Source organism: Acomys russatus, chromosome 10, assembly GCF_903995435.1.
Source record: "Acomys russatus chromosome 10, mAcoRus1.1, whole genome shotgun sequence".
In the NCBI taxonomy this organism is placed as follows: domain Eukaryota; kingdom Metazoa; phylum Chordata; class Mammalia; order Rodentia; family Muridae; genus Acomys; species Acomys russatus.
Genome location: NC_067146.1, coordinates 7,503,388 through 7,791,745, shown reverse-complemented (window position 1 = coordinate 7,791,745; position 288,358 = coordinate 7,503,388). Strand labels below are relative to the sequence as shown.

At 43.9% G+C, this 288,358-nt stretch overlaps 5 protein-coding genes across 9 annotated transcripts; 3 read left to right on the top strand and 2 right to left on the bottom strand.

The window, feature by feature from the left end:
- The first annotated feature begins 57,589 nt into the window (after positions 1-57,589).
- Cald1 (caldesmon 1) lies at positions 57,590-152,267 on the top strand. Its single transcript, XM_051151754.1, has 13 exons — positions 57,590-57,674; positions 116,312-116,458; positions 119,537-119,933; positions 121,750-121,827; positions 127,076-127,221; positions 132,065-132,329; positions 134,478-134,618; positions 140,190-140,233; positions 140,329-140,407; positions 142,808-142,945; positions 144,016-144,111; positions 149,060-149,140; positions 151,897-152,267. Exons 1-13 carry the CDS (start codon positions 57,604-57,606, stop codon positions 151,903-151,905), a joined length of 1,692 nt encoding a protein of 563 aa, XP_051007711.1. The 5' UTR covers positions 57,590-57,603; the 3' UTR covers positions 151,906-152,267.
- Positions 152,268-159,351: 7,084 nt separating this feature from the next.
- Positions 159,352-220,873, top strand: Agbl3 (AGBL carboxypeptidase 3). Of its 5 annotated transcripts, XM_051151753.1 has the most exons (19): positions 159,475-159,680; positions 160,464-160,694; positions 161,820-161,880; positions 171,963-172,148; positions 176,804-176,911; positions 178,382-178,520; positions 179,331-180,110; positions 183,304-183,469; positions 190,952-191,078; positions 192,419-192,519; positions 192,730-192,842; positions 201,672-201,738; positions 203,381-203,461; positions 206,895-206,952; positions 207,319-207,372; positions 209,807-209,878; positions 212,824-212,869; positions 214,121-214,314; positions 220,536-220,865. In XM_051151753.1, the coding sequence occupies exons 2-19, from the start codon at positions 160,632-160,634 to the stop codon at positions 220,760-220,762; spliced, it is 2,643 nt and encodes an 880-aa protein (XP_051007710.1). In that variant the 5' UTR covers positions 159,475-159,680; positions 160,464-160,631; the 3' UTR covers positions 220,763-220,865. The 5 variants fall into 5 exon arrangements, with proteins under 5 accessions (XP_051007707.1, XP_051007710.1, XP_051007706.1 ...); XM_051151750.1 differs by lacking the exons at positions 159,475-159,680; positions 212,824-212,869; positions 214,121-214,314 and adding an exon at positions 159,352-159,466 and having other exon boundaries at positions 220,536-220,873; XM_051151749.1 differs by lacking the exons at positions 212,824-212,869; positions 214,121-214,314 and having other exon boundaries at positions 220,536-220,873.
- Positions 220,874-234,562: 13,689 nt separating this feature from the next.
- On the top strand, positions 234,563-245,961 carry Tmem140 (transmembrane protein 140). Its single transcript, XM_051151747.1, has 2 exons — positions 234,563-234,859; positions 244,565-245,961. The coding sequence occupies exon 2, from the start codon at positions 244,588-244,590 to the stop codon at positions 245,143-245,145; it is 558 nt and encodes a 185-aa protein (XP_051007704.1). The 5' UTR covers positions 234,563-234,859; positions 244,565-244,587; the 3' UTR covers positions 245,146-245,961.
- A 345-nt stretch (positions 245,962-246,306) lies between these two features.
- Cyren (cell cycle regulator of NHEJ) lies at positions 246,307-248,085 on the bottom strand. The gene is given in 4 exon segments (XM_051151748.1): positions 246,307-246,813; positions 247,055-247,117; positions 247,120-247,202; positions 247,807-248,085. Coding segments are annotated over 4 exon segments (564 nt in total). The 5' UTR covers positions 247,950-248,085; the 3' UTR covers positions 246,307-246,538.
- A 3,779-nt stretch (positions 248,086-251,864) lies between these two features.
- On the bottom strand, positions 251,865-284,636 carry Wdr91 (WD repeat domain 91). Its single transcript, XM_051151745.1, has 15 exons — positions 284,463-284,636; positions 283,147-283,326; positions 282,146-282,353; positions 280,454-280,536; positions 279,283-279,413; positions 278,226-278,391; positions 268,452-268,610; positions 264,777-264,970; positions 263,864-264,014; positions 261,809-261,903; positions 261,523-261,691; positions 257,999-258,107; positions 257,205-257,317; positions 255,270-255,467; positions 251,865-252,339 (listed from the first exon to the last, which is right to left on the bottom strand). The coding sequence occupies exons 1-15, from the start codon at positions 284,583-284,585 to the stop codon at positions 252,175-252,177; spliced, it is 2,244 nt and encodes a 747-aa protein (XP_051007702.1). The 5' UTR covers positions 284,586-284,636; the 3' UTR covers positions 251,865-252,174.
- Positions 284,637-288,358: the final 3,722 nt, after the last annotated feature.

Here is a 288,358-nt window from a genome sequence, read left to right as displayed (position 1 = left end):
GGAAATCTGACCTCCCTTCCTCCCCATCTTCTGCCAGAATTGAGGGCTTGGAGTTTGTTATCTCAGTTACCAGCACACCACTGGAAAGCATCAAGTTTTGGAGCTTCAGGTTTTGGTCTAATAGAATGGAAGAATAAAGTTTCAATTAACCAAACTCAGGAAAATTAGAGAAGGAGAAACAATGGGTGGCTGGTTTATTTTTAAACACTATTTTCATCAATATATGAATGTTACTTGATGCCAAGTGACAAGGTGGGCTGCAAGCAATGGGTGTGATGGATGACTCCCATTTGGGGGTCATCCCTAAGGCCCTCCACATTTAAACATCAGTGTAAAGAATAGAAAGTAGCCAAAGGCACCAAGGATGGCCGCTGTAGGCAGGAAGAGGACCAGGAGAGTGTGGTATGCGAGAAGCCATGTGAAGAAAAAACTACCCAAAGGAGGAAGTGAATTGTATAACAGATTAATAGCTTAGGCAAGACCAAAGATGAGACTTGATCTCTGAGTTTGACCTTGCAGAAACATGGACAATCTCAAGAGAAAAAGCCTGAGCAGCGTGGCATGAAGAGATAGACGATAGGGGGGAGACAGAGGGTAGAGACAATCCTTCCCGAGCTTCTGTTGAAAGGGTAAAAACAGCTGCAAGTCATGTGGCCCTGATGAAGAGCTTCTTCTCTTTTCTTAACACGAAATTGCTTTTGGCCTGGAAATATGATGATGGGTATAATCTAGTAGAGAGAGAAAAATCCACAATATTAAAGGAAGAAGGAGATCGCAAGAGCAATGGCCTTCGGGATGCGGGAGAGGAAGTCCAGAACTTAAGAGGAAGAGGAGAGAGGACAAAGGAGGCCTCAGTTCTGGAAGGGCAAAGCATCTGGGTTCAGTGGAGGGAGACTAAAGAAGGAGGGGGTGACTGTCTCCATTTTCTAGGTGAAAGGGGGAAAGGAATTCATTATCGGGGAAGGAAAGGAGCTGAGTATTTGGGAAGTCTTAAGGGAGCAGAGGAAGTCTGAATTCAGACACCAGAGCAAGTCTGCCAGGTAACCAGCGTCAGTGGTAAAGGAGTTTAAGTAAAAGCAGTTGATGGACCCGGCTGCTGTCTTCCAGGTGAGTTCAGCTGCTTGCCGATTGCTACACAGGGCACGGCATTCATAGCGGTGAATCATGGGGTGTCGGTTGGGAAAGGAGGGTGGGCGGCTGCTGTGTGTTGGAAGATAACGTCATAGAGCTTAAGAAACAAAGAGGCTGGGAGGATCACCCAAAGGAATATTGAATTTTTGAGAATTATGGCAGAAATCATAACTGGAAGAGTCATCACAGAGCGGTAGCTAAGAGCTTATAGAAATGAAAGAAAGTCATTCTGGGATGGGCAAGCGACAGGAGCAAGGAGGGGGAGTGAACAGTCTTGCTAGGGAGAGGTGCGGATGGCATGGAAAGGGTAGCTGGGCAACAAGGAGATGGCTCCTCCCTCTCCAAGCCAGAACTGATGCAAAGACCGTCAGAAGAGCTGCAGAGCGGAAGTATAAGCCTGAAGGGAACAGTAGGCAAGCAAGAGATAGAAATGTAGGTCTTGGCTGATGGCTACTCTCTGGAGCTGCTGGGAAGGGCATGCAGAGCCTCTCAGGAGAGACAGGTGGGGTAAATGGGTATTGTGAAGTGATCTAGCAATCCTTGGAGTCCTGAAGGACCCAGAGTGCCTTGTAGACCAGCATTTCTCCACCTGTGGGTCATGACCTCACTGGGGGTTTTCTAAGACCATCTGCACATCAGAGATTTTATAGATATATATTATATAACAGTAGCAGAATTACTGTTAGGAAGTAGCCATAATAATTTTGTTATTGGGGGATCACCACACTGTGAGGAACTGTATTAAAGGGTTGCAGCATTAGGAAGGCTGAGAACCATTGATGTGGACAGTCCCCATGGCCTGTCCATCATCCAACCGTGGCCGTAAGACTCGCACAGTTGCAGAGAAAGAAATAAGAGCTTTCTTTGCAGAGCACAGCCTACTGCCCGCCTCCCCCTTCTCTGGGGACTGTTTAAGCCTGGGAAGAAGTTGTTTACTGAGAAAGCCCCTCGTTCCTTTGTAACAATCGCTCACTCTTTTCAGACTTGCCTTGTCATTGCTTGTCTGGCAGGCTTCACACAGGCTGAAGTTCACTTTGCTCCAGTCTATGGCTCTTGTCCTGGCCTTCTCTTGGTCTTTGGGACGTGCCAACAGGAATGGGTGGGTCAATTGATCACGATGTAGGTAATTGAAAACTCCCTAAGCATTGGGGGGAAGTGAATGAGGGACACAAGAAACAGCTGCCTTCACTCAGGGCCCTTCTCAGTGGACTTCTCTCTGTTAGATCTCCTCTCTCTCTCTCTCTCTCTTTCTCTCTTTCCTTAAGACAGGGCCTCAAGCATTCCAGGCTGTCCTTGAACTTGCTAGATAGTCAGGGAGACCTTGAATTCCTGATTCTCCTACCTCTACATCCCTTAAAGTAAGATTAGAGGCATAAGTCACTCCACCTGGTCTCTCTGAACTCTTGACTCCTACCTACTGCCTCACCCCAGGCCTTTGTCTTCTATCTTTCTGACTGGCAAGGAGAGCTGAGTGCAGCAGAGTCTAATCCTTCAGAACTTGGCACCCCTCACCGCTCACCCAACCTGGAGACACCAGGGATTGCATGCAAGCTTTGCCTCCCAGCCCTGTGTTTCCACACAAGCTCCAGTGAACTTTTACCCAGGAAGCATATTGGTGGTCAAAAGGACTTCCTCCTTCTTCCCCTTCTCCTCCCCCCCACCCCCAGGCAACAACTGCTTATGACCATTGTTAACCCTTAGGTCCATTTGCTTAGAGATAGTATCTTTTAGGAGAATACTATTCCAATTACCTACAACCTGAGACCTTTTGAAAAAATGACCAAGTTTGGGAATTTGATGTGGCTGACAGCCGAGATTCAGATAAAAGATTTAAGTTTAAGATATTTATTTATTTTCTCCATCAACTTTTTTTTTTAAAATCATATTGAAGTAGCCTAAGACATCATAGAGCAAGGAAAAGCCAGTAACTGAGTATTTGAATCTGAGTTCACAGAATACACGTTCACAGAAAGTGGTAAAAGAAGATATGTCATTAAGTGACAGAAGGTAGACGGTATTAAATGGGAGCTATTGGATTTACTGGAGGTGATGGAGTTCCAGTGAGACCTTGAAAATGAGGTAAACACAGAAGATAAAAAATATTTTGGATGGAGGCATTTATTTTAAATGTCAACAGTGTAAGAGTGTATTATTCAGATGACCCAGGCCACTTCAGAGAGAGATTAATTTTGGAGGATCCAGGGCATGGTGTCTTTATGGCTCAGTTCTGGAAGTGTCCCTCTGTCCCACCCCCAAGGAGAATGGCAGATGGCAAAGGTGGGAATTACTGTTGACCAGGCAGTCATAGCTGATGCTAAGCAGAGGGCACTGGAGTAGATGGCGCATCTAGCTTTCCTTTCAGCCCCGTACCTGAAGTCTTCACCTCTGCCTAGTTCCTCGGTTTGCCCGATGATGGCTTCTAGCCACTACATTTTATCTTCACTTTTGCCTTGGCTTTACTTTTCATTCCTTTTTCCATAGAAAGAAATGCTCATGACTGTGTGGTGAGTATGGGTTAGCTGTGGTACTTGGAGCAGATTGATGCCCATTAGCTGACAATATCCACACACGTGTCTAGGCATATGATGCATAGATCCCTTAGAATCAGATCCCAACACTTAGTTATGGTTGGTATTTACTGTGCATAGTGTGTGTGAAGCAAGTGTCACTGTGCGTCTATATGCATAACACAGAGCAAGCAAGAAAGAATGAGATGGGGTCATATTATATATGTTACCTTTTCAGGCGGTCTTCAAGTAGAATGGCTCTTTTTTCCCCCAGTGCTAATGTCATGCTCAGAGGAGTTTCCTGTTGTTATTTCTAGGCAAGAACCATTCTCATTGGAATTTTAGTATGCGTCATTTTCCCTTATGAATATTTAAGCATAGCTTTGCCTGAATACATACTATGTACATATGTACACACACTGTGATGACACCACTCACCTTTCTGAAGTCTCACTATGGAGCATTTGGTCCTCTATTCAGTTTGTAATCACCAGCAGTATTTCTAGAATGAACTGTTAGGTAATGTCTTTACCGACCTTACGGGGTCAGCAACATTATGCCCTTCTAATTGGTTTGAAGGCATTAGTGTCACAATTTCCAAGGCTTTTGAGGGGTAAAGCAGTGGTTCTCAATCTTCCTAATGCTATGGACCCTTTAATACAGTTCCTCACAGTGTGGTGACCCCTGACTACAAAATTATTTTATTGCTACTTTATAACTATGATTTTGCTACTGTTATGAATCATATTGTAAATATCCATGTATTCTGATGGTCTTAGGTCACCCCATGAAAGGGTCATTTGACCCTCAGTGGGGTCACAACCCATAGGTAGAGAACCACTGGGTTAAAGGACTGTTAGGCTGAGTCTAGTCTGATGTTTCAACCAAATGTATGGGAGACAGTGAAAATACAAGCAGAGCAGGAAAGAACCTAATACCAAATAAAGCATTTCAAATACATATTCTGATAAAAATTTTATTTTACTAAGATTTATTTTTAGTTTATGAGTATGAACGTTTTCCCTGCATGTTGCATATGTGCACCGTGTTTGTGCAGTGCCTTTAGAGCTCAGAAGAGGGCATCAGATCCCCAGGAGAGGAGTTACAGATGGCTGTGCGCCACCTTGTGGGTGCTTAGAACCAAACAGGGTCCTCTGACAGTGTAGCAAATGCTCTTAACCACTGAGCCATTTCTCCAGCCCCCAGCTCTGTCAGTTTTAAAAACTGACATATATTCTTTTCAGAAAATGCTAATTACCAAGAATTTTTCTTTTAACATAGCAGTTGTTTTAGCCAGGGTTATTTGGCTCTGAACTTACAACTCCTTGACCACACCCAGAGCATTAATTTTGTTTGTTACTGTTCTGTTTTCCCTCAGCCTACCCACTAATTTAGTTTAGTTATATAATCTTTTTGTAACAGGAAGCATTCTTCAGCCCTAAATTTCATTGTTCTAGCAAAATAAGTGTGTGTGTGTGTTTGCACATGCACGTGCTGTCACTTAAAACCAAATTATATAGCAAGTTGAACTTAGTGTCTTGTTACACAATGTGGTGTTTCCCATCAACAGATGCGTTTCTGGCAGTGTGACAGGAAAATGGGAAGCAAGGAGTGTTACAGTCTCAACATCTCCTGCTTTGTCAGTTAACAGCCACTTACTGGAAGAAATTTCTAGAACTCTTGGATTTTCCACTTACCTGTTTTCACATGCTAAAGAAGGTGGAAACTTTGACTAATTAGATTTAGTTGACCATTTAAAAACTACCCCATAGCATTTGAAAGCATTAGATCGTGTTAGACCACATGTGCTAAACTCATTCTGGAATAATTCTCTATCCATTCAGTTTTAGTCATCAGTTGATTATTTTATTTAAACAGTATCAATTAACTTGGAAACCTTATGTCTGTGCTGCTAAATGGCCAGGGTGTTGTTGCTTAGTTGTTTTATAGTCTTCCACTCAATGGGTAGGCATTTGGGAAGTTTGGGTACTTAGAACTGAACTGTGCATTCAGTCATGCAATCAAAGCCTTCAGACAGATGCTGAAGATATCCCAATAGTCTCAACACTGTGCACTGACAGTCCTTGGCTTCTGTACGTGAATGGGCTGCTCTGGCAAAAGATCAAATAGTGAACTTCGATCCCCTTGAACTTCTGTGGTGGGAACTGTTTTCTACTTGACTTTACTAATAGATCCATAGATCATATTCCTTAAACAAAGAGGCAACACACACACACACGCACACACACACACGCACACACACACACCTTGTTATTATTTTTTTCTTGCAATGTTCTGACTGCAAAGACAAAATTATTCTTATAAAGGAGATATAATATTTTACTTATTAAGACTTTATTAGCAGTGAGTATAGAGGAATAAGATAACATGGTAAATATGGAAGCATCCTGCTTGCGTTAAAATGGACTCTCATAGTTAATATCTAGAATAAAATTAGGACCAATTGGAAGTTTCAACTAGAGTTCCAACTGACACACTTTGTGCCTTGTAAGTCTCAGTGCTGGCTGACCAAATGGGGAGGGAACTGACCTCTGACAATGAGGTCTTTCAGAAAAATTTTTCCTTAAAGCAAAGATGCATTTTACTGCTGTGCTTCTCTGTTTTTGAAGAGTTTAGTGTTTATTTGGGGGAGGTCCACGTCAGTTATGTAATCAGAAGCAGGTCCCAGACTGCCAGTGATACTCTGGAAGGCACGGGCTACCTTCAAAGGCAGCTCTCCATTTCCTTCCCCAGATGAAGCCAATTTTTCGTAGAGAAGAACAAGGTAATTAGATTTTCTTTTTCAGAAAAAAAAAATTATTTTTAGACTGAATTCAATGGGTCATATTTCTCTGCTCAGTAAAAATCTTGCAATTGTCACTATGCTCTGGGAAATGTAACTCAATGGCCCACCACTGTGCCAGGGCTGTGGGTCACCACAGAAACAGGTCAGGTGGCAGCTGTGTCCAACAGGCAGCTGGACGTGATGTGGACTCAGTGTCTGTGGCACGTTCTCAACATGGAAACCAAGCAGTCAATGGCAGCTGGCATCCACATGCCAGCACTTTTGTTTGTTTATAACAGAAACTTTTAGGAGGAAAGAGCAGGAAACTGGCCTCCAGAGTGTGGTAGAAACTTCAGCCATACTCCGTCACTGTTGGAAAAATCCAAACTGGCCCCCTTGAATATGGGCCTTTCATTGAAAGGAGAATGTATGTACATCAAGGTCCACAATTCTCCTGTACGCTCTTCTGATTTTGCACAAGACAAAAGGCCCCAATGGCAAGGCATCTGCCCTGACCAGAGGGAGGAGAGATGCAAGGCGAAACCAGGGACAGAGAGTAATGTCCTGAGGTGGAGAGCCCACTACATGCCCCCCACCAGTGACACCACAGCAAGTTACAATTTCCCACTCTGTCCTACCAGCTTGCCCTGGTCAACTCCCAAGCACCCTTCCTTCTAGCCGCAGCTTCGACCTACATCCTCAGGAAAGCTAACTGCACTCTTTGACTTAGTGTTCTCTCTCTCCATGTTTTGGTGCAGCCTGATTCCTCTCCAGAGAAAACTACAGGATGACAGCACTATAACTACATTTTATATCTTTACCAGGGGGGGGGGGCGCTGAAGAGGCGTGGGGCCATGTCTGTCCTGTTTCCAGTTTTACCTTTGCTTAGTGTCATGCCATGCCCACAGCAGATGCTTCGTATGTTTGTGTTGCTTTGAGCCAATATCATTGAGCCAAGTGGGTACCTATATCCATAAGGTCTGGGATACCCAGATGACTGGAAAGCGCTTTAAGTACTTTTGCACCCTCAACCTGCTTCAATCCCCTCCACCAAGTTCGTAAGTACGAGCACCAAAGAAGCCTTTAAGAAGGGTCTTGTGGTTGATGGCTACACATAACGCCTCTGGATTAAGACAGCATGAAAATGCACACGAGCCTGTATGTTCCACCCAGCGGGCACAGGTAGAGCTAGTGAAAATCAGAAATGCTTTGAAAGCTTGTCAAGCTTATTTCACCCATCCACTCCCATGCGTCTCACGAAAACTCGGAGGGTAATTTTGAGTTCATGTCTACACAGACGGTGATCAGAAACTTTCAAGGCATATTTGAAAGGCAAGTTTCAATCCATACTGCTGTAGGGATGCACTATGCACCCTGCCGTAAGACTAGTTAGTGTCTGATGTGATAGCCTTGCATATGTAAGGGCCTAGCATCTGCTACCAAATGTATTTGTTTATATGGGGAGCCAGTTCCATCTTGTGTGACCAGATGCTCGAGAGATGACTGCATGGGTAAGAATGTTTGCTGCGCAAGCAGGAAGGCTACAGTAAAAAGTCCAGCATCACTGAGGGTGCCTATAGCCCCAGTGGTACATGTGGAAGACGTAGGTAGATCTTGGTAGCTCACTGGCCAGCCAACCTAGCTAATGTGGAGAGCTTCTGAGTCAGTGAGAGATCCTGTCTTAAAGGAATAAAGTGGAGAGCAGTAAGGAAGATGCCCAAGGCTCTCCTTTGGATTCTGTATGTGTGTATTTCTCCACAAGCAACCACATAGCTATTTGCATACCCCGCACACACACCCATGGGGCAGGGGGACGGGGACTAATGACATCTAGGAGAGATGTGTCCTCCATAAAAGTGAGTAGAACGTATCTAATCTCCCAGACTAGAACAAAAGTGCTCCCAGTCTAAAGATTGCTGGAAGAAATGTGAGCATCTGCACACTGGGGAAACCTACCCAGATGCCATATTTTTTAAAATGTAATAGTTCAGTAGCTCATCTTTCCTGCTTTCTGACCCTGGACCACTATGAAGGTTGAGATGCTCTGAAAGCCTACCTTGTACCTTTAGAGATCTCATTTAAATGAGATCCCTTCATCAACACAAGAAGCCCAGAGCTGCCTAGTTAGAAAAAGGATCTGTATTTGTTTGCACCATCACTCAAAGATGTTTGCCTGGGGTGGGGAACAGGCCGTACCAAGAGATGGAGAAGAGTTTCAGGGAGTGATGAATTCAAAACACACATTCTCAATTTCTCTGTTTTCAAGCATTTAAGAGAAGGCTAATTAATGTAGCCATGGGGACACTAGGCTGCATTCCTCATGGAAATTTTTAAATAGAAAGAGGATTCCCCAATACCGGTGGAAGGGGGAGAGATGAGGTGCAAACTGCTTACTCATTTTTGGGGGGAGGGTGGCTGGAATGTAGTTGTTGTTTTTTAAATTAAATTTAGACTGCTTTTACAACGAATTGATTTAAAAATAAGACTAAGTAGCTGTTGTACTTCTGATTGTAAACATAAATGCTATAGCATTTTCTTTGACAATGTAAAATAATAGTAACATGAAACTTAAACAAGGAAGTCAGGAACAGTAAGAATAATATGTGTACCCACTTCCCTATGTATTATATAAGGAGTTCAGACAAGATCTAAAGACAGTATCTGCAGTTAATACATCAGAAAAATCATTCTCATTTTTTTTCATCTTCATTTAAAGAATTACTTTTGTAAAGAAACATCTGTCTTAATTTTTTTAACTTCTAAGCTCTTTGTTAAATAATTGTAACTAATATTATGCTTATTATACTATTTTGATCTATACACATTCTTCTATATATTCATAATTATATTCACCAGATATTAATAAAAATTATTTCTGAACATGCATATAAGTAATTTTATAAATGGTCTTTATAGTCTTTAGATGTATCCACATATTTTTGTAAAAGAGATGGACATTTATTTTAGTAATTCATTCTTGTAAAAGATGTGAGGAAATTGCAGCATTAAATTCTCCTATTGCTCAAATGGGAATTATAGACTATAACTTACTCCTTGAACAATGCAAACCACGCCCCAGAACTGACTCTGTGGCACTCACTAATTTTTGTTGTGAACATTGCTAGACTTCTATCAACACTTTATTACCGTGAGCATAGTTCCTGCTAGATTAAAGGAAGTCAGAAATGTTTGGTTTTTAGAATTTTCTATTTGGTAAGGTACCAATAGCTCTCTCCTCTTATGCTAATGGCTGAGCCAGATAAGATTTACTTACATGGGAAGTAGACTTCTCCTTGCTTTGTGGTCACAACCATCTTGCTTGGTAAGATGGAGGGGTACTTTCTAGAATTTTTAGAATCATGTTTCTGAACATTAATTAGTCAGTTAACTTGTCAAACCTGCTGCCCGCCAGAGGGTAAGTAGCGCAATTTATGAACTGACCCAAGGTTTATTATGTAGTTGAAAGTCAACAGAGAGTCGTTTTTGGCAAAATGTAAAGTTATGTAAAAATTGCATTTAAAATAATGTGGAAATATTAACTTACCTAGCAGAGTCTCAGAATATTGTCTGCTAGTTCAGTGCTTGTTGTATGTGTGGGTAACACTCACCGTAAATAATTTAAGACGTTGAGACTTCCTTGTAAAAATATTCTGGGTTTCTAAGACATCTCATTTTACCATTTCCTTTTCAAATTTCCCCATTCCCAGTCCCAAAACAATTTGTTCTACTTTGTTTGAAAAGATGTAAGTCAGATTTTGCATTCCCCACACTCTGCTGTCCATGCTGTAAAATAGTTGCCTGCTTGTCTCTGTTCAGGATTAGATGGTATTGATGGTAGAAATTATGAAAATGATATTGCCTTTTACTGAAGGCAAAATTATGCCTCCATTTCCTTTTGTTTGCTGCCTGTCTCTGCAGACTAGGGTACTCTACTCATGGACTCTCTGAAGGCAGTACTTGTGGGACTGCCTTGCAATGAAATTGATGGGTTAGTCTATAGAAAACTTACACCACCCCCATGTTATTCCGCCCACTCCAACTGTCCCCTCATCTACTGTCCTTCAAATGACAGAGTTGCTGACAGCTTGAGGAAATTTTATTTTAGCATTCTCCTCTGATGGATACATAAACATTGTCCCCAGAGGAGGATGCCTATATGACTGAAACCAAGCAAGTAACTGAGTCCTGAAGAACTCAATAGGATCACTAAAATATCTAGTTACTGGCACGCCTTGCTGGTTCATTTTCACCACAGGGCAGCAAATGTGCAGACGCCATCACAAATGCAGCCGTTTGAATGTCTGATTCTGAAGAGCCAAACATTGGGTGCCGTGTCACCCACACGTCTGGCTGATTGGCTGTGAACTTTCCCCCTTTAATTCCAGATGGCTTTAGCAACAGATACAGCATGGAGACTTTCCCACATTTTACATGGTGCTTGGTGCTGTAGAATTCAACTTTTGTGCTGTTCTCTCTCTCCCTCTTGCTATTGCCTGGATCTCATTAGAAACCATTAGTGATGTTATACTAAAACCTATGGAATCTTAAACATGCTTTTAAAAATCCTGCGGAATAAAGATGTCTCCTACCAAACCCCAAATGTAGTGGGAATAGACAAAGTTACGTTTCTTTAAGGAAAAGTGACTCATTTCATAGTTTCCAAACTGTTTCACTGAAGCTTCTCAAAATAAACTTGCTTCAGTAGGCAGCCTTTGATGTCTGACGCTGAAAAGAAAAATCATTTCTCAAAGTTATATTTCAATCCTTTTTGGGTGTTCACGTATTCCTTTTCTGCACATTATTTCAACTAGTGAATGACACGGTATTAAATAGCTATCTGAATAAGAAAGGAAGGTATGTTTGAAGTGGTCTTAACTCCTACATAAACCAAACATAAAGAACATGCTATATATATTTTTTTTAAATTACCACAAAATATAGCATCTTCAAAACCTTGCCAGAAGAGGGATTTGGTCCATTAAAGATAACAAAACCGTTTAAACGGCACCAAAGTGGAAGATTAGAACTACAGTTAACCCTCCTTAGGAGATTTTTGATTCATACGCTATTTCCTACATTAGGCAACATTTTTAATTTTTCACAGTCTCAAACGTTAATCCTGGAAGAGTAATTCAAGTGTGAGAGCTCGCAGACTGCAATTTGTTTGGAGTGGCAATTTGCCACTGACTTGCCTCCGGGCTCTTTTGTATTCTTCCAGCTAGGGGACTGACTTAAAGGTAGCCGTTCATTATTAAGTCCAAGTCTACATAAGACCACTGAAACAAAGGATTCTTCAACCAAATCTTTTTTTAAAAGCATAAACCAGTTTATTTTTAGTTGACAGATTTTTGTAGAAAGACATAAGTTGTTTCTATACAAACAACAATGAATGAAATTACATAACCTAGCAATCTTTTATTTTTTTAAGTAAGAGTTCCCCTTTGCAAGGGGATTAAGACCGAAATTCTAGTGGTAACCCTGAGGTTCATCTGATGTTTACCAAATTTCTTAACTTCCACCAAGTTCAATTTCTTTACCTACAAGTGGAGTAAAAAACCACTCACCCTGTGACTCCTAGAACACCAAGGAAGGGGGGTGCTGTGACTGTAGAACACCAGGGGGGGGTGCTGTGACTGTAGAACACCAGGGGGGGATGCTGTGACTGTAGAACACCAAGGGGGGGGGATGCTGTGACTGTAGAACACCAAGGGGGGGGGGATGCTGTGACTGTAGAACACCAAGGGGGGGGGATGCTGTGACTGTAGAACACCAAGGGGGGGGTGCTGTGACTGTAGAACACCAAGGGGGGGATGCTGTGACTGTAGAACACCAAGGGGGGGTGCTGTGACTGTAGAACACCAGGGGGGGATGCTGTGACTGTAGAACACCAGGGGGGGGGATGCTGTGACTGTAGAACACCAAGGGGGGGATGCTGTGACTGTAGAACACCAGGGGGGATGCTGTGACTGTAGAAACACCAGGGGGGGATGCTGTGACTGTAGAACACCAGGGGGGGATGCTGTGACTGTAGAACACCAGGGGGGGGATGCTGTGACTGTAGAACACCAGGGGGGGATGCTGTGACTGTAGAACACCAGGGGGGGATGCTGTGACTGTAGAACACCAGGGGGGGATGCTGTGACTGTAGAACACCAGGGGGGGGATGCTGTGACTGTAGAACACCAGGGGGGGATGCTGTGACTGTAGAACACCAGGGGGGGATGCTGTGACTGTAGAACACCAGGGGGGGATGCTGTGACTGTAGAACACCAGGGGGGGTGCTGTGACTGTAGAACACCAGGGGGGGGATGCTGTGACTGTAGAACACCAGGGGGGGATGCTGTGACTGTAGAACACCAGGGGGGGGATGCTGTGACTGTAGAACACCAGGGGGGGGTGCTGTGACTGTAGAACACCAGGGGGGGGATGCTGTGACTGTAGAACACCAGGGGGGGGATGCTGTGACTGTAGAACACCAAGGGGGGGGATGCTGTGACTGTAGAACACCAGGGGGGGATGCTGTGACTGTAGAACACCAGGGGGGGGATGCTGTGACTGTAGAACACCAGGGGGAATGCTGTGACTGTAGAACACCAGGGGGGGGATGCTGTGACTGTAGAACACCAGGGGGGGTGCTGTGACTGTAGAACACCAAGGGGGGGATGCTGTGACTGTAGAACACGAGGGGGGGTGCTGTGACTGTAGAACACCAGGGGGGGGGTGCTGTGACTGTAGAACACCAAGGGGGGGTGCTGTGACTGTAGAACACCAAGGGGGGGATGCTGTGACTGTAGAACACCAAGGGGGGGGTGCTGTGACTGTAGAACACCAAGGGGGGGGGATGCTGTGACTGTAGAACACCAAGGGGGGGGATGCTGTGACTGTAGAACACGAGGGGGGGATGCTGTGACTGTAGAACACCAAGGGGGGGGTGCTGTGACTGTAGAACACCAAGGGGGGTGCTGTGACTGTAGAACACCAAGGGGGATGCTGTGACTGTAGAACACCAAGGGGGGGGATGCTGTGACTGTAGAACACGAGGGGGGGGGTGCTGTGACTGTAGAACACCAGGCAGGGGGGGATGCTGTGACTGTAGAACACGAGGGGGGGGGTGCTGTGACTGTAGAACACCAGGGGGGGGGGTGCTGTGACTGTAGAACACCAAGGGGGGGGTGCTTGTGACTGTAGAACACCAAGGGGGGGGATGCTGTGACTGTAGAACACCAAGGGGGGGGATGCTGTGACTGTAGAACACGAGGGGGGGATGCTGTGACTGTAGAACACCAAGGTGGGGGGTGCTGTGACTGTAGAACACCAAGGGGGGATGCTGTGACTGTAGAACACCAAGCGGGGGGATGCTGTGACTGTAGAACACGAGGGGGGGGGTGCTGTGACTGTAGAACACCAGGGGGGGGATGCTGTGACTGTAGAACACCAAGGGGGGGATGCTGTGACTGTAGAACACGAGGGGGCGGTGCTGTGACTGTAGAACACCAGGGGGGGGTGCTGTGACTGTAGAACACCAAGGGGGGGTGCTGTGACTGTAGAACACCAAGGGGGGATGCTGTGACTGTAGAACACCAAGGGGGGGTGCTGTGACTGTAGAACACCAAGGGGGGATGCTGTGACTGTAGAACACCAAGGGGGGGGGGCTGTGACTGTAGAACACCAAGGGGGGGGGATGCTGTGACTGTAGAACACCAAGGGGGGGGATGCTGTGACTGTAGAACACGAGGGGGGATGCTGTGACTGTAGAACACCAAGGGGGGGTGCTGTGACTGTAGAACACCAGTGGGGGGTGCTGTGACTGTAGAACACCAAGGGGGGATGCTGTGACTGTAGAACACCAAGGGGGGGGATGCTGTGACTGTAGAACACGAGGGGGGGGTGCTGTGACTGTAGAACACCAGGGGGGGGATGCTGTGACTGTAGAACACGAGGGGGGGGCTGCTGTGACTGTAGAACACCAAGGGGGGGATGCTGTGACTGTAGAACACGAGGGGGGGGGGTGCTGTGACTGTAGAACACCAGGGGGGGGGTGCTGTGACTGTAGAACATCAAGGGGGGGTGCTGTGACTGTAGAACACGAGGGGGGGATGCTGTGACTGTAAAACACCAAGGGGGGGTGCTGTGACTGTAGAACACCAAGGGGGGGGGGGTGCTGTGACTGTAGAACACCAAGGGGGCTGCTGTGACTGTAGAACACCAAGGGGGGGGATGCTGTGACTGTAGAACACGAGGGGGGGGTGCTGTGACTGTAGAACACCGGGGGGGGTGCTGTGACTGTAGAACACCAAGGGGGGATGCTGTGGACTGTAGAAACACCAAGGGGGGGGTGCTGTGACTGTAGAACACCAAGGGGGGGGTGCTGTGACTGTAGAACACCAAGGGGGGATGCTGTGACTGTAGAACACCAAGGGGGGGGATGCTGTGACTGTAGAACACGAGGGGGGGTGCTGTGACTGTAGAACACCAAGGGGGGATGCTGTGACTGTAGAACACCAAGGGGGGGGATGCTGTGACTGTAGAACACGAGGGGGGGGTGCTGTGACTGTAGAACACCAGGGGGGGGGATGCTGTGACTGTAGAACACGAGGGGGGGGTGCTGTGACTGTAGAACACCAAGGGGGGGGGCTGTGACTGTAGAACACCAAGGGGGGATGCTGTGACTGTAGAACACCAAGGGGGGGGTGCTGTGACTGTAGAACACCAAGGGGGGGGTGCTGTGACTGTAGAACACCAAGGGGGGGTGCTGTGACTGTAGAACACCAAGGGGGGGTGCTGTGACTGTAGAACACCAAGGGGGGGGTGCTGTGACTGTAGAACACCAAGGGGGGGGATGCTGTGACTGTAGAACACCAAGGGGGGTGCTGTGACTGTAGAAACACCAAGGGGGGGGGTGCTGTGACTGTAGAACACCAACGGGGGTGCTGTGACTGTAGAACACCAAGGGGGGGGTGCTGTGACTGTAGAACACCAAGGGGGGATGCTGTGACTGTAGAACACCAAGGGGGGTGCTGTGACTGTAGAACACCAAGGGGGGGTGCTGTGACTGTAGAACACCAAGGGGGGGGTCTGTGACTGTAGAACACCAAGGGGGGGGATGCTGTGACTGTAAGAACACCAAGGGGGGTGCTGTGACTGTAGAACACCAAGGGGGGGGTGCTTGTGACTGTAGAACACCAAGGGGGGTGCTGTGACTGTAGAAACACCAAGGGGGGGGTGCTGTGACTGTAGAACACCAAGGGGGGGGGTGCTGTGACTGTAGAACACGAGGGGGGGTGCTGTGACTGTAGAACACCAAGGGGGGGGGGTGCTGTGACTGTAGAACACCAAGGGGGGGGGCTGTGACTGTAGAACACCAGGGGGGCGATGCTGTGACTGTAGAACACCAAGGGGGGGTGCTGTGACTGTAGTAGAACACCAAGGGGGGGTGCTGTGACTGTAGAACACCAAGGGGGGGGTTGCTGTGACTGTAGAACACCAAGGGGGGGGTGCTGTGACTGTAGAACACCAAGGGGGGGATGCTGTGACTGTAGAACACGAGGGGGGGGTGCTGTGACTGTAGAACACCAAGGGGGGCGGATGCTGTGACTGTAGAAACACCAAGGGGGGGGTGGTGTGACTGTAGAACACCAGGGGGGGTGTGCTGTGACTGTAGAACACCAAGGGGGGGGGTGCTGTGACTGTAGAACACCAGGGGGGTGCTGTGACTGTAGAACACCAAGGGGGGGTGCTGTGACTGTAGAACACCAAGGGGGGGGATGCTGTGACTGTAGAACACCAAGGGGGGGGGATGCTGTGACTGTAGAACACCAAGGGGGGGTGCTGTGACTGTAGAACACCAGGGGGGGGTGCTGTGACTGTAGAACACCAAGGGGGGGGTGCTGTGACTGTAGAACACCAGGGGGGGGTGCTGTGACTGTAGAACACCAAGGGGGGGGGTGCTGTGACTGTAGAACACCAAGGGGGGGGGTGCTGTGACTTTGGCGCATGATAACTATGATTTCTAGTCTCAGCCTTGGTTTCTTTCCCTTTCTACTGCACATGTAACTCCTCGGTGAAAGCACGAGAGAGCACCTGAAAGTCATTCCACAGCCTAAAAGGGGTTTGAACCTGAGCTGGGTTTCCCTGGCTCAGGTCTGCGGTGATGATGAGGAAGAGACCATTGCTGGAATTGGCATTTTCCCCCTGAGACTTTAAAGCTTGGCTTCCTCCTTGAGGGTTTCCTATCACCATCCAGATGATGCCTGTAGATTCTTCCAGAACCTACGTGTGATTTAAGCCTAGTACCAGCATTCAAAGCAACACGTCCCGAGTATTTAATACCCACAATGTGAAACAGGTTCTTCTATCGTTTGGCCTGTGCTCATCACTTCAAAGCATTAAGAGTTAAGGGAAGTGGAGAGGAGTGGGTACCAGGGAGGCAAGTTTAAGGGAGAAGCTGGGTGGACTCAGGCACGTGAGTGAGACCTGGACTAGCTCTAGCTCTCCCATTCTAAAGCTTAGCATTGCTCAAGACCTATTCTGTGCTCATGTTGAAGCAAATCTGCTTTGTTCTGTTTTTAAGTTTGCTGGAAGCTTCAGTTCCAATTCACTCCTTCAGAGTGTTTATTCTTTTTTTTTAATATTGATTTATTATTTATACATATTCTGCTTGCATGTGTGCCTGCCCACCGGAAGAGGGCACCATATCTCATTGTAGATGGTTATGAGCCACTATGTGTTTGCTGGGAATTGAACTCAGGACCTTTTGAAGAACAGACAGTGCTCTTAACCTCTGAGCCATCTCTCCAGCCCCCAGAGTGTTTATTCTAATAAGTGACTGTTGTGATTGGGGTTTTAAAGTGGCTACAGAATATCTTAGAATTAAAGAGGGATATGAAAGTTGATGCTATCCCTCTGTGTAAAAGTATTTTATAATATAACCTTTATATTCACAAGTTGTTAGTTTTTGTAGTATTTTTTTTTCCGGAAAAAAAAATGATTTTCTTTTCATTGAAGTCATTTAGAGCTGACTGTTAGGTTGCACAATTTATAAAACTGTATTTGGTTATGCAATGCATGCACAGGCTATTAACCACACAACCACCCAAGGTCATTTTATACTCAAAATTCCCTTGGCCCTTCCTATAGATTAATCTGTGCAGTGATTTATTGATCATTAATAACTGAGTGCTTAGACACAAGGGTCAGAGTTCAGGGTGCTGCAACCAAGAGGGGAGCCCTCTCCAAAGCAGCGGAGGCGGCTGAGGTATGCCGGGGAGGAACAAATGTACACTTCCGGGTTGCAGGCTACTGCTGCTGCTTCCTCCACAGTTTCATCATTAGCATCCTGGAACTTAACTCGGAGCCTCCGGCTGAGCCTGGGTTCCCTGAACTTTCAATCCCTGTTATCCGCCCCTTGGTGAAGAGTGCAGAAGTGACATCCAAGGATACAGTCAATATCCCTGCTCCTCCTGGCCGGCGCCCTGAGGCTTTTCCTGAATACGACCACCTGAACTTGGCTGTTTTTCTCCTCAGTTGCCTGTGCTCTTCGTGTGTCTGAAACAGCCTCACCCCTCAAATCGACACCCAGATTTCAGCTCTTTAAGCCTCAACCCTCCTTTCAAAGCTTTTCTAAGCACCGTGCTCTCTGCCTACTCAAAAATAACTGAGACTGCCTGATCGGTCCTTCAGCCCTTAACCCTTGAAGAGGCTGAAGCCACCTGAGAGTTTATGCCTTGCCCAAGATCATATGGCTAGTTAGCAGTGTCACCAGGACTTAAAATTGAGTTCTTGTAACCCATATACTTTCCATACATAGCAACTGTTATCTGAACCATCCAGGTAGCAGACGTTTTCTTCTGATAATATTCATAAATATGCAACTTGAGGTGCCGGACTTCTTCCTGGATGGCTCTTTCATTCCAGATGCAAATAAAAATGGCGGCAGGGCCTCTACCTCAGTATTTTTAAGTCCCCAAGAAAAAGTACTGAGATGCCTCAGGTCTTCCTGTCACTTGCTGTTCCAAATGTCTGCCACCTTCCTCACAGTCTCATTTTATCCTAAGCTCAGAAAAGTACTTTTTCCCTCGTTCCTACAAAGCCACTGCTGCTGACAGATCTTGATGAATGGCTTGGAGTGATCAAGGGACCGAGCAACACAGCCCAGACTGGACCACAGCTTAAAGTTAGTTACTTCAGCTCTTTAACTCACTCCTTTCCAAGATGATTTGTGGGGTAGCTGGGGCCATCCATCCTCAGAACCCAGCAGAAGGTCAATGAGTTTACCGGGTGTATTTCATTTTGAAAATTAATACAGCATCACCGTGCAGAATGCCTTGAAGTTGAGCAGAGAGTAGAAACAGAAAATGAGCCTTCGATGACATTGGCTGAGCCATTTCCTGCCAGGCACCACGCTACCCGTCACCTCACTTAATACTCACCACAGCCTTTCCCGGTAGATCTTTTCCACCTTCCTTTGAGCCTCTCAGCTAGCAGGTGACAGGTCCAGGATTCAAACTTAGAACTATGTGACCCTCAAGTCCCCGAAGTGCCTAAGCAAATGGCCATGAGAAGTAGTGTTTGTAGAAGAAAACTCAGGAAGGACAGAGAATGTGGGAGAAGGCACAGCCTCTCACCAATGCAACCCAGATAGCACCCTCCTATTTGGGGGTACTTGCTTGTACCCATGGTGAGAGAGGTGCTATTTCAGAATATGCTGAGGTTTCAGATCCCCAAGAACACAGAAGAGGAACAATCAGGATGTCAAAGAGAGACTCCAACGAGCTAGTGGGAGGTGATGGTTGAGGCCGAAATGGGCCAAGGTACTGAATGGGTGTGTCTTTTCATCTCAACTGCTCAAAGCTATTTGATTTTCACATAAACTCAGAGGACCCTCCCACCTAAGCAAGCTGGGAATCCTCCAGTCACTTGGTTTTTATAACCCAAGAAGGGCAACATGCTCGGTAGGCTCTCCCTGAGAGCATTCTGGAAAGATTTTATTTATCCTTCTTGCCCATGAGTAGGCATTCAGGGGGCGGGGGGTGCAGGTGTCTGGTTTTTGTCACAGGGTCCAAGAGCCATTACGCCTTCTCTCGTGTGAAGGGGGAAGTGCTGTGTGTGAACTCAGATCACGCCACATCTAAACAGAGGACTGTGTGGCACTTTTCTCGCTTAAAAGTTGTTAAGTTTGGCAATCCTTGCTCTGTTCCAGTCAAGCATGTTCTTAGCCATATTAGGTTATATGGACATAAGCCAGCACTGCGGCTGATGCATAAGTAGGGCTTCTGACTTTTTTTTTTAACTGGTTGAAAAGGAATGGAGACAAATGTGGCTCGGAGCAGGTTTTGAAATGTGGCTGGAAATGAAAACTCTCTGACGTATACAGAATCCGATGTAGCAGCCGGGAGCGGTACCTGACTTTTTAAAGATGAGAGGCATGGAGAAACGTGGGTTTATTTGTTTCCTGTGTAAAAGGATGGAGCGGTGAACTAGAATCCCAGCCAAACCTAGTACAGAGAGAAGAGAGGAAATCAGACCAAGATCACGTCCACTGAGCTCAAGAGTGTCTAGACTGACCTCACATCCAGAGTCTGAAAACCGGTCCTGAATCAAGGCTCTCTGAGCAATCCTAGACCCGGCAGCCAATCTCCTCATCTGCCAAAGGGGGATGACACACTTGACACACCATCTCTCTTGTTGGACTCTTCTGAGACTCAAAGGAGATCATGCACGATTTCAACAATTTCCACGAAAGCATGTCAACATGCCTCACATCCCGTCCCATCCAAGCTACAAGTTGTAACAGCAGAGAAAATCGCTTCCAGGTTTCCCCCTAGCTGCCTCTCAGTCTTTCCACACTCCACTGTGACAGCCAATGAATATTCATCCATCTACACCAGATGCTGACTACCTAGCAAGTGCCAGGATCATAAGAAATCTCTTGTATGCAAATAGATGGTCCACCCTGGAAGTCTCCTCATTGTCTTCTTATCAGAAAGTCTTTCAAAATAATTAGATAATGGCTATTCATTCATTCCACATATGAGCATTTGTTGAGTGACTACTGTGAAGGGCAGTGGCAGACACTTACAGAGCACTGAAGACCAATAATAAGTAAACCAGGCACATCCTTAAGAGCTTTCAGTCTCGGGAGGGTGGGGGAGGGGGAAAAAAACAAAAAACAAAAAACAAAACAGGTATTAAAGTCATACATACTGTCATGGTTTGAAATGTACCCTACAGGCTTATATATTTGAATAACTGGAAGGCAGTGGAAGCTTTGGGACAGAAAGCCTAATTAGTAGATATGGACTACTAGGGGCATGGAGGAGTATTAGCCCAGCCGTCATTCTGGTCCTCTTTCTGTTTTCCTGATCTACTCAAGATGTGAGAAGTAACACCACAGGTTTGCCCCTCCCTGCCATGCTGGGATACGTCCTCTCCAACCATGAACCGAAATAACTCCTTCCTCTTTAAGTTCCTTCTGTCCCCGGTCTGTTGGTCACCACAACGAGAAAAGTAACAGCACATGGTACTATCACAGTGGTGTGTGATCGCCATGAAGACAGGCAACAAGAGTCCTCTAAGAGGGAATGGCACAGAGGTTAAACCTTTAGGATCTGCATGCCTGAGGCAACATTATTTAGTTTATTCTGGTAATAAGTATATAAGGTTCTTAAACCCCTATCATTGGTCTTGTGGCAGTGCTTGAACACAAAAACTGGTCTCTTCCGGGGGTTGTGTTTACTATTCGAAGGTTGTTAGTAGGTGTGTGGCCTACAGGTTAAGAATTATACCAATGAAATGCATGCGATTCTTATCAGGTCGTGTTGGGGAGATGGTTTCCATCTTAAAGGACAGCATGCTCCAAGCTGTGCGGCCTGAAAGCGTTGGATTCATGCAAGACATTGAGGTGGCTAATGCACCTAGGTCACACCTGTACAGCACTTGAGGAAGCAGATAGGCAGCCAGAGCTAGGCAACCCCTAAAGTCTGCAGGTACCAGTGAAAGGTCTTAAGCAGGGCAGTTGATGTGACAGGACGAATTTTTTTTTTAATGTAATTGTTTACAGGTGGTCAGAGAATTAGAACAGAGACCTGTTAGGAAGCTCCTGGATTGGCTAAGATGGGATGATGGTGGCTTGGATTAGAGTGGTAGCCATGGTGATGAAGATAAATGGACCATTTCAAGCCAATACCCTAAAAGCAGAATCGTGTGGCTTTAGTAAGTCTCTGTATGAAGCATGGTGGGGAAGGAAGGAGAGGAAGAAGGAAGCATCCTCGTCCACATCTGGAAGAATGTGGATGCCATTTGACGAGTTGAGAAGAATGCAGGGTGGCATTCAGTTGTGTGTTCTACTTGCTAAGAGAAGAGAGGCCAGTGAGGTAGGCTTATGAATTGTAGAGAAGAAACAGGCGTATGCAGTGTGATCTCCTATTAGTTTAAAGGCACTGTTGACCTTTCCTTAGGAAGATGTTCATAGCCCCACAGGCTCTGCTGTGATGCTGTGGACCACTGCACTCCCAAGACCCCCTGGCCTCCCTCCTCTGTGTGCCTGCAAGCAATGTGCTTGGTTTTAGTCACTTACTCTGCTACATTTTAAAGTCATCTCACTTTTAAGAACCGAGTCTTTGTGTTTGGGCTTTCTATAGCACAGGATAATAATTGTTGTCAGCGACAAGCTTGGGTATTTTTCAGAGTAACTAGAGAGAGCAGAAACTCCCAACACATGGAAATGATTGGTGTTTCAGGGGCTGGAAGAGCTTGGTACCTGATTATATAATTATATACTGCGTGTATCAAATTGTTACACTTTGAACCACTGATGTGTATAAATATGATATCTGAATGAAAAAGTACTGACACATAGATCCTGAGAACAAACAAGCCAGTTAACAAGAGAATAAAGAAGTATTTACAGCCAATGAAAGAAAAATTCTGGAAGAAACCTACTAAGTTCAAAAAATGAAGGTTTCTAAAAGTCAAGCCTTTAAAGGCAACTTACCCCCATCCGCAATTATACCCCCTTGAAACTTCCATACTCTTGATAGTGGATGGGTGATTCCAGAAGTCTTTGCCATTGTCTTGCTAATTAGTGCTTTACCTCAATGCCAAAAGTTTGGGTGGCATCACGGTTAGTGTCTCCATCCTCTCCAGTTGGCTATTTGGAAATATGAAGAATTTACAGAAAGAAAACCTGATCAGTTAGAATCTCCCAAGAGCCACTGGTAGAACACACTGCCATGCTTAACCATCCATGGAAGGACAGAGACTTACTAATAAAGCCTTATGTACAGGGAAATTCGTAAAACATCATTCACAGTAGCCTAAGCTTGCACTGTTCCCAGCATCTAGCAGTAAAGGAAAGGTGATATGAGCCATAAGTGTGTGAAACGTGCTAACAGAATGGCATAGGGAGAACATGTATGCTGTCGCTGAAGGGCTCAATATAGGTCGCGTAAATTCTGATTTTAAATAGAATTGTTCCCTATACATATGCCTACATATTGTGAGTTTTCTATGATGGGATGCATATTTATATATTTTCTATAATAGAATACATGTTCTTGTAGTATTCAGAGGTAGATGTGACCATACAGAGCAGATGATTACAACCTTTCTTCAGTAGTGAACTAGAAAGGAAAGAAGTCTTGGAAAAAAGGCATTTATTTATCCTACCAAGAGTTCACTGTTAGGCTGGGCATGCAGTCCAGTTGGCAGAGCACTTATCTATCAGGCGTAAGGACTTCGGATCCCTCTCCAACACTGCACAAGCCTAGGCTGACACTGTGCACCTGTAATCCCAGCACTCGGAAGGGAGGATTGCAGAGCCTTGATTTCCAGGTCATCCTCAGCTACAAAGCTAGTCCAAAAGTCTAAGGCTAGCCTGGGCTATGTGAGACCCTGTCTCAAAAAAAGAATTATTAATTATTGGCCACTCTGTGAGTTGCTAGAGATATAAACCTGCATATGATGTTTAGTTACACATGGAAGCTATAATCAAATTCCTTGCCATCAAGGATTTCACTTCCTTTGGACTACTTTGGTTTTCAGGTCTATATTTCTGCTTGTTAGACATCTTAGGAACATAGAAGTATACAACCAGAAAGAAACACACATGTGCGCTCGCGCACACACACACACACACACACACTTTTAGATTTTATTTATTTATTTTGGTTTCTTCATACAGATTTTTCTCCATGTAGCCTTGGCTGTCCTGGACTTGCTTTGTAGACCAGGTTGGCCTCGACCTTGGGAAGATCCACCTGCCTTTGCCTCCTGAGTGCTGGGATTAAAGGGGTGGACCATCAAGCCCAGTTTAGATTTTATTTTTTTAAAGTATGTGTATATCTACGTGGGTTTGCGCACACAAGTGCAGTGCCCACAGAGGCCAGAAGAGGGCACTGGAGTCCTCAAAGCTGGAATTTTAGGCAGTTGTGAGTAGCCTCATCTGGGTGTTAGAAATGGATCTCGGGTCCTCTGCAAAAGTAGTGCACTGTCTTAACTGCCGAGCCACCTCTCCAGCAACAAATACTAATATAACAATAATAATTTTTAAAAGACCCCTTACTTTTTGTTTGTTTTTGTGTTTTTTGTTTGTTTGGTTTTTGGTTTTTTGTTTGTTTGTTTGTGTTTGTTTGTTTGTTTTTTGAGACAATATTTCTGTCTCTCCCTGGCTGTCCTGGAACTCACTCTGTTGACTAGGCTGGCCTTGAACTCACAGAGATCTTCCACCCTCTGCCTCCCTGAGTGCTGGGTTAAAGGCATGTACCACCATGGCTCAGATGACCCCTTTCACTTAAAGAAACATAGTTACCTGGTTTTTAGATTGGGATTATAAGAGATTAAAGCTTAGATACTGTTCACCATTTTATCAATTAGTTAGCAGAATTGCCAATAAAAAGATTAGCACCGGGCTTCATTAAGAGTTGACTGGACACTTGGGATCACCTTCACTCTCACTGAAGGAAGGACAGTGGATAATGATGTTTGCATCTGCATCTAAAAGTGGACAAGGAGAAACATCTGGAGACTTCATTTGATACATACCAAGCAACTAATAATGTTCTCAGAGTCACTGCCGGCTCTAGGGACACAGGAGTGAATGTGGAATGAGTAGGTTAATGCTTGCTCCCCATGAAAATTAATGTTAGCTTGGTGAGAGCAGAGGGCTCATCTCTCTATGGTCCTCTTGTCCTTAGCTGGGTCCATCCTGTCACTGGCCGTCCTGTCTCATAAGATGGGAATAGTGAAAGACCTGATCTTAAGTTGTTTGTTCCTACACCCCTCTAGAGGATCACACAGAGCCAGACATTTTTCCTCCATGCAGGAAAAATGATACAGTTGAGTGAGTCAAGTCGGTAGGATAACTTTGAATCCTTCCAGTCATTTCTCAGACTGGGTCACGGGAAACCCAGCATTTCTGATGACGTGTGTACAAGTGACTTATGCTGGGGATTTCACATGGAAAATACCTCATTGGAGATCTGTTTGGTGTTCAAGTGCCTTGAGGAGGCTGGGGCCTGTGCACAGAGTACTTACCACTCAGCTCCCTCACTCTTTGTGCAATTACTACAAAGCCGAGGTCAACTGCAGAAACCACAGAGCATTCAATTCTTAAAGGAGCTATTTTGAAAAACATTTGGATAGTGATAGTGGTTAGGAATGAAGAAGTGAGCTGCTCCGGTGTCTGAAAACAGAGGTTGTGATTTGTTTCAAGACATCAGGCAGCCAGCTTTTGCTAAACGAACCTGGTTGACCAGTAGTCAGGCCGAATGACATTTTATGAAAAGAACAGATTAAGGGCCGCAGAGATGGCTCAGTTTGTAAAGTGCTAGCCATATAAGTGTGAGAGAACCTGAGTTTGTGTCCCTGGCATCCGTGCAAAAGAAAAGGAAAAGCAGGGCTAGGGGAACTGACTACACAAATCCCTAGGGTTTGCTGGGTAGTCAGGCTATCCAAACCAACGAGCTCCAAGTCAGGTACTCAAAACAAAACAAGGCCGACTGATGAAAACATCAGTATCAAACTCTGGCCTCTACACATGTACACTGCCACTACCCCCACCCTCCCACCCAGAGAGAGAGAGAGAGAGAGAGACAGAGAGAGAGAGAGAGACAGAGACAGAGACAGAGACAGAGACAGAGACAGAGACAGAGACAGAGATTTAGAAAGCAGCTTTTCCCACTGGCAGCTGAGAAGACCCAGGCAAATCACTTAGTCTCTCTTGACCATCCTAGACCCCATCACAAAATACAATAACATTTGTCTTGCAGACCTCTGAGGTTGCCACTCAAATCACTCAAGAGAGGGTGTGCTGCCTATTTTGATGTCAACGTCACATAAGTTAGAGCCATTCGGGAAGAAGGAACCTCAGCTGAGAAATGACCCCACCAGATTGGCCTATGAAACATTTTCTTTTTCTTTTCTTTTCTTTTCTTTTCTTTTCTTTTTTTTTTTTTTAATCAAGGATAGTGTTTATTTGACAACATAGTATTATTTCCATACTTATTTTTTATTAATTTATTCTTGCTACATCTCAATGGTTATCCCATCCCTTGTATCCTCCCATTCTTCCCTCCCTCCTTCCCATTTTCCCCTTATTCCCCTCCCCTATGACTGTTCCTGAGGGGGATTACCTCCCCCTGTATATGCTCATAGGGTATCAAGTCTCTTCTTGGTAACATGCTGTTCTTCCTCTGAGTGCCACCAGGTCTCCCCGTCCAGCAGACATGGTCAAATGTGAGGCAAAACATTTTCTTGATTGATAACATATATGGGAGGAGGACCGAGCTCACTACAGGCTGTGCCACCCCTGAGCTGGTGGTCCTGGGTGCTATAAGAAAGCAGGCTGAAGAAAGCAAGAGGGGCAAGTCTGTCCGCAGAGTTCCTCCTTGGCCTCTGCATCGGTTCCCTCCTCCATCCTGACTTCCCTGAATGACTGACTACAAGCTGTGTGATGAAATAAACCCTTTCCTCCCCAGCTTTCTTTCGGCCATGGTGTTTTCTCACAGAAACAGAAAACATAACCAAGACACAAGGGACCCAAAGTTCTGTTTATTACTGCGGCTTTTTTTTTTTTTAAATATTCTTAACTCCTTTGCAATACCCCAAGTGTTCCTTGGAAATCAGTCCACAAAGGGTTGCTCTCCTATGTGACAGGAACGTAATTGCCTAGTGACCAGCTGCTTCATCCCCAGAAAGCATTCCAGACATTTCAGAGCAGGAACATGGTCTATGGGAAAAGTCAAAAGGAGACCGGTCAGAGGAATTCCACTGGCTGTTCCCAGGGCCCTGTGCACAAAATGGCCCTTGGTGCCTTGTTATTTTACTGTGGTTGCTGTTGTCTACAGCTCCCTACACAAGAGCAAATGCAGATCTGGATGATGGTTGAACAAGAAGTGACTGTGATAATGACCAGCTTTTCTAGTGCAAAGGTCATGCGTTCCGTCTATGGGAACCTCCTCTGGGTACTTTAAATGCAAACAGCACTGGATTTATGCTTTCAGATGAGTGAAGTGACACAGCAAACCCTCTCAGTGTTGCACGCTGCTAGCTTCACCTAGTGTTATAGGACAGAGCGATACTAGCTTCTGAGCTAAGCCTTGCGTCTCATGGCAGACCAGATTGCTTATGTCTACACGGTGTGCTTAGCGTGGACGTAGCTGGACACCCTAGCACGCAGATCTGTAGGGGATGACAAAGCTGGGAAGCACCTGCTGTCTGGCTGAAGTGGGACAACATTATTCTGCTCTGGGTGTTACTGGGCTTACTTTAAACAACTGGACATAAAAAGAAATCACAATATATAGTTCTGTCTTTAGGTACTGAAACTTTAACCTGTAAGTCAAAACCACCACTAGAAAAAGAGTGAAGGCGTTGTTTTGTGCGCTAGAGAGACGGCTCAGTGGTTAAGAGCATGTGCTGTTCTTGCAATGGACCTGGGTTTGGTTCCCAGCACCTTCATGATGCCTCACAACTATCTGTAACCCCAGTTCCAAGGAATCCAACACCCTCTTCTGTCCTGTGGGCATGGCATGCATGTGGGCTGTGTGTGTGTGTGTGTGTGTGTGTGTGAGTGTGTGTGTAGATGTACCACATATGCACATAAAATTAAAAAGAATAATTTGTTTTGCTCTTTTCTTTGTAATTGTGTGTATATATGTGATTGCGCAGGTACCTAAGCAGGCCAGAAGAGGGCACTGGATGCCCTGGAGCAGGAGTGGCAGGTAGTTGTGAGCCATCCCTTTGGGTGCTGGGAACTCAGGTGCCCTAGAGGATCATTAAGTTTCCTTAACTGCTGAGCCATCCATCTCTGCAGTCCTTTTAATAGACATAAAAAAAACAAGGGCAGGTAATATATGAGACCTGCACAGGTTCAGATCAGACAGAATCCCAGCACGGAGAGGGGCAGTGGACACAAAGTCCCATCTCAACCAAGAAGCCATTTGTAATTGATACCTGGTGGGAAAGAGAAAACCACTTCTCTCCAATGGCGTTTCTCTGGGTATATCAAACTCGCTCCAGTGCAAGGCCCATGTCCAGGACTAGCTGGCCAATACAAAGGGACTCCATGTCCTTTTGTGCGCTTTCTGTTTTGTGCTGGCCTTGTTTGGGGGGAAAGGAGTGTTTGGTTGTGTTTGGCAGTTTTTTGTTATTGTTGTTTTTGGCTTGTTTTTTGTTTGTTCAGTTGGTTATTTTTGGACATAGAGAGAGAAAGATCATGAAATTAAGTGGGTAAGGAGGTTGGGAAGATTTGAAAGGCATTTAGGGAGGGGAAAGAATATAATCTAAATATAGTATATGAAATTTTTAAAATAAAAATCAACTTTAAAAAAAAAACAAAAGATTAAGAGCTGGTGAGATGAAATTCTGACCACCTGAGTTTGAACTCAGGAGCCCATGTAAAAGCTTGGGTAGCATTCATTTTGTACTTGGTGGGTTATAAAAGAAATAAGAAGACATGTAGTTGACAGGGAAACTTGGACGGGTGGAGGGGTGTGGGGAATGAATACAGTCAAAATATATTGGGTACACATATCAAGTTCTTGAAAAAAATAAATAAAGATTTGTTAACGTGAAAGGTGAGAACACATGAAAAAGTTGTCCTCTGACCTCCACACTAGACACACACACACACACAGAGAGAGAGAGAGAGAGAGAGAGAGAGAGAGAGACAAACAAACACACACACACACACACACACACACACACACACACACACACACACATACAATAATACATTTTACAATGGAGCTCATTGGAACCCAAGCAGTTAACATCCCACAGACAACACATGGAGCTGACAATGACTGTGGCCAAGTTGACCAAATCCCCACCAGGGTGTCTCCACAGCCCTTGGGTTTCTCCGTATCCACACTTCATCCCTCAGGATGTTCAGTGGTTATGCTAAATGCCAGCCTCAGGTAAACAGTGACTGAACAGAAGCCAACTTCTGCATCTTGCATCTTTGTATCCACAAGAAACTTATCAAGTCCTGACATCAGCCACTTTCCCATGAGAAATCTAGAAATTTCATCGTTATATAAACGACTCTTTCTTCCCTGTTTGCTTCCAACGAGTAGAGAACTCTTCATACGGCTTTAAAAATAAACATCTGACCTTCATTCACCCTGCTCTGGATGCATTCTCTCTTGCTCCTCCAATCAGAAGTCATCCTTCCTAGAGAACTCTACCCTCATTCTTCTGTTAAAAATGGAAAGAACTTGGCTGAAGCAGGGGCAGCATGAACTACTCCCAGTGGTGGAAAACCAGAGAGGGGTGAGGCGAAGAGCCTTGCTCCCCCTCCCCCCCAAGACATCAAAGCCATTCCTCTGCATTGTTATGTGATCTTATTTTGTTCCAAAAAGAAAAGATCTTCCTTTTTTTCATACCTTACAAAGAGGCTCCCCTGAAAGGCCAGATCTAAGCTATATCTTTTGCCTTCCTTGAACATTTTAAGAACTCTGAAGTTTCCTTAGGTTGTACAGCTTTACTGTGGTCACATGTTCACATAGCAATAGGTGCTGGTGGTGTGTGTGTGTGCATGTGGTGCGTGTGCGTGTGCATACACACACATACATATGCATACACACACACACACACAAGTGGGGAGAAGTACTTTTGCAGTGATATACTCTGATCGTTTCTTCCATTAAGTCATATGAAGGCTGAGGGAGAACACTCTTCAAGGGGGTTGTTCACAACTTTCAGTAATCATTTGATAATTAAGTAACTGATGTGCAAAAAGAACTTTCCTAAAACCGCAACTCTGTTAAATGCAGTTATATGACCCCACAGACTGCATTCTTCCACCATCCAATGATGCTTTACAGGGAAGGACCCATGCCCAACTCAGATGAGCACTTTGAAGCGTTGCCTGCTGCCCAACAAATCCATCTCATGCAAAAGGGCACGAGAGTTCTTATTTTTAATAAATAACTGTTTTTCTTTATGAAAGTAATCTCTACAACTCCCCACTGCATTAACCTGTTTGATAACTAAGTCCCCTATATTATTTTATTAATATACATAAGCCTCTTTTCTACTTGTTTAAATATTCTCATATACACAGTAGCATAATAGCACTAAAAATGTGTTCCGTGAAAAACAAGAGATTCTTATTCAGGCATAAAAGCCTATGCTGAGGAGCTAGAGAGATACCCCAGTGGTTAAGGATCCAAGTTTGGTTCCCAGCACCCATATGGCCCCCACAACCACTTGTCACTCCAGTTCCAGGGGATCCAACACCCTCTTCTAGCCTTCACAGGCTTCTGCATGCAAGTGATGCACAGAGCTCATCCAAACACATTCACACATAAGTTAGACAACTAAAAATAAATCGTAAAATGTGCATAATGAAATACAAGTCTACAACAGATGAACTTTACCCAAAATACATGAGCAAAAGCTAAAAAGGCATGTACAATTTTAAAAGCGAAAGGAATGTCTTGTTTAGGATCTTGACACATGTGTAGGCTGCTGGAGACTGGTTTGGAAAGGTGTTGGTGACTGTGAAGAGGAGACACGGTTGACGATGAGCTCTAGCTGTGGAGCCTGAGAAGTTTCAGAGCATCTTCAGATAAGAAGTAGCCTTTGTGTGTGAATTGTTTTGGTATGGCCCAGCTGCAAGGATATTCAGTATTTCCCTTCTAAGTTATGGCAAACCAAAATACATATATGGAGAGTTCACCAAGTCATTGGTAAATAATCTAGTGTTGACTTTTACTTTAGAAATCACTGACCAAATTGGTCCCAGCCTTCCTTTTGTGGCATATTGATTTATATTGCCTTGAAGTTTCTCTCATTGTTTGTCCTTCATTCTGCTTTGTTATTCTGGTCCTCTCTTTCCACCCGTAGGTCCTGCAGATGAGCTCAGGTTGTCAAGCTTGACAGCAAGTGCCTTTATCTGCTGAGCTGATGTGATATCTTTTTTATTAATTGCTTGAGAAGTTCTTCTATGCATCCAGTGTGTTTTGATCACATCCATCCCCCTTCCCTCTGTTCCATTCCCTCCCTTATAACTACTGTTATTTCCCAGAATCCTGTGGTCTTTCTTTGTTCCCCACTGACTCTGCTCAGTGCTGCCTGTATGTGTGTGGGTTGAGGACAACTACTGGGGCAAGGATACCCGCTAAGGCAGTGCTTCTCAACCTGTGGACCTCCACCCCTGAGGGGGGTGGGTGTCAAATGGCCCTTTTGCAGGAGTGGCCTAAGACCATTGGAAAACACAAATGTTTACATTAAGGTTCATAACGATAGAAAAATCACAGTTATGAAACAGCAATGAAAATCAATTTATGGTTGGGGTCATCACAACATGAGGAACTGTATTAAAGGGTCATGGCATTAGGAAGGTTGAGAACCACCGTTCTAAGAGGATGTGTCCTTGAAGAAAACTCCTGCTCCCAGCAGCCTTCAGTTGCTGATAGTTCCTAGGCTAGGAGTTTGTGACGGCCTTCACTGCTCCATGCTGGGATATTGCCTGACTTGATTGTGTAGGTCTTGTGCATGTGGTCATGACTACTGTTGAGTTTATATATGTAGCTATCCAGGTGTATCCTGACATGCAATTTCCTTATAACCATCCACAGTTCCCAGATCTTACAATCCTCCCACCCTCCTCTTCCACAAAAATCCCCTAGCGGTAGGAGAAGGAGGAGGTTCCAATTAGAGCTGAGCGGTTAGCAGTTTCTCATTCTCTGCCTGAGACCAGTTGTCAGTGTCTGTGTTAATACCATATGCTTCTATAAGCAGCTTCTCTGGTGATGGTTGAGCAATGCACTAATTTATGGGGATAGCAATAAGTCACTAGGAGTTGGCTCAAGTTACACTACAGAGTTATAGTAACAAACAAGCGTGGTATTGGCATTAGAAAAAGACACATTGACCAGTGAAGATAGAATTGAGGGCCCAGTTATAAATGCATATGCCTACATCCACCTGTGTTTTGACCAAGAGTCAAAAAACTCCACATACTGGAGAAAAGACAGTCTCTCCGACAAATGGTGATGGTCTAACTGGAGAGCTACATGTAAGAGAATAAGACTAAATGGACCAAGGACTGGTCCTTGGGCTGATAGCCTGTGTCTGAGAGAAAGGGAGGGGAAAAACACTCTTCAGCTGATAGGCTCAGGAAAGGATGTTCTAAGCAGCACCAGCAGTAGAGACAGTAGTATTCTTATGTCCTATATACAAAACTCTTATGTGGAGGTGTTTTCCACTCTTTCTCACCCACTACCAAAATAACAGTAACTGGTTTCACATTTAGTTCAACAATCAATCTAAAAATATTGGAAGGAGTGTATGGCGATAATTAGAGGCCATGTTTAGTTGTTGTTGCTTTCCAAACAGACATCGGGTTGGGATTGCCTTCATTCCTCTTCCTGTTGCTGGGATAAAATTCCAGGACAAAAGCAATTAAAGGGAGAAGGGGCTTCTTCGCCTCACAACTCGAGGATGCAGCCCACTGTTGCGGGGAAGTCAACGCAGTAGGTAGTGTGGAAGTCAACGCAGTAGGTAGTGTGATCGCATCCTCAAAGGAGAGCAGAGAGCAATACATGAATGCCTGCATAATTATGCTCAACTCACTGTCTCCTTTCCATTCAGTTCAGGGCCCATCCCAAGAGATAGTGTTGACTGAGTTCATCAGGAGTCTTCTAACCTCAGTAGACCCAGCCAAGAGCATCCCTCACAGATAGGCATGAGGATCGGCCAAGTTGGTCCTCACAATCCTCACTGATGCTCCCTTCACAGGTGATTCTTCTTCATGTCTAATCAGCAATCAGGGGGATGGAGAGATGGCTCAGAGGTTAGGAGCACTGACCACTCCTCCAGAGGATCTGGGTTCAGTTCCCAGCACCCACATAGTGGTACCAGACATGCACGTGGTACCCAGATATAAATGCAGACAAAACACCCACACACATAAAATAAGATTACATTTAAAAAGCAAGCAACAAAAATCTACTTTCTTCCCAATATGGATTATTCTTCTCTTCGGCTAGTTCGAGAGAGTTGGGGAAGCTTGCTGCTGTGGAACTGAGTTGAGTGTCAGTCTCCGTGAAGTCCACCCGAGCTAAGTCTTGATTGTAACTCATCATGTCCATGGGCAAGCATTCCAAGGGTCCCAAGAGACATCTTCCTCTTCTTCTTCCTCTCCTTCCTTCTCCTCCTCTCCTCCTCTCCTTCCTCTTCCTTTTTTTTTTTTTTTTTTTTTTTTTTTTTTTTTTTTTTTTTTTTGGTGTGTTTTATTTGCTATGAGATAGGCTCTCACTACATAAGCCAGGCCGACTTTCAGCTTAAAATTGGAGCTCAGGCTGGCCTCAGCTGCCCAGTGCCAGGATTACAGGCATGTACTGTCCTGCCTGTGGGGTTTTCAATCCTCTTGTGCCATCTTGTCTTTAATGTTTTGAGGAGAAACTGCTGGATGGGGCTGACTGCAGCCTTTTTCCTCTCCAGGATGTGAAGATCTTCAGCTTTTAGCCAAGTTTCTCAGTGGTTTCCAATAATAACACTGGACTGGCCCAAGCTAACCTACTCTAGGCAGGTACCCCAGCTGGTCTATCTACCTCCACAAGCTCATTAAAAGCCTGATCCATAACAGTTTTCGTAACCAATCTTAGAAGAGCCTTGGAAACTATGATAACTCTGGTTATCCGGAGAAATCTTTAGAGTAAAACTATTATGTGTTTCACTTCTTCAACTGCGTCATTTATTAACTATGCAACAAGGAGCCTGAATCTGTTTCTTTACTTTAAAGATGGTGAGCTTTAAACAAGATAACACACGCCAAGTTTCTTGTGCATGGCAGGCGCTTGGTAAGCTCTAGACACTATTATGTAATATGTTATTATTTCTCATGGAGATATAAAATATTCTCATCTCTCAGCAATGACGAGGATGGGAGAGGACTGGGTGGTCCTGGAAAGAAAAGCGCATTAGCCTTTCACTCACAACTCAAGCTCTTTCACATGTGTCGAGATACATAGCACATCTTTTTCCCTTAAAAGAGCGCACGATTGATTATATATAAACCACTTGAGATGAAGATCTCTTGAGAATATACTCCAAGTACTTTACGTTGAGCTGAGGAACCGGAAGGCCAGTGGTTAAGTGGTTAAGTGACTAGTTCAAGATTAGTCTGCTCATTAGATGTGCACCCCCTCCATTCTAACAGACTTCTAACGTCCACACTCAATTACAAACAAGAGGCAGAGACATGTATTAATGTTTTATTGCCACCGGCTCATTTTGACTAAACGCTGCAGGTCTATTTTTAAATATCTTATTTTAATACCCATCTCCACAAGGTACTTGACTTCCTGCCAACAGAGGCTGAAATAGCTGCGTCCCATTCCTTTCCCATTTGCAGCATCATGTCCTGTGCCTTCCGCTCTTCCGCGGGTCGTTAAGTAACGCTCGGTCTTATCATCTAGTACAAAGGGCTGAACAGAACACGTGTAAAACCACACAAAACACTCTCCATCTTCCCAAATATGTAGAAGTGCTTCTCAACTTTATCTACAACACGAAGCATTTGGCGTCCTTCTGGGAACACTAGATGGAACCTTCTTTATAGGCAGGACAAAGTCATTAGCCACCTATGCCCTTTTGTTTCCCAGCAAAGATAACACTTCTGGAGACCCCTTCTGGGTGCCCCCCCAAACCCCATGGGATCTGAACTGTGTGGCTGAGTTTCACAGTCACAGGGGTATGAAAGTCCATCTAGAAATTGCTGTTGGAGCATTGCTTCCCTCAGACTTCCCTGCAGGTGACTCCTTCTATGAATTGTGCCTTCAGTCTTACCCTCTTCTCTTCATTAAAGACAATCCTTCCCTACCTGCCTGAGGACATTCTGCTGTGGCAACAGAGTGCTGCAGGGTAGGCAATTGGTAAAGAAAACAAATTGAGCTGGGTGTGGTGGCACAGGCCTTTGATCCCAGCATTGTGGAGTCAGAGGCAGGCAGATCTCTGAGTTTGAGGCCAGGCTGGTCTATACAATGAGTTCCAGGTCAGCCAGGGCTGGGTAGAGAGACCCTATCTCAAAATCTACACGAACACACACACACACACACACACACACACACACATACACACACACTTGATTTCTCACAGTTTCTAGTCAATACCAAGGTGATGGGGTCTGGAGCCATTGTGGTGTATGACACGACGGCGTTCTCATATAGCAAGAGTGAAGGACCTTTCGTGCTCAGGTCTCTCTCTTCTTAGAAAGCCACTAATCCCATCACAATGGCCCTACCAGGGTGACCTCATCTATCCCAAAGTCTCACTCCAAATTCCATCAACATGTGAGTTTGGGGAGTAAGTTTCCAATGCATGGACTTCAGGGAGGACACATGCAGAATACTAGAACACTAACCCTCCTCCATTAGGCTCCATCACTTCCTGTTGTTTTACTAACATAATCAAAAGCGTGTGCTGGCTTTAATTGAACAGAATGTAAGCTCCATGAAAAGACTCCTCGTTGGCCATCACATACTTAGTCAACAAATGAGCAAACCGTGGGCACACCTTTCACATCCCCCTTCAGACTGCGTCACCCTCTGATTTGAGTACTGGCTTCACCACCTATTAACTGAGGTGCGTTTATGTGAATTACTTAAACACAATGAACTTCTGAATCTTTATCCCTACAAGATTATTATGATGGTTAAATGAAATACAGTGTGGGATGTGCCTGGCCAGGGCCTTACATACATATACAATACAAGGCTTAGTAAATAATAGCTATTACTGTTACTTCCATATAGTGAGTACCAAGCATATTGTGAAACAGGTATTTCTTGATAAAAACGATAATGTTGACAGCAAGGGTTCTAATTCAGCTGTGGAGGGTAACACTGAGTTAATTCTTCAATGGTTCTTCATGCGGGCTAAAGCATTGCTCCATTTTTATTTTTATTACGTTGCCCACTTTAACCTTTGAGCCCCTGTTACAGTGAGTCACGATCTGGAACTCTTCCTTGGTATCTATTTGAAAAAATCATAGCTAAGAACATTGTTAGTTAAAAAAAAAAATCCATTTGTGATGGTAGAGACCACATTTCCCCCTCCTCCACCACCAGGCATATGATTTTAACCAGTTTTTACCGAGAAAAATAAAATGCTAGCTGCTGGTTCTCCTGCCCCCAAACAGTTCACTGAGCCATTTCTTAAGGATCCAAGACAATCATCATTCTAAGAGAACTAGAAATCTGACAGGAAGAAGACCATCTCTCCCCTCCTTTCACTACCCCTTGGTTTCCCCTAGTGAAGGCTTTCATGTAAAACCCATTTCTCCTCACGCCTGGGTAGACGGTTCATTCAAAGGAGCAATAAATAGCGCCTGGCTGTTTGCCACCAGCTTGCTAGGGACTGGGAGAGGACTGCAGGCTCGTGCACCATACGTCTAGCTCCCCTCCCTCCCTTCCTTGCTCTTTTCCTGCCTTAACTATGTCTGGTCTAGACTCAGCTTGGCCTGCAGTGAACCTGGCAAGTGCTTCGGAGCAAAGTCAGGCAGAATGTCTGTGCTTGGCCCCTCACGGTCAGCTGTGGCTAGACGTGCTACAAAGAGGGATGGTCGCCCTCGGACAGTGATCACCCTTGAAACACCTTCTATCTGAGCACAGATGGAAAGAGCTCTCTTTTTAGTGCCCTTGATATTTACTTTGTTTCTGTCTCACTCACAGGACAGCTCACACGTAGTAGACCAAACAGGGATTTTTCCACTTACACGTAGCATTTTCTTCCCCTATTTTCCCATTATTAACTCCCTCCTTAAAAAAAAAAAAATAAAAATACTGAAGGCATTAGGAGCAGAGAAAGAGAATCTGGGTGGATAAACATTGGTCCTGTCAGAGCATGTGCATATCTCTACATCCTTCTCTGCCTCACTATTTAGGATAATTCTGGGGTTGCTTCTGTAATTCTTATGTTTATTTTCTTTAAAATAAAAATATACGGTAACGCCCACCCACCCTATTCCTCATGTCTGTGTATGTGTGCACTTGCGGAAGTCAGTGAACAATCTTCCTGTCAGTTCTCACTTTCCCACTGTCTTTGGCCAGGGTTTCTTCATCAGGCAAGTTGGACAGACAGCTTCTGACGATTCTCCTGTCTTCAGTCCGCTCCCTCCACCCCCACCCCCCACCCCGGGAGCAGGGCAGATTACAGACCTTAGAGTACTGTTTCTATGTTTACTTGGTTTCTAGGGAGCTGAGCTCAGGTGGTTAGGACTGAAGAACATCTGCCAAGCCATCTCCCCAGTCACAGTAACTCTTTCTATCTCAGGCCCGTGTTCTCCCTTCAGTGCCCAATTTACAATGGTACCTGAGAGAGAACTGATATTTTAAATAGGTACACTCTAGAGCTGGTGAGATGGCTCGGTGCGTGAAATCAGTCCCCAGAACCTACACAGTGGAAAGAGGGGACCAGCTCCCAAGTTGTCCTCTGACCTCCACTCTGCACTGTGGCACACGTGCAAGCACAGACTCACAAAATTAATAAGTAATAAATAAATGTACAAGAATAGATGTAAGCTCTACACTAACTGTAGGCTAGTCTATTTAATTACCTGTCAATCTTCCTCTGTATTCCAGATAACCAGTCACAGGTTGCAAGATCATCCAGCCCAACACACAGCGCTTGGTGTTTAAAGACTCGAAGGAGACGTGGGACTGCTTCCCCGTGAGTAGAGCTTGTGTTTCTTTAGGCTCTGCTTACAGTAATTATACAACTTCTCCACCTGATTGGCTAAATTTTTGCATTTAAAGGTACAACATGAGAAACCAGTCTGCCTGCCATACTCTGTGAATCCGGTGGCTTTTACTAAGGTTTTTGTTTTGTTTTGTTTGTTTTTTGAGACTGGGTTTCTCTGTGTAGCCTTGGCTGTCCTGGACTCACTTTGTAGACCAGGCTGGCCTCAAACTCACAGCAATCCACCTGCCTCTGCCTCCCAAGTGTGGGGGTTAAGGACATGCACTACCTCGCCCAGCTCTTTACCAAGGTTTTGAGGAATGTCTTTCTGTTTTGTAATCTGACTTTCTGTTATTTCTCTTCTTTACATGTGTAATTTCTTTTTTGTTTGCTTCTGAGACAAGGTCTCTCTGTATAATAGCCCTGGCTGTCCTGGACCTCTCTTTGTACACCAAGATGGCCTTGGCCTCACAGCGATCCACCTGCCTCCACCTCCTAAGTGCTGGGGCTAAAAGTGTGTGCCATCAGCCCAGCTTATATGTAATTTCTTAAGACAGACCTAGTCAGTAATGAAGTCTTCACTTCTTGTGAGTAATACTGTCATCTTGAGGGAATAAAGAGGATGACTCCCCCACACAGGGCCCCTAGGCTCACCTTTGGGAAAAGGCCAGTGATTTCAGGAGCAATACACCACCTGCCTTTTCAACAAGTGTGTCAGTCACTTTTCTGTAGCTATGATCAACCATGATTAAAAAGCAACTTGTAAATAAAAGTGTTTATTCGGTTCATTGTTGCTGGGGCAGGTAAGAGTCCATCCTGACAGGAAGCACGGCAGCAACGGGCAGAGCAGGAAACTGAGCCATGGCATTTCAGGGGTGAACAGGAAATATAGAGGTGAACCGGAAGTCGGGTTATGATGACACTCCCCTTCTCGTGGTGTTCTCCAGGCAGGCCCCTCATACGGCACCACCAACCAGGGACCAGATGCACCCTGGTCCTGTCAGAGCAAGTGTAGAGCCCTGCAGGTGCCTCTGAGGGGTGATCCCTATTTAAACCACAAGTCTACCAGCAGAGGCACCAAAGGAGCACAAAGGGGCTTTTCTAAGATAGAATAGAGAAAACAAAGGCAACGGAGGGAGGGGGACCTTAATTGAAAGAAGGTTTGGGGCTTTTGTTTTGTTTTGTTTTGCTTTGTGTTTTCAGGAATTTAGCACCGTTCTCTGGCAAGTATTGTTTCTGGATTCTATCAATTGTCCTCATTCTTCCCGATTCCTTCCTTCTTCCTCACATCCTTGGTTCTCCTTTAGCAGATGCTCTCTCAAGGTGTGTGTGTGTGTGTGTGTGTGTGTGTGTGTGTGTGTGTGTGTGTGTGTGTGTGTGTGTTTGCACTTGTGTGTGTGTGTGCACGTGTGCGTGTGTGTGTGCGCTCACACTTGTGTGTGTGTGTGTGTCTGTCTGTCTGTCTGTCTGTCTGCCTGCCTTTGTGTATTTGGACTATGCGCCTATTTGCAGCAAAGGCTGTCAGAGATCTGCAAACTCCTTCTCTGTGCACCCCCACCTTTTGCAGTGCTAGCTTTCTTCCAGTGCCGCACTCCCACGCTTCTCTCCTTATGGTCCTAAAGTAGGCAGGAAAGAGGTGCTGATCGTTGTGGAAATGCCCCCAAAATGCCACTGACACTTGATTCTGGAACTTTACACAAATTTCTATTTCTATAAAATAAGAAATTTGGGGGGGAAAGAACTGTGCTGGGACATCCCGGGGAACGATGGCCAGTGGCCAGCATAAGTGCCTCCCAACTGTGTTTCATTAAGTTCAGTCACCTAACTGAAAAATAAAAATAAAAAATAAAAAGGACCATTCTCATGTGAGCATGTGAAAGACACGCTTTGAGTTGTAAGCACCCAGAAGCCTTTGCTCTTGTTTCAGAACAGCATGAATGGCAGACTTCATAGCCACTGTGGGCCAATATGTTAAGAAACAGTTGAGCCTCCAGATGGGAAGAGAAGTTGAGGCATTTATTTTCTTCCATTTTCCTTGGGTTTTACAGAATGAGTTTCCCTGGGCACCCTTAACAATGTGTCCTGTCTCTTACTTAGCTCAAATTTGCTCCAGTGTTTTATATACAGTAGGACTTAAAATGTGATGTTTCCCTGCACATTTCTGGGAGTGGCTGTAGAATGAAGCTTGTGGAGAAAGACCTGGAACCCGTTTCTACACAGGAGTCTCCCCTAAAAGAGGCTCCTCCTAGGTCTTTGTCCTGAGACACAAGGCAAGTCCATAGTGAGCCTAGGTGTGGCCATATTTGGCTAGGGATTGGGGAAACACAGGGACACCAGTTCGCACGGTCTTCTCAGCTTCTGGTTGGCTAGGAGAGGAAGAAGACATTCTAGCCCATGTGTGGAGACTCGGAAGCTTGACTAAGCAATGGGGTTTCCCTGGCTAAGACTTGGCCTTCAGAGGAACCTCCATGAGAGCGCACACTCCTGCCCAGCCCAGCTTCTAATGGAAGAGAAGGCCAGGGTTGATGGATAGAGTGTGTGGCACAGCCTGCAGGAAGGAGGGCAGGTGGTGGTGCCAGGAACTCTGTCTATCATTCCCATATGCACGGTGAATGTTCAGAAAAATGAAAGGAATCGTTGAGCTGTTTATCTGAAGCAAAGCTAGCTATTGCGAGTCTCACCTGGAGCTCCAACATGGTATGATCGGACTCCAAGGTCTACTAGAGTCTCCTCACCTCTCCCCTGACTCAGGGCCACAGCCCTCTAGTAAAATTTAAATAGAACAAATATTCCCCTTGGATGGAGGGCAGTCGGTTGAGACAGTTCCCTTCCTACTGTTCTCTCTAGCCCAAGTCCAACAATGCCAAATTAAATCTAGATTCTTTTACAATCAGGTTTTTCTGAGAGGAAAGGGCAGAGTTGCACACTCCCTGGAACGGATATTTTAGGCTAAAGTTATTACTGAAAGCGGAGGGTGGACTCCCCCGCCTTTTCTTAATTCTAAACAAAATGTCCATCACTCATTCTAACACCAGCCTCTAAGAGCTGGAGACAAATGGAGTCTGAATATTCACGCCAGTGTGGTACAAATGAGCTGTGAACTCAGGATGTTGGCTGCTCTGCTGACAGGGAGAAAAGAGTGGTTTAATATCTTTGGCTTTCAGTCTTTTAAAGGATGGAGAAGGCCAACATTAATATCAAGTTCTGTTATTTAATAACTAAGAATGATATATTGTGGACGGGGGCATGCGAAGACTGGAGGAAAGTGTTTTTCCTCAAATCCAGAGAATGCAAAATGGAGTGAGTGTTAAACACTGGCTTTTAAGGAAGCAACCATTCTAGAAGCATTTTCTTTAAGATATTCAAAGACTTCCAACCATAAGTATTTATAACCATGATTTTTAATTTGATTTCTTCACAGATTTTCAAAATTTATAAAGGTAGGTGGTCCCTTGACATACAATGGGTGCATTTAGGGTTTCTTGACTTTCCAATGGTGTAAAAAATCATGTGCATTTATTAGAAGCTGTGTTTCAAGTTTTGTGTTTGGATCAGGTGCCAAGCTAGCCATGCACAGCGTGTAATACTCTAGCAGTGCTGGGTACCACGGCTCCAGTCCGACTTGCCCATCATGAGATCAAACCTGAAGCAATGATGCTTGCTAGGCCAGGTGCTGGTCAGACACTTTCGATTTACAACTGCTTTATCCGGGTAATGGAAGCCAGGAAGAATTTCCCTAAAGACATATGTCACAAGGCGAGATTCTGGGGACCCCTTGCAACTGCCTCTCCCAGATAAAAGGCCAGTAGTTTAAAATTAAAGATCTAATTATAAGTTGAGGGTGGAGAGAAAGGCTGCGGTTACCATTGGCTGCAATTCCTCAAACATTCCTCTTGCTTGCTGAGTCACTCACCCTACAGACACCCACTGAGTAGGACCACCCTCATCTCAAGGGCACTATCAAGTCTGGGCTAGCAGGTCTAGTACTCTTTCCTCTGAAATGAGCCCCTTTAAGTGCAACAGAGAACTTGATGAACCCAATAATGTACTCACTGACATAAATTGTGGTGTCCCGTACTCTTTATGTAGTTTTTATTAATCTCATCTTGGCAAAGGGTCACAGTATTTTAAATTTCTCCACCCTCGCCCCCACCCACCTGTAACACTTCGTCACGTGGTTACAGGTAAAGCACTGCGATATACCATCTGTGTTTGTCATTCTTCTTCCAAAATCATTTTTTGAAAGTGACATCTAATTCCTACAGTGTGTGTTTCCCTAATTCTGGGTTTTGTAGGGCATTTAGAGGAGAAAAGAGGAACATAAAAATATTTAAAAAAAAAAAAAAAACTGAAGCAAAAAGCAGAGTAAGGCTGTTGTGGCATTTGCATTGACTGTTCATAAAAATCAGAGGTGAGAGACCGGAAGTCGACTCTTGTGAAGACAGCAGGGCTAAAGCCAAACCTAGGGCACAGCGTCTATTGGGATCGGGCCCTGCCACAGCTCCAGGCCTAATTCCTTCCATTTAATCATATCCTGCTTCTTAAATGAGGTCTCCAGAATAACCCATAAACCCCACGTCTCCCCAGAAGCGGACACAGATGAACACCCATGATTTAGAAACATGTCACAAGCCAATTCAGCGAGCAAAGTGAAGGCACAGCTGAAGTGTGAAGTGTGCTGCTTTATTTTTGTAAGATTTTTAGGATGAATTCAGCTTATTTTCTCAAGCGTCCCCCACTTAGGTGAAATAATAAATCAGTTTGCCAAAGCACAAATGAACACAAACAAGAGGTTCATTTTTACTTCATTAATAAACATTAAGTATGAAGTTACCCTAACAACAAATGAGCCAAACCCTCTGACAGGAAACAGCTCCCGGTGGTAAGACTGTAGGCGCATATAAACCCTTCCAGACTGTCACATGCCCGGTTCATCACTGAGGGCCTGTCTCCTTTGTCACATCCACTCATAGATCTTGTGTGGGTTACCTGGTTATTAATCGCCAGTGTACTAGTCACCAGCTCTGTGACTTCCTCAGAGTTTTGATACTTCTGTGTAAGAAGTGAGAACAGTGAAGATTGTTACAAGGACTTAAGGCCGGTGTTTTCAAATTTTATCTATTGGCTAAGTCAGTATTTTGGTCTACATTAGGCTTGTATGGGATCGTATTGAGTTCCTATGAACTCATCATTAGTTGGGTCACCCTTATAGCTTCTCACTGAGATGGGGCTGGTCCATGGTCAGTCATTAGTGAAACAGTGCATACGGAAGGATCACAAAGCAGCAGCTAGAAGTCCATGGTGCCCTGAAAATATGCTTCCTTGCACAGTACACTTTTGGTGTTTTGTTTGTTTGTTTGTTGTTAATTTTGAAGTGGAATGTTCTCGGAGGTGCATGTGTTTTCTATTTCTCCAAAAGCTACCACTTCCAAAATATCTGCTTCTTTAAAAGCATTCGGTTTGCTGTGCGTGGCATAAATGAGTGATCGTATGACATGTACATGCTCCTAGGGTGAGTAGCAGGTTTCTGCCTCATGAGAGTTAGGAGATGAGCAGTGAACTATGAGGTGCGTTCTTTGGTGCTCTAACTGCGGCCTCCTGGTAAGCCCGTCTGCCCCTATTTCTATCCAAGAGGCTACAGGAGGCAAGCGGGAACTAGGTAAGTGGAGTGAGTACTTGCTTGGAAACAAAGAAGTGCATTATTTAATGCTTTTCAATAAATTTGATTCACCAAATATTTCCTTCCCTGCATCTATATAATCACGTAGAAACTACTCAAGACTGAAAGGGGATATCAAAGCCCTAACATTGAACAGCTTAAGACACGGTCAAGGCTAAGAGAAATGAGGAAATACTTGACTAGCCAAGCTTTGTAGTGTTGAATAATAAGAGCAGCCTTGGCCAATGTGGTATAGATGTTGAGTGGGCGGGTTGGGTATGGGGAATGGTGCCTCTGGTACTAGCACTTTGGGAGGCAGATGCAGAAATATTGCTACAAGATCCAGGCCAAGCCTGGTCTACACAGTGAGTTCCATGCCAGAAGGGCTGTATAGTAAGGAGAGGGGGAGGGGTCTTCTGTACTAGTGACAAGAGTTGAGCCAGATTCTAGGTGTGAAAAAAAAAAAAAAAGCAGTGGGCCCTTCAGGGTACAAGAAAGCAAAAGCAGGACCCAGAGATTGAAATGAAAATAAATCATTCCAAGACTCATGAGTTTGACCTGACTGAGAGCTGTATTTGTCTGTGAGGGCGGAATGTAAGGAGCAGGTATTTGAAGGCTGTTGTCTACAGAGGATGGTGGCCCATGGGAGGGAGGTTATCTCTTTTCAGCAGCCCCTGGGGCACCCATACCTCCGAGTCAGAGTCACTAGCCCTCTCTGGGTGATGTGCGCTCTGCAAACCGTGAGTGATTCTTAGGTGCCCAGCAGCTCCCCAGACCTACAAGGCATCCCTGGATGGAGACATGGAGACATAGTGATCCTCACAATGCCTGCCCCCTGTTTCCAGTTTTAAGACATGTTTTGATCACTCTTCCTGCTACTAAAGAAGAGCCAAGTTGAATTGAGACAGCCTCTCCTTGCTAGGGCCAGTTCAACCTTCCTTTTCTGCTATATAACATCTGTTTTTGAAATTTGACTGAGACCCTGACTTAAATCCGTCTAACTTAAAAAAAAAAAAAAAAAAAGCGGCAAGAAAACATCTTGTTTTCATGAATGTCCAAGCCCTGTGTGTCAACAAACAAAAAGTTGGTTTGTAGTATTCAAAGTGGAAAGGCTGCTTGTGAGATATTGTGCCACAGGGGTAAATTTATTCCAAGCTGTTCTTTTGTTGGAACTGGGAAGCAAGGTTTGAAAGCACAGTGGACTAGCTTCGTATAAATCAGCAAATTTCTCCTTGCTGGCAGGGGGAGAAACACGCTTTTAACTGTCAGAAGATCATTGAGTTGGATAGAGCCGAGAGATGGCCTCTCTTTCCTGCCTCTCAGCCTAGCTGGTATCTTAAATGGATTTCCCGTGTCTGCATAAATTCTAGCAGACCCCGTGGGTCACTATTTTTGTATCCCTTAGGACATGAAGTGGGTGGGAAAGAGGATGAAAACAGATCACTGTCCCTCACAGTTGACTCCCCCATGCCCCCGTCCTTAGAAGAGAGAAACAGAAAGAACTGTGTTTATCTGCTCTTAGAGGGCTGTGTCTGGCATGCAGCAGGTGCCAATCTGTATTTAATAAATGAATATAAATGCTAATGTTTACACTCCCTGTATGAGTGCTTTCCTGAGTATGGATGGACATTACCCATGTTTGAAAACACTTAGCATTCGCACAGCTCACCCTCCTAGTAGCTTTTGTTTCACTTAACTCAGTTTTAATTTTGATTCTTGCTGTGATGAAACATCAGGGCAGAAAGCAGATTGGGAAGAAAGGATGTATTTGGCTTGCACATCCCAGGCCATAGTCCATCACTAAGGGAAGTCTGGGCGGAAACTCAAGACAGGATGCTGGAGGCAGGAAGTAAAGCAGAGACTATTGAGAAATGTACACTAGTTTGCTCTCTGGTTCGCTTTCAGCTACCCCCGAGGACCACGTACCCGAGGCTGGCACTGTCCACAGCAGGCTGTGCCCTTTCTCATCAACAGTCAGTTGAGACAATGCCCCAAAGACTTGCCTGAGGATAATCCTACAGAGGCATTTTCTAAACTGAGGTCACCTCTTCCCAGATGGCCTTAGCTTGTGTCAAATTGACAAAAACAAAACAAAAACAAAACAAAACAAAACAAAACAAAAAACAAACAAAAAAAACCTAACCAGCACTCCAAAGTGTCTGATATATGGATGGCACTTTATAAATATTTATTGACTGGTTTTTGTTTATTTGTTTTTTTGTTTTGAGGATTTTTTCTCTAGCATTTTCTCTGGAATGACAGTTTTAGACCCTCAACCACTCTTGATTATAACTTTGTTCAAACACATTAAGGAAGACAGTAGAACTTATAACTCAACTGAACGTATAGGGACTTTTTTGTATGGTGACATATTCATTTAACGATACATCGTAAAGGATGACTACTGAAAATCCTGGAGGATGGGTTAGTCAACCCCTCCTCTGTTTTCTCAACATAAGCTTGTCAGGTTGTGTCTGCCGCCGTACAGACTAGAATTAATGTTATAACACAGCAGTAGTTTCAGACTGCTTTAAAAACATCATTTATTAAATTTGTGAGTATTTCATCTGAATGCATGTATGTGTACGTGTCTATGTCTGTGTCTATGTATGGGCACCACGTGTGTGCCTGATGCCTGAGGAAGTCAGAAGATGTCACTAAAGCCCAAGAAGCTACTGCCACAAGCTGTTGTTAGCCACCATGTGGGCTATGGCACCAAACAAGGGTCCTCTGAAAGAGCAGCCAACTCTCTTAACTGCTGAGTCGTTTCTCTTCAGCTCCAGTTTCAGATGCCTTTTTAAAAAAAATCTCTCAAACAATTAACTCATCTGAGTAGGATTGGATCTATGAAATTTCATCTTTATTATCAAGAAATCCTGGCTTACCAGCCTACCTTGTAAAGGCGGTCAGTAAGCTTTTCTGGCACCTGATGGGCACAGGGCTTACTGTCCACATCTACTTGTTCAGTGGTCACACTTCACCTTGAGTGGCAACATGGTGGGTTCACTCCTCCATTTCATCTCTGCTGCTCCTGTAGACAGGATTGACCTTGGGATGATTTGTGAATTCTGACAGTCCCCAAGAGAAATGCTGGTTTGTTTACAAGAGGTAAAATTCCACAATAGTTTTATTATTGTTGTTATTTGTATATTTGAAAACATTCCCAAAGAAACAAATGTGGATTCAGGGAAAATATTGGGGGAAGAAAAGAAAAATAATACTTCGAATTCTGACCAGTTCTATTTTAATAGGTCGAGCTGACTGCCAGCTGGCCACAGGGTTGACTACTTGTAATCTATACTTTTAGTAGGCCACATGTAGTTCTTGGAACTGTTTATATTAAGCTGCTGAAATTTAATTATTCTAAAATTGGCAGGACTCTCTTTGATTACTTAATACAAAATTGCTTAGTCATCTTTCTGTATAGTGTGGACAGGTTCTGTTTAAATGAGAGTGATTGAAAAATGCAAATGGAATCCCCAAAAGGCATTAGGTCAGGTAGAAAAATAAGAAATGTTCTGTTTAAAAACCTTTCTTCAAGATCCTTAGCAAGTGGTGGCCACATGTTTTAATTTGACAAAAAGGTACCTGTCAAATCTTACAAGTCCTTTGTCCTCTTTTCTTTGTGGATTTCGTCAGAAGTCAAACCTGCTGCCCTTGGCTTCCTGGGTGATGTTCTGAGTCTACATTTTGCAGACCATGGGCTTTCTAGCAAGAGAAGAATAAAAGCCTAGAACAAATCATGAGCAAAGCTTTCTTGTTCTCAGAAGCAAACCGTTATTACAGGGACCAGGTTTTGGGTTGAATGTGGGTGGATCCTACCATCCTGGAAACTACTTACCTTTCAAATACAGAGCCGCTTTACAGCCTACAAGAAAGAGGGCAGATTCGATGACATTCTACGCGCCCCCTTCCACCTTCTAGGTTGCACCCAAGGCCTCCACTTTCTTCCTGGTTATGTCTATGTTAATCTCACACTCTTCCAATAACCTAGGCTGGGGCTTCTAAGGAAGATGGCAAGAAAAGATTAAAAACTCGGTGGCCACTGGCTTAGCTCTGTGGTTGTTGGCTAGTGAAGCCTGGCCCTGGGAGGGAAGGCTCCTAGGAAAACATTCTGAGCCATGCCTTCTGTTTCTAATTACTGAGCATGGTTAAAGAGCGAAATCAGGCCACACTTTTCTTTTTCAGCATTTAAATGAGCTCTCAGTGTCAGTCACTCCTCCAGGTATCATGGAAGAATGGCATCTCCAAAGGAACTTTTCAGCTTAAGCCTGACTCTCTCATCTTTCCTTGTGGATGTCTTTGTCTTCTCTGTATCCCCCTCCTTCTGATATTGATGTCTGTCTACACCCTCCCTTCCCAAACTAGAGTGCTTTCTAACTAACACAAGGTCATTCCTCTATGGAGGAAAAACACACAACTGCAATCCAAGGATAAAACAGAGCTCCGTACAACTACTACCGCCAACCACACAGTCACCAAGAGTTACATGGGAGAAGTGGCCTTCAGCTAAAGCTTTCCCTAAGTTTGTCTGTGTACCAGTTACCCCCAATGAATAAGCAATGCCCTGCAATACACTGCAGTCTAACAAGCATGAGATGAATGCTGAGCAGAAGAAAAATAATCGGAAAAGAACTTTGAAGGGTAACAAAAGTTATCACCTGAAGGAAGCCACCATCTTTCAGAGAAGACAGACATGTACCCAATATGTCACTTGTAAGCTATACACAAAGTGCATGATATGAATCTGTCACTGTGGGAATTCTGCAATTAAGTCAGTGAATATGTTGGTCATGAGCAAGGCCCCATTATAAACCACTTCCTTCATAAAGAAAAGTGTAGCTGTTCCATACTAACAAAGTAGTTGGCTCCACTGTCCACAGGGCTCATACGAAAAGAAGAAACCACTTTCCAATTCATTTCATCTGTCAATTTGTAAGCTTGGCTTAGGGGACTATTGTGTCCAAAAAAAAAAAATCATAATGGGTAGTGTCTGCTGGTCTGATTTCAGAGTTTTTCACTGTAGATTATACATTTCTAGAAGACAGTTTCTAACTGGGTTAGTAATTGCAGAGATGCATTTGATCATCATAATTGAATGAAAAAATAAAGAAATAAAAAAGGAAGGGAAGGACTGCTCCTGGGTGTGATGGAGGAGAAAGTTTATTATAGGTAAAAAGAGCATAGCCAGAGTCAGAGACATCTGAGAGAGCCCTGTGGGGAGGGGGATTGGGGAGGACCAGGTGCAGCAGTAAAGAGGTCAAAGGTACAAAAGGGTCAGTAACCAAAATGTCTGGATCTTGTTGGGAAGAGCCTCTGGGGGTAGGGCAGCCCAGCCTCTGGGCTACAGAGTTCCAGGTAGAGGGCTGGGGTACGCCAGCCATACCTTGTGACCAGAGGGGACTGAGAGATGCTGGCAGAACCTGGAGGCCAGGTCCCCTTGGAGGCCAGGTCAGCTTTGATATGTTAAATAGCAAGGCTCCGCCCCCTAATGGTTCCTCAGCTTTCCAAAGCAACCCTACCCACCGAGAGAAGTGTTCAGATGCGTGAGCCTAGAGAGGACCTTGCACATTCAAATCACAGCCCAAGTCTCCCTGGCTCTTTCCAGGGACGGGTGTTCACCTCTCAGTAGCATCTCTTTCTCTCTGTTACAAGTACTAATCTCTGAGAATCCTTGGATAATTCTATCAGAGCAAGCTCTCGCTTGAATTATGTCCCATAATTATTTGTGTGTTTGTGTTATTGACATATACATTTATTTAGAGAATACACTCAAGACTTTTCCTAGTTTTTAGCGAATCTGTATGTTAATTTAAATCACATGGATATAGTTAGTAGAGAACCTCTAGTTTTGCCTTAGGGCTCATTTCTATTTGTTTGGTTTATTTTAGATTTATTTATTGTGTAAGCAGTGGTCTGTCTGCATGTACACCTGCATACCAGAAGAGGGTAACAGATCACATCATAGATGGTTGCGAGCCACCATGTGGTTGGTGGGAACTGAACTCAGGACCCCTGGATGAGCAGTCAGTGCTGTTAGCCTCTGAGCCATCTCTCCAGCCTCTAGGGCTTACTTCTGACATTGATTTTTTTCTGGGGTTCAAGAAAATATCAGAATCCACGTGCTGAGTCTTACTTGGTATTACCCAAATCTGATTTCCCTTGAAGCCAATAAGGAAAAGTAACTGAGCTTTTACACTGGGGCAGAGGCATGGTTCTCTGTATTCCCCTTTGTATTGCTAGGCAGCTTTCAGCTTGGTCCAGGGATTGGTCCAACATCTTTCCTGGTTTCCTACTTATGTGGTTCAGAAGCCAATGCCGAAGGTACCCACTTCTCAGTCTCGTTTCTTGAGATGGCGATGAGTTTCCTCTTTGTACTTGGGCAGATCAAATAATGGTAACCTCAGAGTTTTGAGAAGCAGAAAACATCTAAGGGAACGTGTTCTTATTCATGGGGACACTTCAAGATGCCCACTCACAGTCATTAAGCATGTTGTCTTCCCAAGTGTTCCCTTCCAAGGTGAGACGATGATGCAGGTGGCATCATTTCTCAAGCCCACGCTGGCCAGCTTCCTGAAGGTGGAGGAGAGCTCTCAGAGGCATTGCCTTGAGCAGTGTGATGGCTGACGGGGTCTGCCGCTTCACAGATGGAGAAGTGCAAACAAAAAAAAAGGTGCTTTTAATAGACTGAACAGAGAGAGACAGGAAGAGCCAGGCCACGGCCTGCTAACCTTCTCTTAGTGGATTTTGTGCATTGAAGCCCAATAGATCAAAAGAAGAAACAACTGAGACAGTAAGCTTCCTCGGGCTGATCGTTTCAGTTCTTACTGCCATGTCTGGAGACCTGTGCTCCGACGGCTGCTTGTGTTTTTAAGAAGCACAGATTTTTTTTTTTTTTTTTTTTTTTTTTTGAGCAAGGTGGGGAAGGCTGAGCTAAAGTCAGGTCAAAACTGTTCAACACAACCCATTTGTTTATTTGGTTTTTAAGTCCCAAAAGAACTATTTGGTTTGGTAAAGAGCAAAGCAAGTTGATAAATTGATTTTTTTTTTCTTTTTAAGAACAACCGTTCATTTTCTATCATTATAAAGAAAACGCTGTCAGACTTCCTGTGGAACTACTGTAAATATGCATTCACATAACTTCTGAGATTCGTATATAATGAAGTACCAAGGTCTTTGATTCACTTTGTAAACATGGCAGCTAATAAAGGGCAGAGAGAGATGAATTGAGTATAGAAATATACTTCCTAAACTGAGAATGATAAAATATAGTATAAAAAATTCATTGACTCAAGCAAGGTACAAGCCCTGAGTGCCTGCCATGGTCCAGTCATGAAAGGTTTGCTTTATGTGACTATATCTATTCTTAAGTGGCCTCAGGGATGAAAACACTTAGGAAGTAAAATATCAGTAAAGTTCTAAATGCTATATAAAGAAAAATGACTGATGAACTATGGGAATGATTAAAATTATTAATTGTCGAGATGCGTTACAGAAGTCCTCATTCATGCATCATGAAGGAGATGAAATCTCAGTCAGGAGTTAATGACTGGATGGAATCTGGATAGTAAAGAGAGAAAAGGAATTTGTTCCAGGTAGATGGGACAGAATAAGGAAAATCATAATATGAGAAAATTGTAAAACACATTTGAAAGCTAATCAGATATACATTTTTAAAAAAATCTCAGGTGCCATAGCACTATCAGCTTGAAAGGAAAATTAGAGATTTCTAAATCATAAGATTTTTTAAAAAGAACCCACTTTGTGTTTAAATTCTTTATATTAAAAGAGAAGATATAGGTTTGCATGCTCAGCATTTCATCCTTACTACACAGGAGACTAGAAATAAAGCCATAGCCCTCTATGGGGTAGGACGAGTCTGGAATGTTTCCGGTCCAACTGTCTCACAGAGAAGAAAAACTCAGAGTTGTGTGTTTGTTTTTGTCTTGTTCTGTTCTGTTTTCCACCTCTGACATTTGAGGCACTGCTTGGCAGAGGCTTATAAAGGGAACAATTAAAGAACTAAGTAAAGACGCTCTCAAGCGCAAGGCTGTTGAATCTACTGGGATGTATTATACCCAGAAATCAGCAAGGAGGTCTGAGGAAGAGAAGCACTGCTGAGTTGCAGCAATGGCCCAGCTGACATCAAAACACATCCTTGGAATAGACAAAATATGCCCCCGATTTTCTCCCATGAAGCCCTGAAGTCCACGAACAAAATACGGAAAGTCAGTGAAAGGCATGACCCAAGGTTGAAGTGCATAGGAGAGCTGCCTGTATATTAGTTTATTTTTCTCTGCTGCAACAAAATGCCTGGGGCTAAATGCTTATGAAGAAGGAATTGACTTCTGCTCTGTTATTCTTGTGACGATGTCATGGTGAATGGCACCACCATAGCTAGAGTACCTGCAGGTAGAGATCTTCCCATTGTAAGGCAGGAAACCAGCGACCAGGAAGGGACCAACCATAGTCCTTTATAGCAGTCCAAGTAATGTCACCATATCAGGGACCAAAATTCTATACAAACTGTAGCAGGGAGCAGCTTGACAAAATATGAGCCTGAGAGAAATATAAAGAAATACAGCTTCCAGAAGGGCAAACAGCTCTTCAGGTTACGGTTGGGTCCAGTGCTTCAGTCCTGATGACACACTAATGGCATGTAATTTGCTTATTGAGTAATGTTTCTATAAATACTTTTGTGGGGCTTCGTTGGATGTAAAACTAGTTGAGGAATTAGGATAGATAAGCAGCTAAGGATGCTTGCTGCTCTTGTAGAGGACCCAGGTTTGGTTCCCAGCACTCACACCGGAGGTTTGCAACTGCCTAACTCTAGCTCCAGGAGATCCAATGGCCTCTTATAGCCTTTCCCAGTACCTGTGCTCAACTACACAAACCCACACAGAGACAAAAACTCCTACACACAACAAAAAATAAAATAAGGCTTGAAAAAGAAAACTAGCTTACAAAGAGCTTATGTAACGACAGCCGTAAGTGTTGGAAGACCAGAATTCCTTGTAATGGTAGAGAGATGAGGATGAAAGCATAGCAAATTAGAGAGAGAAGATACATGGTAAAGAAAGTGTGATGGGGTGAGGGTTCAGGGGGAGGAAAAAGGGATGGAGAGAAGAAGAAACTTAAGATATCAAAGATAGGAAACCTTAAGTTATACCACTGTGGTGTCAGATATCTTACTATCCCATTACAACCCATACAAAACACTAATGGCTGATTAACTCTCTGACTTGAATGGGCCTACGACTGAAGGTTAACGTGCTTTTAAAGGGTGACCACATCTAAGCTCTCACAGTCCAAGATTTATATTGGAGGACACCGCCAGCCACCCTCTCAGAATCCGTTCAGAGGCACTTTTAGGTCTCTGCAATGAGAAACAATTATTAGGGTAGCCCAAGAACAGTGTAATGAGTGAATGCGTAGTTTGAAGCTCTGCATAACGGGTAGGAGGGTGTGACAGCTACCTCGTAAGTTGCCTTTTTAAACCTTGCAGACCTATGCAGTTAAGGGAGGAGCTGAGCAGAGTGGTGCATGCCTGAAGGGTCAAGGCAGAAAGACCAGTTCAAGCCAGCTTGCACTACACAGGAAGGAGACTGTGTTTCAGAAAAATAACAGGACGTGGAGGAAATAGATATTTGTATTGTTAGTGAAAGAGCCAGTCTGAAGAGGCCATCCATGCAGTGAGTGGTTCTGGGAATATGGCTTTCTGGAAAAGCCAACAATACAGAGGCGTGAAAAGATCACAGATGAGGGTTGGGTGTGAGGAATGAGAGAGAAATAGATGAAACACACCCGGGGCTGGGGTCATGGCAGGGAAGCTATTCTGTATGGTGCTGTGAGGCTGAGCACATGACAGTGCGAGCAACACGCAGTCAGAGACTTTCTTTATGGGCTTGAGTGCATATTAGCCTCAGGCTGTTAACTAGAACACATGTCCTGGTAGTCCTGCAAGATGGTCGAAGACCTCAGCTAAGTGGTAGGCAATGCCACATTCTCTCTGAAGACCTTAAGGAAGGATTTGTGTCGTCCCTGAGTCTGCACCTTCTCATGGCTTTCTCTCTGTGTCTTCAAATTATCTTTCTTGATGTGTGTCTCCCTTTGTAGCAAAATGCTTTTCTTTTCTTTCTTTCTTTCTTTCTTTCTTTGTTTTAATTAAGGACATCCTTGTATTGGAATAGGGTCAGTCTTACTCACCTTTAACTGCACCTGCAAAGACACTGTTTCAAATGAGGGCACATTATGAGGTTGGAGACTAAGTTTCAGCGTTCTGTCTCTCTGTCTGTGTCTGTCTGTCTGTCTGTGTCTGTCTCTCTGTCTGTGTCTGTCTGTCTGTCTGTGTCTGTCTCTCTGTCTGTGTCTGTCTGTCTGTGACTCTCTGTTTCTCTCTCCCTCCCCCTTCCCCCCCTCTCTCACTTTCTCATTCTCTCTCTCTCTCTCCAGGGCCACAACCCAACCTAGGCACAGGAGAACATGTAAGCAGGCAGAGAGGGGAGAGAGTGGGAAGAAACTGTTCTTTTTCTCTATTTGTTCTATGCTCTGAGAAACAAAATTTATTGATCAAAAGTTTAAAAAGCTAAAAATAAAAAACAAATTTAAAAAAGGCCCACTCTATCTAGGAAGTGCTCTTTGGGGGAGACTGTCCTCAGTGCCTCCAATACCCTTGAAACAACAGGACTTATCAATTGAGGCAATGCCTCCCTCATCCTGAGGACTTCCCCTATTCCTGTCTATTCATTATTTGGCTTCAGATGTTTTGGAATTGATAGGGCATAATTCTCTACAAAGGCTTCATCCCCTAATAATGAGTGCTGGGTTGGAACTCCTACTCACGAGCTTTTCCTTCTTTAACATACGTACGCAAGTGTGCAAGCACATATGTGTGAACACACACATCTAAGATGGCCTGTGCTTGCTCCATATCCTGAGCCATGCAAAAGAAAAGTCAGATTCATTCTTTTTTTTTTTTAAATTCAGGAAATATCTAAGTAAGGCCATATGCCCATAGAAGAAATAACAACAGTCTTACAAATCTAAAACAAAGTGTCAAATTTCTTGAGGTCATGGAGCTGTTCAGTTGATAAAAACATTTAGTGTGCAAGTGTGAGGACCCGAGTTCAAATCCCCAGCACCTGATCAAGATGCTGGCAAAGGGGACTGTTTGTGTAAACCCATCACAGGGTGGGAGCGAGGCAATAGGATCCCTTGGGCTTGCATACCAGTTAGTCTTGCTGAGCTGGTGAGCTTCAAGTTCAATGTGAGACCCTGTCTCAAAAAATGTGTAGAAAGTGAGAGCAGACACTATTTATGAAGCACAACAAGAGTCCCACGGAATGCAGTTCTTCCTAAATACTACTAAACTTAACGGATTTTATTCTTTGGGGATTTTTTTGTAGGGGTTCGTTTTTTGAGCCTGGGCATTTCTATGTGTCTCTGGCTGACCTGCAACTCATAAAGATCTTCCTGCCTCTGTCTCTCAAGTGCTAGAACTAAAGGCATGTGCCACCACACCTTGCATGTGTACTTTTATTCTTTAGATATGAATTTTAGCTTTGAAATGATAGGGTATGGAGATTGTTAGATTTTAAAAAAAAAAAACATAATTATGAAAATTGGAAATAACAATTGATAGCCCCTAAATCTCAGGGAGTAGTATGGCAGGAGTCTGAAAACACTGAGAAACATGCTTGTTTGTTTTGCTGTGACGTGATTCTAAAATATATCATTTTTAATGAACAAATGACTTTTGCTTTTTTTTAATTAAAGACAAACATCAGTATCTAGCCTGCCTACACACACACACACACACACACACACACACACACACACACACACACACACTAAACAATTTCTTGGTTAAAAGATACTAATCTGAAATTAAGCTCAAGTTTTTTGATATGCTTTCATTCCCAATCTAGAAAGGGAGATGCCTCAGGCAGAGGCAGGAAGATCTCTGTGAATTTTTTAGGCCAGCTATGGTGAGAGGGAGGGGAAGGAGGAGGAGGAACAGGAAGAATACACAAAAAATACTTTTCCCTCACACTGTTTAGAACAGAAGGAGGAAAGAGTCGCTCAGGAGACACTGAGGTGTTGGGAAGGTGAGGAAGAGAGGACTCAGGTCCCATCCTACCTCTCCCTCTGGACCATGAACTTTGTAGAATTTTATTTTTTTTTTTGAAACAGGGTTTCTCTGTGTAGCCTTGGCTATTCTGGACTTGCTTTGCAGACCAGGCTGGTGTCGAACTCACAGAGCTCCACCTGCCTCTTCCTCTGCCTCCTAAGTGCAGCACCATGCCCAGCTAACCCTGTAGACTCTTTAGCCAAGGAAAAGGCAATGTGTCCAGTTCCTGAAACCTGCAGCTCCAATTTACTCCTTAATCACGGACCAGGCCAGCTTTTAAGAAAATCGAATGTCAGAAATACTGGAAAGACAAATACAGCCCTGGGTAAGGCTCTATCTGTCTTTGTAAAGGCCATTTAATCATTAACTAAAGGAGTGTACTAGTAATCCTGCCCCGCATATAGATGTCCCTAAAATGTGTCAGGAATCTGTCACTTACATGGACACCTCTCCTAGCTTGCTTTTTCGTCTTGTGCTCTAACTTGTGACGCCCAAGAGCTGCGTGGTTGCTAAACTTCCTCCGCCTGGACCTTTCACCACTCTGCTTGTCAGTGTTTCTTCCTAGCTAGCTTTGCCAGAAAGTCCTCACCACTGGCTGTGGGAACCTCTAAGACAGGCTCCCATTCTTTAGCCCAAGCTGGATTTGAACTCACAATCCTCTTGACTCAGTCTCCCAAGTCCTTTCATTTATATGCACAGTCATTACAAGCCACATCTAGTCTAGTCTGAGAAATATCTTTCTGGTTGGTGAAACGCAAAAAGAAAACCTTGTCTCTTTCATGATTAGAAAGTATTGGGAAAATAAATAAATAAATAAATAAATAAATAAATAAATAAATAAAAATAAAAATAAAAAGAAAGTATTGGGAACCCCTCTTGTCAGAGAGAAACAAAACAAATTGAGGTTAAAAAAAAAAAAAAACTTCCAGTAAAAACCCAAATCCAAGTTTCTAAAGACTCACGAATAGTTTAATACCATAGAGGATGCAGAAAACTCAAAGAATAACATTGTGTGTTTGTTTTTGTTGGCTGAGATTTGATTTTTGTTTTTATGAAAATTATAAAAGTGGTAAGGGCAAAAAAACTTCTTTACCAACTTATTTCAGATTTTTTTTTCTTTCTGAAATTGTTTCCAAGCAAAGATGTCATCCTGGGATGGATCTGGGGTTTCCTCACACCAGTTTTCTTGCTCAGGAAAAATAGCTCAACCTAGCTACATAGAAGGTGCTGGAAAATATTTTTGCGATGTGAGTGCAGCCGAGCGCCTAGGAATCCAGAGGAAGTGGAGGCCTCCCGCTCCACAGAGGAAGCGATCTTCCAGCGGGCCTTAAATGCCAGATTCCAGGCTAGTTTAACCAACCACTGACAGCTCTGTAAACAAAGCGGGGCCAGGAGCCAGCTTCCCCTTTCCGGGGAGTCATTTTGGGTTTGGGGGATGAGGGAGATTCTGGACCACTTGACTGCATGGCACAGAGACCCAAGGGGAGCAGGCTCAGCATCTGAAGAGCTAGCAGTTCTTTCCAGAACCAAAGGCATCTCAGAGGAGGTAGGAAAGGGTAAAATGGTTGGGTTACATCTCGAGAGGACTGCATTTTTTTTGAGCTCTGAAGACAGCTGGATCACAATTTAGCTGCCTTCTAAAAGCGCTGCTTCCTGGAGCTATTTTTTTTCTCTCCCATGCATATTTCAAAACAAACCAAAACACAGTGCTAACTAGCTTTCAGAATATGCAGATGGTGCCTGCCTGCAGCGTTGTTGGATTTCTCTTTTACTTTGTCAACTCCCCACATATTTTTCTTTTCTTGCCAGTTTTCTTTCCCTTCTAATTTCCCCTCCTGCTTTTCTCTCTGTTCGGTTTGTGTTTGTCTGGAGTTCAGCAAGGGACAGAGGACAAGTTCTCTCCAGAGCTCTGAAGTCCTTCATCAACATTTTTTATCTCTTGAGATTCTTTCCTACTTATTAAATATAATCTTGGACTCTTGCTTATCTTTAATAGTTTTAAGGATGAGGGTGAACTTAGATTGAGACAGAAATTAACCCCTGGCTGGCTGCCTTACCAGTATTCTAAGGTATTTGTCTTAAAAGAAAAGATCAAAGGCAGACATGGGAGGGCTGAGACAGGGCTGCTGACACACTGGTGACCCTGACTCCACCTCTTTCCTCACATCCAGGTATCATCTGGGCTCCCTAACCCGAAAACCCCACAATGGATGATTTTGAACGCCGCAGAGAACTCAGGAGGCAAAAGCGGGAGGAGATGCGGCTGGAAGCAGAGAGGTAAGGGTCCAGGCTGGCGGACGCTGGCAGAAGCTGGTGTTCTCAGCCTTGCAGATTGCCCATCACAGTGACTGTACACGCTCTGCAGGGCCAACTGTGACCATAGTGCACATCAAGCTAGTCGTGAAAATAGCCATGGATGCAAAGTATTTTCCTGCTAAAAGGCTAAAGTTTGCATTTTTAAAAAGAATGTAAAGAAATTTCAAGAAAAAGGGAGATTGGAGAAGAGTCAAATAATTGCATTTTTTTTAAACCAAAGTTGTGAACTGTAGAATTTGTCATGGTAAAAGGTAATGCATGAAAGGCTTAAAATCACTAATAATGCAGTTTAGCTAGCCCCACATGAGTCTTATTTCAGATTTTATTCTTAGCAGAAAAGCACCCACGCCTGGCCACCTGCACCAAGAACAGCAGTACTGATGTCGCTGGAGAGGGCCTGGGTGCTGGGTGCTGGGGAGGGACTGGGTGCTGGGTGCTGGGGAGGGCCTGGGTGCTGGGTGCAGCTGGAAGCTGCCACATGTGTGAGGTCTCCGAGGTGCTGAGTTAGAGAGCAGGTTGGAACCATGACGCATTGACCTGTGACACAGAGGGTGGATATGTGTACCTTAACATTCAGGCCTCAGACCAAGGGACAGTGGCATCTAAAGCGCCTTAGAGAAAACTGTTCCGTGGTTTTGCGTGACAGTAATTCCAGTGCACAGATGTAAAGTGTGGCAGGGGGGTGGGGGTGGAGGTGCGGGGTGGGGTGGGGTTAGTGACCCCATCACAGCCTTGCAATACAAAACTAAAAACATAAACTTGTGACAAAAAAGTACCGGGGGCTAATGCTCTACTGTTCTACTCCTGTGTGACTAATGCAAAAGACAGTGGAAAGCCTTGGATGAGCCTGGCCATTGGTGGGAGGTCTACGCGTGTACTCACTGTAACTAAGGATCACACCACAGCTCTGCCACTTAGGAGCCACTTGACTCTGAGTAAATGACCTCTCTCTAAGTCGCAGTTGTCCTATACAAAATCAGCATAACAGCCGCACAGCTTCTGTGGTTGTCACAGAGATTCGTAAGCTTTGTAAGTGGCCTGACCCTGTAGCTGGCACATAGAATGCATAACTAATAGCTATCATCATCATTACTAATGATATTCTTCGCTGTCTACCCTAGTTAAGTAATAAACAACAGCTCTATAGCGGGAACTAAATATCAATGCCAAGAGAAGGAAAGACAGTCATGACCCTGAGGTGAAACCAGTCACAGAAAGGTTTTGCAGAGAGCAGTAAGCCATGGAAGAAGTAAGCTGACTAAAACAGAAGGGATATGATTTAAAAATGGGGGAGGGGACAGTGTTAATGTGTCCAGCACACAAGATGTAGCTATCCAAATTTAAAATAATAGTTAATAAATAAAAGTTCAAAGCACACAAAACTAAGGAAATAGCAAAAGGACCAGTGGTTGCCAGGAGCTGGAGAGGGGGTGAGGTGGGGGAGCACAAAGGTAGAGCATGCATTTTAGGCCAGCGAGAAGCCATCTATGAGAAAGTGTGCTTTAGCTTAGTGCAAATTATGACGCATGGATGTAGCTATGTCTTCCACTGTACCAAGTACAACACTGTGTGTGTGATGCTGACGATGGCAGGAGACAAGAAGAATATGGCAACTCTGTCATTTCCTCTTAACTTTGCTGTGAACCTAAAATTACCATGAGAGATACAGTTTATCAAGAGAAAAAAAGTGGGGTGGGTCAAGGGAGGCCAACCAGATGAGAAAAGGAGACAAGCAAAGCTCAGGGGGAAAGGGTCTGGTGCAGGGAGGCTGTGGAGAGCTTGAGAGAAAGATCTTGAGCACCTTAGGACCTTACAGTAGAGGGGATATGATAAAATAGAGCTGTATGGGATGAGAGGATGAAGGTCAAAGTTGGGTACAGTGGACTGAGAGATAGAGACGCCGCTAGAGTTGGTGCCAAGCACAGGGTCATGAAAGTCTGAATCAGAGCAGTGACCCGGAGGAAAAAGGTCCCAGTGGCAATTAGCAAGCCTGTCAGGGGAGGGTAAGCTAAAAAAAAAAAGTCTGAAGACTTCATGTTCCAGTTTTGAATGACAGTAGAGTAAATTAGCCTGAAATAGAGCTGTTCCAAGGGTCAGAGCTACAGATGCATTCACCCGTTCCCAACACACTTTCTATCAGGCATTGTCAAGAAAAGTCTTTGTCCTGTCCCCAGCGGGGAAAGGTGAGAAGGCTCCATTCTTTGTGGTCATGGGCATGGTGCCGAATTTCAGGTGGAAACCACGTCAACATGGGTTCCCCCCCCCCAGATGTTTGAAGATAGGAAACTTGGATTTTTATTTAGAAAGAAGAGAAAAATCTTAGAAGAAAGGTCCATTGGGTCAAACCCACTGTTGAGGCAATAAAAAGATAGAAGTCATAAGCCCCTCCCACAAAGCCAGTATGAAAGAGTAAGAGGTCATAAAGGCATAATGGAAACTAACACAGAAAGCAAACTAGCAGAGAGAGGGCCGAAGGGGCCCAGGGAAGGACCAGACCTGTCGTCCAGTAGACGACAAGGGCGTGCAGGCACCATCCAGACAGGAGGGGGCGCTCTGCCTAACACAGTGCTACTGGCCTAGGGGTCCCCTGGGCTCCTGGGGCTCTCTCTTTACCCAACTAATGTCTACTAAGAACCATCCAAGTCGCAGTGTGGAGAAAAGGTGCCGATCAACAGGAAGACACTTGTGTCTGTCGAAGGAAAACAAGAGTGTGGAAAACTGACGCGTGGTGGATGAAAGTTGGGGCTAGCAGCACTGGGGACGAAAGAAAGAGCAGAAAGCGAGCATCACGGTGTGGATGGAGCTCTTGAGCTTCTTTGCTCACCGCATGGACGGGCAGTGAAGGAACAGGTGAGAAGAGTGCGAGAGCATCGCACGGTGGTGGACGCCGGAGTGGGCTTCACCGTCTCTTACAGCCAGAGCTCTACCTGCGAACTGACCACGCAGTTGCTTCGGTCAGTCTGTCCAAGGTTGGTGGTGATGTCGTGTGAACAAGGGTTTTATCTTCTGTCCACGCCAGGTGTAGAAAGCCTGGGCACTAAAACCAGTTCCCTTAATAATGTAAAACAAATATAGACAGGTTGATCCAGACACTGTTCGGGCAGCATGTCTGCCCACATTTCTGCTTGTGCTTCACCATGGCTTTTATGTTTTCACTGAATTTACCTCTTCATGTTCCAAGGCGGAGCTGTACAGCTCTGCCCTGCTGGAGTCTGGTCAAGCCTTTCAGCGTGTGGTGGCATCTAATCATCTACAGCGGCCATGAAAGTTCTAGCTTCCATGGGCAAGTGCAGGGTGTGTCCAGGAAACAGATGGCTGAACCAGAAATCCCGGGCTATCTAAAATCTTAGTTCAGATCTGAGGACAAAGGGCAAGTGAGACCCCAGGCTAGCCCCTTCCTCTTCCTTTACGTCCAGTTCTTGACATCCTCTTGTCACAGGAATGGTGTTTTCTCACGGGAATGAGAGGTCATTTCCTCTTGCCTTTCGTATTGTCTGCTTCTGTTTGCAATCGGTGTTGCTTGATTTGAAATCAAATAAGTAATACAGAATCTCACACTTTAAAAAAAAAAAAAGGAATTCTAAGACCCTGCATTATGTACTGAGGGCCAGGCTGGGGACAACGAAACTTCCCACTGGATTTGGAGAACAAAAATTATTCATTCCAGGTTTTGAATGGCAGCAGAGTAAATTACCCTAAAATAGAGTTGTTCCAAAGGTCAGGGATGCATTTATCCGTTCCCAACACATTTTTATCTGGCATCTCTTTTGTTCTAAGCTCTGTTTGGGGCACTGAGGGGAGGATGCACAGCGGAATGCGGACCTAGGAAGAGCGTGGTCGTGCTTTTCAACCTGTGTGAACTCAGCAATAATTCTTATAACCCCAAACACAGAATGTACTCCATATTGATTTGCTCACTGAAAATAGCACATGAACTTTGAATACCTTACCCGCAACTCCTATAGAGAAAGTAACATCACACAACAAAAGAGTCTACTGTTTTTCCTTACCCACTAAGACTTTCCTAATAAAATATCTTGTTTTGGTTAAGTTTTACTGACTTCGGTTAGAAGATATAATTCTGATTTTTAGTGTTCAATAATTAAAAACGTGTATTCTCATCAAATGTCATAACCACAAGTTAAACTGAGCCAGATTCCTAGGCATTTTATTCCTCAGGAAGAGACTTTTAAAATGATCATTTTACAAGCTAGTTGCAAGGCTGCACAGATGGCTAAGCACTCATGGCTTGATCACGAGGACTGGAATTTTGTTCCCAGCACCCATGTCTAGCAGGTTACCAAAGCCCATAGCTCCAGCTCCGAGGGATCTGACGCCCTCTTCTGGCCTCTGTGGTACCCACACGTATATACACATATCCCCACGTGCAGACAGACACACACAGAAGATCTGACGCCCTCTTCTGGCCTCTGTGGTACCCGCACGTATATGTACACATCCCCACATGCAGACATATGCATACTGAAGCACACATGCATAAATAAAATAAAATTTAAGTAAATTAAAAGCTAGCAGTATACTTGGTGCCATGTTGTCTGTCTTTTACATGGATTGGAGTGCCCTCCCTGTGCCATGGTGCCCTGAGACTCTGTCATACACACACCTTTGATATACTCAGATTTTCCTGTAACCTGGAGTCTAAACTGAGTTTATGGGAAACATCCTTCTCTCTGTCTCACCCGTAACTCTGTGGACCATTTTTTTTTTTTTCCTGGTAGCATGGCTCTTGCACTTCATTTGGCTTTCTCACTCTAACTTTTTGTGACGATGCCTTCAGATTTTCTAGAAAGGAGACACATCATTCAGTATATAGGCCCTTAATCCCAAATACCTGGGATGCTGAAGCAGGAACACTGTGAGTTCAAAGCCAGCTTGGGCAACTTAGTCATATCCTGCTTCAAAATAAAAGTAAAAAGAAGAATGGGTATGCTCCTTGAGGGTAGAATACTTGACCAGCATACTCAAGGCTCAAGGTTCAATCCCCAGCACCATAAAAATAGGTATATAGATAGATAGATAGATAGATAGATAGATAGATAGATAGATGATAGATGATAGATATAGATAAACAGATAGATAGTAAGATAAATAGACAGATAGATGATAGATGAAATATTATAATTTAATAACTACATGTATACATATAGAACGAATGTTTATAAAAGGCAAGGCTCCACCCAGAAGTGTAGAGACCAACAGTTGCCTGTAGGGACACTGTGCCAAGAGTCATGAAGCTCGTGTCGTAGGTGAATTAGAGAGATCTTGACAAAAGCAGAAGAAAGGCATTTTGGTTGGCAGAAGGGAATCTGTGTACAACCAAAGAGAATCCTTTTTTAAATTTTTTATTTAAGTAGTTTATTCAGATTACACCTCAATTGTTATCCCCTCACTTGTATCTTCCCATTCCCCCCTCCCTCCTTCCTTCACCCTATTCCCCTCCCCTAGGTCTGTGACAGAAGGGGACCTCTTCCCCCACCGTATGGTCACAGCCTATCAGTCTCACCCTAGTAGTCTGCTTACCCTTCCTCTGGGTGCCACCAGGCCTCCCCACCAAGGGGAAGTGGCAGAGAGAATTCTTAATGCATTGTTTCTAAGCAAAAGACATTTGTATACATTTCAACTTTAATTACTTTTCAGTTAGTGACCTATTTGAACAAAGAAATGAGTAAATAAATAAACATTTGCTTCTGCTGCTTTTATTCTCCACTAGCCCCATGGGAATAGAAAGTTCCCAGATCTATTCTGCTTCTCTGTCTGTCTCAGGGTTTTACTTCACACACACACACACACACACACACACACACACACACACACATACGTGCACATGCTAGAATACACACAAACGCATGTGCACACACACTCCTGCACACACTCGTGCACATACACTCATGCACACACATGCGTGCTAGAATACATGTACACACATGCACATGCACACACATGCACGTGCATGCACACACACACACACACATGCACACACTCATCTGGCAGCTCTGCCTTTCTCAGGGCACATTGCTTCTCATCACAAAACTGGAGCCACCTGCTTCTGTGTCACTTTTTTTTTTTTTTTCATCTTCTTGGATTTTCTATGCTAACTGTGGGTGGACAGGCATTCATATCACGGGGGACTGCATACATCAGGGGAGGGTATATCCATTTTTCAGAGCCAATTTTCCCAGTCTAGTACAGAGAAGCTCTAGGCCTTTAAAATGTAGCCAGCAATACAGAGTAATGATCACACAGCGGTAGACATATCTGAGAGGCAGAGGTAGATATAAACACAGGTGTATAGACAAATGTGTATGTTCTAAATCAGCAGCTTTAGGGGTCAAAAATCCTTTCACAGGGGTCACATATCAGATATCCTGCATAGCAAATATTTACGTTACAATTCATAACAGTAGCAAAATTGCAGTTATGAAGTAACAACGAAATATTTTCATGGCTGGGGGTCACCACAGCACAAGGGGCTGTATTAAAGGGTCACAGTGGTGGGGAGGCTGAGAACCACTGCTCTGTATAAATGAAGGACCACCAAAGAGGCATCGTGATCAAAGATGGTAACCTAAGCAGTTGTGCTCGTGGACTTGGGCGTCAGGACCTGTGGTCTCCATCCTAGGTCTGTCCCTAACCGGCCGCTCACTGTTTAGGTGACCAGTCTGTCAGGTTTTCTGCTTGCCCTCGTGTAAAATGAGGGTTATGAAAGTGTCCACATCATAGCTTTCTATACGATGAGAAGAGGGAATAAATCAATACAGTGCTTACCATTTTATATGACTACTAACTGCTATTAGTTAATTTGAGTCTCTGCAACACACAATAAAAACGTTAAAACTGTGATTTTTTTTTTCAGTTGCTACTTTATTTTGTACATCTCAGAGAATGCAAGCACCTGGAACTAGAAAGCTAGAATTTGCTATTTTGGGAAGCACCATGAGTGGGTGGGTGTGCCGGGCGACGAGGTTCCATCCCACAGGCACAGGAACAGGAGTTGAAATGAGCCGCTCTCTCCCATTGTCAGACAGGATTCTGTGTCTCCCGAAACGCAACCTGCAGTGATGCATTTGTCTGTGAGGAGCTCATCAGTGGCCACGCCTGGTCCATGGCGGGCTTCCTTCCCACCAAGCAGAGAGCAAATGCTCTCACTCTTCAAGTCCTGAGCTCCCCCATGCTCCCCGGCACGCGCTGTCCACACCCTGCAGCAGATCCTCTCCCATGAGAAGAAAGGCCTCTATTGTAGAATCGTTATCAGATTCTGAGGCTCAGACACATAAATAAAGGGAGAGAAAACATGCTAGCTGTTTTCATCATTCATACATTTTTTATGGGCTTCTGAAATACCCCAATGATTAGACATTTGAAAGTAAATATTTTTACTGCTCTGGAAAAACAGGCAAGTTTTAAAAATCCATTTGATCCACAAAAATCCCCTTCTAGAACTGCATCACTGATGTCCCCCCCCCCCATGATGTAACAACAAGGCCAACCGACAGTTAAACTCCAGACAAGGACACGTGAAAACACTTACTCAGAATGCTTACATCATGACCTTGAGTCTCAAGTACAAGTCTTTAAAAATACATTTTAAAATGTCTGAGCAGAACATTAATTTCCATTAGGAGGTTAAATGAAACATTCTTTTGAAACTGTATAAATCATTAACATACTTACATTTGCCCAAAAAGTTCTTTTTAGAAGATTGATTACTCCAGAAAGAAGGAAAAAAGAAAAAAAAGAAAAAAAAAGAAAAAAAAAAAAAAAAGAAAAAAAGAAAAAGAAAAGAAAGAAAGAAAGAAAAGAAAAGGAAGGGGGCCCAGCCTTTGGTATTGAATTTTGTTTCTGTATTTTAAATTAAAGTTCTTTTAATAATTATTTTGGAGGCTATTTAAAAAACACTTCCATGGAGTTTTATGCAAATGTTTTAAGATTTCTTTTTATCTGTGTGGTGTGTCTGCGTGTGTATGGCACATGTGTGTTGAGGGAGGGAGTGCCCTCAGAGGCCAGAAGAGTATGTTGGGTCCCCTAAAGCTGGAGTTACAAAACGTTGTGAGCCACCCAACTAGCTTTCTGGGGAAAAAAAATTTAAGTCCTCCAGGAGAGCCATCTCAACCGTGGAATCCTCTCTCCAGGCCCCTTGTATGCACATTTAAAACTGTTTAGTTTCAGTACAACTGGGTGTAGGGAAATGGACAAAAGTAGATAATTTCCAGTCACTGTGACTTGCGTGTGAACTATCCGCTTCAGGCTCGTGCCTTTGAACTTAGTCGGTGGGTGGAGGAGGGTGGGGGTTGGGATCACTGTTTGGAGGGCGCTGTGGGGCTTTGCTGGCAGAAGCAAGGATGTAGAACAGAGCTTGAGAGTCACTGGCCAGCTCCACGCCTCTCTGCTTCCTGACCCCATGCGATGAGCAGGCAGCCTGACACTCCCAGGCCCACACAGGTAAGATCTGGCTCTGCTCTTGCACCTTTCCTGACGTGAAGGCTTGAGTTCCCTAAACCATGAGCCGAATCCCCTCCCTCCATTCTCCCCTCTCCCTTTTCTAGACTGAAGACAGTATCTTTACCCCCGCCAATTTCTAAGTAAAGTAACCTGTCAGTGAAGAACGCCACTGACTTTCTCAGCCTGTGTCCAGCATCAGAAGAGAGTCTCAGCCACATCGCTCACAAAGGCCTGCACTGACTTGCCGATCATTTGCTATAGGGGAGTGTCACAATTCCATTAGGGACCCAGGGTTACCTGGGGACTCTGACAACTCGCGGGACCCGCGATACTAATACACTAGCCATCACACTGCTCAGAAAGTCATTTTAAAAATTCAGTCAGAACAAATTGCTCTGAAGTGGAAATAGGCATCAGCCAGAAATATCATTTAATTTTGTAAAAGAAGTGGATGGTATTTATAATCACCCATGTATTAGGCTCTGAGTCATGGACTTCAGAGACATTATCTTCACTCATTATCAAAGCAACCCTAGACTCCATGGATCTGAAAATTCAAGCAACATTTCCACTTCATTCGTCAGGGGGTGCAGTTCTACCTGCCCGCCCCAAATTTTAAAACCCTTCTATAACAAACATGGTGGTGGGGGATTCTTCATGTTCTGACTGGTTATCATAGCTAAAGGTCCATTACCTCTCCATCACTGGCAAATGATTTTACAAGACGGGGGAAGTCACTCAAGACACGTAGGTGCTAACAAGCCGAGCAAACTGTTCTTCATGGTCTCTTGGATAAATTGCTTACCTGTATAGATGCAGTTGTTGTCTTTGTTGCCCACTGCCAAAAGCTCTCCAATTTATTACCATTTCACAGAAAATAGAAACAGAGGAGATAAGTTTTCTTCTCTCAAACTAACCAAGGCTCTTGGCTGACTCCAACAAGAACTCCACTGACTCTTTCCTCAGCTTGCCTGAGATCGCCTACAGAACAGACACTTAGCCACATCGCTCACCAAGGCATCAGGCCTGCAGACATGGACTCGCAGGCCATATGTTACAGAGGAGTACTATCATTTCGTGAGGGACCACAGATGACTCAGAGACTGCCAAAGTCTATGGACCTTGCTCCAAAAATAATGTGTCTATGCACCCACAAATCATGGCCGCTTACTTTCCATGGTACTGCAGACTGCTGCCCATAGACCTCTGGTCCCATCAACCAAGGCCAAGAATCTATGATCTAGGGAGTTTTTGTCAACTTCATTTTACACACGAAAAAGCTCAAGTTTAAGGAGACTGAGCCCCTAAAAATCTCACCTCTGTAAGCAGCGGTAGAGCCTGATAGATGATGGCACCCCAACTTTTCAGTCTGTAAAAGGGTGTTGCTCAGGACAATGGAGAGTACTTTGAGAAAGAATTTACATTAATTTATTTCATACCTAACAACAACTTATCGATAACATTTCTAAAATAAAAGATATTAGATCATATCATAATGAGGAAAAATAAATAAAATTAAGGCACTGGATAAAAGGCTCAATGGTTAGGAGTCCTTGGTTCAGTTCCCAGAGTGCACATAACTGGTGGGATCCATAACACCAGTTCCAGAGGGTATGATGCCTTCTTCTGGCCTCCACGGGCATTCATGCGGTGCTCATGGACAAGCATGCACCACACACACACACACACACACACACACACACACACACACACACACGTGCATGCGCACGGATAAAGACAGTAAGAGGACAGGCCAAATGGGAGCAGCAAGCCACTAGAAACTGGATATCAAGAAAAGGTAAAAGAAACAATTTGAGGGTGGAACTCTCTTTTCACCAATTTCAAAGTCTGTTGCTTATATGATCTTTCTTAAACAGACCTTGATTATAGAACTACATTGTCAGAACTCTCCACACTTACCAGTTTCACAGTGACAAGTCAAACACACCAAGGGGCTTGTCTCTCTAAATATGCAAAAGCTAAGCGCTAATCGGATTCCTCACCAATAAATTTATCTTTCGCCTATGTTGTTACTGTCTTTGGAGGAGGAGGGCAGAGCTAGGGTGGGATGGAAACAGATGCCATCCAGAGAGGAGGAATAAAACTACATAGACCCAGGTTCAAATCCCCAGAAGGTTACCAAGTGTAAGTCCACTCAGCCTCCATGGCCCCATGTTATCACCTGGAGAACAGCTTCCTAGAGTAGTTTTCTGCCACGGTGTGATGGAGATAATGATGCCCCTGACATAGAGTTCCTGAAAAATGGTTAGTGCACAGTCAGCATTTACTGTTGTTGCTGTTTTCTCCATACACTAAATTAACATCTTCCAAGGAAGCTCAGCCAATTGTCAGTTACCCTCTGGAGTATTGCTTAGCCAGGCGCTGTCCCTATGCTGTTAGCCTGGTATCTAATTGCTGCTTGTATAGTATGTAGACCATGCTAATAATGAATGTGTGTGTGTGATTTTTATAAAATAAATTTGAACCGCTTAATTCCAAAGAACTATTTTTACCTATTTTAACCATGAAAAGGTAGGCATACACAAAGTAATACAATATACTACAGCTAGAAGGGCTCTAACCCATTGTACTGCACACCCCTCCAAACTCATACTCTCTCCTTAGAGTTAGCATATTCGCAATGCTACTGAGTCTCCTGAATGGATTCTTCAGGACCCTGCCTTCCTTTGGCTGCTTCGCTCAGGTAGGTAATCAGAGTCCTGAATAACCCATTAAGTTAAAGCAACATTCTGAATGAGGTCACTTGACTTAAGTTATGGCATTGAGAGAGATTGCCTCTAGATGAGCGGTTCTCAACCTATGTGGGACATAACCCCTTTGGGGGCCAAATGACCCATTCACAGGGGCCCTCTAAGACCATTGGAAAACACAAATATTTACATTATGATTCATAACAGTAGCAGAATTACGATTATGAAGCAGCAATGAAAAATATTGTGGCTGGGAGCCACAACAACACGGGGAACTGTATTAAAAGGTTGCAGCATCAGGAAGGTTGAGAACTGCTGGTCCAGACTCTCAGGTGAAGATGTTAGTGACTGCCCACTTGCTTGAGAGGGCTCTGAGATTTCTAAATGCACAGGATCAAGGGATTTATATGTGGTTTCCTGCTAGGAACATGAGTGAAATATTCAGTCTTATGAACAAAGAATTTTCATCTAAAGGGAGAGAAAAATGTAATGAAAACCATCAAGTTCTTAGATCAAGTCTATCTCTTTGAATTTTATCACCGACCAGTAGATCTGAGAGATCTACATTTGTGACTGTCGTTTGGCCAGCCGGAAATAGCAGGAAGGAATGAGTGTAGAATATTCCAGAATGTTCATCAAGGGAACTCTCCCTCAGTAGCTTGGGAGTGTTCTAGGGAGGTTCTTCACCTTATCATCTCGGTGGAGGTCCAGAACAGCGCTGCAAGACAATACCCTGAGGCTCGAAACCCTGGTGAGCTGGAAGGGCGCAGCTGTGGGAGTGGATCCCAGTCATCTGGGAAGAAGGTGAAGGAGCCATGAGGATGCTTTGTGCGTTAACAGCAGATCCTGGCTCCTGCTTGCTGTGCTCTTTGGCAGCCTTGGGGACACGTTTTAGCTTGTCATAACTCTGCACTAATTCAGACACTTCTGGTTTCAAATCCTGAATTATTTGTGGCAGGGCTGTAGAAAAGCATAGCTTGGAACTATATACAAGCAAAGGATTTGATGAACATGTGAAATGCGTAAGCTATGTTCCAAGGCTTCGTTTTTAAACGTTGGAGAGCACAACCTTGTAAATGTTTTTTTTAATGACTTTAGAAAAATTCACTTGTATCAGAAAGCTATCTTTCTGATCAGAAGTCATTTTTCCTTTGCTTGTTTCTTCCAATGCTTCTGTGAAGTCTGCTGAGAGTCACCAGGTATGCTCGCATATCTTTCAAGTATGCAAACATATTTCAAGTATTTCCGTTAAAATGTCTTGTCATTTATAGTGGCTTCCTTCTTCCAGTTAGTCTAGATTACTGAGATCTCTGCTACTACATTTAAGGTTAGTATTGAATGACTAAGTTTAAAATATGAGAGTCTGTTTTCCATGTCCACACCTCCCTACCCTACATAGAGTTCCTTTCTTGGAATAGACATCACTGTAAAGTACACACCAGCCACTATAAATAGCACTGCAAGCCTGTGTATTCAGGAGAGTCTCCAGAGAGGATATTTTAAACCCACACTGTTTAGAATAGGAAAAATTTCTGGTGTTCATATTTTCCGTTATGGGTGACAGGGATTGTCCAATGTCACACATCTTCCCTGGCTCCTGTCTTCCTGTGCCACTTAGAAATCTAACTAGAGGGTTCTAGAAATTTGCTCAATATGTACTTCTGGTTTTGCTATGGGTGCCCTGGGAATTCTGCACACATGTTGTGGCTCTCCAGATGAGACCTCTGAGAACTCCCAGGGTCAGCATCCGCAACTAGGTAACCAAAGAGACCTTTCTTTCTAGAGATGGAAGCTCTCCTGTGGCTGCTTAGAAGAACATGGTCAACCCCATTTTTGATTCCCACAGAAAACTTTGTGCTGTTGGCAAGATTTTCTGGGGGAACACAAGAGACTGATATGGAAAATAACTGAGCAGGACGTGAGTGAGCAACATGAGATGACGGATACCATGCTGGTTCCAAGGCCAGGGGCATCATCAGGGCTAATTACACCGTACCTTTCCCAAGGCGCTATTGGCAACTCCAGTATATGGGAACCTCTGCCCACTCCTTCCTTGAACGGTTCCTCTGTTTCTCTCATCAAAGCTGTTGTGTAAACTTTTATTATTTTTTTAGTGGGGCCCCACTTGGGGATATGCAATGCTTCCTCCTTATTTCTCTTTCTTTGATGAATAAGAAAAAGACTGCTGTCTCTCTCTCTCTCTGTCTCTCTCTGTCTCTCTCTCTCTTTCTCTCTGTCTCTCTCTGTCTCTCTCTTTCAATGGTGGTATAGAGTTGACATAAGCTTTTCATAGCTTTCAACCCTCTTGTCTTACCATGAAAGCTAACCATTCCAGTTACAAGTATTCTTCTCCGAGCCACTATCTGCTGAGTATATCCTGGTTACTTGGGGACTGTCATCACTACAGCGCTCAGTGGCTCCTGAACTGAACAAAATGGTGATTCTTATAAAATTAAAGACTACAACAGGGTGAAAATTTCCTAATCTTTTCTCTCTTAAGCTCCTCAATCACGGGCACCTTGATAGCAATGGTGTCAGCTGAACTAAGAGAGTATAAGGAGCCTGTTTCCCATAGAACTGTCTCTGGTCTTCCGCTTATCAGGTCAGAAATGAATCAACCTTTGCTTGCAATCTCTAAGAAGGGGCTGGAGGTCCAAATTGTTGGCCTCAGCCTTAGGAGGCAACAAACCGAAGAGCAGCCAGTGGCTGTGTATAGCTCTTAGCTTTAAGCATAGACCTCATGTTCTCCAACTCTTTTTTCCTTTTTTAAAAAAATTTATTTTTTTAATTTATTCTTATTACGTCTCAATGGCTAGCCCATCCCTTGTATCCTCCCATTCCTCCCTCCCTCCCATTTTCCCCTTACTCCCCTCCCCTATGACTATGACTGAGGGGGACTTCCTCTGTTCTCTAACTCTTATAAAGAAAGTAACTTTTAGTTACCATACATAACTCAAGCTCCCAGGGATCTGCTGCCCCCTTCTGGCCTCCGTAAATACCTGCACTCATGTATATGCACATACCCACACACAGACACACATGCACACACATAATTAATATGTGTTTGTTTGTTTGTTTTATAATAAAATGACATTTAGGTCAAGAATGAAAGGAAAGGGGGGGTGGATATAGCTTTAGAAGATCTAAGCAATTCTCATGTACACAGTTAGCATCTTTCTTAGGTGGCTGATAAAATGAGGATGTGAAAAAAATACCATCCAAAGTGTAAATGGTACTATATAACCCAGCTATTTTACCCTGGGCTTATACCCAGAGAATTTTATACCCTCTCATAAACATATTTATACCCATTTATTGGTGCTTTGTTTGCTACAGCAGAGAATTAGAATAATCCTAGTTATCCACCTATAGATGAATGGATAGTAAAACTTATACATACAAAGCTCACACTTGTGATCCCAGCACTCAGGGAGGCAGAGGCAGGTGGTTCTCTGTTAAGTTTGAGGCCAGCCTGGTCTACAAAGCAAGTCCAGGACAGCCAAGGCTACACAGAGAAACAGTGTGTCAAGAAACCACACACACACACACACACACATACATGTATATATATACACATATATGCACACACACACAATACAACACTAGTCAGTTCTAAAGAAAAATGAAATCACAAATCTAGGAAATGAATGGACTTAGACTGTTATTTTATAGAGGTCACACAATCTCAGGAAATAAAAACCCTAGGTTCTTCCTCATATGTGGACTCTAGCCAATAATGTATGTTCAAATATAAACAAGTGCACATATGGGCACACAGTAGTGTGAAGGAAAGAGGACAAGAGAGGCTGAATATTATGGGATGAGAATGGACTGAATGTAGGTCATGAATGTGAGTTATGAAAAATGATATTAGGCTAGTTAGGTTTTTGTTCTCACTAACATAGATTTTTCACTTTCAGTGGTGGATAAGTGCACATAAAATATATATTTGAAGGAGAAGTATGGAATCCAATGTAAAACTCCACAACTTCCTCCCTGGCCACTGTTACTATATAAAACTTCACCAAGTTGTGTAGTTTAGGGATTTGTATAGTTAATTCCAGTGTACCCTGGGTCTTTTTCTTTCTTTCTTTCTTTCTTTTTGAGGCAATTTTTTAATAAGAGGGTCTTTGGGGATTTTGGTGGTTTTTTGTTTTTTGCTTTATGTGTAAAGTGTGATACAGGACAGGCCTGCACTGTGCTGAAGAGCCTTGGTGAATCACGCCCAGCGGATTCCTTTCTGTTTAAGTGTGTGGAGAGCTGCAGATTGCATTCTGGTCACTCACTGGCCTTTAAAGGAGACTCATCCATCTCCAGGGCTTCCTTCAGCGCCTCACTGGCCCTCAGGCATTCCAGGTTGAGCTCAGAGAAAAGGCTATCAAACGTCACTCCCCTCCCCTAGAGCTTGTTGCTTCTCAGAGAGCTTAGGACCCAAACACCATTTAATCCTCTTTGTCCCTGAAGTCTGGAATGGAAGAGCAAATTGAAGAGGCTTGAAGCAGTAAGGGTTATGATGATGATGCTCTGGTTTATTTATCTGGCTTGGCTTCCGAGCGGACAGCACCAGTGAAGAAGGCTCCCATGCCTGTCCACACCACTAGAGCCCTGCCCAGGCCTCTTGTAACCAGCAACTCTCAGCCACCTTGAAGGTCCAGACAAGCACTGAGTGACCGATTCCTCCCCTTGGGTCTCATATAACACTTCCAATGCACGCAAAATTATAACTGACGATTTTGCATCTCTTCTGTCACAAAGAAACCTGGGGCAAATGGCTAACTGAGATGCTTATTAAACATATCAAAGTGGACTCTGGTCCCAGCCTCTCTCAGTCTATACTCACAAGTACCCGTTAGAGAGTCATCCTGGCTGGCATACCCTGCACCCTGCCCTCAGCGCCCCCTGTCCCTGAGCTGCACTCCGCCTCCCCCAGCTTGCCTTCCCTATACAACCCAGCCATTCTCATCCTCTTGGTCTTTTTGGTCCTTGGCTCCTTTCTTGTCCCCACTCTTTTCTCTTCCCCCTTGCTTCTAGCCACCCCCTCCTCTCATGGCCTTGGTCAGTCTGCTGGTGGGGTTCAATCTGGACTCTTCCAGATGCCTCGGCCTGTGTGCTCCCTCAAATAGACAATAAACCTCCTCAACCCATACCCAGGAGGGGTCCTATTTTTTTTTCATTCAGTATTCATGTCAGTCCACATGCCAAATAGAAAACAGACCCTAGATCACAAACAACATCTCCCCCAGGCCTGGCACACAACACTGAATGGGTACAAATACTTCTGTCTGTCTTTGTATCTGTGTGTCCAGGCAGAGCATGGTTAGATTTGCTCAGTTACTTAAGGAGGGGCAGACATGTTAGCAACCTTAGGAGTCTCCTTGGAGGGGTAGCCTTCGGGGTCTCTCCTGACATCCCGTCACTCCCAGGTGAGCCTTCTAGCCACTGGATTTGAATTCTCTCTTTTTTCTCTGGACACGTGATGAAATGCGCAGCATTGATCCCCTGGATTATTACGGGGCTCTTGCATCACGTAATTCTGACCATCTCCACTCACTTAGTTGCCCGGTGGGAGGAGCAAGTGATGAGAATAAGGAAGAATCTATTTCCTTGTTTGGCTCTCAGTGTTATCTGCAGCTGGAATGTGCATTGTAAAGTCAGATAATCATCAAATTGTAGGGTTCAGACCCAAGCCTCAGGGGTCCTACAGTGAGCCAACTGCATAATCAAAGCTTCCTCTAATGAAAGAGCAAGCATGTGGTTGGGAGCCGTAAAGTGCTACAGCTAATCCCAGGAGAATGGAAGGGGCAGACGATGAATAACCTCAAGTGAGTATTTACCAACTCCTTTGGAGCAGACAATGTCTAACATGCAAGGTCTAAGCTCTAAATGGTGCATTGTTTTCTAGTGTTGGGTAGTCACGGTGGACTAAGGAAGCGAAGAGAACAGAAGAAAAAAGCAAGACACTAGAACTATAACTTAAAAAAAACAAGTCGTGCAGATTTTATTTTTAGTAAGGAACATCTTTTTTTCTTGTTTTCATAAATAGTTCTGCTCGAACTAAGGGAGAAGGGTGCGTTTAAATTGAGTTTCTTCGTTACAAGTGCACACCTTGCTTAACTTTTTAAACATAAAATCTGTAATTAAAGTTAAGGAGCTAGAACAGCCAGCATTGTGGGCCTGAGAGCACAATCCGAGGAGCCTCAGAATTATGACTGGTGACTTTTAATTTTTGATTCTTGGGTCTGTTGGGAAAGAGTCAGAAGGAAAGACAATTTGAAGGTGCCTTTAGCAGAGTTCTGGATTCTGCAATGCCCCGAAGAATCTCAGATTATTTCAGACCCCTCTACTTTGATATACTTTAGCAAGTTGTATTCAGATTTCACATTGATGGCTCTCAAATACAAAGTAGGTGCATGCTTTAAAAACAAAACAAATCTGGGTGGTGGTGGCGCACTCCTTTAATCGCAGCACTTGGGAGGCAGAGGCAGGTGGATCACTGTGAGTTCGAGGCCAGCCTGGTCTACAAAGCAAGTCCAGGACAGCCAAGGCTACACAGGGAGACTCTGTCTCAAAGTCTCAAAAAAACAAAAAACAAAAAACAAAAAAACCCAACCAACCAAACAAACAAACCAAACCAAACCAACCAACCAACCAAACAAACAAACAAAAACCCAAAACAAAACAAAAATGCTGTCCACTTTATTTTCTTTAAGTTAAAAAGCCTTCCACATGAGTTCTGGCTTATAAATGAAGAGAAAATGAGTAAGACTTTGTATCGAATGCCCCACTCCTGCTCCCACCCTGGCACTGGTCTGACAAAGCAAAACAGAAAAAGAAAAACAAAACAAAACAAAACAAAAAACCTTCCTGGTTCTAGTTTATAAATGTATGAATAGGTTCTGGAGAGATGTCTCAGCAGCTAAGAGGGCTTACTGCTCTTACGTAGGACCCTAGTTCAGTTCTCGCACCCGCACTGGGTGGCTGGTAACCGCCTATAACTCCAGGTTCAGGGATCTGACGCCCTCTCTTGGCTGCTGCAGGCATCACAGTCACATCTGCACAGCAACCCCCCCCCATACACATATACACATATTCAAATAATTAAAAGTAAAAACACATCTTTAAAAGTAAACAAATACGTGAACAAAGAAAGAACTCATTTGTTTTCCCTGCTTTACAAGAACGAGTTTGGCTTACTGCCGAATAATTCAAAGTAAAATCGCATCCTAACGTTGAAAAAATCTCTCCCTAGTCTATTTTTAATCTCCTGCCATGGGGTACCCCTAGAGAGGCACCTGGAAACTCTATAAAGAAGCATTTCTGATGAATTTAACATAATAGTGTTCAAACTACACTCATAGCCCAGCCTGACGTGAATAGAATCTAGTTGTAACTTCCCAAATCTAAAGAAAGAGGGGCGTGAGAAGGAGCTGCCCAAGCTCAAAGCCGGGGTGGGGTAGGGGGCGGAGCTGGGGCTGGGCATGTCGGACTATGCAAATGAGATGGATTTTAAACCCCAGCATTTGCTCACTCTGATGATGCCAGAAGTCATCACTCACTCTGAGTGTGTACTTGACCACTGGTGCCTCCCTTTGCATAGGGTGAAGTATTCTTCAGGTTCGTGTTTGTCCCAGTTCTGATTCCGTATTGAGGAAAAGGCCTTTCTGCAGCTTCTTGGCATTATGAGTAGGGAAACAGGAGATGTTCTGGCCAGGGTATGAACTCTGCTGGTACTGAAAGGCGAGGCTGCTGCTTCTCCCTTCATCAGTGGACATTCTGCTTCATGTAGCTGTCCCTCGTGTGCCACCAGCCATCCTCCCTGAGGTCTCTGTCCTCGGGAACTCCGAAGATCCAGTTTCTGAAGCAACAGAATTTCTACATTCCATAAAATACGACCTTGATGCAGTGACTCTATTTTATCCCTCTTCAACCCAGGGGACGAGTGTCAAGTACCTAGTGCCTATCTGCTATATGCTTGATACGTTTCTAAGCTGTATCAGGTGCAGAAAACTGTTAGGATATATCTCTGAAAGCAAGGGACTTGTTTGGTAAGAAAAGTATGTAGACCTAGCCGACGAACAGGATATTCTCCACCGTTGAGTGGAGAGTGAGATCTGACTCTCACACGAACTCTGGTGCCCCTTCTTTGACCACGTCCCCTGGATGGGGAGACCTGGCGGCACTCAGAGGAAGGATAGCAATTTACCAAGAAGAGACTCGATATTCTAAGAGCATATATAGGCGGAGGAGGTCTCCCTCAATCACAGACATAGGGGAAGGGAGAAGGGGGGAAGTGGGAGGGAGGGAAGAATGGGAGGAAACAGGGGAAGGGCTAACAATCTAGATGTAATATGAATAAATTAATAAAAAATTTTTTAAAAAGTATATAGAGAAGGTTAATAAATAAACAAGATTGCATATGGATACACGTTTATTTCTAAAGGTGTCACAATCATGTATTGACCATGTGATAATGTTATTGTGGAATAGGACAACACCTAACATGTATAAGAACACATACAGTTACACGAAATATCATTCACATAAGGTGAGTGGTGACTAGGGTGCCCATACTATTCAAAACCACACCGTAGACTATTTCTTTAGAAACAAATAGGCTTTAATCTAGGGCTGATGTCCATAAGAAGAAATCAATATTTTTTGAGACCTTATATAGTGTCAGTGCAAAAAAAAAATCTGGATTTGATTAGAGCTATAAAAGTCATGTGTAAACTTAATATCCAGATGTATAAACTAGCCACCAGAAAAAAAAAACAAAAAAAAAAAAAAAACCAACACTTGTGGCTATGGGAATATCTAGGTACTTTGAATAAAAATGGTCCACACCAGTAAGTCTGTGGCTTCTTTGAAGCTATGACCTTTTCCCTGCGCTATAATATACCTGTAGCATCTCTATGTTCGGCTTTTGACTTCTTTCACAATTTAGTCCCATCTATGTACAATAAATCTATAATCCACACAGTAACACTATGACCTAGAATCAGTTTCCTCTGTATAAAAGTCCTATGCACTCCCTTTCCAGACTCCTACAAAGTAAATAATGATGATAATCGGATGACGAAGTTGATTTATTTTTACTGGGTCCAGAATCAGGGTTTTGTAACACCTGTTCATCCAAGAAACCAGTTTGGGCCCTACAGTTTCCAAGCACTTTTTAAAAGATGTGTTTCAAATTGGGTGATCCTTTTTAAGTGTGTGTGTGTGTGTGTGTGTGTGTGTGCCCTCTAGAGTGAGTGCATGCACATATCATGTGTTAAGGTCAGAGGACAACTTGTGGCAGTTGGTTCTCTCCTTCTATCACGTGGATTCCTGGGACAGACCTCAGGTCATCAGGTGACAGGCACATTTATCCTCTGCGCCATGTGTCCAGACCAGTAGTCCTTTTAAGATAGAAATTTTTCTCTCTAAAGAGGGAAGGAGTGAAAAGGGGGAAGGGAGAGTTGAGGGCGAATTATGCTCAACATGCAATACATAACGATAAGGAAAAATTTAAAGTAAAAAAAATTTTTTAATCAAAAAAAAAAAAAAAAAAAAGAGAATGTAGCTGCTTAAAACATGATTTAAAACAACAAACCAAACTTAGTGAGTAAATGGAAAATAGGAGTCTTGAAGCAAGTTAACTACTTTGTCGTGTAGTATTTCTTAAGTACATGCAAACAGGAGTGGGCCCAAGATTCCAGCTCTCTCCTATTAGTGAGACCAAGTACAAAGCAATAAAGTCTAACCCAGGAAGACTTTGTGGAGGCACGAGCCAGATACTGGTTCTTAAAGAATTTCTAGAACTCAGAGTAGTGGCTGGGGGGCATGCTGTGCTAGAAGGGATGTCTCTGTGACTGTGAAGGTGTGGGCAGGAAGTTAGCCTGTGTTAACCTCTAACACTGCTCTGGTGGAGCTGCTGGTGTCCCTATGGGGTAAGCCAAGAGATAGCTACATGGGAGGAGAAGGAGATTGGCGCTGGAGAAAACCACAGGAAGCAAACAGATCCTGGAGCAGAGCTACCTCCACGTGGGAAGGATGATAGTGTCTGAGAGACTCACAAGAACACCACGTTCTGGAAAGTTCCTGAAACTGCATTACCCATACTGTGCATGCTTGCTATAGTATTTTTAATTCACGTTAGCATGTCTAACTTCAGAGTAAGATGTGAATTAAAAGGGAAAGAGTTCTGCCAGGCATGGTGGCGCACACCTTTAATCCCAGCACTTGGGAGGCAGAGGCAGGCGGATCGCTGTGAGTTCGAGGCCAGCCTGGTCTACAAAGCGAGTCCAGGACAGCCAAGGCTACACAGAGAAACCCTGTCTGGAAAAACCAAACCAAACCAAAACAAAACAAAAAAAAAGGGAAAGAGTTCTTATACCTTTTATTTTTGTCTCCTCAAGAGAGTCTGCCCACAGATGTGAATAGATCCATTTTAAATGACATGACTCTTAGCACCTCTTGCTTATGCAGAACCTCTGTCTTATCTACAATGGGGAAAAAAGTCCCTCTGCTCTCAGGAGTCTGCAGTGGGCTGGTTCACACAAGCTCGTGGATGTAATGCCTTCTATGAATCATCACTGGGGATCGTATTGTTTACTCCCCTCTTCCAGAAGAGTCTCCATTATCACTGGAGCCTCTGGACCAAAAGCTGGGTCTCATGCCCTGTGATATATACAACCTCCGGAGGCACCAAAGACCCCTGAGTAGAGACAAGAGCCATCCAAATAGAGACCGAAGCAGGGATAACAGCTTGGTGTCACCCAGGCATCCAAGCCTGGCCTGCACTCAGACATACCTTGTGGAAATGACTGGCATCCCTCTGCAGCCAGCATTCCTCGGGCACAGACATGCTTCCCTGAGCCTGTGCTAAGGCCAAAGACAGTGGAAAGAAGGCTGGAATTGTAGTTCAATGGTAGAATGCTTTGCGAGGCCCTAGGTTCCATCTGCAATCACGAAATCCAAAGTCTCTTAAAATTCTTATTACTGCCTCTCAACTGGGTAGAGTTCTACACAAGATGAACAGATCTGTGTGTATATGTGTACGTGCTAGGGTGTGCATATGCATGTGTGTGTGTGTGTGTGTGCAACTGGGTTCCTGAGAAGGCACATGTGTGTGTGTGTGTGTGTTATGTGCACTAAGGCAATGGACGTGGCACTCCCACACATCTCTCTTTTCACCAGGGAATTGCTTCAACATAGAAGCCGTTCTTAAACAACCCTTATAGACTAGGAAGTCTGGAATAGATCCTGTAGCCCAGGCTCCTACCTCCATGAAGTAAAGTTATTCTTTAAATCATGTTTTATTAATAAAGGACCACCCTGCGGTGGGAGCTGTTCCTTTCGACCACACTGACCTCCACCAAACCCTCCCAACCCAGAGTCTCTTTGATGAAAACATTACACAATAGAATGTACAAAAACTGAAGACGGCTATGAGCAATCTGAAGATTAGTTTGCTCTGGGTGGGGTCCTGGCGCGTGGACTTACGATTGATGCCTGCTGTCTTACTGAACAGTGACTGGCGGAGTTGGTGGTACAGGTGGACGGCCATCAGGTCAGCTTTCATCCCTACCACTTCTATAGGCTGGGCCCTCTCTGCCAACCACCACAGCACACACGCCCGCACACCACTGTGTGCCCACACTCCCAGCTGATCCCTCAGCTTTGCCCACTCCATCCCCGCTACTGGCTCTTTGATGACTGGACTGAAGGTTTGGAAAGCAATGCCCGCCCAGTCCCTGCTCTGAGCTCCTAGCTGGCTCCCTGTCCCTCTTCCTCCTCTCACTGCCTTTTGTCTGCCCATCATGGGCCTCTGAGTTCTGTTTGTTCCTTGCTGGTGTCTTCTCCTGGGGCAAGGCTCTCTCTTCTCTTCCCTCTTCCCCTTTCTGTGCCTCTCGAGGTAGCATGCTATGACACCAGTGAGGCTCACCCTTGGGTGCTTAAGACAGACAGACGCTCCCTCCACATGTTAAAAGCGGGAAGCCAACTGGAGACTATTCATGTGGTTTTCCCATCTCTACAGCTGCAGGAACGATGGGGTGGAGGTTCTTTCAGCAACTGTTCCGTAGTGCATCTTCAGCACACAGACGTTGGTGCAAGAGCAGAATGGTGATGGCACTCTTGCCCCACCCCACCCCAGTTAATGGTAAGGAGAGCGTGTGTGTGTGTGTGTGTGTGTGTGTGTGTGTGTGTGTGTGTGTAAGAGACAGGGGGAGGAGAGAAAGACAGACAGAGATTGAGACTATTAGCTTGTATGAATCACAATTTTGTATCTCTAGGCTACTGCATTTTATAAGCCTGTTCCAGATGTGTCAAAATTATACTTGCCACTTCCCCCAGAACTAGAGTGTATAGGGATGGGAGGAATCAGGAGGTAAAAAAAATTGTTTATTTTATAAAACCTATAAGACTCATTTAATCTTATAAATGTGCCTTATAATGAGCAAATAGGCTAGTTTTCTGTGTCACCACTGTGACAAATAGCTATAGGTGTTGGCTTTCAACAGACTTGCTAGCCTCGGGCCTATAGACTTGTGACACACAGCTCACTAGGCCATATAATCTGGGTGGTGGCTCGCAGCTTTCTCTCTGGAGGCTGCAGGGAGAATCCATTTCCTGGCCCTTGCACATGCCCAGAGGCAATCACATTCTTGGGCTTTTGCCCTCCTTCCTCCAAAGCCAGCAGCAGCCTGCTTCTCTCTTGCCTTTCTCCTACTGTCAGAGCTGCCCACGAGCTCAGGCAGCAGAAGGCCCCATGTGATTAGACGTCACACACTCTGATATACCACCCTTGAATCACATCTGTAAACTGACTTTGTAAGATGCAAACTCGGAAGACAACACAGTGTCAGGTTCTGGAGAGTAGAGAGAGAGAAGGGTGTGGAATCTTGGGAGAGGGCAACTGTTCTGCCTACAACAGCAACTCCCAAAAGCTCATAAGCAAGAGGCTAGGTGTTCAAAGCTAGGTAGGAAGAAAAGCAGCAGAATGTCTCGTTACACACACCCCAGCTCCGGAGAGAACAATGTGACAAGCCGTGACGCCAGTCACTGACCGTAAAGACAGTCACGTGTCACGGTGCGTGACAGTCACGGGTCACGTGTGCACGAGTGTCTTCTGTCCTTTAGTTAGTATGTCGAGTGATGCTACATACAGTTGGGAGAAGACTTGAGAAGAAGTAACTAACTTTGACGGTGCTGACTGAATCATACTGACCAACTGTGGCCCTGATGACAGCACAGGGTGTAAGCAGGAAAATAGTATCTGGCCACTTGGGGTGAGACTTAGTTGAATTGCCTTAAAACTGCTGGGAGGCGCTTTCATTCACGCATGCACGCATGCACACGTGCGAGGGAAGTGAGGGAGGGAGCTCTGCTCTTCTGCACTGAATGGGTTTTTTTTTTTAAGATTTATTTATTTATTACATATACAGTGTTCTGCCTGCATGCCTGAAGAAGGCATCAGATCTCATTATAGATGGTTGTGAGCCACCATGTGGTTGCTGGGAATTGAACTCAGGACCTCTGGAAGGGCAGTCACTGCTCTTAACCTCTGAGCCATCTCTCCAGCTCCCCCACCCCCCACTGAGTGGGTTTTTTAAAAGCTCTGTTTTGCCAGTGTTCTTATCTGAGTGTGCTGCCCGGCAGAGAGCTCTTTTGTTCTCTGCAAAGCCCCCTCAAGGACAATTGCTTCTGCCCTTTACCCAACGACTAATCAAAGCCTATGGGACAGGGGCCCGAGGTGTTCTGTTTTGAAAGTCAGGCCCTCCAACACCAGGGCCTTCATTGCTATTAGAGATGAGGACGTGTATGCCTAACAAAAGCCGAGATGGGGTGTCACCTCCAGATACAGCCAGCACCACCCCCTCCTGGGGGGGGGGGTGGCTGGAGTTTGGCGCCTTTCCAAGCTGTCAGTGACCAGCCTCCCTTGCCAGGCTTGGTGATGAGATCACCATCAGAGTTGCCACCAAGATGCAGAAGAGCCTGCTGTTCTGGCATGCTCCCGGGCTGACTACTGCCCTCCTCTCTCAGGGGAGTGCAAACACAGGACGTGCTGTTGAGTCCAGCCCATCACTGAGCAAGACCCTGACTCTTCCTCCTTTGTGTGTGGTTTGCATTTTTCTGCCATGCGCGTTTCCTGGATAAAAGGGATGAGGAGATTTGGTTTTTCGGTGGGAACTGTTTGCTTTGGAAGCCACCTACGCCAAGGCTAATTGAGAACAGAGCTCAGGGCGAGGGCCTGAGAAAGGCAGCCTATGAACTTTTCGGTGGGCTGATTTCTGTTCGTCTTGTCAGAACTGGGGAGTCGTAATAGCAGAATCCACTGTTTCCCAAAGGCTGCGCACTGCAGCGGCTTACCTCCCACCCCTATCTTAGACTTGTTACCCTACCGCAAATTAGTTATTGATTTCTCAGAGTTAAGCATATAAAGTCTTCATTATGAAAGTTCCCCAGTCCATCTTGGACCCTACAACCCAGCACTTTAGATTCTGCAACATTCCGAGCACTCTGTACCCTTCGAGTTCAAATTTGATGGGCTTCTATTAGAGAGATTACAGTAAAAAATAACAATCAGCTCTCCGATGATCCCGTGTGGAGGGGAAGGGTGGGGAGGAGTAGATTTGGCGGAGGGCAAGCCCAGACTTTCGTCACAGGGACAGATCCAAGTGTTAACACAAAGGGAAGACAGGAGCATCCTGCACAGCACATTTCAGCCACAGATAATATGGCCTGTGAGCTGGCCCAGCCCATGCTCTGACCTCCAGGCCAGCTCTCCTACCTCAGCCACTCCTGCCTTGACCAGCCGCCACGGACATGCTTAGTGGATCCGGGTCCCAGGGAAGGCGCTGCCTGGCCACACTCTCTCAGTAAGTTGTGCACTTTACCTCTTCGGTTTCTCTTTTCTTTCTTTCTTTTATTTTTGCCTCTCCAACAAAAGAACTTTTTTTTTTTTAATTGTGGGAGTGGGAGAAAGAGAGACTGAGGAGAGAGAGTGCGCGCGTGCGAGAGGAAGGCGGGAGTGGGTAAAAACTCTGTAATTTCCAGTGCCGGATTGATTTAGAGTCACTGGTTTTCTTCTTCATTCCCATTTTCACGGTGCCTTAGCAACGGGTTTTACCTGGGACCTGGGTTTCTCGCTTCCAAATACAGGCCACAGGGGCATTGTGCTGCTGAAGATCTGCTGTTAATTTAGACCTGAGCCCTCAGCCTCTGGAGCCATCCTTTGCTGGGCTCCGAGGTCTCACCAAGCCGGTTGCCCAATCCCTAAAGTAAACAGCCCAGGGCCCTCAGTGTACTGACCAGCTGACTGGGCCTGACCGAGCCCCCACAACATATGCTGTTGATCAGGGGACTGTTCAGATACCAGGGGGCTCTGGGGCTTCGGGATTATGAAATCCTGCAATGCAGAAGCTTGAGAAGGGGCATCTGGGATCCTTTGGGGGTGCTGCTGTCTTTCTACAGACATGGAGCCCAAGGGGGATAACTCAGTTTACCAAAGGGCAGACAACACCGCAGGGGAGCCCTTCCTGGTTCCCCGAGCAGAGGTCTTTTCCACCCTGGTTTCTATGAGGTTTGGAAACCGTACTGGGTCTTGGGGAAAGGCAGTGTGGAAGAGTAAGGGCACCAAATGGCCTTTCGGTGAGTCTCCCCCACTTTGGAGAACTTTTTGGCACCCTTTCAGGATCACAGTCTCTGTTCCAGTTGACCCAGCATTTGTGCAACAGTTGAGCGAATAAACAGAGGAGTTTGGTGGGGGTCTGAAAAATAATAGCACCTCCACACCCACAATATTTGCAGGGTTTTGGGGGGGTTGTTTGTTTTTGTTTTTGTTAACCCATTTTTTTAAAATTTGGTTACTCAAATGGGAGAGCTCAGGGGGAGCTGAGAGGTAGTCTTTACAATTCAGTGCTTGTTAAACTTAAAAAAAAAAAGAGTCTTCCAAAGAGGGTTGTAGCAGGAGCGTTCTGGTGAATTTAACCTAAAGCTCTGGACCCCCATTACACTGTCCCATCACAGCCCGTTGGGCATCTCCACCCCCCACTCTCCTTCCTGCCTCCCACTCAGGTCCCAGCTGTCTCTCCCAAAGCTTCCTTTGGATCCCAGACCTCCACAGAAAGGCTCGGGAACCACTGATCTTTCCTGGTGCCTTTATTTCAGATGACGACACGGACGGAGGCACGAGGAAGTAAAGTCCTCCCTTGTACAGGTCCTACAGGTGGTCAGCTGCAGAGCCAGACTACTGTGCTCTTGGTTTCCCCTCCTCGTCCCTCCCCACCTCTCTCCCTTTCACACCTGGTCCTGACTCTCCAGCATGCCCATGGTTCTAGCAATTCACTTTCTCAACTCTGTCACTTCCTGGCCTTGTGCCTGGACGATGGAGATTTCCTCCCATCTGGTCCCTGGCCTCAGTCTCTGCCCATCTGGTCCCTCTCCCAGCCCATCTTCATCTGTGAGTACAGAGCCCACTTCCCTTGATACAGCAAGTTTTCCTTCCCGTTGGGAGTGCTCCTTCTCCAGCCAAATTAGATTGCCTGATGCCTCCCAGACCAGCATTTACAGGCTGCCCCCATCTCGTCAGCTGCCCCCGTCTCATCATCATGTGTGCCGCCTTCCTGCACAAGCATCCCTGATTCCTCTTCCCCTCTTCCCTAATAGCCTGTGTGCATCCTTTTATTAGTGGCCTGCTATTAAAGGCAGTGGACAGCCTGTCTGTCTTCTGATAGTAATGCATTTAATGGTACTGATACTGGTTTACACGCGTGCACACGCATGCACACACTCTCACACACGTATGTGCACACACACACGATGTGGATTCATAGATAAACATATTAAGCTTTTCACTACTGAAGACACCCAACTCACTTACTATAAATCTCCACTTTTGGTCTCATTCTTTTGAACGTACACAAGGCCTCTGGACATTTTGCTTTGTAGGAATTATTAGACTAAATGCTAAAGCAGGTGTTCAACTGAATGAACTAGAAATTCCTGTACATTTCTATCGGGTAATTTATCTCAGTTTCATCACCTACGGTGCAAGATTAGCACTGGTTTTTTTTTTCCCCTCTCTTTAAGAGGTGCATTAAAATTCCTGCACAGCGAGACCTACGCAAGGGCTGTGGTATTTTCTGGGGCAGGTGTGAATTGCTATCCAGTTCTTGCGACCCTTAGGTGTGTTTATTTACCTTGTTCTAGTGAGCTCAGCGACAGCCTGTCCCTGCTCAGCTTTTCCCGGGCTGGTTCTTATCCTGTTACCAAAGTTCGTGGAGTTTACCTGAGTCAGGAGTTGGGATTTCCTAGAAACAGTTACGTCAGTCCAGTAGGAGTTGCATTTCTCTCTTTTCTTTCTTTCTTTCTCCTTTCTTTCTTTCTTTTTTGAGGCCTGGCCTCACTTTGTAAACAAGGCTGGCCCTGAACTCAAAGCGATCTGCCTGCCTCTGCCTCCCGAGTGCTGGGATTAAAAGCGAGTGCCACCACGCCCGGCAAGGGTTGCATTTCTTATTGACTTTCAGGACACAAGATCAAACCTTGGTTTTCTTTTTTCATTTATTATATTTATATATATATTATATATTATTTTTATATATTTTATTAATTTATTCATATTACATCTAAACTATTATCCCATCCCTTGTATTCTCCCATTCCTCCCTCCCTCCCATTTTCCCCTTTCTCCCATTCCCTATGACTGTGACTAATGGGGACCCAAACCTTGGTTTCTGTGTGACAAATGTGGACACACATACTTAAAGCTATGGATGGGACCAGGCAAATGGGGAAATTGCACAGTCCGTCGTCCTACTGCTGTCTGTGGGGGAACAATGAAAGCGCTGCAGTGAATTGCTGAGTGGTTGGCATAATTTTATAACAAGTGTTTAGACATGGCAGAACAAATATACCCAGGAGTGTCATTGTCAATAGTACTGGAGGGGCAGGGGCGGGGCTGGAGAGATGGCTCAGTGGTCTGGCTGCTCCTCCAGAGGACCCAGGTTTGATTCCCAGCACCCACATGACAGCTCACAAAGGTCTGCAGCTCCAGTTCTCAGAAGTCCTCCCCTCTCATGGGCACCAGGAACACACATGGTGCACAGACCGACTTGTAGGCAAAAAATCTATATGCATTAAAATTTTAAGTAAAAGAACAAAACATTTGAAGCACTGAATGCCTGTTTCATCCAGTGTGCCCTGAGAATGCAACTTTTTGCTTTTCCAATAGGATGGCTTTCTTAGTAATAATAGAAACTATTTCTTTCCCCTCTTATAACCAATATTACTGTACATTTAAAATAACTTCGAATTTCTGGGGGTTATCCTTAGTGTTATTCTTAGACATGTTGAAAAACAGTGACACTCACCCCAAAATGTGCCCACTTCCACTCTGCTTATTGTTGCTACCTTTGTCTTTTCTAGTAGCTGGTAGTTTGCACACTTCTCCTCGCCCACTCTTTTCTCCAGCAGCCCCGGGTACCAGGGAAACCATAGGTCAGAGTGATTTCAGAGTGACAGTTAACAGTCCAGCGACAGCGGCCTTTTCTCTTCCAAAGAAAGGAGCGTGTACATTTTGTGACTATTGATTTGCGTTACAAACAGGATGTGTGATGTGTGTTGTGTGTGTGTGATGTGCGTGTGCATGCATGTGTGATATCTGTGTGTGATGTGTGTGTGATGTGTGTGTGCCTGTGATATGTGTGCGTGTGCGTGCATGTGTGTATTTGTGATGTGTGTGTGCGTGTGATGTGTGTGTGTGCGTGTGTGTCTGTGTGTGTGTGTGTGTGTATGTGTGTGACGTGTGTAAGTACAGCTGCGTGCATGGAGGCCTGAGGGCAAACTTTGCAAGTCAGTTCTGTCTTTCCACCTTGTTGAGCCAGGGCTAGTGGTGCACTTCTGGGTAGCTGGCCTGTGAATTTCCGGCCTATCCTGCCCCCTCCCCCCATCTTGCCATAAAAGCACTAGGCTTACAGATGTGAGTCATTGCATCTACCCTTCTGTGGGCTGCAGGGACCAAACTCAGGTGCTCTGGCTTCCATGACAGACACTTTAGCTGGCTGCACCATCGCTCTAACTCAAAGATAGAATTAAGTGATTGAGTTTTCTAAGCCCCTTCTCTGGTGAGGAGTAAAGGGATGGTATTTATGAAACATAGGAAAGAAACTCATAAATGGATAATTTTACTTTGTAAGTATTGATCACACGGCCAAGGGTGCTGCTGAAGTGGGATTGGAGGGTTCCTGCAAGCCATCTTGGAGGTGTTCTTCATTCTCTTCACTTGTCTTCCCGTGAATGGTCAGTTCACCTTCTGGGTGCCTGGTCACCACAGCAGATGCTATTTGGGTAGCTCTTTCTCTTTTCTTTTCCCAGCCTTGGTTGTGGGATAAGCCCCTACTTTATGCTGCCGATGACAACCCTCTTCACCCATCAAAAGTGGCTCGGGCAGTGGTGCACACCTGTAATCCCAGCACTCGAGGAGGCACAGACAGGCTGATCTCTGTGAGTTCGAGGCCAACCTGGTCTACAAAAAGAGCCCAGGACAGCCAAAACTACACAGAGAAAAAAAGAAAGTGGCCCTGCAGGGGCTGGTCCAAGGAGACAAAGAGGGTACAGGCACAGAGCTCAGCTTCCTGACTTGTCCCTGGCGTCCCTAGCTAGGTGGCGAGCATGCATTTCCCACAGGCACATAGTTGTGTATCTCTGCTCTAAGGTGGCTGTGGACTCTCTGGCCTGAGAGCGCAGCTACCATGTGGAAGTGTGTTTGAAGCTCCAAAACCCAATTTACAAATGAAAGTTTTGGAAAAGTCTTTCTATAAATGTAGCACTGGCTGGATTTATTTCCAAGCCTAATTGAATTTTTAAGAGGAGTCTTTTAAAAATCTGTAAGCCTCTCTCATTTCCATCAGTTCATCCAACAAATATTCACCGAGTTTCCTGTACTAGTTAGTGTGCTTGTATCAGGCACTACAAACATTAAAAAGAACAAAGTACGGGCTCTGTCCCCAAGCGCATGTCGTTCTGTAACTTCTCAAACACTTTATGAGCCTGTTTAGCTGTCCCCCCACATCTACCATCCAAAATGTGCACGCACACTCGAGTGAACACGCACGCACGCAGGCACACATGTGCATGTACACACACACACACACATTTAGGGCTGTGGCATCTGTCAGGGCAGCACAGGTCCACAGTTAGCATTATCTACACCAAGAGTCTCCGTTTTCTTTTCTCCTGACCTCCAGAAAGAAATTCACTTTTTGTTATGTACATATACATCCATATATATGATACGTAAGATAATAATAGACATGTTCTCTCACTATATAATATCTATATGTCAACAGTGTTAACTTTTGCAACGTATACTATCCTTTGGTGGGTTCTATACTCCTCTGTTTCACATTGAAATGTTGGTCCTGACCCACTAGGGAGATTTCGTAAGCTGCAGACAGGTGACACACTGAACCGTGAAGCATAGTGAATGAGCGTGTTTCCTCTGGTCCCTCCACCCAGAGCCACATAGGAGCTGTCGTCCATGCAGGCTGTAGGACCCAGGGGTCAGCCTGAAGATGGCGGGGAAGAGCTTTGGAACGAGAGTCAGAGACCTTAATTCTGGACTGACTACTGTAATAGGCACCATGATCGCCAGAAAGTCACTTCAACCTGCTTGTGACATGGCTAGGCTGCTGTAAAGGAGATGCCAATGCCTGCTGTGCACAAACTCAAAGCTGAACAGAGACACCCACCGTCCATTGCAGTGTACAGGGAAAAGGTTAAGTACAACACTAGTCAAGTTATTGTTAAATAGCCTTGCTCTCCCAGTGAAAACGTAGTGTCAGAGGAACACTTAGGGAGACCCTGTGTTCTCAGCGGAGCTGGGCAGGAGTCCTCAAACCGGCTTCACCATGACACAACTTCATAAGTGAAAATCTCAGCGTGATATTTGCTTGTGATGTTAACTAGCTTCGTAGCTAAGAAACCCAGCTAGGTCATCCTCACTTGCCTGCCCTTAAATACTTTTGCTGGTTGTAAAAATCAAAGAAGCAACTAGGTGGTCAGTAGGTTGTTAAGTTCTGAGCAAATCTGAGAAAGGCACACTTTGCCTGACATTATGTTTCATCCCACAAGGTTGATCAACATTAATTTCCACTGTATTAAAGCCACTTTAAAAAAACAAAACCGTTTGGTATGGGAAGTTTACAACAGTGCGCATGTTGATAAAATGTGATTTTTTTTTTCTCATTGGGCTTTCAGATTTCCTCTATAATCTGTTCTAAACCTCACCTCATACAGATGCTTAGATCTAAGTCATGCTGGACGCTTCCTTCCCCCTCACAAGCTGCGGCCGCTGCCTCCACTTAATTCCCTGTCTTCGTTTTGCCTTCCCATGGCTGCTTGCTGATTGTGTTCTTCTGCCTTTCATGTACTTTGACAAAAATACCTGAGCTGATGAACTTCACGTGTGCAAAGATGTGCTGGGCACATGGATTCAGAAGTGTTAGTCCGTGACCGTGTGGCCACATGAGTTTGGGCCTGCGTGCGGTGTGGTGCATCAGGACACAAGTGCTTGGTAGAAGAGACAGTTTCCAGATTTAGCTGCTGGGAATCAGAAAGACATTGAAAGAGCCGGGGTATAGACGTTCTCCCACTAACTTCTCCCAAGCAGGACCCCCCATTAACAGTACCAGCCCCTCCAAACTATGGTACTACAAGCCTGGGGACCAAGCCTGTAAGGCCTGGCTGTTGAGTGGAATGCCTTCCTCACATTTTCTGGACTTTGATCCTTCACATTGCTCTGTCCTTCACTCTGGAAGTCACAGATGGGAGATAAAAACCAGTAAGAACTGTCTCCCCATCCCTAAGAGAAGCACGTGCACTGGCTGCTTTTGCACTTTAGCAAGTGCAAGGATGTTCATATAGAACAGTGGACTCTACCAAAGGCAGCTTTGTCACCACCCTGTGCGGTTTCCAGGGGGAAGAGAATAAAGTGAACACTGGTAAACAGGGAGTCTGTTATGCTTGGTCCCCAGCTGGTGGCTGCTGTTTGTAGGGACTATAGATACCTGAGGAGGTGGAGCCTAAGAAGGTCGCTGGACAGAGGGTGGGGGGGAGGGGCTCTGGGTGGGGAGGGTGGGTACTTGTCCTGGTAGTTTCCTGTTGCTTTCTGCTTCCTGTCCATCATGAGGCAAGGTGAAGAGCATCTCCCCCCACCCCATACCCGGCTATCTGCTCTCACCACCATGATGTTCTGATGGAGCACACGTAGCCAAGCAACCATGCACAGACACTTTATGTGAGTCAAAAGTCACAATTCTTCCCTGAAGGTCACAGGCATAAGAAAATCAACAGCAGCATATAGGTTGTTAATTTCACTGTGCCCGGCCTTTTCCACCTGTAGAAAGGCTACTGCAAGTTAAAGGAACCAGTCCCCACCCCCAGTGAACCCCAGTGGAAGCTTGAATCAGTATAGCATTACTCCACATAGCACGTCTGCTTTTTCCCTCCGAGCATCCTGTTCCTCAGGGACCCCAGAGTCACTGAGACTGGGGCACACGCAACAGAATTCACTTTGTGTTTAACCTGTATCCTTCATCAATTCTACTTTCCAGAAAGTTAGAGTTCTTTGTCTCTGGTTTTACTTGCTTTGGTTACTTACTACTAAAAAAAAAAAAGGGGGGGGGGAGAATCCACACAAAAATCCTCAGGACAAGTCCAGCCTTCAAGTACATTTGCTAAAAATTGAGGCAAAACCCAAGAGCTCATATTTTTTCTTATTTGTCCTAAGCGGGGTACTCAGGGGAATTGGGGATATGATAAGATGCAGGACTTGTTTGCCAGTGAGCGCCCCCAGGCCCCCAGCACTCTTGATAGCTGAGGACCTAATTCAACATCCTGAAAACCTTGGGTCCCAGTTCCATCTTTCTAGTATTGGTTTGACTAGAGGGAGGTCCTTAATGTCTGTGACTTTCTTACCCTGTTCATGTACAAAACAAGAAGGAGAGATGACTATAGTGAACATCGCTCCTGGCGTCGAGGAGTAAGAGTTCAGAAGGCAGGAGGGCTGGGCGGCTCACAGGGAGAGCCATGTGAGGGAGGTGGCAAGGAGGGACTGCCAGGAAGTCACCAAGGCAAGGCTAACTCTGATGAGGTGAAGTAGCTTCCCAGGACTGCCAGGGCAAAGCAGGGAGGCACACGGGCGGGCAGCTTAGAACAAGAGGAGCTGTTTCTAGGAGACCCGTGGGGGGGAAGGGTCTGTCCTGGCCTCTTCCAGCTTCTGATGGCTCCAGATGCTCTTTGGTTCATGGCCTTGTGGCTCAGAGAGTTTCACATGCCATTCTCCACAGCTCCTGACATAGCCCCCCCCCCCACCCCCGTGCATGTCTGTGTTTGTGTCCAAAGGACACCAGTTGTACTGGGTTGCATGCCGCTCTGATGACCTCATCTCCACTTCATTACATCTGCTTAGACTTCCCATCTAAGCCATGTGAGAGATTTCGGGTTAGGAGATCAACATAGCTCTCTGGGGAATGCCATCCAGCTCATCTGTAAAATGTGCAGATCTCCTTAAATTACATGACACTCAACAGGCCCAGCCATACCTTTAACGTTCGCTAGCGTCTCCACAAAACAGACGGACCTCTTGCATCCTGGAGGGAGCTATTAGATAGCCTCTTGAAAAGTGAGTATTTTCTAACCACAAAAGTTCCCTAAACCTAAGGACAGGAAGAGGCTTTCTCCCAGAATGACGGATACCCAGCAAGCATTTGTTGCTTCTGTTAACTTCAAGGCAAAGAGCTGTGCAGTCACAGATAAAGCTTAGGTCTGCGTATGTCCACACTCCCCCACCTGGCCCTGTGTAAGTCTTATATGTCTGACCTTACTCAAATATGCGCTCTAATCCAGGAAGTCTGAGCAGCCTGCCTCTCCTGGGTCCTAAGATTGGCGAGTCAGGAGGAGACCACGTAGAAGCCCCTATTCAAAAGAGTGGAGTGTCCCTGTTAGCCAACTTCTCCCAGAGGCCTGGAACACTAAGGCTTATGAGCCCCACTCAGAGCCCCCCAATATCCTCAGGTTTGGAAAGACCTCAGGAACACAGCAAAAGTGAAAAAAATGAGCATGTGAAGAGATAAAGTTAGAAGTTAGGAGAAACAGCTGGGCGAAGCGGTGCATGCTTGTGATCCCAACATTCAGGAAGGCAGAGTTCAAGGCCAGCCTGGTCTATAAAACAAGTGCAGAACTGTCAAGGCTATACAGAGAAACCCATCTCAAGAAAACAACAATAACAATAACAAAAAAAAAAAAGGTTGGGAGAGAAAACATTTGAAGAAATCAGCCAGACCAAGCACTAATATGAAATAATTAACCTTTCTGCTAACAATGTTCACTAACAATCCAGAGCTGCTTGGTCCTCAAATTGAGCACTGCCTCAGTTTCCCGGGGCCTCCATTACAAAGCACCACCCACTGAGTGGCTTAAAAAATGATAGGCAAGTGGTCCTTCCCCAGGTGAGTGGCTAAGTGCCCTGCCATGGGTGAGCAAAAAAATACAGACAGACAGAGAAATAATATTCACTACTGAAAAGAAATGGGCTGTTGAGTCATGAAAAAAGAAAACACATTGGAAACTTGAAAGCAGTGCTATGACATGAAAGAAGCGGGTCTGAAAAAGCAACACGGGGTTTCAAGCATACTTCACTCTGTGAACTCAAGGCTAATGGAGGCAGTAAAGAAACTGGTCATTGCCAAAGACTGGAGGGAGAAAGAGGTTTAGGAGGGGTGAGTGAGCACAGCACAGCATGGGAGCATTTGGGCAGGGGCATATGATGGAACTCTGGTGGCGCACTGTTCACGTTCACCAAATGTACAGTACCAAGACCAAAGCCTGACGTGAACCAGGGACTGGACGACCCGCTATGTCATATGTCTGTGCAGGCCCATCACTTGCTTTTGAAGCCAAGTTGGGATTCAATAAGAAACCATTTTAAGACCTATTTAAACCAAAGCATTAGGGCAGAGAGGGATGCTTAGGGGGGGTGGTAAACACCCAAGACCTAGTTGTAGGTTTGCGGGGGGGGGGGGGGGAGGAATGGATCCCATCTGGGTCCATTAATTGTTACAAATGTCCTTCTAGTGAGGGAATGTCTCTGTGGGGGAGGCTTACAGGGACGTCTGAGAAATCTCTGCCTTCTGAGTTTTCCTTGAAACCTAAAACTGCAAAGCTATATCTTTAAAATAAGTCTGTTACAAGGCACAGTTGGCTTCTTTGGAGAGCTGCCTCCCAGCTTCTCCCATTCTGCCAGCAGTTTCCAAAATCCCTTTGCCTTGTAGAAGCCTCACTCTGATGTCGTGCCTTCGGTGGCATTCATGTCACATCTCTTCCCATAGTTTATTCCTGGTCCAGATTCCATACTGGGTTAGAACCCACCATAATGACTTTGTCTTAAAGCCTAATTTCCAAATAAGGTCACATTCCGAAGTACTGGTAGTTAGGGTGTCAACATCAGGTTTTTGGGAGGTCACAACACATGACAAATCCTGGAAGACTGTAAAACTTTAACATGGCATTTTATAGCTTAATTCTTCAGCTATAAGTGGGGTAATTATTGGACCTACTTAAAATACCAACTGGCTGGAGGATGTTGGGGCAGTAGAGATAGTTGGAGCTTTCCCTGGCAAGCCCACTGTCTAAAATCTTTCCGGGGAGAGTTAGGAGCAAGTACCCTGCCTGGAGTTCTGATCCATTGCCCCTCTGTGAGGTCTGTTACTGAGCCAGCCTCAAAGAGGCTCAGAGGAGGGGATTAGCCTCTTCCCTTTTTGGATATGGGAAGACAAAGCTCTCTGATGTTAAATTCCTGTCTACAGGTTAATGAGAAGTGGCATGGATTAAGAAAAGAAGAGATGAAAGGCATTCCGCTTACTAGACTTACACACACACACACACACACACACACAGAGAGAGAGAGAGAGAGAGAGAGAGAGAGAGAGAGAGAGAGAGAGAGAGAGAGAGATTCCTCTATCTTCCCTCCACCCTCTAAAAAGGAACAGGAAGTCATAACAAGGAACTTGAGCACACACCCAGGAAAAAAATGTGTCTCCTTACATTTATTCTATGTTGATGCTGTAGTTTTCCCATTTCTCTGATATTAGCGTTATCATTAAAACGGAGCTTGAGGTCCTTGAGCTGGCAAAAATCCTTCTTGGGGATGATGAGATGGCTCAGTAGGTAAGAGCTTACCGTGCAAACCTGAGGACCCAAGTTCAAATCTCCAAAACCCATATGAAAATCCGGGCATGCCTGCTTGTACCTATTACCCCAGCACTGAAGGAACAAAGATGCAGAGTGACAGAGCAAGATGAGAAGGCACCACACCCTTCTCTGGCCTTTGTGTACACACACACACACACACACACACCTGTACCAATACATACACCTGCACACACATGACACACAAATAAACAAAATAAGAATACGTTTTTTAAAAAATCCTTCCTGGGCACCCCTTCCCTTCTCCTTGACCTGGAAACCCTGTGGCCACAGAGCTCATTTTGACAACAATGATGCAGACGACGATGATGACATAAAAACGGTCAACACTCACATGGTACTCACTATGTGCTACTCACTGTCTGAGGACTTGGAAAGCGAAAGCGTTAGTTTGCTTGATTATTAACACCACTGCATGGTGGGTAAGGCTAGCTTCATTTTACAGCTGAGCAAAGTGGGAGCAGAGAGGCTGTCCTGTGGCCCGTATCTCCCCTGCCTGGGAGTGGGTAAAGCCTGGCTGCTGGTGGCTGCCCTGTGCTCTGCAGCTTTCCCGGGACTGAATACTGTTCCCTGTGTGTTTCCACAGCTCTGGCCTCTGGCCTTTGCATGGTAAATCTGGCAGTAATTGTATCATTACATCAGTTCCTGTCTGATGAGCAAGCTTCTTCTCCAGGAGGGGCAAGGCTGGGGCGGATGGAAGAAAATGGATCCAGGACCTTTGATCTTCCTGGATTCAACCTAAAATTACCAACCCAGGGGACAATGTGCTGCCTTGGGGGTCCTAAAAAGAGATCATAAGTGTACTTCTTTCCCCAAGTGGGAGATCTGGACCCCCACCCTACCTTACTAGCTCCTTTAATTTCTCTGTTAGCCACACCACAAAACTTTAGAATGCCAATTAAAGTTAATTCTTATCTCAGCTTTTAATTGGTCCATTTCTTAACTTCTGAATCCTGTGTCATCAGTGTAAAAGAAGGGGCACATGACTGGTACAAGCAGCCTACACGCTGAGGTCAGCAGGATGCTCGCTAACACACCATATGCATAGCCGTGGTCCTGTGGTTGGCTCCCCTGCGCAGGCCTGTTGTAAGGACCAACTGTGATGTCTCTTCCCAGCCTAGCAGCTCCCACACATGGGAGTTATCTCAGTTCAACGTTTCCCCGGACTTTAAAACCATTTTTTTTTTCTACTCACTCATTAAAAGTTGAGGTTGATAGCTCTTATTCTTTTATTTCTTTGTCTTTTCGTATAGATATTGGTGTTATTTGGGGCTTTTTAGCCTGGGAAATGATAGTTTTTCAACTTGAACAAGGTGTAAAATTTAGCACAACTTATTGCTAATTAGTAGCAGCAACCTCCTGGACGTTAAGATGACTCCTGAAGTTCGTTCTTTCCCAATTAAAACTGGCTCTGGACTATTTTTGTGTGGGTCCCTTGCAGAACTGAGAACTTTGGTTCTCTCTGGTAGGCTTGCAGAATCCTTAGTTGTGCAGAACCCAGGATTTTGACATCTTGGATATAGAACAGAGCCCTGGTCAGCAATGCTGAAAATGGTGCTGAAGCCTAGCTCTCAAGATAAGTCCCTTGGCCCTTCAGAGCCTGTCTTCTCAGTTGTGAAGGAGATGTGGCAACAGCATCCATCTTGCTGGAGTTAGGAAGATTCCTTCCAGCACATGATGAAAAGTGCTTTGTAAAGTAGCTGCACTCTGTGACAGCCTGGCCAGCCCTGACTTCAGGAATTGGCACCAGAAATGGTTTAGCCACCAAACAGGATGGGATTAAGCAGGCATCCAGGCTGACATAGATCTTAACAAGGAGATGTCTTGGTCTGACTCGGAAGCAATTCTCAGTTGTGTTGATACTGTGTAGAAGAAAAGTCTGGCATGAATGGTGGTTCACTGTGAAAGGAGGAAGAGAGTGTGAGCCAAGGCTAGGGCCAAGAGAAGGTCATGCTGTGAGCTGGTGACAAGTGGAAAGAGAGAAGAGAAAGGGCTTGTGTTCTGCTGTGTGTGTGTGTGTGTTGTGTGTGTGTGTGTGTTGTATGTGTGTGTGTTGTGTGTGTGTATGTGAGAGAGAGAGAGAGAGAGAGAGAGAGAGAGAGAGAGAGAGAGAGAGATCTAGGTACCTATGCTATGGCTTAGAACTAAGACAGACCTGTCTGTATGCAGCCCTCCCAAGCCCATCCCATACCGAGAGCAAGGATTGGGTGCTCACAAACATATGCTCAACCCCCTAAAAGCCTTCAGATTACAATTCTCTTGATTGCACTTCTACGTTTCAAAAACACCCTTCCTAAGAATGCATTCTTTATTTAAAAAAAAAAAAAAAAAAAAAAGAATCAGGATTGCGTTTTAATTTTGGTTTGGCCTTTAAGGAAAGTTTTGTTTTGCAAAGCCATAATTGTGGCCTTCTCAAAATGAGTTGTCCTCCATACAGCAACGATTTAATGTTTCCAGCCTCCCTCCCCCTCCTCCGTGCCTATTACTCTGGCTTCACTCTTATGAGCTGTACATCTTGTTGAAGCCTCTCTTGGGCCCTCAGACAGCAGCAGCCCCTGCCCTGTCAGTGTCCTAATAAGGGAATGTACAAGCTCCCGTGGGTGAGGTAAGGAGAGTCACACAGTGGATGGTATTTTTGCTGATCAAGGAGGATGAGGTGTGGTTTGGCAGGTATCTCTGTTGGTCTGGCTGGCTCCTGACTTGGTTTTTTTTCTTTTCTTTTTTTTTTTTTTTTCTTTTGACAGTTCAAATGCTGTAAAACAAACTTTTTAAGACTTGTCCCTTCCACAGCTCTTTGGCTGAGCTTGGAGAATCTCATCCTGACATAGTTCATCTGTGATTTGGGGGAGGGTGGGGCGGAAGATTCGCAGCTATACATTTCCATCATGAAAGAAAGTTGGGGCTATAGGCTAACTCCTCTGTGTCGTCAGAATAGATAATAATGATGGTGAAATTTGCAACAGGGATCTTCTATTTGGTATATTCAGCCCATGTTTTTAGATTTTAAGAATCTTTCTGTGCACTGGTCTCAACACCTACAATTGCCTCTAAATATTGACATGACTCAACTGAAAAGTGCAACGAAGGAAGCAAGAAGCCTGCCGTTAGGCCTATAAAGAAAAATTGATCATCTCTGTGTCCCCTCGGATGGCTTGAGTGACTGCCTGTGCCCCTTCTCAGTTCCATCTTCTGTGTTGCCTTTTGTCGTAGCCGTACCCATTCCAGACCCTTCCAGACCCTTCCTATGGCACTTGTAAGAATCAGTGTTTCTCAACCCGCCTGCAGACTGGAATCCCTTAACCGTTCTCATGCCCTGTCGGTGGCTCTGCTTGAACTGGGCTGGGGCACAACCTATGCAGCAGGGACTTAGAAGAGCTGCCCGGGTAGGTCTATTGTGGTGGCGGAGGGTGATGACCTTGAGATCCAAGTCCCTGAGTGCATCGCCTATTGTTCCATCTGCTTCCCTCAAGGGCCAGACTCTTTCTGACATTTTGAAACCTTTAAAGAAAATAGAGTATATACGTGAAACAAGTTAGACAGGTTTCTTCTTGGGCCAGTAGGTTCAAGTCCAGTTGTTTTAAATTCAACAATAGAGACTTGTAGTCGAAACCCAAATCAGCATCTAGACACATGGGTATTGTTCAAACACTACTTTCCACACACAGAAGGAGCGAAACTTTCTGCCAGACCGTTGAAAACGGAATATTCATTTCAAAGCCGTAAGCGATGAAATGGTGTTATTCAAGTTTTCTCTGCATCCTCTCAGTTCTATGTACCCCTTGAGAGTCACTTTAATTGATAAATGCCTCTTTGATTTCCCTCTAATAGTCAGCCAACTTCACATTGTGAAACTGTAAAACTGCTGTATTATCTACCAAAGATGAGATGATACAACCAAGGGAGTTTTAAAAAGCAAAGACCACTTCTCTCCAAAAATAATAGGCTGTGAGAATGCAATACCTCATGGGGAAGGGTTAAAACTTTGTAAACTTGTGGGTTGACTAGTCTGAAGTAGTCTGAACTAGTTGGAAGTCCACTTTCTGGCTAGATATTCCATTCTCAAGGGAGGCAGGCCATTTGGAAATTCAGCACAGGAGACTAAGCCAGGACTACTGATTAAACAATTATGAGCATTAAGTAGACAAACAGGTTAAAGGCACAGTGACATTAGCCAGGGAAAGTGTGTTGAGCTGGAGGACAGTGGAGGAAGAGACCCATTAAAGGGCACACAGGACATTATACAACAATGGATTGGCAGAGAATGTCACAAAAGTGTTACGGTCTAAATGTGAAGTGAAGTACACCCCACTGTCTCACGGTGTGAACACTTCTTCTCCGACTAATGGTCATGTCCTGGGATGTGGGGCCCAGCTGCAGGAAGTGGGCTGCTGGTGAGGAAGACACTGAGAGTTAGTGCCTGGTCTGTCCTGAGTTCTCTGTCTGCTTAGTTGGTGACTTGTGAAAGGGCCCAGCTGCTCTTCCCTTGCCTTTAACTCTCCCGTGACCTTCCCATCATGGTGAACCAGAACATTTTTCTTCTTCCTCTCTTTTTAGAGAAATAATTATTTTTACAATTAATTTATTATTTTAAACAAATTTTATTCATATGTCTGCTTACTTGTATGTGTACCATGTGGGTGCAATGCCTATGAAGGCCACAAGGGGGCATCAGATGCCCTGGAAATGAAGTTACCGGTGCTGGAAACTGAACCCAAGTTCTCTGCAAAACAAGCGCTCTTAGGCCCTGAGCTGTCCCTTCAGCCGTCATTGTAATTTTTCAAACTGTGAGCTAAAGTAACTCTTCCTTCCCATAGGCTTCCTCTAGGATACTGTGTCACAGCTGTCAGGAAAAAAGTGATACAGAAGATATCATCATGTGAGAGGCACTTAATTGGGCCTTCACTATGCTGATTTTTTAATTAACTGTGTTCACCTTTGCTCCAAAAACATTAAATTTAAAATTCCGGACATAGTTTATACATTTTAAATGATGTTTATTGTATTATATCATTATAGTTGTGTTTTGTTATTGACCGTGGTGCTTTATCTCTTAAAGTGCTTTCTTTCTTTCTTTCTTTCTTTCTTTCTTTCTTTCTTTCTTTCTTCCTTTCTTCCTGAGACAGGGTTTCTCTGTGTAGCCTAGGTTGTCCTGGACTCACTTTGTAGACCAGAATTACAGGTGTGTGCCACTGAGTGCAGCTGTGCTTAATTTATTAACTACATTTCATCATAAGTACATACCTAGAGGGTCTCATGCCATATGTAGCATAAACCATCAGTGGAAGGCCTTGGACCTCATCCCCACAGATAAGAGGGAACAACTGTATGAAGGACAGTTCTATGCAATTTGCTCCAAAGTATGGTTGTAGAGGATACGACCCTTACAGTCTTACTTTGGAATTATAACTACTAATGCCTGGGTTAAAGGGCATCACTTGTAGTTGCTATAGTGTGCTAACACAGTAGCCAATTTGAACTATTCTTTTAATATTTGGATTGACTGGACAAGTAACTAAAATGTCTAGAACTATACAGACTCCCTGGGCCCACAGAGATATACCCCAAAGCAAACCTGCAAAGTAGATTAGACTAAGTTAAAAATCACAGTCCTGAAATTAAGTGTCAAAATTATAAGCTAGCCCATGGTTGAAGGAACTAGCCATCTTTGTTTTTCTTACAGCATCCATCGGATTACAGGGCCAGTTTTGCCCGGGGACCATTAGCTATTTCTAAAGGGCTGGCTAAGTCAAATATGCTGCTCACTCCGAATTATTTTTATTTTCTACAGGCATCACAAAAACCCAAAACCAATGCCAGGCTTGCTAGTGAGAAGAGAGAGAGTTTGTAGAGCAAATAAGAAATTTGCAAGGGAAGATGATACTGAGGGCACTTCCTCGGCCATGGAGAGAAAGGACATGGCCCAAAGCATCGAGAAAATAAAGAACAGCTCAGACAGAGTTCATGAGCCAAGTCATGACCCATCACGTGACAGTGGGAGGGGCAGGCAGGTGGCATGTCCACATTCATGTACAAATACGCAGGAAGATAAAGTCCAAAGTCGGAGTGAAAAACACCGGTGGACTCAGTTTGCCTTAATCTCTAATTATTGACTAGGTTCAAGTCAGATATCTTTCTGTCCACCACCACCTGTTTTTGTTGTTGTTGTTGTTTGTTTGTTTGTTTGTTTTTAACAAGAAAAACATGTTTTCCAGTTCTGAGCTCTGAGGGGATTTGAATAATGGTCTCTGCAGAGACAGGAGCACAGAAATGACAAGCGTGTTTACGATAGATCCCACTCAGAGCATCTGTGCTCCAGACCGGTGCACGAAATGAAATGTACCCACTGCTTCCCCCACGCAAACCCTGGGAAATCTGTGGCCAGTAGTTGCTTTCAACATTTAGAAGGAAGATTTGAAAGAAATGTGATGTGTTGGGGTTCCTATGGTTTTAATTCAGAGGGGAGGGCTTGAGAGAAGTGTGACATGTTAGTGGTCCCGCTTTGTTGCTGATGTCTCTACTGTCATCAAGCCTGGCCTTGAAGCTGCTACTGTCACCATGTTTTGGCTTATAATATGGGTCTGCTCTGTCATCTCATAGTCATGAAATTGAAACCCGAAAGATTATTTCTTCCCTCAGGGAGGTCCCTCGTACTTGGGGACACCTTAGCTGCCTCCCTGAGTGCTGTCATTCGGTGTTTTAGTGCCCTACGTTTTTCTCTGAGGCACTTAGGCGTTCTTAAGGAGCAGATTTAGGATGCAAAAGCACATGGGGGGCGAGACCTACAACAGAACTTCACTCTGGCTTTCAAGAAGCATACATGGCAACGTAGGAGGTGAGGTGCTTGGGCGCAAATAAAGCAATGGGTGGGGCAGATCTGGGACAACCTTGGTGACTTCACAAGAGGCAAAGGCTCCTCAGCTGATTTCCAAGATGAGTGTTGTGTCTGACCCTGAGGAGTGGTGGCTCTGGAGCTGAAAGGGAGGGAAGGCAAGGGAACAAAAAAAAATGGAATTAAGGGGCAGAGAACTAGTGCTTCTCTGGTGTCGTCATCCACTCTGGCCCTGACATCTTGCCTCAATACCTTTTTCTAGCCACATGTGGTCATCACGGAAGAGTATGTGCTCTGTCCCCAGAGGGACGCACAGGGGTTGGTGTGAGCAGCCCACAGTGACACGTGGCCTTTCCCTCTCAATGGGGTCAGAAGCTTTACATGTGGCAGGCCTTATCTGGCTTAGACTAACTCTGTGAAAGAGGCTTGTCTTTGAAACGTTTGTACAGGAGCTACAGGCAGATGCGAATTTGCTCGAAGTACAAGAAAAGATGTACACAGGGAGCTAATGCCCACCCCGTGTTGCGGGAGCGTGGAGGAGCACTTCCTCACCCCTCAGCCACATCTTTCTGCAGGCTGGGTGCTGATCTAAAAGCTTTCCTAAAGTCTGCACTCTTTGCTGAAACCCAATCCTTGCAGCACACAGTTCACTCACGTCAAATGTACAAGCCCATTCTTAGCATGGTCGCCGACCGAACACCCGTCACCGTCGTCACTGCGGAACACTTGCACCTTCAGAAAAAAACTCACATGGTGAAAAATGATGCAAGTGTGATCTACCAGGACAATCGTGCCTTAATGCCTAGACTTGGGCGGGGGGGAACTATCAAAGTATTTGAAATCTCCCAAGTAGCTGTTGAAGCAACTGATTTCAAATAGTAAACACTCTTGCATGGCTTTGAAAGGAGAAATTGACATTCGTCCAGTTACACACGGTACTAGGGGAGATTTAGCATGTTGGCACCGTGCTTCACCATCCCAAGCATTACTTCTCCCACTTCTACACATATATTTCTTACAGGCTTAAGAACAAAACTAAGAAGATGGCTCAATGGCTCAGGCCTGAGGGCAGTTATTCTTGCAGAGGATGTGACTTCAATTCGCAGCGCCCACACGGTGGGTCACAACCATCTATGACTCTAGTCCCAGGGGATCTAGCGCCCTATTCTGACTTCCTCAAGCACCCAAGCGTGCACATGGTGAGGATATATACATTCAAGCAGACACTCACAAAATTGTAAAAGTCAATCAAACAAACAAACAAAAACCTAGCTGGGAGTGATGGTGCATGCCTTTAATCCCAGCACTCAGGAGGCAGAGGCAGGCAGATCTCTGTGGGTTCGGGGTCAGCCTGGTCTACAAAGTGACTGCAGGATAGCCAGGACTATCACACAGAGAAACACTGTCTCAGAAAACCAATTAAAAAAGAAAGAGAGAAAGAGGGAGAGAGACAGACAGACAGACAAAGAGAGAGACAGACATACAGAGAGAGACAGATAGAAAGACAAAGGGAGACACACACACAGAGAGAGAGAGAGAGAGAGAGAACCATAAACTGCCCCTATCATTGAAAATTGAACACCAGAGTAAATTGAACCCCATGCTGGACAGACCTTCAAATAACTGATCACAGTCGTTAAAACAAAGATTTAAAAAGTAATAGAAATTATATGAACATTGATAAATTAGTATTCACCGTAACAGTTTGTTTCAATATTATTTAACATTTCTTTCAACAGTACTGTATGTGCTTAACTTGTAAATAACTGAATATATAAAAATCAGACAGATAATCAGTGGCACTTGGGTTTTTTGTTGCTGTGATTGCTTCTTTTTGAGACAAAGTCTCACTATGTTGGCCTGGCTGGCCTAGAATTTGTTATGTAGACCAGGCTCACAGAGGTCCACCTGCCTCTGCCTCCTGAGCACTGGGAATAAAGATGTAAGCCACCACACCTGGCTCTGTTTAATTTTTGATAGGAATAAATATACTACCAAAAGTTATTTTAAAACCATTGACATAGATTAAGCATTAACCATGCTTAATCAACACAGAACCACATAGTGTTTCCTTTCACGTTTGGTTGCTATGCAGCGTCTGCCCCTTAACTTGCTCTGAATGGACTGTAGACAAGATGAAAATTGTCAGTCCCACCCTCCCACCCCCACCCTAACTCCCCCCCCAAAATGACACAAAAGATATGTGGACTGGATTCGACCTGCCAGGCACAGCTTGTCTGTCCCTGGCTTCAGATTGAAGGCAGAACACCCTGAGAAAGTTTCCCAGGCTAAGAAGACACCCTGGACGGGAACTAAAGACCCCAGGTCAGTGCTAGAGCTGTGGTGACTCAGTGCACCACTCAGATCCCAGGCTGTCATGTACAAAGCGATGCTTAAATTAAAATAATCTCCCCAGTTCCGTCCACTTGTGTCCATCTACACCCCTAAGCTTTTAACCCCTTACCACAGAGGTGGAGGTTCAGTCCAGAGAATGTCAGAGAAGGAATTAAATAAAAGTCTGGTGTGTGGGTCAGTAAGAAGATGGGTACAAGGGGGGGGGGGGGGTGGGGGGAAGGGGGTGGGACAGGGATGATGCAGGGCGGGGGTGGGGTGGGGTGGTGATGCAAGGCGGGGGTGAAAGTGGGGGGTAGGGATGGGGGTTGGGGGTGCGGGAGTGATGCAGGGTGAGGGTAGGTGGGGGGGTGATGCTAGGCTGGGGTGGGTGGTTGAGGGGGGGGGCAGGGGTGATGCAGGGCGGTGGGGCAGGGGGCACAAAGCAATGACAATAAGAACAGCAGTTCCATTCACAAAGTATTGAAGGCCTTACTTATTGCTCTTGAAGAAGCCTGCCACAAACTACTGTTCTGAATGACCCCAGGATTTGCTGAGCTGGAATCTCCTCTTGCTGCGAAGATTTATGGAGCCCTTGATGTTGGGTAGCTGGCCCTATTTCTTTTACTTCCTGGGGAAAGCTGCAGGATGAGTTGAAACACCTGGCGTGGTGACAGAACTAGACATTTTCCCTCCATGTACGCTGCCCTACATTTAGGCCGCATTCCCACAGCCCCAGGCCCCATTCCCGCCCCCCCGCCCCGCCCGCCAGGGCTCTTCTCTCAAAGTCTGCAGGGTGCCTGGTCTGCTCCTCCTCTTATTAGAAGCCATGCGTGGGTTTGTACTACATGTAACCGGAGCTTTGCTAACGCCCTTCTTGCCTCGTGAGCCCTTGCCAGACTGAGTTGTTTGCTTTTCCATGCCCACGTTTTCCCAGTGTTACCACTTTCCATCTGTACTCTTTGAATGAAGAAAGGGCCCTTCCCTCTAGGACCCCCCAATCCTAGATCCAGTGTAAATGCCACTTTCTCCATGAGGCCTTCCATGGTCCCAAGGTTAAAACTGCATTATCCGTCCGCTAAGCTTTCAACCACTGAATACGTCTCCTTTGATATTTACCACATTTGAACTGCCCTTACGTCCTTATACATTTCTTGGCTCCTCTACAGAGTCATAGCTCCATTTCAAGCCATTTGATCCTCTTGGCTCCACCTTCGGTGCCCTGAAGACAGCGACTGCTCCGCCAGTGGCTAAAGGATGCTTTTATTCTAGCTGCCTGGTGTCAGTGCAGGTAGTTCCAGCCAACATCCCACACCGCGGTCCAAAACCCCACCTTGGCATCTGCTCCATCCCCTGCCTCCTCCTCAGACTCTAGATGTCTATGTACTCACCCTGCCCAGGGTTCACTGCTCTGCTCTCTCAACTAACCAGAACTGTCCTCTCTCAGAGCCAGGGTCCAGGTGGTCAGTGGTTTGGCTAGAGAGAGGAATGTACACAAAGTTAGAAACCCATGTGCTGATGCCTCCGTCACAAATGGTCATTTGTAATTAAACTGTGTGATAGTTTAAAAGTCTGTTGTCCCCATTGCTGCAGCAGTGGTTGCTTTCGTGTCTAGTCAGAAAACAATATACGCCTGCCTGGTTAGTCATCTCTTGGAGAACGCATTCACTTGTCCAGGCTTCAAGAGATTTTTAAGCGCCGTACAAGAATATCTCTGCGAGGCCCATGTCACCCTCTCAGAAGCCCAGTGGTTCTCTTTAGCTGTCGACGCTGCTAATTTAATCAGTACACACAACAGCTGGGTGCTTCGTTTTGAATGTTGCCTCATCTGTTAAAATGGAGACACTTTTACCTTTACTTGAGGGGCCTCTTCCAGGATGGAAACAGGTTTCATTGGGTTGGGCTTTTTCACTGAGTCATAGCTGAGTGTCATCTCATCTTCCTCTCTCTTGAGCAGGCTCTATCTTAAGTACTGTCCCCCCTCTCCCCCCCCCCCCCGGTCAGGACCATAACCCACCAAGAGCAGAGAACTAACATCGACTTCCTTTCCCAACGGCAGGGAGGCTGGACCCATAGGTGGCTGCCAAGTCCCCCTGCAAAGCGACATGTCCTTTCCAGTGGGCCAAGTGTCCAGGATGTGGCCCTTCATTTTCCATTTCCTGTCTCCCCTCAAGGTTTACCTTCGCTTGTAAACAAACCTCTGAAATGCTAGCATGTGGAGGGTGGATGCAAGCCAGTGGATTCTGGATGGGTTTGTGTGGTGGCTCTGGAGTCGGCGAGTAGGAATGGCCCCACTACCACGCTTCCTTGTTAGAGTGACAATCATGTCATTCACCAATGATGCTGGAAACAGAGGCCCTGGGTCTCAAGGGCCAGTGTATTAGAATGTTCTGGAGCCGAGGGTCCTGCAGGGAGTTGAGATGGAAGGCTGTGCCCACCAGGATGGGAAGAAGGAAACGAGCAGTAAATCTTTTTCCAATTAAAACTGAGAGTGGAAGCAGACAGAGCTCTGGAGGGCACTTTTCGGGGAGGGAACGATCATAAAAGATCTGTTATGAAAATCCATTATCCATAAATTCCCCCACATTAAGCACCGCCTGTCTGTCTGGGGAGGATGCTGACACGGGGTCTGTAAGGATGCAGCAGCCTCGCCTGCTGTGCACCATTTCCTCCGCATCTGCAGTACCACTTTGCTCTGCCGGGATTCCCTTTAATTACTCACAGGCTTAGAATCTCCATTTAAGGACGTCTTGTCTTCTCCAAACCCAACCCCTCCCCCACCCCCGACCCATTCCTTTGTTTCTTTTGTCAAATGTTTACCCATGCGATGTTGGTGTCACGATTGGGAGCAAACCATATGAAATTATGGGCCTGTGTATTGTGTCACGTGAATCCCTCAACTTTGGGAGAATGACAGGAGTGACTTATAGGTCACTCTGAAACTTGTCTAAGATGATTTCATGTCTTTCACGTGAGAAGGTGGGGAATGTGCATTTGAAAAGAAATTGGCTTTTGATGCACCTGGGGTCAGATGAGGCTGCAACCACATTAGCTCACGGAACTGTGGGGCTCTCCCTGCACCCTTCTTTTAGCAGGTGTTAGTCAGCTGTATATAATGTCTAGACTTTTCTGAAAAAGAGGGGGAGGGGCAAATACATAGGCACCTGGGTTTTAGTTATTTGACTTTAAAAATTGTTGACACTTAGCCGTGTGTGTGTGTGTGTGTGTGTGTGTGTGTGTGTGTGTGTGTGTGTGTGTGTGTTAGTTTGGTTTGGTTTTTTGGTTTTTTGAAACAGGGTTTCTCTGTATAATCCTGGCTGTCCTGGATTCACTTTATAGACCAGGCTGGCCTCGAACTTGCAGAGATCTGCTTGCCTCTGTCTCCCTGAGTGCTGGGATTACAGGTGTGTGCTACTGCACCCAGCTCACACATTAGGGCAGATGTCCTTTGATAGGCGTGGCAGCCAGAGGACACTCCCAGTCTGATTTTAGCCCTCCCCCCAGTTTTTGAGTTTTAAAAGTCAAAGAATATTAAGAGTCAGACTTTCCTATTTCACATACTCAAATTCATGAGATTTGTATTCATTATTCATGACACTCATTAGGGAATCCTAGGTTGGGGCTAGTGCTTAGTTTGAAAAGCACAGGTAGAGATTGGTATGTCTGTAACTACATTCATTTCAGTTTAAGGTTAACATGGAAAGTGGATGGGTTAGGCTAATTTTCTTTTAATTAGCTTCTTATGCACTTAATCACTTCTCTTTCTCCTTGTAATTCATTTCAGCTGAAGTTTAGCTCAGGCACTAACTGAACTGTCTTATATATCTTTTCCAACACCAACTCTCTCTTCCTATACCTACCTTATTTTCCTTTGGATCCCTCTGGTGTTCCAGGGAATCACCTGAAATGCATGCTGGGAAGTGAACTCAAGTCTTCTGCAAGAGCAGTGCATGCTCTTAACCACTGAACCATCCCTCCAGCCCTCATATAATCCTTTGTAAATTCTATTTAAAAAAAAAGAATGCTTGTGTCTGAACAAGCTTCTTGTTTGCATATGGTGGGGTAGATGGGATGGAACAAATTCAATCCTGTCTGTGAGAAAATGAATAGATGGCAGTTTATCTCAGGAAACTGTGATGGAGTGGCCCTCCCAAATCTAAATTTAATGATACCCATTCTTTTCCAAAGAAATGTGAGAAAAATAACAACCCTGTAAGAATATAAATCCAAGTTTTATTCTCCACTGGATACCATAAGCTGTTTGTGGATCTTTTTTTAAAGTAAAGAAAATGGCAGCGGTTGGCTAAGACCATAGTTGCTCATCCCATGCAAAGCTCCAATCTCAAGCGAGGTTTAGAAAGCAGGCTCGGGTCACATTTATCTTTATAAACTACAGGGGTTCCATAAATACTGAGGTACAATGTTGTGTGACAACCACCAATCATGAATTGCGTATGTTATGACTACCCGAAGTTTTTAACAGGAAAAACTTTTAAGACGTATCACCTGGGAATACACATCATGGTGGTGAAATTACAAAACAAAAGCAAGAGGACAATACAAACACTGCAAAAATTCAGGCAGGGATGATTGGGAGATGTCTGAAAGAGATGGGACCGACACTAACAAGTTCACAAGCCCCTAATTAGCTGCTGGAGATGGCTGAGCTGTAGGCATGCATCTAGCAGTTTGCTAGCCTTCCTACTCTTTAACGTGAAGTTACATTACACTCATATCTTAAGGCACAGCACAATTTATGATAAAAGTTTTTAATGTAAGAAACCCAACTTCAATTTCTTAGAATATTTCCTTTTAAATTTTCTTGTGACTATGTGCATTGATTCACAAATGAGCCTTTGGATTTGAGAATCTGCTCTTCCTGGGGTAGGAATATTTTAGAATGTTCTCAGACCCAACCTATTGGTCAGTTCACACAGGATGCTGATGTGGTGATGCTAGGAGCCCGCCTTCTATGGTGCCTGTAGATGTAAGAAGACGGTCTCCCCGCCTCCCCCCTTTCCTACTGTCTGTTGCTCTGTACCCCATTGTCCCCATCATGGTCTATGATCACAGAAATGTGTGTGGCTGTGGGACGCCATCACTGGACAAAGTGGTGACACCTCATGAAGACATGCATTAAAAACACAAGCACGAGAGTTTGCAAATATTGTCGAAACCCAAATATATGGTTGGCATACAAACTTTAGTGACTCAAATATGTTCAAGGGACATAGAGAAGATTGATGAGATGTACTTCTCTTCCTGAGTAATTGTCTTCAAAGTAACCTATCTCCTTGTGTGCCTTGAAGCCAATAAATATGGCTTAATAGTAATATGATAGGTCAGTGAGCCCTGTAATGAATTTCGCATGTTACTTCTCCAGCCAAAAATAATTTCTCTTTCCTTCACTTTCTCCATTGTTAATTGCACACAAACCCGTTGACTTGACCATATTTTGACTGAAAATATTTTTATTTCCTTGGGTTTTTCCCCCTCCATTGTAACTTTGAATTCCCTTCCTCTTAAGGATTCCAAGGGAAAGCTTCAGAATTGGACTTTATGCGCATTCAGTGAAATGATATTTTGCAAACACTGCATGCAAACAAAATGATATTTAAGAGCTTGGAATTTTTCAATAAAGTTCTTTTAACTTCCAAAGGTGCAATAAGTCTACTGAACACATAGGACTCTTATCACTGGCCCTGGGTTTTCCCTCTTGTTCACAGCAGCATGACCGACTGGGAGCAAGTGAGCAATCTACAGTCTGGTGATGCATGCATGGAGAATCTGCTTGCATTTCACATTATTGAAAGAAAATCCATGGGGTTTTGGAACAAAAAATAATACTGAATGTACGTGAATCATATTGCCTCCAAATAGTTGCTGAGCATATTTTTAACCCACAGAAACTTTTAACTCTTTAAGTCAGATCTGGCTGTAAGAACCTCACTAAAACAGTGGCATTGGCAAAAATAATTAATGATAATGATGATGGTGGTGGTGGTGATGATGATGAAGATAGCCCAATGTTGCCCTTCTTGGAGGCTGTGAGGCGCAGGACTCCTTCTAGAAGATGTGGCCTGCATGGGAAGTGTATAGCAGTAGGAAGCTGGGAACAAGGCAGTGGCATCTCAGGGACAAACTTGAAATCTCTTTAAAGCAGCATCACTTTCTCTCAAATGACTCACTTGAAAGTAGAGGTTCAGTGAGATGCAGAAATATCAGAGCTTGTCTTGGGCTCCAACCAACTCTCTACTGTCCTCTCAAGTCAGTATGACTTCACAAATAGTAGATTTCTGTAAGGTCAATTGTTACAAGTGAGGAACTTAGCCTGTTGGCAATTTAGGTGCATTCTTTCTAAGACATGGAAACATGACAGGAACGATTAAGGAAAACAGACTACAAATTTTGATCTGAGTGGAGTACTGTTAGCTGACCTTCTTATAAAGTTGTGAGTCTCTCATTTTCAGAGGCTTTTCTCACTGAAACTGTGGGTTTTAATGACCTTAAACATGTAAGGAAATCAGTTCCCTACCTCCAATAAAAGTAGTTACTATTTTTTATAAGCCTAGCCTGTAATGGCTAAACCATCTCTCTAGCCTTATTTTTTTCTTTTTCTTTTTCATACAATATATTTTTATCATACTCTTTTCCTGCCCTCATCTCCTCCCAGACCTTCCCCACCTCCTTATCCCTACCCACCCAACACCATGCTCGCTCTCCTCCCCCTCTGTCTCTCTGTCTCTGTCTCTCTCTCTCTCTCTCTCTCTCTCTCTCTCTCTCTCTCTCTCTCTCACACACACACACACACACACACACACACACACACACACACACAGGAAAAACAAGAAATGAAAGCCGAATTAAACAAATTAAAAATAACAACACCAATAAGACAAAAAATACATAAAACCCAAACAATAACACCCGAAAAGTCCATTTTGTTTTGGCCAACTACAACAAGGGGCCTGCCCAGGAGTATGGTTGAGGTACCACAGAACACTCCATTGGAGAAAACTGATTTCCCTTTTCCCAACAGATATTAATTACAAATAACTTTTTAGTTAGGAGTGGGACTTGGTGTCCTCTTCCCCTTCCCAGTGTTGGGATTTTGTCTGGTTTGTCTGGTTTGATCCTGTGCAGGTCTTGTACGTGTTGTCAGTCTCCAGGAGAAATTTAAGGTGTATTTTCCTGCTGAAAGATTGGGTGTGGGGGAGGGTGTTTGTTTGTTTAAGAAAAAAATGCTATTGACAGCATTTCATTCAAACTTTAATGAGGCTGTCCTGTAGTCTCACATCAGAAAACTAGCAAAATGGAAAAATCAAAGAGAAGTATGGCTCACATTCTGCGAAACAAAGGGAAAGGGAGTGTTTTTTAAAAGCACACTATGAATACAATTTCTTCATTTTTTCACTTCCTTCCTTCCTCTCTTTCTTCATATTCTTGTTTCCTTGGAGGTAGTGGTGGTGGTACAGGGAGTTAAACCTATACCCTTGCATAGGTTATGTTAAGTACTCTACCACTGAACTACATCCCTAGCGTTTTTTCTTCAGTTTTTTAAAAAGCATCTGAACTAGTTTCCTAGACTAGCCTTGACTGTCTAATCTCACCCCCAACATCCCAGAGACCGGGGAGCACAAGTGTGCACCACTGTACTCAGACTATCCTGTCGACAGTGTGGCCAGAATTTCCTTAGTGTTGTATACAAGTCACGAGCAGCAGTCAGTGGTGGATATGGAAAGAGGGGAACACAGAAGCGAGAAGACAAGAAAGAATATGTGTCTGAGGACACCTCTGTGCTTCCTTCCTGTCATCTGGTGCATACTTCGCACTCGACAGACCAATGTAAAGAAGCTGAATCCTCAGCCATTTCCTTGGTTGTCCGAGTTTGCAATGCTTCTGTTTACTTAAACTTTTCCATCTGAAAGGACCAGACTTTAACGTGGTCACATATAGAGGCAGCAGAGGTCTGGTGTTCCAGACTTAAGCTAGTTTTCTTAGAACAGCCAGGACACTACGAAAGAGTGTTCCAGCATGTGGATCTGAATTTTCTTATCAAGTCACACCAAAGCCTTTAAGCAGTGGTTCTCAAAATGAAGGAAACACCAGCCCTTTACATTTTCCATGTCACGGACATGTCAGACAGCATGTCATTGCTAGGTACTTTGGGGATCAGTGCAAGGATTATATGTGAGTACATGGTAGAGTCCCTGGTTGTCCCAAATATCTGCTGAGTCATTTTGCTCTTGACAACACCGACCTTTCACTGGAAAGGTCAGTCACATCTCCAGGTGTTTGTGACAAGAGAGGAGCAAAGGCTGTTGACAAGAAACAAATCAGAATACTCCATCATAAACCCTTTTACAGCCAGCATGGCCCAGGAGCTCCTAGACCCCCAATTCTTTTATTTAATGATTGTTACTTAATAGACTTTGGGATTACTATTGTTTTTTTAAATCACAATAAAATATATTTGATTAAAACTGTATGAAATGTAGCTGAGTCCTTTTCAGTTAGTTCAGAGGAGCAGGAGTACAGAATCCCACATGGCTCCTGAATGTTCTGGAAGGGGTGGTTGTATGCCTGGCTAATATGGGAATCTGCTGACATTTCCTGGAAGGAAAAATGGCTTGTTGCACATATCTGACCATCTGGTGAGATAGGAATTCTGATAGTAAGCAGCATTTCAAAGAACGTTAAGGCTAGCGTGTGGAAAATCAGAGATGCTAATATTCTGTCTTTAATGTAGACCAGAGCTACTGCTATTGTGGGTATAGTAAGGATCCCGTGACATTGTACGGAGTCTGAGTCCTTGTCTGTCTTTTTGGACAAAATCTGTGTGCTGGTGAAGGGGGCATGCACTGATTATTGTTATTTCTTCAATAAGAAAAATAAAACCCCAGCTGGGTATAGTGGTACACACTTTTAATCCCAGCACTTGGGAGGCAGAGGCAGGTGGATCTCTAAGAGTTTGAGGCCAGCCTGATGTACAGAGTGAGTTCCAGGACAGCCAGGACTACATAGTGAGAACCTGTCTTGAAAAGCAAACATAAAAGAAAAAAAAAAAAAGAAAAAAAAAAAAGAAAAAAGAAATTCCTGGAAGAAGTCCAAAGAATAGACTGCTTTTTAAGAAGCCAGAGATTGCGTGACCCTCTGAGGGCTAGTGTTGGAGACTCACGGTTGAAGAGCTTCTCATCCACACAGTTTTACTTATAAAGTCAACTGATATGTTCTTTTTTGGCTTCATGTGAGTGTAGTGTGTGTGTTTCTGAGTGAGTTCATGTGTGTATGCAGGTACACATGTACAAAAAGACTAACGTTTTCCTATTCAATGTTTTCTTCAATCACTCTCTCCTGGGGAAACTGAGGCAGGATCTCTGGGATGAACTCGGAGCTCACTGATTTAGCTAGCCTAGGTAGCATGCCCTGGCCATTCCCCTGCCTCTGTCTCCTGAGTGCTGGAGTTATAGGCCCAGCACATCCACTCAGCATTCGCATGGTGCTGATACTGGAACAGCAATGCTTATATTTGTGTGACAAATGATCTGCGCCACCTGATAGGCTTGTCATCCGGAGACTGGGACATGAGGATTGAAAACAGCATGAAACCATGGTGGTCCTTTCATTTTTTGTTGTTTTAACCTGGTAAACAACTTTAATTCCTTGTTTCATTAGTAACAGCCAAACATTACTCCCAAGCAGCCTCTAGGAAATGTGTCCTAGGAGAGGGGCTACACGTGTGTTGCCCACAGATTTTGAAGTTACAGGCAGTGGAAAGAATCAGAAGAGATATCCAGGATGGTATGTGCTCAGGTCACCCCTCCAGTGAAGGGTGGCTGTGACCTGGCCATGGCAGCAAAATTAGTCCGTCACCCAGCCAAACGCAGTCAGCATCCGCGAAGGCTGCAGAGCAGGTGGGAGGCGGAGAGCAATGACATCTCAGATACATTGGGAAGCACCGGCTTTAATTCGATTGCTTTATGCTTTTAGCATGGGGGTGCCCCACACGTACCTTTCACACCACCTGCGTGTCTCAGAAGAAGATGGCTCCAAAGCAGATGTGCTTTCTCGCCTGATCTGGAGTATTCCTGTTTGATGAGCCCGAGAAACAGTTCTTAAGGACTTATTTCTCTCCACTCTGGTTAGAGCAGTCTACTGAGAAATAAGCCAAAGAAATATTAGGCCAAGAATCTGGAGATTGAAGCCAAGCCACTGGGAAGGGCTCTCTCCTGCGAATGGCACCATCAGTGAATTAGAAGGGAACATTTTTGTGTGCCATGTTGTCACCTCATACTCTGAACAAGTCTGGGCTCGAACTCGCCTTTCCTTGCAGGGCTGCTCCATAACTTGTCTAACAAGATGATAGGCTGTGTGCTACCATGTTCTAGCCTAACACAGCCAGTATTCCTATTTGATTTCCACGCAGTTAGGGGCAAAGAAACTTATGACATGCTGACAGAAGAGCTAAATAGTCCTGAAAGAGGCTTTCTGAGAATCAAGTTTTCTGACTATTAGTCTACTCATACATTGATTCTACCATGCTACTCTTCCCTCCATATTTGTGGGAAATTACCATTCAGTTTAATAGAATATATCATAGATATACAGACAGAATACACACCCGTACATATAGTGACACTATTTGTGCTGATATTGACACACTAGATTAGTAAGTATAAAGTCAAATTTTCTGAAGTAACAAAAAGCAAGGGAACCAACCTCTAGAATTTGTAATATTCATAGTATTATTGAAGTAAAAAAAGACACAGATGAAAGTACTGAATCTAAGCCTACAAATGCTTGGCTTGTCAATGCAACAGGATCAAACTACCATCAATCACATATGATTCTGATTGCTTATGATTCTGATATTTTTTGTTCTCTTTCACTTGAAAATGTATTTATCTTTGTAGTTACATACAAATTAAACGTTTGTGCCCACTTAGGGACATATCTTGCTTTGAGTGGGAGAGATTACTCTGTGGTTAAAGCCCCCACCACATAAGGAGGAAGACTGGGGTTCGAATCCCACATAAGAGTAGGTTGGCATGGTAACCCACCTGTAATTCCAGCGCGATGCAAGTTAGCTAGCTGGTCATATGGGCGAATTGTGAGTTCAACTAAGAGACTCTGATTCAAAGAATAAGATGGAAAGCCATCAAGGAAGACCTGACACCAGCCTCAGGGCTCCCATATGTATGTGTACACATACACATGCAAACGCAAATATACAGACATGTACAAACAGCACAGCATATGGGTGGCAGGAGACTAATACGTCTTTTAAGTAGCCAACACTCTTTCACAATGCATATACTTTGAAGCCACCTATGAGTGGTCAATGACACACACAGACACACACATGCACACACCCATACACACACACACACACACACACACACACACACACACACACACACACACACACACACACACACACACCCTGGCATGAAGTACCTGAAAGTAAAAACAAAATCTGACCACAAAAGATATCCAGTATCCTTAATTTTAGTGAACAGCTTTGGCTTAGTGGCACCAGAGTCTTGGCTTAGAGGGGTGACTGGATTCCCTCCCGGTCTTTGTGTTGGAGCTGGCTCTTGTTCACTCAATGGATTGAATTCTTCTTAATACATGTTTTGATTATTTGGGTTCAATACTTGCTATTTCCACTTCTAAATCTTGTATGTGATAATCAGCTCAGGGCAGAAATCCAAATATGCTAGCCCACAGTCTCCAAAGGCAGCCTGCTTTGGTGTAGATGTTCTGTTTATTTGACCAATGCAAATTATCCCAAGTCATTGGGTGCTTTGCAACTACAAAAAAAAAAAAAAAAAAAAAAAAAAAAAAAAAAAAAAAAAGCTTGAAAGCATATTGGTTGGGTCTCCAAACTTGAGAAAGTGAAACATCCCTTCAGGACCCTGGTCCACTAGGAGTCATTCCAGGCTGTTTGGCCAGGACATCGATGACAGCAGGTGTCAGCTGGCATGCTCAGGAGCCTGTCTTTATTAATATTATAGAATTGCCTACCAGAGGAACGATGATGATGAAGAAGAGGCCGCCAGGGAACGGCGCCGCCGAGCCCGACAGGAAAGGCTGCGGCAGAAACAAGAAGAAGAGTCCTTGGGCCAGGTGGCCGACCAGGTGGAGGGCCATGGCCAGAACAGGTACTGCCTTCCTCTCCCACAGAGCACCTCTGGGTTCTTCCTTTGCCTGCTGCACAGCTGAATGGAATTTGCTAGCAGATCATTCCCTTCTCAGACAAACTCAACCATTATTGGTTGGTTTTGGTTTCGTTGAGATGGGTTTTTTACTCAGTATCGCAAGCCAGAACTCACTATTCAGCCCAGGCTATGTGTAGTCTGGGGTTTGTTTCTTTTATTTAGTGTATGTTGAGAGGAGGCTGGTAGTGGCTCCATTAACTTCGTCTATTTAAAAAGAAAAAAAAAAAAACTTCAAGGGAAAGGTCATGGCCTCCTCAGCTCATTTCCTAGGGTGGTCTTGCAAATGTTGATACAGAAGGCAAGTTTGATATAATGTTTAGGTAGATCATAGAAACCTGGGTTGTTGGTAATTAGTTCCTAGTTAGGGAGGAAAAGAAGAGGAGGGGCAGGTGTGAGGGCTGGGCTTCACTCACTCACTTTGAACCCCAGCTTGTCAAATTGTGTTCCTTCACTTTAAAAAAAGGGAACCACAGCTCCCTTTGAAGAGCACTGCTCAACTGCGGAGAGATGGGAGTCCATGCAAAGCCCCAACGCCATGCACATAGTAAGCACGCCATACAGAGTGCTCTTGCCAGAGCCTCCCAAAAAGGGGGCAACGTGGCTGTGTGTTGCCCTTTTCCACTCTTAAGCTGTTCTTCTGAAAATTTTGTCTCTGGCCTGGGGTTACAGCACTCTGGGAGGTCTAGCACATGAGCCTCGGCCCAACAGCAAAATCAGCAGCACATATATAGGTCTTGTTTTAAACTTTCACTTCATTTCAACTTTAATTTTATCATTAGCTATTTTATGAGATTGCCTAAATTTAGAATTATTTTGCCAAGCATGGTAGTACACACTTCTAAGCCTAGCATTCAATAGGTGGAAGCAGGAGTATCAGGTGGAGTTCATGGTCAACCTTGGCTTTTTGGTGAGTGCAAGGCTAGCCTGGGCTACATGAGACTCTGTGACAAAAAAAAAACTAAAAAAAATTTTTTTTGGGAAAATAAATATATTCAGGTCTGAGCATGTGGTTTCTTGCAGGCATAGTAATTAACTACAAATATAGTCTTCTTGGGTCTAGCCTGCCCTACCTGGCACTTAACTTCTACTGATGATTGTTACCATGATCTATTAAAAAAAAAAAAACAGCAAAGAAAGGCTCAGTAGAGTCTGCTGATCTCTTAACAGTATTTTTGTCTGGCTAACACTTTGGACTTTTCAATAGCTTTTAAAAAACATTAGAACTCAGTTGACCCACGTGTCCTAAGTGTCCTATGCGTAGACATTTTCCATTGACACCCCTTCGGCCAGTTCTCTGTATTTCTGTTGATATATAATCTGTATGTAGCTAATTCATAGCAACAGAGTCTTACAGTGACAGCAGAGGCCAAAAACTCTTAAAATCTAGGCTTTCCTTTGCCATATTTTATTGTTAAATATGAAATGTGTTTTTCCAAAACCAAGTGAACTTGAACATCAGAAGAGCCAAGTTTGGCATGAACCATGAAATTTGATGGAGTTTCTAAACATTTCGAGACATATGCTTCTAGCTCTGGTCACAGTTCTGGTATCACATGACTGGTAATTCCAGCAAGGAGGGGCCGACGCCCTTGGTCTGGGCAGTGTCCAGCACCTGGAAGAATGAGTGAGGTGATGGACATGCTACAGTTTGCATTTTCCTCTTTTTTTCTTTCTTTTAAAAATAAACACTGGATTTAGCCAGTCTTTACCCATTAGAGAAAAGGAGGAAAAGCCCTTTATTCTTGGAAATCTCTACAAAGAAGTTAGATTGTCTATGCTAATTATGGTAATGTTGTTGCTATGACAATTTTCATATTTTAACACTGTGTACTAGAGCACTGTGGATATTTTTTGTGTCCTGAATAAGGTGTTCTTCATCTTACTTTTATTATTTTTATTTTTTTATTATTTTTTTAAAGAGAGAGTCTCACCGTGTATTCCTCGCTGTCTTGGAACTCGCTATGTAAACTAGGCTGGCCTCAAACTCACAGAGCTCCGTCTGCCTCTGCCTTCCACGCTAGGATTAAAGATGTGTGCCACCACGCCTGGCTCTCCACCTTTTTTTAAAGACAGAATCTCTCACTGAACCTGGGACGCACTGATGCAGTGAGCCGCAGGGATTCTCTTGTCTTTCTTTCCCCTATGGCTCTGTCCACCCCTACCAACCCAGAGCCTGCTGAACTCCAACAGAGCTGGCAAGCGTGGAGAATATCCACCCGTTTAACTGCTTTCCCATGGGCACATCATTTACGCTTACGTATCGTTGGTTACCTAGTCCTGACTAAGTACAAGGAAGGGCAGAGGGTAGGAAATGCCATCCTTGGCTGACAATCATCACCCCATGAACTGTGGAGGACATTTTGATGTCGTCATAGCGAAGGTTGTTGGTGTGAGTGTAGAAACTCTACACTACATACAGTCTTCCCCCTCTAAGTACCTCAGGCCCCACCAATCAGATCAGGAGTGCGTCGGTGGCACAAATACGAAACTATGCCCCTCACAGAATTCACTCATTATTCTGACTTGATCCTTGTTATAATTGGGATCCACAGCGGCACAGATGCTGAAATCAAGGTTTAAGCCCAAGGTAATCCCAAGAAACAGTGGTAGGGGTTAGGGTTAAGCGAGACAGAGGAGACAGGGCAACCAAGTCAAAGTTGCTTTTCGGCATCAGTGACCACTGTGGGTATCTGGAACATGACTCTAGTAAGAGCCATGACTGTAGAATTATCCTTTGAAACAGAGAAAGGCTGAGATGTTTATATGATGACGCTCCTCAGCTCTTGTTGGGTGACATGAATACTCAGAGCTCCTACAGCAGTTTGGGGGGGACACAGTGGCCTAAGAAATTCCAAGACCAAAGAGTTGGATTGGCTCAGTTGGAAGCCAGGCAGGCAAGCGTAGACTGGTAACATCAAGGGGGGTATGAGCTGGATACTGCAGGCATCTGCTCTGGCTGCAGGTGGCTCTATGCGGTTGATTAACCATGGAGTCTTTGGTGTTGTTCCTTCTGTCACGCAGTGTCCCTGATGAGGAGTCTAAGCCAGCCACTGCACACACTCAGGTAGAAGGTGACGAGGAGGCTGCCTTACAGGAGCGTCTGGCTAGGCGAGAAGAGAGACGTCAAAAGCGCCTTCAGGAAGCCTTAGAGCGTCAGAAGGAGTTTGACCCCACCATCACAGATGCCAGCCTCTCAGTCTCAAGCAGAAAGATGCAAAATGACAGGGCAGAAAACGAGCCAACAGAGAAGGAAGACAAAAGAGAGAGTCGCCCGGGACGGTATGAGGTGGAAGAAACAGAAGTAGTCATCAGCTCCTACCAGAAGAACAACTATGAGGATGCTGAAGACAAAAGGAATGAAGAAAAGGAGGAGGAGCAGGAAGAGAAGCTGAAGGGAGGGAGCCTTGTCGAAAATCAGGTAGAGGAGACGGTAGAAGAGAAAACATCAGAAACCCAAGAGGAAGCCGTGGTGATGGTATTAGAAAATGGGCAAGTCAGTGCAGAGGAGTCCAAAGTAGAGGGGGATAGGGAAGAAGACACAGAGGAGAGAGCCCATAGACCAAAGATGGAGGAGGAGGAAGAAAGAGAGAGAGCTGAGGCAGAGCGGCTGAGGTTAGAAGCAGAAGAAAGAGAAAGACTCAAAGCTGAGCAGGACAGAAAGGTGGCAGAGGAACAGGCAAGGATCGAGGCTGAACAAAAAGCCGCTGCAGAAGCAAGGGAGCGAAGGGAGGCGGAGGAGCGGGCAAGGATTGAGGAGGAGCGGAGAAGGGTGGCCGAGGAGGAGCAGAAGGCCAAGGCAGCCGCGGAGGAGGAGGAGAAGGCGAGGCTAGAGGAGCAAAAGCGGAGAAAGCAGCTGGAGGAACAAAGGAGTGAGACGCAAGAGGCCAAGGAAGAGGGGAGGAAGGGAGGTGAGAAAACAGACAGGAAAGGGGCGAATGAAAGGAAAGGCCGAGAAGACAGACCTCAGACAGCTGTCCCAAAGACGCAGGTACAGTACACACCCGTGCACTACTGTGTGATGCCTGTGCCTCGTGAGAGATGACACGCACAGCAAACCAGGGGCTGAGGGCCTCGTGCACATCGACGCACGTGCTTGCACATTTGGCAAGTTGTTCATTTTTTTCCCCAGACCATAGCAATACCCAAGCAGGAAGTCACTGAACCATGGCTAAGTATGCAGCCAACCAAATTAATGGGACAAACAGAAAGAAATTAATTTCTTTCTGCTTGGGTATTATGGTTGTAAAAAAAAAATGAATTAACCCAGAGACGCTGAATGTGGTGGGCTTTGTCATCTTGTTTCTGCATCTGTATCTGAACTCTCTTCTTCTGACATCTTCCCTGGGTGTACATGAGGCAAGAGGCCTTATACTTCCCACTTCACTCTGGTGTTTGATAGTCTTTTTTCATATATTATATAATTAGGGGTGGAGAGTTGAAATAAGGAATTAAGTCCAGACATATAGTCTTAGGGAGATAAAAATATAATTCCTTTGAAATCAACTGGAATAGAGGGAAAGGAGGCTGTTTAAAACTCCACCCAACAAGACCAAAACAAAACAAAACATCCAAAAGCCAGCCTTGCCATCATGTAGACCTGGGTTTCATGTAGACTTGCAGGAAACCATGCCTCTGGGGCAGGGCCAGTTAACAGGTGATGGGCAATTAAGAGCATGCCGTTTGCTCTCTGTTTTGCCATGAGGGTAAGCACAAGGAAAAATGGGAACCGTAGTTTGGGAAGGAAGTGTAACATACAAACTCTCCGTGGGTTTTCTTTCTCTCGTCTGCAAGGCTGCATTAGAAACCCCTTTGTAAGAGCTGTAAAAGAAAACAGAAATGTTTGCACGTCCACCTCTCCGGAGTGAACTCCCTGCCACTGCACTGCCTGAAGCTGTCCTTCACCCCTGCTTCTGTGCCGAGGGCTCACGTACGTGGCTCTGATTGAGAAACTTGTGAGCAGGGTGTAAATATGTGGGCCACCATGCCATGCTGGATGCCAGTGAGCACACGGGAGGCCCAGGAGGAAAACTAGGGCGGGGTGGGCCACAGCACACCTGCTGACAGAGCCACTGGCACCAGGTACCACTGGCACCAAAGGGTCTGCGTATGGCACTAAAGACAGCCGCAGAGACCTCACAGCCCACACAGAGTGATCCGAGCACCCTCTCACTCTCACAAGCTAGAAAGGGCTTCTGTGTGCATGAGTGACCGTCACCATTCTTGTAAAGGAAAAGGAAGAAGAAAAGGGAGCTAAAGGGCCAGCTCAGAGACAAACATCCCAAGACAACAAGCCTGCCTTCAGAAAGGAAGAGGTAAATGTCGTTGAGAACACTCGTTTCCTACAGCCATTCTCAAAGCAGCAATCCTGGTTCTAATCCTGGAATTGCAAGCCCTCTCTGTGTTTGTCAGACCATGGCTGGTGAGTTATTTATTGACTGATGAGAAAGTGTAGAGTGTCCCAGACCTAATTCATCAGGCTGGGGGCGTGGCCCAGTGAGTAAAGTGCTGGTCATTCAAGCAGCAGGATTTGAGTTCGGGTCTCCAACACCCACATAAAAAAGCTTGAGCGTGGTGTAGGGGAGTGTCTGTAAGTCCAGCTTTGGGGAGCAAAGACGGAAGGACCACTAGGGCACCCAAAGACTCATTGGCAGCCATTCTAGCCAAGAAGTGAGCTCGAATTCATCAAAAGACCTTGCCTCAAAAACTGAGGCAGACAGCAGCAGGTCACATCCCAAATCAACCTGTGCCTTGTACCCATGCACACGTGCACACTTGTACACACACATTCTCATACATCACACACAGGCACACACACACACACACACACACACAGGCACACATGTGCAGAGAAATTCCTACACACTCATACACCACACACAAATACTTGATTTTCCATAGTTTTCAAAAGGAAAAGAAATGGAATCGAAAGCATCTGAGGGCATATAGGTGGTAGTAGTTCAGCACTCTCCTTCAGATTGTCTTTTTTTTTTTTTTTTTTCTGGTTTTTTGAGACAGGGTCTCTCTGTGTAGCCTTGGCCATCTTGGACTTACTTTGTAGACCAGGCTGGCCTCGAACTCACAGCGATCCGCCTGCCTCTGCCTCCCGAGTGCTGGGATTAAAGGCGTGCGCCACCACGCCTGGCTCAGATTGTCTTTCTTAGTGTGTGTCGCAGTCAAGAACTTGGACAGCCTTGCTCCTCAGTCTTGCCTGCTTCCTACTCCTACAGTGCGACTTTGGTTTCCGGGAACCCTTCTCTGCTTGCATGTCAATCATGAAATAGTTCCAGCTGGCTTTGATTAATGCTTTAACTTTTTCAAGAAAAAGCACCCTCCCCCTGCCAACCTAAATCACAGTAGAAAATTTGGTGAGCCGAAGATGATCTATACGGTTTTCAAAAAGGAAAGTTTGGCCAAACCCTCTGCATTGCATTTACGAGGCACACATGCACAGCAGAGCAGGTGCCAGGGTGTTCAGAGGTAAGTAAAAGAGGCTTCGGCACACTGAGTGCCTCAGACTCCAGCATGGGCCGTGGCAGAAAGCCCTGCCTCATTCTAATTCTCCTGCCTGTGCTAGCCTCAAGTGACACTGCAAATTGCCATGTTATGCAGTAAGTTCCAGGAATTAGATGTGGTGAAACAGAGCCACCAGACATAGAAGTTCCATGCATTTTGGTGTCCAAGAGACCGATAAAAGGATCTGTATCCATCAGATACTGGCTCGACGGATTCTTGCTAAAGTTCTCTGTTAGAGCATCCATTAAAAAAAAATCCAGAACTGTAAAGAAAATTCCATGGGTAGAAAATAGATGGCCATATGGGTGGTTTTCTTAGGTGGCTTTGTAATATTCACCGAAGAAGAAAGACCCTGTATACTTACTTTAAGATTTACGGTCCTCTCTGCTTTTAATAGAACTTGTGGTTTGAGCATGTGCACTGGCTCTCTGAGGGAGGGAGAGAGTGCAAATGCTGATGACCCAGAAACTGGATTTAGCTCTACCAGGCAGCTAAGGAAACGGTTGAACACACTGGAATGAGTAAAGGCCCCTCTACACAAAAACGCTCAGAACAAAACTCAAATAGTAGCATCCGACCTGGGAAGAAGGCGTGAGATCTGCCACTCAGTCATGAAATGTGGGGAAGGGGAGGCTGTGGTAAACACCCCTGGGTGTGTGAAAGTTAATTCATTTAGCCCAGGTAATGATTTACTTTTAATGGTCAAAGCATCCCACGCCCACACATGCATGTCTGAGTCAGAGAGTCTCATCCCTAGTCATCCATCTGCCTCTTTCCAGATAAGGCGAAGTCCATGGTATCAGTTAAACACTCCGGGGAAGAGCTCATTTCAAGCCTGCCTTTATCCCTTTCCCAGTTTGCCCCATGGCACATTCCAGCTCTCATAACTTCTGGCCTCCTTTTCATACCAGGCTAGATAATCTTCTCCAATCAGACTTTTCAAAAGATCAATTTTAACACTTTAACATTGTATAGATAAACTGTTGACTGAATGGATAAAGTTCTCCCTTCCCAGCTGGATTGGTGCATTAGGTAGGCAGCTTTAAATAACTCCTTCCTATTCTTTCTGTCTTTCTTTCTTTCTTTCTTTCTTTCTTTCTTCTTTTGGGGGGGGGGGGTCACATTAAAGCAAACAGAAGAAACCTTCCCTGGCAGGGATCCGTGCAGCATAAGCAGGAGGCTAGGTCAACCACAAGTAAACACAAACATTCCACTGGCCTTCCAGGGAAAACATTATTTCCCAAAGTCCCTCCAGTGCTCTAAAACACAAACAAATAAACAATCTAGTTGGTTTCTTTCTTGGCTTTTAACAAAACAAAAGTCCCAAACAAAACAAAACAAGAACAATTTTTAAAAACAAAACAAAAAAACAGTTTTTAGCAGAGAGTCTTTTGTGACTTGGAGCTTGCTGTCCCTGCCACCTAGGCCCATGTGTTCTAAACATGTGGCACATCCTTCACATGCAGATGCACCCAGCACACAGTTAAGAATGACTCAGCGACTTTAAGCCCTAGCCTACGCTATCTGCCCAAGGTCTGAGTTGTCTGTGAAAAAGAAAAATTTGAGGAGCCAGGAGCCAGGAGGACATCCATGGGGTCGAACAGGGAGCCAGGTGGGGATTTAGGGATCTGAAGCTCACAAAGGTGTGTTAGCGGTGGTCTGAAAGCCTGCCGCTCATGCCCAACCCTGGCTGCCATCCTGGGACTTCATCGTGCAGAACAGCACAGCACAGGGACTCCTGCCCCAGGTGGGGCCACCTGCTCCCGTGGGCTTTGCAGTTGTCTCTAAGTTGAGGTCATGCCTCTTAAATTTTCACACCCCTACGTGCTTATGCTTTTTTCTGCCACTCAGTAGCCCAGCTATGTGGAGTCTCCTCCTACTTCTCTAGACGCTGTCTTAGAGAGACGCCCACGTTGTCTGTGAATGAAGCATGTTTACTCTTTCAGCACTCGTGACCACCTAGGGAGCCAGCACCAGAGATCTTTTGCTGTGGTGGTAACGTTCCAACCTAGAAGATGTAGTTCCCAGGGGGCTCAGAAAGCTCTCGCAAGGAACTTGCCATCTAACCCGTTCGATTCTTTCAACTAAAATTTAAAGGTCCTGTGGGGTCATTTTGCTCATTTTCTCGGGAGAAAATAATTTTCAGTCAAAGTCAAATCATCATTATTGCATTAAGAATGTTTCTAAGGAGATTTTCCATTGAGAAAAGGAATAGACTGCCCACTACAACCCTTCCCAACAAGTAGGGGGGGTGTTCTCATAGACATCTATTCTTTAAATAAAATTTCTCCCAGTAAATCTGATAATACCTTTGGGAGAAATCAAAGTATTTCTGACTCCAAAATAGAAGAAATGAGCTAAAAGAAATTTACCTACACAGTTTCCCCCATAAACCATAAGACGGTTCAGGATTTGTTTCATGGGTACTCCCAGAAATATCTCTCCTTGCCTCTCTATTTGTATTCCCAGATACATATTAACCAAGGTGTGAACTCTAGCCTATAATTTCTGGGGCTCTATCCAAAACCAGCAGGTCAAAAGGAAAGTATACTGTCTCCTCTTGCCTATTCAGTGAGTACTGATATGTTCTAGGGAGTGAGGACAGCCACCAAGCAGTCATGATCACACTGTTGTATAGGGCCCAAGTGTCCTCTTTGTTCATACCCAACCAGGGGCCAAGAGGACGGTAACAGGATGGGATTTCGGAAGGGATCATTTCATCCAACCATGTCCTGATGAGCGTCCCAGAGAAACTGAGCTGTTAATAGCCCTAGAACCAACCAGCCCCCTTAGCTGCAGACGAATTTCTCAGAGAGGCCACAGCGGCAGGCAGCGTTGGAGCTCCCCTCTTTAGCATCACCAAGGGACACCCACGATAGACCTTACCTCGGAGAAAAATCAAAGTCTTAACTAGAGCGGCGTTGGGAATAATCCATCCACTGTGATTTAATACCATTTAAGGGAGATTATAAGCAAAGGACTATAAAAGGTAATCTATAACACCATGTTCTACCTTGTAAAACATGCCTTTTAGGAGTAAATGTTCAGAGGGTGTCAGGAATCGCTGGGAAGCAGTGAGTGGCCAGGTAAAGAGAGACAGTTCTAGAGAGCCTAAAAGCCCTACATTCCTACCATCCTCCTCCCCTGCTCTGAATGTTTCTGCTGGGCACTAGTATTTGCAACTGTCTTGAAAAAAACAACGGGCATCACTCTGTCCTGCTCACGTCTTAAGGCCAGATGAGATAGTCATTTGAACTCTTTGCCCATCTCAAAAGCGACTTTGAAATCGTCTGTCTCGTCCTACTATGAGAAATTTACAACAAAACAATCACAAAATACTAAAGCTCCCACTTGCCCTCTGCCTAGCCTTTCCTGCTGTGTTCTACAACGACAACAAACCCACTTCTGGAGGTCTGAGTCCTTCCTCCCAGTGGAAGTCAGTGTGCATCCTAGAACTGTCCCTATTCCCTTCTAGTTTTAGTGGTTTATGTGGCTTCAAACATGGTACTAAGTCTTTCCCCTAAAAGTAGCTTATGTGTTACCTCCTTGGGGCACCTTAGTAATTTGACTAAAACATCTAAACGGTATTCCCCAGAACTGACAGATCTGGGTCCCCTGCTGGCTTTTCTCTTATTTCTTCCTTATTAGGCCCTTGTGAAATATGTTTCCTTCAGCCAAGAAGAAACTTGGCCATCAAAACCACACCTGTAACTGCTCTTCCTAGAGGGAATCGCAAGACACTGCTGCTAGGTGAAGTTCCCAGGACTAGATGTTTTCCAGAACCAATGCTGCACCCCTGAATAAAAACCACAGTGAGACCACAGTGGATCTTGACTTCCTAAAATTATGGTCCAGGTCTTGGCTCCCAGGCCAATGAACCATGATACACTCTCTAATAGTGTTCATGATTTCTACATCAGGTTCTGGATGGTTGCTCTACCTCAAGTCTACTGAGTTCTTTAAGAGTTGGGGGTCTTCGTAATAACCAATCCAAACCCAGTAAGATGTTTATAGTTATTTCTCTTCTTGATATGTATCCTTGGTTAGATCAAAGATGAGAAGATTAAAAAGGACAAAGAGCCCAAAGAAGAACTCAAGGGCTTCTTGGATCGCAAGAAAGGATTTACAGAAATGAAGGCGCAGAACGGAGAATTCATGACACACAAACTTAAACAAACCGAGAATGCTTTCAGGTAAGTCGTGACTGTCTAACAGTCACTGTCTTCTCGTATGTGGGAAGGAGAATCAGTCTCCCTGTCCTGTGCCTAAGGACAGAAAGGAGCTAATCAGACAACATTCTTCTGTTTTGAGATCATTGGCCATTGTCTTAAAGATGCACAGTGAAGCAGGCCCTGCCTCCATGCCACGAACAGGAGGCCAGCAATCATTGCTCAGTCACAGCTTAATCCTCTTCTATTTCTTCTTCCTCCTCTTCTTCCTCTTCCTTCTCCTTCTATTTCTCCTCTTCCGCCTCCTCTTCCTTTTCCTTCTTTTATAGCAAGGCATATAATGCTTAGTGTTCATGTTTTGACCTAATATGCTCATGTGTATTAAGAAATATGACTGAGATCACTATCATTGGTTATGTTTTAGATGGTGCAGACAACTTCTTTTGAACCTTTCTTGGGACCATTTTTAGTTCATTTTTGTAAAGGTTGTAAATAAGTGTTTCATGAAGCACAGATTATTCTGTGGTCCAAAAACTTGGGGCACATTGGGTTAAACCAAATCACATCTCTTTACAATAGGATTTTAATAGCCCTCTGTAAACTTACAAGGGAACTAGTGGGGACACTTTCCTTTATTTTCCCATTTTTAAATTAAAATTTATTTTTTAAATTTATTCACTTTACATTATAGTTCCCTCCCTTGTCTCCTCCCAGCCCTACCCTCCCTCCCCCTCCCTCTTCCTCCCTGTCCCCCTCCATCCCCTACTCCTCAGAAAAAGGGGATCCCTCCTGCCCCACCAACTGACCCCAGCCTATCAAGTCTCAGTTTTCATATATATTTTTTTCAGAGAGTGAGCACAATAGGTTACTATAATATAGTTCTTTTTTTTTTTTTTTTTTTTTTTATCTTCCAGCATCTGCTAAGAATTGACACCCATAGAAATAGAGAACGGTACAATATATATATTAAGGAATACAGTAAGAACCTCTAGTTAGGTGCTTATCTACCAGCTGAGCTAAAAGCAAGCTATGTTCTTCATGGGCAAAAGCCTGGTATCTGATTTTCCTTAGATCTGAAAAACTCAAAGACAGGACAGAACTTTCTGGAAGGTATTTTTATTATGTTTAGGGCTCTGCTGGTTAAGGTAGAAGTCTGGGCTTCTCCGGATAGCCATTTCACTCTGGGTCTATGAAGACTGACTTCCTTTCTCAGCGGGGCCCTCACCCCACTGATAGAGTGGTTCCAGATTTTGTAAAGAGCTTACATAGTCCTAAAAGAAAATATAGGCCTGGCCTTTCTTGATGACAAGCATAGGGAATTTAGGGAGTACCCTACCCTGTGCTGAGATCTTAACCTCCAACAAATGGCCTTTAATTATACCGTGGCACCATCTCCTCACACATAGGATAACTAAGTACTGTTTTCCTTCCTGTGATAAAGGCTGCATGTTACTGAGGCTCTGTATCACTGTATATAGATGAAGGAGCCTGGCACTCTTAGTCACCCTCACTGCCCAGGGTTTATAAATCCCTAATTCACAAGTAAAGCTGCCTCGATTCCTCACTCCATCATGACCATCTGAGACTCCATTTATTCTAGGGAGGGGGTTGGTTCAGGGGGGCCAGGGAACCACTGCTGGATGTCCGGTGATCAGCCTGCAATGGCAGATCTGCCTTTGCAGCTACTGGGGCCTGCTCCACCACTGCTGGTAGCTCAGGACACTGGACACTGAACTACAGCAGGTGGACGCAAAACCACACTCTATACCACCCTGATGCTAGGAACCTACCAGCATGTGTCAGCAGAGGCAGTAGAGCCAAAGTCTTACTCCTGACTTGGTGAAAGTTGACTTGATTATTTTTCAAGTAAGAATTTACTTTATTTTTAAATCTTGGCCACCAGGACTATTTATTCCAGATACCTTTCTATGTGTGTAATACTCAACACACACACACACACACACACACACACACACACACACACACACGATCATACAATATACATATAGGTGAATGTAATCAGAAATGTATACTTTAAGTTGGCCTTGCACCATGAATGACAGTGCTGTGCACCCAGCTTCCTATACCAATAAATCTAAGCCTGCACTTAGTGATGTGAGGCATCCTCTGCATGGTGACCTGTTGAACCAGAGCCTCACCTGACACTTTGATTGCACAAAATAACAACTGAGCGCCACCTAGTGGATCCCAGAGAAGAGTCCACAGGCCTATTTTCTCATCCCCACCACAAGATGATCATAGAAAAGGCAAACTAGTTTCCAAAAATGCAAAGATCTTCCCTAAGAAAAGAGTCACAGGCTTGCGACTCTGTAACGCCGAATGAGCAGTTTACACTTGTAACAAACCCTTTAGCCTTGTTTGAGTTCAAAATGAGAGTTCATCTTTAACTGTCAAGAACCTAGATAAAATGTTTATACTTTAGAACCTCGGCCCATTGTAACAAACAAACGTGTAATGACCCCGCCCCACGGAAACAGGCACATACATGTTTATAGCTAAAATAAGTTGTTTCAAAACATGGCACTGTATTTTCTCCTACACAATGCACTTCAATTTTTTCACTTTTTAAAATATTGAGACCAATCAACAAAATGGTTTTTTTTTTTAACCTGAAGCCTGAAACACATTGTCCTGGAGGTAACAGTATATTCTGAACTACCTCTGTATCCAAAAGCATGAGGTGTAAAAACAAGATCAGCACTGTGCGCTGCGCATCTTGATCCCACTCCTTGCTTTTATTCGTTCTCTTGCTCCATACAAGGAAGCCTTGTGCCACCCATCACACCGAATACATTTTAAAGTGGTGATTCATTTGCTCCTTAGACAAAGGCGTCAGGTGTGGGGTTCCTGTGTTTGGAGCTAGTTAGTAATGACCTCACTACATGTTAATGAGTATTTATACAGAAGCCACTCTACCTCTGTCTCTCAGATAAAGACTCCCTGTCTCCAGGCCCTTCAAGAGCACCACTGACTTCTCCTCCAGTGCCGTGGGGACCCAGCATATGTGACTTAATGAGAGCAGAGTGTAGTTTGTTGTTCCTCGACATCCATCCATCTTGTTTTTGAGGCAGGGTCTCTCCTGATCTGGAGTAGGCGGGGCCGGCTTTCCAGGCTGGCTGCCTACCTCTGCCTCTTATCACACACCCAGCTTTTGCCCATGGGTTCTGGGCAAACACTTTACTGACAGAGCTATTTCCCCAGCTTTTTAAAGTTTGGACAAATTGGTTATTCTCTCTCATTTTATTCATAAAAATAGATGTTTTATGAATACAACCAAGTCCCCAGCTATTATGACTATTAAATAATACATTTCTAAATTTTTAAGGTACAACAAATGACCCCTTTAGCGTTCAACGAACACCCTAATCACACATTAGTGATAACTTAGTAGTTTTAAATTCTGACAAAGGATCCCCAGCTGTGCTGGGGGTCAGACATACAGCTTGGAGTCAGAAGCTAGGGTACAGTCAGTCATACAGCCATTAAGAGAAGTTTCCCAGATGTTCTATTAAAACAGACACACCTTACTTGGTTGAACTCTAACAAGAAGCAATGGGGCTCAGACAGTGGCAAGCAAGTGTAATCCCAGCATTCCTGAGGCTGAGATGGAAGAAAGGTTACGAGCTTGGGCTAGGGGCCAGCTGAAGAAAGAACATGTCACAAAAACAACAACAAAAACAAAAACAAAAAACAAAAACTCAAACTCTACAGTTTGGTAGTGGTAACGGAGAGTTCCATAGTTATTTCATGCTGCAGAACTTCTACTCCACACAGCTCATACACAGCTCCTCCTTGGCCGCCTCCTATGGCCCCAGAGACCCACCATTCCCTTTCTGTTCCTAAGAATTTGATATTACTAGTAGAACTTTGAGCTATGTGTCCCTTTATAACTAGTCTCATGAGTGTAATATTGTCAGGTTCATCCATAGCCTAGCACGGGTCAGTATTTCCTTTGAAGGCTGAGTGTGAGCCCTGGTATGACTATGCCACATTATGCTAATAACCTTATCCCACAATGGACTCAGGTTTGCTCCTATCTCCAGGCTCTTTTGGATAATGTTGTTATAAAGGAAGAAAACCCCGCACAGTGGGGGGCTCCCTCCCAGACCTGGATTAGGCACAAACCACACCCAAACACCCATTTCAAAGAGAGATCGCTTATTACTTGGAGGAGAAAAGTTAAAGTGGCTGAAAATGCCCTTGTAGGTGTAATTTTGAAGAAAAGAAAAAAAAGGGAGGCCTGTGTTAGACTGGGCTAGGATTTGGTGGTGTATGTTTATTGGGCATGTCAACTAGGTGAACTAAAAAGGGGCTTTTGGTTGCTGGACTTCGATAGTTTTATAGCTGGACCTTGTAGTCAGCCTCAAGAGGAGGAAGTGACCAAATAAGGGAAGAGACCTTGGTGGCTAGCTTTGGGAATGTAATCTAATGGTTTTTAGCAGGGCAGAGGGAATGGGGGAGAAGGACCAGGGATGTCAGAGACATGCTTGCCACACTCAAGCTGGCCAGAGTCCCTTCGTTGAATATAGGTGATCATCCATCTCACGACTTTGCTTTCAATTCTTTTGCATATATACCAATTGGCATGTCTAGATCATATATACAGTATTTTTATATATAAGGTTACACAGGAATGGGATGCTTTCCCCACATTAGGCACACCATTGTTACTTTGCCCTGGTAGAGGCATCTGTAAAGTCCTTGTAGATCCCCAACGAACCCCCAGGCTAGTGTGAGGGTCAGGTGCCTGGATATAGTACCTGCAGACAGACATCCTCCTCCTTTCAACGAGGTGGGGCTGCAAGACAGAACCAGGTAACTGCCTGTTCTTCCTCCCGTCCATCAGCCCCAGCCGCTCGGGAAGCCGGGCCACTGGGGACAAGGAAGCTGAAGGTACTCCACAAGTGGAAGCCGGCAAGAGGTTGGAGGAGCTGCGCCGGCGCCGTGGGGAGACCGAGAGCGAAGAGTTCGAAAAACTCAAACAGAAGCAACAGGAGGCAGCCTTGGAGCTGGAGGAGCTGAAGAAAAAAAGAGAAGAGAGAAGGAAAGTCCTGGAGGAAGAGGAGCAGAGGAGGAAGCAGGAGGAGGCTGATCGAAAAGCTCGAGAGGAGGTAAGGGTTGCCTGGCCCCACCGGGGAAACATGGATGCCTCCAAGTCCTTAAGCGCATGGCCTGTGACCTTGTAGCCTAGAGAGAAACAGTCCCCTGGAGGAAGTCGCCTGCTGCTCTTCTGAATGTGGGCTCATGAACAGTAACAAACCTGGTAGCTCAGTCAGTAGAGTACACAAAAGAAAGCCCTAGGTTCAGTTCAGAGCAGTACATAAACCCAAGTGGGTGGAGCACCCCTACAATCCCCGGGGTGCTGGATCACTCAGGGGGTGGAGAAGAATTGGAAGTTAAGGTCATCCTCCTTCACATATCAAGTTTGAGACTATCCTGGGCTACAGAAGACCCTGTCTCACAATAATACAACAACCATTTATTAAGATGATAAGCTTAGCAAGTTCTGGCATCTTTCTGAGCCCCAGGTACTTGTGTCTCCATTTTCTAGATGAAAAAACTGATGTTCAGAGAAGTCTGTGTAATTTTCCCACCTAGCCTATTGTCCTAGATAAAGAATAATGGGAAATCCGAGAGATGAAAAGTCTGCCCCCAAGCGCAGGGCCGAGTTAGGAAGCAGGGTGGGCGTGGCAGGTGCATGCCTGGCATCCCGGCACTGCAAGACTGAGGCAGTAAGATCTTGAGTTCAGGGCCAGTCTGGGCTCTATAACAAGTTCCGGTCTGGCCTGGGTTACACAGAGGGGCTCTACCTGCAAACAAAATAGAGCAAAAAGGCAAAGAAAAGAAAAACAGCTGTTACATGATGCCCAATATTTGTAGTCTTGGTAGAGATGTTATAGATGATGGTTGCTTCTGGTGTGTGTGTGTGTGTGTGTGTGTGTGTGTGTGTGTGTGTGTGTACCTATCTGAGGTGGTCAGAGGACAACTTTGTGGAGTTGATTTTCTCCTCGCACATTTTATGTGGCTTCCAAGGATTGTATTCGGGTCTCCAGGCTTGTACCACAAATACCTTTACTGCCAAGCTGTCCCCGACCCAAAAGTTTCTCCAAATAGGTTAGAGTGCACAGAGGCTAGGATGGTGCTGCTTTGCTCACTGCTGCATACCCGGACCCAGTGTGGGCTTGCTGTGCCACATTCTTAACACAGAACAGATCAGGTTACAAGGGGGTGAGGGGTGGGAGCAGGGGGGGGGGGGTGAAACTTGGCCTCAGCACGTGAGAAATGTGCTAAATCAGCCTCAACTTAGATTGCTACGGTTTACCAAGTGCATTTTTTCCTTTCATCCTGGGGCGTGTTCTCATTTTATGGGGAAAAGAAACCAGGAATCCAGTCGTTCGAGTGACTTGTTTAAGGATGATTGATGGGTGCATGATGGAATAAACAGGACGACTCTGATTTTTCCTTTGAAGGCTGAGTGTGAGCCCTGGTATGACTATGCCACATTATGCTAATACTTTTATCCCACAATGGACTCAGGTTTGCTCCTATGTCCTGGCTCTTTTGGATAACAGTGTTATAAATGAAGGAAACCCCGCACAGTGGGGGCTCCCTCCCAGACCTAGATTAGGCACAAACCACACCCTACCCCTGAGCCAAGAACGTTCCAGGCCTCAAGCTCCTAGTCCCTCAGAACATGTGAAAAGATTTTCACTGACTTTTCTGACAAGGATGCTGTACGGTTTCCCTAAGTTGTGTGGAAAGTTTGAATTATTCCAGTGTGTCTTCCAACTCCAGCTTTGAGCGAGGCCACCACCAACTACGATGTCTCCAGTTGAGTCGTGGGCCACCACGAAATCATCTCATGTTATCAGACTCATGTCGTTTTGCCATTCCTGGTACTGTAGATGTAGAGCCCTTTTTTGCAGAAAGGATTCCATCTTGACAGTTCTTCCTGGAAGCAGGTGGGGAAGGCGGGGCTTTGTATTCATTTACATATTTAGAAGTGGAAGGTGACTTACCAGATGGTGATGGTAGCCCATCACCTCCAAAGGAGACTTGTCAAGGACACGTGGAAGGTAAGACCAGGCCACACTGATGCAAAGAGCCCCCTCCAGAATGCAAATCCAGACAGCTGGACTCCTGAAGAGGGGACAGCATACGTGTTGGGGTTAGGTCCGTTGGCCTCTGACTGACACGCTTGTGCTCACAGCACTTGAGGAAGACTGTGATGCACTTGCTCTTTGCTCTGTCTGTCTCAGGAAGAGAAGAAGAAGCTGAAGGAAGAGATTGAAAGGAGAAGGGCAGAAGCTGCGGAGAAACGCCAGAAGATGCCAGAAGACGGTCTGTCCGAGGACAAGAAGCCATTCAAGTGCTTCACGCCTAAAGGCTCGTCTCTCAAGGTACCTTCATGCCAGAAATTCTTAGAAAACTTCTCTCCCAGTATCGTAGGCATCTCATGGGAACCTTTCATTTTTTGTGATCACCCAAGACTTCCTTGGCTTTGTGTGACACTTTGCTGTCCTTTGTTAATCTGTCCAGGCTACTCTATCAAAGCATCTTACCCTGAGTAACTTTAAATAACAGAAATGTATTGCTTACAGTTCTGGAGGCTGAAGAGGCCAAGGCAAGGCACTAGCAAATTCAGTATACTGTTTTTGTAGATGGCACCGTCTTTCTGTGTTCTCATATGATGGAAGGGGCAGGCAAGCATCCTCTGGCCTGTTTAAGAAGAGCAGTAATCTCGTTCGTGAGGACCCCATCCAAAGGCTCCACCTCTTGTATAACACACTGGGGTTGGCTAGCACCATATGGAGGGCTACTTGTCTCCTGACTCCTTTGGCTGCTTTTTATGTTGGTTTTGTGATTACTAAAAGCAGAGCAACTGGATTTGGTCCAGGTTCACCCTGCAAAGCTATTACTGTAGGAGACAAGATGCAGGACAGTTAGGTCTCTCCACTGCCTTCATGGTGTAGAGCTTCTAACTCTTTTTGTTGTTTGTTTGTTTTGTTTTGTGTTTGTGTTTTTCGAGGCAGGGTTTCTCTGTGTAACCTTGACTGTCCTGGACTCACTTTGTAGACCAGGCTGGCCTTGAACTCACAGTGATCCGCCTGCCTCTGCTGGGATTAAAGGTATGCGCCACCACCACCTGGCTGAGCTTCTAACTCTTAAGGCAGAATTCTTTCCCAGAGAAAAGAGGATCCAAAAAGGAGATGAAGTCAGGGAGACTGTGGAGCAGCTGTGATGTGGGAGGAAAGACAGCAGACTCACTTGGTCATTTATTATCAAGTCTGTCTGCTGCTTTAAACACCCAGGATGATCCCTCTGTTTTGAAGGTACTTCATACATTTTTGCAGATGAATAATGAAAGAATCCTAAGAGAACCTTTAACATTTGTGTCCTGTCCTCATCTACCATCAGCCTAGCTAGACTACAACCATCAACAACAGGCAAAGCCAGTGGAGTCACAGCCGGGCTCCCATGGCTGCCTGTACATGTAGATATGAAAGTGACCAAAAACTTCACAGATATTCCTATTGGTCAGAACATTCTTATGTGTCTATGAGAGGCACACCTGTGTGTGGGGGCGTGTATGCATGATGTGTGTAGAGGCCAGAGGTCAGCCTCAAGTGTTGCTCCTCAGAAGCCGTCCACCTTTATTTTTCAGTCAGGTTCCCCTCCTGGCCTGGCACTGCCTGTCTCCAGGTCCCCAGAGCTGCAGCTACAAGCACACACATGCCACTTCAGCTGGCTTTTCACATGGGCCCTGGGGACTGAACTAAGGTACCCAGCTTCCAGGTCATACTTTGTCAAATGAGCTGTTTCAGCAGCCCCTGGAATTTTCTCTCAAATAATTTCACTTAGTTTTTATGATGGTGTGGATGCTGGTCACAGGTTTGTTTGTTTGTTTGTTTTGAGACGGTGCCTCACTATGTAGCCCTGGCTGTCCTAGTACTTGCTATGTAGACCATGCTGGCCTCCAACTCACAGAAATACACCTACCTGTGTCTCCTAAGTGCTAGGATCAAAGGTGTGTGCCACCCTATCCAGCTTGGTTCTTACACTTTCTAAAGTACCATTGTGAACTGACCAATAATGATTTGGTCTATCACAGACCACACGTACATTCCTGGCACATAACAATAGTGTAGGTGTCCTAGTTTCTATAAGTAGGAAGGAAGTATGATGCTTACACAAGGAAATTCCCCACAGTCTATGTTTCACTGAATGTGGCCTTATTGCTAGGAAACACATGGCTTTTGTACTTTTAACATTTGCCTCAGGACCTGCTTTGGGAAAATCCAAGGCTTATACTCACAAAAATCGACTTGGCTTATACTTCGAAGCATATTATCGTTCATCACTGAAGGAAATCAGGACAGGCACTCAAACAGGGCAGGAATCTGGAAGCAGAAACTGATGCAGAGACCATGGAAGAGTACTGTTTACTAGCTTCCTCCTCATGATTTGCTCAGCTTCCTGGACCCAGGACCACCAGCCCAAGGATAGCACCCCTTCCTCCATCAATCACTAGTTAAGAAAATGCCTTACAGGCTGGCCTACCGCCCGATCTTACGGAGGCATTTTCTTAACTGACATTTCCCTCCTCTCAGGTAGCTTTACCCTGTGTCAAGCTAACATAAAACCATCCAGCACACCAATCTGAGCCAGAGCAAGGGTATTTTTAATATTTTATATTTATAGCATTAACTAGCTTGTGCTGCATACTGTGAGAAAGATAGGTGCCGAGTAAGGTTGCTGCCCCTAGACAGGGACTATAGCTGATCACCTCATGGGAAAAGATTCAGGACTCACAAAGGGGACCACATCCAAACCATGAGTCCTTGGAGCCAGCACAGTGCCTGCAGTAGGCCAGCTCCATTTCTGAACACTGTAATTTGAATTTTACTTTATGTCATGAAATAAGTTTTCAACCACTTAATAATGTGAATTTTTGTTAGTGTGGGGGCAGGCGAGATAGCCCAGCAGTTAAGAACACTTGTGGCTCTTGCAGAAGACCAGGATTCAGGTCCCAGAACCCACTCAGCGGCTAGCAAATATATCTAGTGTTTAAGGCTGGATGTGGTAACACACTCCTCTGATTCCAGCACTTGGGAGGCTAAAGCCAGAAGATCACCAGTTCAAGGCCAGCCTGGACTACCTAGTGAGTGCCAAGCCAACTTGAGCTACAAAGTAAAACTCTGTCTAAAAACAAAACAGAACAAAAAGGTTGGGAGCTTCATGGCAAACGCTGTCTGGACTCTGGCTTGAGGATCACTGGTATAGAAAAAAAAACAACAGAAAAAACAAAGAGGAACAAGAAGAAAAACAGCAAGAAGCAGCCTCCTTCCTCTCTGGTTATCTCCGAGCGCCCTCCCACACACAGAACGTCCCCTGTCTCCAGTCCTGCTCTTTTGTTCCTGGGTCAACAATTAATCGTCTCTGTTCTCTCTTGCTTCCTTAAAACCTCTCCCCAGCTGAGTCTTCCTTGAGCAGTCCTGATAACGTGAGTGGTTGTCACTGAGATTGTAGATCCTACCTACTCTGATTTCTGGAGAATCCGGGGCTCCTCCTCCTCCACCTCCTACTCTTGGACCATCTCCACTCTACCAAGCCCCTCAGCATCCTCATTTCTCATTTCTGTCCTCAAAGCCACATTCCTTTCTCTGGCCTTCCTAGGAAGCACTTTTCAGTCTTCTTTCTCATGGAGCTGCACATGTCAACTGTCACTTAAAGTCAATGTATAGAACGGACCAGAACACTTTTTAATTCTACATACCAGAGGCGGGCCTTTAAGAATGCACTATCTGCCACTCGTCCAATGGCATGCTCCTTAGAGAACTTTCTGGAATTTCTTAAACTCAGCTTATCCTATAACGGAATTGCATCACCCAGGGGCGATGCTCTCCAGACTGCAGCTTTGATTATAATCATTCCAACACACAGGTGGTACTGAAGAATTCCAATGGGAGGGGAGCATTTGAACTCTAACCTCGAAATAGTACTAAATGGTACGTTTATTCCTTTTGATTTCCACTTTCTGGGAAACTCTAAACACGAGTTTTCATTGCTTGGTTATGGCAGCAATGAATAATAATACCCGCAAAGAACAAATTTTAAGTAGATCAAATCTAAAGGCTTTTGATGATGTTGGTTTTGAGTTTATTGGTGGAAAAGTAGAGTGTGAGGAAAAGGAAATACACAAGCTGATATGTAAAGCTAGCAGTATTCTTCCGTAGTTCAGTTGGGGCAGTACTGCCACCTCCTGGTCGTAAGGACCACCAACATACCTCCCTACGTTCCTTAAACATTGGGCAGATAATTTAATTTATAAACTCCACACAAACTGACTGTTTAGAGCAGACTGGGCATTTTCTAGCAAGAGTCAGTAAGTGGAGGGTGGGTTATAACAAAATTAAGAGAATGAAATCACGCTACATTAACTTTCTAGAAACAAAAGGAGGACGAGGAGTGTGACAGACTGACAGCTGAGGAGCAGACCCCTGAGTCAGAACACACACACACACACACACACACACACACACACACACACACACACACGTCTCAGCTCTGCTCTGTGCTGCACTGCATTTCATGCCACCCTCTGTACCTGAAATTATAAACTTTAAAATTCAGTTCAAATATCAGAACTTCTGAAAAGCCATCTCCCGCTCCTAGTGTCTTACAGATGTGGCATCATATTTAACATGACACCCGTCACTGCTATTTAAATGTTCTATTGATATGAGATGCTCTCCTACTCTATCAAATGTGTATTATCCTTAAAGGACCCTTTATTATCTTAGTCTGCCAAGGAGCACACATGCAGAAAGGCTCCATATCCTACCCTCTCCAGCGATCTACTACGGTGACCTACCCAAGGCTGATGGTCCCTTCCCTCGGTCAATTTGAATAAATATAATATTACTGTAGGCTGAGTAGTTATCATTTGTCAGGTGTGGCAGCTCATGCCTGACACTCCAGCACTTCAGAGACTGAGGCAGGAGGATCAGGACTTCAAAGACAGCCTACACTATGTAGTAAGACCTTGTCTCAAAAATCAAACAAACAAAACTCAATCACCTAAGCCAAGTAAGCATTTGTTTTCCACCATCATGGAGCCTGGGAAGTGTGAGGTCAACGGCGTGGCAGCACTGCTGAGCTCTGGAGCAGGTTCTCTCGCTCCTCCACAAAGGGGCACATCCTTACTGTCCCCTCATGTGCCAGGCAACAAGAAAACAAGCAAGTTCTCTGGTCTTTTTCATCAGTGCACTAATGTCATTCGTGAGGACTCCATCCTCCTGACACAATTACCTTCCAAAGGACCCTATTCCAAGTGCCATCACACTAGATACAGAGTTAAAGATACAAATAATTAATTTACCATTGGGTCTGTATTATGGAAAGCCATATCTCTGGCTGTTTTTTGCTTTTTGCTTCCAAAACTTAATACTCACCCCCAACCCTCCCCTGCCTCTCTGTCTCTCCCTCCCCACTTTGTCCTCTTCCTCTCTTCTTTCTCTGTCTGTCTGTCTCTCTCTCTCTCTCCACTCTTTATCCTCTTCCAATCCTACTTTCACTTCCCCAGTCTCAAATACATTATTTGTCGTTTTCTCCCCATCTTGGATGCTCTGCACAGCACTCTAGTGCTCTCACATGCTCTATGGCTTTCTTCTTTTTTTTTCTTTTTCTTTTTTTTTTTTTTCTTCTATTTAACCAGGTTCAAGAACGATTGAGGAGCACTGTGAATAAGACACAGGGCGCAAAGCAGAACCAAAGGCAAAACTTGTGCCATTCTGGGTGTGCCTTGCCTTCCACAAGTGCTCAGAAGGCATTTCAAAGGCACGCTGGTGTAGTCACCATTTAGTCATGTCCGCCTTGTAGACTTCAGAGCTTCCCAGAGTCAGGACTTTTGCATGTACTGTTCCCTCTGCAGACTCACAAGGCCTCTTCTTTTCTTTTTCTATTTCTAGATAGAGGAACGAGCAGAATTTTTGAATAAGTCTGTGCAAAAAAGGTAAGTACAGTTGACTGCTCACTTGAGACTCAATCGGCTGTCTCGCACACAGAGGGCCTTCTGCCTCACTTTTCGTGTCTGTGCTCATTTGGCAGTGGTGCCAAATCTACTCATCAAGCAGCAGTCGTCTCCAAGATTGACAGCCGCCTGGAGCAGTACACCAATGCAATTGAGGTGAGCACCGCCCCCTGGTCAGAGCCCTGTAAAACAGAAACAGGCTGTGGTTACACACATGATCACAGAAACGCTCAGGGCGAAGGACGAGGCTAGCACCATGATAATATTAGAATATTAATGATGATCTCCATAACTATGAACTAGCTATGGAGAAGTGCAATAAAGAAAGTGTATTAGAGATTTTTGAGTTGATGGCTTTTAACACCTGTAAATCTGAATTTTTTCTTTGAAGAAAGTGAGTGGATTTCAATGAATAGATTTTCTTTTAGATTTTTTTAATTTTATTTTACGTGTATGGATGTTTTGCCTGCACCTCTGGAACTGGAGTTTTAGATAGTTGTGAGTCACCGTGTGGGGGTGCTGGAAACTGAATCTGGGTCGCCTGTAAGAGCAGCAAGTATTCTAAATCACTAAGCCTTCTCTCCAGCCACTAATAGCATGACTGATATATGCATCATAGGTGGTCACAAAGGCATCTTCAGTTTTGTTTGCAAAAACCTCATATTAGCAAATACAGTCACATAAAGTAGCATCGGGATGAGAGCTAACTTGTGTTTAACCGACATCAACTTCAATTGGCTCATTAGCTTTTTAAAGGATCATAGATTTATGTTTCTATCCTCTTTTCCCCCACTCAGTTAGCCTGAGAGTTTATGTTTGGGAATAATGTGTCTTTCTCATCCAAAGCACTGAAAAGAGTAGCATCATTGATCAGGATGTGACGCTGGTCCGTCTGGTCTTTGCATAGACCTGAGTAATGGTTTAGCCTTCTGCATCAGCGTGTAATGGTTGTACTAGGAGTGGAGATGCGTATAAAGCAGCTCACAAACAGTGAGCACGGCTAAAAAAGAGAGGGGTCTTATGATTTGTCAAGACCTCAAGGAAGCACTAACACCTCACAAGACTGGTGGCCACTAAACTATGACAAACCACAGGCAGTTAGTTTCCCTGGTTGGATAGGCCCTGGCATTAACGGACTGAATGAAGTCTTGGACTTTGCACAGCCTTGTAAGCTCGTTTTCTTGTGGCCACTGAGGATGTTGCTAGGCTATCAGGACTGGTGGAGAAGCATGTGCCACTCTGGGCTTGTCTTTGTTTCCAGCTGGGAAAGTATCTCAGAGACACGTCCATCTTGTTGCCTTTGTTCCTTCCAGTACGTTCTCTGTGCTGCCCTGCCTCAGCCTTTTGGCTTGAAGAAGTTCCCTACTTTAGGACATCTGCACTGCGGTTTTTCTGCATAGAACGGAGGCCGCCTCCTATTCCCTTTACCACTTCTGAGTCTCCTGTAGAACCGGTTGTAAACATTACTTTCGCAGTGTGCCGTTAGCCTGATTTATGTTCCTAAACTAAATATCATTCCCCTGTTATGTGCAATCCATTGTTTTTCCATAGCATTTACCACAATGCAAAACAAGTATAGTATTCTGGCTACTGTCATTTACCCTATTAGAATGTAAGCTTACCGTGGCCTATGGAACTAACTGGCTTGCTTTGACAAATCCTGGCAAAGTTCACATGCATAGTAGGTGCTAAAAAACTTACCTGCTGAGACTATGGAGTTGGCTCAGCAGATAAAGCACTTGCCTTGTAATCGTGAGGACTGGAGTTCGGATCCCCCAGCACTTACATACAGGCTGAAGGCATGGCAGCCTGCTGATAAGCTCAGCATTCAGGAGGCAGAGACAGGGGTCCCTAGACAAGCTGCCTAGTTGGACTAGCAGAATCAGTGAGCTCCAGGTTCACTGAGAGCCCCTGCCTTAAAGTGTGAGGTGGAGCGCAATCAAGGAAAACACTGCACGTCAGCCTCTGGTCTCTGCATGCACATACTCACACACATGTAAACACATATGCACACAACACGCTCATATTTTTTTTTCTTAAGAAGCCTGTCTACTGGGGAGGCTTGGGAACGAGCTCAGACAGCAACTGCACAAGCAACAGGAGCCTAAGTTTGAGGCCTGGAACGCAGATAAGAAAGCCATGTGTGGTGGCACACGTAATTCAGTGCCAGGGGGCAGAGACAAGAAGATTCCTGGAGGTCACAGGCCAGGCAGCCCAGTCACTGATCCCAAGTCAGTGAGAGACTCTTATCAGAAACAAACAAACAAACGACAACATCAAAAAAATGTCGGCTGAAGAACTCAAGTCCTCTCTCCCCTTAGTGATACGCAGAGTCCTGCAAAGCGTACTCCTTTTCCGAAAGAGGTCTGCTCGAGCTCTGAGGTTTGTGTGGAAAAAAATCACGTGATCATAATGGAGTCATACAACAGAAACTGCAAACCCCTTTCGATGGAAGGTCACCCCACGATATTTTTTTGTTGATCATATTGAGTAAGACTGTCACTTGATGAGGACAAACTTCTCAACACTGACTTATAACTTATTTCCACGTGTCAGGGGACAAAAGCTTCAAAGCCTACTAAGCCTGCAGCATCGGATCTTCCTGTCCCTGCTGAAGGCGTCCGCAATATCAAGAGTATGTGGGAGAAAGGGAATGTGTTTTCCTCCCCCTTTGCCTCGGGAACACCAAATAAGGTATGGGTGTGGCTTTCCGCATGTTGAGTTTTGAAGCTTGGATTTTTTTGTTGTTGTTGTATTAAGAATAGCCTTCATTCACAACAAATACAATAAAGAATGTATAAGCTGCGCTTGGATTTGCCTCCCAAAAAACAAAATCAGAACCCCAAAACCAAACAAACAAGAAAATAAGCTCACAGAGAATGTACGCCTGGGGCTCCCTGTGGACTCAGCTGTGGCCATGGACCACTAAATGAAGTGCTCGAGTTTAACCATCAGCCATTCGGGTTGGGATGGGATGAGGGAACATGAAAGAAAAACTGATACTCCATTTTTTAAGATGTATTTTTATTTTGTATATAATGGTATTTTCCCTGTATGTGCACTATGTGCATGCCAGGTGCTTACAGAAATTAGAAGAGAGCATAAGGTCCTCCTGAGCCGGAGTTCCAGATGTTTGGGAGCCACTACGTGGGTGGTGGGAATTTAACCTGGGTCCCCTGGAAAAGCAGCCAGCGCTCTTAACTACTGAGCCAGATATTCCACCCTTCCAGGGTCAGAGACATTAAAAGGGACAGAATAAAATAAATAGACATTACAAAGGAGAATTTTATTAAATTGACTTATACGGTGGAGGCTGGGTCAGTGGCCAGCTGCACACTGGCGACACTGAGGACGCACTGGAGGTGGCTATTCAGCCCACTGCACGGGCAGTGCCAATCTGGTGATGGAGGCCTGCGGGGGACGGCGCGGGGGGCTCCTAGAGGGCTGCTGGGCTTTAGTCCTATGCCAGAGAAGGAAAGCTGGCTACCAAAACAATAGGACAGATGCACTCCCCAGCAAGGTGTGAGGCAAACAGGCAAAGCAGCCCTTCTTCATATCTGGTCACCGCTAGAAGGTGCTGCCCCCTAGGGGTGGGGCGGTGATGCCCCCATCCCCCCATCTTCTCTATTTAATCCTTCCCTCACTCAAGTTGATAGTCAAGATCAACCATCGAAGATTTAAGGATATTTTGAAGTTCACTCAGAAGATATCCTGGGTAAATGTACTTCTTTTCTTTAAGATTTGGGATGATTGCCTTTTTATAGGAAACTGCTGGCCTGAAGGTGGGCGTTTCCAGCCGCATCAACGAATGGCTAACTAAATCTCCAGATGGCAACAAGTCACCGGCTCCCAAGCCTTCCGTGAGTAGCCTGGGGATTTCTGAGTCTCTCTGATCTCACAACTTCCACAGCAGAATAAAAGAGCAGTTGGCTCACTTGCCAGGATGGCTTTGCTGTCCTCTGCTGCTGCTGCTGCTGAGGATCACACCGGTGGGTGGGCTGAGCGGCCCCAGCAGCTGTGCCACAATTACTCACAGGGTAAACCGGAGCCTGGGTTCCGCTGGGTGAGGGGGGAACTTGGCCGTAACACACAATGTTGGGGCAGTTCAATTAAGACTCTCTGTACTTCTCTCCTTTTTTCGTTTATTTATTTATTTATTTATTTACTTACTTACTTACTTACTTACTTACTTATTTGGCTTCTATTCAACAAACCACACACAGGAATTTGAAAACAAAAGCCATGCTATGCTGGCTACTTTTCTATTACAAGTACTCCAAAACTTATTCCCAAAAGATTGTGTATTTTGATTATTTTGAGGCCATGTTTTCTAATTTTACCTAATTCCTATAACTTAACACAAAATACAGTTATCAAGCAGCTATTGAAATAGTTGCTATTATATAGTTTTATATTATATATGTAATATAAATTGAATAATTTGTTATCAATACCTGCAGAGGAAAACCATAAAAATTTGAAACTAGAAAATTGGAAACAACAACAACAACAACAAAAAAAAACAAAGAACGAAAGAAAGAAAGAAAGAAAGAAAGAAAATTGGAAACATCTCCCTTTCCCCACAACCAATAAAATGAAGACTACAAAAACTACCTATGAATATTATGTAGAGAGCTAAAAACCTTATTTACTAAGTGTAAGCTTGTTGTGCAAACGTGTCTTTAGCTCTTTCACTGAATATATGTAATTGCCTTATACTTGTTGGTAGAATAAATAAACCATTCACACTCTCCATTCAGCCTTCTCTGCTAAGCTGGCTCTGTAGCTTTATTGGTATCAAGGGAGCAGAGAATAAATTGCCATAGCCCACACTCATTTATTTTTTTTATTTTTTATTTTTCTGTGTGTCTTTGAAACAAGGTCTCTCTCTACATAGCCCTGGTTGTCTTGAAACTCATTATGTAGACCAGGCTGGCCTCAAGCATAACCTGCATTTTATGAGAAGAAAAGCATCCCAGCTTCCAGGCCTTTAAAGTGTTAAGCCCGTGCAGCATTTTGTTGCATCTGTGGCTCTACATAGGATCTCCAGAGTCACTAAATCCTAGCACTTTCCAATCACAAAGGAGAGATGGAAATGTTTGTGTTGCCTTCTTGGATGCAATGCCTTGAGCTTTTTAGTTAATGCTCTACCCAAGAGTCTTCGCATGAAGCCTCACCAGGAGCTATATGCCATTGTGAACTCAATTTATAGTCATCAAAACATTATACACTGAAAAATTCTCCCTCTTGCCCCCAAGTAGGTAAAGGATAGGGAGTCAATAAAAGGATTTTGAAAGTGGAGGCAAGAAACTACCCCCAGATGTGTCTTTAGAGCCTCAAGTTTTCACCATCAGCCATCTTTACATGACAAGTAGAAATTATTTTAAAACAGAAATAAATTGTGGTCATTTCAGTCAATGTTGTGGTTCTGGACCTATGGTTACTTTTTTTTTTTTTAATTTTTGAATTATGGACCCCTTTGATAGCCAAATGAAACTAAAGGCTCTTCTATACGTTGTAAATTTGAGAACATGGGCACACACACGCTCCCCTCTTCTTGAGGGGAGGAAAAGGAAGGGTGCAAAGATGAACGCTTTCTCTCTGAGTATGGCGTCATCCTGCCTCTGTACAGACCACCATTCCTTTCCTCCCACGTACACATGCACACGTGGACCACCTCATGCCTGTACCAAGCTGTTCTCACGCATTTGGTTCAGGGCTTTCTCTCCATTCTTTTATCAGCACCTGACCTGACTAGCCTCCCATCTTCTATATGCCATCCTCGTAAGAGGGCTAAAAAGGATAAAGTGGAGTTATCATTACCATAGATATAAATAAATTAAGGATCCCACACCAAAGATTAGCAATAACAGTTCCTGGGCCTATTGCTTGATAAAGTGACAGGACAGAAAAAGTAATACAGGGGACCTATAAAATCGATGGCTGCTTTATTCATACTTAATAAGCTATTCTTCTTAGACTTATCTAGAAAATAGAGAGGGAAAGAATATGAACAGCTGGTATAGATTTTGGGTTTTGTGAATTTCTGTGGCCTCAAACATAAGGACCAGGTTGAAAGTAAGAAATACATATTTGCTATCATAAATAAAATACTAGTTTGCTTATACTTGTTAAGCCTTTATGAGCTTTGCAGACATTCCTCTGGCAGTATTTTCCTCAAACATTTTAGGCTAGCACTGACCATTTGCTATATGTGCTACGTGTATTACATCTGGTGATGTGTCAGTCTCCTGGAAAAAGACAATAACTTGGAACCCAGGCAAGGCAGGGAAGGTGATGGGCGGAGTCTGTGGGTCCAGAAGGAAGGAGGTGAAGTTTTGGCATGGAAAGGCTACCAGAATGCTATCAGTATAAAGACCGTCAGACAAAACGTCCACAGAGGGGCGATTACAAAGATAAGTCAAATAGGGATCTTAGGTCCTTGTCTGTGAGGTGTAGCAATGGTGACCTGAAGCTAAGCTTTGACCCACACCGTTGTGTTTATTTTTCAAGTTATAATTTGAGCACATTTTTGAAGTATGAGAGAACACATTCTTGAATGCATTGTTCCAGTCCCTTTTTCTTTTCTTACACCAGCCTCTTCAGACATGTGTTTTTCCGTCTTGGTCCTTCAAGACAACCAAGTGTGGCCTTTGGGCTCTCGCTAGACTGATCCTGAGCACAGGATGTTAAGAGCATTCTCTGTAAGCAGCACCCTATAGGAGAACTCCAATACTGCCGTCTTCTGATTCTGGACCAGATACAGTTTATTCTCAACCCATTTCTTTTATTCTTGGCACAGGCAGGTGGAGGAGAAAGGTTAGGCTTGCTCGCAGGTGTGTCTCTTATGGCCATTAGAACAAAGTCAGGAAGAGTTATTCCAACAACCAGTCTGTGCCCAGTGAAACCTCCGCAAGAATTAGGAGAGCAATTCACAGGACTAGCATTAGTGTGCTGAGTTCTAAAGCCCAGAAAGAAGACCACCCAGGACTAGTAGTTATACTCTCATCTTCAGAAATGCTAAGAATTACCAGTGCTGAAGACTGTTACCAGTGTCCCCTAGAAGATGAGGATAATCAGGCATTGTCCTGCCTTGTGTGTCTTACCAGGATAGTCAAGCTACTTATGAGCAGAATTTATAGGCCTCCAGGATAACTTTGTGGCTGGAATTTAATGGTTAATGTTTTAGCTGGTTTGTCTATTCTTCCTGTATGTCATGTAGCAGTTAAAGCGCTAACTTGTGTTTCTTTTTGTTTAAAAAAGAATGGTGTCTTTCTCAGCTGGCTTCTCTTCTTCACTCTTTCGTCTCTGGTTGATTGGAACTGCCTTTCCTGCCTTCATTTCTCCCTCTTCTCCCAGAATGAGTCTTTCTCTAACATGTAGTCTGGTCAGGTAATTCCATTTATATTTCCTCTTTGACTTGAAAATACTTACAATGTAGATGTTGATATTTTCTTAAAATACCTTATGTAAACTCTTTAAGTGACCTTGTAAGATTCATCAACACTATTTCAGGAAAATGCAATCCATTTTCCTAGAAACACTCATGTGAAAGAAAAATGTCTTCTATGAATCAGATAAACAAGTGATTATACCCACTTTTGAGAGCTCTGCCAGCACGTTCCTTATTAAAGTTGCCAACATTTTTAAGTCTTCTAGACATCTTGGCAACTTTTACCCACATTGACAAATGTAGTGGAATTTTCTTTTAATGTGATTTGTTGCCTAATGTTTCTAAGCTAAACAGGTATAGCTTTCTAATAGAATATCAGGAGTTCATGCCACAGGCCCATAAACTCCGAGTACGACAAATCTTCACAGGGCATTATTTAACAGTGCATGTTCAGTGTTGAGATGCCAGTACTCTGCGTTAGAAATATGCTCAACAAAACTGGTGTCCGTGGAAAACTACAGTTGTTAGCTTTGCCTTACTAATGAGAAAAGCCGTTGCCAAAGCAAGCAGGACTATTTCAGTAAAACACATTCATTTTCCAAACTACCTTGTGCCAAGTACTAATATGAGCAAACGCTGGAAGAAAAGTAAATGGAAACAGAAGTCTGGATCCTTATCCAAATGAAATTGTGAGCTGGTAAACAAGATTTCAAGGCTGTATAACTACTTTGGGTCAAAGTTTACTGTTTCCTTCCCAGGACTCACATATGTTCTTCATGTGCGTCACCGTCAACTGCCCACTTCTCTTAGAGTTCCCATTAGCTACGTGTTTGCTGTGGGGCTGAGTTCTGCTAACCCACTGCTGGATTACACACGTGGCCGTCAAGACATGCAAAAGGAATTTAGCATCTTCATTCAGGTAGCAAGACCCTACGATAGTGATCCTGCACAGAGCAGTTGTCAGGAGATGGGTGAAACACTACACAGAATGAGCTGGGACAGCGGAGGCCAAGAGAGAAACTGTCAGCCAGCACAGCACCACGGGGGCTATGAGAATTTAATTCAATGTACACACTACCAGAGATCAGACACTTCCAAGTGCACCGTCACGTGGGCCTGAGGAGCACCCCAAAATTCCAGCCTGCCTCTCCAGGAGGCAACATGAACACCTGTGGCCAGAGAGTTGTTGGTGAAAGACCCGGATGTTAGCCCCTTCTCATGAAACAGGCCAAGGTCGGTCACCAGTCAGATAACCATCAGTGGCTCTTCTGTTTGGGACCATTGGTGCAAAGTGTACTGAACACCACGTCAATTTGAACAAACAGTAGATGTGGTGGCTAGGCCTAGTCAGAAATTATTAATGCTCATCTATCTTTTTTTTTTTTTTTTTTTTTTTAATGCTTTCTTCTCTTTAGGACTTAAGGCCAGGAGATGTATCCGGCAAGCGAAACCTCTGGGAAAAGCAACCTGTGGATAAGGTCACCTCCCCCGCTAAGGTAACATACTGGGTGGGTTGTGTGTCAGAGATTGATTTTTTTTTTTCTAATGAGTCATGGGATATAATGTCTTGGGGTCAAATGAAAAATATTGCTGACTCACAAATCTGTGCTCAGGTGACTATGAGTTTCTAAAAGTCCTATGTGTAGCCCATAGAAAAGTCAATTTTCAAAGTGACTGGCACTGCAGGTTTGTCATCCTTTTAACATAAATGACTCAAAGTCATGATTTCCAGTTCAATGTTTGTTTGTTTGTTTGTTTTTCAAGAGAGGGCTTCTTTGTGTTGCTTTGGCTATCCCAGACTTGTTTTGTAGACCAGGCTGGCCTCAAACTCACAGAGATCCACCTGCTTTTGCCTCCCTGAGTGCTGGGATTACAGGCATGTGCCACCTCACCCAGCTCAGTAAGACAATTTTTAAATAGTTGTAGTTGTAGAAAATCTGACCAAGAAGGTCACATGGCATAACCATGGGGTATTTGTCTTTGCAAGGTCCCTGATTGGCTGAACAGTTATTTTGGGAAAAACAAACCTCTTAGCAAAAATGTTGTGTCTCCTTCATTGGCTCCATTTCTAGAACTATCCTAGAAGACATTTCCACAGCCTCAGACTCCAGATGGCTATGGCACAATGTTTAAATTGACAAAATATGCTATCCCGTAAAAATCCAATGGCTAAGAATGCTTGGTCTTCTAGGAAAGGGGTTTGCATATTTTTCAGAAACACACCCTCAGTGGGGTTTAACAGACACTCAGAGAAGAAGCTTCTGGTTGCACAAGAAGAAAACTCCACTCGTAGTTGTAGCCTCTCCTCATTTTAAGAAACAGACGCAGCCTGTCCTTCAGTAGGAGAAAATCCAGAAAGAGAAGTCAGAGAGCAGCGCTAAGTAAGTAGGGAACAGAAAGCTCCGAGTGCCGCGGAGCCCTGGGACAGCCTTCTTAAGCAAGCTCCAGCCAAACCAGCTCGCTGAAGGGAGCTAGAAGATCCCCTGTAGTAGAGATCCGCTCTAGTGAGGGAGTGGCAGCCGCTTCCCCCACATTTTGTGCCCTCTTCCATCTGACGCAGCTGCCTAAGTGTCCACTCCATCTCCTTCATTAGTTAAATACTACTCTTTTGGTACCACGAAATCCACTAGCCCAGCCTCTCACTTAAAGTGACTTCTAAATAAGTCCATTATCCAAATGATTGCTAAATACGCTTAAAAAAAAAAAAAGTACCTAGTGATGGTCATCACTGCCAACTACAAACACTGAGGGAACAGTTACTGTCTGCTGGGCACCATTACTCTCTCATGTGATCCTCCAGCCACTAGGAGAGGTATGTGGTAGGATTGTTACCATTTTGTAGCTGAAGACACAGAGGCACGGAGAGATTCAATGACTTCTGTAAAGGAACAACATCTAACAAGTAGCCAACCCTGCACCGAGGGGCTGGAGAGGTGGCTCAGTGGTTGGGAGCAGTCGCTGTTCCTGCAGATGTCCCACATGCAATTTCCAGCACCCATGTGGCAGTTCACAATCCTTCGTAACGCCAGCACCAGGGGATCCAACACCCTCTTCTGGCCTCCAAGGGCCATGCACATGGGACACAGGTATACATGCAGTCAAAACACAGATATAAAACAAAAATAAAATTTTTTAATGTTCAAAACTACCTGCACTGACACTCAAGCAGTCTGCTCTGATACCACATTCTTAACCATTGCCCATAATTTTTTTTTTTTTTGAGAATGTACATTCAGCAGAAAATGTAATGTTTTAAAATTCCCTTCATAATTTTCTACTGGTGGCAGAGGAAAGGTAAATTTAAAAAAAAAAAAAAAAAAAAAAAAGAATGAACTTGTGGGCCTAAAACCTTAAAATTCTGGTAGCGTAGATACATCTTCCAAAATATATGACAGCTTCCTTTCTGAGTAGGGGACATTGGCTGTCAACACTCACAGGTGTCACTAGGTCACATTAGGGCTATACAAAGTACAGCGAAAGCACCCTGGAATAGTGGACTAAGAGGACACCTCTCACAAGACAGCATGGAAGATGCCCCTGGGATTATGGTACCAAGCAGAAGGGTGCTTTCGATGTGCCATGCTTTCTTTCCTCACGAGTCTACCACTTATCTCTTCCGGCAGTTCTAATAAACCCCCAGACCTAGCTGAGTTGATGAGCCAGCAGGTGCAGGACCCCTGCTCCAAAACCAAACTCCCTACTTATGGTGTGGATGTTCCCTTGCAATGAAAATGCACTGCACTTTGAAGATGCAATAGATCACACAGGGACTTTTGGCAGCTGGATGAAGGAGAGATGAATGGAATAAGAATAGACTAAGGGTCAGATAACTCTCAAAGATAAGTGTGTAGAGATTTAAAAACGAAAGATGGCTGGGGGTAAATGGGAGAAAAGCAGTAACAAACATACCCTCTGCCCCAATGTTAATATGGCCTTTAGTGAGCTTTTTGGTCATGTAGAACACTAGAAATCCCCAGTCCTTATTGCAGAGCTCAAAAGCCATCTTGACTTTAAGTGCTATGAGCAAAGATGAAGGTCAAGGTAGGAAAGGAACCTCAAGAAGAAAGAAAAAGTGGAAAAAAAAATCTTGGAGCAAAAGGGCACATTTGAACAGCATGTCAGTGGTAACCATCCCTTTCGTGTTGTTTATATTTACTCCTATGGTACCACGAGTCCTTTTATTTTATTTTTCTGGAAAAATCCATCCTAATGAAACACTGTGGGCTGCTGATTTAAAGTTCTTTTCTCTCAGCAGGTTTGAAACAATCGGAGAAAGAACCCAACTGCAAGATGCCTTGCTGGACCAGCTCAATTGTAGGGGGCTAATTGCTCTGTTTATATTTATGTCGATTTACTAAATTGGGTTCATTTTCCTTTTGAAAAAAAATTTTCCAATATCCCAGTAAACCCATGTATATGCTCACTATATTTAATAACCACAACTAGAGATGTTCATGATCAAAGTACTGCCTTTGCAGAGGAGCCTGTTTCTAAAGAAACCCATGCTGTGAAGTAGACTCGCTACTGTCGTCTGAACAGTGACACCAACCACATTGGAAGTCAACAAAAGGAATCTGGGGTTAAGATTATCTGAGGCATGCATGCAGTGACTAGGGGGCGGGAGGAAATGACCCATAGATTTTGTTTTGTCTCAATACAGACATCATGTTTCTGCACTTTAGACTAAAGCATGGAAGACATTATCTAAGTAGGCAACCGAAACTATCTGAAAGGAACCCATTTCAGATCCAATATAAGGGCAGTAATGATTGTCTTTTTATAAAAAGAAGCTGTGCTGTTGAGATGTTGCCTTCTTATGTGCTGACTCATACTTAAATTGGGTGATTATTTTAGCTGACAGTGGTACTGATTTTTTTTTTTTTCAGGTAGATGCTTTGCAGATTTCTTTGGTAGTGACAGTGGACTGAACCACATTTAGAAAACCCAACTATGTAGTGTATGTGCATACATGTCTACAGACACACTAATGACAGGCTGCTCGTTCATGTGCTAGACTATTATATTTCATAGTATGTCCTTGTAACTAACCAATATCACCGCTTTTGAAGACTAAAAATCACAATATTATATTAATATTTCATATTTGCCAGTAGAAACATGGAGGTTAGATATAGATGTTTTCAATGCCCAATGAGTTATAAAAAAAGTGTTGGGGGAAAAAAGAGAGATTAGAAGTGTCAAAATTAGCTGAAATTTCTTATAAGACATAGTATTTAGTTTATATTGAGGGCAGTCTTGAGGTCCAGTGTGAATTTTATTAAGTCTACCATCTGGATGACACTCAACCCTGCTTGTTTGTGACAGTGACGTTCCCAAGGATAAGTTGACCTACGTGATAGCTAAGTCTCTTCCTTCTGTAGCACTTAGGACCACACATCTTGGCGACAATGCTACACAAATTAGAACTCATCTAGATGACTGAACAAAGACCAGTTTTGCCTCCTGTAGAAGCAGACAGGTAAAGGGAGCAAAAGCATGGCAGTCCTTCTATCTTTATGTACTCAGACTTTTTAAATTAAAAGTTTCTGCCTTTATTAGTCATTTGGTACTGTCATAAATTGATAACATCTTGAAATTTCAAAACTATACGTAAATTTTAAGTTTTTACTTCCCCCTCAAGGGACCTTAGGGACTCACCATCCCAAATTCAGATCCTATGTTAGCTTATGTCTTTATTCTTCCCAATAAATAATAAAAGTACTCCAGTATCTTACATAATGTTCTGATAGAGAACATTCTATGCATAAGGTGTCATTGTACAAACTCATACCTCAGCTGACTTAACCAAAAGTATCTTAGTCTCCATTCCTTCCACACTGGGAGCTTCCAAAACAACTATTTCTAATCTACATATTTCCCTTCATGAGGGAAGGGTTGGCTTGAGGGGTGACCACTGCCTTGAAAAGTCTATTTTTCTCACAAATTAGTGTCCCTAGATTTTAGCAAACTTGGGCCAAAGGAAGGAAAGCCACTAAGACTACACAGGTCTTCTACCCATGACAGAGTAGACATGAGTCTATGATAAGATAAATAGAATGCATGTGGCACACCCATGGAAATGACTTCCATCACTGGAGTAAAATGGATCAAAGTTTGATTTAGGGCAGATGGCAAGGGAACATGGCTGTGTTAACCAAAGCCTTCTCTTGCTACTTTATAGGCTCTTTGTTGCTTTTGCTTTTAAGAAAGTTCAACGTTGTGAAGTGTTTGATCCTACATTTTATTCCAATATTTGGATGACATGAGCTTTAGGGTAGAATTTCGTCCCGTTTGGATGTAATCTTTGAAAAAGCAAATTCCTCACTTGTTGGATTACAGCTCTCTGTTATCTTTAAGAGGGGAAACTGCAAGCTGACTAGCATGTTCTGTGAATCTGCCATTGTTAAAACTGTTATAAACACTTGACATTTTTCACTGATAATTGATTGCTGCAATAAAAAATATATTGTGAAAATGCATCCACAATAAATGGAGTTCTTCCAAATGTCTTTGCCTCATGCATTTTTCTGTCCTCTATTGATTGGGAGAAGTGTGACTATAACAAAGAAGATGGTAAGGCACACTGAATGCTGGTTTCACTTCATTATAAAGGAAAAAGGTACTTTGAAACAGGATTGCATGTAGCCCAGGCTGGCCTGGAACTCGTTAGGAAGCCGAGAACGACCTTGAACTACTGACCCTCAAATGCTAAGCTTACAAGTAAGTGTTAGCATGCTTGGCAAAGTTGATATTTAAGATACTTCTTACAGGCTATTTTCTAACCAAATGTTCAAAAGTACTCTGAAGTGGATGACTGACAGAACATTTTAAAAATTCTCCTTCAAAATAAAAGCAAAGGCTCGGGGCAGTGGCAGGTGGTTGTGATCTGGGGCACTTGGAGGGCTGGAAGAGGCATGAGTTTTGCACGTCATCTTGCTTCCAGCTTTATGATTTGTGTGTTAGCTCATCCAATCCCAGCTCCCCAGAGTATGCTTGCTTCTCTCTACTTCAGATTTAATAGCGGAATTTTGCCATGGCATGCTTTATTTAAGGAGCACTTAATGTATTTTTATAAAATATGATCATCATAAAATAGGCCTGGACAGGCCCTGAGGGTGTGCATTTTGAAGGATGCTGATGCTGTGAGCTGCTTTGCAGACCCTGCTTTGAGAAGGCAGTTCGTCCTCCCTTTCTCCTTCTTCCGGTCCTCCTCCCCATCTTTTTTCACCCACTTAAGCCTGTCAGAATCTGTGCTTCAGACATTGTCAGTGAAAACAAATGAGAGCCAGGCTCAGTGATGCACACCTATAGTCCCAGCACTTGGGAGGCAGAGGCAGGCAGATGGCTGTGAGTTCGAGGCCAGCCTGGTCTACAAAGTGAGTCCAGGACAGTCAAGGATACACAGAGAAACCCTGTCTCGAAAAACCAAAAGAAAACAACAAATGAGAGCACTTCCTAGGACCAGCATTTAATCCCTATCACGCTATTAGATAGGTGGCCATTATTCCTGTTTACAAGGAAACTGGCACAGAAAGGTTAAACAGCTTATAGCAGGCCACCCAACTAGGTACTGTAGTTTCAGAGGCTACACTCAACCTGCTGGGCCATTGGTTCTCAAAATGGAGATCATGACAGAGTCTTCCACCGGTTTCTGATTCTACAGGGCTGGGAGCCTGAGAATTTACCTGCTAAAAAAAAAAAGTACTGAGTAACATTAATGCTACTGGTCTCTTGAGGACACCTTGAAAGCCACTGTGCTACGTCAGAAGAACAGTGGCTGGAGCCTGCCCCTCATGACACGTGAGTGAAATACAGGCAATTGCTTAGGATTGACATGTTCTTCAGCCCTTTAGTCCTTTCAGTAATCCTACAAGATAGGTACTAGTCTATCTCCCTCCCGTTTTGTAAGTAAATTGAAGCACAAAGAACGTTAAAAACATGCTAACATTCAGTGAGCTGTTAAGTCACCAAATAGTTGGCCACCAGTCCACACTCTTAATTACTATACTCCCCAGTTTATTGCAAGAGATTATTGCCTGTAAGGGTGCCTTAAAGAGAGGTGTGTGTGTGTGTGTGTGTGTGTGTGTGTGTGTGTGTACATACAGAGGGAGGAGGACTGAACTTTCTCTTCTCATGAAGTCTACAGACAAGTATGTGAGACCAAACACTGGGAGTAACTTGGCCAGGTAAGGAGACCTTTGGCCTTTTGCCCCAGGATGTCTTAGTCCCAAGCCAATAAGAGGCAAGAATCTTGAAGGAACAAGAGAAGTGGATGAAGACATTTTTATGGGATGACCCTTGAGCTTAGTCTTGGTTAGCTACATGGAACACATGTCAACGTCTAAGCTTGGAAACACTTTGAGCGGTTTGGCCCTCAAGTGGGTCATCCTATGGCCAGACAATGCACGGAAGGTGCAGACAGGTACTTGACTCGCTTCTAGCTCCCTGTTCCTAGAACAGCTTCATCAGCTAAATTGTGTGAAAAGACCTCAAAGTCCCAATGATACCTAACTCTATGATGTCATAAAGAATGAATGCTCTGGTCATTTATCTAGGTCTCTTGTTTAATAAATTCTAAACAATAAATTGTTCAAAATAAGTTATACTCATAACATAACTTAAATTTTTGCCATTCTTCTAAAATGAAAATCTCCTCCCAGAGCCCATGCCAGTGATTGTGCCTTTAGGGGTAATACAATTTTAAGTTTTTCTTTCCTCTTTTCTTCTTCTTTTAACACTGTGATTCCTACTGCCAGATGAGAGTAGAAGAGGGACGTTACTGCAGGCTACCTCTGCCTCCTGAGAAGGCGGAAACTGCCTATACAGATCAGGAACTTTCAGTGGTGAGATCACAGAGCAGGGAGCACAACTCAGAAGGCTTTGAAAAGTTCAATCAAGGCCTTATTTTCATTTTAACTTGAGAGCAAAGAACTTAATTTCTAGTAAATGCTATTGCCTGAACTCAAAATAAATTAAAAAAAAAAAACATTTAGATTAAAAATGGAAAATCTAGATGGTTCAGTGGGAAAGGAGACCAGCTACCAAGCCTGACAACCTGAGTTCAATTCCCAGGGCCCACATAAAGGAAGAACAGATTCCTACTAGTTAGCCTCTGATCTCCAAGCATGCACTGTAGCATGCATTCCTCCTCCTCCTCCCCAATAAATGCAATACAAATCATTTTTTAAAGCTCAGTTTTAAACATTTAAAGCAGATGCTTCAAAGGCTATTTTAAATTTATCTGGAGAGGAAAATCCATTAATATCTCTTTTAAAATGTCACTAGATCCAGCTAGCACTTCATTCATAGTCTTTGTACTTGCTGCTTTTTCCACCTCAAAAAGGTCCTCTCATCACCCATGTGGTTTCTTCTCCTGTCCCAATGTTACCTGGGCAGAGAACTTCCCTACCCACCTCATCTGAAGGAGCCATGCTGCCAAGCTACTCACCCCTAGGGCCTGCTATTCACTCTGTTTCTCTCTATAGCTATTTTAATCTGCATGGTTCTATTGTTACTGTTTTGTCTGCTTTCTCCCATTAGAATGGAATTCCCTTAAAAACTGTTCTGCTCCCTGCAGTAGCCTTGCACTGCCAATAGTCTCTGATATGAACTAACCACTAAAAGGTCTGATGAATAATGAATGAAGGTGAGTTTCAAATTCACAATTGCTGAATTTCTAAGTAATTTCCTTACCCACAATTCTCATTCTTCTCTATAAAGATTCACTGACATATGTTAATGTGCATAGCTGGGCTGACTTAAGTCCTATGATTGCCTCTTCCGTACCTGGTTGGGTTGTTTCTCTTGAGCTTCATTGTGCAAACCTAATAGCCTATGGCCTTTGTCCTTGACTAAAGTCCAACAGGAAAAAAAAAATAGATTCCACATAGAAAGACTGTCTTGGACTATTACTGTTTGCAGTAGCGCAATACCACCAGCTGGGTAAGCTTTAAGGAGAGAGGTCTAGCTTGACTATGGTTCTAAGATGCAGGTCGAGGGAACACATTCGGTGATGATCTTGCTGGCAAAGTCCTGAGGGACCAGAGGGTACCCCTTAGCAGAAACAGGGAACGGGTCTCCTCTGGTCTGTCCTATAAAGGCACTAAGTTTTATTATGAGAACTCCACACTGATGGCCTCATTTCATCTTACTTACCTCTGAATGGCCCCACATATAAGCACAAGTGATGTTTCTGTTCTTATAATTTCACAATGGCAAGTAAATTTCAGTTCTGGATTTCTGAGGATACCCTCAAACCAAAGAGTCTCTGGGCATGTCACCTTTAGTAATGTTCATACAGCATGAAAGCAAGCACAACCAACTCTGAAGACCAGTTATCCAACCATGGTGATCTGCGATACATTTTATTTCCTCAGGCCAATGTCCAAACAAACATGAAGTCTCAAGATTTTGAATTGCTGACACAAACACATTTTCAGAAACTTACCAAGTCTAGAGATGCTAACCCATTTCCATGTTTGAACCAAAGTGCTTTGCTCTCATCTTACTTTCAAGCCTGCTTTCTTTGTTTCTACAATATCAAAGTCTCATGTGGTCCATGAAGACACTGAACACCTATTCATTTTTTTCTGTTTTTTAATATATTAATTTTACATTCCAATCGCAGCTCCCTCCCTTCTCTTCTCCCAGTCCCACCCACCCACCCCCTTCCTCCCTCCTCAAAAAGGGACGCCCCACCCCTACCACCGTATAAACCCACCTGGGCATATAGCCATCAGGACTAAGCTCATCTTCTTCCACTGAGGCCAGACAAGGCTTAAATTTACTGGCAAAACTGTTCCAACTGTATTATCCACCAAAGTTAAAGATGACCAATAAATCAAGATGAGATGTATACACACACACACACAAACACACGCGTAGAGAGTCTTTAATGGGTGTATTTTATTGACTTAAATAAGTCCGGGGGTGAGGGTGGGGAGGCTGTACGAAAACGTTAGCTTACGTTAGCTAATAAAGAATTTCCAAACTAATGAAATTTTTGAGAATTTACCCTCATATGACTCCTTCAAATAAGTCTCATTTCCAGAGGAGTAAGGATGAATCACAATTGTGCAGAATGAAACCCAACCTTTTTAACTCCAAGTACAGTTACTGCATTCCTTTTATTAATGAAGAAAATTAACTTGCCCATGGTCAGGATGTTAAAAAGTCAAGTGAGCATCCAGACGCAAGTCTTAAAAAGTGTGTTCTACTGCCTTCTCTGCGCAGGGACCTAGCAGACAAATTGCTGTCACTTGGAACTAACTGCTGTCGCGCCTTCCCCAGCGCCAAATCCTCCCTCCAGCCTGCCACACTCAAACTTCTCCAAACCTCCAGGTAACTCCTCGAAGCCAAGCCTGGAGTTCCCACCATCCCCTGGCGTCCCTTTCTCCAGCCCAAACCTCACCACCTCGGTCGCTAGAACAATCTCCAGGGCTGCACGAAGTCTCGCGAGACTACAGCCGTCGCCCTGACAACAAGAGGCTCGCTCTCCATGGAGGGCGTGGCTGCCGCCCTTGAATTACGTTGATGTTTCCTCTGACTCTGTCGACGCCGAGGGTCCGGGGGACGTCCTGAAGTGCTGTCCCGGCCAGGGTGGGACGACCCGGGTGGCTTGAAGAGGCCGAGGGAGCGAGGCCGGCGGCGGAGGCGCCGCGCGGGAAATGCGCCCCTCGGCGCGGGGCGGCGCGGGGCCCGAGTGAGTGCGGAGGCTCCGCGCGGGCACTGCCGTCGTGCGCGCCGCCTCGTTCGCGTCTTCCACTGGCGCGGAGGTTCGCGCCCCGCCCCCGGGCGCTCGCCCGCCTCGTCCGTCCGCGCACGTAAGGAGACGGCCGCCGGGTGCCTGGCGGGTTGGCCCGATTTCGAGCTGTCATCCGGGGCTGAAGCGTCAGCCTCCGCCCTGAGATGTCATCTGGAAACGGCGCTGGGTGGCAGCAGTTGCTTCTGATGAAGCTTTGCAAGGCCTTCTGTGCGGTCAGCGCGCCAGAAACACGCTCTTCTGCACCCATCCTAAACCAAGGGTTGTGACGTTCTGTAGGTTGCGCGTTCAGCCCACGCTCCTAAACGCTTGTTTTTATAGAGTGAGCATCTCCCACAGAACCTTCTGGTAGCTCTTTACGTTCGAACGGTGTAATTGAGTTTAGAAGTTAACTATACAGTAATGATCAAAATTCAAGAGAAACCTAAGCTGTAGACACTGAAACTTGGGAAAAGTAAAAGTTAAGGAGGAAGGGAAAAGTTTTTAAACTATTGCTACATTTTGTTGCCTGAATAATTATAAAATTGTAATGCTTGAGGACAATCCTGAATTTACTATTGCTGTGTAGTGTTTAATTGTAATATAAAGTGTAAATAGTCTGGCTATTTACCGTGAAACTTCTTTCAACTAAATTCTTTACACAGCTTGTTTGCTTGTTTGTTTCAGCATATTTTTCGGTTTTACTTTTGTTCATTAAACATACTAATAAATTATGGATTTATTTATCCCCCTCCATCTCCTCCCAGGGTCACCTCCACGTTCCATACCCACTCATTTTTGTATCCTCATTTTAATTTTTTATTTAATTAAAATATAATTGCATCATTTACCCCCTTCCAACACTCAGATTTATAGCCTCTTTCTCATTTTTATCATTATGTATGTGTAAATAAATATGTAAATGCAATCCACAGAAGTCTGTTTAATGTTGCTTGTATGTACATTTTTTAGGACTTACTATTTGGTATTGGATAACCATTTAAGGACCTTGTCTTATAGTAACGGATAGTTTCTTAATATCTTTTAAGTTGAAGTTAATTTCCTGTATTCTTATTTAGTTTTTAGAGATCTGTCACTGTTAATTAAACACAATTGGATGTGTTCTGGAGTATTTAATCTAGAACGTACACACCTTCACTTCAAAGAAAAGTTGTCAAATAATTCCCTTAGAAACTTTACAGTCTACCCACATAATAAAATAAATTTCAAGGCAGACACTGAAAGAGATGTCAGAAGATTCAGAAGAGGAAGACTACTCAGACAGAAGTATCAGCGATGAGGATGAATCGGTATGTTTTTCTCTCTTACTTAATTCTAGATAAAGTGTACTATAAAGCATATATCCCCAATTAAAACATTGTTGAATTGGTGATGATCTCGTTCTCATGGAAGTTAGAAAACAACTCACCTGAAAAACGTACTGTGTAATAAGCCCTATCTAGAAAGAAAGAAAGAAAAAGAATCTTTTTTTTTTCTTGAAGAGGCTATCAACTTGAAAGTGAGGAGGGGGGAGTGGGAAGGACAAAATTATCTATTTCAATTTAAAATATTTTAAAGGATGTATTTTATATGTGTACAGTATTCTGTCCACATGTGCGCCTGCCCGCCCAGAAGAGGGCACCAGATCTCCTTACAGATGGTTGTGAGCCACCATGTGGTGGCTGAGAATTGAACTTAGGACCTCTGGATGAGCATACAGTGCTCTTAGCCTCTCAACCATCTCTCCAGCCCTAAAAACATTTTTTTAATAGAAAGTTTTTTTCTTGAGAAAATACTTGGGGGAAATTCTGGACTTTATTAAAATGTATGTATGTGACGATTAGGATTTTATTTTTACTATCCAAATCTACTCACTTCTTATGTGCTGGTCATGTCACAGCACACTATGCACCGTGCTAGAGCCACTGGGGTTCCAGCCAGTGTGGGGCCCTACCACAGTGGGTTAGTGTGACTCTAATGCCAGAAGGACAGGATGTGGGGAGTAGAAAAGGGAGAGAGGGAGGGGTGTTGCGTTTGAAAATACTGTGTGTAATCCTACATCCCATTCTAAGAGATTTCTTTTAAAAGTATAAATTATAGTATGCTTAAAGTTCCAAAATCTCTCCAAAATGAAGCGTAGCTCTCTAAGTCCATAACTTCTTGTGTTCTCATTCGCCAGTTGTTTTCCCAAGTGTTCCAAGAATCTTTAAACTTTACTCCTTCTCTGCAGTCATTATCATGGCTGTACCCTGTGGAAGAGGAGGAATAAAGATGCAGATTTTAAAGTTCCCCTGTTTTGGAGCTGCTGCTTTGGGGCCAGTAGCCCAGATAGTCATTGTTAAAATTAAAGACAATCACGAGTACTAAAGATGTTCAGCAAAACTCTGGATTTTGATATTATTGGTTCTTAAATTTATAAAATTCTTTTGTTTCAGGATGAAGATACATTCATGAAATTTATAAGTGATGATATTCATCAGTGTACACTACTAGCAGGTTTGAACTCATCTATATGTATTTTCCTCCATTTTAATCATGAAACCTTGAGTGGATAAAAAGTAGGATAAGGAACCTGAAAAAAATCCAAATTTAGTAGAATAGTGATTATTCTGGTGGGTAGGAAAAAAGGAATATGTCCACTTTTGAGTTTTAAACTTCTCAGGGTGGTTTTAAGTAAACCTGCTTAATATTAAACAGTAATGGATGAAATTAAATGAAAGCAGTAGTTACTTTGTGGAGCCCTGTTTAAAATAAGGAGTTACCTTTTCATTTTATTCAAAAATAGAACTATTTTAAAGGTGTGGGTGAATTTATTCAGTGACCCAATATATAACAAACACAATGTATTGGAAATACATGTTTATTTTAATGATGTATTGTTGCATAAATAGCCTTTAATAAGGTTATTTATTTGCAAGTATTTATATGTATGTGTGAGCATCCTGATGTATACTAGACTTTTTAATGTATACATTTACAGTTATACTGTCAAATTCTAAAATATTTCCAGTAAATAATCACATATATAAAACAGTCCAGTATTGATGTTAAAGCCTTTTTACTTGTTTGTGTTACCACCATCCTAAAACAAACCACTCTCAAGATGATTAATTACTCTTCTTATATTGGTATGTGTCATCATTAGGGTTTCTATTGCTGTGACAAAATGCAGTGATCAAAAGCAGCTTAGGAAGGAAGGGGTTTATTTCATCTTATTATTATTGGCCACACTCCATTGCTTAGGGAAGGAAGTCAGGGAGGAGCTTGAGGAACTGAGCTGGAGGCGATAAAGCAGAAGCCATGGAGCAGTGCTGCTTACCTTGCTGAGCTTGCTTTCCATGCAGGATCACTTGGCCAATGATGGCCGTTCAGCCAGGGAACTGTGCCCTCTCACATCAGTCAGTAATCAAGACAATGCCAAATACAAATAGCCAAAACACTATGAATGTAACATTAATATAATTCCTGGTGGTTTTGTGGTCGTTCTTCTTGCTCTATGTAATTTATTTTATATATATTATATATATAATATGTATGTAAAAAACAAAAATATTAATAAAAAAGAAGAAAAATCAGGAAAAGAAAAGAAAATGCTCCACAAACTTACCTACTCACCAGTTTTGTGTAGTCATTTTCTCAGGATTTCATCTTCTCAGATATGTCTAGATTTGTGTTGAGTTGACAAAAAACAACCAGCATAGTATGTATGTTTCAAGTTTTTCTCTTTACAAGTATAATATGTGTATATACATATAAATGTAGTATATATACATATATCAAGTTTGTATTGTATATATAGGTAAATGTACATACCTGTACTGGTAGAAATTGTATGGCACTGTTGTGTGCATACTTCCCTGATGCCCCTTTTTGTTAGCTTTGTTTTAGCTTTAACATCTAATGGAAGACAGGATGTAACTCCTTTTTTAACTGGTATATTGTTAGAGAAGCTGAGAATTATTTTTACAGGCTTATTGACTATTTATATTCCTTTTTATGAATTGCTCATGCATGGTAATTCTTTGATTTTTGTTTATGTTGCTTCCATTACTTAGAATTTTTGATGTGGCTAGGTTTATCAATATTCATTTATGGCTCTTCATTCTTTTTTTATTAATTTATTCATATTACATCTCGATTGTTAGCCCTTCCCCTGTTTCCTCCCATTCTTCCCTCCCTCCCACTTCCCCCCTTCTCCCCTCCCCTATGTCTGTGATTGAGGGAGACCTCCTCCCCTTATATATGCTCTTAGAATATTGAGTCTCTTCTTGGTAACTTGCTATCCTTCCTCTGAGTGCCGCCAGGCCTCCCCATCCAGGGGACGTGGTCAGAAAAGGGGCACCAGAGTTTGTGTGAGAGTCAGATCTCACTCTCCACTCAACAGTGGAGAATATGTTCGTCGACTAGGTCTTGGTAGGAGTTCGAAGCTTACTGCCTATATTCTCCTTGTCTGGTGCCTTAGTTTGAGGAGGACCCCAGGACCCAGATCTGCCTGTCATAAAGTTCTTCTTGTAGGTTTCCAGGACCCTGTGGATCCTACTATTTCCCCATTCTTCCATGCTACTCTCGCCTAAAGTCTCAATAGGATGTCCTCTCCTCTGACCCACTTTCTTGGTAAGTAAAGTTTTTCATGGTACGTATTCCTTGGACTAGTGTTTTGATATAAGCGAGTATATACCGTTTGTCTCTTTTTGCTTCTGGGTGAACTCACTCATTATGATAATTTCTAGATCAATCCATTTGTCCACAAATTTTGGGAATTCCTTGTTTTTAATAGCTGAGTAGTATTCCATCATGTAAATGTACCACAGTTTCTTAGTCCATTCTTCTACTGAGGGACACTTAGGCTATTTCCATGTTCTGGCTATTATGTATAAAGCAGCTATGAACATGGTTGAGCATATGTCCCTGTTGTGTGGTAGGGCATTTTCTGGGTATATTCCAAGGAGTGGGATAGCTGGGTCTTGAGGAAGCCCTATTCCCATTTTTCTGAGAAAGCGCCAGATAGCTTTCCAAAGTGGTTGTACTAGTTTGCATTCCCACCAGCAATGAAGGAGTGTTCCTCTCTCTCCACATCCTCGCCAACATGTGGTGTCATTTGAGTTTTTGATCTTAGCCATTCTGATGGGTGTAAGATGGAATCTCAGTGTCGTTTTGATTTGCATTTCTCTGATGACTAATGAGGACGAACACTTCTTTAAGTGTTTCTCGGCCATTTGATATTCCTCTGTTGAGAATTATCTGTTAAGTTCCAAGCCCCATTTCACAATTGGGTTGTTTGGTTTTGTGGTGTTTAATTTCTTGAGTTCTTTATATGTTTTGGATATTAAACCTTTATCAGATGAAGGGTTGGTGAAGATCTTTTCCCAGTCTGTAGGCTGTTGCTTTGTTCTACTGACAGTGTCTCCTGTCTTACAGAAGCTTCTCAGCCTCATGAGGTCCCATTTACTAATTGTTGACATTAAGGCCTGGGCTGTTGGTGTACTTACTGTTCAGGAAGTTGTTTCCTGTGCCTATGTGTTCCAGGCTCTTCCCCACTTTTCCCTCTAACTGAATTAATGTCTCTGGTTTTAAGTTGAGGTCTTTAATCCACTTGGACTTGAGTTTTGTGCATGGTGACAAATAAGGGTCTAATTGCGTTTTTCTACATGTAAACATCCAGTTAGACCAGCACCATTTGTTGAAGATGCTATCATTTTTCCATTGAATAGATTTGGCTTCTTTGTCAAAAATCAAGTGAGCAAATGTGTGTGGATTCATCTCTGGGTCTTCAACTCGATTCCATTGATCCACCGGCCTATTGCTTTGCCAGTACCATGCTGTTTTAATTACTGTTGCTCTGTAGTACAGCTTGAGATCAGGTATGGAGATTCCTCCAGAGGATCTTTTATTGTATAGGATTGTTTTTGCTATTCTGGGTTTTTTATTTCTCCATATGAATTTGAGAATTGATCTTTCAATATCTTCAAAATATTTTGTAAGTATTTTGATAGGGATTGTGTTGAATCTGTAAATTGCTTTGGTAAGATGGCCATTTTTACTATGTTGATTCTCCCGATCCACGAACAAGGTAAATCCTTCCATCTTCTGATGTCATCTTCAATCTCTTTCCTCAGAGGTTTGAAGTTTTTTTTCAAATAAGTCCTTCACTTGCTTGGTTAGAGTTACTCCTACATATTTTATATTGTTTGTGGCTATCGTGAAGGGAGTAGTTTTCCTAATTTCTTCCTCTGCCTGTTTGTCATTTGTATACAGGAAAGCTACTGACTTTTTTGAGTTTATTTTGTATCCTGCCAATTTGCTGAAGGTGTTTATCAGCTGTAGGAGTTCTCTGGTGGAATTTTGGGGGTCACTTATATACACTATCATATCATCTGCAAATAGGGATAATTTGACTTCTTCCTTTCCCATTTGGATCCCCTTGATCTCCTTTTGATGCCTTATTGTTCTGGCTAGAACTTCAAGAACTATATTGAAGAGATATGGGGACAGAGGGCAGCCTTGTCTGGTTCCCGATTTTAGAGGGATTCCCTTGAGTATCTCTCCATTTAATTTAATGTTGGCTGTTGGTTTGCTGTATATAGCCTTTATTATGTTTAGATAAGTGCCTTGAATTCCTGATCTCTCCAGAACTTTAAACATAAATGGGTGTTGGATTTTGTCAGATGCTTTTTCTGCATCTAAAGAGATGATCATGTGGTTTTTCTCTTTCAGTTTGTTTATATGATGGATTACATTGATGGATTTCCATATGTTAAACCATCCCTGCATGCCTGGAATGAATCCTACCTGGTCATGGTGAATGATGTCTTTGATATGCTATTGTATTCGCTTTGTGAGTATTTTGTTGAGTATTTTTGCATCAATGTTCATAAGAGAAATTGGTCTGAAATTCTCTTTTTTTGTTGGGTCTTTGTGAGGTTTAGGTATCAGTGTGACTGTGGCCTCATAGAAGGAATTTGATAATATTCCGTCCATTTCTATCTTTCGGAATAGCTTGAATAGTATCGGAATTAGCTCCTCTTTGAAGGACTGGTAGAATTCTGCACTGAAACCATCTGGCCCTGGGCTTTTTTTGGTTGGGAGACTATCAATGGTTGCTTCTATTTCTATAGGCGAAATAGGGCTATTTAATTTGTTTATCTGGTCTTGGTTCAATTTTGGCAAATGGAATCAGTCGAGAAATTTGTCCATTTCCCTTAAATTTTTGAATTTTGTGGCATAAATGCCTTTAAAGTAGGTTCTTACAATTCTTTGTATTTTTTTGGTGTCTGTTATTATGTCTCCCTTTTCATTTCTGATTTTGTTAATTTGGATAGTGTTTCTCTGTCTTTTAGTTAGATTGGCTAACGGTTTGTCTATCTTGTTAATTTTCTCAAAGAACCAGCTCTTGGTTTTGTTGATTCTTTGGATTGTTCTCTTTGTTTCTAATTTATTTATTTCAGCCCTGAGTTTGATTATTTCTAGGCATCTACTCCTCTTGGGTGTTTCTGCTTCTTTTTTTTCTAGAGCTTCCAGATGTGTTGTTAAGTTGTTTATGTGGGATGATACCATTTTCTTTTTAAAGGCACTTAGTGCTATGAATTTTCCTCTTAGCACCGCTTTCAATGTGTCCCACAAATTTGAGTATGTTGTTCCATCATTTTCATTGAATTTCAGGAAATCTTTTATTTCTTCCCTTATTTCTTCCGTGACCCATGTGTCATTAAGTAGAAAGTTGTTTAGTTTCCACGTGTTAGTATGCTTTTTGTTATTTCTGTTGCTGTTGAAGTCCAGCCTTAGACCATGGTGATCTGATAAGATACAAGGTATTATTTCAATCTTCTTGTATCTGTTGAGGTTTGCTTCGTGACCAACTATGTGATCAATTTTAGAGAACGTTCCATGGGGTGCTGAGAAAAAGATATAATCCTTTGCGTTTGGGTGGAAAGTTCTGTAGATATCTGTTAGATCCATTTGATTCATGACATTGGTTAATGAGGTTATTTCCCGGCTTAGTTTTTGAATCAAAGACCTATCCTTGAGTGAAAGTGGGGTGTTGAAGTCTCCCACTATTAATGTGTGGTTATCGATGAGTGGGGCAAGCTTTGTTAATAACTCTTTTACAAATGTGGGAGCCCTTGTATTCGGAGCATAGATGTTCAAAATCATGATGTCTTTTTGGTTGACTTTACCTTTGACGAGTACGAAGTGTCCATCCTCATCTCTTTTGATTAATTTTGGTTGAAAGTCTATTTTATTAGATATTAGAATGGCTACCCCAGCTTGTTTCTTGTGACCATTTGCTTGGAATATTTTTCCCCAATCTTTTACTCTGAGGCAATGTCTGTCCTTGTGGTTGAGGTGTGTTTCTTGAATGCAGAAAAATGTTGGGTCATGTTTATGCATCCACTCCGTTAGTCTGTGTCTTTTTATTGGAGAATTGAGACCATTGACGTTGAGAGATATTAATGACCAGTGATTGCTAAGTCCTTCATTTTTGGTATTTGTAACAGTCAAGATTTTGTGAGGTTGTGATTTTGCAATTGTATAGTTACCTATTTCCTATGTAGTTTTGGTTGTAGTTTGACCAGTTGGGGTGGAGTTTTCCTTCTAGTAACTTCTGTAAAGCTGGATTTGTGGCTAGGTACAGTTTGAATTTGTTTTTGTCATGGAATATCTTGTCTTCTCCTTCAATGGTTATTGATAATTTTGCTGGATATAGTAGTCTTGCCTGGTATCTGTGTTCCCTTAGGATTTTCAGAACCTCTGTCCAGGCCCTTCTGGCTTTCATGGTCTCTGCTGAGAAGTCAGGAGTAATTCTGATAGGTTTGCCTTCATATGTTACTCGGCCTTTTTCTCTTGCCGCTTTTAATATTTTTTCCTTGTTCTGTTTATTTTGTGTTGTTATTATTATGTGGCGGGAAGATTTTCTTTTCAGGTCTATTCTATTTGGTGTTCTGTAGGCCTCTTGTATGCTCGTATGCATCTCCTTCTTCAAATTGGGGACATTTTCTTCTATTATTCTATTAAAGATATTTTCTGGGCTGTGGAGTAGGTTGCCTTCTTCAATCCCTATTATTCTCAAGTTTCGTCTTTTCATGTTGTCTTTTATTTCTTGAATGCTCTGTGTCAGACACTTTTCAGATTTAGAATTTCCCTTGATGGATGTTTCCAGTTCTGCGATTGTATCTTCAAGTCCCGATATTCGTTCTTTCATTTCTTGCAATCTGCTAGATAAGGCCACCTCTGAGATGCTTGCTTTCTTCTCTGATGCCTCTTGATCACATTTTTCTTCTGTGTGTTCCTGCATCATAGCTTCCATTTTTATCTTCATGTCTTGGACTGTTTTAATGATTTCCTTCATCTGGTTATTTATATTTTTCTGAAATTCTTCAAGTGCCTCTTTATATGACTCTTTTAATTCTTCAGCCCTCTTGTTTGCCTCCTCCTGCATTTGTTTACAAATTTTATTTGTTTCTTCCATTATCATCTTCTTTACTAAGGACTTGAGGTCATTTTCTTGACAATCCATTGCTGCTAGGTTCTCCAGGTTGTTTTCATTGGGAATGTTGGGATCCGGAGATGCCAAACTGTTTTGGTTTTTGTTAGAATTCTTTCGCTGTCCTCTTGTCATTTTGATGGCTCTGATGTTGGAAGGTATTTTGTAGTGACCTTCGCTGGTTGAGAGTGGTTAATTGATGACTGATTATAGGTCAGGTGCTCTTGCCTGTGGGGATCAGGGAGTATTTCCGTGGAACAGGTAGGTAATCCGGTTTCACTCCTGGTGATTTTCCTCTGCACCGTGGGCTCCAGGCTGAGTCAGCCAAAGTAGATATATGTTTGGACTTTACTGCTGTAATTCAGATCAGCAGTTTGGGGACCTAGAATAAGGTCCGCACACAAACGTTCTGGTTGTGTAGGTTGATCCAGCTGCCTGTCCTTCCTGTGGCTTTGTAGTCAAGACCCCAGGTAGATCAGATCTTCTGGGGGTGTAGCTGTCTTTTAGCTCTGTCTCTATACCCTATAGAGGTGTCCAACCTCTCCCAGAACTATATTCCTGAAGGGACCAAGGTCGCTCTTGGTCAGCAATTAGACACTGCAAGCAAGACCCACGTTTCGTCTCCTGATAATGTGAGAGTGCCTGCCTTGCTCGGGCCAGGATCCCTAGCTAGGCTCTCTCGTTCGGGGAGTGCAGGGCCAGTGCCTTGTGGCTGGGTAAGAACAATAGGGTTGCAGAGCTCTGGCGGAAGCCCCCAGAACCAGGTCTTCCCGCAGGGCTATGATGCTCAGCTATTGCTCTAGGCAAGACCCACGTCTCCCAACAGGTCTGTGGAAGCAGTCCAAGCTGCCGCTGTTTGCAGTCTCAGTCCACTGTGATCGGTGTTAGGTTGGGCCCCGGATGGCTAGCGAGCTGCAGTCCCGCTTTAGCTGTCTCTGTTGGGTCCCACCGCCTGTGTTTCCACTTGGCCTAGGCGGGTGACCTCCGCAGTTTGGGGTGGTGTGGAAGGAGGAATCCTAGGGCAGATTCACCCTCTTCACTGAGACTCCTCTGGCTGGGGACTCTGGAAAATCCCCTCCCCAAACAGCGAATCTTTGCATGTGGATTCCGTTCCAGAGTTTGGGGAGTGCGTTTAACACCTCCAGGATGTTGCTTGTCCCAGGGGGGTAGGCCCCCTGTTTGGTCTGCGGCCTTTGGGGCCCCACTCACCTACAGTTCTCAAAGTCCAGCAATCTGTGGCTCCACTTATGTCCCTGGTCTCCTTGGAGTAGATCAGATACGTGGCTCCTTGGTTGGCTCCATCTTGGAATTCCCCTGGCTCTTCATTCTTATCTTACTCAGATTACAAAGACCTTCTCTACCCCAAGGTCATAGTTATACTAATCAAAAAAAAATCTTAAGTACTCCTCTCCATTGATCTGAATTTTTATATTTAGTTTTTCATATGAGTAGGTTTTATGTTCTAATTCATAAATAGCTACTGTGTCATTTGGTAATCTGTGGGATTATTTATTGAAATTTGTCCATTTTTATCACTAATTCAAAATGTCACCTTTACCATACATTTGACCTGTTAGCTTTATCAGGTACTAAATCTCATTTTTCCATTCCTGGACTCAAAAGTCCTCATTAATGTTGTAAATTATAGCTTTAAATGTGATATTTTGGTATATGTTAGGACAGGTATCTCTTCTGACTCTTATTTTTCTAATTGAGTCAAAAGTTAGAAATAATCTGAATATCCAAATATAGAAAATTTATTATGTAAATCACACACACAAGTGTGCCTAAGGTACATACTGTACTAGCAGTTTAGGGAAGGCGTTTGTAAGTGAAGATATAATTAGTAAAGAGCCACAAATGAATTCTGATAGCCATATCAAAATAATTCTAGTACTAATGTAGATATTTATCTGTGATGTATATTTAATAAAGTCACAGTCATATGTTTAAGGTGATTCAATTTTGGTAAAGCCTGTTAAAATATAACTACACATTTAAGGAATTGATTTGAGCAATAACAGTTCACAAATTGGGTGTTTAAAACTGGAAAGTGTTTGGGCACACTAAGTCACATATAAGGGGAAGACATAAAAAGTAAATACATAAGCCAGGCAAATAAAAGATTTGATTGTTTAAAGTGGAGCAGAGAACTTACTTCGATCCTAATGGAAAGCTCCTGGAGGTTAGTTCACAGGTTCTGTAGGCTATAAAAGAAGAGAAATAAACCTAGAAGGAATTTCACATCGAACTGATGTAATTACATGCCAACAGAGAAAGAGCCATGTATTGCCTGCCAAGGGTAGGCCATAATGACTGTATGAACCACACTCCTGGGGTTGGGTCACAGTGCAAACTTGTGTCTTAGAGATCACTAGCAACCATTAGGTATACAGTTCCAGTAAGTCGTGAGGTTATGATCAGTGGCTATATTTAACTTATTGGACGATTAGTATGGTTAAGAAGTCAAATATGGGGCTTGAGAAAATAGATCATTCAGTGAAGTGCTTGCCTCACAAACTTGAGGACCTGAGTTCAAACAATAACAATGTCTGCATGGTGGCTTGCACTTTATAATCCAGCACTCAAGAGGTTTATGTGACAGGAAGATCTGTAGTGCTCACTAGATAGCCAGTCCAGCCTAATTGGTGGTCTCTGGGCCAGTGAAAGGCCTTGCTTCAATGGAGGTAGACAGTGTTCTTGAGGATGACACCAAAGGTTGTCCTCTGGCCTCTGTGGGCTCTTGAGCGTACACACACACACACACACACACACACACACACACACACACATATTTAAAAGTCAAATTTAGATGATTTGCTAGGGATGCTGCAAGAAACAGACATATTTAAAGTATTGGTAAGAAATCATTGTAAAATAATACTACATATGTTAACAAACATTTTTAGCTATTATGAAGATGCATTTTTACAAAATTTTATTTAGATATTTAGAATGTCATGAATTATTAAATCATTAAAATGATATATATATATGTATAAATTAAGTATGTTGAAAGGAAAAGAACTATATGAAACATGTAGGAATTGGTGGTTTCCTTCTGGTCACCCATGATTATGTTTGAATATTTTTCCAGCTGATTCCATTGGGGACCCATTCTTCCCTCGGACTACACAAATTTTGTTGGAGTATCAGCTAGGAAGATGGGTACCACGCCTTCGTGAACCACGAGATTTATATGGTGTTTCTTCCTCTGGTCCACTAAGCCCAACACGGTGGCCATACCATTGTGAGGTGGTTGATGAAAAAGTCCAGCATATTGGTATGTTTTTAGAGGTTGGGGGATTCAGACATTAACAAACTTATTTTATCAATCTTGATGTTAATAAGGACACTAATGATGTAACATCTGCACTCCAGAAATACAACATAGGCTATGTGCTTAAGTAAAAAATTTCTACTAGCAATAAAGGTTTAAAAGTGGAATTAATTTTAAAATATATTCTATTTAATTAAAGTATATAAAAAATATTTCACTTTCTTTTTGCACAAAGTCATCCAAATCTGATATGCATTTCATACTTATGGACATCTTAGTTCACACATTTCACTGTGCTTAAAAGGATTTTAAAATGTATACCAGAGCTGGGTGTGGTGGCACATACCTGTCATCTAGCATGCCAGAGGCTGAGACAGAGGATTGCAAGTTCAAGGCCACCCTGAACTATATATCATCAGATCCTGTTTCAAATAAACAAAATCTTCTATCTATACTAGGTTTGAACAATCCTGAAAGATTTGGCTATCCCAGGCAGATATACTGGGACATGCCAAGTGTCATGTACTCATGAACCGCAGTCTTACTCATTTTTGTTCTGTGACCCCCAGTCTCTTTTCTTCAGTCACTTTGTCTCTGTGTTTTTCTTTCCCAGTTCTTGTTTCTTTTCTTCAGGTGACATAGATGGACTGTAGAAGACCTGTTTAAGGTGTATTTTTTTTAATTGTTTATGTGTGGTATTTTCAAATTGGTTTTCTACTTCTTGGAAAGAGCTCATAGATTTATGTTCATAGTCAAAGGCAGTGGACATAAACACAGTCAAAACCATACCCATTGCTGTACACCTTCCTGCTGCTGTTTTCCATTGTTGATTGTAGAGTCCACATATGCTATTACTATGTAGAACTCTAACAAAATATTTGTGAGTGGATAAAAGTAAAAGCTATCTTTGCTTATTACAGTGCCTACTGAAGTTAAGTGCCATTCAGGAGTTTGTTTTTTATTGTTGTTGTTGTTGTTGTTTGTTTGTTTTGTTTTTGTTCCTCGAGACAGGGTTTCTCTGTATAGCCTTGCCTATCTTGGACTCGCTTGGTAGACCAGGCTGGCCTCGAGCTCACAACAATCCCCTGCTTCTGCCTCCCTGAGTGCTGGGATTACAGGTGTGTAATCCCACTCAGGAGTTCTTAAAAACTAAATTTTCTTCTTGCGTTATCTGGCTTTAGATGGGTAAGTATCATGGCAAGACAGGCAGTTAAGATAGGAGACACAGAGCCGGGCGTGGTGGCGCATGCCTTTAATCCCAGCACTCGGGAGGCAGAGGCAGGCGGATCGCTGTGAGTTCAAGGCCAGCCTGGTCTACAAAGTGAGTCCAGGATGGCCAAGGCTACACAGAGAAACCCTGTCTCGAAAAACCAAAAAAAAAAAAAAAAAAGATAGGGGACACAGAGAAGCAAAAAGACTAGTGGTTTTGCTTACAGAGAAGAAGCCAACATTTCCCCCAACTTCAAAATTGTAGGTCTAGAAATACATTAAGAATTCACATTTCCTATTATAAGCACTGAAGCAGAGCTGCCTTCCGTGTGTATTTCCCCTAGTTTATGGCCTCTCCTGCTTGTCCTTTCAGCTCTGTCATCCTACCTCTCTAACAGCTTCCCTCTTACTCACATGCCAGGGGAAGAAACACAGAAAACAAACAAGCAAACCAAACCAAACAAAATGCCACCATGTACTAAATCTTAACTCTTCCTGAAGTCCTTCTTATGCCTTGCTCCTGTTTCATAATCCCTTTGTGTAGCTGCGTCAGAAGGGAAATGAAGCTGAGATGGAACACCCTCTGCTTCTCCTGTGGCCTCTGTCTGTGTTCTCTTCTGCAGGAGTGGTGAGAAATTGAGAGCAGAAATGACCCAAAGGGAAGAGGGAAATAAAACCCCAGCATATCACTGCTTCCCAGCATGCCCCTACCCATGCTGACTCCACTTAGCAGCTTTGTCTTCCTCTAACTGCCCACTGTGACATCCTTGGTGCATCCTGTTCTTATGTTTCTAGCACTTAATTTCAACCTTCATTTGGCCTTCAGTGATTAACATCAGTGCGTCAGGATGGAAAAATGTCTCTGTGCCCTGCCTACTTGACGCACTCCCCGTTTTATGCTTTCAGATTAGAGCAGTTATATTTTTGGCTTCTACTAATTCTAAATATATTTTCTTACCAAACTCATGTTTTTTAGAGTAGTTGGATTCTTTGGTGCCGTATTTCAGATGTCTTGCATGTAAATAAACTTTGAGCTTTATGAGCCCAGCTTCCGTCCCGAATGAAGCTGCAAATGCTCCAAGATGCAAGTGTAGATGTGGCCTTTCTTAGCATTGGTTTCCCATGATACCCACAGTCGTCATGGACATTTCAAAGTTAATAGTGATACACATTGTACTTCCTTTGGGGTCTGTGCCATGTTCTTTTGCTCAGTCTGGATCCTATAGTATTTGCAGGCTGTGTAGGTTATTAAACTGCAATATCCACACATCCTTTATTCAGGAAGAACTGGAATTTGCTCCCAGGTGTCTGACAACTTTCCCTGCTTGCTACCATTTCAAAGTCTGTTTTTCACGGTCTGGCACAGTCCTTTGAAATTGCTTTTTTTAAAACAAGTTTAGATATTTGATAGGACACACAAGACTAAATAGAGCATCATTGTAGATTGCTTTTATTTAAAGGCAAAGAGGCTTCTGGCAAATGATGCAGCCCAGAAGACATCCTGGCGCAAGCTTCCCAGAGTCTTAATTCACACAAATGCAAACATGTACAGGCACACAATGACTTCTTTTGATTAAAACTTCAACAACTATGCAGTGAATCTGTCTGCCGCAGAAACTAAGGCAAATCACAACTAAGTTTTTATGCCTTTCCTATCATGTCATTAAAACAGCTTGTTTAACTGCACTGCCAAATGAAGGACATTAGTTTATAAATTTTGGGTGGTTACCAGAGTAGTCTAAAACAGTTCATCTACTAATCTTACTGTCCTTTTCCTAGCCAAGAGTCAAAACTGGACATCCACTGCGCCATGTAGATAAGAGTAGATAAGGATAGAGGTTTTCTCCTCCCCAGTTGTATACACAGTTGTCTATTGTGAAAGTCCTTCCATATTAGCTCATATACACCAACCTTTTTACGATTATGTTAGATTTCATTAAGTAAATGAACTATAATTTAATTACTTAGCTTTGCTTTTGTCTTTTAGATGCCTACCTGTCTTTTCCCAGATGTTGGAATACTTAGGTAGCCTGAAACCAGTACTGTAGTAGACTCAATAAAATAATTTGGAATTCATCCAGTTTATTTTTTATTGTAAGGGTGAGGATGATATCCTGTCTTTATTCTGCATATCTCTTAGCTGAAGTTGGAACCATGACTATACTTTTCAGAAGTGTCAGAGTCATGTAATACTGAAAAACTATTCCAGACTGAAAGAGGCTAAACACACATTATGAGGCCCAGTGTGGTGGCACATTCCTGTAATTGAAGCATCAGGAGGTGGGGTAGGAAGATCCTTGAGTTCCAGTGAGTCTGTATTTCAGAATTCTAAATTACAAATAAAAACATAGTTAACTGTGATGTGCGATTTTAAATTGTATGGCTACTGGTACAAAAGATTGCTACTGGTACACTAATAAAATCTCCATTGGAATCTAAGGGTTACACAGTAGTAACAAACCAATATTAATGATCTTGATGGTTGTATTAAGGTTGTACAGGAGGATTTCCTCTTTGTTAGCCACACACAAGTATTTGGAATGGATTTGGTACCGTGTTGTTAAATATTTTAGGGAAACAATTCTGGTTTACTGCTGTGCATTTTCTACATATACGCAATTGTTTCAAAATAAGTTACAAAGCAACATACCTGGGAATAATTCTAACAAAGGACATAGAAGTCTTGTATATAATCATAAAGCATTAAATAGTTAGGCAAATAGTCTTTTCAGAGAGGACCACTGGGCCTGGAAAGAGCCACCTAATGCAGAGAGCACCATGCTATGGGCTTGTGAAAGAAGAGAAAAAAGGAGGGAGCATCTCCTCTCCAGCCCTGGCCCTCGATGATGCGATGTGAACTAAGCTGCTCTACTGTGCCTTCCCTGCCATGATGATGAACTCACTGAAACCACGAACAAAGTTAAATCCTTCCTCCTTTAAGTTTCTGTCAGATGTTTGATCACAGAGTCTATAAAGTAACTAATATAGAGGGAGATAGTGCACTCATAGTTTGGAAGGCTCATTCTCTTAAAGACTTCAGTTATCCCCAGACTAACCTATAGATTCAGGGTCTTAAGAATAGTCACCCTGGCCAGGAGAAGAACCACAGCTATGTTTACAAGTATAAGGGGTGACCAAGAAAAGGGATGAAGACAAAGGAAGCAGAAAGTAAAAAGTGGAATGAGCAAGATACTTAGAGATGGGATAAAACGGCGTGGAGGAAACTGTCCTGTAAAGCTTATGAGCATAAAACAACTGCTACCAACTAGACAATAACTTAGAACAAGGTGCACACTCAGTATGACAGTGTTATTCCTTGCAATGAACCCTGAGTAAAAATATAGCCCTACATAAAACATTGAATTTTAGGCTAGATATATATCAATTAGTAATATCCAAGCATATATCATTTTGAAGTCATTTAAATAATGTCCCTTCTTTTTTTCCAGAGTGGACTCCTTTTTTTCCTGAACCAGTATATGTCCCAACAGGCCATGAAATAGAACCTGTTTACCCTAACTCCAAGGAGGATGCTGTGGTTTATCTAGCTGAAGATGGTGGGCATATACTCTAAAGCATTGCTGTAAAATATAATTGGTGTCTTGTTCACTTGTTCTATGGAGGGAACTTCAAATTACTAGGAAGTTCCTGTTGCCTTAAAAATGTATAGCTGCATATTCAGATATTTAGTGCTGATTATGTTTTAAGGCATTGAAGATATATTTAAAATATGATTTCCATAAAAATAGATAGTTCCATATATAATGAATTATGTTCTCTATGTTCTCAGATGTAAATCTAGTGATGTTATCTGCAAAATTATTATTCTCTATCTGCAGTTCACCTTTGTAGAGCCATTCAAATGATTTTCTGTTAATTTCATCCCTGTTTGATGCATTTTTAAAATATTACTATTTTTGAAAAAAAATAGTCCACATTGCAAACAAGATCCAAGATTATATTCTGGGAAACTATTCTTAGCTACAAGATAAGCATTGACACTTTGAAAGCTCTACAAACGCAAGTCTTATCTGCTTTATGACAGTGCATGCTAAAGCCCAACAGTAGTTTGGGCCAGGGTCCTAACCTGTCACTGAAGCACTAATGTCAGGAGTTATGGGATCCTTATGAAATTTCATCATCAGAGCTCAGTGTCCTATTATTTCTATCTATTAAAATATCTTCCAAGGGCATACACAGTGAGAAGACAACCATAGCAAAGAAAAATTCTCACTGATTGTTTTTATACAGTGACAATCTCAGAAACCACATATTCACCCATATCCAGATACCTAAGTGATAAGTGCCTCTTAAATTTTAAACTTTTTTCATAGCTAACATGTCTTAGAGCTTTCACACACCACCTCTTTACCCATGTCTGTGGTGTTTTGTTTTGTATATATTCATGCATATGTGTATGTGTTGAAATCCTTTGATAGCTGGAGCTCTTATCCAGGTAATAAAAACAATTTTTATGTATGAAAACAAAAAAAAAATTCCATGGCCTAACTCTTTAAGTGTGTGAGATTTTCGAGTGCATGTGCAATCATTCGATCAATTTGTAGATTAAGTTGGTATTAGATTTATTTCTGGTCTTCACAAGCACCCCAGGATTCACATCCTCTATATCACCATTTAGGGGGATGCAGAGGAGGTTCCTCAGTTCTGGACCATAGACAATAGACCTTTCAGTAGTTCAAAAAAGCATTGTAAATATGCTCACACTGCTATTTTTACTATTGCAAGACGAAGACTAAACGCACTTTCCAGTGCCCTGTGTCTTAAACAGAATCTAGAATTTGGTCTCTGACTTTAAACCTTTCTAATGGTTAAAACTTAAAGCTTTTTCCTAAGTGCAGCTTTCACTCCAGCCCACAAAAGTCGATGCAGTGTGTGTTTTGTCATTCTGCTCAAAATAGTATTTAGTATGCCTGTGATGCTTTTCTTTTATCTGCAGATTATCTAGAAACATGTATGTGGCATTATCTGGAAATCTTACTGTCACTGGTTTGGTCTTCTCTCATCAGCTTACAAAGAGCCCTGTTTTGTGTATTCCCGAGTTGGGGGTAACCGAACGCCATTGAAACAACCTGTGGATGACTGCGACAACACCTTGGTGTTTGAAGCAAGGTTTGAGAGTGGTAATCTACAGAAGGTAGTCAAAGTGTAGGTTTTAATTATTTTTATTAGAGGAAGTAAGGTCATTAGCTACATACTATTTTCTGAATTAGGTAGATTAAAGTTCTTAGTGTCTATTACCTAACTCTAATTCTCAAAGGATAAATGCTAATTAGGCTGTTAAGGATTTACATTTATTTAACCCATTCCTAGGACAGTACTTATAACTCTATGTATATAGGCATTTATAAAAAGTTACCTGGTAATGAAGAGTCACAACCAGAAAAGATTAGTATGTAAATAAATATTATAGTGAAAGGTATTTTGTGTTCATTAAGTATCTTCAGTGACTGAGTATGGATTACAGAGTTATAAGACTTTTATTAACTGGGAGTTCACATTTTGAAATCTATGTAATTGTGTTCCTTTACATATACTTTCAGGCCTCTCTTGGTGATAATTATTTGATACTCTCAGAACTAGAATTACTAGAAAATGAAAGATGTGCTTGATGGGAAAAGAAATCAAATACTGATTTTTTTTCTTCAGTTTCAATAGCTCTTTAACCATTTATTTTATAAGAAATTGTTGTGTTGAAACATGTGAAATGTTATTGAATGTGTTTATGAGGCTACATCTTTAAAATATGACCAATTTCTCATGAAATAAAACTTTCAAACCTTAACTTTTGTGGTTGTTTGGTATCAGATTCTAAGTATACATCATTTCCTCCCCCCAAAAAGCTTTCTATGACTCTATAAAATAGATAAGAATGAGATTATTTTTTCTAATGTAACTCAAACTAAAATGTCATTCTTCTATTCTTATGTGTTTTTTCCTTCCTTTTTTGTGTATTAGGGCAGATTATGAATACCAGTTGACTGTGCGCCCAGACCTCTTCACAAATAAGCATACTCAGTGGTACTATTTCCAGGTCACTAATACCCAAGCAGAGATACTCTACAGATTTACTATTGTCAACTTCACCAAGCCTGCTAGTCTTTACAATCGGGGTATGAGGCCACTGTTCTATTCTGAGAAAGAGGCCAAGGCCCATAACATTGGCTGGCAGAGAATAGGAGACCAAATTAAGTACTATAAAAACAATCATGGGCAAGATGGACGCCATTTTTTTTCTCTTACATGGACGTTTCAGTTTCCACACAACAAGGACACTTGCTACTTTGCTCACTGCTACCCATACACTTACACCAACCTTCAAGAATACCTCTCAGGCATCAACAGTGACCCTGTAAGATCAAAGTTTTGTAAAATACGTGTCTTGTGCCACACACTTGCTAGGAATATGGTGTATGTCTTGACAATAACTACTCCCTTGAAGAACGGTGACTCAAGAAAGCGCAAGGCTGTGATTTTGACTGCAAGGGTCCATCCAGGAGAGACCAACAGCTCTTGGATCATGAAAGGCTTCCTAGATTATATTTTAGGAGACTCGAGTGATGCACAGTTGCTTCGGGACACTTTCATCTTCAAGGTGGTACCCATGCTGAATCCAGATGGTGTGATTGTGGGAAATTATCGATGTTCCTTAGCTGGACGGGATTTAAACCGTAATTACACATCTCTCCTGAAGGAATCGTTCCCTTCTGTTTGGTATACAAGAAACATGATCCATAGGTAAAATTATCTTCAAATTGCATCTCTGTTTAATTACTAAGTTTGTTAATAAGAACTTTGCTCACACAATCCTAGTCATTTCATTTACTCTAACTTAAGGAAGTTCATAAGCAGTTTTCTTTCTTTCCAACTCTGATCCTACACCCTTGTGGTGTTATAAATAAACTTTCTCTTCAATTATGAAAAAGACACCAGAATATTTCAGTGACTCTGTGAAACTGTGAAGTTTATATATCAAAATTCAGTTTATAGTAGCCTTGATGGTTATACTGTATTTTTGTATCATTTATATATGAAAATTAACTACAGACTAAAGCCTCTGGCATTATGCCAGTCATACAATGCTGAATGTATCCTTAGACTATTTGTTGGTGTAGTTATTTAGACTTTCATGAATAATAGTCTCATTTGCCTCCAGAAAACAAAATGAACACCTTTAAATTTTCTAAATCCAGAACAGTAAGATCAACTTACCACTTAAGTATTCATTGAAGAGTAAAGTAGTTGATAGACCCAGGTAATAACAATCAGGAATAGAAAGTCTGTTGAAAACAGAACACCCATTCCATGGACCTGGGACTTAAACATATATTTGAATTGATGCTATATCATTTGCTAACTATATCCTTGTACAATTTAAAAATCAACTTAAAGCCAGGCACAGTGGCACATGCCTATAATCCCAGCACTCAGGGAAGTAAAGGCAGGCAGATCTCTGTGAGTTCAAGGCCAGCCTAGTCTACAAAGCAAGTCCAGGACAGCTAAGACTACAGAGCGAAACCCTGTTTCAGAAAATCAAAAACAAATAAAAATCCAACTTAAGTCTCAGCTTTCTAATCTGTAAAGTGGGACTAATATCTCAAAGTTGAGAGGATTAGATGAGAAGAGCATTACACACATGCCCAAGCAAGAACCAGGATATTGAAAGCTCTAAATGTATTTGTATAATTTCTCACATGCAAAGGAAAGTGTTAATAAAGTGGTATAGACATAAAAAATTGTAAATATTTAGTTATTTAACTGTTATAATAACAACTTCCATTATAGTGATTACTGTCTTTTTATCCAACTTTCTTCTCACATCTACAAACGCATGGTACTTGAGGAACCAAAGGTCTCCCACAGCTCCCCAGGGAAGCAGACAGATGGCAGAAGCTCCTGGTGTGGCTCTGGTTGTGTTAGCTAGTCTGGCCTCAACACTTTCTTTCAGTTAAATCTTTTCATCTGCTTTGGAAAGTAAGAAGTGCAAAGCTCCCCAAAAAACCTGAACTCTTGCGTTTATATGTAGATTCCAAGCCCCTCATAGTTATTTGGGGAATGTTTACATAACAAAAGAGTAACCTGTAATTTCTCTTATTCTGGAGATGTAAACAGTAAAAAGCTGACTACATGTAATGTGATATCCTGGATTGGATTTTGACATAGAATTAAGGACATTAGTGGAAAAACTAGTGAAATAGAAATACATAGTTATTTTTAAATGAAACATATATAAGATGTATATTATCTATGATAGATAGATAGATAGATAGATAGATAGATAGATGGATGGATAGATAGATAGATAGATATGATGTCTATTTAATGATCTTTGACATTAAGAGTTCCTGGTCTGACACATGATGTCAATGTAATTTGCTTTGTCTCTATGGAAGTTAATTAAAATGTCTCAATTCTCAGGTTGCTTTGTAGAAAGGTTAAGACAGGAGCTAATTCAATAATTTCTGGAAGAATTCCAAGAAAGAGAAATGCTTTTAATAAAAATTAGTTTAAAAAGCAAGCAAAAAACGAGAAAGCAGACACATATGTGTAGGAAGGTAACCAGATATAAATGTATACAATATTAAGTATACCTAAGCTTGTTCACATAAGAGCAAGCACTTAGGATACTTAATATAAAATACTTAAAATACTTAATTACCAGTGGACAAAAGAAAGTTCAAACTGTTATTTTAATTAATGTAAGGGAAGAAACAATAATCTTTACTTCAGATGTAATATTTATTTGGAACTTAATTACATAGACGTATAAGGTTCTAATGACACTCTTGTAGGAAATTGAAATCTCAGCAAACTTCTGAATAATGGACTTAAAATGTACATCATGCTCCATATTTAGGGATTGACCTTGATGGTCATGCTTTATAATCTGATTTTCTAAGAACTTGTAACAATGTGTTGACTCCTTTGTTAAATGGATTTTATCAAATCAGTAAGTTAATGCACATCAAATTTCATTTCATTGCTTTTAATAAGTGCTTTGTTATAAATGTATATTTGTAATGCCATTGTGACCATTTTAGTATTTACCCTTCTAGGTATGAAAATAACATGTAATTTTGATTAAATGATATATAAATGCCATAAAAAGCTGGAAATAAGACAAAAATGCTCATAATACTACTGCGGTGGCACCTTTCAGTCTCTTCTGCCAGTCCTCCTCATTATCAGTTTGAGAGGCTTGTTTTTTTTTTATTTAAAATAACTGTGTGCTAAATTATACATAGGAAGGGTTGTCTTCTTAAGGATACATGATAATTTCTTTTAAATATGTAATAGAATTGTATTAGAAAAATCCAGTTTTTTTTTTTTCAGAATGGTATTCTCAAGAGTTAACTGCTCATTGTTTGCAGTACCAAGTTCTGAGGCACTCAAATTTTAATAAATATATGGGTGCTTGTGTGCGTAGCACTATTCTAGATGATTTCTAAACACTCTCCATTTTTAACAAGCTTAAATACCAAACATATGATAATTTCCTAGGCAAGTAATAAGGAAATGGTACAATTAAGGTGTTGCTGAGTTCCAGAACTGTCTCAGTTCTGCACTGAGCTGGCTGGGTGGGCAAGGATGAAACATGAAGCTTCTTCTGAAGGCTGAGAACTCTAAAAGGTGGAGGAAGACTCTGTAGTCAAACAGAATATATGTTAAGATGATGGGAAAAGGAAGGGGTGATCGGATCTGTCTCCTGAGGACAACAGAAAACCACATTAAAAAGCAGAGAGACCTGCTAGGAGTCTTGGGAGTGGGAGAAATTTGTTGTTATCACGGAAAACTGGAACGTAACAAATAAAAGCTAGGGTATATATTAAATTCTATTTATTTGGATAGTATATTTGTAAATCTATAGTTGTACCTATAGAGGAAAATTGAGAAATAAAATTTAGTGATTTATTTCCTTTCTTCTTGATAGGTTAATGGAGAAACGAGAGGTCATTTTATATTGTGATCTTCATGGCCATAGTAGGAAACAGAACATCTTCATGTATGGCTGTGATAGTAGCAGATCTAAAGCCAAAGGATTATACTTACAGCAGCGAATCTTTCCACTCATTCTGAGCAAAAATTGCCCAAATCAAGTGAGTACCTTTAAGAGTTTAACTTTCTTTTAGTAAATGTTTGTTCCTCATTTAGGAAAGTCTAGGTCATCCTACTTGCTAACATGCTTTTTTTATTTAGTTATTTTCATTAATTTTTTTATATTTGACAGTGAGAAAACAGCTATTTGGAGCAGTTTAATGCCCAATAATTTGGAAGTTTTTAATTTTTTAAAATATTTATTTATTTATTATGTATGCAGTATTCTGCCTGCATGTATACCTGCAGGCCAGAAGAGGGCACCATTATAGATGGTTGTGAGCCACCATGTGGTTGCTGGGAATTGAACTCAGGACCTCTGGATGAGCAGGCAGTGCCCTGAACCTCTGAGCCATCTCCCCAGCCCTGGAAATTTTTTAAACAAAGCTTCTTCACTCTCTCAAGACCAGCTCTATTTTATCTTCTGAAGTTTCCTCTATTATTTGTCATTTGTATTATCAATTTCAAGACCTAACATTTTAAAAAGATATTTTAGTGTATAAGTTAAACAGACTAAAAAATCAAGATCTTAAGTACAACAATATGTTTATTAAATCTTTTCAAAGAAAATTTTAATGCGTGATATTAAAAATATATAGAAAATTATGCATTAGAAGAGGATGCAGTATATTTTTTTTTTTGCTAACAGTAAAAATGTTGGAACAACTTAATTACCAAATTGTTAAAATAATTTTACTTTTTAAGAGAAAAAAATTAATGTAACAAAAAATTCCTGTAGACTTCAAGTTCTTAACCAAGCATTTCAATTATAAAGGATAATTGGGACCCAAACACACCAAAAAGAAAGGATGATCTGATAGAAATAGCTGTTTATAGAAAGAACAGGTTTGTTGCTCAAGAATATTCATCCCTTTGGGAAGATCAGAGAAAGTCATCCTATACCAGAAGCTATTACTGCTTTGTCAATGCTCCTATAAAAAATCCCATTTCATTAACGTATTTTAGTGTGTGTTTTTTTGGCATGTTACTTAGAATTTTCAATCTCCAATTGGTCTTGCCTTACATGAGATGGAGCAGTTTCTTGAACACCACACGTAACCAGTGTACATTTAAACACGTGTTCATCTAGTACGGTGGCTGCTCAAAATATAGACGCCTCCAATTCTATGTTTAGTCTGAAGCAGTTCTCATTTGACATCTGTGCAAATCTTCTATTGGAGATTTGAAATGCTTTTCTCAGTAAACAAGAACAGGTGGATAGAAGAGGGTGGGCCATGTGAGAACTGACCCACGCCAGCTGGAGTGTACTGACAACTACAGAACAACTCTGCTGAAAAGCAGGATACACAATGCATGTGTACATAGAACAGTCATCAATACAGACCAGATCCTGCCTTACAATACAGCTTAACAAAGTAAAAAGAATTCAAACCATAAAGTATGTTCTTTGGCCATAAGGGAAATAGACTAGAAATCAATGAAAGAAGAAAATGGCCAAACTCTTGGAAATTAGACCATATTTCTAAAGAGGCCAAAGAGAAAATTTCAAGGAAGACTAGAAATATATTACCTATAAAATATTCTGAAATTCAGCTAATATAGTATGCTTAGAATAAATTTATAGTAATAAAGGCTTATATTAGAATAAAACATTTCAAGTCAATATCTAGGTTTCTGCTTAAGAAGCTAGAAAACAAACTAAAAAAAAAAAAACAAGCAGAATGAAACAGACTATAAAAAAAGGTTAGTGATGTTGGAAACAAAAATAATGGATAAAGTCAATAAAGCAAAGCTTACACTGGGAAAGATCAATTGAGACTGGTAACACGCTGCCAAAGCTGACCACAAAGAAAAAGGTTACAAAAATTACTAATTTGGGGCTGGAGAGATGGCTCAGTGGTTAAGAACTCTGTGTGCTCTTCTGAAGGCCATGAGTTCAATTCCCAGCAACCATATCGTGGCTCACAATCATCTCTATACAGCATGTAGGTGTACATGCAGACAGAGCACTCGCGTATGTAAAAAAAAAAAAAAAAAAAAATCTTAAAAGCTGGGCAGTGGTGGTGCACCTTTAATCTCAGCACTCGGGAGGCAGAGGCAGGCAGATCTCTATGAGTTCAAGGCCAGCCTGTCCAAAGAGTAAGTTCCAGGACAGCCAAGGCTGCACAGAGAAACCCTGTCTCAAAATAATAATAATAATAATAATAATAATAATAATAATAATAATAATAATAATAATAATAATAATAATAATAATAAAGTAACTAATTCAAGAATGGAAGAGGGAGCCAGGCATAGTGGCACCTTTAATCCCAGCAGTCAGGAGGCAGAGGCAGGTGGATTGCTGTGTGTTCGAGGCCAGCCTGGTCTACAAAGTGAGTTCAGGACAGCCAAGGCTACACAAAGAATCCCTGTCTCAAAAAAAAAACAAAACAAAACAAAACAAAAGAATAGGATAATAAAGCCTGCAGAGTCTGCAGACAAGCCCAGTAAAGGCTATCCTAGTGGGGCTCCCAAAAACTCTTGGATTTTTGTAATTTGATGAAACTTTTTCATGAGTTGTTATAAAACATTGAAAGATTGCTACATATTTTAAATAATAAATTTAGGAGATTTATACTATATTTTTCAGAAGCTATATCAACTTGCTAAAAAGGGGACAAAGAATGTCATACCATATTTAATATTTCTGGGCCAGGAAGATAGCTCAGCAGGTAAAAGCACCTGTTGCCAAGCTTAATAATCTGAGTTTGACACCTTGGACCCACATGGTGGAAGGAGAAACAAACTCCCACAAATGTCTTCTCTCTACACTCATGTGTCAAAGAGGACCTGTTGCTAAATAGGACATTGGCCCTAGGAGGAAATTTACTACTATTATTCTGCTAAATGGGCATAGCAATAAAACTACTGATGACATATGGCTATACTCATTACATTGTTCAACCCTTATCAGAAAAGCTTTTTCTTGCATCAGATGCTAAATAACACAGAACTCACAGCTGGTCAACGTGCAGAGAATAAGAGACTTTGTAATGCTCATCCTTAAGTGGGATGTAAGTATCACACTCTCAAGGCTCAAGAATCTAGTAGAAGAGCAAACAGTGTAAAAGCCAGAGGTAGTAGATGCCTTCAAGGAAACAGCAATGTCCAGATACAACAGGGCAGATGCACATATTAACTCACAGAGGCTGTAACAACACACACAAGACCTGCTCCAGTCAAGCCCGACAAAAGCACAACATGGAGCAGGGGAGGTAAGCAGGAAGTCACACTCTTAACTAAGGAGCTATTGGCAATCAGTAGCTGAGAGAGGGAAGTCAGTTTTCTTCAATAGATTGATACCTAGTGTACTGACCACACTCCGGGGTATACCCCACACCCAGGAGCAGTAGACTAAAACAAGCTCAACTCTGAGTTTTGTTGTTGTTGTTGTTGATGATGATGATGATGGGGGAAGAGAGAATGAGAATGAACTTAGGTGGGTAGGGAGGTGGGGAATGATCTGAGAGGAGTTAGAAGATGAAAATGAATACTATCAAAATATATTATATGAGATTATCAAAGACTGCATAAAATGTTATTTGCAATAGTATATATATGTATATGTACATATACACACATATATATACATGGAAGACATGAGGTTGAGAGGGAAAAGAGATGGGAAGGGTCTTGGAGGACTGGGAGGAGTGAAAAGTGGATATGATCAGGATACATTGTATACATGTATGAAATTTTCAAAGAATTGAAATTTAAAATAACTTATCAAATAAAGATTAAAGATTTTTTCAATCTAATAAAAGACATCTACAAAAATTCAATGTTTATCATCATATTGGCCTTCTTAAAATACTTCTTTTTATGATAATGTTTTCCTCATGAGATCAAATCACAAAACAAAGGTACCTCTTTGTAATCTTTCCTTTAGTAAGGCAGGACTAGGGACTGGTCAGGGACCCAGCATGTGTGGCAAGTGTTCTTCCCCTGAGCGACAGTCTCAGCCCTACTTTTCCATGCATCCTTCTGATGGTGCAAAGGTGGGAAGGAAGACTCGCTGCAACAAAGTGATGAAGGCATATTTGCCCACACAGGAAGTCGAGGTAGCTACAAAAACTTTTAGAATAAGTGATTCCAGCATGTTGTAGGGTGAAAGCTCAGCCCACGATTTTATTTCATTGTTTTAAATTTTATTTTATGTGTATTGGTGTGATGGTTCAGATCCTCTGGAATTGGAGTTCAGACAGCTGTGAGCTGCCGTGTGGGTGCTGAAAATTGAACGCAGGTCCTCTGCAAGAGCAGCCAGGCCTCTTAACTGCTGGGCCATCTCTCCAGGCCCAGTCCAAGATTTTAAATAGCCAAAATGAATAACTGTAAGCTAAAATTTAAGACAATCCCATTTTGTCATAAATTATAATGAGTACTTGTAAGTCTAACAAAATATGTAAATCTATATGCTGAAATTGTAAGAATGCTGACAAAGATCCCTATAAATGAAAAGATACTATGTTTATGGAGTGGGACAGTAAACACAGTGTTCAATCTCTCCTAAATGGTGTGAAGAGTTAACACAATTCCAAGAATGACCAAAACATAACTGTTTACAGATATAAGCAAATTTGTGTGTGTTATAAGAAATGCAAAGAAATTAGGCCTATCAAGTCAATTTTGAAAAAAGTTAAAGGAATGTCACTATCAAGTGTTCGGGCACCACAATTGTGATTGAGATGTGCAGTATGAGCAGTCGTGCAGACCCTGAGAGCAAGTCCAGGAGTAGAGCCACATGCACATGGCCTCCGCCAAGCTACATGGGGATCTGAGGGGGACCCTTCAGTAAATGGTATTGGAACAACTGGACAGCAATATTTAATGCATCCTCCACCTAAACCTCCCATCTTAAACGTTACACATAAAACTTCTGTCATAGGAAGATAGGCAAGAAGTTCTTGAACGTTGTGATAACTGCTATTACTTGCCAACTTGACAGGATCTAACATCTCTGAAAAGCCAGATCTGGGCCTATCTTTGAAAGCGCACCTGGACTGATTTAATTGGAGTAAGAGGGCACAACCTAAATATGGGCAGTACTGGTCTATGAGCTGGGGGCTTACACTAAGTAAAAAGAAAGTGAGCAAAGCACAGGCATTCATTGTCTCTGCTTGCTGACGGTGGAAGCCATCTAACCAGCGGCTTCCAACTCCTGCTGCCATGCCTTCCCACCATGATGGACTGTACACTGAGCCGTGAGCCCAAATAAACCCTTCCTTTGTAAAGTGCTCCTCAGGGATGTTGTTACTGCAGCTAGGAAAGTAGCTAATGCAGACTTATGCCAAGTGCACGGTCCATCGAGTCATAATAAACGGATAAACTGGGCCTCCTCGAAGTTAAGAGGATGCAAAGACACTGTAGATAGGAAATAGATCTAATCTTAACTCTGACATAGATCTCACATTGAGAATAACTTAGTAATAAAACAACTTTGCATAAAAATAGCAGCAATATTAGATATCTACTTGTCTTTGTTAGGCTTTCTATTGCTGTGAAGAGACACCATGACCACTCTGATAAAGGAAAACATTTCATTGGGGCTGGCTTACAGTTCAGAGGTCTAGTCCATTATCATCATGGCAGCAAGGAGCTGAGAGTCTTACATCTGGATCAACAGGCAGCAGGAAGAGAGTGACACTGGACCTGGTTTGAGCTTCTGAAACCTCCAAGTTCACCTCCTGTGATACACTTGTTCTAACAAAGCCACACCTACTCCAACAAAGCCACACCTCCAATAATGCCTCTCCCTGTGAGTCTATGGTGGCTATCTTCATTCAAACCAACACAATACTTGATCAAAATAATATATAATGTTAAATAAGCATATGAAAAAAGATATTTGGCTTCACTAGCCTTCGTGGAAACCATGAGGAGGAGAGACAGCTACATGCCTGACAGGATGACGACATTTTTGAAAAGGTGTTGCCTGTACGAGTACTAAGAAGAACTTGGAGCAGCAGGAATTCACACACGATGTTCATGGGAATGCTGCATGGCACAGCGTTGTAGAGAGTAGTTTGCCTGCAGAGATGAGTGTGCAGTTATCATGAGATCAAGGAATCCCGTGCCAAAGGACGGACCATAGAAAAAAATGAGAACTTACGTTCATATGTAAACCTGTACATACAAACATTGTAGAAGCTCTTTTAATTTCTGAAAATGAAACAATCCCAAATTAGACTTTATGTACTATAATCGCTCAATGGAATTCCCTCAGCAATAAGAGAATGAGTGTTTCTACATGCAGCAACTTGGATAAATCTCAAAGGTATTACGCTAAAGTAAAGAAGCCAGTCTTGAAATATTGCAAGCTCAATTCCATTAAGATGGCAGTCATGAAAACACAGAAACATAGTGCAAAGGGAAAAGTGAAGTGGCAGAAGAATGTGACAACAAGGCAATAGCGTGAGGGGAGTTAAAAAGATGGGGTGTGGGGAGATGGGTGAGAGCTGTTCTGTGTCTGATGCTGCTGGTGATAGTGGTGATTAAGTGAATTTATATGCTCATTAAAAGTCACAGAATAGACACAAATAAACCTTATGTTAAAAAGTAAATCTCCCAATCTCTTGTAAAAGAAACCAAAACAACATTGATCTCTTTATAAACAGTATTTCAAGACATCTCCACAAGGTCTTTCATATGAAAGCAAAGATTCCTCATTCTATTTTTGGAAATCTACAGTATGAATCTTCATTCTGAAACATGCAGCCTTTCTAGAACTTACTAAATACAGGATTCTGTGTGTGGTGGCACACATCTGTAACCTCAGCAGGGATGACTGCCGTGAGTATGAGGCTATTATGGGCTCTATAACAAGACACTGTCTCAAAAAAAAAAAAGCAAAAACTAAGCAAGCAGCAAAATAAAACATGTTCCTAAAAGTATAACATCCTAAGCTAATAATAGCGAAGCTTAATAAGTTTATTTGGAACATGTCTATGATGATAAAAGTTATTTATTATTGGGGTTACAATTTCTAGTTCTTAAAATGTAAATACATCATCCTTAAATTGAGTTATTTCCCAACTTGGACAGTGGTGGCAGAAGTTGAGTCTGAACCACACACACACACACAGTGGATTAGAGGTCACCCTATGTTACAGGAGATATTGTCTCAAAAAATAAAATGAAAAATAGTTTTTTTTATTGATCAGGAAATAAAAGGTAACACCTCCAGCTTTGAGAATTACAATTTTTTTTTCAGAAATGCTATTTAACTTTTTTGTCTACTTGAAAAATTAAATAGAATTACATAACTTTCTCGCCTCTTTTTTCCCTTCAATCACTCCCAGCTGCTTTCCTTTGAACCCCCTGCAAGTCCCCCCATATTTGTACATATGTATCTATCTATAACAGTAAAACTCAAAGAAAAAGAATCTGACCCTTGTATCTTATGCAACAACAATAAAAGAGACTGTTCCTTCTTACCCTCTTCCCCAAAAGTACATATGTCATTTTTAATCACCGCTTCTCAGTTTTCCTTCTCAGCTTGCAAGTTTAATGTTCAGAAGAGCAAAGAGGGGACAGGAAGGGTTGTCATGTGGAAGATGGGCATCAGGAACAGCTTCACACTGGAAGCCACCTTCTGCGGATCTACTCTGGGTAAATGTCCTCAATAACCTCTTCCTGAGCTGTAAATCAAAGCTATGCTTGGCTATAGGATTGATTATGTGGGCAGTTCTGTGGTGAGCATGTTCTTGCCACTTATGTTTGATCACTCCTAAGCAAGATGAATAAGCTTCTACTGTGTGGTGTCTCTATGCCAGAATTTCCATTTGCTTATAAATAATGTTCTTGAATGCACTGCTTTATTACTAATATTCAAATATTTGTTATTGTTGTTGTTAATAGAATTCTTATTGATTTTTTAAACATGGGGAATTCCTGATGATGTCAAGAAAAATCAATACACTTACAATGGTATTTTATTTGATTTGTTGTTTGCAAAGTAAAAATAGACTGGCAGTTTTGTATTGTTTCTTTGTTTTTTTGGTTGGCTCATTTGCTCATTGGTTATTGTCATTTATATTTTAAAGAAAGCTCTTGTTTCCTACAACTAAAAATGAAGCTATGCTATCTACCTTCACATAAGAAATATCTTTATTATGCTTAGTATGTATTAGCGAAGTTGGAATATTCTGTATTAACGTGATTTTAACACTCTTAGAAAATGTTTCAAATCTATGGTGGTACCTGCCTGTAATCTCAGCACAAAGAAACAAAGGCAGGCAGATACTGAGTTCTAGGCCAATATGGGCTACATGTTAAAAAAAAGAAGAAGAAGAAGAAGAAAAGGAGGAGGAGGAGGAAGAGGAAGAAGAAGAAGAAGAAGAAGAAGAAGAAGAAGAAGAAGAAGAAGAAGAAGAAGCTGCTGGAAATTCATATATGGAATTTCTACCTAGCTTTTTTCTTTGTTTTTGTTTTGTGACAGAGTCTCTACATAGCCCTGGCTATCCTGGAACTTACTATGTAGTCTAGACTGACTTCAAACTCACAAAGATCCACCTACCTCTGTCTTCTGAGTCGCTGGGACTAAAGGCATGTGCCACCATGCCTGGTGATCCCCTAGGTTGTTTATGTGACCTAAAACTAAAGTAACATCATTCCAGATGACAAAAAAAGACTTCACATGGAATTTTCCTCAGAGTAGTTATCATCACTCCTAATAACTGGTAACCATATTGGTAATTATCTTACTGACTTGTCTTCTGCCTTGCATCACACACCAGTATATGTTGAATAGGCTTTGTTCACGGTTGTGGGGAAGAAATGAGCAAAAGCATTAAGCGGTTAAATGACCTACTCCAGAGAAAAAAATCCAAAGGACAGAATGTGGAATCATACGCATTTTTTATTTAATGTGTCTTAGAGTTTAGACTCACCTTAAGAGGAAGAAATTAGTACCTCATTCTCCAGGGTGAATTAATTTTTTGATGTTTTAGGCAACAAACGAGGCACTCATTTCAGCACGAAAGACTTGGAGTCAATGGGCTACCATTTCTGTGACTCTCTGTTGGACTACTGTGATCCTGACCGGAGCAAGGCAAGTCAAACCACTCTGCATAGGGATCAGATTCTGGCTGTCACACGAATAACCTGTCTGCTGTCCCACAGCAGGTTCCCCCTCTTAATATCCTAACGGTTTGGGATATATTTAATTACTAAGTTACTGTTATCATGGATATATCTAAACATTCAATTAGTTTAATTAGAAAGTAATTATTCTTATAATAAACTCGTAATTTTTCCTTAGTATTACCAGTGCCTGAAAGAATTAGAAGAAATGGAAAAACATATGAACTTGGAAAGAGTATTTGATAATCCAGACGCTCCTCTAGTAGAAATTTCAATGGATGTAGAGTCTAGGTAAGTCAAGATCATTGACGTAATTTGTCTCATTGTTTTATTGAGTTTTTATAATGGTGCTTGGATATTACTGTCACTTCCACACAGAAAATTCTGATTCCTATTAGGGAAAGTTTTTACAAGTGCATTATTTTGGTCAAATATATTAAGGCTTTATTTGATTTATTCAATATGAGCACTGCTGTGTGCCATGTGTTTACTATATGTTAAAGACAAACCAAAGTGTGTTGCATTCACTTTGTTTCTCATTTACAGCATTTTATGCCCACAGAAAAACTGAGTAGACAGTAGAGATATTTCCCATGTATCCCCATTCCTATATGTCCAGAGCCTTCTCCTCCTGTTATTAACATCCAGGATGATATCGATGCTTCAGTGAATGAATTTCATTAACAGACAGTTGTCAACCAGTGTCCATAGTTCGCATTAGCAGATACTCCAGTCAGAAAATAGTTTCACATGCTGTGGGTTTGGACAAATTTATAATGACATGTATTGTACCATCATAGTATAAAACAGAGTATCTTCACTGTGTGGGCTCATACCTCCATTCATTCCCCCTTAAGAACTGGCAGCCACAGGTCTCTATCATTGTCTTATCTTTTCCAGAATGTCATTTGGTTTGATTGTCTAGTATATAAGCCTTTCAAACTGCTTTCTATCATTAAGTAACATGCTTATAAAAATCCCCGTCTTGTCATGGTATGATGGCACATTTATGTTTTAGCTCTGAATAGTAAGCATTGTCTGAATATACCACAATTATCCACTCAGCTGAAGAGCATCCTAGTTGCTGCCAAGTGTCAACATTATAAATAAAACGTCTATAAGCATCTGTGTACGGCTTCTTCTGTGATATATTTGCATCTCTATTGAGTAGAAACCAAGCAATGGGATTGCCAGTGTAAAAGTACAGTTTGTTGTATTGTTTTATTATATGTGCCCTTTATGGTGATACCAGTGTTAGAGTAAGTGTTACAGACTTCACATATAAAATTCTAAGAGGCACATTGCTCGAGACCATACAGAAGGGGCTTCTTTACTCAGAGATATTTAGAGTTTGGTTTGGTTGGGTTCCTTTCAGCATTGGGGTAGGATACTTTCTCTTTACAATTAACTTTTAAGCTGGCTGTATCATTGTTGATGACTGGTCTACAATATTGTACTGTAGAACTCCAGAACTTACTTCTTCCTTAACTGATCTTCATGTCTATTAACTAGTAACTTCCATTTCTTTTGCCTGTCCTCCTAATAACCACCATTCTCTGATGCCATAAATTAGATGATTTTAGATACTTAATATAAGTAGAATTGTGAACTGTTCTGAAAAATGTATAAAACATGTTAGTGTTGTTATCTTGAGAGCTCTAGATATGGGCTCTTAGATTGATATTAGTATTAGTCAGATTTTATTATCAGATTGCCTACTAGTACTAGATTTTAGTTTTTAAAAGAACCTCCATACTATTTTTCCAATGAGTATTTTTTTCATTTATTTAATTAATCTCTTTACTGTCTCATCTCAGCTCCCTCCTCTCCTCTCCTCCTCGTGCCCCCTTACCTCTTCTCCTCCTTCTCAGAGAAGGGGAGACCCCTAATGGGTACAAACCCACTCTGGCAACTCAGTAGGACTAAGGGCATTTTCTCCCACTAGGGCCTAACGAGGCAGCCCACTAAGGGAAAGGGACCCAGAGGCAGACAACAGAGTCAGAGACAGCCCCTACTCCCAGTGTTAGGGGACCCACATGTTGACCAAGCTGCACATCAGCTACGTATGTGTAGTGGGTCTCGGTCCAGCCCATGCATGCTCTTTGGTTGATGGTTTAGTCTCTGTGAGCCCACATAGGCCCAGGATAGTTTACTCTGTAGGTCTCCATGTGGTGTCCTTGAGCCCTATCACTCCCTCAATTCTTCCCTCCACTCTTCCATAGAACTCCCAGACCTTGGCCTAATGTTTGGCTATGGGCTTCTGCATCTGTTTCCATCAGCTGCTGGTGGTTCCTGATGCCACAGACCTTTGGGATTGCAGGTAGGGCTGTAGTCCAGGAGATGGATCTCTCTGTGGGCAGGGCACAGCTCACTGCTGCTGGGCTTGTCCAGAGACACCCAGTAGGCAGGGGGCTGGGCCATAGAGGTCCCATCTATTTGTTCTAGCGGCTGCAGGTTTCCAGGGATGGAGATGAGCTGTGGGCCTGGAATCCACACGATTTCTAATAGCAGCTACTACGTCATTTTGAGCTTTTGTGTTTGTATTTTAAATACCCAGTTTCATTCTTTTAAATGTGGATATGCAGTTTCCTAAAAACATCTGTTGAAAAGTCTATCCTTTCTCTATGGTGTACTCTTGACACCTTGGTTGAATATCAGTTGACTGTTGTAAGATGAATACTGATTGTTAAATTGACTGGCTTGAGAGACATCTAAAAGATTAGTAAAGCACACCTCTGGGCATGACTGAGAGGACATTGCAAGAGAGGATTAGATCATGAAGGCTGTAACAGCGGTTCAATCTATTGATGGATTCAAATTTTGGGACTATTGGGAGATGATTAGGTTGCTGGGGCCGTGACTTTGAAGTTTGTCTTTCTCTTTGCCCTGGCCTTTGCTCATTATTATTCTTCTAGAATGACAAGGACAAGAGATATTAAAACATAATATAATTGGGTAGGCTCAGGGTGACTCATTGTAGACCTTGAATGCCTCATGTGTGTGATAGAAATTCCTACAATTATATAGAAGGATGCTGCATATAGTCAGAAAGTTAAATATTCTCTATACCAAATTGATGTTTCAAATAAAAGTATCAACAACTAATTTAATAATAATACAGCCTGGTCTTGAAAAAAAAACAATCTTAGTTTCATGGCATGGACAAGAAGGAAGTCTATGCTGAGAATTCAGATTGCTTTATGAGAATACCATTTTATGTCTAACATATATGCTTTTCTAGAAGTGAATGATAATGTACAAATAATAGGACATATTTTATATCTTTTTCCTATTGGAAATCTTTTATCTTCTTAATATCTATTGTAAGTTATGTAGTAACCATTAGGTTTCAGATAATCTAATGGAATCTTTCTTCTGGCTTAAGAACCATGTGTGAATATTTATACAATTTTTGTCAAATTCCCTCAAGCACAACTGCTACATGTCCCCACTGACTCTTTTCACTGTTAGTTATTATTGTTAGTGTTCTTTTTCTTCACATATTTTCACCTATTGCTACTAGTCTGGTTTTGCTTTCTTTTAAAAAGAGTATGTATGTATTTTTATTATATTTCTTTTTTACATATATATATTTAAATTTTCACACATATATACAATAAACTACCTACAGCAAGAAGAACCACAAAATAGCCAGGAATTATATAAATGTTACATTCATAGTGTTTTGGCTATTTGTATTTGGCAGCCTTGAAGAAAACATCTTTCCTATCTTGGTGAGTCTAAATTTCTGAATGTAAATCATTACCTATCATATCTCATCTCTATCAACTTAAAACAACTATCTTGACTTAAAAACATCTTAGCCCCTAAACAACTAAGCTTAATTGTAAGACTAAACTATCTTGTATTCAACCCCATCAGAGACTTAAAAAGGAATAAAATTTAATTACTTGAGTAAACTTAAGTGCAGGTTAGCAGCTTCCAAAATGAAAAAATGACAGAGTCAGTTTGCTACCTGAACAGTCACCCAAAACTCTTTATAATGTTGGAGCGTCATCTTCAGCCTGCTGCCCCAGTATATCTAACAGACATATTTGTGAGGCAGGAACTATTGAGGACTTGCTTACCCTGTCTTTGTCTGCATGTATACCTGCACTCCAGAAGAGGGCATTGGCCCCCTTTATAGGTAGTAGTGAGCCACATGTGGTTGCTGGGAATTGAACTCAGGAACTCTGGAAGGGAAGCCAGTGTTCTTTACTACTGAGCCATCACCAGGCCCTGGTCTTGCTTTCTTAAGCACAAAGGACAGCTATGACTTCTACATGCTTCTACATAAGCTCCCCAAATATTGGGGCATTTCTTCCGAACTCTTGTCAATTCTGTAGTAAAAGCATGTGCTAGTTTTCATGTTTCTCGTTTTAAAAGACAAATATGCATATGTAGTACAGAGAGTACTACTGCATTTCAAGAATGACGCGTCTTTATTGTGTATTAGGTATTACACAGTTTCCAAAAGGAAAGATACCAACAAGATAATTCTATATTCTACAGATTCTTATTGATAAGCGTATTGGTTTAAGGGAAGCAAAGCAATGTCTCAGTTTCTCAAAGAGAGCCAAGATATTTAAAAGCAGTTCTAGCTAGATATTCAAAAGCAGTTCTAGCTAGGCATGAGGGCACACGCCTACGTTTTAGGACTTGGAAGGCTAAGCAGGAGGATTGTGAATGTCAGGACACCCTTGAGTACATACTGATACCCTGTTTAAAAGACCAAGGGCCATTCCAGACAGCACACTCTATTTCTATAGTGTTCTGTGGTGCTAGATAATAAAAGATTTCTTTGTACATTAAAATACTTGATCTTCTCTTACTTCTCTTATGGCTTAGAATTGCCATTAAAAATATAGGTAGTTTTCAAATGTCCCATCAACAATGACAGATGTTGAGACTATCTGCTGATAGTCTGTAATAAGAAGCAAGGTACACAAAAGCTTTAGAATAATATCTTTTATAGAAAATAAGGATATAAAATGCACAGTTATTTATTTGTGTTTTAAAAATAAAACAATAAAAGGGTGAGTTTTAAAACTAATAAAGGAAAAAACTAATGAAAAATTAGCATTTGTCTTTAGGAAATTGCAAACTAAAACAATGAAACACCATGACAAACATTTTAGAATTTCTTAAAATCCAAAACACTGACAATACTAAATGCTAATAAAAATGTGGGGAAATAGGACCTCTCTTTTGGTGGGATTATTTTGTGTGACTCTTTCTGGGGAGATGTGAATAAAATTCTATTCATTCTACAAAGGACACCAAAAGTAGACCAAAGGAATAATCCCACTTAAATTTAGCTGGTGAGCCTATGAACATACATTGGAATTACTAACAGAAGGATGCAGAGGCTGCTGCAGCACCCAAAGGCCCTTCACAGCATGGCGACAGCTCACAGAAGGTGCATTCACAGTGGCCCCTGACCAGCTTGCTGATATCTCTACCAAAGAAAGTCTCCTCCTTCCCAGAAGTTGACTTATTATGTAACCTGAAGTAGGGGTTTATAAATCTTGTAACTGTCTAAGTTTCCTGAGCCATATAAGTTTTTTTTTAACTCCCTGAGCCTTGAAAGATTTCTTGGCTCCCTGAGTCTGACGAACCTCTTTCCAGGAGAAACATTATAATTCGGGGGGGGGATACCAAAACAGTACTCTGGCTCTTATATTCTTTCCATTCTGTCTTCTGTGCTGTTCCCTGGACCTTAAATGGAATGCTATAGCATGGCGCCACTCTTCCACAGCAACAGTCACTTATCCTCAGCAGCAGCCTAAGCATTTGGGAGCCTCCACTGCAGCCATCGCACACTGAAAAGATGAGCTCTCCCTACAAGAGAACAGGCACATCACATTTGATTGGCAGACAGCATCAGTTCAGATGCAGAACATTTCCTGCTTGTCCTGTTTCCTATACAAGCCATTAAGTCCTTCATTTTCCTGCTGGTAATGGATTTTCCTTCCTTTTATTAAAGGTAGAGCTGAACGGTATCTTCTATCACTTCATCTTATTCTCTCCTATTTTCAATTTTTCCTGCAAATCATAAACTAACATGAAAAATAGTATCCATGTGTCTTTCACTTACAATTTCTCCCTTAGTTGGGCAAGTTCTTTATGTTCAGACAAGTCAGTCTTGGTTGCATGTCTTATCACCTACAGCAAAGGCCACACAACTGATGACATGGCATCCTTACAATCCTGTCTCATACATGCTACTTTCTTTATTTTTTAAATTTAAGGGAAAAAGTTGTAGATCTGAAAACAACTCCAATAGGAGTGACTTTTCTACAAAACTGCAGCTACACAATGCATTAAAACGTGCATTAGACAGAAATACAATGAGTCCACCATTGTATTTAAGAAAAGATAAAATGCCTAAGGACCAGCATGGATGACCTGCAAAGGATGGGCTCTTAAAGCGCTATTAACAAAAACAAACAAACAAAAAAAAACAAACGAAACCCACAAATGGACGAGTGTTTAATTACATGCACTTGAAGTGAACCTCACACACTTGGAATCAGCATTTTTTGATACAGCAGTTACACATTACAAAAGTGCAGAGTGTCAAAGGAACATTACCAGCATTCAAAAGCTATGCAATAAAACACTACAGCACTGGTTCTCAACCTGTGTGGGTTGTGACCCCTTTGGGGGTCGCATATCAGATATCCTGAATATCAGATATTTATACTACAATTCATAACTAGCAAAATTACAGCTATGAAGTAGCAACAGGATAATTGTAGACTTGTGTGTCACCCCCGTGTGAGGAGCTATCTTAAAGGGGTCTAGCATTGGGAAGGCTGAGAAGCACTGCCTACAGCACACCTACTGTTCATCACTGAATACACTGGCAGGAATTCTGACATTTTAAAAGGGGCGGGGGCAGTGAAGGAGTGTCCTTTATTTTGTCTGTTTAAAACCAAACAGAAAACAAACATCAATTCTGTTATTCACTAACGTCTTCAAAGCACATCATTGTACAGAAGGGCTAAGAACCAAACTGTGCTCACAGACATCCAAACACAAGTGAGAGCTCGCCCCTCACACCGCTTTCCGCTGCTACTCAGGAGGAACCACTTCGTATTCACTGGCCCTGAGCAAAGTTGCAGAGTTCTTCGCCAGGTAGTTGAGGAATCATGAAAATCTGAGAGAGATCGAAGTGTGCTGGAATTCTCACAGATCACTCTGATGCACCCATGTCCCAGCTGCATGGAGCGCCACATTTCCTGAGATTGTTTGCCTGGTGACCGAGTCCCAGTGCTCAGCAAGCCACGGTGTCAGCTTCCGGGAGTCTTTCCCTTCAACCCTGTCCGTAAATGTGTCATTTTCAACAGTAGGATCTACTCGGGCTCTCTTCTTCTTAGGCCACTAAGGTGTCTTGCTGATATTGTCACCATCTCTGTTCTGTTTTGCTATCGTTTCCTTTCTCCTGTATAGGCCAGGCGTCTTCTTACAAGGAGCAGCCCTCTCTGGCCCTCTGATCGCCTTGCTCTCTCCCGTGGATTGCCTTTAAAGTTCTCACTGTGTCTGCAAATTGGTGTCCACTTATTTAACTGCTATGCTTTCTGGAACCCATTCATTCCAATTTCTGTTCCACCCAATGAAATATTTCCTCCCTTGTCTGTCCTTTTGGCTCTTAGGTTTTAAACCAAACAAATTGAAAAAAAAGTCCACACAGTATTCATAATATCCTTATTTATAATTGCCCAAACTGGAAGCAGCCAGATGTCCTCCAATAGACGAATGACTGAAAAAATGTGTCCATATGATGGACTATAATTCAATGATAAATATAAGTAGGTTGCCAAACCATGAAACGATATGATATAACAGAAACTTAAGTATGTATTGCATCCATATAGAATGGGTTTTATCTTGATGGGCACAAAGCCAAAACAAACCATGGGCAAAATACTGAGAGAAATTTTCTACTTGTAGCAGGTAAGAAGAGCCAAGAGCAATGCCTTCCTCAAAGGCAGTGTAGGAATTTTACATATAAAGCCTATAAATATAAATAGGAAAGTACTATAAGGATGGACACTTCCTGAGCATGCTCAGTTAAGCAGTAGATTCTTGAACATGGCCATTTTATAGTCATGCTTCATGAAAGAAAGATGACAGGCACATTGAGACATACATGGCCCAGGGTCATGTAGCAGATCTGAAAAGGTAAAAATAGCAGATAGGTGGCAAACACGCTCAGTTTCATCACAAAGATATTGGAAAGAAATGCCTCCAAATATAAATAACTTTGTCTTAAAAGCTTTGGTTGAAATAAAGGAAAAGACACTTTAGTGATATATTGATATAGGAATTTGCCACTAAAGCGCCTGCCTCCAGTATTGGTAACAGTATTGGTAAAAGAAAGAAATCTGAAAAGGCCATGTGATCCCAACTGTATGATACAACGGGTAAGACAAAACTAAAGGGAGAAAGGACCAGTGGTTGCCAGGAGTTTCCTGGGAACAGAATAATGGATAATCAAACAAAATTTCTGAGGCACTGAAACTGTGTGATGCTATAGTGGTGAAAGATACATGTCTTTATAAATTTGTCAAGACTTACAGAACATATGCCAAGTTAACTACTAAACAATAAAATGCTGTCAGTTGTGACAAATTACCATGTAACATAAGAAGTTAATAGCAGAGAAAGCTGTGCAAGAGGGAACTGTGAAATATCTATTGTGCGTTTGTGTAAACCAAAAATTGTTCTTTAAAAGTAGAATCTATTCATTAACACTAATATATCCAAACTATAACACAGAACACTTCCATTCATGAGTTGTCACTCAAACAAATAAGTTTTGCCTACTACTGTGTTAAGTGATTATAATTAGAATAGATTTGTATTTGACCTTTTTGCTCTTGAGGTACTATGCTTTGGGTAGCAACATATTCCCAAACGTTTATAGCTTCTATATGCTCAGAAAATAAAAATACCAATTCTAATTTGTATAGGATCACCAAATAATAAATAACTTTTGTAAATCTCATCCTCTTCCTAATTAGAATTATTCAATTCAAATAAAATGATAAAGTAAAAGTGACTTTGAAATTTTAAATTCTGAAAACTGTAATTATTATTATTTTCTTTTTGCAGTAGTCGAGGCTCTGATAGTTCAGATTCTAATGACAGTCAGACTTATCTTCTCAAGTTGACCTCTCAGGTATGACTGAAAAGTGTTGCTTCAGTATGGATATGTTAAGCAGGTACACTGATTATTGTTACTAACAACCAGAAAAAGGTTTGTGCTTCCATCATTATTGTGTAGTAAAAGTTGCTTCTTTTCTGATTATGTGCATATCTTTAAATCATAGAATTTTTATTTCAACCTCCTTACTTCATGAATGAGAATATTAAGATCCAAGGGAGTGAAATTAATTATCAAATGCCACACCACTTGCTAATGTCAGATGTGGTACCTAACATACATCACTTATTAACGCAATGTTCATTTATTTACTTACACATTTATTGTTAATATTATGCTCACATTATGTACAAAGCACTGCCTGAGTGCTAGAAACAGAGCAGTGAAAGCAAGAGTCAAAAAGTCTTTCCTTTTATTTTCTTATATTCTAGTTTGGAGTGTGACATAACAAAATAAGTAAAATATATGAGTTAATAAATGAGGATAGATGCCTAAGGAAACAACTAAAGAGTTTCTATGGAGATCACAGTTTGAATGGGCTTACTAAAAAGGAGATGATAATTAAGTAGGAGAATAAGCTCCTTTTCACTGTGTGACAAACAACTTCAAAATCTTAGCAATTTATAGCATGCTTTTATTTTCTCACTCTTGAGGTCTGAAAACTTATTCTATTGGACTTTGATAGGGCTGCTGGTGTTGTTTTCAGGCTTCAGATTTAGTTTGGTTAAACAATACGTGGTTTTCATTTACCTCAACTAGAGAGTGCCCATAGAGAAATGCAATGATGGAAATTCCTAGTACAAGAAGGATAGTCATGCAGTATCAGCCCATTGACAGCCACGCTTCCTCCAGCAACCATATGCCTCATTACACCAAATACCATATGCCATATTCCCTAACAATCCACTGACCTCAGTAAGTCACATAGCCAGCCAGCCTCAACATCAGAAGAACGGAGAGGTATATTCCATTCATGAGAGGTCCTACAGAGTTCCATAGCAAAGACCAGGGGTGCACAGTCCTATTAGAGAGGACAAACGTTTGGAAGCAGTGGCTTAGCATCCCATAGTTCACCTCTGAGCCACAGTTATCAACTTCCTGCTCAAATGCTAAATTTATTAGTATTTGTCCCTCTTCCAAAACACCCAGAGGCTCATCCAGGCATGGCTATCAGTCCCCCATCATGACCTACACCAGGGCTGGACCAGGACCTGTAAAATAAGTCAAGTTATCTGCCCCTATTACATACACTTACAATAATGGAACAGAAATTGGGAAATTATAATGGACATATCATTAAAAGATGAGTAATAGGGAGCTTATAACAGTCATAGAACCAAAATAATTCTGAATTTGCATGCATGTATTCTGGAGACCAGAACGAAGGCTCTGGGCATGCTAGGCAAGAACTACAAATTTTTAATGTGCAGATATGGAGTAATCTGCTCTCCTGGGGATTAGGAAACATTTCTAAATCTCCAATTATGTTTTCCTAGAATCTTATGTTGGCTTTGCATACATCTAGTGTGCACAGTTGCAGTGAGTGGGAGGGAATGGGGCATTACTCTGTCTTCTAGGAAGTGAGTCTCAAAATGCCCTGATTTATATTTTCTTTGATATGTTCATTAAATATTAATTTAAAATACTCTTTTACCAGGTGAAAAACAAGAAAAAGTGTCTAAAAACAAAGAGGGAAAGAAATGCCACCCTAGCAATCCGCCAGAATAACATAAGAGAGGTAAATCTTGACTAATGTAATGATTAAGAATGTTTTAAATATGAATGCAAAAGAATGGCAAGTCGTATGTTTTTAGTTTTTTCTCAGAAAAAAAATGAATAGAATTTTGGTTATATTATTTGCTGTTTACAAAACTCAGAAGATTCCTGATAGGTAAGAGGCAGGTCTTATTAAGATGCCATATTTAAAATTTATTTATATTTATTTTATTTTTAAATTACTTGAGAATTCACCCATAATATTAAAAAGAAAATTAAAAACAAGGAAACCTAAAAGAATATGAAGGAATGAAAGTAAATGGTACTGAGACACGGACTTATAAATGACAGCTACGAGCTTAGCAAACATATTCACTAGCAAACAAAGAATGAAGAACAACCAGTAAAGTCTATGGTTATATAGGAAATGAAAAACTAATCTATTCAAAAAATCCTCAAATTCATTGAAAATAGCAAGTCTGTGAATCCAAACTGTCCCTGTTCCACTCCTCACTCAGTAGGACAGACATACTACTGCAGAGTAGTGCAGCCAAGAAAATAGGTAGCAGCTCTGCCACAGCTACCAGAGAGGTGACAGCTCTGCCATAGCTACCAGAGAGGTGACAGCTTTGCCATAGCTACCAGGGAGGTGACAGCTCTGCCACAGCTACCAGGGAGGTGGCAGCTCTGCCACAGCTACCAGGGAGGTGACAGCTCTGCCACAGCTACCAGGGAGGTGACAGCTCTGCCACAGCTACCAGGGAGGTGACAGCTCTGCCACAGCTACCAGGGAGGTGGCAGCTCTGCCACAGCTACCAGGGAGGTGGCAGCTCTGCCACAGGTACCAGGGAGGTGACAGCTCTGCCACAGCTACCAGGGAGGTGGCAGCTCTGCCACAGCTACCAGGGATGCCTTCCCAGGAGGAACAAGGCCTTGGCAGTCTTGCCTCCAGCTGCCTGTTTCTGAGGCTAAGTTCAAGGTGAGTGCAGAGAAAAGGACAAAGAATCCTGCTATTCAGATCCCAGTCTGGCTGGAGGTTTCATCTTGGGTGCTACACACTGAGTAACTGAGTCATCACCATTCTTGCCTTGGCTTGTAAAGTATCCGTTCAGGTCAGGGAGAGAGGCACTTGAAGACCTAAAGCTGCCATAGCTGGGCTCCAGTCAGAGAACGTCAGTGTCTCCAGCCTCAGATCCAGGACTAAGGCTTGGGGTTTTTGCCTTGAGAGTGAACCAGAGCATACAACAGATAACATCCTAGTCTCTTCCCAAAGAATTTACCTCATTTGCAACAGAGAATGGAGGAAGTTAAAGCTTAGGGAATTCTTACAACCCATGTTGTATGTAAATGTAGTTTAAAAGGGGGGCGGGAGTAGAGATTGGTAGGTCGATTAGAAACACAAGCTGCACTGAATCCTGGCGGGTTTGCAGGAGAGGACTGGGGAGACCCCTGGGAAGAGCCCTTGAAAACTTCGAACACACACCATACACAACTTCTAGACCTACCCATTAATAGGAGAACTTTTAAAAATTCACCTGAAGAGCAGATTGTGGTCCTGGGCAGGGTTGAAGATATTAGAGCAATCAGCAAAAAATTAGTGGGAGTTGAACAGCTACATAGTCAGAGAAAAACCCTATTGTTCCAGCAAGCATTCTTGACCACTGAGCCATCTCTTCAACCTCATAATCAAGGTTTGATTTTACCTTTCTTCTTATTCCATAGATATTACCAATATGTTGCCAACCATATATACAAAGGAATGGATTTTGTGTTTTAGCTTTTTCGTGTTTTGTGTTCTATTGAGTGTTGTTTTATATGTTTTGTTTTGCTTTGCTTTGTTTGTTGTTGTTGTTGTTGTTGTTGTTGTTGATGTGAGGTCTCACTCTGCTGCCCAGGCTGGACTCAGAGCTCTAGAATCATAGATGCTAGCAGCATTAGCTCTATTTTATAACAGTCTAGTGTTACTGAATTATATGCTCTGCATGCTGGCAAAATATTTTTCATTTATCTTTCCTTTCCTCTTTTCTTTTAAAAAATTCTTTATAATGTTGTACAAAGAAACGAAAGCTTGGAAATGTTAAAATGTTTTTGGTCACAATGATTTGTAGACTAATCAAGGCTCACAGTCAAAGCTCAGTGTGCATGTCTTTTAGTCCAGGTCAGAGTCGCATTTCTTCTCAAAAGAGAAGGTGATATGTTTATGGTTTCCTCTGTTTTAGAGTTCATTACAAAGCTCAAGAAAATATTCTTTTTGTATTAACACCTTTTGTATATAAGCACAGTTCTGAAATTTATTGGTAGGTATACTTTTTCATACAAGTGTATATACTTTCATCTGTTTCATACACTCAACTTCTAATTTAAGTAACTCTAGTTTAACATTTTTGTCTCTGTCAAAATACATGAGTTCTCTGTGAGCAAAGACTCTCTTTAGTGATGAACAGAAACATTAACTTTTTCTTGATATTTATTACTACAAGATAGTAGTATCATTAAGAACACCAGAAGTTTGGGTTTATGAGACATTTTGCCCATTATATTTTTTTAACATTCTTCAATATATTTTACTTGCTTTTCTTATTTCTTCATTATTTTTTATCATTTAATTTTATTTTTTATTTAAACACATTTTTATTGAAAAATAAAATAATTCATATTGCATCTCATTTGCTATCCCATCCCATGCATCCTCCCATTCCTCCCTCCCTCCCGCTTTCACCCTATTCCCCTCCCCTATGACTGTGACTGAGGGGGACCTCCTCCCCCTGAATATGATGCTAGGGTATCAAGTCTCTTCTTGGTAGTCTGCTAGCCTTCCTCCGAGTGCCATTGGGCCTCCCCATCAAGGGGACATGGCCAAATATGAGGCACCAGAGTTCGTGTGAAAGTCAGTCCCCAGTCTCCACTTAACTGTGGAGAATGTTCTGTCCCTTGGCTAGATCTGGTAGGGGTTTGATGATGACTGCATGTATTGTCCTTGGTTGGTGCCTTAGATCGAGCAGAACCCCTGGGCCCAGATCCGCCCATCATAGTGTTCTTCTTGTAGGTTTCTAGGACCCTCTGGATCCATCTACTTCCCTATCTCCTATATTTTTCTCACCTAGAGTCCCAATAGGATGTCCTCACCTCTATCCCACTTTCCTGGTAAGTGAAGACTTTCATGGGACCTGCCCCTTGGGCTAGTGTCCAGTTATAAGTGAGTATATACCATTTGAGTCTCTCTGCTTCTGTGTTAGCTCACTCATTATGATCATTTCTAGTTTAATCCATTTGTCCACAAATTTTGGAAATTCCTTGTTTTTAATAGCTGAGTTGTATTCCCACTTTAAACCTATAAAAGTAAATGTTTGTTGAAAACCATATCATATGTTGAAAATCATAATCATTTAAGAAACATACCTCAGTTTAATGTTTGTAGTATATCATATTTTCTTTCTAATTCTCTGTTCCATTAGGTTTATGGTAAAGAACATTTACTCCAAAGATACGAAGAATCAAATTCTAATGTGAAAGGTAAACCCCTGATTTACTTTCTCACAAACAATTAATTTATTCAGTAACACTCATATTATGCCATAACTTTGAGGTTGCCACTGTGCTTGGTGCCAAAGATATTAAAATAAATACAAGGCCTTCCAAGATGGCTCAGTAGACAAAGGTGCTTGGCACACGTAAGGCAACCTGAGTTTGACCCTGGGACCCAGGTGAAAGTAGAAGGAGAAAAACAACTCCACAAAGTTGTCCTCTGACTGCCATATGCACTCAGTGGCATGTACTGTCCACATGCACACATTATGTATGCACACATGGCACAGTAATGATAAATAAGTAAATATATCTTCATAAAAAGCCAATAAGTCATACCAGTTTTCCTTTCAGGAGCTCATCCTCTAACCAGGAAAGAAAAGCAAGTAAGCAAGCACTGTGTTGCAGGTACAATGCCCTGTTTGAGCCGCATCCCCGGGGGGGGGGGGGGGGGCGGGGAGGCAGAACAGTGATGAAAGTAGTCAGTGACCCTGGAACAGCAAAGATCCCACGTATTTGAAGCAGACTTTTAGAGTTTTAGAATGCTGTCCTCAAAGAGAATGTAGGGATTTAATGTTTTTGATACTGTCCCCTCTCGTTTCATAACTTAATAATTATGATCCTAGGAAAGACATTAAATCTGCATCATTCATTTGCTTCTGCTGCAGTGTATCATTTGGTGTATGTCTTTAACTGACCTAGCACTGCTGATATTTAACGTCTATTACCGTATCCTTAAAGTCCCCTTAAGAAAAATTATAAAATTATAATAAATGTATAAGTACATAGACATATGTGCTTACACATGGCAATCATGAGATAATTTACCAAAAATTATTATTTAATTTTTTTATATGTGCTAATTTATTATATATCTATATCACTTTTATCCACCAAAAAGGATGTGAGGTAACCTAATTAAAATGTATGTGTATATGTGTGCATAAATTCATTCAGTCTAAGAAATAGAAAACTAAACATAGAAAGATAAAACCCATACCAAGAACAGGGGAGCAGTCCACTATAGTCCAGGCTCATTTCACTAGAACTTTAAATTAGCTATTCTTTTTGATAGTGACCACCAAGAGATTCAGAAACTCTTTATATATAATTTTTGTTTAAAATGTCAGAAATTAGAAGTAAAGATAAACACAGAAGGGCTGGGAATACAGCTCCTCTGAATAACATGTCTGCTGTACAAATGTGAGTACTTGAGTTTGAATCCTTGGAATCTGGACAAATGAGAAACAGGAGCACACATGTGCAGTTACAACATACCTAGGGAAAGATGGAGAAGGAGCTACACACATGTTAGTTACAACATACCTAGGGAAAGATGGGGAAGGAGCTACACACATGTTAGTTACAACATACGTAGGGAAAGATGGAGAAGGAGCTACATACATGTTAGTTACAACATACGTAGGGAAAGATGGGGAAGGAGCTACACACATGTTAGTTACAACATACGTAGGGAAAGATGGGGAAGGAGCTACACACATGTTAGTTACAACATACGTAGGGAAAGATGGGGAAGGAGCTACACACATGTTAGTTACAACATACGTAGGGAAAGATGGAGAAGGAGCTACATACATGTTAGTTACAACATACATAGGGAAAGATGGGGAAGGAGCTACATACATGTTAGTTACAACATACGTAGGGAAAGATGGGGAAGGAGCTACACACATGTTAGTTACAACATACGTAGGGAAAGATGGGGAAGGAGCTACATACATGTTAGTTACAACATACGTAGGGAAAGATGGGGAAGGAGCTACATACATGTTAGTTACAACATACGTAGGGAAGATGGGGAAGGAGCTACACACATGTTAGTTACAACATACGTAGGGAAAGATGGGGAAGGAGCTACATACATGTTAGTTACAACATACGTAGGGAAAGATGGGGAAGGAGCTACACACATGTTAGTTACAACATACGTAAAGAAAGATGGGGAAGGAGCTACACACATGTTAGTTACAACATACGTAGGGAAAGATGGGGAAGGAGCTACATACATGTGTAGTTACAATATATGTAGGGAAAGATGGGGAAGGAGCTACACACGTTAGTTACAACATACCTAGGGAAAGATGGGGAAGGAGCTACACACGTGTGCAGTTACAACATACCTAGGGAAAGATGGGGAAGGTGATAGGGGAATCTCCACAGGCTTAAGAGTGAGCTAGCCTGGCACATGGCACGTGCAAAAGAGACTCTGAGGTAATTCGCTGACCTCCTCACATGCATTATGGCATTAACATGCCCACATACATGTGTACACAGACACATAGACACACACACACACACACACACACACAAAGATTTTTTAAAGATAATAAAGTAAAAATGATATTTTAGAATTTTGTTTACTTTTTTCTAAGTCAGTACACAGACTCCACATGTTAATCAATGGCATAATATTGTTATTTTACATGTTTCTTTTTCATTTAAAATTAGAATATTTTATAAACATTTTACATGTAAATAAATGGGAGCAAAATATTTTATTCTGTAAATCTTAATTTCTATAGCTAGGCCCATGTTTAACTTTTGTTTCTAACTTTATTCTATTGTAAACATGAAAATCTATTTTATATATAATTGTTTTTTTCTAATAAATTACTAGATCAGGGATTGTTGTTCCCAAAGGTATAAATACTTGAAATACAATGAAATTTTCTAATATTTGAAGATGTGCTAATTTCATTTAGTTTAAACTACTATTTATATAATATTTACACTTTTCATTTTGAAAGGAGATACAAAGTATGAATTATAGATATTCGACCATTCATTTCCATTTGCTATGATCCTTTACCATCTTCTCCAGATCCAAGGCCAAGCGTACCGGATGTTTACGTGGCTCATTGTTTCAGAAGACCACTGCCTAATCAAGGCTTGGGTGAGTAAAGAGGGCTCAGAAATGTGTGATCGCCTATAACCTGAACATGTGCAATAATAATAATCTTTATCCGATCAAGGTCTATATATTTTAAGAAATATTTTCTTAAAATCAGATTGCCAACTAGTTCACCTTACCAGAAATTTTGAGGCTTAATTTTTTGTTTCTTTCCAGCTCTAAAAATGCATAGAAAAAGCCAACAGAAATTGGTTATAAATGAACTTTTTAATTTTATGTTAACTCTCACTTGACACTTATATATGCATACATATACATATATATGAATATATTTCTCTCAGCACCTACCCTCTCTTTTAACTCCCTCCCTGCCCCATTTAGTTCTCCTTGCCCTCTACAAACCCCTTTCCCAAATTCTTGTCTTTCTGTTTTGTTTGTGACTCACTAAGTTTAACTGGGGCTGTCTTCGTGGCCAGAGACTTACAACTATCCACTGGAACTTAGCTAGATTGCCAGTGGGCACACGAATGACGACAGTGACTCTCCTTCTCCCAGAAGCCATCAGTAGCCAATAGCTCAAGAGAGAGGGATAGGGTCCAGTGAGCCCTTGCCTAGGCAAGACTGATGGTTGACATGAATCTATTTTTATAGTTTTATACCTCCAAAAAAGAGAACAGAATATTTTACCTCGCTATCTAATGTTTGCATTTACATGTCAGCAACTCTTAACTCATAGAAGACTTTGAGGGTGCTCTAGTCTTAGCCCTAATTTATTAGGCTCATACAATTTTGACAACACCTGGTGCAAGTACTTTACAAATTACAATACAGCTCATTCCATTGCTAAAGAGCTTCAGCAATAAACCAACTGCAGTGAACCAAGCTTTAGTCAAGGATCTTAAAAAGTACCATCCCAGTGCCAGCTTGACCCCTGTACCCCTAAAGAAAGAAGGCTAAATGACTATGTTATTTTGATGACAAATAAAAGGGCATATATAACTAGTTAGGAAGATAGATGTCCAAAAATAGAGCCCAGGTGAGCACGGTGGACACTTGTAATCCCAGTTCTCTGAGGGCAGAAGTAGGCTGGCTGCCTTGAGTAGATGAATCAGGGTGGTCTGGGCTCAGGTAAAAGGATTTGTCTTCATGTATAAGGAACAGAACAGCCAAGGAAGATAGTACGTCAACCTCTGCCTTACACACACATGAGAGGATATTGTAACACACAATAGAGGACACAGTACAACATGTAGAAACTAATTCAAGATTAAGTGTCAAGGAAGACAACTAGAACAGAATTGGTTTGGACACTAAAATGGACTAGGAGACTGATCTGCTCTCACACACATCCGCAGTTAAACCTTTGAACTCTGTTCAAACATAAATGCCCCCTAGATAAAGCTGATCTTAGGACCTGGCATACTTCATATTTCTAAAACATTGTTTATTAAGTTCTACTAACATTGAACCCCTCCCCCAAACTACCCAGAGAGTGAGACATACCCAGTACACTTTTAAAGACAATTTAACTTAGCCAAAACCTATCATACTTCCAGAGCAAATACTCTCAAGCCCCTCGTGCATCTTAAAGCTATAGATACAGCCATCATTTTGTCAAGCCTCAGAGCACTTACTCTGGACTTCTAGATTGTGTCCCAGATGGCCATCCTCACTTTAACTAGAATAAACCTTTTGTTCTCACATTCGGTGTGCCTGCCTGTTAGGATGATAGGGACGTCCTTAAAAAAACAAAAAACAAAAAAAGAGGTATAAGCACATAGGCAGAACAAATCTCATGAATATAATATTAGACAAACAAGAACTAAATCAACGGAAAATTTTTCACCTTCCCCCAAAACAATGTTCAGTCACAATAATAGGTGGTGAACTTACTTGAATATTGCATGAGGGGTATACTGGCCTTGTACATGGAGTTTGCAGTTAGCCTGAGCTAACTATATCAGACCATACAGCCCGTAAAAGAGAATTAAAGTCTGTATCAGAAAGAATTATTATAAAAGTATATTTCATCACTATACATTAGTTAACTTGTTCTGCTATTAATTATGATTACTACTGTTAACTAGTTCTATTATTATTTTGCTTAAATAATAAGATACCTATAGTGGCAAAGAAAATAATACATAATAATATATAATTTAAGCTCTAATTTTTATATTAGAATATTGCATAATAGTAATTTATTTTACATTATACTTTATTTTGATCTAATGCTGTACCCTAAATCAACTCTCTGAAATGTTGATCACACTAGCGTGTATGGAAAGGCCTCACATCAGTGTGTGTGGAAAGGCCCTTCATAAATTGGGAGGGGGGTTATTTGGTTTTGGTGACAGTGGTTGCCATTGTTTCTTTCTCCTCTTCCTCCTCCCCCTCCTCCTCCTTGCCTGTCTTTTGCAGTCTTGAACTATAACCTAGGCTGACGAGGAACCCAACCCAGCCTTTTACTCTAATATCTCTGTGTCTACCTCCCCTGTAGGAGGGATCACTAAAAGAGATTCATCAGTAAGTCTTGCTTGTTTTCCTTTTTCCTTGCTTCTTCTTCTTCTTCTTCTTCTTCTTCTTCTTCTTCTTCTTCTTCTTCTTCTTCTTCTTCTTCTTCTTCTTCCTCTTCTTTTTTTTTTTTTTTAAACTTCCTTCTTGTTCTAGTGTACACAGAGCTTCCCACATCTAGTCCTCTGCCACTGAGCTGCACCCTCCACCCGATAGATTGCTTTCCAGGTGGTAGTTAATATGCTGATATTTCTACTATTTATTCCTCTCTTGGAAGAGTCTAATTAAAAGGCTTCCAAGAAAAAATGTAGTCATGTATTTCATGTGTGTGAACAAAATATTATTTAAATAAAGATGAGATAAATTATCTAGCAATTAAGTGTACACAAAGTAATTATCGAGGAAATTTAAAATTAACTTTTTTGATCTTAAAATGTAACTTCAGATATTTTAGGGTATATTCTCCTTTTTAGTGAAAATTCCTGGACAAAGCTTTTATCCCCGAAAAACGCGTTCAAGGTAGGAGAACTACACCTCATTTCTCCTAACTATGCCAATCTTTTTCTTCTGTCTTAGAATGTTTTGAATTAAATAAAGTTGATCAAGTTTCTCTTTAGATCCTACCTGTCTAGATCACTGTGAGATAAAGAGCGCCCTCAGATACAGTTTTGAAGTACTCTGAGACAATTTCAGTATCCCTCGTCTGTCCTTGATGGACAATGCCTTCAATTCTCAGCTGAAGCTGTTTATTGCTATGGTTTTATCATTGAATTATCTGATGTCTCACTTTTAAAAATAAATCCTTCTGACCAGCTCATTAGCACAGTAGAATGAATGCACAGTGGTCACATATTTCACTACTGTCTCTCATCGTTTATGGACCATTAGTCATACTGTGATGAAACTAGCATCTAAAACCTGGGAAAGGTACAAAAAAGGAAGTCAAAGATTACATAAACCAGCTTGGAATCTTTCTATGAATTAGTAACCATTTTATCTCTATTACCTTTGGCCAATTTTCCTGTTCACAGGAATAATGATATCAACCACTGTCTGGACAGTGACGTAGGTAATCACAGATAAGCATCTGAGAAATCACTGAATTTGCACAACTGTGTGATTTCACTGCAAGAGGTGATGGTGTGCCTTTTTTTTTTTTTTTTTCTTTCCTTGGCTTCTTTCCTAAGAACTTGGTTTCTTTTCAACAACAACAAAAAGAGTTCTGTTAGAATGTGTGTGCTCTTACTTCCAGAGCCTAGGGAATTGGTTACATAAGTGAAAATATGACAAGCATCTTTGAACATAACCATACTTGGCCCTAGAATTAAACATTTTAAAATAAGGTATTCTATGGAAAGAAATCAAATGATAAATACTAAGATAAGAAAAGATGGGGTGGAAGAGATGTCTCAGTGGTTAAAAGCACAGCTAGCATGTGGTACACATAAATTCATGCAGGCACAAATACATATACATAAATAAAAACAAATCTTTAAAAAGGTAATAGGAAAAAGATTAGAATTAAAAGACAGTACTGTTAGACCTGATGCTGCCTCGTATTACCGTGTGATTATAAAAAAACAAACAAACAATGCTTAACCTTTTTGATCACCTTTTTAAAAATGAGACTAGTATTAGCTATCCTGCCTGTATCACAGGCTGAGGAGAATTCAAAGGTTACATACTAAACTATAATATGCAAACAGAAAACAGAACTGCATTACTCTTGTGTAAGTTGACATTGAGACTACAATACTCAATTTCTTTCAGCTTCCGACGTATGAATCAGAGTCATAACAAAGGAAAAAGAACATATATTTTAGAAACGTGTAAGAGTACACTCCCGGAAGAAGTTCAGACCAAAAGAATTAATATGTATGAAAGTTGTTTCAAAGTGGCATCCTTGAAATGTCCTAGGAACAAACACACTTCAAATTGGATTGAGAAGACAAGGATACCAACAGGTTTTTAAAATTATAATTGTTTAATATTTTAATAAGTACAAAGGTGCTGTATATTATGTCATCATAATAAATCTCACCCAATCTGACGTATAGGACCTACGTTAGTAACAGAGGGATTAAGAACGACTGCCCTCCTATCTCTGAAAAATACTTACTTTATTTCATCTCTGAATGAGTGAGGCACAGTTTAAAAATTCCTTAGTTTACTATAACCTTGAAATGTCTTAATTGTTTGAGATAGCTCTGTTACCACTACTGTATAACCAAGGAACTTTTTCTTAATGCTATGACCATATTCTGGTAGTTTCTACTTTATTGGGCATGGGGTTTTTGTTGTTGTTGTTGTTGTTGTTTTGTTTTGTTTTTAGTTTTAAGCAACCATTTACTTTGTGTCTCTAACACAGCCCAAAACCAATAGAAAATTACTATATGCCATGGTTGTTGCCTTGAGATGTGTCTATACTGAACTACAGAAGGCAAAAGAACTTGGCCCAATTCTGATTCATCATAATAACCAATATTGATTTAAGTTGTAGAAAGTAAAGCTAAAGTCAACTTCACCTTCACTCTTTTACTTGAATTAGTCTAAAAATCATGACAAATGAAAAGCCAGACACAAAATAGAAAATGTTATATGATTGTATGCATATGAAAGCAAAGTTAACTGGAGAGAGAGAAAAAAAATACAGTTCCCTAGAGTGAGAGCTGTATGGAAAACTGGATGTACCATAGGGATCCATGTAGGGATGGTCTTTTCTACACCCTGACCTTAGTGATGATTTCACAAGTTTTGACAGCTGTTGCAATGACATGGTCTTGGGCCAGAGCAACTGGCTGAGGAGAATTATCTGCTGAGACAGGGAAGACTAGGGATGGAGCTGGAGTTCTGTCTAGGCGCACTGCACTGGAAGTATCTTTTGCATGTTGAAGTGGAGCTGCTGAAAGGCTGCTAATTATTAGTCTGGAGGTCAGAAAAGAGACCTGGACTGAGGATACACTTGGGGGTTTTAAAAATATAGATGATCATGGCTGAAAGCACAGCTCTGGAAGGCATTTATAAGGAAGTGAGTGCGCAGTACAGGGAGAGAGGACCAAACCTCTAAGAATTCCTACAGTGCTGGGGCAGGACAAGAATAAGAACCAACACAGAAGACTGACAGAAGACAACACAGAAGAGTCAGTGTACAAGGAAAACTGCGTGGGTGGGAGAGAAACGCAGAGATGATGGGTTCTGAAAACCAGGCAAGGAAGTGTCAAATAGGAGAGAATAAGCAGCTGCATCTGAGACTTCTGATTGGTCAATTGAAATGAACTGACTTGAAATTTATCACATGGGAGGCTCAGGGGACCTTGATCAGAGAGATTTCAGTAGAATGCTAGAGTTACCAATACAGCTGAAGCGTGTCCAAGAATGGGCAAGAAAAGCTAGAGACGTGCCGCAAAGCCTGACAGCCTGAACTCAACCCCTACAGATCACCTACAGACAGAAGAAGGAAACCAAGTCCACACGTTTCCTCTGCTCTCCACATGTGTGTGCCGCTCTCCACACAACATACATGATAAGAAGCATTTTAATGTCATTTAAAAACTAAAATAATTGTTTTCAACCTTATCTTGTTTTTCTTGAGCTAAGATCTTCATCTTTCCTTGACTACTTTTTATTTTATAAACAAACTTCCTATTGACTCTTGGTGACATTAAAAGTTCTGCAATTTTCCCTTTCTCCAAAACATGTCAGTTTCAACAGGAGTTAGATTCCTTTCTTTCTTTCTTTCTTTTTTTTTTTTTTTTTTTTTTGGCTCTGCACTCCCTTTAAGATACATGTCTTCATAACTGCTCTGTTTCTTACAGAAGGAAATGTGTCCTTTCCCATTATCAAGCTTATCAAGAAGAAAATATGTGGGTTATGTCATAAGTTAATGAAAGACCCAGTCAGACTTTAGTTCTGAAAGTGTTTATATTTACTTAAGAGAGATAGTACAAAAATGGATTCTGCCTGCCAAAGCTGAGTAGACAAGTAAACTCACAACAAATACTGACAACAGTTTGTGTCTGAGTCATCTTCCCTTTTTGCTCGTACATTACCCCCTCTTCCACTCATCCAAACTACCAGCTCTGGAAATCAGCCATGGCACCCAGAAGTCATTTTCCTTTAAGAATATGTTTCACATGCACAGATTTTCTGCTTGTATTCTATAATTACTTCTGATGTCATAATTACTTCTGATGTCATTACATATCTTAAAGATTGATGAGACCTAAGTGGCAAAAAGAAAACAAATGATTGTAGCTGAACAATGGGTTGAAGAGAGTTTCTCTCTCTCTCTCTCTCTCTCTCTCTCTCTCTCTCTCTCTCTCTCTCTCTCTGAGAAGAAAGAGTTTATTTGGCTTATGGTTTCCAGAGAGACAAGAGTCCTCGTGAACTTTCTTCATCAAAGCTGTACTCCTAAACCTCCCCAAACAGAACCATCAATAATTGCGGACCAAGTGTTGAGGTGCTTGACACCCGTGGGGGACATTTCTCACCTAAACCACCACACTCTCTGGCATTCCCTCAGGGAGAGGTGGGACCTCAGGATGCCCTCTATCCTCTGCGATGGGATGTTGACAAGGCCAGTGTTGAACAGGTGTTGTTCAGATGATCACAAATGCTCTAGGTCAGTGAGTGCAATGGCCATATGTTTAGAAGATGACATTTCACAGAACTCTTCCCCATTTTCTGATTCATATATTCTTTTAATTTCTTTTCCCATAATACTCCCTGAACATTGAAAAAGGTCATATAGATGCCTGTTTATGGCTAAGCACTGAGAAGTAACTTATTCTTTATATATTTTATTAATTTATTCATATTACATCTCAATTGTTATCCCATCCCTTGTATCCTCCCATTCCTCCCTCCCTCCACTTTCCCTCTACTCCTCTCCCCTATGTTTGTGACTGAGGGGGACTTCCTCCCCCTGGTTATGATCATAGGGTATCAAGTCTCTTCTTGGTAGCCCACTATCCTTCCTCTGAGTGCCATCAGGCCTCCCCATCCAGGGGATGTGGTCAAATATGGGGCACCAGAGTTCATGTGAAAGTCAGTCCCCACTCTCCACTCAACTATAGAGAATGTTCTGTCCATTGGCTAGATCTGAGTATGGGTTTGAAGTTTACTACACGTGTTGTCCTTGGTTGGTGCCATAGTTTGAGCTGGACCCCTGGGCCCAGATCCGCCCATCATAATGATGTTCTTGTAGGTTTCTAGGACCCTCTGGATCCTTCCATTTCCCCATTCTCCCATGCTTCTCTCACCTAGGGTACCAATAGGATGTCCTCCCCTCTGTCCCACCTTCCTGGTAAGTGAAGACTCTCATGGTACATGCCCCTTGGGCTAGTGTCCAGATATAAGTGAGTATATACCATTTGACTCTTTCTGCTTCTGGGTTAACTCACTCATTATGATCATTTCTAGTTCAATCCATTTGTCCACAAATTTCGGGAATTCCTTGCTTTTAATAGCTAAATAGTATTCCATAGTGTAAATGTACCAGTTTCTTTTTTAAATATATTTTATTAATTTATTCATATTATATCTCAATTGTTATCCCATCTCTTGTATCCTCCCATTCCTCCCGCCCTCCAACCATTGTCCAGCTGCCAGCATGATTTTTAAAAATGCAAATTTTCTTGCACAAAATTCCCAATGTCCCTGTCTGTTCAATTCCAAACATATGTGTTAGTCATCTTCTAATCACAAAGTATTCCTATTTAGAGCGGCTCATGAAAGTGTTATTATTGCAAACAAAGCTGCTAGTTTTGAGCAACTTTATCACACTTACCTTCCATAAGAGCCACTCTAAACGAAATTTGTGATTTTTCCGAATGTGCCATGTTAGTCTACTACCTAGATCAGGTCTTCTTAAACTTTCCATTCATGGCCCCTTTCATCTAAGAAACTTGGTTTTTTGTTTTTGTTTTGTTTTTTTGTTTGTTTGTTTTTTGAGATTGGGTTTCTCTGTGTAGCCTTGCCTGTGCTGGACTCACTCTATAGACCAGGCTGGCCTTGAACTCACAGCAATCTGCCTGTCTCTGCCTCCCGAGTGCTGGGATTAAAGTATGCGCCACCACCCCCTCATTCACCTAAGAAACTTTTACAGGATCCCAGGTGTATAAAATAGACGTACAACTCAAAAAGTTATGGGTAATAAATTATAGTGAAATTTTTTAAAATAATTGTTTAATATACATATGATTTTACCATTTATTAAAGACTAAAATATTGTTTAGGGAGAATGCTCAGTTAGTAAAGTACTTGCTTTGCAAGGACAGGGACTTGAGTTTCAGCCCCAGTGCCCAGAAGCCAGGCATGGTGGCACACATGTGTATGCCATGGAGGAGGCAAAAATAAAAAAGGCAGATTCCTAGGGCTGATTAGCCAGCTGGCCTGGCTGCCTGGTGAATTCCAAGCCAGCAAAAGACTCTGTCTCAAAAATGAAGAAGAAAAAAGAAAGACTAGGAGGAAGACAAGGAGGAAAAAGAAAGAAAAAAGAAAAGAAGGAAAGAGGAGGAGGAAAAAGAAAAGAAGGAGAAGAAGAAATAAGAGAAAAGGAATGACATGAAAAGTTGTGCCCTTACCTGTACATTCACACACACACATATGTACACATGCATCTACACACACATGTTATCAAAACATACACATCAGTAAAGCAAATTTTCATAATAATGAGGGATATGTTTGTTTACCTGATAAAATGTAACCCCAAAGATATACTAGATACTTATATGCTAAGGAATAGTAGTAGGAAAATATGAACAGTTTGTTTTCATAATTAAATTATTCTATTTCTATAAGCATAGAAAACTTTGTATACATACTAATTTGTAACATACAACAGTTTTGAATGTGAGCTAACGTGTTACAGGCAGAGTTTGTTGGTGCTGCAAGGCATGCTGGCATGCACAGTGCAAAGTGCACATGTTCAGTGTTGAGAACCGAGAGTACAGCAAAAGCACACTGTTGAGTGGTGCCAGGAACACCTCAGAGTTTTCTTTTTTTTTTTTTTTTTTTTTTTTTTTTAATGTATACAAGGCTCTACCTGCATGTACACCTGCAGGCCAAAAGAGGGCGTCAGATCATATCATAGATGATTGTGAGTCACCATGTGGTTTCTGGGAATTGAACTCATGGCCTCTGGAAGAGCAGTTACTGCTCTTAACTGCTGAGCCATTTCTCCAGCCCCTCAGATTCATTTTGCATTTGATTTTGAATGAATTTTTAGTCGTTGCATATTTAGAAATCCTTCTGAATTGCTTCAGTAGTCTTACAAGAGATCTCTGTACTTGCCCATCTTTGCCTTGTTCAAGTCATTTTTAACTCAGCAACCAACATGATCCTGTTTAAGGAAATCTCAGACTGTAGCACATCTCTGTTCAAAGCTTTCCCTTTCACATTCATAATTCTTCAGTGGACTACTACAGAGGTTCTCAACCTGTGGATGGCAACCCTTTTGGAGTCAAATAACCCTTTCACAGGGGTCACAGATCAGATATCCTGCATATTCGATATTTACACTACAATTCATACCAGTAGCAAAGTTACAGTTATGAAGCAGCAACAAAATAACTTCACGGTTGGGGTCAGCACAGCACGAGGAGCTGTCTTAGAGGGCCGCAGCGTCAGGAAGGTGAGAAGCGCTGGCCTGTGAAGCCCGTATCAGCTGGATTCAGCTGCTCCCAAATACATAGCCTTCCCTTCCTTCATTTACCGCCTTAGCCACTGACGTCACCTTGGCGTCCTCAACATGCTGCCATGTTCCTGTCTTAGTAAGAGCTTTTGCCCTTAGCCTTTTTTTTTGTTTTTTTTTTTTTTTGTCCAAAATGTTCTTTCCCATGACGTATGTTTGGCTTAATCCATGACTCCTATGATATGTCAGAGTCATAGAGAGGCCTTTTGTTAATATTTTTTGAATACGTAAATCAACCATCTGCCCCTCAAAATTCCCCATGCCCTTTCCTAGCTTTATTTTTTTTTTTCCTAGCTTTATTTTTACCCTGCAAACTTATTGCCTAGTATACCAGACATTTTACTTATTTTCTCTCCATTGTCATTAAACTATAGACTTTAGATAGCAAGAGCTTGCAGATAAAACCCCTGGTATGGAATTTGGTTTAAATAAAATTAATAAACATAATCATATGTCTAGACATATATATTTTTTGTGGTTGCTCCCTAGAGTCACATCATGAATTGAAAATCAAAGCAAAAAATTGCACATCTTTCAAGAGGACTGGCACTAACTGGACAGATGATGAAAAAAGAATTTACAGGGATAAAAGAATAGCTCAAACTCAGGAGATATTACAGTACCTACTCCCTATCGTGGACTCCTCTAAAAACACGAAAGCTACTCAAGTGAAAGACCTATTCAATCCAAGAGGCAACTTGCAGCAGCATCAGTAAGTCAATGGCATTTGTCATGCTTGCCTGTGTAGTGCTGGGTCACACCCAGGACCTGTGTATGCTGTGCAGACGCTCCACCTCCAAGCCAGCCCTAGCCCATTCCTTACTATTTAATACAGTTTTACAAGGAAGCACAGCTTGTTAGTTTTTATCCTCAGAAACAAACACAGGCTTTTAAAACAGTATCCACTATAACACAGAGCCCAAGGTCATAATTATATACCAGGTATGTCAAGGACTAAGTTATCAAGCATTATTTGATGTATTACTTACATAAAATAGTTTGTACCTATAAAGAAAGTAGCGTAAGTAAGATGTAACTATAGTATGTCGTGCCAGCTTTCAGACGTTCTAAAGCCTTATACTCCCGGGGGAGGGGAGCTGGATTAGAATAATTAATCTTGGCTACTGCGGCTATTTTGTTCTCAATGGAAAGCCAGAAAAGGATTGTTCCTTCTAGAGATAAAAAAACCAATATTGTCTCCAAGGCACAAAGGAAAGCCACATAAATAGAAGTAAAGATGATAAACTCTGAAAATAATAAATATAATAGTATTATTGACAATATTTTATATAATACTTTCCAAGTGCTATATGTTTTTCTAAATTATATTTGTATGACCAGTGGAGCCCCATATTTACAGTTTTCACATCAATGAAGCTAACTAATCTCAACTCTAAATATATTTCTAGTCTATGAGTGGTCGGATCTGCAAATACAGAACCCCCAGATACAGAGGACAGACTGAGCACCTCATATTTTACATATGCAAGATTAAGGTGCAAAGACATTAAACAACTTTTTCAAAGTCACACAGTAGGTAGAAGAATTTGGACTCAAATTCTGTAAAAAAAAAAAAAAAATCTGATTTCAAAGACCTAGCTACATGCCTACAAATTCAACTGGGAAGTTGTAGCAATTTTAATGGGAAAATAAGCAAAAATTATAACGAAGCAATTCACAAAAGGACCACAGCTAAGAAACATTAGAAATGTTCAATCTTGCTAATTTGAATTTTTCAGTTAAAGCAGTTATGTGATGTTTCATTAATTTTCATTTAATTTTTTTGTTGTTCAGTGGGAGACTCCATTCACTGATTGTGGGAACACAAAATGGTAGTTTCTGGAAGACATTTCAACAATATAAATGAAAACTCCTGATTTCACATTGTTCTTCCTCATCTTCTTTGTTGTGCTTGTGATGGAGCCCAGGGCCTTACACATGCTCCTGAGCCACCAATTGGCACCACTCGTCTTGACTAAAGCAAATTCCACTTTGGGAAGTTGATTTTAATGAAAAAACTAAATAAAAAAATAGAAAGCAAATGTAATGTTCATTTCAGTATTGCTTATAGGAGTTAAAAATTAAAGAACCTAAATGTTCAAAAATGAAAAATTACTTGAATTAATTATGAAGCATTATGTGGTACTTCAACATCACAGGCTAGTATTAGTTACCAGGGCGTGATGTTCACAGAGCATGTAGGTGATCTGGGCTATATGCCAGTTCGATTTGAGTGAATTTACATGTATGTGTGCATTAAACATGCTCAAGCACATTGTAGAAGAGAAAGGTTAGAAGCCTATGTCCTCAAGAGTGATCATCTCTGGATGAGTAAAGTATGGACAGGGATGTGCTCCTCTTAGTGATGTCTATTCCTCTACATGGGCAAGCAGCTGTAGTTTCTAGTGGACTGCTGTAGAAGCCATGGTGGATGAGGCACTGCTTGAAGGAATTGAATTTAATCATTAAACTACGGTATGAAAAGAGTAATCTGACTCTAAGCAGGCAGACAAGGGCTAGAGTATGATAATATCAGCAAAATTGTGAGTCAAGGATCTAGAGAAATGCTAAGTGATTAAGAGGCCATGCTGCTCACACAGAGGACATAAGTTCAGCTCTCAGCACCCACATGGGTTGCCCATAATCCTGCTCCAGGGTGTTGAAGACTCTCTCCCAATCTCCACAGGCACAGTTCCACACAGACATACATATGTACATGCAATGAAATAAGATTTTATAAGATTTAAATAAGAGCCTTATAATATGAAAACATACGTGTTTTAATCAGTAATGAATTATCATATTAAGAACTAGGAACTCTGTGTGTTTGTTCTGTTCTAATTTGCTTAGTCTTTTCTATTGGCATGTTTGTTTTCTAAAATGAGAGTTAGATGGGTGTGGAGGTGGGGGGACCTGGGAGGAGATGAGGGAGGGAAACTTGTCAAAATGGACTTTGTGAAAAAAATATTTTCAAGAAAAAAGAACTAGGAATGTCTAAAAATTAGTTTTTAAAAATCGTTTCAAAATACAAATATGTCTATGAAATCAGAAACTTCTGGCACCGTCATGATGACAATGTTTCAGCAAACACACTTGAAACAAGTAAAAATAAAAAAGCTTAGTGGGAAAAAGAAAGGGTCCAAAGACAGTGTGGTGAGAACAGAGAGGAGAAGGAGAAAGAAAAGAAGGAGAAGGGAGAAGGGGAAGGAAAAGAAGAAAGGCATAGAGAGACCAAGAGAGAAAACAAGAGAGAAGAGGGAGGGGAAAGGAAAGGAGAGAGGGGAAATAGAGTAAAGAAAAGACAAGAGACAGGAGAGAATGGAAAGAAAGAATAGAGATTAGAAAGGAGAGGAGAGGAGACAAAAGGAAAGAAAGGGAGAAAATGAAAGGTAATGTTAAATAAAAATAGCCAAAGAACACTTTTTTTTTTTTTTTTTTTTTTTTTGGATTTTTGAGACAGGGTTTCTCTGTGTAGTCTTGGCTGTCCTAGACTTGCTTTGTAGTCCAGGCTGGCCTCGAATTCACAGTGATCCGCCTGCCTCTGTAAGTTCAAGGCCAACCAGATCTACAAAGTGAGTCCAGGACAGCCAAGGCTACACAAAGAAACTCTGTCTCAGCCAAAAACAAATAACAAATGGTTTTGAGATGCAGTATTTACACTCATGCACACGTGTGTGCGTGTGTGTTTTCTAGATCAGTCTTGAACTTTTGGGCTCAAGCAGCTCTGCCTTGGACACTCACACTTTGAAACTAGGTACACATTGTCACACCCAGGTGTTTAAGGAATGAAAGAAATTCACAAAATATAATTTAAGGAATCATGTAATGACATGCATTTCACATGAAACTCAAATATGACAATGTTGGCAGACTGAAAGTAAAATGATGGAAGACTGAAAAAGAAAGGACAAATCCAAATATGAGGAAGGAAATGAGATGCCACTAAAGATCTTGCAAACGGGCAGTAAAACAGAACCACTACAGTGTAGGCTCGGGGGATAACTCACTTGCTAAAGGAGGACCCGCACTTTGTTCCCACATCTGTGTTAACAAAAAAAAAAAAAAAAGTGGGAGGAGGTGGTACATGTGATCCCAGCACTAGGGGATACAGATCAATAGAGCCAATCTCCTAGCCTGGCTCTATCAGGCAAGTGCCTGATCAGTCAGACACCCTGTTGAAAATGGGGGTGGGTGTATAGTATGTAAGGCATGACACTAGAACTTGTCCTATAGTTTCTACATGCATGTGTACCCACATACACACATATGCACAATAACACACAAAACCACATAAAATGCAAATTTGAAAAGTTACAGAAGATCATTTCCTCAGAATGTGCATACACACAGAGAATTACACCCTGTGGACTAGAATGTCTCCTTGCCCCTGTAGCTCAGATTTTATTTCAAAGAGGCTTTTTTTCATGCATGACTCCTGCATTTACATCTTCCCACCCTTCCCTGTCCAGCTCTTCTCATGTCCTACCCAACTCCCTCTCAAATTCATGACCTCCTTTAATCACTGTTACATGTTTGTACACTGATACGTGTTTGTGTGTGTGTTTGTATGTTTGTGTAAGTAACTGAGTTCATAATTTTAATCATCTCCAAAGGACTCTCATAATCCATATGGTTTCACAAATTATATCAAACATTTAAAGAAATGGTTCTCAACCTTCCTAACGCTGTGACCCTTTCATACAGTTCCTCATGTTGTGGTGACCCCAACCATAAAATTGTTTCATTGCTACCTCATTATTGCAGGATATTTGATCACACTGTGAACCCCAAATCTCTGTTTATTGGAAAAAATTGTTTCTAGTTGTGGTGTAGCTCAGCCCTAGCACATACCTTTAATCCAAGAGCTTTCTGCTTGAATATTGTAAGCAGGATTAAATAAAGTCGACCCTAGGTCACAAGGTGGAGCAAGCAGCCAGTTGAAAAAGAGTGAACATAGGAGTGAAAAAGAGTAAGAAGAAATCAGCAGGACAGATAGAGACTCACAGGAAGCAGAGGGGGGATATTTAGTTTGAGGGGTTTTGGAGACAGCATGGGGAAGGAGGGTCCTTTTCCTTGTGAGTCATTGGCTGAGGAGGAAGGTCAGCTGGGTGCTTTCTCTGCCTCTCTAAGCTAGCAGACTTTCAACCCAGCATCTGCCTCCTGTGTCTTTATTGGTAAAATCAAACATTTGAGATTTTATGTAAAAACAATTCTTCATATCTGTAATTTTGCTGTTGTTATGAATTGTAATGTAAATATGCTGGATATATAAGATGTGACCCCAGAGGGTTGCGACTTACAAGTTGAAAGCCACTGATCTAAAGAACAATTAATACTAGTTCAATATAGTGTCTTGCAGAAAATAAGAATATAATGTGTAGCTCATTTCATGAAGCTACTATTGGCATGATACCAAAATCAGCCAGAAAGAGAAAAAAATAGAAAATCAAGAAATTCTGTCCTATTAATCATTCTATTAGCAAATAGAATTCAGTACTAAATTTTAAAAGAATTATGATTTACCTCTGGTTAATTGGGTTTATTTCAGAAATTCAAGAATGGTTCATTGCTCTTAAAAAACAATGAAACCCTCTATATTTGCAAGATAGAGAAGAAAACCCACATACGCTATTGATCGGCACAGACAATATTAACAAGATTCAATCTTTGTAACTAAGAAAACCATGAGAAGAGAAGGACTGGAGGGCTCACAAAACTCGACTGCTCTTGCCACGCTCACGCTCTCATGCACCACTGTGCCAGGGGCTCTTGCCACAGCAGCTAGGCGAGAAAAAAAGCATATCCACAGGAAGAAAGGAAGAACATAGCATCTGTGTGTGAAAGTGGTTCTCTATGTAGAAAATCTCAAGGAACTTGTTTTTAAACTTAGCAAGCAAGTCCTTCTAGGTCTCAGAGTATAAGACAACAATAGAAACATAATCATGTTCCTATCTATAAGAAATAAACATGTGATTTCCAAAAATACATATATAAAACCATTTTGAACTCCTCAAAAAATGAAGTACATATCTGTAACTCTACAAAGTATGTACAGATCTTGGAGCTGAAGATAACAAGAGATGGTCCCACAGTCAGCAGCATGGACTGCTCTTGCGAAGCATCTGCTTGTTCCCAGCACCCACACTGGGCACCTTGCAGCCACCTGTAACTCCAGTTCCAGGAGACCTGTCACCCTTTTCTGGCTTCCAAAGGCACCTATGCTCACATGTACATAACCCTACACAAATACAGAGGCATACATAATAATTTAAAATACATTTTCAGGGGAAAAAGGAAAGAAAAACATGTCATTAAAAAATGGGCAAAAGACATGAACAGACATTTAACTAAACAATATACAGGTGGCACATGACCACAAGAAGTGTGAGCATCAGCTATGCGAGTTGAATTCACAATAAGCTATCACTGCACACCTATCAGACTGGCTACAAAAACATGCAACAGCAAAGAACACCATAGGCCAGTATGGGTGCAGACACTGGCTGATTTACATATTGCTGATGGAAACATAATGTGGGGTAACAAATGTGAAAAACAGTTTGATAGTTTCCTAAATATCTGGTGGCTGGGTGGGATAGCACACACTTGTAATCCTAGTGCCTGGTGGGGGCAGAGTTAGGAGGTTGTAAGTTCAAGGCTACCCCAGACAATGTAGCAAGAGTCTCTTCCAAAAACAAAACAGAAAAATAAATATATAACTACCATATAACCACCAACTGTTTTCCTGGAATTTAATCCCAGTGAAATGAAAACAAGTTTATACAAAATTCTGCCCACAAATGTTTATTCAGCTTTATTTTCAATACCCATAAGCTGGAAATAAATGATCCATAGGTCCTTCCGTGGATGAATCATTAAATTGTAGTATATCCATACCACTGACTACTGCTAAAAAAAAAAAAAAAAAATGATTAAAATGATCAGAGGAGAAACAATAATAAACCCCAAAGAATTATACTGGGTGGGAAGGAAAAAACTCCACCCTGTATGATTCCATTTACACAGCATTCTTAAAATAACAAAGTGATATAATTTGGATGCCAAGCTAATGTTTTCCAGGCGTTAAAGAGGAGTTAAGGCAGGAGAAATGGACATTGCAGCAGCCACATGAGGCCATGGCTCTATATCTTACCACACTACTGGCAGTATGTCCACTGTGCTGTTTCATTGTGACTTTACAAACTGTCACATCTAGAGGGATCCTGATGAAGGGTATATGAAATCTATATTATAACTTCTAAGTGCATATAATGCTACAATTACTTCATAATTTAAAAGTTTGATGAAAATATAGCTAAAATTCCCTGGTTAAATTGATTCTAAAGAAAAATAGACTAAAATTTTTAATTAAAAGAAATAAAATTTTTAGCCAGGTGTGGTGGCACACGCCTTTAATCCCAGCACTCGGGAGGCAGAGGCAGGCGGATCACTGTGAGTTCGAGGCCAGCCTGGTCTACAAAGCAAGTCTAGGACAGTCAAGGCTACACAGAGAAACCTTGTCTCAAAAAACCAAAAAAAAAAAAAAAAAAAAAAAGAAAAAGAAAAGAAAGAAAATTTTTTAAAAAAGAAAAATGGACTGCTAAGTAGCTACAATTAATGTTTTAAAAAACTTCCTCACTGGAGAGAAACTTTGGTCTCTAGGACTCATTGATTCCTTACTAATTATCTTTTTAAAAAATTATACCATATATAATACAACTAGTCTAAATGGGAAAAACAAAATCTTTATGGCAAAGTATAGACCAGATGTATAGAGACATCATGGAGTCCTGAAGAAGGTATCCAGATAACCACGTCCTCAGGACTGGAGTAGATTGGGCCAAACACTTAGAGCCAAGGATGAAGACATAGCTCATCTTCCTAGAGACAAGACAAGTGCTAAAGGGCAGCGAGCTTATCCAAGGGGAAATGTACATTGTGACAGCATACCTAGGACCACAAGGCAGGCACACACTAGGCAAGCACTCATACCTTTCGTTTCTTTTCTAGACTTACTCCAACTGCTTGCATAAATGTAAGAAGACACAGCACACCCTGGACATCAACCAGAAATCACCCTTTTAAAACTCAAAGGAATCTTGTGACAAAGACCTCAGAATGGCTCCGGTCTGTGCCCCAGGAGCCATTTGAAAGCTTATCACCTCTCTGTAATCTTCAGAAGAGGAAGAAGCATTCTGAACTCTGGGCCCAACAGACTGAAGATGTGCAGCTCCTCAGCAGCAAATGGGACGCTGCTCCCTCAGGTTCTAAGGTGGATGCAGATAGTGTCAAAGGCAGCAGTCAGCAGCCTGAAGAGCCCATCCTGAAGAGCTCTGAGCAGAGAGCTTCTCATCTGAAAACAAGTAACCCAGTGAGTGTGATAGCCCGCTCGCCTTCCAGCTGAAGTTTCCTCACAGCAGCAGTTAACTGAGCTCAGAGCGCCTCAGAGCTGGGGCCGAGCGAGGAGTGCTGACACAGCAGAAACAGCGGCCCCCTCTGCAGCCCTCCCCCTCCCTTTTCACATGCATATGTGGATACTGAAGTACAGATTTTTACATATCCCATCTTCCTTAGAGGAAACATCTTTCAGAGATTTAAAAAAATAACCCAGAGAAAATATAGAAAAGTTTAAAACACATATATTTAATTTGTATCAACACAAGAAAGAGCTCAAAACTTTTGATTTCTTCCAAAATCGTGTATGCATATAACACCAAAACACTAAGACTTCAAGAAAGGAAAGGCATGTGCTATTACAGATTTTAGCCTGCTGATCACTCTGATGAATCAGCAGCCAGCATCATTTCCTGCATTTCTTTTATATAGTTGGTGTGCTAAAAACCACAGGAGAAATAAAAAGATTTCACCCTTCTAGAAGATGATCATATAATGTTCCTGTGAACACACATGATAGCTGGGCATGGTGACATATACTAGCAATCCCAGAACTTAGGAGGCAAGGGCAGAAGGATCAGGGATTCAAGGCTAGCCGGGCATGGTGGTGCACACCTTTAATCCCAGCACTTGGGAGGCAGAGGCAGGCAGATCGCTGTGAGTTCGAGGCCAGCCTGGTCTACAAAGCGAGTCCAGGACAGCCAAAGCTACAAAGAGAAACCCTGTCTCGAGAAAGGGGGAAAAAATGCATTGTAAAGGACTAGTTTTGTACCTCAAGGCTGATAAAGTAACACATATTAAAAGATGCTAATTGCACAGACCAAAGGTTAGAACCAAAGAACTTGGAAATACATTATGGTCTCAAAGTCATTTTTACCTCTCATAATTAATTAAGCAAAATTGTAAAAGATTAGAAGTCCCATTTCTTCTGGAGTCTGACTGCACACCTCCATTTATTCAAGTGGGTACTTGGGGAGCAAGTCCTGCACCTCACATTTGTCATTAAGGTGGTGAGCAGTCAGCCCTGGGAGTACAAGCTACAATCCTCTCTGCACAGTAACCTGACTCAGAAAGATCACAAGTTCACGGCTTGCCTGGGCTACAATGTGAGTTCAAGAGCAGTCTCAGCTACCTAATGAAATTTTGTCTCTAACCAAAAGGCTAAAACAAAGAAGGGAGAAACTGGAGGTGTAGCTCGGTGACAGAGAACCACATACCCAGTGTGGGGAGGCCCCACATTTGTTCACACCCCAGTAGCACACAAAAATAAAAATAAAAATACAGTGAGCACGAGGGATTCCTGCAGCGTGCACAAAGGAGTAGGTGTAGCAAATGTGTCAGGACAAAGGCGAGTGAGGAGGCCGACCACCAGGCCGGTGTAGAGGCCCAGCAGGACACATGACACACCAGTGGGTAGACAGGCTCTGCTGTCGCTGTTGCCAGTAGCTGAAAAGGACTTCAGAGCTCGTGCGATGTTAAGAAAAAAAATATTTATCAGGATTTTGACCATAATTTTCCTGAAGAGTCCTTAACCCTTGGCAGGAAACAGCTGCCTTAATAAGAAGGGCGGTGTTTGGGGGATGGGTATCCGGGTTCTCAGAGAGGTCCCTACGTTCTTACCAGGAGCTCTCGCCTCAGTAACCGACGTCATGGTGAAGCGTGAGCACTCAAAAGCCAACTTGCCCTGTTCTCAGAAATCAGGGAAAGCCAAAAGGTGGTGGAAATCTAAAACTCCACACTGACATTTGTTATTTAAAAGTTGAGTTGTATGAAAGTTTCGAGACTACAAACTCTCCAGTTGAATATCTTTGTGAGTATAAGCAAAGTAACCAACTGACTTCTCAGAAAGCTGGGGTGTGAGATATATTTTCTTAATTATTTTACCTTTATCCTTGTCCTTACAATTGCTCCCATTTTATCAGTTTTTTTCATAATTTTTATTGATTATTTGGGAATTTTGCATCATGAACTCTGAGCACACTCTTTTCCCAGTCCTCTCAGGTCTGCCCCCTTCCCTTGTGTCCTCCCCCATCCCATCCCCACCCCCCCCCACCCCCCAAAAGAAAAAACAAACAAAAAACCCAACAAGTCCAATTGTTGTTGCCCATATACTCACTGTAGCATAGTCAAACTCCTGGTGACTTGTCGGAGATTAGTCTGATGTATTTTGATGCTAATTACTGCCTGCTGTCTCTGTGCCCCACCTGTATCTCGCCTAAGAGCCTAACCTGTTTGACCAATAAAAGGCCATCACACCTGGGCAGGGCAAATGGCATAGGTGTGGCTAAGGTTCCCAGGCTTTGGGAGACAGAGAGAATCTTGGGAGGAGGAGAGACCAGAGGAGAAGAGAGGAGGAAGAAGGAGGTGTGCCATGGGTTAGGAGGAGAAGAACATGGGCAGCGTGGATGGAGACTTGGCCCGCATTATGATAATCAGCAAGTATTTGGGATCATGGATGGGAGGTAGCTTGATAGAAATTATTAGAAGCAGATGGCATGGGATTGGGGCAGGGTATGGGATACCTGCGCCAATGTGGGAGGTAGTTTAGGGGATTAATATCTGACCTGCCCCGGGTTAACTAAGGCTATTTTAAAATATAATAGGTGTCCATGTCTTCACTGATTGTTAGTGGGTTAGAAAATACCACCATAATAATAATTATAGGCCTGATAATAAACATTATTAGGTCATATTGATAAATTAACCGCAACAGTAACTAGCTCCTTTAAGAAAACAGACTTTTCCCACTTACACCCCTACCAGAAGCCATCAATTGTGAAGACCTACATTCAAGCATCCTATCACAATTTTTTTGTTTTGTTTTGTTTTTGTTTTTTGAAACAGGGTCTCTCTGTGTAGCCTTGGCTGTCCTGGACTCGCTTTGTAGGTCAGGCTGGCCTCGAACTCACAACGATCCACCTGCCTCTGCCTCCTGAATGGTGGGATTAAAGGAGTGTGCCACCATGCCCGGCTCCTTATCACAATTTTTAAGAAATCTCTTCGGTGGCTTTCTGTCTAAGCTGTTACTTTTGACAGCAGGGGGTAGGGATTGTCACAGGAACCTATGCCCTTCTTCTCAGCTATGAGTCTGCAGTCATCAATACCATGGCAAAAGTAGCTTCCTTGCCCTTTAAAGCCTGCAGGAGTATGGATCATGGACATCTACATGGTCTCTGGCGTCAGTATGAGCCATGGGCCTCAGCATGATCTCTGGTGGCAGTACAGACCACGGACATCAAGATGGCCCTCTGCCATCATAGGAGCATGGACTCAGACATGGCCCTCAGAGGCAGCGCAGACCCAGATATCACCATGGCCTCAGACGGCAGCGCAGGCCACAAGGATTACCATGGCTTCAGATATTTTCTAAGAGGTCTTATTACATCATTTACTTTTGTGGGGGGGGGGGGGGGAATGTGTGTATGCTCATGCACTGTTTAGTCGTGAATGCCATGTCAAACATGTGAAAGTCAGAGGACAATTTGCTGGAATCCATTCTCCTACCATGTGGGTACAGGGATGGAACTCCGGTGGCCAGCCTTGGCAGCAAGTGCCTATACCCACTGAGCCACCTGATAACCCTCCCTTTGTGTCTTACTTGCTATAAATATTTGATATGTAGAGTACAAAATATATGTAGGCCATTTTTATACTCTGCTCATCATGTTTTAATGTTTAACTTTAAATTTTCAAAGTATGGTATAGAAGGAATCCCTTGTGTCTGTATGAAAACTTCACCTTTAAATAATCTGATTGCCTATGGCTTAGGCAGGAAATAGGGGGTGGGACATCTGATGGACAGAAAGGATTCTGGGATAGAACCAGGCACTTGAGATTCAGCTGGCAAGATATGAAGAGGATGAATGCGTGGTACCTGAACAGAGGTAACCAGCCATGTGGCAAAATATAGATTCGTAAAATGGGTTGTTTTAAGTTATGAGCTAGTCAGAAAAGAGCATAGCTATATAGCCTAGGTATGTGGGTAGGGTGCCAAAGCAATAGAAACTGATTAACAGCTAATCAGCTAATATACAAAAGTAAATCTCCACAAGTACTCCATCAATGAACATTTAGAATTTGAAGGTAAAAATCACAAGACCATTAACACAAAACAATAAAGTTCTTAGGTGCAAATCTAATAAAATATTAAAAATATACACAAAGAAAAAAATTTTTTAAACTTGGAAAGATCAGGGAATTAAATAAATGCAGCTATATTTTATGTTCATGTATAGGAAGGCCCAGTATTGTGAAGACATTGTCATCACATCGCCATCAGTCTCAGAACTGCAGCACATTACTTTGTGGACAGCGATGAGCTGGATCTGACGTTTATATGGAAGCAGACAACACACTATTGTGAGAGATCCAAGTCAGGGAATTGACATTAAGTGACTCGGAGACTTTCTCTAAAGCTAGAGCGATCAATACTGGCATAAGAATCAACAGGCCAATGGAACAAAATATCCCAGGAAAACTTCAGGAGAGAGAGTCATAGCACTGCAACAGAGCGAAGACAGTCCTTTCAACAGTGGTGCTAGAACAAATGAGCACCCATATACAAACAAAACAACAACAAAACGGAATCCCGACACAGACCTCACACCACAAAAATTAACTCAAAGTGGATCACTGACCAAATTCAAATCTGTAAACCCACAGGTCGGTATAGGAGAAAACCAAGATGACACCGAGAGACAGGATTATACTTTTCTTTCAGTTTTGCTATCAACCTAAACTTCTGGAATTCTTTTTAGAAATATCAAAAGGAGACAGAGATTCACTCCTAGAATGGATAGTTTTCTTAAATTAAAAAAAAAAACTGCTAAAATTATTTTTAGAAAAACTAAAGTCTCCAGAAGTTGTTCTATGTTGATGTTCTCGGTTATGAGAGACAATCCATCCGTGGTTAGGAGAGAGACACTGCTGGGTGAATCTAGGCTTTTTGTCAGCAGGGGGCGTAGCCTCTAGGACTGAACTTCTGTGCAGTCTCTTTATTGTTACACAAAAGGCACTTTTAGCAAGTAAATTTCCAAACACCAAAACCTCTTGTCTGGTTTTAGGAGTTGCCTGAAGGAACCATAACCTAAGCAGTTCTCGGCACTATGAGACTCCCTGTTGGCCAGGTGTGACAGGACGAAGTTATGAAAATACCTTGAGAACCCTTCAGAAGAGCATGGGCCTCAGATAACAATCACTATTTACAAAAGGCGGCTTCAAAGCCTAGGTGCCTTTGTTCCAGAATTCGTGCCAGAAACAATGGCTCTGCCAAAATTCTGCTAGAGTCCTAACAACATATTTCAGGGCCAGTGAGAAGCTGGGCATGTAAGGAAGTGTCCCCCCAGGTCTTATGACCTGAAGTGAGTCCCCGGAAGGAGAGACCCAACTCCTGCAAGCTGTCCCCTGACTTCGTCTTGCCGAGGTGTGTGAACACTCACACACAAAGTAAACATAGCTAATTAAAACATGCACGTTCAAGCCAGGCGTGGTGGTGCACACCTTTAATCCCAGCACTCGGGAGGCAGAGGCAGGCAGATCACTGTGAGTTCGAGGCCAGCCTAGTCTACAAAGCGAGTCCAGGACTGCCAAGGCTACACAGAGAAACCCTGTCTCGAAAAACAGAAAACAAAAAACAAAATAACAACATTCAAGAAAAGTTACTAAGTCCTCATTACACTAGCAAGGAGGTATGCTACCCTGACTTCCTTCTTGCAATCCCTCTCCAAATTACAGAGGCAAGTTGTTCCAAGCAGGTGTAACTAGGAGGTTAAAGACACCCACTTCTCAACCATAGTACAAAGGCTCTTCCCAGGGCTGCAGGCTAGTCATACTGGAGCCAGTCACTTTTGCCCAGTTTCTCCATAATGTAGAGATCCGTGTGGGAATGAATTGTCAAGCTGAGAGGACCAGACCACAGCTGCAGTACTCTAAAAGAAGAGTCATGCCATTCACAAGAAGCAACCACTGTCCCTAACTGCAGCTCCACAGAAATAGCTCAGGCATTAGGTCTCAGGAAAGCACACATAAGAGCAAAGACCTCTGAAACTCTCTGCTCAGGTAGTTTGCGTGCTCCAAGTGTGGGTCATGTGTTCCCGTGAGCAGCAAGGATTTGTTTACGCGCTTCATTTCTGAAAAGTCATAAGACACAGGCAAGTTAAAAAACGAAAGTGAAATCAGCTGATAGTGACATCAGTCAGCACAAATGTACCAAAGTTCAGAGGGCTGTTTACTTGAACCCCGCAGTGAACGCAGGCAGGCAGGACGCAGCTGAGCTGAGTCGGCTTGCAGCCTCTCTCCTTTGCCCTGGTTTCTGGAGCCTGACATTAGAAAGCAGCCCAGGAGGGAATCCACTCCCCGACGCTGCTGATTTCCTGTGTCACCTTTTTGATGAGTAGTCGTGGGCTCTGGCCTTGGTTTTCGTAAGTACCTTCCCACTGCTCCACAGCGGGGACAGAGGTGCCGCGGCTCACATACTTTCCATTCTAGCAAGGCAGAACAGGGGGGGAAACGTGCCTTGCTTGTGTCTGTGGCTTCCTCTCTCCCCGGGGTGTGTTCAAGCCTTTACCTCTGTCCTGCCCTCATGCTCTTAAGCATCACTCTGTGTATCTCTGCCTCAAAAAACGAGGAAGGTGACACTGGTTGATGCTTAGAGAAACACGCTGGCTAGCTGCAAGCAGCCGGGTCTTTGGCAGCTTGTAGCAGTAAAAAATACCTTTGGCTTTGGAACACACTGTTCCTCAGGCGGAGGCAGACAAAGAAAAACAAGTCATTCCAGCTACACTGACACCAAAGCTTGGAAACACAAAGGAAAGATCTGTGTTCTTGGATAAAGGAGCATTACAGGATATAAGAGATTTTAAGACCTTAAGTTATAGACTGTTTTTTAACCCCCAAAGCAAATTCATAGGGACATTGGGGAGGGGAGGTTGTCCCCTGGAACAGCTCTTGAGGTGCTTTGGTTTTGGGCTTTGGTTTTTTGAGCTGATTAGTAACTTCCATTACACTTCTTTATCTGTAAAATCATAGAACTTGTTGAACGAGGAGAATCAAAGAGGAAAGGGGAGTCTTTCTTTTCAGCACAAGTGAAGTGTATTTTCGGTATATTCTTCCTCCCCGGGCTTCCTGATCTCAGCTCTGAGGTTCAGCACCTGAAACAGTGTCACACATCCCCTTTTCTAAGCTTCTTATTTCAGTCTCATATTATCAACTCTCTAAGGCTACGGTGGCCTGTTTTTTATGAATCTCACTGTTCAAAAACAGCACATAATGCTGGCAATATCCTAGTGTAAACTTCACCCAGAAACACCATAGTGAGCAAGCATTAGGACTTTAATTCCCTTGTCCCTCTCTCCCTGCATCTCTCTATAGATGACGTACCAGCACACGGGCTTATGTATTGGCCGTCCTAAAAGTTGCTTCACTGTCCCGATGCGCCATAATTGACCTCAAATGCCTGATAGTGTGATGACTCACCCTGTGTACAAATCAGGGGGTCCGTTCCTGATACTGCTTTGGGATGGGTCTAACCGTGGGTTATTAGGACCAAAATATAAACAAGCCCTAAATTCAAAGTCACCATATTAGAAAGCCAGTCTTGTCATTTGGAGAGTCACTGAGGGTGTTAGCTACAGTGTTTAGAGAGAAAAGCATACCTTGAAGGCATTAGGAAAGATAGAATTTTTTTCATGTTATTTTCATTCTTTTGTAAATTATTTGTATCCCCTCATCCATTTTTATGCTGTGCAGTGTTTTTCTTAATGTTTGCATGAATATTTCATATATTAAGTGTATTAATCATCTCATATTTGTTGTAGATATTTTCTGTGTTCATTGACTTAATTTTGTACTGTTTTTGCTAATGCATAGAAATCTCCATTTTTTTAAAAAAATAGCTAAATCAGTAATTTTCCTTGTAGTTTTGGTTTTCTTTTAGGTTCAGGGTGTGCTTTCTCATTCATAAATCAAAGTTTATTATTCCTAGATTTTATTTTACACTGGTCCATTCTGAGTCCATGTGAAGTTCATTTGGGCATATGGCATGAGATTATGTCCTAAAATAGTTTGGAGTTTTGTTTTCTTTTCCTTTTTTTGGCTTGTTAATAGTCAGCCATTTTAACATTAGCTAGTTAATGGAAAACTATCTCTGCCCTCAAATCTGACTTCTGTAGCACATACAGCTCTCCCCCAGCCCTTTAATATGGAACCATCACATATTCCTTCCGGCATCTCTCCCTTTCGCTTTGCCCTGTTTATTTCCTTCCCAAAGATTTTCAAAATTATCTCCTTAAAAGCCTACGTAGTGTATGTCTTGCAAACAGAGCACAGGCTTTGGCGGGGGGCATCTTGTTTGTCCCATGTGTCTGATTTTCAGGGCCCCTGGCTCAGGGACCCTCCCCCAAATGCATCAGTAGTGGGGTCAAGAGATGAAATCCTAGCCTGAGGAGAGAATTCATCTCCTCAGACTTGCAGGGAAGAGTGGCAGAACTCAAGAATCAGAACTAGGCCCTGGGAAGCCTGGTCCTCAGCCCGTGAGTCACTGCCCCTCAGCCTGAGGCCTCCCAATACACAGCGATGGAGACAGGGCTCATTTTTAAGGATGGTTTTTGGTTTTGTTTGTTTGTTTGTGGGATTTTTTGGCTGTTTTGTTTTGGTTTTTTTGTCTCCAAAGTTTCTGTAACCTTTGTTTCCTGCTGGGTTATCTTTTACCCAATGCTAATAAGCAGCAAAACAGTGGAACAAATAACAAGTTAATATTAAAGGAGCCATTTAGACAGTTACTTCAGTGGCTTGCTGTCTGTGTCTTAGCCTCGACCATGTTTCTGGCTTTCTGTCACGGTCTCCTGGTATAGTCCTATCTCTGCTGGTCAAGCTGTTTTTATTTATATAGCAGACTGATCATGAAACCAAATATTACAGCATTCCATAGAGGCCACCTACACAACTAAACACACCCAAGCAACAACACTGCCCTAGCCCGTTTTTGAAAAATTAGGACCCGAGCTCATATTTCTGCCAAAGGAAACACAACAAATTTCCCACTCTCCTTCCTTTTTACTCCTGTGAGAGCCACACCTAAGCTACAAACGGTAATCTTAAACAACTTTAGCCAAAGCCAGTGGCCCCCTCAGACAAGGAAATGGGCACCTTTGCTCTCCCTGCAGCCTGCCAGGGTATTGTTCTGCCTTCACTCACTACTGACTGCACACCTCACCCCCTGCCTCCACCTAACTCTTGCCTCTGTTTCCCCTTCTCCCTCAAAAATCACTGCTTTAGCCTCAGGATCATAGTACACGTGCATACTTAGCATGTGCCCGGTACTGGTCCATTCATGGGAACACCACCTCAATCTCCCACAGCCCCATGCCGAGCCAAAAAGGAGCGACAGGAAAGGGACTTGAGTTGGTTGTGGGAAGAATTTTTTAGCTGAGCCAGAGGACAGTGGAGCAAGTCAAGAAAATGAAAGAGGAAGGAGCTTATGAGAAGTCACGTGCGTTGCCAATGACATCCAGTCAACCTATCCTGACATCCAGGGAATGCTGAGTGTGTTCTAGATGCCATGAGCACCCTTGGGTGCTGAGGACAACACAGAAAAAAATTAAATAGATAGATAGATAGCTGAACATGGGTAAGGGATGACACAGCTGGCCGCTGTTTGCCATGCCGGCATGAGGATCTGAGTCTGATACTCAGCAGTCACATAAAAAGTCACGAGCACACAGTGGCCAGTGCTTGTAACCCTGGCACTTGGGTGGCAGAGACAGATGGATTCCTGCGGCTTACTGGGTGGCCAGCCTCACCTAATGGGTGGTCTCTGGGTCAATGAAAGACCCTGTCCCCAAAAATAAAGTAGATGGCATTCTGAGGAAAGGAGGACACACTAAGGCTGCCCTCAGGCTTCCACACATAAATGTATACTTACACATGCAGGAACACACACATAAGTGTGTACTTACACACACAGAAACACACATAAGTGTGTACTTACACAGGAACATACACATAAATGTGTACTTACACACGCAGGAACACACACATAAATGTGTACTTACACACGCAGGAACACACACATAAATGTATACTTACACACACAGGAACCACAACCAGAACAACACAAGGCAAGCAAACCGAACAACAGAGAAAAGTCTTTGCTCCCCTGAGGTCAGGTTCAGCTGGGGTGAAGAGTTTATGTCAGGTGCCATGCGTGTGCCATGCGTGCTAACGAGGATGGATGAGAGAGCTAGGCTGGGCTCATGGGAGAAGAGGATGTTGTTGTTCCCAGAGTGCTAACCAAGGAATGTGTCCCTACAGACAGGTAGATTTGAGCAGAGCCCTGAAGAGGTCGGGCGACAGTGACAAAAGTCCTGAGCTTGCCTTAGGTTTCCAGAAAATACCAGAGAGGCCACTGTGGTGACTGAGGGAGATGACAGCCAGAGTTCTAGAAGTCTGAGAGGTAGGGTGTGTAGTGACGGATGGAGTGTCTTGGTGCTAAGGAAACAGAGAGAAGGCCAAAGTATTTTTAATGTTGCTGAAAGAAAGAGCTCCTGAGTAGCAGAGGTCCTTCACCCTACTTGGAAGCTTGCTCAGGCGACATGAGCACCCGCCAGGCAGAGAACATGACGCTGTTTACCAATAAAGGGACCAAATGTTAGCTATCTAGTGGGCATACTGCTGGAGAGGGAATGCCGACTGTGGGGACTTAGTCGACATAAACTTTATTCCTATCTGCACAGTAAAGATTTTTGAAATGAATGGGCTGCGATCTCATAGGTGGTGGAAGAGCTGATATCAAATCAAACCAATCCAAAACATAACCCAGAAAAGCCAGAAACAGCACAGGGTTGTCCTATGAGGTTAGCCTAGAGAGAGACGATCAAGTTCACGGGGACAGTGTTAGGGACCCAGGCGTTCAGGTGGGAGTCTGGGGGAGTGGGGGAAGCTAGTGAGCCCTGCTCTCTGAAATCTAGGCCTGAATCCCATGAGGAACTGAGGATCTGTGAAAGTTGCTTGTTTCTGTATAAGACAAAGAAGAGAAAAGGACATCCACGGGGCTCTCAAATGTAGGATGAGAACATGCAAGCTAGAGCAGTGAGGAGGGCTAGTGGCAGAGGAAGTTATAAGTAAGCGTGTGATCAGGAGAGGCTGCCATGTTTACAGTGATGGAAACAGGTACCAGGTGGAGCTAGGCATGGAGGTTGGTGCTACACACCTTCCCTGTGGCAGGGAGCAACAGGCACTGTGAGCGCTCTGGAATTTCACTCCAAATCCTCACCTCTCAGCAAGTGGGGCCTCAGCCACCCTAAGTAGAAAGCGAGTATCCAAGGCAACTGTCTCCCTGCTTACTCAGTCCTTCTCCAGCGTTCCTCACAGGCGGAAGGCAGCTCGTCATAAGAGCTGTGACTACAAAGATATGCTGTTGAGAAGTTCGTTACTTCACTCATTTCTCATAGCTAACTGCTGTGTGTAGGTTCCCAGGGCTGGAGAGACTCTGTCACAACCCTCAGGAATCCGGAGGGTTGTTGAAACAGTATTCAGGGATCTGAGATCTCTCTCTCTCTCTCTCTCTCTCTCTCTCTCTCTCTCTCTCTCTCTCTCTCTCTCTCTCTCTCTCTCTCTCTCTCTCTCTCTCTCCCCCAGGAATCCGGAGGGTTGTTGAAACAGTATTCAGGGATCTGAGATCTCTCTCTCTCTCTCTCTCTCTCTCTCACCCCCACCACCTCTCTGTTTCACCCCCTTTAAAATGATTCTGACAAGAAACTAGGAGTGAAATTAAGTGGTCATGCCCCTTTCAGCCCCATTCTCCACAGGGATAATTCTAGAACTGCTTAAACAAACAAACCAACCTCAACCTCAACCTCCTCTTGCTATTTCCAACGCTAGGATATCAGGCAGAAATCACAGCCTCCTGAGGCTGTTCTCATGCTGTGGACCTCAGAGCTCAGTGCTGGGGGCTGCTGTAACAGGACCACTCTGCTTTATGGTGGCACAGTGACAGAAAAAAAGCCTGCAGAGCACTCACATGGACCGGAAAACTAAAACTCAGGATGGCTCTTTCTCGGCAGTGTTGGGATGAAAGCCAAGGCCTTGCACACATTCAGAAAGTTGTTGTTAAAAAGCAAAAGAGCTCCACAGAAGAGAGACAAGTGGTCACTACACATGAGAGTGCTAAACTTTACTGTCTGGGAAGGAAGCATTGAGTAGCAGTGACTCATCAATATCCAGGAGTAGATGATTTGAGAATATCCAACACTTGAGAGGATGAGGTAAGGCAGGCATTTGCCAGCAAGCAGCTCATGCTTCTACCGCAGTTACTGAGGAAGCTTGCTTTCCCCCAGTGCTCAAGACCAGCCTGGGCAGTGTAGTGTCCTCATCTCAAAAATAAAGTGGGATTAAGAAGTTAAGCTGGAGCTCAGTGGATAAAGAGATAACTGCCAAGGCTGGCAAGTTCTACTCTCTGAATCCACGCGATGGAAGGAAAGAACTGACTCCTGCCACCTGTCCTCTCTCCCTCACGCATGTGCTATGGCCCACACACAAATTTTTTAAAGTGTACAGTCTTTTACGTTAAGCTGCTAGAAGGATAAATTTAGTCACAAACATTTCACATAGCATTATCTGCAAGATTATGAGGTAAATGATAAAGAATAAATTATTTTTTAAAAAAAGGATTAGCTTTAACAGCTCCAGGAAGCCCTTAAACACCATGGGAAAATAATTGGCAGGACATAACAAGACATGTATGCTACAACGACATAGGCGGCTGTGATCCTGACTGCCGAGCAGAGAGGAGACCAGCTAACTGGTCTCTTTGCCCAGAGTTATAGACGACTTATAATCTTCCTCCACACTCTGACGTTTGATAGTTTTCTGAAACCAGCATGCCTTCCTCTATTACAAACAGGAAGAGGTTGTCTAAAGGTGGCAGACGTTACTCAGCAGTCTCTAGAGCACCTTGCCCTTTGAAGGAAGCTCTGGCTTCTGTTACAGGAAACCAGGGCCCTTCCGTGCTGAGAATGGGATTGCCAGGGCTGTGAGAAAAACAAGAACACAGGGCAGGAGCTATAGGAGCATCATGGGTCTCCAACGAAATGTAAAGGTGCTGTGTGGCAAGGGAGCAGAGGGGTGGGGGCTGGGCACCAGCCTCGGAAGTCTACATTCCCAGCAGGAAGCCAGAGCCAGAGGCAGGAACCCTAAGGATGCTCTGCCATCTTGCTGAGGTGTAACACACACAGTGTAAACCTGAGGGTGGCATAGGCCGTTTTCATTAAAAACAAATGAACAAACAACCAACCCTACCAGGATAAAAGAGATTGTCCCCTCAGGAACGCTGCCCTCTATACATTCCAGCTTCTGGCCCACTCAAGGGAGTTGGAAAGTGGCTGAGTGTGGGCACAGCTTGAGCAGAGAAACTCGACCACAGGGAAGCAAGTGCAGAGAACAGAGAGACCTGAACCCCAGTAAAATTCAAGTTCTAGGACATTCCAGACAGTAGAGAAGCTCAAGTGCCAGGCTCCTCCACATGCCCAGCCCTCGCTCCTGTCCCTCCCGTCCCGTCTCGCTCTGCTTTCCACTGCGAACGTTTGGAATGTCAGGTGTGGTGGTACATGCCCATAATCACAGCATTTCAGAAGATAGGGCAAGAAGGTCATGGCGTGTGAGGCCCAATTTGTGCTAGAAAGAGAGATTCTTATTTCAAAACAGAGCAAAACAAAACACTGAGCCACCAAAACCTTCAGCAGATCAGTTGAGAAGACATGAAACCACAGACAAAGGCTTCTGGTACCTGGCAGGAGCTGTGCTGCGGTGACCATAGCCTCCTCTGGGAAGCCTAGTTCACTGCCTGACAGAGCTTGAAGGGTAGTGTTGTTTAACCTAGACACATGTTTCAAACAGGAGCCTCCCGGTTCACATCCTGGCTGTTTCCTGGGCAGAGCAGGCTGGGCAGGCCTTGTTTCCTACAGCATCTCTGGATAAACAGGAGTCCCACACCCAGAAATCCATGCAACATCCTGAAGTGCCTAAACACTCTGAAAACACACATACGGACTTTGCAAAACTTTGTTAAGTGGGCAAAACCATTCAAAAGATGTTGGGAATTTGTCCATACCATGGCTACATGCATCCATATTTCATCCTTCGAGCTCAGTGACATAGGGACTGGAGCTGCCTTTTACAGTCTTGACGAATCCTTCTGTACTGAGCATCACTGCTTCAAGAATTCCTAGTACATTCAAACAAGGCATCCCTGGCCCTACCCCTATGGGCCTCCAGATGCTTCTGAGATGTCCCTGCTGGCCTTCTCCGGAGGGGAAGCTACCATGAGAGCCAGGAACTTGACAGGCTGCTTTGCAGCTGGATGGTAGGTAGAGTGTGGGTTCAGACCTCAGAATTCTAACTGTACCTGTCTGCTGCCAGGTACTGCTAAAACTGACCAATGAATCTCCACTGCACCATCATCTATTCAGGGCCTTTGAAAACGATCCGCCTCCCTCCCGCTTCCCCCACCCCACCCCTTTAAGGCTGAAAGTATTCTTTCTCTCTTAATTCCTTTTTGTTCTTGTAAAACCAATGTGATACACAGACAGAGCCCAAAGTCTCTCCTCCACTGTGTGAGAGGCGCTGTTCCCCCAAAGGAGTCCCCTGAGAAGCTGCTCTACGGGTCTGTGGTATGGATCCCTGCCTAGAGCCACCAAGGCTGGACTGTACCCAGCTCTATGGATTAGGCCCATCTGGGTCTTGGTGCTTGTGTCTCACAAGGTTGCCAACCCTGCATTCCCAGTCACTCCTGGTGTAAATACTTGTTTTATTCCTGAGTAGAAAATGTTCATATAGAAGCTAGCAATGCAGACTACTGCTTTAGAGGCAACTGGGAAATTCCTTCTGAATACAAACATAATAAAAATAATGAGTGTAGTAAAATAGATACGTCTGTGTACATCTACAGAGATGGCACTAGCAAAGTTTCTGTGGCTCCATCTGGCAGTGTATAGTAGGATCACTAAGACAGCGAGACAAACAGCTTGACTTCAATGTGTGCATGCGTGCATGCATGTGTGAGTGTGTATATATGTATGTTTGGTTTTGGGTTTTTTGAGACAGGGTCTCTCTACATGGCTCTGGTTGTCCTGGAACTCACGCTGTAGACGAGGCTAGCCTCAAACTCAGATCCACCTGCCTCTGCCTCTGAGTGCTGGGATTAAAGGTGTGTACAGCCACACCCAGCCTAGGAGTTAAACATTGTGTAACCACTAGCCAAATTCTGAAGAATATTCCAAGAACTATGAGAAAGGGCCACAACAGTCGGTGAAATTCATTGTATTTACCAGTATGTCTTAAAAAAAATAGTCACATAGGAAAAATATTTGTGGGAATATGAACAGTGGTTTTACTAGGGTGGTAGGATAAAGGCTTATTTAAATTTTTTCCTTTAAGAAATATTTCCTGAATTTCCTAGAATAGATTACTGTTGTTATGGGGGGCAGACAGGCATGTTATAAAATCAACAGCGTACATGGTGTGATTTCATCACAGGAGAGACTCAGTTCCCAAAATAGGGCAGGAGACACAGGCCACTGATCTTCCATCCAGGCTCACGTCCAACCAACCGAGCCATGGAGCTTTGCTGACCGTGCACACCCAGACACCAATTTGACTGACATATAGCCTAGTTGGGGAGGTTTTTTGTTTGGTTGGTTGGTTTTGTTTTTTTCCTCAGTTCCCCAAGTAGCTGCCAGCAGCAAGGTGAAAGTTTCCTCCAGCTGCAGCCCCAACTAACTGCAGGCTTGCCCGGCCCACCCCTTCCCCCCCCCCCCACCCCCAACTCCACACCCACCCCTTGGAGGATCTGAGCTACTTCCTCCCAGCCCTTCCTATGGCTTGTGGTACCCATGCCTCGGGAACACCGTTAACCTGAGTGAGGGTTCTGGCTCGGGCTACTTCAGGCTCTCCCAGCTGTCTGGGAAAGACAGTTCCTTCTGACCGCAAACCGGTGGGCCACAGAGGATGTGTGAGTGGGACCAGGCTGTGACCTGGGACTTCCTGTCTGGGTGAGGGCAGAACAAACAGGAGCCTGTAAGCGCGAACGGCCGAGGGAAGGGTGGGATACTCACTGCTGTGACCTTTTCCAGGTCCCTCTGCAACCGCAGAAGAAATGGTTCTCTCCAGGCCCTGGAGGAGCAACTGGCTGCCCTTCGTGGGCATCATGATCACTGTGGCCGTGGCCCTCTCCCTGATGTTCTATGCTCTCCTCTGGAAGGCTGGCAACCTCGCTGACCTACCCAACCTGAGGATCGGCTTCTACAACTTCTGTCTATGGAAGGAGGACATAGGTTCCCTAGAGTGTTACAACTTCCCTGAGCTGGAGGTGCTGGGCATCCCTCAGGTTGGCCTAGCCCTGGCCAGGCTTGCTGTATACGGGGCCCTGGTCCTCACAATCTTTGTCCCTCTGCCTCTCCTCCTTGCCCAGTGCAACAGTGACGAGGGAGAGTGGCAGCTAGCTGTGGGCTTCCTGGCAGCATCCTCCGTCCTGTTGGCCAGCGGACTGAGCCTCTTCCTCTCCTACGTGTGGAAGTGGCTCAGGCTCTCCTTCTTGGGGCCTGGCTTTCTAGCCCTGTGCCTGGCCCAGGCCTTACTCATCTTCTTGCTTATGGCCACAGTTTTGTTCCCTCCACGGAATAAGAAGGATGAGAGAACAGTTATTTCTGTCTAAAGGCTCATGGGAGGACCACAAGGGTTCAGATCCAGGTGTGCTCCAAGGTGCCAGAGAACCTGTGGCTGGGTGGGTCCTCACAGCCACCTTGCTTTATAGCTTATGTTGATCTCAAGCTCAGGCAGATGGAGCCCCCCTCCCCCACCTCACCCCCCAATGAGCAGAAGGGCTGTGGTGTCAAGGAGCACAGAGGCAGCTTGGATGGCTGGGGTACCTGCAGCTTCCTCCTGTCAAACGGTCTTTTCTTCATGACTCTGGAGGACTCTGAAGCCATGTACTAGCTCACTGGCACATGGATTCCCACTTTAATCGACCATCCTGAGCGATCCTCACTACAGCCCCAGGCAGGTGGGAGAGCCTGATGGTCAGAGCCAGATTTCCAAGCTAGAACTCTGGGATGGTTATGGCGACCAATGGGAGGCTCAGGAAGCTTCTGGCCCTCCAGTGATGAGCCATGCACCACAATTCTGGCCCTGAAGGTCCAGGAATGAAGCACAGGGCACAAAGAGAAGCCTCGCTGGCTTTGCGGGGTCCCCCTGAATGGGCCCCTAGACCTGACACCGGACCAGAATCAGCTGCCAAACCATTCTTGTAACCCAAGGATGCAGATGCAAACTGTGCTGATGCATTGAAGGTGAACAGGACTGAGCAGTCACCAAAAACACACGACACATCCCCTCACCTTACCCAGAACTGGAAAGGCAGAAGCGCGACTCTTATTATCGCCCTGGGGCATCATCACATAGTTTTCAGTGTCTGTATAACAGAAAACCCACTTTGCAACGAGTTCTTCGTTCTGTGCCCATCAAAAGCCAGTGAATACAAAGAAACATCGACTCTGGTGTCATCTTTTGTCCTCAGCGTCTCCTGTCCTACTCTCCCTTAAGGCTGTACAGGGGCCAAGGTGGCGGCCCCAGGTGGAAGAAAGATGACGGGTGGTGGGCAGGGCCTGTGTGGCTCACCAGTCTGATGGAGCACCCTGCTCCTAGACTGGCAGGGAGCTGTGGGCAGCTGCCAGCCTGGTTGGTTGGAGGGGAGGAAGCTGAAGTGGGTCATGATACAGACTGTACACAGGCCCCTCTTTCAGGTGAGACCTGGCTGCCTAACTAGAATTCCAGTGTTCTCGGCAGCTGTATTTATCTTTGCTTCTAGCAAGTGGGCCCAAGACCTCATTTTTACTGGTACCTGAATAAAACACAGGGCTGGGATTCCAGAGGGCAGGGCAGGATAAGACTCTAATGGATACAGTCCTGCATCCTGCAATGCCTCCCCACCCCGGTCAGAAAAGCCCCCCAAGAACTGTGAAAGCCTCCTGGGCCTGGAAGTTGAGGGCAAAGCCTGGTTTTTGTGGGTGGCGGGGGCAGTTCTCTGCAGAAACAGTGAACAGCTCAGACTAACTGAAAAATATCTCCCTGACATACTTTAAGGCATCGTCTTCCTCTTTTTCCTCCTTTGGACTTCTGCTATGGGGAGGGTTGGAAGCTTCTGGCTCCTGGGGAGGGCTGAGGCCTAGGGCAGGCGAGCTGTCCCCACTGTCCTCTTCCTCACTGCTGCTCCCATGGGAACTGGTGTGAGGGGACGTGGAGCAGGGAGGGGAGAGCTGCAGCTTATCAGTGGCCACCAGAGACGGCTGTTCCCTGGGCTTTTCCTGTTTTCGACCCTGCAGAGCAGAAGAAACGACAGTTTCAAAGCCAGCAGCTTGTTTCCCTGAGGCACCAGTTTGTCTGACAATACTGTGAATGTCCTCTGAGCCAACCACAAAGCCAGCACAGCATGTGACCAGGCAGGGCTCTCCCGGCCCCGCCTCATGGGCACCCACACTTTCAGGCCAGGCTGGCCTCAAACTCAAAGCGATCTGCCTGCCTCTGCCTCCCAAGTGCTGGAATTAAAGGCGTGCGCCACGACGCCCGGCTTCCTGTGCTGGCTTCTACCCATAAATAATCGCCAGCTGCAGGGGTCAGAAGACACAGGCCAGTGTTACCTCAATCAGGATCCCCAGGGCCACATCTACCATCTCAGCTTCATTCATGCAGTACACAGTGTTCGTGGGGGCGGCTCTGAAAGACAGACGCAAAGCTACAGCAGAGGACAGAGGAACTCACAAGGAGGGGGGAAAAAGAGGTACCCCCTACCCTGTTCTTCCCAACAGGGGGTCAGGGTTCCCCAGGGACAGGGCACAGGACCACCCACCCTCCATGGATTCCCTCATAAGGAACTGGGAACGGGAAGGGGATGGTGGCAGAGTTCTCACCTCCCACTTGATAATGGCAACCCAAAATGCTCCTAGCGTTCACCTAACTCATCCACAGCGTCAGACCTCTTCACTGACTGTCCACAAAGCTCTGTCCACCGGAAATGCAGTTTGACACTCAGGTGTCTAGATTTCAGACCCACTGATCGTGCGTCGTTATGTCTTTTGTCCCATGTGAAGAGCCTAGCACTTTGGACAACCGGCTCCTGAGGGCATGGTTTGTATACGGCGCTCATTGTGCCAACGGCTATACGGCAGGACCTTACCAGCACAGAGGCTCACACAGTGCTTCTCTGTGAGGGGACAGCTGAGACCTCAAGGCACTGCTGTCAGGCTGCCACCCACCTCACTGCCCTGCCCACTCAAGCCAGGCCAGCTACTAAGAAGACCCCTGACCCAGGCTGTCCCACCTTATCGCTGCCCCAACACGCACAGTCGCCATCTTCCTCCTCCTCTTGGGTGCCTTCACTGACACCACCTTTCTCTCATTCACAGGGGCTGTCATCCATGCGGGGAGGACCCTCTTCTTGGTCTCAGATTTTAGGGTTTCCATGGCTACAGTTCTCCACACTCAGTGACTTGCTTCTCTGGCACGGCACCAAATCTCACATTCTCTTGTCACACCAGGCTTCTGTGTCCCCAGTGGCGCCGATCTTTGATGCCTGCAAGGAGGAGACAAGTCAGTAGATTCTTCTATAAGGCAAAGCATTTTCAGGTACCAGCAATAATTACTGTTCAGTGTAGGGCAGGCGTGAGGTGACCCAGAAGTGAACAGAGCCCAGAAGGCCAAGCTATGTGTAGTGTGTCAAATGAGGGAAGAGCAGCAGCTAGGACAATGCGGCCTGCAGACAAAGCTCTGTGTCCCACACAGGGAGCTGGGCCTACAAGAAATGCTTTCCTGCACCCCAAGAGGAAGGAAGAAAGGCGACTCTGGTCTCCTTTTCCTCTGCACCCCAAACAATCCATGACAACCTCTGTCACTTCTGACAATAAACTTCTCAGCTCTACAGTGATTGGTTACTAAAACCCTCATTGAGCCGTCAGCCAGATCCTGCCCACCGCAGGGTCCCTGAAGCTCAGTGCTGTGGAGTCAGGCCGGGTGGGTCCCTGGAAAATCTCACCCAGAAGGCACAAGCAGGGACCTCGTGCGCTACCCAGGAGCTGCCCGCGCCGCTCCCTCCCACCTGCAGAGGGCGCAGAGCCGCGGCCTGCGGACAGGCCCGCAACCGGAGAGGTCCGCACGCCGCTGCGGGCCTTCTAGTGGCTTCCGGAGATTCAGAACTGCGAATCCTGCACACATCCTACCTCCCGCCCCTTCCGGCCCCTGCGCGCTCCCGACACGCGCGCTCCCGACGGGCCGGCGCAGAGGCCTCCGGGTGCCCCCTGCAGACCACGGGCCGCACGCGCAGGCCCCGGGTTCTGTCCGCAGCTGTAGCTGGGGGGCCGCTGTTGGTTCTTAGAAAGTGCTTAGAGTCAGTAACTAGGGCAAAGAAAGAGGTCCTACCAGGGGATCCCCAGGAAACATGCCCCAAGAGACAGGAGGCGGGGTGCCTGACAGTTCAGGAAGAGAAATCGAACTCTAATTTACTAATGTTTTATATTCAGGTTGGCGGTCCTAGGTCTCCTCTGAAGAAGTGGAGGAGGCGCCACCAAGCTGCCCAGGTGTGGGGGGGGGGGCGCGGATGGGGGGGGAGCGGAGGGTTCAGATAGACTCACTCATGATTTAGCGCAGTCTGAGGTGATCGGGAAAGGCGCCCAGAGAGACAACGACTGAAAAACACAGGAGTAGACTGTCACGGAGGAGGTTCTTGTCTGGCACGCTCAAAGCAAAGGGAAACTCAAATCTGATTCCGTCGGCCCCCAAACGGAGAAATCGAGTTGACACTTCGCCCTATGGAGTCTTTGTTTTTTCAATGGCCCCTTCCCTGTCTCTTCTTGAATGCTTCTCTCTCTCTCTCTCTCTCTCTCTCTCTCTCTCTCTCTCTCTCTCTCTCTCTCTCTCTCTCTCAGACTTTATTTATTTATTTATTTATTTATTTATTTATTTATTTATTTATATAATGTATGTGAGTGCTCTGCATGTACACCTGCATGCCAGAAGACATTAGAGGGTATAGATGGTTTGTGAGCCACCATGTGGTTGCTGGAGATTAAACTCAGGACCTCTGGAAGAGCACAGAGTGCTCTTAACCCCTGAGCCATCATCTCTCCAGCCCCAAAGTACCAACTCTTAATGGCATAAACCAGTGCCTTCCAATACCCCAGAGAGCCCTTGAGGTCAGCTTTAGCCGCTCTTGAGCCAGGCCAGATTCCAGCCTTTGTGGGAAGGCAGGCCCTGGCTGTCAGGAAAGCAGCACTCATTGACTGTAAGTAGGACCCTCACCCTCACCTCACCATCCAACGGGGGATGGAAAGGCAAGTTTCCTTTCATTCTCCCCCCACCCCCCACCCCGCCACACCAAGCCAAGGTTTCTCTGTGTAGCCTTGGCTGTCCCTTTGTAGGCCAGGCTGGCCTCAAACTCACAGCAATCCACCAGCCTCTGCCTCCCGAGTGCTGGGATTAAAGGCATGCGCCACCACCCTCAGCTTCCTTTGATTCTTAATAACTTCCCCAACCCTGCACATTTCTTAAAACTTCTCCATGGCCACCTAGCAAATAAGGCTTAAGACCAGAAACCTGTGTGTCTGTCTGCACACAGAGCCTGTTTTACCGAGAGACCACAGCAGGAGTCAGGAACCAGCCTCACAGACTTCTGTGCTGCAGATAAAGTTACGTAGTTGTTGGACATAGTAACAAATGTCAGTTAGCTTCAGTTAGTCAGCCCACAATGTATTTATTACTGTACTTCCCCAAATGCTGAGTTCCTGGGCATTTGAATGCCACAGAAGGGGGCCTTGGGCTTCAGGACTCTAAGCACAGGAGGAAATGTGGATTTGCACCTGTCAGGCTTTCCGCATAAGCCAAGCCAGGTTCTCAGCCCCTGGGAGGCTGGTTTAGGGTCTGCAGTTTGACCTGCCTCGCGGTCCTGCTCCATGTCACCTTCGTCCACGAGAGTAGAGGAGGAAGCCTCTCAAGGATTACTATGGCTCTCAAGGAGTCCAAACAGGTGCTCTGAAGGAAGGGCTAAGGGCTTGAGGATGTGTGCTCTTCCTGGGAGGGGCATGGCAAGAGGAAAAGGTTCTAGAGTGTTCCTTCTGCCTCTGAGCCTTAAAACCACCCCAGCAAGCTGTGGGGGAGTGCACCAGGAAGAAAGATCACGCCACAAGGCAGAAAGAAACTTCAAAAGGAAAAGTTAAAACCATGGGCTCTTGACTCAAATGAAACCCAGGACCACAAATCTGTTGTCCAAGATCAAGTGTAGAAATGACAGAGCAAGAATTGGTGTCTTTATGCCAGTCTGGAAATGAGCAATAAATAACTATGAGATGGCTTGTCATGGAGCCTGGCCGCCGGAGTTCAATCCTCCAAAGCCACATAAAGGTGGACGGAGAGAATCGAGTGTACCAAGTTATCTTCTGACCTCTGCTGTGCCATACGCCTCCCACCCCCTACACACACACACACACACACACACACACACACACACACACACACACACACCAAAAATAAATAGGTAACTACTATCTGGTTTTTCCTATATAGTTTTCTTTGAGCCCCAGGAGGGAGCCCAGGCTTGTACACTCCTGCTTTTCCCAATGTAGGCACCCGGGAATGACCACACTCCAGCCCCCAGAGCCCACAAGTTGACTGGAGCCCAAAGAAGCTATCAAATGACAGTGCCAAGCAGTTATGTTCATGGAAATGGCATTCATTCCCTAGGTAGGTAACAAGGTCACCCCTGCCAAGTGTGGGAGGCCCAGGCCCAGACATACCGACCCCATACTGCCTCTTTCATGAAGCTGGCCTTAGCAGAAGGATGGAGGGCTGACAATAGAAGACATCTTGTTCCTCCCCACTGTGGGAGAGCCTGACTTTTCAAGATCCTCCCAAGTGAGAGAACAGAACACAGGAGTGCAGACGTAACTGATCCAGGCTCAGCCAAGCCAGGCAGAGGTACAGGCAGCTGGTATAATTCAAGCTCAGAGACGTCAAGCTGGAAGAAGGAGAGAGCCACCAAGCGAGATTGCTGGGGCCACAAGACCCTGAGGGAGAGGGCAGCTGGAGGCCCAGACCTCAGGCCCCACTGTTGTCTGGAGAAGCCTCTTCCCCAAAGTCAAGCGCATTCAGGTTTCACAGAAGATGCTCTGATCTGGTCTACATCTCAACTCTGACAAGGCCACAGGGAACCGGATGGGGTTCCGCCAGAAACATGGCAGCCGAGGCTAGTTAGAGCTGAAGTACAGGAGCCAAGGCAGGGAGCCATGGCTATCACTAGGGCCACGTGACTCACACATTCTAGAAAAAGACACCAAGTGACGGTAAGAGCATTATCTCTTATTTTTTTCCCCCCTTAAAAAAATGAAAATAAGCAACTATGTACAAATCCTGTCAAGTCCTCTTGGTGTTTGAGCACAGTGCGCCACTATGGCTCCTCCTCAGCATCCGTCCTGTGCCCTGGAGCATGGCCTACTCCAGCCACGCTTCAGAAGTCTCTGGAAGCACATGCAGCCCGCTGCACATCGCCTCCTCCAGGAGCTGCATCTGGATGACTGAGCCCCTTGGCGGTCTTTCCCTGAAGATCCACAGCCCTGGCAGTGCGGAGCGAGAAGCAGGCCTGTCCTTCCCTGTCTCGTCTCTTCCACGACTCTATTTCCAATGTGTCGCTCCAGGCAGGCCATCAGAGCTTATGGGCCAGGAGGGTAGTCAGCTTGATCTTGCCGTCCATGGAGGCCGTGAGGCATGTCCCACAGTCCATGGCGGTGCTCCAGTCCACAGTGACCACAGGGGCCCGGTGGCCACCTAGGCTCAGACAGCTCTCTAGAACTTTCTCGTCACTGCCCAGCTACAGAAGGACAGGAGTGAAAAGGCAACATTAGCAAATATCACACACACACACACACACACACACACACACACACACACACACACACACACAACTTCACTTAGTGTCCAAAAACTACCTTGAGCCTGGGAATGTGCACCTCAATCTGAGAATGTGCCCAGCCCACACCCCACCTTTCTGGAAAGCCTGTTTATACCTTTACTTTCCTCATTGTCATCAGTCCACCTTGAGTGGAAACCAAGTCCCTGAGATGCTCTTCAGAAGACGGCATTTTGCTGCCTTGACCTAGCTATGGGCAAGCGTTCCTACATCTACTGCCTGTTTCCATGGTATCATGGTATCCACTCATCACTCAGCCGCCAGCTGCTGGCTGCCTCCAGACTGCGCACCTGTTCATTCATTCGAGGCACACTTCTCACTGTGGGCACGCAAACTTGGGGAGGGCAGGACCTCTATGGCCAGCTCCATTAGTGCAGATGGGGCCCGACACAAGAAGAAGGCCTTGATGATGTGCGAACAAGGGCTGCCCTCCAGCACCACACCCCCAACTACAACTGTACACACGTGTGAAGGGCCAGATGCTGATGGGCACCGGGAAACGGAAACAAGAGGACTGCTAGCGGCACTACTCTGTATGACTCCTGAGAGCAGGCAGCAGAGAGAGCTTGGCCTTCATGACGAGATCACTGTCACAGCCATCAGTGAAACTGTTTGTGGAAAGCAGAGATGGGAGTCTGAAGTTTAGCGACTCCCTACGTAACTGGAACCACCCATGACATTTAGGAGATTACACGGGAAAATTGGTCAACCTGTCGTCTGATTGTAGAGAGAGTCTGATCAGGAATCACAAACTGATGGGGCGAAAGGCTGCATGATTTAAAATAAAATGCACACACAACCATTCTTCCACATAGACAGCAAAGAACAGGTCTCCCGGAAGTCGGCTAAAACAAGCCTCAAAGGGGAGAGGTAGGCCCGGAACCGTTTTACAGTGTCTTGAAGGAGAGCCCTACATGAGAGATCATGCAGCTAACTGCCGAGGGGACAGCGAGAACACAGCCACGCCCTCGGCAGAAAGAGGAGCCTGACTGATGGCAAACCCAGGACCCAGCAGGCATCAAGTCGGTGCGACACTCCCCGTTCCCCACCTCAGCACCCACTCAGCCCACACGCAGAGTCCCTCACTGGCTTCTGCTAATCCTGGGGCCCAAGGCCTGACCTCTTCCATGTTTCTGACCCCTTCTCTTTCCAGAGAACTTGGGGTGTCCCCGCCACCTCCACCAACCCCCCGCGTTCTCCTCTGGCGACTGCTCAGGGCGTAGCTGTCTGCCACCTACTTTCACTGTTGCCTAACTTGTGCAGGAGCCCCTGGAGAACACAGACCACATTTTCCATCTCCTTGGTCCACTCCACAGTACAGAGGTGTGCGGCCTAGCACGCAACTGCTGCTCAAAGCCCAAGCTGCTGACTGATGAGCACTGGCAGTGAGAGACCCTGAGAGGACACCTTAGAGGACCCTTCAGTCTCACAGCCTAAATACCATCGGTAGAGAAACAAGAGAGCACTGAAAGCAGAAGATGAACTCAGCACTAGACACAGCATCATTGAGGGCCTCATCACTCACCCAGTGGACGACACGAGTAAAGAAGACGGCATTTGCAGCAGTTTCACTAGGGGACAAAAGCCCACCTGAAAACTGAGCAGCTCTGACTTTAGGGGCTTTGTTTTGGTTGATGGTTTGGGGGTTTTGTTTGTTTGTTTGGTTGGTTGGTTGGCTGGTTTTTCAAGACAGGGTCTCTCTGTGTAGCCTTGGCTGTCCGAGACTCACTCTGTAGACCAGGCTGGCCTCGAACTCACAGGGATTGATCTGCCTGCCTCTGCCTCCCAAGTGCTGGGATTAAAGGCATGCGCCACCACTCCTGGCTTTGGTTTTTGTTTGTTTGTTTTTTAACTATAAACAGGAACAAAAACAATGTGGACAAGCTGGCAAGAAGGCTCAGTGGGTAAAGAAATTTGCTGCCAAGACTGAGGGCCTGAGTTCAATCCCCAGAAATCACAATCTCCAGAAATCACATGGTGGAAGGAGAGAACTGACTCTCACAGGCTCTCTTCTGACCTACACACACACACACACACACACACACACACACACACACACACACACACACACACGTCATACATGCACCTACACACAAAAGTAGATAAAGACAGACAGACAGACAAAATTACTGCATCCTTTAAAAAAAACAGATGGCTCAGGGGTTAAGAGCACTTGCCAAGGACTCAAGTCCAACTCCTAACCCTCATATAGGGTTTCTACTTGTTACTCTAATTAAATGACATCTTATACTTTCTTTATGGTACTACCATACACAGGTGCATAAATACATACAGGACACAAACACATACATAAATAAAGATAAAATACGTCTTTAAAAATAAAATCAAAACCATGTAGACAACTTGCATCCTAGCTTGACAAAAGATACCCACAAATTTCTGTCTCACATGTAGACTTTGATGTACTTAAACCATAGGCTTCCCATAAAATAACCTTTTCTAAGTCAGTGATGAAAGCAATGTAGCTGGCTCAGACCCATGAGGTACACTTCCCTGCCCACATTTACAAGCCATTAGCCCTAGTTTATGACTTCGTAAGTATGTGTGATTCCCAAGGAATAAGACAAGCAAAGGGCAGAATCTTGTCAGCTGCAGGGCACTAGGCCATACACAGCTTTGCACAGGACACAGGACACAGGGCCACTACACTCATCTATGCAAGGCACGGGGGCACAGGGCAGGGGACCACACTCAGATATACAGTATACTCAGCTATGCAGGACTCGGGACACAGTCACTATCAGCTCAGGTGAGCCAAGCTGACCTCCAGAGAAACCCCTGCCCAGAAGTCCTCTACCGCACCCGGTTACCTTGTAGATGATGCCCCCTGAGGCAGAGCACGTCAGCATGTAGTTGCCTTCTGAGTCGAAAGCAAAGAGCCGACCCCTGGGAACTTGAACCTGCTTGTAGCCACTGTAGCCAGACAGGACAAAGGGGCCGGTGGCATCCGAAGGGAGGCTGTACTCAGACACCATGAGGCCACTCTTGTGGATGTTCCACTGGATGAACTGCAGATACAAGGCAAACGGGCACCCTCAGATAGTCACACAGAGGCCACTACCCAGACTCCCTCAGAGCCTCAGCCGCAGTGGTCACGACCCAGGCCTGGGAAGCGGAGCCAGGGCCAGCCCAGGGCAGTGATTGGCCAGTTCCACAGCTTTGAAAATGCCTTTCATGACCAGGAAGCAGCACAGGGCTGTGGGGACCGGTTTACTCCTCAGTCTACTCCTCTCACCAATACAATTTTCCTCAGGGAGGAAAAATCTAGAAAACAATCAATAACCTCAGGTCTAATCCTCCTCTTTTCTCCACCCTGCACGTGTAAGCGCATGTGTGTGTATATATGTATGTGTGTGTGTGTGCGCGCGCGCGCGTGTGTGTGTGTGTGTGTGTGTGTGTGTGTGTGTGTGTGTGTGTGTGTGGCGGGGGGGGGCGTGTTTCCAAGTCACCTTTATCATCGTCACTATTATTTCCTGTATTTATCAGAATTAGGTCCCAGTTGGATTTTCTGGACCTTAGAACAAAGTATATGGGGCAGGAGGACAGAGTACAAACATATCCCAGTTTCTCGGTAGTACCGTCAATCACATGCTGAGCGGTGTGTTTGGCATTCTGCTTGTGATATGCAGGGCTAACAGCCCGTACTGTAGACAGGCCACTCTGCTTCCTTGGGAGGCCTACCCACATACCAGGATGCGCAGCTTTAACTTAAAAGCCCGACACAGAGTTTTCAAGGGAAGAGTTGAAACAGGACACGGTGGTACACACCTATAACCGCATTCCTAGGGGAGACTGAGGCAAGAGCATCTTGGAGCCCAGGAAGCTGAAGCCATCCTGGACAACACTCTAAGATGCGGTCTCAACATAACATAAGTAAATACACGAGTAAATGGATACAGTCAGGTGTGGTGCCTCACATTGTTATGCCAGCACTTAGGAGGCTGAGGCAGGGAGCCCCAAGTTTGAGGCCAGCTCTGGGCTACAGAGAAAGATATGATCTAATAAACAGACCAGACAAATATTGGTTTTGTAGCCACTGTTTTCAGTGGAAAATATGAACAGTGTAAAATTCCACAGGTTCAGGAGGGAATATGGGACAGCTAAGTCCTTCTGCTACTTTGTCTAGACCCAACTTCGTCCCAAGACCACTGCCATTCCCACTTCATAACACACCCTTGCGCAGAGGAATCCACAAAGGGCATTGTCTTGCGAGACGGGGTAGAGGTGGGGTGGGGGGGCTCCTTTTTACATCTCTGGGCTCTGCTCAGGCCTGTTTCCAACTAGGATGCTGACTCCAGCCCCTCGGCAAACCCCGTGCGTTGTCTTGTGACCATGACCCAACCACACTCACCAAAGAATCTCTTCCCCCAAATGCACTCCGCCTATGGTGGGATGAGTCACTTTGCCACAAGTAGGAAGAAGGATGTAAGATGCCCATCTACAAAACTCACTGAACACCACAAACATGCCTTGAGACAGACTTCTTTTTTTGTTTGTTTGTTTGTTTTTCAAGGCAGGATCTCTCTGTGTAGTCTTGGCTGTCCTGGACTCACTTTGTAGACCAGGCTGGCCTTGAACTCACAGCAATCCGCCTGCCTCTACCTCCTGAGTGCTGGGATTAAAGGCGTGCGCCACCACGCCCAGCTTGAGACAGACTTCTATGCCTCCTTATTTTACAGAAGATAAAGTGGAGGTCACAGAGCTCACGGACACTCCAGCCACCACTCAGTGGCGCTGGCACCTACCTTGCCGTCCTCTCCGATGCTGTACACGGCGTTCTCGTCACAGCTGAATTCCACAGAGTACACCTCCCCACAGTGCGCCTTCCAGCTCATGGCGCACTCGTGCTGCTGCATGTCTGAGAGAGCAAGGCAGTGCTGAGTTCCAGAGCACACCTGGTAAGGCCTCCGCGTCCAGCGGGAGCCACACCACACCCCTGGCCCCCACCCCAACCCCAACCCCTATTCCCATGACAGCTGCTCTAGAGACCAGGGGCTCCCTGGACCAGAAAGTGCTGACCCTGCCAAGGCCACCAGCCTCTGAGCAGTCAGCTTCCTGGGTCAAAGGGAGCACTGGGGATCCTTGGGGACAGTTAGAGTTCACCTGGGGTCCTGTATGTGTGTAGGAAGACATAGGAATCCTTCCTATCAGACCTCTGTGGATACAGATGTGTCCACCCCAGGGCACCTTGGAGAACTATTACGTAGGAGTTACCTCGTCCCATTTTAGAGCCTAGGCCTGTCTCCCTGGAACAGGGGACAAGGCACTTTATAGCAAGTGAACAGGGCTGCGATGTTCTCCTGTGGCCTCCTGCATTCCACACAGGTGACAAGGTCAAAGGACCACTGAGCCCTGCCCCCTGGCCCATCCCACACCTACACACAGTAAGCACACAGGAGGTGACTGCTGTGGAGGTTTTGAGAACGCTAACCAAAGTCGAGCTGCAGAACATGCATTTGAAACGGGGCTTTCGCAATGGCCTCAGCAGCAGCTGGGTCATTTAGAGAGGGGACAGGAATTGCCATAGCTCACTATGTACCAAAGAGCCGGATGACGCCATCAGCCGCCCCAGTGACCAGCAGGTTCCCGTTATGGTTGAAAGCTGTGCAGTTGATGGCAACAGGCTCTGGGTCCAGTGAGAACTGAAGCTGTGGGTACAAACAGAAGCCCCGTTAGCAGAAGCACCTAATGAAGGCGCGCGCTGGAGCCACTGCCAGGGCCTGCTTCTCCTGAGAGGCCATGCCATTGCGCCTGCAGACCCTCTAGTTCCGGCACTGAGGCCATAATCCATGCCCGGGCAATGATGAGTAACCCACATCCCAGCAGCCCACGCTTTCCTTCACCAAGTGGACCCCAAGCTAAGTCTTACTGGACATGCATGTTGCCAGCAGGAGCTAAGAGTCCATCAACTGCCTTTCGCTACAGGTAGCCGTGAGCGACAGAGGACACACACACTGCTAAGACTCCAAAGAGCCACATCCTTGGTGCAAGACTGAGCTAGAACGTCATAGAAAGTGCTAAGAAAATGCACCTCTCTGCCAAGCAAAACCACAGGCTGGTGGTGTGGGTTTAAAAGCAAAATGGCAACCCCGGTGCCATCTGAGAATGGATTTCAAAGTTGTTGTCTTTCTCCCTTCACAGGGATCCTGTCTTGGACTTTGGGTTGCTGTCTCCTTACAGTTCAACAGGTGCCTTAGCACATGGGTATATCCCCACATAGCGCAGTCTCTACTTCTAACAGGCTTTCGAACTTTATGTGTGTGGAATTGCAGGGTGCATATGTTCTTAGAATTCTGTATTCTAGTTGGAAGCGAGTCCACCCTCCAGCTCTGTAGCTCTGTCGTCTCTTCTTGCAGCCTGTGCTGAAACGAAGAGGTTGCCCCATTTCAAATGCATGTTCTGCAGCCCGACTTCAGTTAGCGTTCTCAAAACCTAGCCCTGTGCACCTGGCAGAAGAGAAAGCAAATCTTTTCCAGAGAAATGCACCTCCCCCACACAATGAGGCTTGTATCTCCAAGGACAAAGGGCTAGAAAGGGGAACTTGAAGCAGAAATTCGCAGGTCACGGGCAGACAAGGGGAGAGGAGCAGGAACTGGCAGGAACCGGATGGGACTGTCAGAACTCCAGAGCTTTCCAAAGGGAGCCTGAATCATGACCAAGTCAACGTGAAAGAATAGCGCTGCACTGCTGGGACTGAGAAACAGGGCCTGAAATCAATGTCCCTACATGCTAATAAGAAGATTGGGGACAGTGGGGAGGAGCTGTGCTCTGTTAAAGCTGATGAAATGATGTCAAGAAGACAGCAAAATGAAATAAGAGTCCTAAGAAAATCAAATTGGTGTTCCAGAAGGCAAAAAAAACAACAGAAAAAAAACCCCAAACAAACAGAGAAATGTTAACACTGGAAAGAATATGACTAAGAATTTTCCAGAATGGAACAAAAACACAAATCTTCTCATTTAAGAAACAAAACAAATCCAAAGCCACAATTTTATTTGTTAACTGAGACTGGAAATTTTATTTTATTATTGTTAATATTTTCAGAGGCAGGGTCTCATGTATTGAGGCTAACCTAGGACTCCTGATCCCCCTGCCTCCACCTCCCAAGGGCTAAGTGTATAGGCATGCACCACTACCACACCTAGTTAAGAGTTTTAAAAAATGCTTTTTAGCTTAGAAAATCCACATCAAGATACCCAGATAAGATCTTATACACAGATAAGATCTTAACAGCCACAGACAGAAGTGGGTAGGCTGCACTGAGCGCCAACCTCTTCGTTTCAGCACAGGCTGCAAGAAGAGACGACAGAGCTACAGAGCTGGAGGGTGGACCCGCTTCCAACTAGAATACAGAATTCTAAGAAAATATGCACCCTGCAATTCCACACACATAAAGTTCGAAAGCCTGTTAGAAGTAGAGACTGCGCTATGTGGGGATATACCCATGTGCTAAAGCACCTGTTGAACTGTAAGGAGACAGCAACCCAAAGTCCAAGACAGGATCCCTGTGAAGGGAGAAAGGCAACAAAGACAGGACGGGTCAATGAGCAGAAGGACTAATAGGACCAACGAGATGGCTCAGTGGGTAGAGGTGCTTGCCACCAAGCCTGACGACCTGAGTTCAATCCCACGAGGTCGAAGATGAGAACTAGCTCCCAGAGATTGTCCTTTGGTTTCCACATGGGCACACACACACATACAAACACACAAATAAATAAAATTAAATAATTAATTCTTTTCTTCATTAAAATAAGTACCAGTAGAGCACGGCTTTAATCCCAGAATTTGGGAGGTAGAGGCAGGTGAATCTGTGAGTTCGAGGGCAGCCTGGACTACAGAGCCCTGCCTTGAAAAGCAGAACAAAACAAAACAAACAAAAAGAGGTGAAATGGGATTTCTAATGATGAGCTCATCTTATTGCTTTTCTCATTGTACTACATTCTTTTTATGTAGTCAATATTTAAGGTAAAAACTGAATCCCTAAGTAACCAGACAGGTTACAAACCCCACTAAGATTATCAGCGGACTGCAAGAAGCCAGTAAGGAAGATGAGGACTAAACGGGTACAAGGACAGTGGCAGAGGTCCCCAGAGGGGCCCTCAGCTGTTCCACCAAGGGCATGTCCCTAGAGACACAGAAAAAGGGTCAGCTAGGTAGTACACTTCGAAGGTGGCACTGGCTGTGTGGGCAGAAGGGAAGGAGGGCTCTGGAAAGACACCCAACTTCTTTCTTTCTTTTTCTTTTTTTTCTTTTTGGTTCTTTGAGACAGGTTTTCTCTGTGTAGCCTTGACTGTCCTGGACTCATTTTGTAGACCAGGCTGGCCTCGAACTCACAGAGATCCACCTGCCTCTGCCTCCCAAGTGCTGGGAGACACCCAGCATCTGAATGGGACATATTTGGCAGGGAGTGGAAGGCAAAGGTCCAGGTGTGGACTCCAGGCTTGAGAGGCTTGTGAGATGTCCCCAGGGGGCACACGGGCTATTTCTGCAAGCAGAAGCATTTAGAAATCATTGTGTTTTAGACAGGCATCCTCCAGGCCCGAGGGCTCCAGGAAACAAGGTGTACAGCGTGTGTAAAAAACACGTTATTTGTAAGCACTGAATAGCCTCAGTTAGCTACCTCACTAAGCATCACTGCTCTAAGCAAGTTAACATCACTTCCCTCTCCAAGGCTGTGGGAACAACTGTCAACACTGGTACTCTGGAGGGAACATGCCCTCAGCTGCAGGGAGGTCGGCCATGTGCCAGGCTCCTTGCCAGCTGTCACCCCGTCCTTCTGCCTGCTCCTGCAGTTCACGCACAGCTTTGCGTTCCTAGTGGGCCGTAGAGAGACCAGAGTCCTCTCCTAGAATGTAAGCTGCCCGGCCTGTTGGTGGGTTCCGGGTAACCTGAGTCACTGGCACAATTCTCTTGTTTATAATATGTCCAAACGGGGCATGATACTTTTGAACATTTGAAACTTGGAAATGTTCCTAAAAGTCAAATTCCTCAGATCAAAGCATTAAACAGGGTGCCCTCTATGTAGCATGCCCAGCCCCGGGAGACCCACAGGCGTTGCCGTACCTGCTGCTTCATGGTTTTTGTGTCCCACAGCAGCAGCTTGCCAGGAACCTGGTTCATGCCTTTGCTGCCAATATCCGGGGCCAAGGAGTCGGCCTGGGAGGCGAGGCTCGGAGCTGCGGCTGAACAGACGAAAGAGGCCCCATTGGGGCTACAGGCAAGAGACAGGATTCTGCAATACATACAGGTCGAGGTCACACAATCACCACCATGGCCACTGAGGTGAATCCCACTCCGGGAGGTGGGGCCCACAAAGCCACTGCAGCAACCTGAGGAGGCTCCCGCTCACCTGGGCATGTCATCACTGATGCTGATTTCACAGAGGTTCTTCTTGGCTTCTGTATCATAAAGACGCACTGTCCCCACACCGCTGCCCAACAGGAGCTGGAATGAGAAGAAGCCGGAGGCTGAGGACAGCACAAGGGACAGGGAGGACTAGCACAAGTGTCAAGGAGGACCACCACAAGTGTCAGGGAGGACAACCACAAGTGTCTGTCACGGAAGACTAGCACAAGTGTCTGTCAGGGAGGACTAGCACAGTGTCTGTCAGGGAGGACTACCTCAAGTGTCAGGGAGGACTAACACAGGGAGAGAGGTCAGGCTCACTCATCATATGGTATGAAGCTGGGCAGGCTGCATGGGTGAGCTCCTTATCCACTTTTCCAGGCAGCCAGGAGAACTCTGGCTACAATAGAACTCACTTAAAATGCCGTGAGGAGGGGCTGGAGAGATGGCTCAGTGGTCAAGAGCACTGGCTGCTCTTCCAGAGGGCCTGGGTTCCATTCCCAGCACCTAGATAGCATTTCACGACCACCTAGAATGGCAGTACCAGGGGATCTGATGCCATCTTCTGCTGCCCCAAGCACCAAACACATATGCGGTGCACAGACATACATACAGATAAAACATAAAATAAAGATTAATTTTTCTTTCTTTCTTTTTTCCCTCTTTTTTGATTTCTGAGACAGGGCTTTTCTATGTAGCCCTGGCTGTCCTGGAACTTGCTCTGTAGACCAGGCTGGCCTCTAACTAGAGAGATCCATCTTCTTCTGCTTCCCAAGGATGGGGACCGCCAGCTGATTAATTTTTTTTTTTTTTTTTTAAAGAATGTCATGAAGACATCAAAACCAACCAGTATTTCACTGTGAAAGGAGTTAGGTATTGCTGAGGTGGGACTTCACTACAAGGTAATTAGACCACGGGGAGGCGAGTGAATCACCCTTGGGGGAGACTAATGTTGGGCTCAAAGTGAACACATTCTCTTTTTTGAGAGTTGTAAAAGCAAGCTTTGCCCCTAATTCCCTTTCCGGTTGCCTATCTTTCCCTCTGGCATGAGCTCCAGGCAGAGCGGTCCTGCACGAGAATAGGGCGGATGCTAGACCCATGTTCTTGAACCTACAGAACTGTGGACTCCATAAACTTTTTTTCTTCATTAGATACCCAGCCTCAAGTATGTTGTTATAGCAACAGAAAACAGATTTATATGGTATCTGTAGAAAAGGAGAAACACTCAGAAATATTCTGGCTGGTGACCTAAGACCCTTTGATTTTTCCGTTCTTCCTTGCAGCTTTAAATCCCACCTGTTCCAACCCTGCCTTCTTGCTCCTACTTTCTCTGCCCTTCTCTAGGTGCGGCTCCGGTTTGTCTTGGGGCTTCGGTGATTGTTCTGTTTGCCTTTGCAGAGACAGCTCTGCTTCTGGTTCCGTCAAGGCCTCTGGAAGTAACCCTCTGGGGCCTTAGGACTCATTTGGGTAAAAGTGTAGAAGAAATAACAAAAATTAATGCCAGGGCAGCTCAGGTCTGGGGTATCCCCAGGAATATTAGCTAGGTAATGGCCTCAGCACCAACGTGGCAAGTGGACACCAGTTCAGGGACAGCCCTGAGATGAGCATCCTGCGAGGACAGCCCCTTCCTGTGTTGTTGACACATTTGGAGAAAGCAGCACCTGTCTCTGGGGCTATAAGCAATCAATTTAACTCCTTAACTGCAAACCCTAACTCAAAAAGGAAGTTGAGTGGGAAAACGAGCACTGAGACACACCTGGGCCTGTGGGAGGCATGAGCTAGCGCACAGCCCTCTCACCAACATAAGCTGAGGCTCTTAGGGCCGGGACAGGCAGATCTCAGCAAAAGAAGCACGTGCACTGATAATGTTTCAGAAACAGGGGCAGAGCGGGGAACGGGAAGCCAGGGTCTCCTGAGGCAGACCGGCAGAAAGGAGAGCCCCGGCATGGCGGAAGGGGAGGAGGCTCAGCTTACCTCCTCAGCTCACCCAGCCAAGAGCTTCAGCGAGCTTCTGAACTCGGGGCACAAAACAAGCTCTGCATGCCAGAGTGTCACTTACCAGCCTGTCGCGCTTGGTGGCCCACTCTAGAGAGAGCAGCGGTGATTTAGAAATGGAAGACGCTTTGGTCTGCAGGATGGGGTTGAAGGACCACACCTTGATGACCCCATCCACGTCTAAGCTGGCAACTCTCCTCCCTGAGCAGTCCACTCTGTGACAGGACGGAGTGGGGTGTTAGTGTCCCGGCCTCAGCCTCCCCCGCCAACACTGATATCACCTTCCCAACTCCCCAGATGCATTAAAAACAATGCTCAAGGCCTGTACTCAAAGAACACGTGCAGACCACTCTAGAATCATTCAGGGACCATCCGTCTGATAGAGTAAAGATGCTCACTGCGTAAGCCTGGGGAGCTGACTTAGCTGTCTGGAGCCCACGTAAACGTGGAAGAGCCAATTCCCAAGAGCTGTCCTTTGACCTCTATGTGCACGTGTACATTTACACGCATGTGCGCACACACACAGGAAGAAATACATAAACAAACAAACAAATGGAATACCAATACACAATGTGTCACTGGGAGGCTATGCAGTCAGCACAGGAGATGAACAGCCGCAGATTGCCAGAGGGTGTGCCCTTAGGGCACCTGCCCTCTGAGATTTGGAGCTCTCCCGTTAGGCTCAAGATCAACCCAAGGTCCAAGCACAGATCAGGGCTGTTAAAACAGGAACTGTCTATGCCTTGAGGGCACACTCCCTCAGCCGTTGCTCTTTAAGTCCATGCTTTCACTGTGTTTAAACACAAACTAACGCATAGTAAAAATTTCCACACAAGTGTGGACATAAAACAAATAAAAGCTTAACAGTCTGAGGGAAACCGTTACAACAGCAGTGTCCAGCAAGACTCTACTGAGCCTTTCAAGGACACTTCCGGCCACCGGCTAGAATCCCAACCACCCCCCACTCCCGGGCCCACCTGCAGTGCATGATGGATGAATGGTGCTCCCCATACTCCTCCTGGCTCAGCACTATGAAGGGCTGCTCCGGGCGGCCTCCCTCAGAGCCTGCTATGGACACCCGGGCCAGCGACTCTACCTGCCCCGTGTAGAGCTCTTGGCAGGGCTCAGCCTCTGGGCCACAGCCTTCCGGCTTCTTCTCTGCACACTGTGACTGACAAAGCAGGGACACGTCAGCTTTAGAAAGGGTCTCCTCCACAACAGCAACATCCCGGTGACTATGGGTAGTCATTGCCACATGGGGTCGGCTCTAAGCTTGAGAGCTGTACACACAGCTCCCCCGGGAAGAGTTACAGACCTGCTTCCTGGAAACCGCAATCCCCTCCCAGGCCCTGATTGGGGGGAGGGCTGAGCTTGCCCTGTCTGATGGGACTTGGCACGGCTGGGTCCTGATGCAGGCCAAACAGAGGGTGATGGCTCAGTTAGGGTCACTACTGCTGTGATGAAACACCATGACCAAAGCAAGTTGAAGAGGTTTTATTTGGTTTTTGCTTCCACATCACTTTGCAAAATAGATGGAAGTCAGGACAGGAACCCAAGCAGGGCAGGAACCTGGAGGCAGGAGTGATGCACAGGCCAGGGAGGGGTGCTGTTTACTGGCTTGCTCTTCGTGGCTTGCTTACCTGCTCCCTTACAGAATCTAGGACCACCTAGCCTATATCAATCATCACTGATTAAGAAAAATGCCTTATAGCAGTGGTTCTCAGCCTGTGGGGTCACAACTGTCACAAGGGTCACATATCAGATATTACAATTTCGTAACAGTAACAAAATTATAGTTACGGAGTAACAACGAAATGATTTTATGGTTGGGTCACCACAGCATGAGGAGCTGTGTTAAAGAGCTGCAGTGGTGGGAAGGCTGAGGACCACTGCCCCACAGGCTGGCCTACAGCCCCATCTTATAGAGGCACTTCCTCTCATATGGCAGCAGCTTGTGTCAATCTGTCATAAAGCCAGCCAGCACAACTGATTCCTTGTCAACGCGACACACAAACACATCACTGCTAAGCCACCACCTTTCCTTTCTTGTTCATTGCCAAGATCACATATTAAGACATCACAATATAAAACGTTACATACATTTTAAAAGTCCACAGCCTTACAAATTCAAACACTTTAAAGATATCTAGTCTCTTTTAAAATCCAAAGTCCTATAAAACTCCAAAATCTTTTTTTTTTTTTTTTTTTTTTAAGCTTAAAATCTCTCAGCTGTGAACTCCTGTAAAAATAAAAACAAATTAAATACCTTCTTACTTTGAGAGGCAAGAACCAGGACAAAGTCATGAGAATCTGAACAAAGCAAAACCAAACTCCAACAGTGTAAATAACTCAATGTCCAACATCTGGGATTCACACATAATCTTCTGGGCTCCTCCCACGAGATCTCTCAGGCTCCGTCCTCTGCAGCACACACACATACACACACAGCTTGTCTTCTAGGCTCTGGCAGGCTCCACACTAAGGCTGCTGTAGTTCTTGGTGGTCACCCATGCTCCTGGCATCTCCAAAACGCTGAATTCTTCTGCAGCAACTGGGTTGCACTTTCCCCATAGGGTGTCTTCATGGTGCCAAGACTCAACTTCTCGGCATGATTCTGCCAATGCCTGGGCCTCCAACTGCTACTGAGGCTGCACCTTTCCCGATGGCCTCCCCTGGCCTGTCACAATGCCAGGCCTCAGCTGCTCTCCATGACCCCTTCATGCCTTCAAAACCAGTACCAACTGGGTGACTACCACGTTCAACTGCCGGGACAAGGTACAACCTTGGCCGCCTTTGGAACACAGCGCCTGTGTGCTGACTCTCAGGAACACTTCCCAGAAGATGTGACCTCAGTGAGCAGGTCTCTTCTTAAGCACCATGAGTTTCTCAGCTCCAGCTGTGACCAGCGTCACTTGTCCCAGTAAGACAAGGGTTTCACGTCAGCAGTTCTGGTCTCTTGTGAGTCACAGCTCACTCTTCAGCCCACGGGATCTCAATTCAAAACAGCAAATATGCAATGGCCCTGCTAATCTTTAAGTAACTCTAAGACTTCCATCAGGCACATCACAAGCCAGGCCTCCATGTCTGCGCTGCCCTCAACACTCATTCCTCCCAAAGCTCCCACAGAGCAGCTCAGCAAGCTCTGGACCCTCGATGGATCTTCTAACCCAAAGTTCCAAAGTTCTTCCACAATCTTCCCAAACACAGCATGGTCTGGTCTGTCACAGCAACGATCCTAGTACAAACCTCTGCCTTAGGGTGACTATCGCTGTGATGAAACACCATGACTTAAGCAAGCTGAGGAAGAAAGAGTGCATGTATTTGGCTTATGCTACCACGTTGCACTGTTTGGCATCAAAGGACATCAGGGTAGGACCTCAAGCAGGGCAGGAACCTGGAGGCAGGAGCTGATGCAGAGGTGATGCAGGCGAGCTGCTGACGGCCTTGTTCCCCGTAACTTGCTCCAACCTGCCAGCCAAGAGTGGCCCCACCCACAAGGGCCTGGTCCCACCCCCCTCCATCAATCACTGGTTTTAAAAAATGTCCTACAGGCTTGCCTACAGCCCAATATTATGGAGGTGTTTTCTCCACCAAGGCTCCCTCCTCTCCGATGACCATAGCTTGTCATCTAGCCAGCACAGGTAGGGAACTGAGTTAAATGGGGGTTGACTGTGGGTCAGAGTGGCTCACAGCTCACCCCTAACTTACTTCCAGATGCTCTCATCATCACCCCACTGTGAGAACTGGACTGAGGCAGAAGCTATCCATCTCCCCTGAGAGCAACGGCTGGCAGAGGGGAGAAGCTGGGTGTGAACTAGACCTGTCAAAGAGAAGCCTGGGCCTACCAGTGCAGCCATGACAACTCACGTCTCCTCCTAAAATGGGGACCAGGGAAACTGAGGCCAGTGGCCAGGCATGAAGAGAGGCCTGAGGACCTTAGCAACAGCCCCGCATCTGCCTCTCTGTGACACCGAGTGTCCTTCATCACGATCCTGCAGGGCTCAGATAGACCCAAGACTTAGGGTACACTGGCCACCTGGAGGCTCTGATACCCTTCCAGTTATCCCTCAGGGTCAGCAATCCCCTAACAGAGGAGCCTAGGGAGCGAAGGGGCTGTGGCAGGATTCCAAAAGCAGCCCCAACACTCCAGAACACCACAGTGTGCGCTCGCCACCGCCAGGCTGCTAGCACAAGGGCAAAACTGCCTTGAAATGGACAAGAGGATCAATGGGGAGGAAGCGACCAAGAAGGTGAGGCGGCAGGTCGCTGACACCGTCAGGAAGAACAGGTGCAAGTTCTTCCTAGAGCAAGAGATCCTGTCTCCAAGGCTCCCAACAGGGAAGGTATGGCTACAGCATCTGACATGGCTGGCAGCATAACAGCCACACAGCAGGGACTCCCCGGGAAGCCGAAGAAAGAGATGCTGTGGGCCACTGTGTCAGACTCAGAGGAGATCAAGTCTCAGGCTCTGGGCCATGCTGCCACACACAGGTCACCCATGGGAAGGGTGCTACCAGGAGAAAGGCAGGCAAAACAACCCAAATGCCACAGTGTGATTATAAAAAAACCAGTCAGGCCAGAGCAGACCCTGGCTGACTGCAGAACTCAAGAGGAACCAGAGGATTCCCTCAGCAGCCCCAGGTACCCTATACCTGGGAGGAAGAGGTAGAGAGCAGCTCCCTCCTCTCCTTGCCATGGTCCTGCAGACGCCGCTGTCGCTGCTGTGTCCAGCTGGCTTCCCCAGGGACTGGTCCGCTCAGAAGGCTCTTCCCATCCTTGGCCCCAGGCACTGGGTCCTTTCCCTTGGTAGCCTAGACGACAAGAGGCAGGCTGTGAAAAGTCTGTTTCAGGCTGTCTAGTAACTGCACCAGGAAGGATGCGAATGCAAAGGAGCAACTTCTCTCCTCAGTAGGCCCCAGGAAAAGCCCTCCCAGGCTGACCTGGGCAGGAGGTTCAAATGAGCCAGGCCTGAAGACTGAGCTTCTCGGCCGGGCATGGTGGCACTCGCCTATAATCCTAGAACACTGAGAAGCAGAGGCAGGCGGACTATTGTGAGTTCAAGGCCAGCCTGGTCTACCAAGCAAGTCCAGGACAGCCAAGGCTACACCGAGAAACACAAATAAACAAAATAAAAAATAAACAAAATAAAAAAAGACTGAGTTTCTTCTTGCTAGGGCACCTGCTAGTCTCTGCCTTCACTCTTGCCTAGACAGTCCCTTCGAGCCAAAAGAAATAATCAACTCTTGTTATAATGAAGGAGCCCAGTTCTTATAAGCATGCCAGGTCCTACACTGGGTAACATTGGCATTTATGTGTATCAACATTTGGACAATATTAAACACACACACACACACACACACACACACACACACACACACACACACACACACGCCAGTCTCCTCTATGGTGAAAAAGAAACACAATACAGTCTGTTGTTTGGGGTCAACCACAGGACTAAACTGGCAATGGTAAACAAATAATAAATAGGCAGGGGGCTGGGGTGGCACTCAGTGGCACAGCACTTGCCTAGCAGGCAAGAAGCCTTGGGTTCAATCTCAAAAACAGCAAAATAAAACAAACAAAAAAAGCCAGGACCACTAAATCATTTAGTTTGAAAATGACTAAACTACTAGACATTTTTTTTTTAACAGAACTATCTAGACACCCAAGGATCTCTGTGTCAGCTAAATTAGAAAGGAAAGACTGAAATTTTTCTGGCTTTTTTCTATACAAAGAGCAATAAGGTCCAAACTTGCAGCAAGGGGATAAGTCTAGTAATCTCTACCTACCCACGACAGCCCATCCCTTCCCACAAGATACAGGAGGTGAAGACAACTGTGAGCAGTAAGTGCTAAGGCAGGGTAGTGCCCTGGAGGGCCAATCCTCATGACACAACCTACCATGTTCCTATCTACTGACCTGGAGGGCAGGGAGTAACTCCCAAACGCTGTCCTCTGACCTCCACACCTGTGCAGCAGTGCATGTCATGTCCGTGTGTCTGTCTGCCTGTCAGTTGTTTCTCTCCCTCTGTCTTACACACACACACACACACACACACACACACACACACACACACACACACAGTGAGATTCCATTTTATACACATGCTGGCAACAGCTCCAGGGCTAGGCACCAGATGCTGCTGTCGAGACTGTGGAGAACCAGGAACTCTCACGCACTCCTGACGGAAATATGAAATGATTAAACCCAAAAGGAGATGGTAGGAAAGAAAGAGTTCTTGACGTTATCTTTTCAACTGGTCTGTGAAGTGGAAAGTAGATAAGAGCAAAAAGGCTAAAACATAAGTGAAGGTAAGCCCACAGTACAATGAAACAAATTCCAAAATGCTGGTCAAGATTTCCTGTATGGATAGGACAGGAAGTTAAAGTGATGGAAGATGCCAGGAGAGCTGTGCACTCACTAAATGGTAAATCTGCCCAACAGGAGACTCAGCCTTTTTGAGTTTCTTTCACCCACTGAGCCTCCCTCACACCATACTCTCACATCATGTCCTCACGCCATGTCCTCACACTTCACACCATACCCTCAAACCATGTCCTTTCACCATGTCCTCACACTTCACACCATGTCCTCACACCATACCCTGACACCATACCTTCACATCACGTCCTCATACTTCACACCATGTCCTCATACCATACCTTCACACCATGTCCTCACACCTCACACCATGTCCCACCATACCCTCACATCATGTCCTCACACCTCACACCATGTCCTCATACCTCACACCTTGTCCCTCCATACCCTCACACCATGTCCTCACACCACATCCTCACACCTCACACCATACCCTCACACCATGTCCTCACACTTCACACCAGTCCTCATACCTCACACCATGTCTTCACACCATGTCCTAACACCTCACACCATGTCCTCACACCTCACACTATGTTCTCACACCTCACACCATGTCCTCATACCTCACACCTTGTCCCTCCATCCCCTCACACCATGTCCCACCATGTCCCACCATGTCCTCACACCATGTCCTCACACCACATCCTTACACCATACCCTCCCACCATGTCCTCACACCTCACACCATGTCCTCACACCTCATACCATGTCCTCACACCTCATACCATGTCCTCACACCTCACACCATGTCCTCATACCATGTCCTCACACCTCACACCATGTCCTAACACCTCATACCCTGTCTTCACACCATGTCCTCACACCTCACACCTCATACTATGCCCTCACACCATGTTCTCACACCTCACACCATGTCCTAACACCCACAGCAGCCAACACCCTGCCCTGACTAATTACAATGAAACCAATGAGTGCAGGGCTGATGGCTAGATGAGGCCGCAGGTGCAGTGCCTGCAAGGACAATTATGATGACAATCACTCCCACTCTATTACAGTCTGGGTGTTCCTTAACAACCAAGTTGAAGACCAGAACTGTTTGGTTTCATTTTGCTCAGGTTTTAGAGTATTTAGAATATCTTGGGATGTGACCCACAGCTAAACATAAAATGCATTTATGATTCAGATACATTTCTTACACACAGCATAAAGGTAATCGTACACAATAGTTTTAAAGGGCTGGGCACTCAGTGGTAGACTGCTTGCCTATCATGTGCACAGCCCTGGATTTAGACACTATTACTGGAAAACAATTAAACAAAAACAAGCAAACCCACCCTCAATACTTTGGCTTTCCCATTCCCAGACCTCCGCTGCCTGACCTGTACGAGCAGAACGTCTGAGCAATCATTATGCTGTCGATTTTGTTTAACAGCGTAAAGGAAGTGGGAAATGTGCTCACCAGGAATTTACAAGAAGAGCTGGCTGGCTGTGCTCACATGACAAAAAAAGACTCCACCAGGACACGTGAAGAAAAGGGGATCCTAGTGCAGTGAGGCAGGGGCTGTGGCTCTGAGTGCATATCTCAGCATGTCCGAAGAAGAAATTTAAAGGGAAAGGGCCCACAGGTGTGGGACGGCAGATCGGAAGCAGGAAATGCTGGCCACTGAACATCCAGAAAGAAAGCAAACCATTACAGAAAAGAGTGGTGCATCCAAGTCATAAAGGGTAATGCAAACCTACCCGAAGCTGTCAGAGATGGCTTAGCCATGCAACCTGAGGGCCTGAGATGAGCCCTATGACCCACAGTTTACAAATAAAATGCAATTAAGTAAAGCCTGGCATGGAAGTGTGTGCTTATAATCCCAGAGACAAGAGGCCCCTGGAGTTCGATGACCAGCCACTCTTATTTTATTTAGTATGTTCCAGACCAGTGAGAGACACCATCTCAAAAAAAGGTGGATGGCGCCTGAGGAATGACACCTGAAGTTGTCTTCCAGCCTCCGTGTACATACACACGTGCACTCACACACATATGCACTCACACACACGTGCACTCACACACACATGCATACACACACACAGGCACCTGCACACACAGGCATCCACACACATGTGCATCCACACACATGTGCACTCACACACATATGCATACACACACACACACGGGCACCCGCACACACATGAATCTACACACACTTCAAGTACTGGGTAAGCTAAATTACAGGTTGTACAGAAGCCCTGACAATAATAGTAAGACATGGCTAACAAAGAAAGGAATGGGTCTATTATGGGTAAAGACTGCACAGCCGACTGATACCAGGCAAGGCAGAAGCACTTTGCATCTGCGACTCTTCCCCTCCCATCGTCACACATGGAGAATTCCCTGTCAACTGTGTTCATGACTGTCCCCTCCAGATGAAAAGAAAGACACATGCTGGTCTGCTTATAAACCGTAAGCCCTTCCGCAGAGGGCAGGATGGGAGGCTGGGCCACTCAGCTTCTAATCCAAGGATTAGAAATGTACCAGTGGCTGTAGATGGGTCCTGGGGAGATACGTGCAATGGGAGGACATGTCTGTTCCTAAGATGGGCTTGGGGGAGATGGTATGAGGAAGGGGCCTGTTCAAGTGGGGAGCACTGCCGAGGACGAGGTCCGCTGTGATCCGAAACCACGGGAACAGTTGCCAAGAGGCAGGCACCATGCAGCAGCCACACTGCATCTCTACACGTGTCGCCTGTCGCATCTGTGTTAGCCATGGACCACTGCCTCAGGACAAGAGGAGGTAAATGGTTGAGAGGGAGGCAGCACTTTGTAACTCTCCTCTCTGCTCATTGGCCCGTTATGTCAAATGAGCAGCGGCCTTTCCACTTTCAGTGTGTGGTGTTGAGGGTTGCCCAACTCAAAAAGCCATGAATGCATAGTACAGAGGCTGCAAGTTCTCCGGAGAGTCAAAGTCCCCCGCCTCAACCAGTCAATGCAGAGCACCCAGCAGGAAGACCCAGAGAGATGGAGGCTAGAGGGTAAAAGCACTTGTCACACAAGCCTGATGGCCTGATTTAAATCTCCAGAGCCCATGGTGGAAGGAGACAACTGGTTCCTGCAAACTGTCCTCTGACCTCCACATATGTGTCATGTGTGTGTGTTCATGGGCACATACACAATGATAATAATAACAATAATAGTATATTTTTTTCAATCTTTAAAAAGAAAAAAAACAGCAGGAAATAAAAAGGGATCCTTCTGTCAAGTGTGGGGAGGGTGGGGAGGTCATCCAATACGTTACCATGCTGGGCCCCCAAAATAAAACTACAAATGGGTATTAACAATGGGCATACAGTAAAACCAGAGGCCTTTCAACAAAAGAGTCATTGATACCAAGAGAATCACAGGCCTAAGTATGACGTCTCAGCCACTGCTGAGAAAGAGCAGACAGCACCCTTCTGTTCTAACTGTGGAGGTCATGAGATACCAATATGGCAGGTATCTGTGGAAGGCAGCTGTCCACAAAGCACTTCAGTAAACAGGCAAGCATGTGCAGCACAACTTTTAAAAAAAAAAATGTTTTCTGTGACATAATTCATCACTGGAGGTTTTAAGGACAAACCTCAGTTAAAAAAAAAAAATCCTAACTAGCGTTGGGGCTGGAGAGATGGCTCAGTGGTTAACAACACTGGCCATTCTTGCAGAGGACACAGGTTCGGTTGCCTGAACACACATGGGGCCTCATAACTACCTATAATTCCAATCCTGGGGTATCCGGGGTAGCCAACACCCTCTTCTGGCCTCTGCAGGCACCCAGGCTTGTGTGTGTTGCACATAGGTACATGCTGGCAAACACACAGAAAATAAAAATGGACTTTTAAAAGGTCCTAACAAGTGGACTCATACAACATTCAAATGGCCTCAGTTCTATCCAGTCACAATCTACCTGGCTCCCAGCAGTTCAGGAGAGGTGATCTGCTCCTTCTGGACACAGACACATGGTGACACTTGTCAATGCCGCGGTAGATACAGGAGGAGTCCAAAATTCTTCCTAGAGAGCTGTCCTGCTTTGGTGAGAAACAGGCCTCACCTGGAGGCCAAGGCCATCCAGAAGGCAGGAACTGTAGACAGGCGCCTTTCCCAGCCTGCCCAGCTCCCTGGTCCTCACCGCTGGTGCCAGCAGGGAGGAGGTAATTTGCAGAGGTTGTAGGTGCTTTGCTTTGTGGCAGCCAATTAAGGCTACCTCTGTAATAAGGTAATTTCCACCTGTGCCCCAGGGCTCATTAAATGGATACGAAAGGCCAAAAACTACCGTACCAGGGAAGGCTGCAGCAGAGTAGAGGCCCCGCATGCCTGCTGGTTGTTGACATGACCTGTTGGGAACTGTGATTTTACAGTTATACCCCCCCCCCCACGCCCAATGTTGCCTCCAGATCTCTACTGAAAGCCTAGAGAGTGTGTGTTCACAATGGTGTGAAGCCAGATGTGATAGCTCTGCCCTGTAATCACAGCACGAGGAAGGCTGAGGCAGGGGGACTGCCAGAGTTTGGGACCAGACTAAGCTATACAGTATGGGACCCTATCTCAATATTATAATAATCATAACAATAATAATAATAACAACAATAACGATAATTCTACAAATGTTTTGGGAACAGTGACCATAATTTCTATGACCTATCACAAGCAGGCAAAATTTACAATGCTATCTGTAAATGATATTTAAAGTAGAAAACTCTAATAATTTTATATGTTGCTCATATTTATTTAACAATAAAATACCACTTACATTTCTATGTGTTCATCCTTTAATAGCAAAAAAGAAAGAAGATGCTGGGTGCGGTGGCACACGCCTGCAATCCCAGCACATGGGAGGCAGAGGTGGGTGGATCTTGAGGCCAGCCTGGTCTACAAAGTGAGTCCAGGACAGCCAAGCTACACACAGAAACCCTGTCTCGAAAGAAAGAAAGAAAGAAAGAAAGAAAGAAAGAAAGAAAGAAAGAAAGAAAAAAGAAAGGAAGAAAGGGGAAGGAAGGAAAGAAGGAAGAAAGGAAGGAATAAATTCTGGGTTGGCCATGGCTAAAAAAAGATTGAGCCTAACATGTGCCAGGCAAGCGAGTGTCGAGTCCAGTGTCTATGCCTCCCAAATCCACAGAAATATGCTACCACACCACAGGAGGCGCCCTCCACATTCTGCCTTTGACACTGGTTAGAGAGAAATCTACCACAGTATCTAGACATCAAGTGTGACAAAAGGACAGAGACACTGTAAAGTCCCCAGAGTGAGGAGCCTCAGATGTGTGGGGGTATCAAGTCATGGCCACAGGAGCAAACAGAGAGTGGGGTGACCAGAGAAGCTCAGCATGGGAGGAGAAAGGCTGCTCTACACAAGAAGTCCCACTCTGGAGGACAAGCTAAGGTCGTCAGAAGTGAGCCGAAGGGCTTAGGCTAAGAAATTCTGACAAGCAAAAGGCTGCCTTAGACAGAAGTGAGGGGAGAGATGCACCCCAGGAGACTGGGGCACTGTAGGACAGCGGGGGGGTGTCCTTGAAATCTACTTCCAGCTCTAAAATTCTGTTGTTCCCTCAAACTCAAATCTACAAGTTATTGTTAGGATTGAAACAAACACCGAGCCCAAATGATCTACCATCAGTTGAAAACATGAAATGAGTATGTCGCGGAGATGGTTCAGTAGGTAAAGTATTTGCCATGTGAGCACGAGTAGGGGCCTGAGGCCAGCTCCCTACACCCATGGTGGGCTCCAGGCTCAGTAGGAGGCACCGCTCAAAAAAATAAGAACAGAGAAAAGACTCTCGATGCTAATCTGCCCTCCATGTGCACACACATACACCCACACATGCTCATGCCCACGTACGCTGCAAAGAGATATATACAGACCAAACATTAAAAATGATAATAATCAACAGAGAGAAAATGACTTGGTTAATCCTCCCCCGACCCCACTCAGAATGTAGACAGCTGTGGTCTCCACGAAGGATCTGAAAAGTGCACTGTGAATATACAACGCAGGGACCCAAGTTTGGTTCCATTGTATTTTAGTGGCGAGAAAACAAATGTTTCCCTGTAGACTGCACAAAACAAACAAGCAAACCAACACACACCATGCCACTCAAACTTACTACGTGACCCGTAATCCCTGAACGCATCAAAAGCAAGGCCACAGGCTTATACAAAGCAGTCTTCGCGTTTGCTTTCAACAGAGCTAAGCTGGATTTCAAAAGATTCAATGCTCCACCCACCATCGATCAAGCCTCTAAAATGTTGCTAGGTGAGAGACCCAGAAAGCAAACAGTAGAGCAGACCGAGCCACTGAAAGATTTGAAGTTCTACTTGTCAGATTTGAACTTTCAGAGAAGCAATTGCAGAGGTAGTCCTGACTGATTTATGACTGTCTCCACCCCCAGGGATGCCCAGGTGACAGCCACACAGCAGTGACAACCCTTGAGATTGCTGTTGCTTCCTAGGATTTTCAGGAGCCCAGCGCCTACTAAGATGTACTGTTTGGCCTCCGCTGGGCACTCCTGACACCAAGGGCACTTGTGTCGGCTCAAGTGTTCCTCCCCTAAGGGGTGGGTCAACACCACTAATTATCCCAGCCAAGTGGGAAGTTTACACATTCTGAGTAGGGGACGATGAGCCAGAAGTAAAAAAGAAAGCTGCCCGAATCCATGTTCTGTGTCCCCCCAGGCCCTGCTCAGTGTCTCCTGCTAAACAATGTTAACTCATGCACAGTCCTGTGGCAATCTGGTGCATCCTGGGCACAAGCAGCCATCCTAAACTGTTCCACCATTTACAACAAGTCAAGGGTGGTGGTGGAGGAAAGTGAGGTTCTGGGTTCTAGTTGCTCCAGGTTCCAGCAGAAGAAATCCTGCTGATTACGCCAGGGGAATTATTCCTCAGAACTGACAGCCACAGCCTGGAGCCCCGAAACCTTCCCTCGGGCTGTACTCACTAGGAGCATCTCAAAGCAGAGCGATGAACAGCCAAAACTATCCCAAGTCTCCAAAGGCCCCGCCTCTTGTTTTTGGCTCACATTTATACCTCCTCTCAGAATTTGTTCAAGGATTTTTTTCAGCTGGTTAACAACCAATCTCCCCCACCCGGTGGCTTTACTTCTAAGGGGATGAACGTCACCTGCTCTCTCACAAGTCTTTTTCTCATGCCCCATTTGTGATCTAAACAAAAAGCATGTTTATCTTTCCTCCACATGAGGTCTAAAACTCTGTGTCTATTAAACTTGCAGAGACCTCGAGTATGCCACATCCCCACTGGGTATCTCCAAAAGTGGTGAATTCTGACAGACTCCGCCATGACAACCCCTCAGTGGGACTCCCGGCTGCTCTGGACATAGCTGGCATCAATGGCCTCTTACCATGTGACACCGAAATGAAGATTGACAGAGTCAGCAAATGCCAATATTTAAGTGAAAGCCACAGACTTAAGGATAGCTCTTTAATTTACCATTTGGCCAGACATTTGTTTGTATCACTCAAAATTCAAATCTCCAAAACCATCAGAATTCACACCTGAGCTACCTAAACACTCAAAACCCCTGTGAGTTCATAGGAAACCTGAGCAAGGGGACAGAACCCTGCTCCCTGCTGCCACCTGACACTTCACTACCGGAGGGTGACAGACTTGAAGTTGTCACAGAGGCCCAGGGGAGCTGGAGGACAAAGCTACTCAGGGCTGGGAAGCCAAGAGCCAGGGTCTGAGGTTTGGTATGATCCACTGTCGCATGTCACATACTCTGCCCACCACACCCTGCTCTACATCACACCGTGTACTGCCAGCCAGAGGCGACGTGGCAAACGGTTCATCAGGTGGATTTTCTAGAGGTTTCCCCCCAATTCTTCCTCTACAGTTTTATCTCTGTGCTCATCCTGCAAAGACATCAGTGGTCTGTAAGGTCGCTGAAGGGGTGAGGGGTCTTGGGGAAAGGAGAAGGAAATGAGAAATGACTTTGGGGTCTCATGTCACATACAGAGAGCTGGTACTGAGAAGAGGACCCATGTGCGACAAGGAGTCCCGGGTGAAGGTGAGAAAGAGATGACCAAAAGGTGGAGGTCCACACTTACCTGACTGCTGAACGGCTCTTTCTTGGCTGAACTCTGAGCCTGAGGGGGGCCTTGGGCAGGTGACAACCTTGAAGGGCTCTTCTTACTCTGAGGCAGCAATGAGGACAGGAAACCCACGCGCGGGGACTGGGAGAGAGAGGCCGTCCGCTGGCTGCACACCAGTGCTCTGGCCAAGTGAATACACCACAGCATTAGGGGCTGGAGCGGGACGAGAGCATCCGAGAACAGAACTGCTGGCTGAGCTTAGTGACAGGGACCTTGGCTTGGTTCTGAGACCCGGGCTCTTGGAAGATGGCTTGACCGTTTCCTGAACAAAGAGCCAGAAGTTCATCTTGCCCCAAAAGTAAAGTCTGTGGCTCTTCTTAGAGAGACAGAGGAAAGCCCAGAGCTGTCCTGGCCTATTGCTGCTGGCCACAAGTGCTACTGAGCACCTGACTGCGCAAGACAGGATGGGATACAAAGACTTAGCATAAAAACAAACACACAGAGACCCATAGGGGAGCTCATTATGTGTGACTGCCATTTACTATGCATTGGAATAGCTTGACAATGAGGTTAAATAAAATATGCCACCGAGTTAATCTCTATGTGTCTCCTTTTATTTTCTCTACACATCTAATAAATCTTCTCATTACATCTCTGACTGGCACTTGACTTCCAGCTACAGAGCTCAGACTTCTGTTTCAACTGGCTGTTGTTTTTTTTTTTTAAGATCACTCAAACTTGTCTCCCATACTGCCTTCCTCTTTACACCCCCCTGAGGAACATGGCAACCTCTGGCGACTAGTCCTTCCATTCTATGAAGCAGCTTGCCTGGACCCCACCACCAGGGACCCTGACACTGCTGGGCAGTTCTCCGTCCCAGGAAAATAGGGACCCCATGCATACAGCGTGGAACCAGCTGTGCCAAAGTCCTCTCTGGCAATTGTCCCTCAGCCGACATGGGGCGCCGCCGGCAAGGAAACCTGTGCGAAGCTCACGCCACAGAGAGATCAGAGGCCAGGCAAGTAGAGACAGCAGCCCTCCCTCCAGCCCATAAACCCTCAGGCACACTTACAGCTCTGAGTCCCCAAGGCGGTCCATACTGGAGACATAAGGTGGCAGCTTGTGATGGACCAAGGTGTCTTCTTCCTCCTGCTGTTGCTCTTCCTTCTTCAGCCGGTGGACTTCAGCTTGCAACGCAAAGAGCTATGGAGAGGCAAAGCCCAGTTAGCCAGCGACCTCACATGACCTCCCCTCTACTGAGGGAGCTTCCTAGACTCGGCACATCCAAACCCAGCTGTAAAGAGCACGTCTGCTCATCAAACAATGGGAAAATGAAATAGCTGCACCTCATAACAGACTTCTGAGAGTCCAAAAAAAAAAAGCCAAACACCTTCGACATCCAAAACCTCTGTGGGTTTTTTTGTTTTTGTTTTTGTTTTTTTGTTTTTTGTTTTTTATCATATGATTTAATTCCTTCTACTTCACTTGTTTCTTCCTGAATTCACTACAGGGAAATCCTGCTTTGACGTTTGGAAACTACCAACTGAGCCTTTGAAACTTGCGGAGAAAAAATCATTTTTAATGATTATGGTACTGCATCCTCCTTAGGCCTTGCCTGAAGACAAAGGCAACAGCCAAGAATCTCAAACCCCGTCCCCCCAAGATAGCTCACAAGCTTCCTTTTCCAAACGACATCACTGACAGAGAACATCAAGCTGGGGACAGTCCTTGAGCACAGGCGTCCCGGAGCTCTCCTGTTATCAAGTGTGTGGCTGAATCAGAACAATTTTACCTGGCTTAGACACAGTCCACGTGAGGCTACATAGGCTAAAGAGGAAGAAGATGGAGAGGTGGCTCCGCAGTTAAGAGTGCTGCTCTTACAGAGGACCCGCGTCAGCCGGACCTCACGTGTGTAACTCCAACTCCAAGGGCTCTGACACCCTCTTCTGGCCTACATGGGTACCTACACCCACATGCCACACATGAAAAGAGCCAAGTGTTGCAAATGCACACTGCCTTTCTCTTCTTACAAGTTTGCCCTTGTCCCCCATACTGCTCGCATGCCATCCCTGACTGCAAACATTACTCTCACCTCTGGTTAGCACAGCTGGAGCAGCCCCTAACCCCCAAGCGTGGTGATTCGCTTTCATCTGAGAACCTCTTCTTCTATATTTAACCAACTCCCCACGGCTACCCCAAAAGCAGAAGTGCTTCCCAAAGAGCAAGCCCTGCTCAGAACAAACCTTCTGGCGCAGAGCCTCGTTTTCTTCTTGGACCTGGTTGGTCCTCTGGCACTCTGCATCAAAGTTCAGGATCACAGGGACTGGTGTGCAAAGTTAAAGAATAAATCTCTGGCCGCCACGACTCCAAAGTCCTTCCCAGGCAGACCTTCAAATCTGACACACGGGGAAACAGAACAGGCACTGTGGACAGGAAAGAGCCTCCTCCAGTCACTAGGCCTGCTACTCCAGACCACCTGACTCTTTTGGACTCAAGAGACACATGACAATCTGCCTGGCCAGCTCTTGCATAAGGCATAAATCCAAACATGGGCATTTCCCCCAGTGTCAGCAGTAAAGAGCTGGTATTAGTGGACCTCACAGTCAAGGCTTTAGAGAGGTCCGTGCCCATGCCCAGCTAAAAGCAATACTGGAAGCAGAATCTGCTGCTGGGCTTTTCCCTCTCCTTGGCAAAAATTTAAATAGCTAAATCGCTCTGTAGATTATATAGCCACACACCAGCCCGTGAGCGCACCCAGGCCAGCTTAGGGTATTAATCTTTCCTAACGGTTGCCCAGAGTCCCGATGGAAGCACAGAGCACAGAGCGGGTAGGGCCTGTCTTAGGGCAGCAAACTGTTAGCTGTGAATTGCATGACCTAGTTTGCAGGGTCATGACCTGTTTTGCACTGAAAAGCTAATGAGCAACAGGTTCCAGCTGCTCTGGAAGGCCCATGTGGTCATGCTAAGTTCTCTGGAAAGGAGGAAGAGGATGGAGGAGGAGGAGTAGGAGGAAGGAGGAGGAGGAGGAGGAGGAGGAGGAGAAAAAAGCAGCTCTGCTAAAGGCTGGTTCACACTTATCCATGATATGGAAGGAGCAGCAAGGGCAGGAGCCTCCATCAGAAAATGTCCCTCCCAGAGGTCAACACAGCTGCAGTGGGCAGGCCTCTACCACACCCAGATTTATCAATGCCTCACCAGACAATGCCGTTTCAAATGAGACTGTCTTCTCCCCTAGATTTTCAGGCTAGAAAGCACGAACAAGGACAGTTATTCTCACATCAGATCTTGGGCCTTCAACAATATAGTTTTTGGCAGTGAGTTACAGTGATGTTTTTCTCTCTCTCCCCCCCCCCCCCCCCCCGCCACCCCCACCTGCCACCTCTCAAAACACCCAAATACACAGTCTTAAAGCTACTCTATACCCTGGCAAGTTGAGGCACCCTGAGGTCACTGTCCACTGTCCCACAAAGTACTCCAAACACAAACTCAGGCAGGAAGTTGAAGACCGAGAAGTGTTTTCATCTGCCACCAAGCCCCAGCGAAGGCAAGTGACAGCGCATGCGCACACACACACACACACACACACACACACACACACACACACACCAGAAACATGCACAGAGAGGGTACTCTCAAGGCTGGCTGCTCTTAACCCTTAAGTTGACTGACTGGGCCAAGTAGCAGCAGCCAAAAGCTGCCAACTTCCCTGCCCACACATATCAGCTACTACTGACAGCCCAGATGCAGAACTAAGAATTATGACTCCCCAGACTCCTGACAAGAACACCCACAACAACAGCCCCTCACATGACACATGTCAGTGATCTGTGGGTATTTTGTGTAAGAAATGGCTGCACCATGAGCAAGGGCCACTGATCACAGTGTCTGGGGACTCAGACCATGGACGCAGTCAAGGGCAGCAGAAAAAAGGATATGCATGCACTGAAACAGGACGCTCAGGAAGTTGTGCAGAGAAACAATGAAAGTGTCGGCCCACTGTCGAGAAAAGTATGTAGCAAAGGTGGGGTTGGTGTCTGGGGACGGCAGGAAGGGCAAGACGAACCAGTCCTTCCATTCAGCCTGGTTCTGGAGCTCTGCGGCCTGCTTTGCAAAGAACTCCTGCGCCTTATCGCTTCTATTTGTCTGCCAAGATACAAAGGGGAAAGAGGCAAGTGCGCAACAGTAGCTACAAACTCCACAATAGGAAGGAAATCATCACCGTTTTTGATACCGAAGTTCTGGCGCTGCAGATGGCTCAGTTGGTAGAGCATCTGTCTCAAATGCACAGAGCCCTGGGTTCGATCCCCAGCGGCAAATAAAACCAGTCACACCTGTGTACCTAGCACTTGAAATACAGAGGCAGGAAGATCAGAAGTGCAAGGTCATCCTCAGTTACATATCAGGTTTGAGGCCACCCTGGGACTCATGAGACATGAATTTTGTTTCCAAACCAAAATTAAACTGAGGTTGTAGTAACAAATGCCATCCTAAAAACAAATCCCTGGTTGATGTTCAAATAATCTGAATTAGTTCCCCAAATCAGCTACATTTTGGGGTTTTTGTTTTGTTTTGTTTTTTTGGTTTTTGGTTTTTGGGTTTTTTTTTTTTTTTTTTTTTTTTTTTTTTTTTTTTTTTTTTTTGCTTTTTTCCAAGACAGGGTTTTTCTGTGCAGCCCTGGCTGTCCTGGAACTCACTCTGTAGACCAGGTTGGCCTGGAACTCATAGATTCACTTCCCTCTCTGCCTCCCGAGTGCTGGGATTAAAGGAGTATGCCACCACCGCCCGGCTCCAGCTACATATTTTCTATTATCCAAAAGTTTATACTCTCTAAAATGCTACACAAGTTTCCATGCTTAAAACCAAAGATCAGGTGATGTACAGACAATGAGACATGGGGAATGGGGAACAGGGAACCGGCCCAAAACAAGAAGTCTACCTGGATCGTGTAGACAAGATAAAAGCGGAACAGGCTGGTTTTCAGCTTGTTGATAGTAGGTCGGTATATGTCCTCCAAGCGGCTGAAGAGCCTGCGTTCCAAGTAGCTCCAGTAATCCCGAAGGGCAGTCAGGTCATAAACCTGCATCAACTGCTGCAACTGGTCCACAATCTTGTCCACCTGGTGAGAGGCAGCATCGTTGGAGGTGGCCAAAAACAAAAGGAAAACTCCCACCTCACTAACCGTAATACGGTTTCCTCTTCTTCCCATGGCTCCCAGATGTAAAAAACAGTATACACCTGCTAGCAAGCTACAGAATGTCCAAGATACACTAACCTAACAGCTTCCAAATTATTATCTGCTTTGGCTCCAGGTGTTGGGTCTCCTTGACCAACTTGGCGATGTCGCTTCAACTGCGGCCTTGATTGCCTCACATATAAAAATAAATAAGAAGAGCAAACGAGCACCTGAGACAATGTCCAGGGTCCTCCTCCCAGCCTCACAATTTCAGGATTCCAAGAAACACCCGGCCAGCCAAAGGCAAATCACACCAGAGCAGACAATCTGAAAAATGTTTTGGCTACCAGTCTGCAGCAGGGAGATGCTTTGCTTTGCCACCAAGTAACCACTAACCTGGCATGGCAGAAACCAAAATCCTAACTTACTTCCAATGCTCCAGCTACCTCCCCAATCCATCTGACCAAGACCAATTTAACTCTGTACATATGAACATACAAATCATAAGCAAAGACGTTTCCAGCACCTTTCAATGAAAAATCTAATCAGAGAAGTTTGTGTTTTTAAAACGTGCAGAGAAGTCTTTCTGAACTGCAGAAAGAAAACTGCCAATGATTCTCTGTAATGCCAAACTATACAACCCACCCACCCCCTACCAGAGACCTTGAACCCAGCCAGCGTTCCGGGTGCAGCCCCCTTTGTCCCGGCTGCTACAGAGAGACCCAGTATTTGAATATTTCTTCTGCCACAATTCAGCCTTGCGCTCAACCTCGGCTCTTAAAGCGGCACAGCCACGCCGGCCAACCACGGGCCAGCACCTGCTGAGAGGATGGAACGGCATGAAGCCTTGGACCAGGAATCCGGGACCTGAGTCCCGATGCTTCTGACTCGCCGAACAACTTCAGGCAAGTCACGGCCCATCCCCGGCCTCAGTTCCTCCTATGTCAGCTAGGGCGAGACTCCAGACGTCTACAGTCCCCTACCACGCAGTGACAGCGCCGCCCTCGCCGGGGAGGGCAGTGTTGGAGCAGGAGGCCCGCTCCCCCGAGCCGCCTCCGCTGCCCCTGCGGGCCACTCACCCGGAACCCCTTCTCTTTGTCTGCCTTGATCTCGGCATCCAGCTGCCGCAGTGTGTGCGTGAAGCCACGGAAGAGCAGGTACTCCCGGACCAGCTCATCTGTGCGCTCCACCGCCTCCGCCATCGCTGCGCGCGCGCTCCGCTTTAGGGACCCCAGAGAGAAGGGCGGAGGGGCGGGGCCGGGCGCGACGGGGCGGAGCATAGCGCGGGCACCTCGTACGTCACGCCACGGCCAGCCTACCCCCCGTGCGTCCCGCCTCCGCCGGCGCCCCGCCCCTCCACCCCTCTGACCCCGCCTCTCATTCTCAGCTAGGTCCCTGTAGTGCCCCTCTCTGCTCCCTGTAGTTTTCTGGTAATGCCGCCGAGTGTCACCAGAGATGATGGCACCGTTGCCTCGGTCCAAGTACAGTAGGGCTGGACCTTGCGAACGTTCCAGATAGTCACGGGGCGGGAAGGGAGCGATGTTCCCAGCTTATTGGCATGACACTGCAGAATCTTTTGTCCTCTGCCCTCCTCTTACAAATAAAGAAAACTAGAGCCCTAACAGGTAAAGTGGCCAGAGTAATGCCAACTCCCGGAAACCCTACTTGCTTCCTTTTTTTTTTCCTTTAACTTTTCTGTGCGGGGGGGGGGGGGGGGGGGGGGGAGGGGACTGAACCCAGGACCTCAGACATGCTTGGCAAGCAGGCAAGCGTCCTAAGGCTGAGGTGCAGCCCCAGCTTTCTGTCGTTGGGTTTAGGTTTTTGTCTCACACTATTGCTCACACATGTCATACTTACATACAAAACTCCGCACCACCAGGCCAGGCCTATTTAGCCCTGAATTCCCGAGTAGGAAGAGTTATCTATGTGGCCTATGGTCCCAGTTTCTTGGTTGTTTTGTGTTTTCTTTTTTTAAATTGTACTTTTGTGAACATTTTTAAAACTCGGGCAGATTGTAAAACAACTTGCATTTGTTTTCTCTGAATGACTTTCAGTTCCGCTTTTCTTTTCTTTTGATTTTTAGAAAAGTGTTTGAAATTTTTAAACCCAGTTGAAAAAATGGGTTGAAGTAGAGGCATACGCATTTTGCCTTATTTCTTCATCTTTGAAATGGCAATGATAATGTCCACTTTGCAGAGTCATAATGAATATTTGATAAGACAGTGCATGAAAGCAGGGCACGGTGGTGTATACTCCGGAGGTGGAGCCAGGGCTACATAGACAGACTCTAATTTTCACAATCCTACTGTCACTGCCCACCTCAGAGCTGAGGTTGAAGTTACTTATAAGGACATCCAGCTTGTCACAAGGGTGCTGGGACCCAAATCTGGTCTCCATGCTTGGGGAGCAGCAGTCTTAACTACTGTGCCAGCTCCCCAGCCTCAAGGTGAGTTCTACAGCGACTGAGAAGCAGCCTTTCTGTGCCCTCTCTGCACCCTGTCTGCACGCCTTGCTCCATCGGGGATGCCTTCCGGCATGCACACACATAGCTAGCTGTTTTTCCCCCTACCAGGGTTTGTTCAAAGGTCATGTTTTAAGCTTTTGTCTGTTTTCCTAACAAAATGCCATGAACTTGGCAGCTTTGAAACAATAGAAACTTAGTTTTTACAGTTCTGGTGCCCAGAAAGTTGAAGATCAAGGCTCTGGTGCAGCAGAGTTCTAAGGGCCAAAGACAGGGTCCTCGCACCTCTATCAAGCTAAGTTCAGACACCAGTCCTCCATGGTCTAAAAAATAAAATAAAAGCCAAGAAAGGAGGCTTGCTCAATGTGGCCATCTTGGGAAGAGAAATAAATCTTTCTAAAAATCCAGTGACCCACAAGTCTTTGCTATCTTGGCATGAGGTTCAGGTTGGAGTACAGGGCAAGAAGTGTGCACAAGTAAGCAGGCCTGGCAACTGTGGTCCTGCCCATCACTGCCTCAACGCCATCCTCTCCTGCAGGTGTTGTAGGTTCTCTGGGAAATAAGTTTCTCTTTTGGCCACCACCAGATTTCAACCTTTCCCTTTCCCCAAAACGATATTCCCAGGGAAAGCCCAATTCCTTGGGAACCATTGTTTGGATAGTCTGATGGCAAAGGAAGCGAGACACAGGAGTGTCACTCTTTAGAATATATATTCCTTCCTGCACTGAGACAATCACACCAGCAGATTCCTAAAAGCCACACCTCCCAACACCATCATATGGGAAGGATTGTAGGCTTTGTGAAAGCAGTCTTGGAGGGCTTTGCCCTTGGACACACCACGGATACTCCCTGAGATTAACCTTGAGATAGACTGGGTGGAGCCATCCTGGGCCTGGAATTCAGGGAGCAGACCTGGAGACTCCACCTGGACTATTGTGCCTCTAATCAACCCTCAATGGGAGAGGGGGACCACCCCTTGCACGTGACAGACAGGCAAGCGGAGGGGACAGAGAGAGGAGCAGCAGGGTCAGACCCGGCTTGAGCACTCGTAGATCAGGAAGAGGATCAGCGAACAGCCAGACCAGCGCACAGGCCAGAGACACCTAGGGACCAGTCCTGTGGAACAGACACCAGAAGGTTCACTCTTTTTTCCCTTTAACCTTTTTTCCCTTTTGTGTAAGCTAGTTGGGTTGTAAAATAAAGTTTAATTGTTAAGAAACAGAGCTAACACCATCACACTGGGTATTAGCTTCCAACATAAAACGTTCAAACCGTTAACAGTTGACTTCTTACTGAGGCCTTCTCTGGCTACCCTGTACCAAATAGCATTATTCTTGTCCCCCACGCCTACTTGTGTGTTTGTACCTAGAACTTACAACCATCCTACAAAGTCAGTGTTTTCCTCGTTTAATGAACTGTCTGTCTCTCCCTCAATTAAAACATAAGCTGGATACATGGAAGGAGAGATTACCATCTGTCTTGCTTAATACTATATTCTCAGAGCATAAAATAGCATTTGGCTCATAGCACATACACAGTAAATATTTATTGAGGGCAATGTCAGTGAGGGCCCAGCCACCTTCAAGCAAGGCTATTCTTTGAGGAAGCAGAGATACTGCCTCAGGTGGGAACTAAACCAAGGAGGTTTGAGCAGGCAACATGGGGACCCAGAACATGGCCATACTATCTTATCCCCATAGAAGCATCTGATATCACTTTTATACTGATGGAGGCCTCCCTCCATCCCAGGCCTCTCTGCTGAGCTCCCTGGGACCTTTCCACCTTTCTATCCTGTAGGTGTCTCTAACTGACAGCACTAGCTCAGCGCCAAGGCGTTGTGTGGAGACTATAAATTCAAACCTGTCCTTGAGGCTTACAGAACTATAGATAAAACAATACCAACATACAGTGCAGCACTCATACTACAAGGATTTGACCCAGAGAAAGAAGACATATGTCTTTCACATTAAAAACCCATGCACGGGCTGGAGAGATGGCTCAGTGGTTAAGAGCACTGCCTGCTCTTTCAAAGGACCCGGGTTCAATTCCCAGCACCCACATGGCAGCTCACAACTGTCTGTAACTCCAAGATCTGACACTCTCATACTAAGGCACATTAAAATTAAATAAAATATTCAAAACAAAACCAATGCACATGGGCTAGAGAGATGGCTCAGCTGTTAAGAGCACTGGCTGCTCTTGCAGAGGTCCCCAAGTTCAGCTCCTAACATTCATATAGAGCTAGCTGCATATATCTGTAACTTTAGTTCCAAAGGTTCCGGTGACTTCTTCTGCCCTCAGTGGGCACCAGGTACACGTGCATGCGCGCGTGCAAACGTACACAGTGCACACACATCTATGCAGGGGCACATTCTTGCACACGGAAATAAAAATAAGTGAACTCTTTTTTAAAAAGTTATATTCAAATGATTTTCACAGTAACAAAAACCTGGGAACAGTCTAGATGTCCTTTGACAGCATGATTTATTTATGGACTGTCTTTGAAAAAGTGAA

Bases quoted from the DNA above. Each gene is read 5' to 3' on its own strand.
- Cald1 (XM_051151754.1), top strand. From the start codon at position 57,604: ATGGATGATTTTGAACGCCGCAGAGAACTCAGGAGGCAAAAGCGGGAG. The intron at 140,234-140,328 runs GTAAGTACAGTT...CTCATTTGGCAG, and splicing joins AATAAGTCTGTGCAAAAAAG to TGGTGCCAAATCTACTCATC. The intron at 142,946-144,015 runs GTATGGGTGTGG...GCCTTTTTATAG, and splicing joins CCTCGGGAACACCAAATAAG to GAAACTGCTGGCCTGAAGGT.
- Agbl3 (XM_051151753.1), top strand. From the start codon at position 160,632: ATGTCAGAAGATTCAGAAGAGGAAGACTACTCAGACAGAAGTATCAGC. The intron at 172,149-176,803 runs GTATGTTTTTAG...CTTTTTTTCCAG, and splicing joins TGAAAAAGTCCAGCATATTG to AGTGGACTCCTTTTTTTCCT. The intron at 206,953-207,318 runs GTAAACCCCTGA...TTTTCCTTTCAG, and splicing joins ATCAAATTCTAATGTGAAAG to GAGCTCATCCTCTAACCAGG.
- Tmem140 (XM_051151747.1), top strand. From the start codon at position 244,588: ATGGTTCTCTCCAGGCCCTGGAGGAGCAACTGGCTGCCCTTCGTGGGC.
- Wdr91 (XM_051151745.1), bottom strand. From the start codon at position 284,585: ATGGCGGAGGCGGTGGAGCGCACAGATGAGCTGGTCCGGGAGTACCTG. The intron at 278,392-279,282 runs GTAAGTGTGCCT...TCACTTGGCCAG, and splicing joins CGCCTTGGGGACTCAGAGCT to AGCACTGGTGTGCAGCCAGC. The intron at 268,611-278,225 runs GTAAGTGTGGAC...CTTGTCGTCTAG, and splicing joins AAGAGCCGTTCAGCAGTCAG to GCTACCAAGGGAAAGGACCC.